Here is a 288,358-nt window from a genome sequence, read left to right on the forward strand (position 1 = left end):
TGAGCTGTGTGCAGTATGCCACAGGGTGATGTAAGGCACCTCGGGTCAAATGCCAAGTTCAAAGTAGTAATACTGTGTTTTATAAGGCTCTAAGGAGGTTTGCAGCAAATGTGTAAGGGTCATAACCAATTTAATGACTTTAACTTGTGAGACCGTTACCTTACAGTTTTAACCTTAAGGCATTTTGATTTGAAGTGCCTCTACATTATCAAGACTTCTGCTGTGCCTCCGAGTGGCAGCTCATGGTAACTGGGGAGTAAGAACCCAGGCTAAATCAGCAGGGGATCGTGGGAGTATTTCACCACTGGAAATGTGAACCATCTAACCACTGCTCATTTTCTGGTGTTTAAGTTTCTTTATGTATCAATAAGACAGCCACATAATATCATTTAACATTTATTTTTAGTGATTTTCTTTCAGCAACCCAATTATTTCTTGTTGCTGCTTTCCCATTTCTTTAAGTTGGGTTAAGATTTGACCCATGCAGGTCACCATCTTCTTTTCATGTGACCTTCTTTTTTCTTTAAGCGTCTCCATCTTGTAACTTCTGGCCTCACCAGTGACTCCAACGCAGCCGTCCTTCTCTCAGCATGGGACCGGTATGTATCATGGAATGATGTGGTGCTCTTTTTCTGTGCGGTACGTTTTGTAGTGGGGATGGCAGTTGAGGGACCAGGCTGGTGATCTTCCGTGTCAGATGGATGAATAACTTCTGAGGGAGTTTGACTGGGGAGGAGTGGTGATGGATTTTGACTTGGGAAGAGTGGTGTGGAAATAATGGTGCCGGGTGGTGCACTCCCCACCCCAGAGCCACCAAATATTTCATCCATTTGCTGTAAAAAGGACACAGAATTTCAGTTAAAATCAAGACCGGCACAAATGGGTATTTTAACGTTCCTTGCTGTGATAATTTCCCCCCTTCCAGAGTGTGCTAATGAAGCCCTATAGCTGTGGGTGGAAAAATACTGAGAATTATGGAAGACTGATAACCTTTCAGAAAGTCCCCCTATTACATTTAAGATGTACATACAGAGCAGGCACTTACCAGGTAATATTCCCAGCTGATTTTGCCCTCTCCTGTTACTCGAGATCTGTCCTTAGCCCTCTTTATAAGTGGTAAGCATGTTACCAAGTTTCCTTCTTATCTTGTCCAATGTGAATGTGTATCTTCTTTCTGTGAAGGCATGTTCCAGTTTTTTGTAAAAGGCTGTGTTGTTGTAGATGTTGTGGTATTGTCTGGTCAGCTCCAGTAGCAGCAATGTTGTTCTGTGTGTGAATTCTGTAAAAACATTGCAGTGTTGTTAAAATCCATTATCATATTCTAATCCTTAGATTACAAACCAATTCACTGTACCTGTCTGGGATTCTGGCTGTCCGGAGGAAAATGGATGGAAGCTGCCTGAAGAGGATGATTACTTTGGTGGGTTGGTTTCAGGAGTAGGGCTCGGTGTGACTGTTGCTGGCTGTGTACGGACCGGAGTGTGGGTGGCGGGGGGGGGAAACTATAGGCTGGGGAGTAGGAGTAGAAGTAGGGCCCTGTGTGACTAGAGGTTGAAGAGTGGGGAAGACAGGAGTTTGGGTCACAACCCTTGCTATTTGCGGGTTTACTGCAGAAAAAGAGAGCCAGAACATTGAAAAGAATGGTCTACATGCATTTTAATATTCATGTTTGGCATAGTAAAAAGAGAATGTACCTTGATTGTTTTCTGCAGCTCTAACCTGCTCCAGTATGACATTGGCATATCTGCTGTCTGGAAAAAAAACAGATCTCAATCATTTCAATAATTGCCACCCACATGTATAATGGTATTAAGGTAACTGACTTTTCTTTTTTACTCACTAGTTGTCAGTCTTTCAGCTGTTTCTCTGCTCACTCTGAGCATCACAGCACCTTGGCTATCCCTCACGGTGATGCAGATTTTTTTTCCTCCATTGTTTGAGATCAAAACCAGGTTCTGCAGGTGGCTTTTAAACCTACCTAATTGTCTGACAAGAAATCTCCACACAGTTGCTCTATTGTGTGGGAACCCCATTATAATTGCCAACAGGTTGTGCCTATCGGAGTAGTAATTACATAGTGTTTTGACAGTTTTACTGATGACGTTGTTACTGCAATTGTCAAATAAACCAATACATTTATTGAAACTAAACTTTGACTCTGTGTGAGTAATTTGTTTTTTGCAGTTATGTGATATGCAGCCACAAAATAATGGTTACACAAATTTCACAGTATTAATGATCTTAATACACCCATAAGATGTGGTTTGTGTTTTTATGTTTTTCTCACAAACCTAATATATGGGGGAAAAACAAACTTTGTATGAGTTAATTGATTACTCTGGTTAGTTTTAATGCCATCAAATGACTTTTTACAGTGGTCATGATAATCTGATATTCTAACCTGTGGAATTCTTGAACTAAAAATATTACATTATAATTGTATGTACAGTGCGGCAAAAAAGTATTTAGTCAGCCACCAATTGTGCACGTTCTCCCACTTAAAAAGATGAGAGAGGCCTCTAATTTTCATCATAGGTACACTTCAACTATGAGAGACAAAATGAGAAAAATCCAGAAAATCACATTGTAGGATTTTTAATGAATTTATTTGCAAATTCCTCGGGAAAATAAGTATTTGGTCACCTACAAACAAGCAAGATTTCTGGCTCTCACAGACCTGTAACTTCTTTAAGAGGCTCCTCTGTCCTCTTCTCGTTACCTGTATTAATGGCACCTGTTTGAACTTGTTATCAGTATAAAAGACACCTGTCCACAACCTCAAACAGTCACACTCCAAACTCCACTATGGCCAAGACCAAAGAGCTGCCAAAGGACACCAGAAACAAAATTGTAGACCTGCACCAGGCTGTGAAGACTGAATCTGCAATAGGTAAGCAGCTTGGTGTGAAGAAATCAACTGTGGGAGCAATTATAAGAAAATGAAAGACATACAAGACCACTTATAATCTTCCTCGATCTGGGGCTCCACGCAAGATCTCACCCCGTGGGGTCAAAATGATCACAAGAACGGTGAGCAAAAATCCCAGAACCACACGGGGGGACCTAGTGAATGACCTGCAGAGAGCTGGGACCAAAGTAACAAGGCTACCATCAGTAACACACTACGCCGCCAGGGACTCAAATCCTGCAGTGCCAGACGTGTCCCCCCTGCTTAAGCCAGTACATGTCCAGGCCCATCTGGAGTTTGTTAGAGAGCATTTGGATGATCCAGAAGAGGATTGGGAGAATGTCATATGGTCAGATGAAACCAAAATAGAAACTTTTTGGTAAAAAACTCAACTCGTCGTGTTTGGAGGAAAGAATGCTGAGTTGCATCCAAAGAACACCATACCTACTGTGAAGCATGGGGGGTGGAAACATCATGCTTTGGGGCTGTTTTTTCTGCAAAGGGACCAGGGACGACTGATCCGTGTAAAGGAAAGAATGAATGGGGCCATGTATCGTGAGATTTTGAGTGAAAACCTCCTTCCATCAGCAAGGGCATTGAAGATGAAACGTGGCTGGGTCTTTCAGCATGACAATGATCCCAAACACACGGCCCGGGCACTGAAGGGAGTGGCTTCGTAGAAGCATTTCAAGGTCCTGGAGTGGCCTAGCCAGTCTCCAGACCTGAACCCCAATAGAAAATCTTAAAGGGAGTTGAAAGTCTGTGTTGCCCAGCGACAGCCCCCAAAACATCACTGCTCTAGAGGAGATCTGCATGGAGGAATGGGCCAAAAATACCAGCAACAGTGTGTGAAAACCTTGTGAAGACTTACAGAAAACGTTTGACCTCTGTCATTGCCAACAAAGGGTATATAACAAAGTATTGAGATGAACTTTTGTTATTGACCAAATACTTATTTTCCACCATAATTTGCAAATAAATTCATTAAAAAATCCTACAATGTGATTTTCTGGATTTTTTTTCTCATTTTGTCTCTCATAGTTGAAGTGTACCTATGATGAAAATTACAGGCCTCTCATCTTTTTAAGTGGGAGAACTTGCACAGTGGTGGCTGACTAAATACTTTTTGCCCCACTGTGTGTGTGTGTGTGTGTGTGTGTGTGTGTGTGTGTGTATATATATATATATATATATATATATATATATATTTTATGTGTGTGTATGTTTCTGGCAATTGTATTTAGTTCCTTCTTTATTTCTGCATTGCAATGCATTTTGTAATGGCTCATTTTGATCAGTGCTGAAATAATCTTTATCATGATCAACCACACAAGATGAAACCTCTTAATGCACAACATGAGACTTATAGCCTACAAAATAATGTTTAATTATTTTAAATTACACAGAGTATTTTACAACGAGTTGTCAAAACCCTAGTCAAATAAGAGCCAATCAGCTCTTTTGATTTATTGAGAGGCCGGCGTTTCCCAGCATGCACTGGGTCCGCCTGGCTCTTGCAGTCGGTGAAAAGCAACTGCGCTGTCTGTGTCTCAGAACTGCGGCCGCCTTGATCTCCTGAGGTTATCATTGCCCACGTGTGCATGATGTCAGAGCAAGTCGGGATCAAGTCGGACACAAATCTAACCAGCATGCATTGGGCGGCGATCGCGGGTGATCGATTCTGCGCAGATCTGGCTCATCTCGAACGAGCCTAATGTCTAGTATATAAACAACCTCCCGACCCCAACAACGCAGACGGTGTTCTTCTTTTAGGTTTTACAGTCGTTGGCATCCACGATGTTGCATTACTGCCTCCCTCAGGTTTTAATTTCCCAATTTCCTAGACGTCTTTAAAGTCCAGTCGTTCTTAAAAAACTACATAACAGTGTCTTTATGGCTACTCAGTGGTCATTGGGCATTTTTAAGTGGGTATATGGAAATCCTGGAGCTTTCTTAGTGGGTATACTGCGTATACCTTCGTATCACGTGGACTACAACACTAACATTGTGCTCTACTCTCCCTATTTTCTGTGATTGTGTCACCATGTCTTGCCTATCTTGTGTAGCCTAAATGTTGTGCATGACAGAAAGACATGCTCAACTATTTCAGCCTCCTGGCACTCAAAAAGACCCGTTGAATGTTTTCCTATAATTAAAGTGTAGCCTACTATTAAGACTGCTGTGCCCTAATTATCAGCCTGCTTGTGACTTGCTCTTTCCGTTTTGTTCACCTTACCTCTACTCTGTTTTGGATTGAGTGTAGGCCTAAATGTGGCTGGTGCCACTGTTGATTTACATTTCTCTAATGTCCACACTGCCTTGCCTCTGATTATGATAATGTCATTTATTTTAGATAGGCCTATATGCCATGTTAAACAAGTGGTTGAAAAAGAGATTGAAAGTATACTTACGTAGGCTATATCATAAATCCTCCTAAGCCTACTAAATTAAGTTTTAAATTAAATTTTGTTTCATCTTCAAGTCTTCAAGCTGTCTTCAGTATACACTTTATAACATTTAATATGGGAAACTTTAAAATGATGTGTTGGTGCTTCTGTCCATATGTTACACTGGTAATGTGGTGTGTAATGTATTGCTATTCACGCAAATCAATAACAAGGCATTGATTAAATGAAATCAGGGATTTATTTGAAGTTGTTTGATTGGACGATTTTTGTGCCACTTCATAGCTTTATGATGTTTCTAGACGTTCTAGAATGGAATATGTATCTTGCTTTTGAAGAACCTTGATAGTATCAGATGGAATCTTGCTTATATCATAGAATTCTAACATTTCAGATGATAGTCAGGATTAAGTCCAGAGGGTACAGCTTTTGCACAATACCAATTCCAAGAGTTTATTTGAAAAGAAAATAGTTAGCCTAAGTGGTAAAGAATCACTGAAGACCAGGACGGTTAATTTATTGGAACATTGCTTAGTATTTCTTTTGCTATTATTTTTCTTTTACTCGAGGAGGACAAACAGCTGAGCTCTGGACTGGAACTGGAATTTAAATGTTAAGTTTGTTTGAGAATATGTTTGATAAATGTTGTAGGAGGACTTGAGCATTTGTCCAGCTGTTGATGCTTGGATAATTGGTATAAAGTGCAGGAAAGCGAGTTAGAAAGTCCTGGGGTAATGCTGGTAAGGTATAACGCTTTGAGAAGACAAATGGTTTTGTTTTATGTTTTTGAAAAGAAAAAGTTTGATACATGAATCCCAAAAGATAATATATTGTGTATATGCCTATTATAATGCTCGAGATTTGACATTGTTGTGAATTCTTTGTTCATTATTTATTTAATTATTAGTTTGGAAACAACTGCTTGTTGATGGACATCATCTGGCAATTTCTTCAGTAGGCTATCTTATGGTCTTCTTCAGGACATGGAACAATAGCACATTTTCAATTTGGACTTCAAATGTTGGATGAGACAATATATGGGTGTTTGAAAAGAAAATGAGTTAGGGAAGTGAGTGGTAAAGACTCACTGATGAGAGTGATGTGCTGGTAACCTCTCCTCTCAACTAGTTAACAAGGGATATGTTAGGAACACAGAGAAGGAGTATTTGGACAGTTTAAAAAATATATACAGTTTATTTAATCTACCAAAACAATTTCATAAGAAATGCAATATCTTCTGAAGACTATTTGGACAATCTTCATTATTTTTATTTATGGAGGTTCATTCTTCACCTTAGAAACACATCTTTGACAAAACATTCTCAACTCAAGGTTTACTTCTGACCTTATAATGGAAGTTAAGACAGCATCTCGCTGCAGTTACAGCTTTTGGACGGGACAGTTAGCGGGTGTTATATTGCGAGACAATAGTGTTAAAAAGAAAATGAGTTAGGGAAGTGAGTGGTAAAGACTCACTGATGAGAGTGATGTGCTGGTAACCTCTCCTCTCAACTAGTTAACGAAATGCTTTAAAGGAGCACAGAGGAAGATATTTGGGCAATTTTCATTCATCACCTTAGGAACATATCTGATGAAATATCCTCAGCTCAAGGTTTACTATATGACCTTATAACGAAAATTAAGACGGCATCTCATGGCATTCTGCAGGAAATGGAACTACGAAGCGGGTAAAGCTTCTAGTTCAGGTGAATGGATGGGTATATTTCCGAGTGTTTGAAAAGAAAATGAGTTAGGGAAGTGAGTGGTAAAGACTCACTGATGAGAGTGATGTGCTGGTAACCTCTCCTCTTAACTAGTTTACGAGATGCTTTAAAGGAACGCAGAGGAAGCCTATTTGTCACCGTAGGAACATGTCTGACGAAATATCCACAACTCAAGGTTTGCTTATGATCTTTTAACAGAAGTTAAGACGGCATCGCACAACATTCTGCATGAAATGGAACCACAGAGCGGGTTCAGCTTCTAGTTCAGGTGCAGCTTTTGGACGAGACAATGTGCTAGTGTTAAAAAGAAAAATGAGTTAGGGAAGTGAGTGGTAAAGACTCACTGATGAGAGTGATGTGCTGGTAACCTCTCCTCTCAATTAGTTAATGAGGGATGCTTTAAAGGAACACAGAGAAGGAGTATTTGGACAGTTTAAAAAAATATACAGTTCATTTAATCTACCAAAAAAACTCCAGAGATTTCATAAGAAATGTAATATCTTCTGAAGACTATTTGGACAATCTTCATTATTTTTATTTGTGGAGGGTCATTCTTTACCTTAGAAACACATCTTTGACAAAACATTCTCAACTCAAGGTTTACTTCTGACCTTATAACTGAAGTTAAGACAGCATCTCATGGCATTCTGCAGGAAATGGAACTACGAAGCGGGTAAAGCTTCTAGTTCAGGTGAAGCTTTTGGATGGGACTATTTTCGAGTGTTTGAAAAGAAAATGAGTTAGGGAAGTGAGTGGTAAAGACTCACTGATGAGAGTGATGTGCTGGTAACCTCTCCTCTCAATTAGTTAACGAGGGATGCTTTAAAGGAACACAGAGGAGTATTTGGACAGTTTAAAAAAATATACAGTTTATTTAATCTACCATTTCATAAGAAATGGAATTTCTCCTGGAATTCCTCGGCAACAGTAAAATAACGCAATACTCTAATAAAAATGTTCAAGGTCATCAATGATTAATCATTTCATTGTCACATTTTTTTCTGTCATCAATTATAATTTAGGCAAATCTGTACTGTACTTTGGAAATACTCTTTTAAAATATATTACTGTTGATCATTTGTATTGAACTCATTAAGTAAAAGCTAGCTTCCACCTCATCACATTACATTAAATACTGCATACACCAAAACCACAACCAAAACGGATTAGAACAGCATACAGTACCTGTGCTTAGCCCAGTAAGTAAACAAGTAAAACATACACATGTAAATGGTTCAAATACATTTCAATCAATCTAAAATAATTAGGGCTGTCAACGATTAATCGCTGAATGTCTATTGTTAATCGCGATTAACACAATACACACACACATTAACTAGCAATTATCACATGATTAAAATTCTATTATTTTGCATTTCAGAAAGCAATTGTTACCAGTGGATCTTGATTGGGAATCAAATGAATGCAAAGAAAGTTACTTTATGAACTTGATTTTAAGATTTGTAATTATTTATTTACTGTAAACAAAAGAAAAATGTGTGAATCTGTCATTATTGCACAATTCCTCCAAGTACCTAACTAAAAAACTAAAAATCCCTATCCTTACTAGAGTCAATCTAGTGTTTAGTAACTCCTAAATAATGTTGATTACTCACTGACGTCCAGTGATCACCGGTTAATGAGACAGCGTTTGCAGCACCTTGCAGCAGTTCCAGTGTGGCTGCTTTCTCCGTGTCGTACAGGCTGTGTGTACATACAGCTCCGTAGGTGGTAGCTCAAGCTTGACGTGCTTCGGTGATATTTTAATTCGGCTTTACACAATGTGCATATGGCTTTCGACTTGTCTACGAGCCGTACGGGAGTTTTGGAAAATAAAAAGCGCCATTCAGGATTTCATTGCTGCTGTGTTTCTCCATCATGCCTGCAGCCTGCAACAGCAGGATGTGTTAGGAGGAAGTGGCAACTTGATGATAAGTAACAGTGCTGCAAAGGGTCAAAATGGTAGCCTGTTAGGCACCACGGAAAGCCGGTGAAGTGAAAAATAATGCGATTAAAAAAAATGACGTCGCGATTAATGTGTTAACGCTGACAGCCCTAAAAATAATACAATCTTGAGATAGGATGTCTAAGATAGGCACTGTCCAGCAGTTCTTCAAACAGTTGACTGTGCATCTGATTGTGAGGCTTCAGGCCCAGTGTCTGTGTGGCTGTCAGGTGGGCTCTGTGGGCCCACAGTCAGCTCCTTACTCTTGGCTGCATTCTCACTCTGAGCCCGGTTCTGTTTCTCTCTCTCCAGTGCTTTCTCCATCTCTGTGTAGTAGTCAAGAGCCTTCCGTACCGGGTCGATGATGTGTTGCTGCAGAATAAAGAATGAAGAAATGATAAAATTCCACCCAAAGCTTTCCAGCGCCACTCACCAACATATCAGATATAATTTCAATGCACAAACATAAGTCCAAAACCAAAATCCATTTTAACAGATAAGTCCATTCATTTCCATTTGGGTACAGCGTTGCGTGTCTATGTGTGGTTGAACTGGTAATGCTAACCTACAAACCCCAATCCTATTAGCAGACATGATCAGGTTGTTTATGTCAGGGTTTTGGTATTTTGTTCTGTCTTATTGTGGTAGTCTTGTTTTTCTGTTATGTTCTGTTTCCTGTTTTATTTTGTAGTCTGTCTTGTCTCTCTTGTCCTGTCTAATTTACTTCCTGTCTTTGTTTGTTTCCTGCCTTTTTTGATTGTTCTGCCCCACCCTGATTTGTTCCACCTGTTGGGTCACCTGTCCCTCATTAGTCCTCGTTACCTGGTGTATTTAGTCCCTGTTCTGGCTTTGTCTCTTGTCGGATCATTTCATTCTGTTTGCCGTGTTTCCTGTTGGATGTTTCTCTGTGCTGTTTTTGTCTGATTCTGTGTTTTGACTGTTCCAGCCTGGCTACCTTCCTGAGAACACTTTGTGTAAGACTTTGTTTAAATAAATCACCTCTAACTGCATTTGGGTCCATGCCTAGTCTTTCCTGACTTACTGTGACAGTTTATTGAAGTTTATTTTTGGTCAATAAATCATTCAAACTCTCCCTATTGCCTCCTTGTCTCCTCCTCTGCTTTTTGGTCCAAACCTGTAACTGCCTGAAAATGTGACACCTATTGCTTAGGGTTAGGTTCATTTATTGGACATTTGTGAATCTTTTAAAATAAATGACCTCCAGGCAGGGGAAAAGGTTGGCCAGCTCGATGAAGAGAGGCAGAAGGACAAATCTGATGAAGCCTGTTTGGGATGATGGCTTGGTTACTTTGTCCCGATCCATGAAGGGGGTGACTGGAAGACCCTCCAACTTCTCCACATCACTCTGAAGTCAGACAGACGACACAGTTGGAATTAACAGCTATATTAATTACATTTAGCAGTGCTGGATTGTGTAACTTGTGACTTGCCCATAATTCAGGCTGGGCCTCATAAGGTTTTGAATTAGTAGAATAAAATACATTTAGTTGACCAAAAAGGTCAGGTGATGTGAGGAAAATGTGAACAATCCTCTATAGTTGAAAATGTATATCAAGGTGTTGCCACATTATGAACATCAGTTACCTGGTTGTAGAATTCCTGCAGAAGACAGTCCAACCATGGCTCAGCCACCTCCATGGGCCGCGCCTCATTGGATATGTCGCTCACTTTGATCAGAATCATCATCAGCTGCACACACAGCAGGGAAAAATCAGATAGTAGACAGCTACACATTCATTTTGAGAGGAAGACAAAGGTATAGACCCAATCACAATGTTTGTTTACAATAACTTCTAGGTATAAAACTCCTGCATCCCAGACATTCAATTTAACGGTGCTAAAACGGGGAGGAGGAACAACTGGATCTACTCTCATCTCCTTCATCTAAAATGCATATTTGACGCTTTCATTTGTCAACACGTTCACTAATGTTAGCTTGGAGAGCTAATTTACCTGTGTGACAGACTAAAGAAAATGAAACCACCCAAACTAGCCGGTGTTTTTTGACAGAATTCATCAGACTGAAAATCTGCCTAATTTAGCTACTACTTTGGGGTGGAGAAGGGGTGGAGAAGTGTTAGCGTTCTGAGTTTTATTTACATTTTTCTAAATTTGTTTAAAAAATATGCTTCAGCAGACCTGCTATTAAAACAAAATATGGTTGGTGACAACATATTATTCCAGAATTCAGAAACATACAGATTACAAGCGGTAATCACCAGTGTCCTTTACTCTCCTCTTACCACATCTCTGTGGTCCCTGTTGTTGAAGTCAAAAGCTGGCAGGATAGTCTTGAACTTGTTGAGAATCTCATTGTGCCTTGTCATGTCAGTGGCCAGAATGCATCTGCAATTACAACAGAATATAAACTATACACTGTTGTGCTATCATTTCCTAATAACTTGAGAAAAATGTGCATGAAGAAGCTAAGAGAATCAGAAAGATGATCTCACTTGATGATCCCTTCCCTTATCCGTTTGTATTGATCCATGGACACATTTCTGAAGATGTTGCTCTCTGTCTACAAAACAGAAAACCCTCTGTTTATTTCATGGCAGCTTGGGCAAAAAGTTTCGAACAAACAGTGGGTTGTCATCCTTACCTTCTCCAGAATCTCAAAAGCTACAGCACAGTGGTGGTTCTCCAGGGGAGAGATGTCATTGTAGCGGAGAGCAAGTTCAGTCCGAGCATTTATCTGAAACATGGTCAGACATTAGGGGATGCTGAAGCAAGGGACAACAGCAGAATACTGGATTCAAATTCCAAGTTTTTTTTTTGAGAAAGTGTTTTTAAATTAAAATGAGAATAATATAATATGCTGTTGGAAAATAGGATTAAGCAGCAAAAAGGTCAAATACAACAGACTGTAAACACTGTGAGGGTATATCATGTGCTGGTGTCAGATGCTGTATGTAAGCTAAACAAATATCATTGTATTTTAGTCGATATAACTGGACAATTTAAGCTATCCAAATGTATTGGTATCGCCATTTATGTTGCTGATAAGTAACAAGGAATTGCACCAAAACTACTAGAGTTTCCACTGTAAAAAGTCCCCCTCTACTGAGGGTCAGAATGATTGGATAACCAGAGTAGATTTATTTTATTCATCTAATACAATGCTCACATGCCCATATATACGATGAAAGTGTTATTTGTCGGAGTAACTGTTCCTCCTGTCTATGCTAGCAGTGAAAAGATCCCTTCTTAAAGGTCTCATTTTGTAAAGATGATTATAAACCAGGTCTAGGTGCTATATAAATACTGTAATAGTATCAAAACGCTCAGTCCACAAAGAAATACTCACAGCCTGTTTCCAGAAACTGTGTCTTTAAACAAGCCTTCAGGACTTCCGTACGTTTGTGATGTCACAACTATACTACAGTGCCGTTACAGTCATTCCCCAGCTGCAATGACGGTGCAGAGAGTGCAGATGTGGCAGACACTGACACTGAAACACTGACCAATCAGAGAAGACTGGGCTTTTTCAGGAGGGGGTCTTAAGGCTCTGTCGGACTGACTGCCTCCCTGAGTTGGTCAAAAAAGTGCCTCGGAACACATCGAAGCGACGCCAACTTGAGTGTACGTTCTGGGCTTGCACGAGACGTAATACGTCTCCATAACAGCAGGCGGCACTAATCTGTATTGTCGCCCAAAAAATTAAAACCGGCAGCTGACAACAAATTAAATCGGCCCAAATGAACGCCGACGGCTCCTCCGACTGATGACGGCACGGAACACACCAAACAGACTCAAGTGATTGACCTCGCCAGACTGTCAGACGGCCGATAATCGGGTTGGTGTGTCAGCACCTTTAAAGAGACAGGCGCTAAAACGGAGCGTTTCAGACAGAGGGTGAATACAGGTATATTCATACAGACAGTATGAAAAAAAGATGATATTTTTTTAAATATTAAAGCATGTAACCATGTTCTATTAGAAACCCAAAATACAAAGCATGAACCTGAAAATGTCCCATTTAAAGCAATTGCAATGTAAGAGATGGCACAAAACCCACAAACTTCTGTGTAAAAAGGCATTCGAGGCATTCAGCTGAAACTAGTATGAGGCTTCAGCAGTGTGTATCTTCCAGAATGACTACCAAATTCAGCTTTGGTTGTGGCTCAGCAAGGAATCATTTTCTGCAGGTGCACAAAGAGGGGATTCCATATACCTGATAGGCATTATTGTATCCTGTGTGGTCGAGGTCGTGGCAGACTGCAGAGGTGAGCATGATCAGCAGGTCGATGCTGTCCATCTTACTCTTCAGGTCAGTCAGCCAGATCAAACCATACATCTGCTCAGAGATAAAGAAGAATTACAGAATGGGAAATGGAGATCATGTGATGTAGATAATGTGGAAAAAAGAAGGCCGACATCTACTATAATGAAAATGTCTGCATTGCCAGACCTTCCTCCACAGCGCTGCGGCGGAAGGTCTGGCTAGACAACACAGCATTCCGGGATGGGAGAAAAACATGCTCTGGTTTATTGGCATTTCTTTAAACCAATCACAATCGTCTTGGGTGGTGCTAAGCGCCGGACGGAGCAACTGTGCCTCTGCAAAACAGCCTCGGGAAGGAACTTGTTTTGGTGGAATGTGTACGTATAAAGGTTGTTTTAGTGCAGTGATTTGAGTCCCCTCTCCACCCTGAGAGCCAGATGTCCAATTTACCGTCACGATTATAGCATAAGTACACGATTTTATGATTACAGCTACATTTGTCTGTCCGTGATTTGCCCTGATAAACCATCACGCCAACACACACTCCAACACACACGCACACACATACACACACACACACACACACACACACACACACACACGCACACACACACACACACACACACTCACCATCTGGGTAACACAGAAGCAGTGCTTGAAGTTGTGGAAAGGGATGTTGTTGTATCTTCGATAGACCTCAAACAGGAACTGTTGCAGTACTTCAGGCTCAATATTGAAGGCCGCTATGAAATCTAAATCTGTGTACATGACCTGCAAGAGCACCATGATCTCTGCGTCCTCCCACTGCCTGCACACACACACACACACACACACACACACACACACACACACACACACACACACACACAAAATACACAACACCATGTGAGGGCACTTTGTGTGACTTTCTTTTGGACCTAAAACTACAAATCTATAAATATTACTGATATTATTGTAATACTGATGAGATAAAAAACAAAACAAATTGAAAAAAACTGATATTTTTACTCATTAGTCTCAACAGCATAGTGATGCCATAGTCAACTAGCAAAGGGCTTCTAGACAAACCTCACCAAAATCCTCTCTTTTAGCATTAAACGGTGTGTGTGTGTGTGTGTGTGTGTGTGTGTGTGTGTGTGTGTGTGTGTGTGTGTGTGTACTGTATATACATCATGTCTCTCATAAAGGACCTGTAGCAAAGCCTAGGGAAACAGAAGTTGGGCGGTTTAAAAACAACTTTCAATAAACCATACATATCACTTTTGTAGCTTTCTAGTATATAGCATATATGCAAATATATATATAAACAAAAGTTGTCATTTAATGGACAAGGCTGGCAATATCTTTATCTACAATCAAATCTTGTGTATCCAAAGCCTGACATATATTCTTCCTCTGTGCCATGGAGCTATGTTGTTGTCCAATACTACTAAAAACACTTTAATGAGCCACACTTTTGCTCCTTTATTACCATGAACACACACATACACTCCGGTATATTCTAACTCTCACTTTCACTGTTCTACTGTGGGAAAAACTAACCACATGTGTATGAATCCATCGCTGAAAATATTACCCTAAAAATACGCTATTCACTTCTGTTTGAGTAACGTTGCTAAATACTACAATGCCCAGCTGTTTTAGGAAAATGCTGAGCCTTTAAAAAATAATATCTTTTTTAAAGTTGTATGTCTTCAGTAGGAATGGCTTTAGTGAAAAATAGACTAAAACATTGTTAGTTGGTTACCCTTATCCTTTATAATACATCTATGCCCACATAAGCAAAGAAAAGCATGTTTTATCATTGTTTAAAGGAGTCCGGTAATTTATTATGATTATGTGGCTCCCCAAGCTTCACTTCTCATTCTGTAACCTGCATAACTACATATTTATCCACCACCACCATTGTGGATTTGCTATAAAAGCCTTTTGACAAATGAAAAGATGGCCACTGAATGCAGCACGCGCTTCCTCTCCATGGAGCTCACTTCAAAACATGGTTTGTTGATTAAGCCCGGTTATGAAGACCGTTTTGATTTGTGAGCCCTCGACAGGCCTATTCATATTGAGATGAGTGTGTCGATCAGAAGAAAAGGGTGTTGTCTTCCATCCTCTTCACAAGAGCATCAGAGGTGCTCGTTGGGCAAGACTGTCATTAGCTGACCGCCTGGCTCACTGTCTATACTCTGAGGAAACAGGTTGTCTGTTTGTGATGATGACACAGGCACAAAGACACCCAGAACATCTGATGCTTGCAGGGGGCATTAGTACAGTTCAACCCAATAAAACCCAATAAAAGAAAAACTCACAGACCACCAAAATATCCACAAAAACAGTAGGAATCCTACTTCAGCAGTATATTACTATTTGGTTGCCCAAATATTTCAGGTTGCCCAAATAAGTCCCTTAAGAATCTCCAGCTATCCAGAATGCTGCAGCACGTGTTCTGACAAGAACTAAGAAAAGAGATCATATTTCTCCTGTGTTAGCTTCTCTGCATTGGCTTCCTGTAAAATCCAGGATTGAATTTAAAATCCTTCTCCTGACCTACAAAGCTCTAAATGGTCACGCACCATCATATCTAGAAGAGCTCTTAGTACCTTATTGTCCCACTAGAGCACTACACTCGCAAAATTTAGAGCTACTTCCTAGAGTCTCTAAAAGTAGGATGGGAGCAAGAGCCTTCAGCTACCAGGCTCCTCTCCTGGAACCAGCTCCCAGTCTGGGTTCGGGGGGCAGACACTGTCACCACATTTAAGAATAAACTGAAAACCCTCCTCTTTGATAAAGCTTATAGTTAGGGAGTGAGGAGATCCAGAAATGCTTGTTACTAACCTAGCTCTGGGGAGTTTACTCCCCGGAGTCCTTATGTTTCTTTTTCCCAGCATATTTCGTTGGATTAGGATGGCACCAAGATCTCGGTTGCAGCTGTCGCCGTGGTCCTGCTTCATTACACCCTGCTACGCTCTGCGGTGCCCTGCTGCGTCCCGCTGCGTCCCGCTGTACCTGCTACATCCAGCCATGCCCTGCTGTGCCCTGCTATGACATGAACTACTACGACTACCATTTTTTTAGTCACTGTCACTAGTTCTTCCTAAAAGGGAGTTTTTCCTCGCCACTGTCGCACTAAATGCTTGCTCTTGGGGGAATTACTAGAATTGTTGGGACTTTATCAATTATAGAGTGTGGTCTAGACCTACTCTATCTGTAAAGTGTCTCGAGATAACTATTGTTATGATTTGATACTATAAATGAAATTGAATTGAATTGAATTACAAATCACAGCCAAATGAAATGACAGTTTTTACATATATAGCTTACTCACTCTTCTCTGTTGCCTTAATAAGGAAGAATGGTGCTGCTTATGCTGAGACATCAGGCAAGCAATGTCTGTCTTAAGCTATGGAGCCATCTTGTCAGTTGACAGTAACCATAAACTTTATTCCTCGGTATTTCCTTCAAATGTCACACTAATCATTTGTGACATAAATTGGAGACATTGTTGGAAAATGGTCGGCTTCATGGCTGAAGTCTGACAACACAGCAAAACAGCCAATTCAAATAATGTTTGAATTTACATACTGTATGAGTTTATTTAATATTGAAAACATCACATCATGCACCTCATTAGTAGGCCATGGAGTTGCTGGCAAACAGCTTGAGAAACACTGTTTTGAATTTTAAATTAAAAACATGATATCTACCAGATCTACTCGCGAACCACCAGGGGTCGCGGCCTGCGAACGACTACATTAGACCGTCTCCAGATTCATACTGAGTTATTTATTGGATACAGGATTTTTTTGCACAAACGAAAACAACAGGTGGTAGTGAATGGTGCCGCCTCAGACTGGAAGCCAGTGACGTCTGGGGTCCCACAGGGATCAGTCTTGGGCCCTGTTCTCTTTGTAATATATATAAACGACCTGCCAGATATGATACAGTCTGATGTTTACCTTTTTGCGGATGATACTAAAATTTTCAGAATAATAACAAGTGACACAGACCGAGCCCATCTTCAAGAAGATCTAAGTAGCATGGGCAAATGGTGTGGCCAGTAGCTATTAAAGATGAATCCCGAAAAGTGTAAACATTTACATATTGGGGGGAAAAAATGACACTGTAGCCAATTATGTAGTTGGGGATATAGTGGTTAATCAAGTACAAGAGGAGAGGGACGTAGGTGTTGTGGTGGATGGTTCACTTGAATTCCACACACATATTTCTGAAAAAGTTAAAAAAGCTACATCTATGATTGCAATAATAAAAAGAACTTTTCAAAATTTAAGCAAGGATATATTTTTACCTTTGTACAAATCCCTGGTAAGATCTCACCTTGAATATGCAAGCTCCGTCTGGTGTCCATATAAATTAAAATATGTAGAAAAAATTGAAAAGGTCCAGAGAAGAGCTACTAAATTAATTCCAGGAATGAAAAACATGTCTCTTGAAGATAGATTGAGGAAATTAAGTTTACCGACTCTCATATTTAGGAGATACAGAGGAGATATGATTCAGGTCTATAAGCAAGTACAGGGAATATATGATGTAACAGATGAGCCTATCTTTCAGTTTTGGAACAATAGGTACGAGACATGAGGGAATTCTTTAAAACTTTACCCTAGAACATGCCTGTCTGAAAAGAGAAAGAACTTTTTCACACTCCGTGCGGTAAAATCATGGAATGACCTTCCAGAAGTTGTGCGTTCCCCTTCTATCAATTCCTTTAAGAATAGGCTGGATGCATTTTGCTTGTCAAAAGGTGTAATGTATAAATATAAAGCTTGTCAGTTTGTCAGTGTATGTGTATATATATATGTATGTATATGTATATGCATGTGTATGTATATATATATATATATATTTGTTTTGTGTCTTTTAGAGTCTGGGATAGAGGGTTGTATATCCTGTACCAGAAATATTTTCAATAAATTTCAATAAATTTCAATACTGGTTACATTGAAACTGGTCTCGCATAGCCAGACCTTCCTGCACAGCGCTGCGGAGGAAGGTCTGGCTAGTCCACACAACATTCTTGAATAAGAGAAAAACGTGCTCTGGTTTATTGACATTTCTGTAAACCAATCAAAATTGTCTTGGCCAAACACAATGCCGGTGCCTCTGCAAAATAGGCTCAGGAAGGAACTTGTTTTGGTGGAACATGTGTACGTTCAAAAGTAGTTTTAGTTGTTCAACAGAAAACTCAGATTGGACAGATAGTCTAGCTAGCTGTCTTGATTTACCCTGCAGAGATCTGAGGAGCAGTGAACCATAGTCCTCACAAATCCACCAGAGTTTAGAACGCCAACACAAAGAAAGCGGAAGGTAACGGACATCTGGCCCGAAAAGAGGGACATCCAGCGGAATTTCCTGCGGCAACAGAACAATCCCGGGAGTGGAACGTCGTGGATATAGACTACATTTAAACTTACCAGTTATCAAAGGTTGGGGTCTTTAAGAACTGCCTCACTTCTTCCGACACCTGCAGGGAGCTGCAAAGGTTACAACATAAGCATTAATGATTATTAGATATTAAAACATAGAATATATGGAGGGCAGTAGTTTTCAGTGAGTTTTGCATGTGAACGTGCCTCATTTGAAGAAACTTTTCCCGTACATGCTCACACTCCTTCCTGGTTTTATGCAGGGTTCTCCTGTGGTAGAACGGGGAGGGCTTGTGTGTTCCATCTGACAGGTCTTTAAACAACCCCAGCCAGCTCAGATGCTCCACACTCTGAAAAGGTATCAGGATTTAATTCAATCAGCGTAGAGCTGGAGGTTAGAGCAAGCACCACATCCTTCATCACATCAAATCCCCACTGGCCCTTCAACAAATAGGCCAGGGATTACAAATGATCTGAAAACAGCTGGCTGCTAATGCTGGAAACAAGGTTGATGAGCAGAGTTGTTAGCCCATGCATAGGTCATCACTATGAGCAGCCCCTTTCACATTACACATAGTCATTTAATTCATCATTCATACTAAATATATTGATGAGTGCAACTTTTAAAATACAAGGCAACTCAAGTATCCCAATGCACAATTTGACTGTAGGCTTTTTGTGATAATCATATCCCACTTTATATGAAACAAACACCTTTTTCTGACTGTTGCCTCCGGGTCAGTAATGTTTCTTTTTCTGATGAGGATTAAAAACCTCCCTATGCAGATGATTATGCCGTTGTATTATCATACTGGTGGCTGTGGATCAGAGGTAGAGCGGGTCAGCCCTTAACCACAAGATCGTTCAATCCCAGGCTCCTCCAGCCACATGTCAAAGTGTCCTTGAGCAAGACACTGAAGCCCAAGTTGCTCCCCATACGCTGTATGTGGCTGTCCACAGAATGGGTTAAATGCAGAGATTGAATTTCACTACATTGTACTGTATGATTGTATGTGACGACTAATAAAGTTTCTTCTTCTTCTTAAAAATAGAAATAGCTTCCATGCTATCTCCCCAAATTTCCAGAGTAGCTTTAAAGCCACAGAGTACTTTGTCCATACCTCTAGTTTCTCCCGGAATGAATCCACCTGTTTCTTCATCTCATACACCACTGCAGGAGTCTCACTGGCCTCCATCAGGATTTTCTTCTCCAGGCCCTGCAGCCTGAGCTCACATACCATCAGTGAGATGTGTTAACTCATTACACATTCAGATATCTTTGGTCTGTGTTGTTCAAAGTCCTGCCTATCTATCTTGCACCCAAATGCCAAAACTCTGACTCTTCACAAAAATGTATTTGTTTTATTGACTTTTTCACATTATATATGAATCATATATTTTCTCAAGAATACCGTTAAGTATGTCTTGATTTCTTATTTCCCAGCATGCCTACCTTTTCTCCATGGAGAAGAGGTCAAATCCTAGCGCACCAGCAATTTCCGCACCTGAAATGACAAGAAAAGAGGGAGACTGTCAACCATTTTCTGCTAAACCGAGGCACTGCAATTCCCATGGTGCAAAGTTACAGATACCTAACGGCTCACTGTTGCAGTCGGCGGCCACAACTTCCAGCTTGTAGCGGGAGTTTGGGCTGTTGGGCTCCAGACTCAGGGAGATGTTGACGATGTTGCCTCTGGGGTTGTACAGCTTCAGGATGTCATGGGGTCCTGCCTCGGCTGCAGCGCGGAACAGATCTGGATACAACGTCTCACCATTCATTTCAAACTATGCCCTGAGAAATCATTTTACACTTTTCCTCAATTGCTAAGGAAGATCATGGATGGTAGTTGGAAAGCCCTGGAAAAAAGCTGGTAAGTGGTCCTTGAATTGTGATTGTTTTGTCAAGCTTTTAAGTACCTCTTTTTCAAAATGAACTCTTCACATATGGTTTATAAGTTGTAACTAAATGCTTTATTAATTATTAACAACTGACTAAAGCATTATAGATCAATTATACCATTATTATCATTAAACCAGTGATAATAACAACTTTTGAGTTGCCAGTTTGTGCAAAATCCCTTTGACTAATGGGACCATATGAGCATTTAGCTTCAGGAAAAGGGCTGCAGAGGATCTAGACAAAAATCCATTTTTTTCAACAACTTAGTATTAATGGATAACCACTATTATATCTGTAGTGAATATGTAACATTCCATTATGTGAAAACTCTCAACAAAGCCTCTCTTGTCTGTTTTCAACCTGGTCTCACAGAATTCCGTGAAATGAACACGGCCCCTTAACTCAAAATCTGTGACAGTTTCACGGAATCGCCGAAAATTCCGTGACGGCCCACGGATGCGATGCCTATGTAAGTCAATGACAGGCATCATCCGTGGTCTACGCACGGATTCCCTGATCACAGCACGTTTCTTTCTGCCAGTCGGGCTGCGGCAGAGAAGCTGTATAGCTTTGCTATTATTGGTATTTTTAGCCCAATAACCGCTGTTTTAATCAACATTTATTCACCAGATCTTATCATGGTTTATTTGTATTTCTTTTAATGTTATTATTTCGGTCTATTTCGGTCAGGGAAGCTGGATTGCTTTGTTGTTTATTGATATTTTTTAAACTATAACGCTACATCTATCAACATGTATTTAGATGTTATCATAGTATACATTTCTTTATTTTAATAATATTATTTCGGTCTTATTACCAGTGAAATACTACAGTATGCTGTAAGACAGAACACGATATGATCCGAGCTACTGACACGCATGCAAAGCCGATTTCCCACAATGCAATGCGGGCATTCATTTCAGAGAATCAGACAGCGATCAGCGGGTTTTTAACGCCAGTATCACTTCAATGTAAAATATATACAATCAGTGGTTTAGTCACCAGCAACAACACGTTGCTCAGCTTTGTTCCAGTAAGTTATGCACCGTAATAACGTTTAAAAACATCCGCGGAATACTCCGGAAGTGACGTAGTACGTGCCGCTCGGCGGATAAGAAGATCAAAAATACATAATATTCGTAATATTGATGTTTTTGTCTAACGTTGTATTTGAGCATGTAAACAATGAAGATATTAATAATAATAAAATACAGTTTCATGTATTTGTCTCATGTACTGTTTGCTCGGCCGGCCGGCGGGCGGCGGCAGTCTGAAATGGAATGGAGCCAGCAGCCACGGCAGACAGTAGAAACACAGGAGTCGAACATTATTACCATATTTGACAGTGCTTACAGTGGGTAAACTTTGGTGACCATATCTACATGACAGCTGAGGTCCAGAGCTTTCTATAACAGCTGGTCCTATGTGTGTAGTACCTTCTATAACAGCTGGTCCTATGTGTGTAGCACCTCCTGTTGCTAAATGACAAGCCTTCAAAGATGGACTGGGTTCAAGGTTCAGAGGTCAATATTTCAAAGCAGGAGTAACGTATCCTCTTCAGACTGACATATGTTACTGTCCAGGTTGAGAAGTTTCCAACGATGTCTTTGCTATAGTCCTACGACGACGTTTTCATTTTTACTATATCATGAAGACCATTTTGCAAGTGATACTTTATTGCCCCCAGAGGGATATCTGCCTTGAGTTCAAATGCTTCACACATAACACTTGACATATTGTTTTATCATACAGCTATAATTACAATAAAAACATAAACAAAGTGATATGCAGCCAGACTGAAGTACATTATCAGCCACAATCTATTGCTCATCTTTCACAAACAGTGACAAGACCTACACACAACCATATGCATTATATCATGAAGATATTCCACAACCAGCCTTAAGCAACATTATTTAAAGTTTTAATTGAGGTAGGTCCAAATAAGGCCTATAGTTTAGAAATATTTAGTTTACATTGGGGTGCCAGCAGAGGATAAGAGCTACTTGGCATGGAGAATAAAGATAGATCAGACCATATTCTCTGTGCTTGCCTGGAGAGACTGGTTTCTATTCCTCTCCACAACCTTCATGACAACCAAACTTGAAATGAGATGTTTTTAGATATTGTCATGCTTTCTGACATATGAATATGCTCTGTAATGCAGCCCTGTATAACATAACCCCTCTGATTCACCGTGAGTGTCTGCTCTAAATGATAACACACACTTTGAACACGGCCTTCCAGCCAGGTGTTGGCCACATGAACACCAAGGTGCCTATAGGAGCAGAGCCGATTATTGGTTCATCATTTATGACCTGTGATACCCTCTGACCCATGTCACAACGTCACAACCAACTGCTCAGTTTGTGAAAAAAATGCCAAAATACATGTTGTATATGTATACAAACAAAGCTACATCTCTGTAAACAAAAACCTCAGCAACAATCTGCTTGTCCTTTTAATTTCCTGAAATGCTTCCTAAAACTCGTCCCTTCTTAATTTTGAAGGCTATATGGCTACAAGCTGTAATCACGGTGATTGATATGAGGATCATCTTCTGAATATAATAATTAATATGTTAGGCCTACCATAAATTGATATTTCAATATTGCTGTGATCAGGGAATCCGTGCGTAGACCACGGATGATGCCTGTCATTGACTTACATAGGCATCGCATCCGTGGGCCGTCACGGAATTTTCGGCGATTCCGTGAAACTGTCACAGATTTTGAGTTAAGGGGCCGTGTTTATTTCACGGAATTCTGTGAGCCCAGGTTGCAACCTGTTTTAATTAGTCTCATAAATTTGTATCATAACTTGTGACACTGTTTTCCTTTCTGAAGATGTATCTGTGTGAACACGTTGAATCAGTCCTCCCTTCCTCTGGTGCCTCTTTCTTATCTATACTCTCACATCATCTAAGGGAATGGAGCGATTGTTAGAAAATGTATATATCCTTGTGTGTCTCATTAAACCTTCAGAACATTGTGAACTGAACCCTGCTTTGTGTCACTTTGTTCTCCGAGTGCTCGCCACTGCTGTCAGAATCTACTCAGAGGTCAAGCCAGTAGATGATAGGATACGAACCACAGAACAATCGTGATCGGATTCTTTCTCACCAATATCGTTAGATTACTCAAATCAATTTCATATTCATGTTTGTTTGTTTGTTTATGTATGCACCTTTTACCAAGGCAAATTCCAATAAAACCTTTTGTGATTTTTGATTCTGATTCAACATGAGTTAACTATAAATAGAGATAGAGATAGAGTCTTTATTGTCCCATAGGGATAATCATTTCCACACATCTTCTTTCCATAGCACCACATATAGAACACATCAAACATGTAACACATATACAAAACACATCACATTAAGACACCCACATAGACATATTGAATGTGAAAACTGCAAATAACAACTAATGCTGAAAAAAACGATGCTCAGTAATATTATAACATACTTGTGAGGCCATGCTAGACAAGGCCTGTAACCTATGTAAGACATGAGGAGCTGTCAGTGGCAGCTGCAGCTGTAGCTCAGACAACCTCCATAATATGCATACAATTCTTTTTTCTGCTTCTGTAATGGCTGATCTAATCAAGGTGTTTTTCTTGTTTGATTTGCAAAAGAAGCTGTTGGAACATTTGTCTCTTAGGTAAAAGCAACTCACACTAACAAATCAGGTATTTACATTCTCTTTACCTTCTTTCAATAATTGTAAAATCATGGTAAACATGGGAGAAGTTTGGCAAGTGTGCAAAAAAAATGGATCATGTTACTCATGCAGACAATTTTTCAAACACTATAATTGCACGTGTGTGTGAGTATGTTTATGCAGTCCGACACACACCTTAAAATTATTTTCTAATATAAATAAGTGAACTTTAAATAGTCACATTATTTTCTGCTCCTACCTTTAACATCCTGCACAGGGCAATCCACTGGGAACTCAGCCCGCTCTGGTCTCCCATTCACTGTGAAGTAGATGATTTTTGTTGCCATGTCGTGCATTCAGAGGCCACTGATGTTGCTGTGTGCACTGCTGATCTGTATCTAATGTCTGTCTAGCCTCATTATTTAACACTCCACCCCCTTGGTTTTATTCTCTCCACCTCCTCTTCTGCTCCTCCCTTCCTTTCCTCCTGTTGTATTGTTACATTTTTGAAACAACAGCTGGATTATTTAATTCAAAGCGACCTCCGGTTTTTCATAATAAGATAAGTCATGAAGATGGTGAAAAACACAGCAGGAAAAAACGTGTCTCATCTTCTAATAATTATGAGATAAGTCATTTCCAATAATAAGAAGAACACAATAAGACAACTACCACCATTTAAAGAACTAATGAAATAAAATAAATAAGAAATTAAAGAAATGAAATTCAAAGGCTGTATACATGTTATGTATTGCAATACATATGCATGATGTGTGCATTGTGCAAATATGTTATATGCATAAAATAATAAGTCATAATTATGAAATCATATTTTATAATTAGAATATAATAAGTCATAGAATTAATCCAATAAACATACTTAAGTAGCAGTGGTGTAGTCTAATGTATTGTAGTGGGTATACTGTACTGTATATAAATATATTATTTATTTATTTTATTTTATTTTTTTGGGGGGTAATAATCATAGTGGGGGGGGTCTGGGTGTCTAGGGAAGTTTTGAGCATCAACGACTTAATTTCCTGTATTGTATATACACTTTTATGCACCAATTTACATATTACCTATGTGAAGAAGAAAAACACAGATGACAATTCAAAATATATAAAAAATATAATGGAAAGTATTTTTTTGCGTGTCATTGGGCATTTTTAAGTGGGTATATGGAAATCCTGGAGCTTTCTTAGTGGGTATACTGCGCTGCGTATCACGTAGACTACACCACTGTTCAGTAGGGTTTTTGTTCGAAGTGGCAGTAATAGGCTTTAAACAGCGTTTATGTTCATAGTTGCATTGATTGCTGCTGGTGAAACAGAGTTATCCTCCATGTCTGTAGGTGGCGCTGTGCCGAGCGCACGACTGGAGATATAACAGAAATGATCTCTCTCTCCACACTTCTTTGACTGTCACCACATGGGCAACCGGATGGAGAGACCAACGTGCGTTGTTCGTGCTAGAGAGTTGACTGACGGTGTTGTTTTTATTCTACAATATCTTCATTGTATCATCAATTAATCGAAATGACTGAAAGCAAAGCAGAAACGGCCCCTAAGCCGGCCAAGGAACTGCTGGCTTTGAACCCCAAACAAGAGTCCGAGTTCAAGAAGAAGGTGCAGGAGGCGAAGAAGAACAAATCCAGCAAGGTGGGTCGAGATGAAATTGTGGCCCTTAAAATAATCATAATCAATTCACATAACACGAGGGTTCTATTGTTTTGTTTATTCAAATGTAGCCTACCGTCTTACTTCTAAATGTAACGGGTGTTACACCTTGTTCCGTAACCCGTCGGATTTTATGGCCTATTTAGATATTCTAGCTAACGTTACGTGAATGCATGCTAACCATATTAACGTTACCATGGGTATGGCCATGTCTTATTTATATTATTTAACGTTAGCTACTGTCAGATACTGCGAGAGCTGTTAATCAATTAAAATAAGCCGCTTAGTGGCACATACTTATTTTAGTTCGACAGGGTCTCACACTTTACATGCCATGATGGCCAAGCTGAATGGAGTGGCCATTACTGTGACTCAGGTCCGTTTGCAAAGCTAACTTTACCCGTCTTTACTTTTTCCATAGTTTTTTTTCCTCTTTATTGATACAAGGTGCATTATTGTGCGTTTAAAGACAATTATACAGTATATAATTATTATTATTAGTTTAATATAAATTGTTGTATTCCAAAAAAAATTCCTTTTATAGAAATGAAATTCTATCAAAAGTAATTTATGTCAGGGAAAGACAACATGCCGTTTTCACAGCAGACATTTTGACATGTCAAAGTACAGCACAGGTTAGGTTAGTTACTACGTTTAACGCTGGCTCTGTTCTATCCAAGTGTGCCAGTAAGCTGTGACATTGAGCTAAATGTGACATGTCAAAATGTCTGCAATGAAAAAGGCCTGTCTTGCTTTGTCTATATGCAATTTACCCATTGAAACACATTCAATGTCATTTAGAACAATATCTGTTTATAAATTAGTTGAAATGTGCAATCATCAAATACATGCATAACCGGTTCTTGCTTTTAATTACACAATTTACAAATGTAAATGTATCTTTCATGTAACTTTTTCCTCTTGTTTATTATATTTCTTTCTAATTTCTTCTTGTTTTTTACAGGGGGGCCGTTTGACCCCTGGAGTGGTTTATGTCGGTCACCTTCCACGGGGACTGTTTGAACCTCAGCTCAAAACTTACTTTGAACAGTTTGGGAAAGTCCTGAGGTTGCGTCTGTCCAGGAGTAAAAAGGTAACAGAGATGATAACTAAATAGGCCTACGCGTTTGACATACCTAACTTTACGAATCCTAATTCAGTTGATTTCCACCAGAGAGTAATGTGTTTTCACAAAGATGAAAAAAAAAAATAGCCTCCATGTTTTTCTTATTGCTTCCTATTCTGTGCATTACAAATTAAGCTTGTATAAGGATTTAGGGTTTCTCAATTTACTATATGAGATTTTAGATCATACTGTTGTCCCATCAGTTTGACTGGACATTGTGGAAGTGATCCTGCTGACATTTTGGCTCAGTCTGAAAATGATCCCAGATCTGCCAGTGGTCTGAGGTCAGATAACTGAGCCTAAAGTATTGTGGTGCGTTAAGCTTATCACCTGCTCACCCATTGGCAGAGCGGTAAAACCCATGTGCCAACAAAAGCATGAGGAAAATAATATGCAGTATAATCAATGCAGGTGTGTTGTAAACTATTGAGACATGTGATTAATTTTCTTTTCTGTCTGTCATTGTCTCAGACAGGTGGAAGCAAAGGCTATGCATTTATAGAGTTTGATTGTGATGAAGTGGCCAGAATCGTTGCCGAGACCATGAACAATTACCTCATGGGAGAGAGACTCATAAAATGTAAGTATTGCTCACATACAAATCTATTAATTACCAGCATGATTCCTGCTCTCCCAGGCATCACCCGACACACACACACACACACACACACACACACACACACACACACACACACACACACACAGGTTAAATCAGAAGAGAAATTATCTAGTAGATCCTGTCGGTGTCATGATACTAAAATGTGACCTATCTTGACTTATTGGTTTATAGAATTAAAGCTTTAGTGCGTAACTTTTTTTATATTAATGAGCTGTATTAACGTTACTGTTTTAAAACCGTTTTCCAGGTTAGTGAGGGGGGGGTGCATACCGCTAAAACCAACATGAAAAACGTAGCTAGTAATGTTCACTCAGCGTTTTGTTGTTAAGCTGTGTGTATAATGAGCGGTGACGTTAAATCACCCTACGGTACCGTCTATTTGCTGGATGGTTTCAAGGTAACGGTTGGTAGCTAACATTAGCAGATAAGCCCGTACTTTTTGACGTTCAACACCCCCGCCGCTGCTAAAAAAAAAAATCTTGAGGAAACGCTGCACTTCTGAAGAGTCCATCATGTTTTTTAATCCTCTGTGTCCTTCTTGGCTACTAGCAACTGTGTTGTGGATGGGTGCGCAATCACCAAAGGCTTCCCAGTTTTGTTATCATTACTTAGAATTCCTCATGGGGGAGACAAAACCTACGCACTATAGCTTTAAAGGCTTACTATGTAACTTTTCCCTTCTTCGGTCCCCCTACAGGTTGCCTCATTGGAACTACAGCTCACATGGCTGTAGTTCCAATGAGATAACTTGTAGGGGGACCGAAGAGGGAAAAGTTATAGTATGCCTTTTAAGTCAATTTTTTAAATCTGTTTACCGTACAGAGATTTTTTTAATGCCTATTTTATTTACACTTTTGTTAGACCACAATTTCACTGTAAATGTAAATTCCTCCTCTTGCTGTTTCCCAGGTAATGTGATTCCACCAGAGAAGGTGCATGAGATGCTGTTTGTTGGCTCCCAAAGGGAATTTAAAAAGCCCTCACATCCCGCTGTCACATGCTACAACAAGACACACACAGAAGAGCAGGTGACCAAGATGAAAGACAAACTCCTGCGGAAAGAAGCAAAGCTCCGCAAGAGGCTTGCAGCTCACGGCATCGACTACGACTTCCCTGGATTTGTAAGTGTTTTGAGCTTGGGATAACTTTAACATGGCAGCTAGCTGAAAAAAAAATCTTCCCAGGTCTTTCCTGGAATGAAAAATCTACCTTAAGAAATCACAATTACAATTGTAATTTCGGCCCAGAAAGTTTCCCTTGGGAACTTCACATAAAAAAAAAAAAAAGTTAAGGTCCAATGAAAACATGGAGTATTTATACTTTTTTTGTTGCATCATATTAACCATTACATTAATGCTTTTTTGCTTTTCCAGGCTGCCCAGGTGCCTCAGAAGAAAAAGTCCTCTGATTCCATGGATGCGTCTACATGTAGTAATGTAAGGCCAACACACAAATTATATTTAGCTTTGGCACGGACTGAAAATGACCCCAGGTGCACCAGTGATCTGGGGTCAGATAACTGTGCCTATAGTACTGGGGTGCATTAAGCTTATTGCGTTTGTCTCCTGGTGTCTGCGTGATAAAACCCATGTACCAACATACTGTATTAACTTCAATTAAAGTTGAAAAGATTCAAGGGAATAACATGGACAAAAGAAATCTGTACCAGAATGTGCATGTGTGGCTAATGAGACTCTCTTCCTCTTCAGGACACCACACCACTCTGCACCCCCTCTGTCCTAGAGAGGAGGAAGTCCATGGTCGACGATGATGCCGATGATGAAATTATCATTAAGATGCCTCCTGCAGACAAAGATGAAGAGTGCTCCTCCTCAGAGGAGGATGAGGGTGATGACTCGGAGAGTGAGGAACCCACTGCAAAGGATGCAGAGGCAGAGTGAAACTGCTCTGTTTTATTGTGGACTTGGTTCTCTGGCTGTCAGAGTTGCATACATCAGGCTTATCTTTGAACGGTGTTCAGGAATCACAGTGTATCTTTCAGTATGTGGAAATCACATTACATTTTAGAAAGACTTATATGAACGATTCCACCAAAAATTGTTGGTATTACATTAGTGAGTACCATGGATGGTGCTTGCAAAATCATCAGTGAGCCTGATTTATGGGCAACATTTGTGGCTGGACTTCTTTGACAATGGCAAATGTGCATTTCAGTCTTTCAGCAGGCTGTTTCCTTTGCCATGCAGGGCCATGATGTTGATACAAAACAGACAGCAACACTTTCTTTTTTTGCTTTATGCACACTTGTCTTAAAGCGTGGTAAATTTGTAAACTATGTTCTTTAAAAATAAATAATGTGAGAATGTACTGTTGAGCAGTCATTTTGTGTGTTATCTTTCAGAAGAACAAACAACCAAAAATAACTTGCATACACACTGGCCTATTATAATAAACAATTTTTTTTTTTTTTTTTTTACAGAAGACATTTTAACATGTCACAGTAGGAAAAGCATGTGGCTTACTGGGGGTACTTGAAAAGAACAGAGCCATCTTTAATGCTATTAGTAGTACCTGTGCTTTTCCTGTTATGACCATTTGTGATGTGTGGTATGAAAAGGATCCGTCAGTGACAATATGAAATTCAGCGACTATACTTAAATTTCATATTCCACAAACAAATGGAAGGTATTTTAGCTTTGAGCCCTGTTAGATCATATTATCTGATACTGTATATTAATACTTCACATCAATAGTTAATACAAATAGTCACCCTCCTTATCGCCAGAGAGGTAAAATAGGGGATTCAATTACATAAATAGTGTTTGACTCTTATACTCGTGGGTGTTTGTGGGTCTGGGGTCTTTTTGTAATTTTGATTTTGCACGCAATTTGATCGAAATTAAAAGCATTAGCTGCATGATGTAGACTTTGTGAACAGTGTTTATTTTTTATTTTTTTTGCAGCCCAGGGCAACCTTTACCCATTTCCAAAAATATATCCCTGAAACGCCATTTTAAACTCTTAAATTCTGACTTTCAGCTTTCTGTATGCAACAGAGTAACGTTACAAATGTAAAGGCTGTACGCTTATTCAGTGGAAACGACCATTGCACTGTACACAAATCCCAGACCCGATGTGTCCACCAGATGTCGCTACACGTCGAGTTATACGTTATACACATCCATGATACACAGCGACTTTCTTTTTTTTTTGCATTGCCATGCGACAGTTTTCCAAGTGCCAACATCATCCCTGGATCGACTGCGCTTGCGCACGACGATCCCATTCTTGTCCTGCAGGCAGCATTCCGGGTGGAGAGTGTGAGTGAGGTAAAGAGAAAGACAGAAGAGATTTGAGGCTGTAGACTGGATATTTACACCAAGATATACGGGCTGTATGTCCAAACCAGCAGCGGCGTTTAAGCAGGATATGGTAAGTAGAAACATGAATGTGTAGATACACCTCCTCGCTTCCTTGTCACATTTTTTTCTCTTTGTGCTGCCTGTCTGTGAACTGACGTTTCATTGAAAGGAAGGGCTTCGCTCGGGGCTAGCTTTAGCTTTTATTCCCTAGTACACACCTACTCTGTCTGGTACAGTAGAAAGCTCAGCCAGCTGTTTTAGAGGAAAACAAAGACTGTGGTGTTTCGTGACCACGGGGGTAAATTGCAGGGGAAGCTTTTGTTTGACGTTAACGTTAGCAGTATCTAGTACATGTCAAGGCGCTCCTTCGTTTGCCATTGCTAGCAGTGATAGTCAGGCTCTGAGCTAGCTGGAGCTCAGCTAATGTCGCAAAGACCTTATTGCAAAAAAAGCAGAGCTGTGTGTGTGTGTGTGTGTGTGTGTGTGTGTGTGTGCGTGCGCGCACGCGTGCGTGTGTGGCAAAATAGACAAGCAAATCAGGGTGACCAGGATGAGTGGCTAGGTCTGGTGTACATTAAACAAAGAGGAGAGGATGGTCAAATTACAAGCAATTTTAGGTTTGTATAATCGTATAACAATCAGAATCAGAATCAGAAAAGCTTTATTGCCAAGTACGTTTTTTACACATACAATTTTTACAAAATTTGTTTTGGTGTTGTAGGTTCAGGCAGTACATTCTCTAAAATAAGTTAAACAAACAGGTTAAACAGAACAAACAACATATATATGTGTGTATGTATGTATGTATGTATGTATGTATGTGTGTGTGTGTGTATATATATATATACACACACACACAGAATGTATTAAAAATAGAGTAAGAATTAAGATAAAAAGAGCAGATTAAGTACAGTAGCATGTAGAGCCAGAGGTGGGGGGTGGAGAGAGTCAGGGTGGTTTCCGGGCCTTGTTAATAAGGTTATAAGAAACTGAAATGTAAATGACATGATTCAATTTAAAGGTTCAAAGAGCTTCATAATTACAGACCTAATACTTTATTACTAACATGTATTACACTCAGACCAGTGCAGCTTCTTCAAAATGTACTTACACTCATACACACATGCAACTATTACTGTGGCAACTAGTAAAAAATTGAACTTTTAACATGATTTATTGTTTCAACAATATGATTGCACTAAAATGGAAAAGGTATTTTACATATTATTGCACCAAAAAGGTTGTAATCCAGTGAATCTGGCACATATCTAGTAGAGGTGTTGAAATTAATCAAATAATGGATGCATCGAATCGTGGACGTGGACGATGCTGCATCGATAATCGGCCGGGCCATAATCGATTATTTCTGTTGACAATTTAATGTATGCCTAACAACCTTTCTGTTTAGATATTATGTTATGTTTTGCACATTCAGAAAGTGCCATGTGCTCAGTGCTGTAGTTTTATGTATCCAATTTATGTAGTATTAGAGCACTGCAGAATGTTTTGTTTTTTAAGCTTGAAAAGCTATGAATTAAATATCCTATATGGCTTTAATAGTATGTAATTAAAATGAATGTATTTGACGCATCGTGATGCATCGAGATATCGAATCAAATCGCTGACATGATAATCGTAATCGAATCGGGAGATCAGTGAAGATTCACACCTCTAATATCTAGCTGCTTCAGGACATGCAGGTTTGAGTTTCACCTCTATGAACAAAGGCCCACATCTGATAGAGGTTGTTCAAAAAGTCCTTTCATGTAGATAATCTTGTCACACAGGAAGCTGGGGGGGTTATTTGAAGGGCAGAAGAGCAGTGATCAAGCAGTTTGGAACTGGAACAAATAGGCTAGACACCACAGTGACGTCCCTGTGTCTTATTTATCTAGAGTTGCTACTGAAGCTCAACCCCTCAGCCCCTGTGTTTCCATAGCAGTAGTAGGCTGTCAAGTTAAACATTTCAAGCTGTGTGTGTGTGTGTGTGTGTGTGTGTGTGAATTCAATCAGTGCCTTGATTAAACTGCCTTCTTATTTTGTTTTTAAATGTTGATTGATATATTTCTATTTATTCTGAACTTTTGCAAGTCAACATTTTTGCACAGCCTGCACTAATCCATATACCCTTTTTTCAAATGTTAAACAGTTATATGTAGTTGTTTCTGTATTTATTCTTTGTTTATTTCATTTTAATGTTTTAATATGTTTATGTATGCACCAAGAGCAAGGCAAATTCCTAAAAGTGTTACTTGGCATTGGCAATAAATAATTTTCTGATTCCTCTTAAAGTTTTGATTGTATTCTTGAAAGTAGATTTGTTCTTTAAGCATCACTGGTATAACTCATCACTGGTTGTTTGTTCGTGTGTGGCTCGGCAATAGCTTATTCAACACTCTATTGGGGATTACCCCAAAGTACTGGAGACAAAAGTATTTGGAAACCCGATCATTACACCCATATGTGAACGTTACACAACTCATTGTAAACCATGAGTATTCATTTGCTGCTACAACAGCCTCAGCTTTTCTGGTAATACTTTCCACACGATTTTGAAACCTAGCTGCAGAGATTCACTCTCATTCAGCTAGAGTATTAGTGAGGTTGGCCACTGATGTTGCGTGAGTTCCAACAGTTAGTCGATGAATTGACTGTCGATCAACCAAAAAATGATCTATTTTGATAATTGATTTACATATGACTTAAGACACAACCATTATGTGGTTTTAACTTCCCAAATATGAGGATTTTCTGCTTTTCTGTGCTTTATGTGATAGTAAACTGAATATCTTTGTGTTTTGAAATGCTGGTTGGACAAAACAAGTAATTTGAAGACATCACCATGGGCGCCATGGATAAAATCGATGGGCATTTTTCTCTATTTTCTGACATTTTTCAGACCAAATGATTAATCGCAAACATAAACACACAAACTGTTGTCTAAAATATCATTGTAAGCTGTAGCATTGTGTTTTTCTTTTGTGGTCAAGAGAAGTCCACATACTTTTGGCCATATTGTGCATAAAATTGTTTTATTAAATAAACCACTTTTTAATTTGAAATTAATTTAGAGTGATGAATTGTATCGTACCCGTAGGATTTAATAATGAAGAGATTTGATATTGAATTGATTACGGCTGTCTGCTGTCCATTCTCTAGGGCTCTCCAGGGCAGATCCCGGGACAAGACATGGAGCTCTAAGCTAGCCCTCTCCATCCATCTCCATTTGCTGCCAAAACCACGTCTTCTACCCCTTCTATAGCGGCTTGGCTCAGACTCCTCGAAGAGAAGAAAAAAAACCCAAGTGGGAGGGAGTAGTAACATTTCCCCAGCTGCTGTCCAGACACACACATGCTGCATTGCTGCCATTCCCCAAGCCCTGCTCCATCCATCCCTAGGGTACGCCCACTAGCTCACTAGCGGGCTAGCACTTGGCACAAAGACGAGGCCTGTCCTCTGGGATAAAAATACAAGCCGTGTACACTTGCCTCTTTTTTTTTTTCTTTCTTTTTCCGGGTCACCCAGCCAAACACTCATTAACTGGGGCTCCTTTTGTTTAGCTGTCATTCTTGCTGCTTTGAGCAGTGGAGGATTGCAAGTATCCAGTTAGCAGTCAGTCAGTCAGACTGAGGAAGCCAGAGGGGTCGGTTATCAGAGGCCAGGAGGATGGAGCCCAGCATGGAGAACTGCCTGGCCCAGGTCCTGCAGAAGGACATGGGCCGCCGGCTACAGGTGGGGCAGGAGATCATTGATTACATTTTGGACAAGGAGAAGTCCCACGACCTGGAGCATGATCAGACAGCCCTGGACAAGATGGTGGACGGCATCGCCAGCTCCTGGGTCAACTCTAGCAACTTCAAGGTAAACTCCACTGACGAGGTGAACAATAGGGATTGTGGGACAGTATCAAGGGTTCCACACACCCTGCACCCACATTAGCTTTATGACTCCTTGTTTGCATTCTGTTTTAGACAAAACTACATTACTGCACTCCGGCATCTCTGTATGCACTTTTTATCCTCATTTGACAACAATTTTTCCGCCAACTGAAATTTTCCGCAATTGTGGACTGACTTTATATAACAGCATGTTAGAAGTGTTGTTCTGTCTTCAGTTTATCAGTAAATGCTTGTTATGGCTCATTTCACTGTTCATTATGCTCATGTTTGAGATAAAGGCTTCAGAGCAACTTTATGGTTTAAATCTCTGATTCAAGGCTTTCATTCATTTAGATATGATCTATTTTCACATGTCCAGACATGGCAACTTGAAAACATCTATGCTGCAGTGTTAGCTTGTTGCAGGATTTTCTGTTTCTTTTCAGTGTTTAGACTGCACTTCCATGTCATTGTACAGCCATGTAATGGCCCTTTCTAGTTTTTCTAAAGGAGGAATTTCCAGTTTTTCTGTTTTTGTGACTGTTTGCCATGCAGTAAAGCAAAAACATTCCCAGCCAGGCAAAGGCACATGGCATTATTGTTTCCATTCACTATAGAACTGGCTCACATTCTTCTACTGTGATTGATTGTGCTTTATTTTGGAGTTCAATCTAGGGCGAAATTGTATCTGACCCCAAATTGTGATTACATCAGCTGTTCTTTCAGTGCCCAGCCACAGGTTGCTTTTTCTGCCATAACTGTTGGAACACATTGTTTACTAAAGCTCTGATTTCATGTCGGGATATGCTGCTTTTGCTCTATGTGAGCCTTAAAATGTCAGAGAGATATCTGCCTGAACATAGCCAAGGCTGCCCCCAATGCCCTACAAACTGTAGCTTAGCGAGGACAGGGAAGGCTTTTCTCTCTGTCTGCAGTCGCAGTGCTGAGATTCCATGTTGTGTATTGTAGTTTTCTATGTGCTTCAAATTACCACGTGTATTGCACTGCCGTGTTTTGCTCCCAGAAGTCTGGCACATGCCTGAGAGAAATGGTGATGAGAGTTTGAAATGTGAGTTTAGGACACGGAGCAAGAGAGGCATAATTGGATCTGGCCTGGTTACAGCTTAAGGTACTGGGAGGCCCGAGCTGGCAGATATGAGGCTTCACAAAGAGAAGTCAATACTTTTAATAATAGAGTCAGACAAAGCTGTGCCAAACAAAAATGTGGTCTTGCTTTGTGTTTATATTGTAAAATTCTTTACTCCTTTTTAAATATAGAATTCTCTCAAAAATGCATCAAATCTGCTGAAAAGATACACGGTTTGAAAACATAACAGTATTGTCTTTATGTTTCTTACTGTATGTGTAAAGACTTAGGCAAGTCAGTTTGTCAACCTCTCAAAAGAAGGTGATGATGACATTTCCTCTTTTTAAGGTCCGATAGACAAACACATCTGTACTTTTCCAGCAGCACTACTCGTGTTAGTTAGCCTGAGAGGGGCAGTATCCTGAGCACAGGCCTAGCTGATCACTTGGCAACTAATGTGGAAACTAGAGAGAGAGAGAGAGAATCGCCATAGAAGGTGCTTTGGGCAGATGCCTCTAATACTAAGCAACTGTTTAAAGAAAGAGCTTTACAGTTTTTTACACTCTCCTAACCTAAACTTCAGTGCACCATTCAGCCATTCTGTTTGTTCTTTGCTGCACATATCTTATGTGTTTAGATAGCAAACATTGGGCCTGGATTGTTGTACTGCCATACTGGTTAGCTGACACTGTGTACTCTTCTACTTATAACTCTGTCTGGAAGGGATTTTACGTCATGTCAAGCTTACAATAGACTTTAGTTTTGGTCCATAACATGAGCTAGATCCAAAAGTATTTTGTTTTACCTTGAACAAAATTAAGTTGTTTCCACAGCAACACTAGTAATTAAAGCTATAGTGTCTGCCGCTGCCATGAGGAATTCTAAGTAATGACAACAAAACTGTCAGCGCATCCAAATGACACAAGCCCTCGAGTTTCTGTGCGGGACGCCACAATCTTCTGAACATAGTCATACTGAGAAATACAGAGAGAGTTGTGTGGAGCTGATAGTCTTAATTAGCTTTGTAGCAACTCAATGGCTTGAATGTAACGGACGTTCATTAATATCAAAAAGTTACGCACTAAAGCTTTAATATTGGTGACGTACTTAAACACATTAAAACACACAGTACCACCACAGTAGATGTGTTCATCCTGGGAAAATCTAATCTTACAGGTATTTCTAAAACTAAGGTAAGAATCTATTGAAGAACTCACAGAAATGACTTCTACTGAAGTGCCTTTGTAAGAATCGTCCAGCCTGAATATATAATGTGGTACCACTTCACCATTTCTATCCTAAAGGTCCCATAACATACACAAAACTATGATGAACACTGGAATTGATGTGGTATTTGTGTGATCAGCAGAAAGCATGAACATCAGTGATTACTGTTGCCAGGCTTTTCTGACTGTTTCTAAATAGAGCCCTTTAATGATTCATGCACATGCAATTTCAAATGAAAAGACTCCTCAATGCAGTTGTCATTTTCCAGAGTGATCTCCTAATGTGTGTCCCATCCATCTCAGGGCGTGTCAAGTCAGCAGCCACATCCCAGCTGTGGTTTCAGCTGCTAATTCAACTCCAAACAAGACTGCATACATCTAATGATTGCTTAAATTCAGATTTGTGGTGCAAAAGTGAGTGAGGGGCTGCATGTTTGTCAGAAGCTCATCGATTTGTCTATGATGGTTTTGTAGTTAATCTGCAGTCTGTCGATAGGGTTAGCCTAAATTTAGTGTGGTAGATGTTTGAATGTTTTCGGGCGTATCTGCGCATGCTGTATGCATAGCCCTGCTGGATGTGTGAAGTGCTCTCTGTCTGCTCTATAATTTGTGGTTCATCCTGTACTGTGTCATGCAGAGACCACGCCCACCTCAGGATTCAGACTTTTGCAGTACCACATGAGCACAATGTGTGATCGCACTCCTGCCTGAGTTGCATGTCTTTTACTCATTTCAGTTACATTTCACTTCACATTTTACGCCATTGTATTCAGTTACATACAATGCAATATTTTAACAAAATAATCGTATGACTCTAGAATAGTGATTATGCCCCCCCACTCGCTTTGTATAAAACAGTGGTTAGCGTATTTTCTAGACATAGTTATGCTTGAGCTCTCTACAGCAAGGATTACTATAGACCTATGGAAAAACGCAGCAGCACAAGTATCAGTCCTAATGACTCAGCATCACAAGAACTAAAGGAGAGCGACAGGCAAGGTGGGATTTCTGTCTTTTTTGTTTGTTTGTTTGTTTTGTTTTCCTTGAGACCGGTGGGGGGTGGGAGAGGGTTTTTGTTCTTGTTCATTTGTATTTGTTCTGTATGTTCAAAAATATAAAAACAATAAAAAGTTGATCTAAAAAAAAAAGAATAGTGATTATGCAAATAATTGTAAAAACAAATTAAAGAGCATGTAATAAAAGAGAAAGCATCCCCGTCTTCTCCTTGGACCATTCTTTTAGTTTACCATTCAATAATGTAAATAAAATGTTAATGCAAACTAACAAAAGTACATGTACTTCAATTCATGTCTCCTCTTCTTCATTCAAGTTCAGGCTTTGATTTAAAAAAAGAATGCAATTGGGCATTTAGAGAAATTTAATTAGAAAAGCTAGAAAATACTATAAAAAAGACATTTGCTGGACTTTTAGTCAAAGCAACCTCCTGTGCGACAATTGCATAATTTGTTTTGACAGATTTAGTGCCACCTTCAACTCATGCTGAAGGATTACAAAACCGCAATAAAGAAATGGTATCCAAGGATGTGATCTGTACTTCCCTTCCCCTCTCATTCCTCTTTTTCACACCTTTCCCGCCTGCAGGACACCAGTTAGGCTCTTATCAGTAACCATCCATCACGTCACCTCTCCCCTCCATCTTTTTCATCTTTTCCTCTCCCTGTGCAGAGCTGAGCCTGGGAGCTGAGCTGGTTTACTGACTAAATCAATGAACGCTGGCGGGACCAGTTTCCGGTTTGACAAGCCATGAAGTGATCGCTCAGACAACCTGGTGCCACCTGTAATGTCGTTTGACCATGTCTGGGCGGAGTGGCTCCATCAGATTACAGGCGTGGCAATAATAGGACCAACAATAGAGAGGGGAAGTCCCTCCCCTTCCGGGGAACCACCATGGGATGTCATTTCTGAAAATAATATCTACAGTAGTGAATGGGGGGAGATAAATAATCATTTGATTCTGTTTGAATTAAGCTATGATTTAAACATATGATGTTCGTCAATTTAAAAGATAATTGTGCAAGTCTAAGAAATTCTCAGTTTGTCGTAAAACTGTTGAAGTATAAGACTGTGAAAATACGTCATTAGAAAGACTACTCACCTGTGCCGAATGGCCAACATGTCTTGCTCGTTCTTTCGCTTCCTGGCTGAAAAGACACTGGACAAAACACATCAGGCGAGAAAACGTTACATGTGTTGTGTAGCAGAGCTAAGCTAGCTAGTAAGCAAGCATGCAAGCAGCAAGCAAGGTAGTTCACTGAGCGGTTTCACAAAACAAAGTGGTACTATTATATCAGCCCATATGCACAACCCCTCCCTCCCTCCTTCCCCCAGCATGGACTGAGGTCTAACTTAATACTTGAACAATGGCTGTAACACTATTACTTCAAACCTCTAATATTGACTGTTGATTTGTGTCTATCCTACTGTCTACTCTATTCCCTTATAATGCCCATATTTAATGCTTAATGCTTATAATGCCCATATTTAATGCTGTCTTTTTTAAAGGGATACGTCACAGATTTAGCATTAAAGTGCCCATATTATGAAAAAAACACTTTTTCTGGGATTTGGGGTGTTAGTTTGTGTCTCTGGTGCTTCCACACACATACAAACTTTGAAAAAAAGCCATCCATGCTGTTCTGAGAGAGATACGGTTTCTGAATGTGTCCTGCCTTCAGTCTCTGGGTGAGCTGGTTAAAATCGGCACGGCTTGTGACGTCACAACGACGTCAAACGAGCTGGCTAACCGCAACCGTTAGCTCTTAACGAGGTAGCATGTTAGCGTTAGCATGCTACCTCGTTCTCAATAGCAAAGCACTGCTACAACACACAGAAGTTCACCATAATCTCCAAAAGAACTACTTACATGTGCGCCCTCATTTAGAAGTCTCCCAGCTAATCCTGCCTTGTAACTGACCGAAGTTGTAGAAACAGCCTTTCTTTTACTGTCTATGGAGCTAGCTAGCTAACATGATCTACATCTGAGCTACTGCACATGTGCGAGTGCAATCAAAGATAGTACAGAAGAAGAAGAAAAGAGGTCTCACTCTGTAGCTAAAACAGAGACCAGGTGAAAAGAGGATCTGCAGCAGTGAGAGAGAGCTGTGCAGTACAACAAAAATATGGTGTTTTTTGAAAATTAAACCATGTAAACCTATTCTGGTAGAACCTTAAAATACAATTATGAACCTGAAAATGAGCATAATATGGGTGCTTTAAGCTTTGTATCAGTAGAGACACGGTAGTATTCCCTCCCTCATGTCCCCCTGAGACGAGAGATCTCTGTATTGTGGGTCTGGAAAAAAGCCTCTGATGACGCAAAAATCGTTGTTTTCCATCATCTGAGGCATTTTTGCCCAGAGGCAATGGACTACAGCCAGTAGTAGGAGCTACTTCCGCATGTTTTCAACCCGCCCACAGGGGGTTGGACTGTCGTCTTTCTCCGAAGATTGCCGAGCCGAAACGGGCGTCAGCCATCTTGAATCCTCGCTTTCTCAGCAGAAGATTTTAGATAGATAGATTTATTCATTCCGAAGGAAATTTTAGAACAACAATTATGTGCATTCAAACTACCGCAAACGTGTACCACCGGGAGACATTGGTACAGATTGGAGAATATGCAGGACACTTTATTACAGACGGAATACTTGACACACTACGTGAGTTTTGCCCGCCGGGTATGGAGACCAGCGGTGTTGCTCGATGCCTCTGGCCGGTAAACGAAAATCATCAGCGGGGAACGTTGAACGAGTGCTAGTGGAAAGCTAACGCTAGCCGGCCACCTGTTCCATCAATCCTGCTTGCAAGTGTCCGCTCATTAGACAACAAACTGGACTACATCCAACTTCAACGAAACTCCCAACGCGAGTTCAGAGACTGCTGTGTTTTTGTTGTTGTGGAAACATGGCTGAACAACAGTGTACCGGACTATCCAGCTACCAGGCCTGCTGCTCTGTTGCCGGTTAAGACTAGTGGAGGTGGGCTGTGTTAACACGGACTGCCTGGTGCAGAAATGGGGTGCTTGTATCCAACTAACTGCTAACTGCTGGTGGAGTTTGTGACTGTTTAATGCCGACCATTCTACATTCCACGCAAATATACGGCTGTGTTTATACTCTGTGTTTACAGCCCACCAAGCGCTAATGCTAATAGCTATGTATGAACTTTAAGGAGCATATAATGCGTGTGCATTAAATGTTGTTTCGTATGTCGTTTTTATATAATGTCGTTTTTATATATTTTAAATGTGTAACACCACTTGAGCCATGGTGAAACGTTGTTTCGTGTATATGGTTGAAATGACAATAAAACACACTTGAGTTGAGTTAACTGTCTCACTGTCTGTCTGTCTGTAAACTGTAGGCGTGGCTTGGGAGTAGACGCTAAAGCAGCGAAGCTAATGCATTCTGGAATTTGGTGTCTTCTATCCACATGAGCCAAAAACACATTTTCTGGCTTTCTTGGCCTAGAAGCCACCAATTTCTAAAAAAAAAATCACATTTTTACTACATAAGTGACCCAGTTTAAAGATATATTCATCTTTCCAACGGTGAAATATCCCTTTAAAGTTTATCCTTGCACTGATATAGTTTTTATATTACTATGTTTACATTATTCTCTTATATTTCTATTTTTCTATATTCTAGCATATTTAATGCTGGTCTATAGATTTTTATGTTTGCACTGTTGGACCTATTTGCACTACCACCATGACACACACTCTCATACTGAATCACAGGGTCAGTTCCTGCCCTATCACTGCAAGTGTCTCATGCTTATACATCCCTTAGTACATTCATATGGATTTTTAATTTAATTTAATTCAGTTTTTTTTTTTTTTTTTTTGTCCATGCTATTCATGTGGATTTGCTTTTTTATCATCCTGTTTGTGATTGTAAAGGGTAGATTTCGATGAGTAGGTGTAAACACTCGGGATGAGTCAAGTTGACAAGATGGGATTTTTTCCCAAATAAGGCCACGGAGGCAAAATAGTGAAACAAAAATTATGGAAAGCAAAAAAATATATACTTTCAAGAAAATAAAGTAAATTGACTTGGGAGTCAAAACAATCACATAATATAAATATACAACTGTTCACTAATTGACCTTAAATCAAGTCACCACTCTGAGGACATCCAACAGCCTACCACTGGGCAAAAAATGAGAATGGCGAGGAAAGTCAGAGGTTTTTGTTTGTGTCAGGCTGTAGCCTGCGGCTGTAGGGAGGACTGACCAGCTGTCATCAACAAAGACTGGACAGATTATTAGTTGTATGGTACTCAAACACTCAGGAAGCTTCATGCCCGAGGGTGAGCTGAGCTTAATGACATCACTTCAAAGTTAAAATGCTGTTTCTATTGCTCTGCAGGGTACTATAATGGGATATTGTACAGCAAATAATGTGGCCTATTAAGGCAAGAGACCCATTTTAAGTGCTTACCTCGGTTGGCTTTAGTAAGTATACAGTACAAAACTGCTAAATGTGAGTTGGCGACTAGAAGTAATGTAGCTGTAGTATTAAGATTAATATCAGAATATTTAACTTCTATTACTTTACGTCATAGTAAAAGGTTCACTTTAGCCCCCCTTGCCCTCTCACCCTCTATCTCTCTCTTTGAGAAATACAGACACTGGATGGTAGAGAGAACTTTAACCAGACAACAGAGTTTCATATTGGACTGTCATCAAGTCACTGACAGGATTAATGTTAATTAATGATAGCTGATATAGCCTGCCCCCGGTAACATTTGTCACTTTAGCCGGTGAAAGTGCGTCAGCATCAGTGCGGGGCAAACTGAGAAGCTGCAAGCTGAATGTTTTCACACTGTTCTTTGCTAATGATAATTGACGTCAGAGCTTAGCACATCTGTGTATTTTGCTAACACGTGTCAGTAGAAGAGGGTCCGTCACCGGTGCACCCTAATCATTTTCGCTCTCACATGCAGCAAAATTCTCACACTGTAGAGTGTAGAGACCGGCTGTTGTAGAGGAGAGCAGCGCTGCAACAATAGCATGCTGAGGTGGACAGTTGAGTAGAGTAAAGAAAGGATCGCAATATGACCTGCTTCATTTTAGCCGATAGAATCAGTTTAAAATATGCCTGGATTGGCCTTTGACATCTCTACATAAATGCAAAAATGTACAGGTATCTGTAATTTTGTACAATTTATTTACTTCATGTTTGTGGGTTTTCAATCTGAAACTGGAAAAACTATGTGGAAAAACTACCAGAAAGTGACATCCACAAAATACACAAAAAAATAAGACCTGAAGACCAAAATCAAAATCAGTCAAATAATATTTAGATTCATCCAAAATGTAGTCAACCTGATCAGACTCAAATAGAGGGAGACCAGTAACATTTGCAGCAGCATGATGCACTGCCAATTAATGAGCAGTGATGATAAAAATGAGCAGCAAGATATGTCATTTTTCCTGCACACTTCACAATCTCCATCTGGCCTCGGACATGCTTCTGTCCTCTGATGATTGTAACACACCAGCGGACAGCAAGTCTTCTCAGATCCACTCCAATATTAGACATGTGGGCACACAAATGCAAAACCTGTGGCAATAGAACGGGACCCTACTCAGAATCGATTAGACTTAAAGTTTAAAGTTAAAGTTTGGCCCAGCTCAGGCTGCTGGCTGGGTCTCTGTCATTAGGCACAGAGTGGTCACCTGAAGACCTCCAGTCCATTTGCCAGATTGGAATAGGCCCTTGTTTTTACTCTGCAAAAATGATCCAGATAAGACATTAAACCTGTATTGTAGAGAAATTGTAGTTTGGCTCTGTCAGAGGCTGGCTACCCTGTCTGTCTCTGTCTGTGTTTGCCTGTCTCTTCCTCATGGACTTACTTGATCTCTTTCGTTTACTGGATCAGTATGTTATGGCAGTGGGAATAGAGTGTGTGTATGTCTGAAGTCAGTTTGAATGACAGTGGCAAACCCATAGAGAAGCCTCTGTAACCTTTGTCAAAGCTTGTGCTAATACTTTGGAGTATTCAACCTTTGGCAGTCAAGTGTTGGTACACACATATACTCTTAGTCATACAAAAAGCACACCTCTCCTGTTGTATAGTTAGCTCTCTTTACCTTCACTGGTAAACTGATGATCTGGCAAAGTTAATGGAAATCTTTGGAAGTAACAGATTTCGCACATTATCTGTATGTGTTTAGAATGTAAGCCCAGGTGCACTGGTGAACCTCAACGTCCATTTCCCAAGTGAAGCAGGCATTTCAGCTTGAAGGGGACTTTGGAGCCTTGGCACAGCCCCACGTTAAATGTTAATCCTAAACCATGTTAACTTTTTGAACCCTTGGGGAGCAGAGATTTGTGCAGAGCTCAGATGAAAAGCTGCAAAACACAGCGCTCTTCTGTACCAATGAAGGACAGCCTTCAAGATGTTGCAGAGCTTGTGTGTTCTGCCCCTCCTATGACATTTGGTGGATTTGCAAAACACAAAAGACGTGTGTGTGAGGGAGAAGTATGGGGGGCGGGGGTGGTTGCGTGAGGCTTTATGGGTAAAGTGCAAAGTCAGGAAGTTTCTGTGTGTGTATGCAGTGTGTTATGAATGAAGCAGCCACTGCCAACACGTTTTGTGTGTTGTGGAGGATTTGCTGTTGTGCGATTGTGGTTGTGTAGAGCTGTGTGATGTACTGTTATTATTGTTTGTAAAATGAATCTACAGTCAGGTCCATAAATATTGGGACATCGACACAATTCTAATCTTTTTGGCTCTATACACCACCACAATGGAGTTGAAATGAAACGAACAAGATGTGCTTTAACTGCAGACTTTCAGCTTTAATTTGAGGGTATTTACATCCAAATCAGGTGAACGGTGTAGGAATTACAACAGTTTGTATATGTGCCTCCCACTTTTTAAGGGACCAAAAGTAATGGGACAATTGGCTGCTCAGCTGTTCCATGGCCAGGTGTGTGTTATTCCCTCATTATCCCATTTACAAGGAGCAGATAAAAGGTCCAGAGTTCATTTCAAGTGTGCTATTTACATTTGGAATCTGTTGCTGTCAACTCTCAATATGAGATCCAAAGAGCTGTCACTATCAGTGAAGCAAGCCATCATTAGGCTGAAAAATCTAAACAAACCCATCAGAGAGATAGCAAAAACATTAGGTGTGGCCAAATCAACTGTTTGGAACATTCTTAAAAAAGAAAGAACGCACCGGTGAGCTCAGCAACACCAAAAGACCCGGAAGACCACGGAAAACAACTGTGGTGGATGACCGAAGAATACTTTCCCTGGTGAAGAAAACACCCTTCACAACAGTTGGCCAGATCAAGAACACTCTCCAGGAGGTAGGTGTATGTGTGTCAAAGTCAACAATCAAGAGAAGACTTCACCAGAGTGAATACAGAGGGTTCACTACAAGATGTAAACCATTGGTGAGCCTCAAAAACAGGAAGGCCAGATTAGAGTTTGCCAAACAACATCTAAAAAAAGCCTTCACATTTCTGGAACAACATCCTATGGACAGATGAGACAAAGATCAACTTGTACCAGAGTGATGGGAAGAGAAGAGTATGGAGAAGGAAAGGAACTGCTCATGATCCAAAGCATACCACCTCATCAGTGAAGTATGGTGGTGGTAGTGTCATGGCGTGGGCATGTATGGCTGCCAATGGAACTGGTTCTCTTGTATTTATTGATGATGACAAAAGCAGCAGGATGAATTCTGAAGTGTTTCGGGCAATATTATCTGCTCATATTCAGCCAAATGCTTCAGAACTCATTGGACGGCGCTTCATAGTGCAGATGGACAATGACCCGAAGCATACTGCGAAAGCAACCAAAGAGTTTTTTAAGGGAAAGAAGTGGAATGTTATGCAATGGCCAAGTCAATCACCTGACCTGAACCCGATTGAGCATGCATTTCACTTGCTGAAGACAAAACTGAAGGGAAAATGCCCCAAGAACAAGCAGGAACTGAAGACAGTTGCAGTAGAGGCCTGGCAGAGCATCACCAGGGATGAAACCCAGCGTCTGCTGATGTCTATGCCTTCCAGACTTCAGGCTGTAATTGATTGCAAAGGATTTGCAACCAAGTATTAAAAAGTGAAAGTTTGATTTATGATTGTTAATCTGTCCCATTACTTTTGGTCCCTTAAAAAGTGGGAGGCACATATACAAACTGTTGTAATTCCTACACCGTTCACCTGATTTGGATGTAAATACCCTCAAATTAAAGCTGAAAGTCTGCAGTTAAAGCACATCTTGTTCGTTTCATTTCAACTCCATTGTGGTGTTGTATAGAGCCAAAAAGATTAGAATTGTGTCGATGTCCCAATATTTATGGACCTGACTGTAGATCGTCAAGGAAAAGTAATACAATTTAAGGGATTACTAGACTGTTCTAGTCGAGTCAAAATGAATGATTCTGTTTGGTATCCAGTACTTACCACTGACTTTTACAGTTATTTGTTGTATAGCTGGTGAAAGCAAAGTAATTTTAAATTATTTTGTCATATTAATATTACAGTATTTGGTAATTTGGTATTTTAATTTTAGCAGTATCTCTGTGCTCTTTGTGTTAAGTGTGTTAGAGAGCACATGATTTCAGTCTGGGATTAGTGGGTGGAATTAGTCCTTTATGTGATTTTTGCTGTAGTCGGAGTACTGTTATTGAGTTAAGCAGCAACATTCATAATAGGTCAACACAACATTGTATCACCACCAATTTTAGTTCCTGTAAATTCAGTTTACTGCAGAGAAACACCTTTTGACTCAATCTCATTTTCGGGTAAATCTGTGAAATAGAAGGTATTGGCAATATCAATGTTTTAATCAAGCCATTGCCATTCAGATGTTTCAGGTATTGGGTCTGAAGCCTGTCCCAGCAGGCTTTGAGAGAGAACACATATATAGTATATCTGAATGAATATTTTTTTTAATTCAAGTATCATACACCTTCAGGTGACAAGACACTTCTACTGTACTAATTACCTACCTAAAACATATCATATATAAACTTAACAAATTAAACATAAAACACTATCATATGTTGATTGTAAATAAAAACAAAGCAACTGACACCCAACAGGTAAGAGTTTCAAATTGACCTTACCTGCAGGTGTCTGGACTGTGGGGAGGAAACACAAGCTGCAGAGAGAAGCCCATGCACACACCGGGATAGCATGCAAACTCTAGGCAGGAAATACATTTGGCTCAAACTCACACAACTCATTCCACACATTGTGTGATCTTATATGGCAGAATCACCCTTTTAAACTAATGATGTGATAGCCAGTTAGCTATGTAGTCAACCTCCCTGCCTTTGGCGTGTGTGTGTGTGTGTGTGTGCGTGTGCGTGTGTGTGTGTGTCTCAGCAGCAGCATGATGAAAATGACGCAGCAATGGATGGAAAGGGAGGAGCAGAGAGGAGGAGGAGGAGGAGTACAGACAGGGTGGAGTGGTGGACCTCCTGCTGATGCTTGTATCGCCAGTGTTAAAGTACCTTGATCCAAACCAACTGGCACTTTTTCTGTTCTGGTGGTGTGGTTCTAGCTTTCTGTGTATGCTTTTTTATTTTTTTTATTTTTTTTAATTATAAATCTTATTAGTATCTGTCTCTGTGGCTTTTCTCACTCATGCAGTCTTTCCCACACGCATACAGTTCTCTGCTTTTCCTTTTCTCACTCTCTATACTTCTGCACACCCCACCCTATTTTTAACCCTAAAAAGCCTCCCACCTGCTTTGTTATCCTTCTCTGCTTTCCCGGCATATTTAGAGATTCCTTTATGTGTCACCACTCCGACCCCCATCACTGCTTGTAAAATCCGTCCAGTGGTGGGAGCCTTGGTGGCCTCAACCTCATAGACATAATCTGCTCTCTTTTTTAATCTGCTCTACTCAAGGATTTCCCCCCCCTTTTTTCTGAGTTAAGCTAGCAGTTCCATGTGTGTTGTAATCCCCCATCTCGTCAGATCCGTGCATGCCATTTGATGTTTGATGTTTTTTATACAACTGTGTATTTTTAAAATGTGTAATCAAATCAGTATTCTGGTTGAAAAGTGAGGCACGCTTTCCCTGTTGGTCTCCCTAAAACGCTGTGGATGTAAATTGAATTTGTAATTCCATTCAGCAGCAATCGGTTAGCAATCAATGAGCATGACTGTCTGACATATGGAGAGAGGAGATGGAGCACTAGTCTGTTTAGGCTGGGTTTGTCTGCCTCTGGCAGTCCACTCTCTCATTACAGCACACTGAGAGGTGAATGAGGGGCCAATAAATCTTACCAGCGCCACACTGGGGCCATTACAGGAAATGCAGTATCATATCCTGAGTCTTTTTTTTTTAGACTGATGCCTAAATCCTCTGATGCAGTTGTTGTGGTGGATGTATGGCTGACAGTCTGTCTCTTTTGTAATGTAGAAAGGCAGCATTTATAGATGGGAGTCTATAGAGTCTATATGTGTGTATAGATATGTGATATGGGAGGTGACACAAATGTAAATGACATGCTCATGCCACCCACTTGCAAGGAGGAATGAAATGCAGAAATGCAACAGTCTTACCTTTCTCACTGTGGCTTGAACCAAATAACATCAGGTGAGGTCACACCGAGAGCGAGATCGCACCTGAAGCCATACATACTCATGTAATTCACTTACTGTTAGTTTTTCGTCCTTATTTGGACCAACTCCCAATCCCTTCAGGAGTCACAGCACATTACAGCTATGAGAATACCAGCCTTTTTCCCTGGGAAAAGACCCTGCAGGCACTGATCAGCTGAGCATCAGTGTTTGAGTTTGTGTTGTGTTCTCATCAGAACTCTGCCTCAGTTTTATGTAATGTAACATTTAATGTATTGTTATTAGTATGAAGATATTGTGTTTATATATCAGAATAAACAAATGTTCTTAAGTGATCAATGCAAACATCCAGGCAACCCAGAAGGAAACAACATAAACTGACATGCTTGCTCTCTCCATCTCTTGCTCACTGTCTTTGTGTTGAACTCTCTTACCCCTCAGCTCTTTTGCTGCCTGAGCAGTGCTGTGTCATTCTGTCTAGATTGTAAATCTCACAGCTCATATTTTGGGAATACTTGGTTAGCTGCTGATAGTGCTTTTAACGGTGCTTTTTCTGCACTGACTACTTTTTCTTCATGGAATCCAACCAGCACTAGATTAAAATCTAAGGCCAAACTGTGGTCCAACATGGATTTACTCCCAACATCCACTGCTGTCAATTTTAATGTGAGAAAAGATCTGTATCCGCCTAGCCTTGTCTTCCAATCTCTTTTTATCCGTCCCCCAGAATGTGTTGTTTCAGTGACCTGTCTCTCAGCCTAGACTTTGATGTTGTCATTGCAATTTCCTTTCCTCTGTTGTACCATGTCACACACAGTACCTCCCTTGTGTTGCAACAAATCACATGCAGATACACCGCAACCTCTCCTCAAGCGACAGGATTACATCATCAGTAGTGCATCACCCAGTCCTTGCCTGCCAGAGGTGACAATGACTTGTCTTCTCCCTGAACAGCGATGTTGACAGTCAACTCTACTGACAGTCAACACAACAGTAGGGCTGGGTATCGTTCAAAGATTTTCCATACCGGTACCGTGACTTCGATACCGGTTCCTGAACGATACTTTTTTCGATACTAATTTTATAAAATAATTTTTTTTATTACATTACACAAATCTTTTTATTTATTTTTCAGCTCTTACTACTGTGTAACGTAGAGTTTTTCCTGCATGTTTCTACGATGTGTAACGTTAGACAGTCAATCACCAGCATTATTAGATGCTTGTAGAAACACGCTGCATGCTTATTGGCTCATTGACTGATCAGATTTACTCCTTAGGTATTGAAATTGGGTATTGAATAACGAGGCATTTTTCGATACTTTAGAGGCAATTCGGTCGGTTCCTTAAAGTATTGAATTCGGTACCCAGCCTTAGGAACAGTGACTAGTTCACCTCTGTGATCTGCTTATTACCTGCTAGACTGAACTGAAACACTTGATTGTGGACCAGTATACAAAAGCCTACCTTCTAATGGATGCATGTTACCAGTATCAGCAAGAGGACAGCATGAATCAACAGCAGCAAGCTGTTAGCAGTTTTTAGTAAAGCCCAACCCTGTTCAACTCTGAGTTAATGCTTGTAGTACCATCTGAAAGGTGCTTACTCTGCGCTTACTCTATTGTATGAGGCTATATGGGGACTAACGCATTACCTGAATGTAGACACATATAAACAAAAACAAAGCCCAATGACACTGTTTCTATTAGATTGCTCTGGTTAAAAAAACATAATAGATATATAATAAACTATGCGATTAATGTGGAGTCATTAAAGGGGCAAAGTGTCCAGTCTACTTCAATTGTGGATAGAAGTACAGACTTATGGGTGTTGGTGGGGGCTAGTGCTTAAGGTACCAGTGATACAATGAAATTAAACACAAAAAGGTACATAGTGATCCTTTTGAATTGCAGCATTATTGTCAGTCTGAACATGGCCCTTGTTTTTGACACTTTTCCTGCTCGTGAGTGACTCTAGTAGTTGGGACGATCCAGTTGCATAGAATTTATGTTAATCTCTTTTGTCGTAGCTGTGAAAGGAAAGTGGCATATTTGTGCATCAGTAAAGTGTGCATGAGTGACACCGACTTGCCCCAGGATGCTGCATGCTGCTGTTCATGTGCTCCTATTGGGAACTGCATGCATGTCATCCTCAGAGGAATGTGTGATGAGACAACTACCCTGCAACACTTGGTATAATCCGGGGATTATACTCTTGAAATTCTAAGGAGTATTTTTCGCACAGTCAGTTTCCCTTTGATCTGCTCTTGTCCATGTCCTTTTCCGTGTCAGCCCACTGGAGCTCTAACACCCGTATCCTGTTATCAGTTTTGGCCATTTGTTCTGCCGAGTCAGCAGAGGAAGGGAGCCACTGACTGGATTGTACAGCTAATGTACTCTGTCATGGTCCAACGTGAGCATTATGGAAGAGTGCTGTGTCATGGACAAAAGAGTGTGTTGTACAATACAGACATGTCCTGGTTGTCTTCATATTCCTGTGCTATACTACTCAGTATGTACATTGCCAGTACAGTTAGCTAGCATGGCAGCTAGTTTTCCAAAGTGATTGCTTTTGTCAAAATTGCAATTTTTACAATAAATTGAAAAGCCCAGTATGCATTGTAAACCTAAAATCCTACATACATGGGGAATTAGCATGAATCTCTGTGACCTGTAATTATGTCAATTACAAGTCCTTAAAATTTCTAGACTCTAGATCTCTGACTTCCTGCTCCTTTTGTATGCTTCTTCTTCCAGGACAACACACAGGGTGCAGAAACGCTAATATTGCTGGCTTGATTTAGTAGCTTTTGCTAACGGATGTTGTAAATATTTAGTTAGAACAGCTTGAAACCTTAGTGACCTATTAAGTGGCAGTAATACTGTACTTATTCACTTATTTTCTTTGTGAATGTTTCTTTTATTTTTGTATCTGCAGTGTCTAACCATAAAAAAGTGACTGAGCATGTATTACTGGCAGTGTGATACTTCACTTTAGCACATTAAAAGTTAATCACACTGACAACCACTCCCTACCACAAATCGTTTGTCATTCACTTTCCCGGAACCTTCTCATCACAAGCACTACTTTTTGTAAAATGTGAATACATCTGATGATAAAAAATGAAAAAAACGGAAGAACAGAATTAAAGCGACCACAGTGATTCAGTTAACCTAAGGTGACATTTTCAATACACTGTACAAGGGTCCCTGTGCTTTCTGAAATGTGAACAGTCATCACAGAATATCCTCTTCACAAATCCCCCCCCCCAGCACCTCTTCCCCTGTCCACATGATTCCTGCAAGTTTCCACACCAGTGTCACAATGCTCCCTTACAATAAGGACTGTCTTTGTTCATGATTAGTTTGGATTTTTTTCTCTATTTGTCTCAAACTTAATACAGTCTAGCTGTTCTCTGTGAGCTCTGTAATGCAGGGTTACTACATGGTGATTAACTGAAGTGGAGAACAAGGAGTGGGATTTTGAGCAGCTGGTAGAGAAATGCAAAACTATAAAGTGATGCTTAGTTGGATTAAAGTATTCAGTATAGCAAGATTTAGTTACTCTTTTCTACACTGGGTATTTTAAGATAATATAGCTATGTTTTGGGGTAGGTAATATTTCTAAAGTCATTATCACAATATTCATATGGATATTTGTAGAGCTGCAAAGATTAATCCAACACTTCTTCTAGTTTCTTCTCTCCTCTGTGACAGTAAACTGAGTATCTTAGAGTTGTGGACATAACAACACATTTGAGGACTTCATCTTGGGCTTTTGGAAACACTGATTCACATTTTTCACAATTTTCTGACATTTTAGAGACCAAACAACTAATCGAGAAAGTAATCAACAGATTAATCGACAGTGAAAATAATCGTAAGTTGCTGCCCTAGATATTTTATTTCTAATACCTTCATATACCACAATACCTGACCTTCGTCAGCCAGGAACAGACTACCACCCAGCACCTTTGTGTTGTTGTACGTGAGCAGTCTCACCCTGACATCCTGAGTCAGCTGTCTCTCTGCCTACAGTTGTTTTTGGTAGACACGTTAGTTTTGCTGCCACTTTCATTAAGACTGTTGTCTGCCTACAGAGTGATGTCCTCCTCTATTCTGTCTGGCAGGTGCCATGGCACTGTAGGTGCGCCACCGTCAGACATTAACTGTGTGTTAGAGGCTTAAATATTGCAATTTAGTCCAGAAAAACTGCACACAGCAACCAAAATTCAGTTGAGTTCAGGTTTCAGCTGGAACCTGCTGCAACGTGTTTGTTTTATTATCCTTGAAAGTTGAATGTCCTTGTAGTACTATTATATTTAAGCATTATGTAAATATGACTTTGTGTGTGTGTGTGTGCGTGCGTGCGTGTGTGCGCGCGCGCGCTCTTTAAAACACCCTGCCCCAGTAGCCCACCGGGTAGGGTGCGTACCATTAACGCAGAAGCCAGGGTTTCCAGTCCCTCCCAAGCCCCTTTGCTGCAAGTCTCTCCTCATTCCTCTGTGTTTCTGTCTAAATAAAAAGCGTAACATGCCTAAACAATATCTTTAAAAAATAATGTGGTTACTTCCCCTATGATAGCTGATAGTATCCGATTCTTTTCTCTGATTTGCTGCTGATGTTTTTAGTTCTCTGCCCGTAACAAATGGGACTCATGAGCACCTCCGCTCACGGCACTGTCCATCCCGTGGTTGCCGTCTGATAGGCCACATCTTTACCTCTAGGACACATTTAGAGTGGTTTGCTCCGAGACTGCTATAAAATAAACAGACACTTAAAGGTACAATATGTATTATCTCTGCCATCTACCATCCTGAAAGATGGAAGATTAGATTAGAATAGAATATGACCTGTCAGTATATGGTTGCTTAGAAAGTTAAGTGTGCCACAGTAGCTATACTAGAATCTGCCTGGCATCTGGTGGCTTTGGTGCAAGTTACAGCTACTGTATCTCTCCAGAGCTTTACAGTTAAGGCTGGACTATGTTTACAGTCACACTGGATCTGACACATTCTAGCTGGTTCTATTAAAATAGGGTGAACACATGATGTATGAACCATGTTCCTGGGAGAGAGTAAGCATTGGAAAGTCATCAGGTGGCTGTTTATCAGTGAATTAGGCTAAGCAGCCATCGTTAAGGCCTGCACCTAGCCAGAGATAAAGCTACAACAGCAAAATATGAAGAAACAACATGGTGAGAAATGAACAAGACGTCGGTCTGGCACATTTTGACAGAAAGCTCACAAGAAATATAAAGACCAAGTTGCTGTCAAAAATGTAGCTGTCACATGTAACATATCACATGCATGTGCTTTTCTCTTTGTTTTGAATCCCATTAGTCACATTTACAGCAGTGATTGGTCGAGTCTGGTCGAACAGGAAAAGTGTTATACTTTACTTATATACCATAAGTGCCAGCCAAGTCTTGGCAGTTCTGTCGAAATGTTTGCCAGCCACTTTTGCAGGAAGTGAGCTTTTAATGGTTCACGGTAGAAGCAGCGTAATGAAAGTGTGTTTCTCCAGTGCCACGGTGTACACAACAAGAACAGATAGAACAACACATAGCTGTTCTTCCAAAATCTTGCAGGCTTGTAATTGTCATCAGTCAAAATGCAGTGAGGATCATGAAGCCAGTGTGAATTTAAAAACACTCTAAATTATCTTGAAGAGGTTTATGCCCACTATATGCTAGAATGTTATCTTCATTTCCACCTGCCTTTTGTCTGACTTTTTTATCAGATTACGGTAGTCCTCCTAGTCTACATCTATCCTCCCTCCTTCTCTCTTTTGAGTCTGCACCTTTTCTTGTGTCTGAGCTTCTCTTCTGTCCTCTCATATCCTCCTCTCGTCCACTCTGTGTCCCATCTGCTGAGAAGCAGCTATGTGATGTAGCTGAAGTGTTTGTTTACTACTGTTTAGATTGTGCTTGGTGTGTGTGTGTGTGTGTGTGTGTGTGTGTGTGTGTGTGTGTGTGTGTACTCGAATGCATCCGTGTGTTCTTCTCTTCAAACCCCCATCTAGAAGTGGTTCTGGTTTGAAAGGATGATGTCCATCCCTTCAGTCGACTTCCACAGACTTGACAAGAAGAGCTGTTCTGGTGGCTGGTGGTTCCCCTTTAATGTGTTGCCCCATTTATGCTAATAAAGCTTAAAAAAATATTTTATCAAATATATTTGAGAGAGAGTGAGCGTGTGAGAGAAAGAGATATTAGTATCAGTAGCAGTATGTCTGGAGGAGGACGCTCTCTTTCAGTCCAGGAAGTCAAGCATGAAGTGTCGTCTCTGTGTGTGTGTGTGTGACCCTGTTTTCCCTGTGTGCTATATTCATCTCTGTATGTATCTGTGTGTTCTGTGTTAGCGCTGTCGGGTGTGCTCCATAATGAGTGTTTACTGTAGATTCCATTGTCTTCCGCCATGCCTGGGGTTCGGCGCTCTGCTGAATGAAGCTGAGTCACTGTGGGGTCACTGCTGGCTAATCACACCTCAGGAATATGATATGACACTGCTGCAGTCTCCAAATACTGGCAAAACAACTCAATTACCCATCCCCATTTCTATAAGGAAGTGATTAAGTCAACAGACATCTACAGTATGTTGGCTTGTGTTGAAGCATGCCATGATTCTTCCCTCTCGCATCGTCAGCCTATCCCTGTGCAAGGTATTGACTCCAAATGATCATGCAGCTGCTAGTTGCCTAACAGTAGATGTCTGTGGGTAACTGTGACACAGGAATTGCAGAAAATTATGACCAACTAATTGGGAACTTGTTGATTAATGAACATAAATTAATTTGATTTGATACAGAATGTAAATCTGTTCAGTAAATTGCAAGTCCTGTGTAAAATCGGTCCCAAGAAATGAGAAATTTACAGTATATTTAATATTTTTTGGTTTCATGGCTCTGTCTGTGCCATAATAACCAGTCGGTGTGACTCTGTCTACATTTGATTTTAAACTGTAGTAACAGTTGCTTTTCTCCACTGCTCATGTTAGCTTTCTAGCTCATCTACAAACATAGGCACATGCCTTGTCTTGTGCTGTGGCTTCGTGAGCAAGCGGCCAACAAACATCAACCAGGAAAAAAGTGCACTTCTTTTGTCAGTTTGAAGGCTAGACAGCTAATGGTGTTTAGCAGAAGCATTTGAAACATGCTGAAGGATTTTGTCCTATTTTACCGTTACAGTTAGTGTAATTTCAGTTGGACTTGAAAATAGATCCAGTCCAGACAAAGCCCAAGCTTTATGGAAGTGCCTGAGAAATCAGAATCCAGTTAGTATTGTGTAGCAGGAAGTAGGCAGGGTGGGAGAGAGGGCCAGGTATGCTGCATAATCATAAAGGACTCTGCAACACAGACACACAGTCACACACACTACAGCCTTCTGTGTTTGTGTGGCATGGACTCATTTTGGAAGGGGTAGAGTGGTCTTACAGTTTGAATTGTTCTGTGTGCTGTTAAATTTCCTTCTTCATAAATATCGAAAGAGTTTCAGTTGTCTTTTTGCAAACCTAATTTGGGAAACTGAGTCTTCTTGTGTCAGGGATTAAGATTGTTCACTCCCTGTGGAAAAGCACAGCACACCCAGCTGTTCTCTTGATTGAGAGGAAATCACTGCAAAGATGGCGACACGTTTGTGCACTTGTGTCTGCCTTTCCTTTTGCACATCTTTGTGTGTGTGCGTGTGTGTGTGTGTGTGTGTGTTAGTCTGTGTACAACTGTGTGTTTGCGTCTGTGTGTGGTGTTTCCATTGGTAATGGGATGACCGGCTTGGTAGTGAGCAAAGACGCGAGAGAGAAATCTTTGATTTAATTTAAAGGTTCCTCCACATCAGAGGCAGACGGAGGAACAGGCTGTGGTCTGCTGGTTTTTTCCAGCAGTTTTACAGGATGAACAGGCTACATGTGTTTTAGTGAACTGGGATTGATGTTAGTGGGTTAGTTTGATCAGAGGTAGGGCTGAACAATTAATCAGAATTATATCGGAATCGCAATATGGACTAGTGCTTTATCCAAGTCGCATTCTACAGACCTTAGAAAAAAATCTTTGTTTGGTACGGATCCTGAATGAAAATGAGAATAATGATGCAAAAATGATCATTCCCTCCAATATTATGACTCATACCACAATAGCAATATCCAAATTGTTCTGTACATCTTAAATCTGGTCATATCTGTTCATCAAACAATGACTTTCTTTTTTCTGGCCCTGTAATTTCTGTAGTTTGAAAATGGGCTTCTTTTGTCTCCTGGTCACCGTGTCAAAGTCATTGGAGAAGGTCAAACTGCTTACTTTTTCACAGGTGGACAGCTTATACAAATAAACATGTACATCCTTTCCGTTTGCATATAGGGAAATTGTGTGTGTGTGTGTGTGTGTGTGTGTGTGTGTCACATAAATCATACATTAACATAGAAATGTGCAATGATCTATGCCGCAGGATGTAACTTTTCTCTGCCCGGCAGCAGAGTCTGTGTGTATAATATGTTTGTGTACATTTTATAAACCTAAAAATAAGGATGTCTAGCGGCGGTTGCCGGGGACCTGTGCAGGAGAGAAAGAGGTTTTTAAAAGTCTCTCTCTGTGTGCTCAGCTTTCAGTGCTTTTTAAAGATTCTATCTGTGGTTAAAGTTAAGCTTCTATATCTGCTTTATTTTAGGTTTCATGTTCGCTTATAGGAGTCGTGTTAAGTTGCCGATAAATACCCAACATTTCCTGATTACACTGCTTCATAATAAAAGCTATTATTTTATAAGAATTTATAGGAAACAAAATGTGTTTACCCACCCTTTTGACCAGTCACTCAGACTTGCCGGTTTCTAATCAGCAACAGCAGTCGTTAGATGAGGAATGTCTGTAGGTATATCCTACATATTTGTAAATTTGGGTACATTTTATTAAACTAAAAATAAAGTTATCGTCTACCAGTGTTCCCCGGCGACCTCCGTGTCGGTGGCCGGGGGTAAGAGCAGGCGGGCGCGTGTCAGATCTGTGCAGAGCACCGGAAACAAAACCACCACCACATCACAGTATGATAATAATATACAAAAAAACAAGATTCACTCCTAATACTTTCAGAATACTAATGTTTAAAAATACAAAGACAGCCAAAATACACGGAGCTACCCATGGCTCAGACAAAGCCAGTGAATCAGATCACTCAAAGCCACGTCGGAACGGCCTGTGTGTAAATGTGTGTAAATGTCAGATTGCCAGTTTTGGAAAGTTACAGCAATTGTTGGATTTAATAGATTTGTAGAAAACAACGAGAACACAGAGAAGAACTTAGAGCCTCACATGTTTAGAAAAGGTCAGGTTATGGAAAACCTTAGGCTGTGGGTTGGTAGCTCTCTGTATAGCCAAAACAAAAGAGGCATGAAGAGAGACTGCCAGCAGTGAAAGAACCTTGGATGATCCCTGAAAAGATGTTTGTCTTTATATTCAACCACACAGTCATGTGTACCCTGTCTCATTATGTTTCATATACGATGTGTTTATAGCCAGGTTGGTGTTATTTAATATTTTGTGTCTGCTGATACAGAGTCATGATCTCCGCTGTAGCAAACAAAAATACTAATATAGGGGTAGAAATGAGAACCGAGCGTCTGTAGGAGGATTTGGGAAGGGATGATGTCTGTGAGATTTGGGTCTAGAGACTTAAGGGGGGCCGTGTGTGTGTGTCTGTGTGTCTGTGTGTTTGTATTTTGGGGGGTCGGTGTGTAGATGACAGCGAAAGGGAGTTAGCCATCTGTCTGCAAAGTGTCTGCAGTTGTTGCCATGGTCCCTTTGTGACTCAACTTCCCCGAGTTCAGAAGGGGAATGAGAAAAAGAGTGTATACCTCCAGTGGCCTCACTAAGAAAGGTTAGAAATACCTCCTGCATCGACCTTTCCTAAGAAGGGCTGAACCTAGATTTAAGGTCAGTTTCAAAGGGAGAAGTTGAGTTTCTGTGGAGCTTTTTTTTGTTAAACTCTGCTGATCCCTCTCAGAGCTCTCATCGAGTCTTTGTATGGGGCCTGTCATCAGTCTAATGACTGTAATTCCCTCCAGTTAGAGAACAAAGGGAGTGATCTGAGGATTAGGCCTGTTGACACTTGGCCTTCTGCCTGCTGGGATGTCACTACCTGTTCTTCCAGTGGGAGAGAAAGATGCATGTGATAACATAAAATGAAAATGTGTATATGACAATAGACTCCAGAGCAGAAAAGGCCAGCACAACGCCTCTGTTTCATACGGTTTGGGCCTGCCTCAGCGTTCGTGCTTTCTGGGAGCCAGTGTTTGGATCTCTAAGTGAAGCATAATGGTATCACTATGTGCAACCCATTACTGCCTTGTTTGGTTTCAGTGCAAATTGGTATATGCTTAATTGTGATGCGACGCCTTATTTTATTAAACTGGAAGGGGTCTAGATCTCCTTGTCATGCCAGATGGCTGAAAGATGTATTGTTTCACTTAAAGTTGGTCAAAATAAAATATACCCTGCAGGGAAGTCAAAATTCTACGAGGTATGGGGACCTTTTCTGAGTTAATTTAATAACTTGAAGGATATAAAAGACTGGGGTGACCGATCTTTGAAAAAAGGTTACACCTCTGTCTGTAATAGGGTTATGACTTTAGGTGTAGCTCTTTCTAGAAGGTGTACTGTATAATGTTTGTCTATTTGTTTAATTGTTTCTGGAAGTTTCTTTTTCCTTTTTATAACCACAAAACGATGTCAGGGGAGGGTGGGTTGTGGGTTGGGATCTGTCTTGTTGTGTATTTACCTGTTAAATACCGATTCAAATAACAATATATAATATATAATATACAAATAATAAACAAGGCTCAGCACAGAGTGTAACACAGTTGCATGAAAAGGAATAACAGGAATTTGCTTTTTATGTCACCAGAGAAAATGTCATATCAAATCACACAGCATAAAAAAACCTGCTCTACCTTGGGAATTGCATGCTCTTGTAGCATTATTTCCATACACTGTTAGTTCAGTGTACTGCCACCTGGTGGCAGTAAAGATATGCCACTGCATAGAATCCCTCAATGCTTAGTTTTGTATTTACAAAGTTAAAGTTTCCAAAAATTGCACCATGTCCTGGACTGGAGCCCAGGTGATGCGTCTGTGTTGTAATGGTGTCAGCAGGGCTACTCTCACTACCCGTTCATTGAGTAGCTCACTCACCCCAAGACAAGGAAAGCTGCAGTAGGAGGGGCCTATGCTTTTATATCAATGTTTGGTCAGAGGGTGCATAGTCATGGTGCACAACTCAACATGGGTCTATGTGCTTCTTCAGGGCCCAAATGTCTTTACAATCTGATGTTGTGAAGGTTGCAGGACCTCAATGTCATCCATAAACCCAGCACAAGCTTAGGGACATAAAAATGTTCTGTTTACCCATAATCCTTTGCAACAGAAGATTTCTAATACAGCCTTTAACCTGGGCTTGGCCATGGCTGTAGCAATGATAATTCCATTAATTTGTGATTATGAACTGTATGTAAGGATCAGTGTGGTTTATTCTGAATCTTTTTTTGTTTTAATTGTATGAAGATGTATTTATGTGTTTAACTGTGTCTCCACCAGGTGGCTCTGCTCGGCCTGGACCTGTTATCTGCCTTAGTGACACGGTTACAGGAGCGATTTAGGACCCACGTGGGAACAGGTCAGACTCAGATTTATTTATATTTTTTGTGTGGTTTCTGTATTGTAAACATTATCAATTATATCATAATTTTTTTAATGGAGCCTCGTGCCTCAGATTTGTGAGGAGGGATTTACAGAGCCCTGTGTCTCTTATGGCCTCAGAGATTCAGCTGTTAAAACAAAGAAATAGAAACAAAAGGAAATGTGGAATGTTAAGGTTACTTTTTGTCAAGTTAAATTTCACAGCATCAGTCCCAAAACATAATATGTTCTTGGTAGTTAACCATTTCCCTTTCTCCTGGGGATTCTCACTAGCTTCTCAATTTAACTAAACAGTTTTGAATGAATTTAAGGATTTGTGAGGTTAGAGATTTGATTATCATTCAGCTGCCCTTCTTCTAAATTGAATAGCTGAACAATGAGATTCTATTATGCTGGGTGTGTATTCTGATAATCATTCCCTCCTCACTATCACTTTGATCGCTGGCCATTCTCTGCTCCTCCCCATTTCTGCACTTACTTTACAATTCAGATTCCTTAACCAATTCTGGCTGTGTTTTTGTGGATGCCTGACGGTTTGTCCGACCAAAGTACACATCCAGAAATCAATTTTGCCTTTTAGAAATGTAAGTCAAATGATGTGATAGCAAGAAACATGTTAGTAATAGAGGATGGATACCCGAACCGAGCCCTTTGGGACCCGACGGTGCCCGACGGGCCGGGCCGGGTTGGGACAGATATTTAGAAATGATGTTGGGGTTCGGGTCAGGCTCGGTTACATCAGCGTGATAAGTCATTGAACATTTTAAATTTAAAAAAGCTTATTATGTAGGTGCTGTGTTAACGTGAGCTTGTTGCCCCGTGTCATCTGTTGACATTTCTGAATGCCTTCCTACAGCTGCTTAATAAAAGCTTTCCACACAAACAAACGTACATGGGTCATTAGTATGAGAAAAAAATGAGATTTTAACTGTGTTGGGCTCACACAGAAATATCTTAACGCCTGTTGGGCTCGGGCCGGACCGGTTACTGCTCTGTCGGACGCGGGCCGGGCTTGGACAGAAAAATGCGGCCCGATCCGCATTCTAGTTAGTAACACAAAGCCACCGAGACAACACTTCTTGACAGTGTAAAATACCCAACACTCTTCACATCTTTATGAATTCCTCCCCACTGCTAATCTGATTTACTTTTCTTCAGTTCAGTGTTTTGAAGTGTTCCTCCTGTTTTCTTTCCCACAGTTCTGCCCAGCCTTATTGATCGATTGGGAGATTCAAAAGACCAAGTGCGAGAACAAGACCAAACAGTGCTGCTAAAGATCATGGAACAAGCCGCCAGCCCGCAGGTACTAACACGCATTCTCACACACAGAGAGAGAGATCATTTTTTCCATGAGTTTAGGATTCCAGCACACAGCCTGAATTATTTCCAATGATAATTAATGTAGATTTGCCTTAGTTAAAATACAGCTCATTGAAGTGATAAAGTTCCGTACTGAGCTCTTATAATGAATCTGATTCTCAAACCTTTGATATTGTGATCCAACACAACCCACCCCTGTTAGAGGTGAGAAGAGTACAACAATATTCTACTTAAAGTGCTCATATTATATTTTTATTATATCTTTTTTGCGCATGTTATAGTTTTACAAAGTGAAAAAGTCCAAAGTCCCCCCCCAAAGGGACTTACCATCTCCAACAGAAAACACTGTTCACAGACTGCTCCAAACAGCTCTATTGTAGTCCAGCCTTTACTTCAGAGACAAACGTGGTCACTTTGGAACACACGTTATAATGTGGACTTCAGGAAGTGTAAAGCTAGCACACACACCCCCATTCTCATCAACGGGACTGAGGTGGAGTGTGTCACCAGCTTCAAGTTTCTGGATGTCCACATCTCTGAGGACCTCTCTTGGGCCCTCAACACCTCTACCCTGATCAAGAAGGCTCACCAGCATCTCTTCTTTCTGAGGAGACTCAAGAAGATCCACCTGTCTCTAACAGGTCTCGAACTAACCGCTGCACCATCGAGAGCATCCTCACCAACTGTGTCACAGTTTGCTATGGCAACTGCTTTGCCCATGACTGGAAAGCACTGCAGAGGGTGGTGAAAACTGCCCAACGCATCACCGGTTCCTCACTCCCCTCCATCGAGGCCATCCAGGGCAAGCAATGCTTGCGTAAGGCGCGCAGCATCATCAAAGACTCCAGGAGGCGTTTCAGGTCTCTCCGCACCCGTACCAGCAGGTTCAGAGGAAGCTTCTTTCCTGCGACTGTCACCCTACTGAACTCTTGCTCTGCATCCCGGTGACAATTAACCTACTAACTTCTGGTTAGACACAAACTGCATTTCATTGTCTTTGCACTTGTACTCTGCACAATGACAATAAAGTTGAATCAAATCTAATCGAATCTAATAATGCTCGCCTAGCTGCTAGCATGTCACTCTGCTTCTGACTGGCTAGTAGTCCTTACCTAGGTACTGTCAGGGCACGCCCTCATACTCTGCTTCTGACTGGCTAATAGTCCTTACCTAGCTACTGTCAGGGCACGCCCTCATACTCTGCTTCTGACTGGCTAGTAGTCCTTACCTAGGTACTGTCAGGGCACGCCCTCATACTCTGCTTCTGACTGGCTAGTAGTCCTTACCTAGGTACTGTCAGGGCACGCCCTCATACTCTGCTTCTGACTGGCTAGTAGTCCTTACCTAGGTACTGTCAGGGCACGCCCTCATACTCTGCTTCTGACTGGCTAGTAGTCCTTACCTAGCTACTGAGCATGTGCGACTCCCAACAAAGATGGTACAGTAGTGAGATGTCTCACTCTGTAGCTAAAACAGAGAGCTCAACACACAGGGTGAAAAGAGGAGCTGCAGCAATGTGCAGTACAACAAAAATATGTTTTTTGAAAATTAAATCACATAAACCTATTCTGATACAACCTCTAAATACAATTATGAACCTGAAAATTAGCATAATATGAGCACTTTAAGTAAAAGTACTATTACTTCAATGAACTTTTATTTACGTACAAGTAAAATTACCGGTATAAAAATCTACTCAAGTCAAAGTACAGAACAACGTTAGATTTCTTTTTTTATTTATGCTTTTTAGTAACAGATGTGATTTAAAATGTAGCAAAGTACAACTCTACAAACGAAACATACTTAAAGTAAAAGTAAAAGTACACATTTTAAGAAAGTACATTAAACACACTACATTAAAAAAAAACGACTCAATTACAGTAACGTGAGTAATTGTAATTCATTACTTTCCACATCCGGCTGATACCCTTTCAATGTATCCATAATACATAAAACTGTTGGGTTTAGCTATAGATGAAAAACAATAATATCAGCAAATAGATCATTATTATTATTATTACTTAAACCTTTGAATAGCCTTTAAAGCACCTTTTGTACAGTAATTGGTGCAAGGTGTGGTAAAAGTGATATGGGATGTGTGGCAGGCTATCAAGTTAGGTAGTGGAACATACATAGTGGCCCGGCTTGGTCAAAAAACTGTCTGTTGTCTATATCCTGTCCTATAGTCTATGTTATTGCAGTGATCCATTAAGCAACAACAAAGCATATTGTTTTGGTGTGTGTCGTTGCAGTATGTGTGGGACAGAATGCTGGGAGGCTTCAAACATAAGAACAACAGGACCAGAGAAGGAGTGTGCCTTTGCCTCATCGCCACGCTGAGCACGTGAGTCAAACGCCTCTCGCCCCATTTACCTTCTACGGGTCGTAATGGTAAAGATGGTAGAAAGTCCTTATTTGCATACTCCTTGATATCATTTCATTGTTTCTACAGTATTTCTCCATGTTTATAGTATGTATCATTCATATTTTGTGAAATATAATGGATCTATTCTGACGAGTTACATTTTCTTTACTTAATCTCCTTTCTGGGAAGTAAAAAAAAACACTTTTTTTTGTTACTTTAAAAAAAAAAAAACACTTATTTGCTTTAACTTTCCAAGCAGTCATTTGATAATTTGCTAAAATTTGTTTGATAAAACACTTCTTGATATTTCAACTACCGTGTCCGAACAGTAGGTGCTCTCATATCGTGTATACACGTACAGTCATGTGAACAAATTAGGACACCCATGCTAAAGTTGACTAAAAAGAGGAATAAAAAAATCATCTTTAAGAAATTGATCTTAATGCCTTAATTAAAAAAAAAATTCTTTGTGAATGAATAATGTATCGTAAATAAATAAATGTTCTTCCTTAAAATACAGGGGGCATAAGTCAGTACATCCTTATGTTAAATTCCCATAGAGGCAGGCAGACTTTTATTTTGAAAGGCCAGTTATTTCATGGATCCAGGATACTATGCATCCTGATAAAGTTCCCTTGGCCTTTGGAATTAAAATAGCCCCACATCATCACATACCCTTCACCATACCCCCACATCATCACATACCCTTCACCATACCTAGAGATTGGCATGGTTTTATTTCAGTTAGCCTAAAAGCTGGTTTGATTTGCATTGAGAGATGATCTTCTGGAAAGTAGCCCATGCCAATCTCTAGGTATGGTGAAGGGTATGTGATGATGTAGGGGTATTTTAATTCCAAAGGCCAAGGGAACTTTATCAGGATGCATAGTATCCTGGATCCATGAAATAACTGGCCTTTCAAAATAAAAGTCTGCCTGCCTCTATGGGAATTTAACATAGGGGTATGTATAATTATGGCCCCTGTATTTTACGTTACATTATTCATTCACAAAGAAAATTGGTGTCCTTAAAGATTGGATTTTTCCTCATTGTTTTAATTAAGGCATTAAGATAAATTTCCAAAAGATGATTTTTTTTATTCCTCTTTTTAGTCAACTTTAGCATGGGTGTCCTAATTTGTTCACATGACTGTATATCCCATATCTGTTCATTGAGATAATTTATTTGAATTCTTGTTTTCTAGATACGGAGCTCAAGGCCTGACCCTCAGTAAAATTGTTCCCCACATATGTAACCTCTTGGGGGACCCCACAAGTCAGGTATGCCTGCTCATGTACTTTTCCGCTGCTGTGAAATGTATTCCATACTAAGGTTTAAGGACCTTAAAGTCGGACATGTGCTGTCAGAAATTCCAATACTTTGGGGAAACAATATGACACAGAGCAATGACAGATTCATTAAAGACTATTTTGATAGTCAAGATCAAATCAAGTAAAAATGCCAAACAACCCGCAGGTTAAAGCCTCTCAAGTGTTAGGATTAGCTTTAATTTGGTTGGAAACTAAATATCTGGAAGAGTTTTACTGTTGATTACTGATGATTGAAATATTCTCAGGTTTCTGGTTACTGCAGTTATATTTGACATTTTAAGAACTACATAATTAAATAATCAAACAAACAAACTAATTGATAACTATAAATTGATAATGAAAATAGTTGTTTAAACAAATCCTGGCTCTATCTTGTCAGTATGGTTTTTCACTGGGAGGAAGATTTCATGTTCCTTCCCCTAGTGGCAGCTTTAAGTAGTACGGTTAAGCATGGTGGATTGATGTGTTGAAACAAGGTCCAAACCCAATTATTCTAGTGCAAAAGTAAGAAATAGGCCCTGAATGAGTCAGAGTAACAAGTGATTAAAGAAAACCTGTCAAGAATGACCAACATACAAAGGTGTTAATGATTTTACTTGTTGTTGTGGTCACCAGGTGCGTGACGGGGCTATGAGCTGCTTGGTGGAGATCTACAAACACGTGGGTGAGAGGGTGAGGATGGATCTCAGCAAAAAGGGCCTGCCACAGTCACGGTACGACAACAGGAAGCTGCTAACCTATCACTGCCCACTCCTTCCATCCTTTTCTCTTGTTTGTTCTTCTCTGCTTTTGCATCCTTCCTCACTCACTTATACTACACACAGAAGATGGTGAGAAGAAGATATTCTCCCATGTCTAAACACTAAAGCCCCTTCTACACATACACTACAAAACTGAAATGATGTAGCCATTACCCAACGGAGCTGTATGTGAGAAGGCAAATGGGACATCAAACGGTCTTTACCCTGCCAGCTCCTTAGAACAAAGTCTGTGTAATGTCCGATCTACAGTAATGTGAGAATTCACATCTAGAGAGTGGGCGTGTTAGTGGCAGCATGCAGCTAGTGCAAAACCTGAAACCCGAAGAAAACAAACATCTGAGGGTGAAGAAGAAGAAGGTGATCCTTTTGTGTGCTACATGTGAGAAAGGGAGACTCTAGACTATGTTGGGACCTGATTCCTCGGACATTGTCCGGAGTTTATATGTGAAAACATAGAGGTAGCAGGCTACAACACGGTGGTTCTCCCACTAGTGGCAGAATTAAACATCGCAGCTTTAGAACACTGATCTACTAGGGGAGCTTTACACTCAGTTGCCAGTTTCTCGGGTACACCTATCTTAAGAAAATGCGATACAACAGCTGTGCAATAAAGTTGCAGCTCCACAGTCAGGTTAAATTTCTTTAGAGAATCAGAAATAGTTATTAAGGTGACTGTATTTCTTTTTCGCCTTCCATAGAATCCAGAAGATTTCAGACAACCTTGGGTTGTGATTATTTATATTCCTGTTAAAAACTTCCTCAGCTTCCCATTTCCAATGAGCATGAGTTTTTTTTAGGTTTCACCTCAGACTGCAGAAGTTACTCTATGCCTTTTTCATTCCTTGTGTTTGATATATTTGATATAAGCTCATGACAGAACACCACAGCTGAATTTCCAGCCACTAAATCTGATTTATAGTCATCTGTCTTGTAACCAACCCTGAACACGCCCTTTGAACAGGGTGCCAGAATTTCATAGGTTAGGTTTGGATGAGCTGTATGTCTTTTTTTATATCACATGCCATCTATTCTGGATCAAGGAAAGTACATTACCAGGATACATCCTGACAGCATATCAGGCTTTGCCTAGTCTCGCTTTGCCAGACCATCAACACGCTGCGGAGCGGAGGAGGGTCTGGCTAGTCCACACAGCATTCCGGGATGGGAGAAAAATGTGCTCTGGTTTAATGGCATTTCTTTAAACCAATCACAATTGTCATGGGCGGTGCTAAGCTCCGCACGGAGCCGCTGTAAAATAGTCGTGCAAGAGAAAACTCAGATTGGACAGATAGTCTAGCTAGCTGTCTGGATTTACCCTGCAGAGATCTGAGGAGCAGTTAACCATAGTCCTCATAAATCCACCGGAGTTTAAAATGCCAATACAAAGAAAGAGGAAGGTAACGTTCCGGAAGTGGGACGTCGTGGATATAGACTAGGCTTTGCCACTCACCTTCTGCTCTCTGTGTGTCGCCGTTCTCAAAATCTGTTCGCTTCGGGAAACAACAGCAATCTTTGAGCTAGCAAGCTACACGCTGAAAATGTCAAGTTTTGAAGATATTTTCAATTTTGCAACAAGGCAGGCCTGCTTGGTTTTTTTGGGGAATAATTGTAAAGATTTAAAGAATGTTTACGGCATTTCCTCTCTAACTGGGATGTTTTGGGACTGATTGGTGGGATTGCTGTGGACGAAGTACACAGGGAGATACACTGGTAAGAGCAAATGAGGTTTAACCATGTATCTGGTTAATTTAAATAGCTCATATTACTGTATTGTGTGTACAGTTAACTTCATTTAATATTGTATGTGGCGTTTTCAAATGTTCCACCAAAACAAGTTCCTTCCTGAGACTATTTAGCAGAGCCACCGTCTCTGCATCCGGAGCTTAGTGCCGCCCAAGACGATTGTGATTGGTTTAAATAAATGCAAACAACCCAGAGCGTTTTTTTGTCCTATCCCAGAATCCATCTGTGGTGTAGCCAGACCTGACTCCACACAGCTGTGGAGACAGGTCTGGCAAGGTGAGACTACATGCCAGCTGACATGTGGAGAATGTTTCTTTTACCTTTTAGTGCTCTTGGTCCTTTTTTACACCGGACAATATTCCTCTGCATTCCTCTCTCTGGCCTGGGTGCCAGTTTGTCATGAGTGTGGCAGTTTTAGACGCTGATTATTTTGGTCCAGGGTCCTTTTTTACAGCCCATCATTCTCTCCGCTTCAATCTTCTCACACTTTGTTTTTTACTCCCCTTTCCTTTTGTCTTTTATTTTGTATCCTCTTTACATATTTACCACCACATGTTTGCACATTATTTCTTTTTTCTTTTACAGGTTGAATGTAATCTTCAGCAAATTTGATGAAGTCCAAAGATCCGGGAACATGATGGTATCCTCTGGTTCAGGTGAGTGTTCCTCTTGTGTGTCATTATGTTAGCTTGATGTTGCAGCTTCAGATATTGCTTTTGTTTTTGTTATGTGCAACCTTTTTGATATGCATCGATCAACAAAGTATACCCACAGTTTAAAATCAAGCAATACTGTTCATCAAGTCATTCAGAAATAGTCTTGTCAAATGTCTATCCTCTTATTGCTTACGTTGATGTGCTGCAGGAGAAAATGTAAGAACTATCTGATGGTAGAGCTTTTTTATGTTATTTATCAGAATACAGGGTTGTGGCAGAGACATTTGGTGTCAGCGAGACAACCGTTCACCGCTGTGTAAACGCAGGGTGCAGGGCCATACGATTCAAGCTGTTGAACCAATTCGTCAATTTACCCCGACGTGGCTGAGGCTCAGGCTATAGCGCACCGCAACTCCACTACGCACCTTGTGCCACAAGTGTACGCTGCACTGGATTGGACCCGTATCCCGATTCTTACCCCATGGATACTGGGTCTATAGTCGTGTGACTTACATGTTCGCTACGTCACAACTTATCACCATCTCCCATTTTGCGCATTAACTCTTTTTCGAGTGTAAAACCTTTTTTGCGAATTTGAGGAAGTTTTTGGGATTTTTCCGTTGCCATCAACATTTTGTAATGCGATACTTTAAAATGTGCATAAAAATACGTTGATGGAAACACGGCTAGTGTCCTTCTCTCCTGTATCACCACTCGTCTTTCCGTTACAATGCATTGGGCTGTGCCTGCTTGTTTTCCCTGTTGCGAGCGTGTGTGTATTGCTTTGTGTGTGGAGGAAGAAGGGGGGTTACAGACCAGACGGACAGCCTGGGGCTAGAGGGGATGAGATTTCTCCACAGGAGGTGGGCGTGCACCGGAGCTTTCAGATGTCCCTATGTGGAGCCAATGACCAAAACAGACTTCCAGAAGCATCCCTCTAAACTGTATACATATATCATAATCGACAGGACAAAACCGCAAAAAGACACACATTACATTAAAGAGGCAGATGTATTTGTCCACTTATGTGTGGTATGTGTGTTTGTAGAGTTGTGACCTCTGTGCAGGTGAAATGGCCCTGACATCCTAACTGCTGACTCTGTCCCATTACAGCTGACTGCATCCACATTGCATTTACAGCGACAACAGCTGAGCCAAGGAGAATAGAATCAGACAGGGCTCAGCGTTTCAAAACAGTCTGCAGCATCACCTTCCTGCTACCATCCACAACATTTCCCATGTGGAGTTCAACTGCCACAACAACTTAATAAATCACGCTATTTATTATTTTCTCGATGAATGGATTAGTTGTTTGGTCTATAAAATGTCAGAATCAGTGTTTCCTAAAGCCCAAGATGACGTCATCAAATGTCTTGTTTTGTCCACAACTCAAAGATATTCAGTTTACTGTCCCAGAGGAGAGAAGAAACTAGAACATATTCACATTTAACAAACTGGACTCACAGATTATTTTAATAACAAACATTTTAAAGTGAACTTAAAGGACAATTCAAAAATGAACCTAGGGGTTAATAACAGATGTGTACCCACTCGATCGTTCTCCTGGACATGTTTTCATGCTAATAGAATGTGTTTGTAGCTTGAAACAGCGGTCCGCGCTAGCTTGTTTCAAGCTGTCTGTACACAACTTGTAAGCTAATCAGCTTACAAGTTGTGTACAGACAGTTTATTAAAAAACGTAAAACGTTCCCTGTGCCCCGAATACTAGCGTTGTAAGCTAATCAGCGGTCCGCGCTAGCGTCTTTCAAGCTACAAACACATTCGATTAGCATGAAAACATGTCCCAGAGAATAATCGAGTGGGTACACATCTGTTATTAACCCCTAGGTTCGTTTTGCGCCGGAATTGTGCTTTAACTGACTGAAACTGACTTCCGTTTTTTTGTGAATAGGACTTTTCTGCAGGGTCATACTGTAGCTCACAGAGAAATTGTCACACTGCAGTTTTCACTAGCTTTATGTCGGTAACATATTTGGATGTGACAGTGTACAATATACTCCTTCAGTTCATTCCAGCATTAAAGGGACACTCCCTCACTCAGTTTACTGGTCATGGACACAGCTGTCTAATATCTTCTGTGGCTTTGCACAAGCTTTCTCTAAACCCTGATGATGTCATAGTGATGTTTATTATTATTATTATTATTATTATTATTATTATTATTATATAAAAACATTACAAATTGTAGAATTTTAAAGATGTTGGCATTTACGCATGGAGTGTCTAAAATAATATATTAGAAATATGCTATTGAATTGCATCTTGGGAATTGAAGGATGTAGCATTTTTGGAGCTTGACCCATACTAGAGACTAAAAGTCAGGATATCTCAGCCTCTGCTGGATTGATTTTGATCATTATGTCTTTTGTCTCTAACTTTCCAATAACGTAATTCATTATTTCATAACTTAATCAGAGCAAAGCAGATTAGAACACGCATCCAATAAGTTATGTAATGAACAAACAACTTATTCTTTCTTTCTACATAGTTTACTGTATAACACAAGTCCAACAATCTGCTCCTGGGTAGAGGCTATTGCTTGATAATCAGCGTTAATGTAAGATTTGACTATGAGAATCTTGTTTCCCTGTGTAGGAGATATGAATGGACACTCTTATATATAGATATATCTTTTATTTTCAGATTAATAATGCTGAATGTGATTCCTAATGAGTCTGTCCCAGTCAACTTTAAGCAGAGTTGCTGACAGTTCATTTGGAAAGTTAAGAGAAATATGCAAACATGACTCACTTTTGCAGTTATTAGACGGTCGAGCATCATATTCATCAGCTGCTTGGCTCCTCACAGGCTCGACTTCTCTGTTTCACGCCTGCACTGGAATTGACTTAGTGACGGTAGATGACGACTCATTTTAATTTGAATCCATTTGCCTCAGAGCTGTGAAGAATGTCTGCCTGGTGTTAATGTCGACAGAGAATGAGTTTCAAAAATAAACTCTCATAAAGAGAGGAGTTCTTGCAAGTGATGTAAAGGTTGAGTTAGAGTTAAAAGTTAGCTATATGGATAAATGTATGTGGACATCTATATCCACACACTATCAGAAAAAAACCCTACGTTGGACATTAATTGTGAATGTTTCTACAAGACATAAAATTCCCTAATTCTGTCTTGTCTTGATACTGGTGATAGGTGTACAAATCTTCTCATGAGAGAGATGGGGGGGTAGCAGAGAGATTGTAGAGGGGTAGATAGAAGAGAGGGAGGGAAAGAGTGCAAAACAAAGCAGCCATTTCTGTTGCACCACAGTGGGCGAGAGATATAGGGCAGAGGAGAGAGAGAGAGAGAGAGAGAGAGAGAGAGAGAGAGAGAGAGAGAGAGAGAGAGAGAGATCAGCGGTGTAGCAGCATTCCTCTCTGGCTTCAGTGCTGAGGGCGACTTTGCACCATGACAGCTGGAGAAGGTAAGACTGGAAATAGAATGAGTTGTGTCTTTGCTAAGGTCAGATCACACATGTTCATACAGATTTAAATGGCGTAGAGATTATCCGTCCACCCAGTGGCTGTACGTGTGTCTGTGCATGTGGAGGAGTGACGGAGGACTGTTCGATAAGTAGAAAATAACAGTTTGAACTCTTATGTAATCTTTATTTTCTTACTGTACAGCTGTATATTGACTCGGTCTTGTTATGTAATGAAGCTAGGTGTGTGTGAAGAAGGTAACATCTTCTGTACTCTCTCATTCATATCTCCGTCAGAGGAGACTGTCTCTGCTGCGTATGTCTCCTCTTCTCAGAGCCTTCAGCGACAGCTTGCCTGAAACTTGTTTCATCTCAGTCCAATGCTGGCAAAATAATGAGAGCTGAGAGAGTTACTGTAAATATGTAAACTAGGGCTGCACGATATGAGTAAAATATGCGATATGGGGAAATGTTGAATATCGCGATAACGATAATACTTGCGATAAATGAACAGATATTAAAGTGTACTCAGTTCTGCCTTTCTGCTGCTTTCAGTATTGTTCTAAAATACAACAAATTTGCTTGTTGAATTTAAAACAAACTAAAGGAAATCATTCCCGACATTCTTTATTGAACAAATTGAACATTGAATTGAATATAAAAGGCACCAATAATAAAAAGAATAAATCTCGGATTGTCTTTTGAGATGTGTTGCAGCCTTTCGCAATATGTATATTGCGCCAGTTGATATTGCGATGACGATAGAAAAACTATATATTGTGCAGCCCTAATGTCAACTGTTCCAAACAGTTGACATAATTTGCGTAATTCTGTGTTATGCAATCCATTCATAATCTGGTTCATTTCTGATTACTTGTTGGAACACCTTTGCCCTCTATTGCCTCTAAAACCCTATAAAGTGTAAGAAAAGTGTTCACTTCACTGCCATTAACTGGCATTGTTTACCACCAACTATAGTTATGTGGCATACAATAATAGTAACAAACTACTTATCTTCCTCAAAATGTTTGTGAGTAAATGGGCACTATATATTTATCTACATGTTTTAGAACTCGTGGTGCAGGTTTAATAAGATCAGACTATTGTTATTGCATTGCTCCCAGTGTCGCTGCCACAGCAGGGGGGGTGATGTTTGTAGGTTTCATTTAAATTGAACACCAGGAATACGTTTTGCATGTGTTATTAGAATCTCTGAGTCTGAACTTGATCAATCTTTACCGCAGAATGTGTTCAGCAGCATTTTAAGATTACTCTTGCAATGAATTGATCTCATTATAACCCTCTTAGAATAATGCAGCACAGATACAAAAATCAAAAAGTGCACAGATCTCAATCTGTAGATCTTTAGTACTTCATTAGCTTGATTGGCTGATCCAAAGCACTGATAAGAGTATTTATTACTCATTCATGCTGGTGTCAGTATAGAAGGGAATTAAACAGTTAAATGAATAAATGAGAATCTGGGACACCATGCATTTTGAGATTTTATACTCTCAATTAACTATAAATAATATCATGAATGTTTCTGTACACAGCAATCTTGTTAAATAAATGTAGTCTGTTAAATAACAGATATGTGATTATTACTGTAACTCACTTCTCACTTAAGTGGGCTTGTCGGTGTTGTCAGAGTTTCTATGGGTCTGTCTGGTTCTGTATGGGATCATTTATAGCAGATCAATGCATAATGCAAACTGAAGCTTCAAATAGAGGCAGTATTTATAACCACCGAGAGTATTGTTGGCCAGCAGTATTAAAACAGGAAACTCTGAATGTGGGAGTTTGGTCGTGATTACGGAACATCAGCCAATGCATTCCCAGTCTCATTAACACAATGGCAGAACCCCTTTGTAATTGGCTTAATCCCTGAGGCGTTGTGTGTATTTATATGTGTGTGTGTGTGTGCGTGCATGAGCATCTTCAAAACTAGTGCTTTGCGGTTACATTTACATTGCGTACATTGCAAGTCTGTTTTTTCCCCAGTGTTCTACTATGATGAGCAGGTCTGCATTGGTCACTTTAAGTCCCATTGTGTCAGGGATTAAGCTTTTGCAGATAATCATATGAAAAAACCTGCTGAAATGACTTAGCTGTGATTTTACTTCTGGCACTGATATAAATGATGAGATACTTTTTCATGTACGTGAAATCACATTGGGATCCATCTCTAAAAGCAGAAATAACATGCTTCTTCTGAGAGCTCTGAAGGTAAAATTGGTTCCCAGGATTATTAGACTGCTACAGCTAGGCCTGCTCATGGATTTAGTATGACACAAGTGCCACTGTGTCTGCGTGGGTGCTTGAGCACTGTGTGTGCATGCAAGTCTATATATGTGTGTGTGTGTGTGTGTGTGGTATTATATTGTGCACCTTGTAGGAAATTGTTAACACCAGTGGGGGTTGAATGCTTATTCTAAGGAGCCCTTTGATCATCACACACACACACACACACACACACACACACACACACACACACACACACACACACACACACACACACACACACACACACACACACACACACACACACACACAGAGTGAGTGCACTTCTTTGCAAGGAGCTTAGCATTTTCTTATGCGTGTATGGATTATTTGTGTGTGTGTGTGTGCGTGTGTGTCTGTATCTGATGCTATTGGCTGCTGCACAGTGTGGAGGAGGCTCTGAAGATAGACCTTTTCTATAGTAGACATTTTTTAGGAACTGTATTTTTTGTGATGCATCCAGATTTTATTTTTTAAGAGTGAATACTTGGGAAATATAAGGCTCAAATAGGTATTTATTTGTTCCCTCATTATTTGTTATAATTCTTAGAATATATTTTAAAATATATATTTAATAAATGTACATATATCATCAAATAGGCTTTAAAAACACACAAGTTAGTCAGTATTGTTTGTATTTTAGGGCAGCATGGTGTAGATCACTTTTTTTGTGACTCATGGCTCAAAGTTGCATATTAATGATTACAATGATGCTGAAACTATACTTTAAAGTGCCCATATTATGAAAAAATCACTTTTTCTGGGATTTGGAGTGTTATTTTGTGTCTCTGGTGCTTCCACATGCATACAAACTTTGAAAAAAAACATCCATGCTGTTCTGAGTGAGATACGGTTTCTGAATGTGTCCTGCCTTCAGTCTCTGGGTGAGCTGGTCAAAATCTGCACGGCTTTCTACGTAAATCGCTGAAACGAGCTGGCTAACTGCAACCGTTAGCATGCTAGCACTAGCATGCTAGCTCGTTCTCAATGGCAAAGCACTGCTACAACACACACAAGTTCACCATGATCTACAAAAGAACTACTTACATGTGCGCCCTCATTTAGAAGTCTCCCAGCTAATCCTGCCTTGTAACTGACCGAAGTTGTAGAAACAACCTTTCTTTTACTGTCTATGGAGCTAGCTGACATGATCTATGATCTACTACTACAGCTACTGTGCAAGTGCAAACACAGATAGTACAGAAGAAAAGATGTCTCACTCTGTAGCTAAAACAGAGACCTGAACACAAGGTGAAAAGAGGAGCTGCAGCAATGTGCAGTACAACAAAAATATGGTGTTTTTTGAAAATTAAACCATGTAAACCTATTCTAACCTTAAAATACAATTATGAACCTGAAAATGAGCATAATATGGGAGCTTTAATCCAAAATACATTATAGGCTCCGTAAAGTTCAGCTAACATATTGGTAGCATTAGCGCTACCGTGAATTTGCGTGGAATGTAGAATGGTCGGCATTAAACACTCACAAACTCCACCAGCAGTTAGCAGTTAGTTGGATACAAGCACCCCATTTCTGCACCAGGCAGTCCGTGTTAACACAGCCCACCTCCACTAGTCTTACAGTACAGATCCACTTTGGCAACACAACTGAAGCGTGGTGTCGCAATGTCATACATCCATGGTTGATGCTCCACGCCCTTCACCGGCAGCTGATTGGACGAACGCGTCACGTGGGTCTGGCTGCTCGAGAATTTCAAACCGACTGTCTTGGCGGCTCGTTGAGAATACGATCTAGTATTTTACGAAAATAGTTCACCGAAACGTGTTTCTGAAAACATTTTAAGCGAGAAATAGGCCATACAGTTGCTGAATCTGTCTTCATTTCAGATCGACAAAGGTTAGTTTGAAAGATTTACGTCTACTTTTACTGGATAGTCGCGTCACGTTCAACGGATTCATTTGCATAAAGATGGGCATCAGCCAGCTTTTTTGACGCGCAGCATTTTTTCAAATGCAGCGCTGCCTTCCCGGGATGCTTTGCAGGCGTGTTAAAGTCGCTTGACGTCACCCATAGGAATAAAGTGGAGCGCGGCGCGACAGAAGCTTGCACGGCCAGGTGGATCTGCACTCTTACCCGACAGAGCAGCATCTGCTCTGAAGGCTAGCAGGCCTGGTAGCTGGGTAGCGGAGTCTGGTTTCCACAAAAACAAAAACACAGCAGTCTCTGAACTTGCGTTGGGAGTTTCATTGAAGTTGGATGTAGTCCAGTTTGTTGTCTAATGAGCAGACACTTGCAAGCAGGATGGATGGGACAGGTGGCTGGCTAGCATTAGCTTTCCACCTAACTTGAACTCCTGCCCTCGTTCCGTGTTTCCGCTTTCTCGCACACCGCTTTCGATGTCCCCTTACCCGGCTAGCGGCATCGAGCGGCACCGCAGGCTGAGGTGCTGGTCTCCGTAGCAGGCGAAGCTCGCGTAGTATGTCGAGTAATAAAGTTTCCTGCATATTCTCCGATCTGGTACACATGTGCGGTAGTTTGAATGCATATAATTGCAATTTTGCTGCTGAAAAGAGAGAGCCTGTTAGCTTAGCTTTAAGATGGCTGACACTTGACTCGCATCGGGTAGTGACAGTCCCACCCGCTATGGACTGGTTGAAAACATGCAGAACTAGCGGGCTGTAGTCCATAGCCTCTGGGCAAAAATGCCTCCGATGACGATTTTTGCGCCATCAGAGGCTTTTTTCCAGACCCATAATACAGAGAAATCTAGTCTCAGGGGGAAGCATGAGGGAGGGAAGCACGATCATTCGAAAATATTACCGGGTTTCTACTGATACAAAGCTAATCGGTGAAGTATCCCTTTAAGTGTAAGGTATCACTGAAATTATTTTGGAAGATCAGGAGATGCAGCTTGCTTTGATTTTAATAGCCAGTACACAGTTGAGATAGACTGTGTGTGTAGGGTCAGGGGCTAACGTGATCTGGAGAGAAACAAGACAAGAGTATAAACTGTGACTAGCGTACTGAATGATGTGATTGTCTTCCTTATGCTCTCTGCCAAGTGAAATGGGCAAGCGGCCCCTCTGTCCTAGTGACTCTGAGCATTACAGGGAGTCTTTGAGGGGCCCAATAGAAGGCCGCTGTAGGACGCAGGCCAGGGTTATCTATGCCAACTCAACTGAATAGCTGTAGTCACTACTAAAACCAGTCTCAGGGACGGAGAGTTGGGGTGAGTAGGCTTAAGTGCACATTGTACATGTAAACAAACCCAGTTCTTCTTGTCAGCTCCGTTTCTGTCCAGCTGTCAAGTTCAGTTTATGCAAATCTTTGAAATGACCATAATAGTATCATGAGAATTGGGTTGTAGTGTTTTCATTATTACCCAAGTATAAAAACAATGAAATGTGCCTACTGGGCCTAAATACTCCGAAACATTTATGGGATGTTGTGGATGGATATCTTTTTTGGAACAATGTACCATTCAAGTAAACTTTTCATTTCGAAATGTAATCTTGGTTGTAACTCCAGCTTCCATCTCTGCCAGGCTCTCTGTCTGTGTTTTTACATTTCTTCCATCTTCTGTCTCTACATTTGAATGTTTCTCATCTGACTGCTGCCTGGCTGTCTCTCACTGAAGGCACGCAGTGTAGGAAGAGATGAATGAGAGACTCATGGCTTATGCCAATCGTCCCCATTTGTGGTAGTGTGGTGGAAAATGAACACCATGAAAATCGTTTGAGTACGTTGCTGCCTTGTTTTACAGGGACATATTTAATGTGATGGATGCAGATATAGCTCAGCAAAACTCAGAACACACCCAAAATAAAGAACACTAATATTCAAGCTTTTAGGACGAGCTGAGAAGAAAGTCCTGAATGTTGCAGTGACAGCAGATACATTAGGCTGGATCAAGGCTGACTACGCCTTTTTTATTTCATGAAAGATTCTGAATAATTTGCTTTAAAATCAGTAGGCAAGCTGGAATCAACTCACATGCAGAAACAGCTGCCTGGTGGCCTTACATGGCCATTGAAAGTCAATTCTCTGCTTCTGTTCCTCATTTCTTCAGTTGATTGTAAAGTCTTAATGGGACAGCCAGCTCATTGTCCTCAGAACAAGTCAGACTACAATAATGTGTTTCTGTTCTGTCTGTGTGCTGTCAAAATATCACTCCCACACTGAATGGCCTTTCTCTTTACACAGTAAATCAGAAACATTGCATGTTTCATAGTGTTTTATCATTGTTAATTGAAAGTCATTGGGTTTTGGACTGTTGGTCAGAGAAAACAAGCTATTTGAAGACATTTATTGATGCTGTAGGAAATACATTTTCCTATGTTTGGAAATTTTATTGACTGATTTTATTGATTAATTTTTTTTGTTATCAATGAACAAAAAACATTAGTTTTATAAGTGTTGCTGCTGAATACAGCACATCATATTAAGAATTGACAATGCTATGCATTATTCTGTGGTTGCCTATGTCCAGTTAAGCTTTAGATGGGCAGATACATAAAGCTGTCTGTGGACACTTTTGACACAGTGTTGATTATTTTTGCTCTTATGTCATGATCTTTCCTCCCTGTCCCAGCAAACATACCAGCTAATTGGCGAAGGTGATCACCTATTGGGTGCTCTGCCGAGACACTCAGCGTTTCTAGTGTGCAGTTTAATGAGGCTTTGGAGCAGTGCTTGTCAGAACCGGCCAAATTTTAACTTCAGAGGCTCAATCAGCATTTTCTGATAGATGAACAAATCAAAGCCTTCTTATATCTTTCCTTTTTGGGAGTGTGTGGGTCTTCCTACTGCATCTAGGCGAAGAGCAAATGACATACTAACAATACAAACCCCCTGATCATCATCAGCAGCCACAGTATACAGTCAGAGCAAGCCTGTCCCTTGTAGAGGCAAGCCTTCTCAGGGACCAAAACTCATGTGGTGTAGTTGGTGTGGGAGAAAATAAAATGAGAAACAAATCAAGGCAAATTACTGGTAAATGTTTTGGATTTTATCAATCCATAACTTGCAGTCAGAAGGTTAACTTTCTGCCCTGCCTGCAGCCTCTCTGGTGTGTCAGCAAAACACGACATCTTTGTTTATGACATAACACTGATCACCAGTCATCTGTCTCTTATGTAAGCCCACAGGCCACAGGCTAAACCACAGCCTGTGTGATGGGCAAGGCCCGGAACCTGGTGGGAAACCCATCAGGAGGGGGACTGAGACACAACAAAAGAAAATGAGTAAATAATGAGAGAGAGAGAGAGAGAGACAAGGATAGGAATGCTGCAGGGACAGAGGAGGTTAAAAGGGGAAGAGGTGAAAGCAGTAAAAGGGAGACTATGAGAGAGACCACCTCCCTGTCAGGCAGTACACAACATTATAGCGTATATAAGCGTCTCCCCCATTCGAAGAACTTTGCTTTCCTGAACGTTCTCTTCACCCTCATGTCTTTGGGCTTCTATTCTTTTTCTAAAGAGTACAGCGAGGGGAGAGAAAATCCTTCCTATTATATAAATCTGTGGTTCAGGGACAGATTACTGGTGGCTCTGCTGATGCCAATGCAGCTTCAGCAACTTTGAGTACTTCAATGTGTTGGCAGTTCGCAGTGTATCCTGACACCTAGTGCACATAGAAGGTAGCACATCCTTGATTCCTGAAATGGACCTGACCATATACTTTGTGTGTGTGTGTGTGTGTGTGTGTGTGTGTGTACGTGTGTGTACGTGTGCATCTGGTTGCTCATTGCATATTGCACGCAGCTCTAATTGCTCCCCTTACACACAGATAAATTACCTCGACATTTATGTCAGCACTGGGGAGAACAGCCCCCTCTGACAGCTGTAATCAATACTTTTAAGTGTGGCAGAGCGCAGTGATTTCTGTTAAGGTGCTAAAGTTATTAACCTTTAGAGGTGGGGATCAGACGGAGTGAGCTCATATATGTTTTTGGAGCGTTTAGCTCAGGATCATTTCCTAATCAAATGGCAAAGCCAGCCTTTATGTCTGGTGTTTTCTGGTAGAAGGGGCAACACTGAACTCTGTTCCAATAAAGCTGCACTGTAGCTGGGAGTTAAATTTCTTTTGTTCCTTTGATCGTACTTGATGTATTAAAAATAATTATGTATAGTCTTGTGAAGCCAGCTGGGTTTACATTGACTTGTGTGCTGCACAGAACCTCTGCAAGTTGTGCATTTGTTGTGCCAATACTTTTGGTACCCAGCTAGTTTGAAATCTTTGCTTAAGTCATTGCATTTTTTTTTTATTATGTTCGGTTTCATTTTACCAAAACCTTTCCACCAAGGATAGACTGCATCACCACTGTGCCTATAATCAAAGGAAAAAGCTCAAGTAGAAGTTCACTAAAATCAAATTAGGATTTTATGAGTTTTTCAAGGAACATGTTTTAAACTATAGCCTGATAGATAACAGATTTTTGTGGCAAGAACAGTATGTAGATTTAACCCTTTTGTGTTACGCAAGCGCGCTGCCTTTTTAATACGGCGGGGTATACATGTCACTGCTGATTGGGTAACACCTCTGACACACCAACCAAATGAGAGAAAATGTACCTCAAAGCCCGTTTTGAAGAAACATGTATTTCAACCCGGAAACCGTAACAAAACTGCACACGGTTTTCAGATTGAATGTGACTATGATGACCAAGTCAAGTTATCAGTGCTCTCTGTTGGGAAAAACTACTATGAAAGTGTTTCTAAAATACCTCCATACCTACCATATATTAAGCATTTATATACCACCTTTTCTTGTTACTGATATATCTGCAGCAATGTATATTATAAATTATATTACCAATACCCAAAACTGGCCCCAACCCAAAACTGAGAAAGGCTGTTTAGCATTGACACCCATAGTCCACCTACACAGACCTCCTCTCAAGACTGTGTGGGCGGGTACAGACTGTGCTTGATTGACAGCCCCCTCCCTTAGTTTTGTCACACTTGTTAGGGCAGGACAAATCACACCATTAACAGTGGCTGCGCTCCATTTGGGCGTACTGGTGTGTCACATCTTCAGTAATGACCTCATTCTGAGACACTGTATTAATATTAGTTTGAAACACAGTAGTGCTATTCTGATTTGCTGTTGTTGTGAGTGTGTGTGTGTCTCTCTGTCTGTGTGTAAAAACAGCTGAATTCACAACATTAGACCCCTCCCTCTTCTCACCATGAGAGTCCCTACAGTCCAACAGCATCACCAGTGAGACACACACACACACACACACACACACACACACACACACACACACACACACACACACTGATGAACTCAGAGAGGAAGGCTTAAGGGGTGGTCAGTCTGGCACTTTGTCAGAGCTCAGCGTGCAACAGAGGCACATGCAGAGCACACACACACACACACACACACACACACACACACACACACACACACACACACACACATCGTGTCAACAGATGCCTGGTGAAAAAGAGAGAGCGTGTTAGAGCGAGAGGGTGCAGCAGAGACATGCTAAGGAAGCTGATTTGCAAGAAAATCTGTGCTCGTAAGAATGATGCCTTTTAATCTCTCCTTTTTCACCCTCTCTGTTCTCTTCTCACTTGCTTTTGCTTCCGCTGATTTCTTGGTCTTTGCTCTGCTTTCTCTGGATGTATGTCTCTTTCATGTCTCCACCTTTTCCTCTCTCAACCTGTTGCCTTTTTGTCTCTGTCTTCCACTTTGTTTTTGTGGTTTCTCTTCATCTGTGAGATGCAGTGTCATGGTCATGGTACTCTTTGCAGCACAAGACATTTAAGGAGATGGTTTTTGTGTATTAGCCTGATCACTGTTCTGTGATGTTTTCAAATTTGTATCAATGAATGTGACTTGGATCCACGGATGAAAGCAATGTTTTATGTGCAGCTAAAAGGGGTAGGCTTCATTCCTATAGGGACACATGCTTTCTGATAAATGGATTGAGAAATTGTTTTTAAATGAATTATGTTTCTTTACATCAAAAATAGACAATGACCTACACTGCAAACATTTCCGTTGTTGCCATGCCTCAGCTGACGGCAACCACCCAGCAGCGTCATATCTGCCTCGGGCTAATCCCCCGTGTGAATGGTCACGTTGGGCAGGTGACAGGGGGGGCCATGTATCGATGCATGGCTGCCAAACCAGATTAAAGTAAGATGGATGGATAGATAAAGGTTGAATAGATACATATACCCGAGCTGACAGATTGACTGCGTTCATCCCTGATGCAGGCAGAGGTCATACAATGCAGAGATGACTCAGGGTTTATTGTAGGCAGATTAACAAGAAGAGAATGATGATGCATTTCACTATGGGCTCTTGTACTAACCAGGAAAGAACACCTCTGAGGGGAGCGGTGTGTCTCTGAATGATTAAGGAATAATGATGTCTTTATTGATTCTTAACAGGAAATATCTCTCACAAAGTCATTGAGCCATCAAGTGAATAACACTCGCCATTATCCTTAGGAGGATTTTGTAAGGTTTAATCAGCATGTTTTTTTGACATTATACATTTTCCCTTTTCTACCTCTGTCGCTGCAGATAAGAACTTTGAGGATGAAGACTCTGTGGATGGAGGCCGGTCCTCCTCCTCTTCATCATCCAAAGCACCCCCCAGTGGCAGGAAGCCTGTAATGAGCTCTGTTAGAAGACCCAGCTCAGCCACCACAGCCAAGGCCACAGGTGAGGGAGGGGTTCAGTCCACACATAAGCACACAGCTATATGATATACTGTATACTGTACTGTACTTTCAACATACTTTGTCGTAATGTGTAAATACTACAACTGTGACTTTTCCCCACTGTGAGTAATATGTCTAGTAATGATTGACACTGTGTGTGTGTCAAATAAACACTTTCCTGCTGCTTAGATCATTCTTTAGAAATGTTAAATCTCAGGCATAATACCTTTTTTGTGTTTTTTCCTAAAGTGAAAGAAGCCGCTGCCGGTGCTCTTGATGAAGAGGATTTCATTAAAGCCTTTGAAGACGTGCCATCAGTCCAGGTATGGTGAGCTAAGTACTGTTGTGGTTTTGTTGGTTAGTTTAAAATCCAGCACAAGAGGGAATATGACATAGAGACAGGGAAGGTATTCAACAAAAGTCACAAGATGGATTGAAACCCATGATTGAAACACACAATGGGCATCATGCAAGAACCCCTCACAACCACAAACAGATTTGTTCTAATGTGGCAAAATGTATTTTGTGAGATTTTTTTCTGGCAAGACAAATTTCTACAATTCTAAAGGTGCCTGTAAAATAGCTGATTCTAATGCTAATGATTGCATTATCTCTCTGTGTCCAGATCTACTCTAACAGAGAGCTAGAGGACCAGCTGACCAAGATCAGAGAAGTGCTGTCTGATGACAAACATGACTGGGAGCACCGAGTGTTAGCGGTAAGACTCAGAAACCAAATGCATCCTGACACTCACACAGAGTGGAAGTGCATGAATCCAGTGATGTCTTTGTCTGTTCTTTGTTGTTCCTCTCCAGTTGAAGAAGGTGCGTTCTCTGATCCTGGCCGGGGCATCCGAGTACGAGGGTTTCCCTCAGCAGCTGCGTCTTCTGGAGGCTCCCCTCAAACTGTCCGCTAAAGACCTGCGCTCACAGGTGGTCCGCGAGGCCTGCATCACACTGGGGTAAGGTCCCAGGTTCAGGAGGATGTAGTATGCCCAGATTTCCAAACGTTTTTGGGACACAATAGTTAACTTCCACTTTACAGTAGCTTTAATCTGAAAAACCTGTTATGGTAGAACTACCTAATAAATCAGTGATTAGCAGTACATTCATAACACAGCATATTCTCACCATGAGCACACAGTTTGAGACATCAGCCTTATTCATAAAGTCAGATGACTTTTGTGATTCCCACTAACTCAACGCCTTCCAGAATTGCATTCTTGCATTGGTATGGGAAATAGTGGTAAAGATGGTAAAAAATGAAAATTTAAGAGGAAAAATACAACCTGTCTCCTAAACAACAGTGAATGAGTGCTATGCGCTTCTACATGGCTTAACTGTCTTGCTTCTTTGATTTCTGAATAATAATATAACTCTTTGCTGTGATTGTTTTTAGCCGTACGTCTATTTTTGTGTATGTGCTTTGAGAGCAAAAAAAAAGCTGGAGTCAAATTCCCTGCATGTGTTCACACTCACTTAGCCATTAAAGCTGATTCTGATTAATATTAATATCCTAATGTAGAGATATAGCACCTATTAAGTGAAACTTTACATTGTGGTTTTATGTCCATTTGAACACACTGTATTTGATACTGACAATCATTTTCCCTAGGTAAGTACATAATAAGGTTGTCAATTATTATACAATATTTTCCGAATCTCTAATTGTCATTGTGTTAGATTGCTGAAAGTGTGAAAGAAACAAGAGGAGAGAGAGAACACAGGAGAACTTCCAAGTGAGAGCATAGAGCAAATCCTCTGTCATGGAGTGTTTGTCAGCATGGATTGATTCAAAACTAGAAGGGCACTGAGAGAATGCAGAACTCCGCTAAGGCCAATAGTTCAGTCTTTTATGATATGCAAATCTGCAACCACAACCACTATATATGTCTGAATATATTTCCAAAACTATCAGAACCAGCAGTGAAGACCACTTTAAAACTTATGTTGTAACCACTATTAAACTTAATGCATAATGCACAATTTGAGGGTGATGCTGTGTAACGCTAACAGTATAAATATAATGTGATAATCAATCACGATCCAAACTTTGCAGCTGAGTGTCTGTCTGTGGCCTCCCGGGTCACAGCTGCAAACATAACGGAGACGGCAAAATATACAGATCTACCTCCAAAGCTGTAGCACCACCTAGTGGAAAAGTCCCGCCACGCCACTGGTTACTAATACCTGTGAAAAATAATTTGCGCATGTGCCCTCTGATTCAGATCCGCTCCAAAATGTAATGGGTTCTTTTGGCCCATGCTACACCCTTTCACAAAGTTTCAAGGAAATCGGGCCAGTAGTTTTTCCGTAATCTTGCTGACAGACAAACAACCAGACTGACAAGCTCAGCCCAAAACATAACCTCCTTGGCAAGGGGTAAAAAAACAGCACAACCCTAATACACAGGTAAATACAGTGAAAATATCATCACTCATATCATTTATGTCGTTCACTTTTCATTAATGGATCAGCATCAGTTGCCTAGCCAGGGTAGTCTTAATGGCTTTGATTGGTAGCGGTGATATTAACGCAAATCTCTAACTGATTAGACTTGCCAGGAAAATGCTAAAATATTTTCTTTCCACATACTTAAGCTAATGAACATGAGCCCTGCTCGGGTGTGAAACGAGCAGCATGCTCGCCACCCAAAAACATCTGTCACCCAAATTTTAATACAACCCTGATGAGGTGGAACAGAGCAGAGGCGCAGGGAAAGAGCAGCAGCTTGATGAATAGATGGGAGCTACGTGGATCCTATCAGCCCTTGTAATGTCAGCAGCGCAGTTCCGAACATTCCCCAGCTGGGCGGAGCACATATTTAACTTTTCTTCAGTTCTTACACTATTACAATCTAGATATACAGTATGTATTGATTTTAGTGTGTCAGATATTTCCCTTTTTCCTTTTATCATATTCTCAATTTCTCTTTGTTGTGTTCTTTCCAAATAGAGACAACTGCACAACTGTCTTACTAATCTTACATATGCTTTTGACCTCTCTTTAATATTTTTCCCCAATTAATAGTCTCACTCTGAAGCCCTTAGTTAAAATGCAGAAAGTGAAATAAACCTTTAGACAATACAGCATAATTGTTGGAGGAGCTGTACCTTTAACACACCTGCTGCCACCTTTGTATTGTGAGAAAGAACAATAACACATCACCATGGACGGATCATCTGATGGGGTATACACTTGTTCTTTAACACCATTTCCTTTCCTCATTTTCCCTCTGACAGACATTTGTCATCAGTACTGGGCACTAAGTTTGACCACGGAGCTGAGAGCATCATGCCCACACTGCTGAACCTTGTGCCCAACAGTGCCAAAGTCATCGCCACGTCTGGAATGGCCGCCATCCGCCTCATCCTCAGGGTAAGACATCCACAGGGGAGAGTTGATGTGCTTCCTCAGGCCCCCTGCAAATGTTTTCATTCATCCACAACAGTCTAAGTCTTCCCTGTGACGATGCATTGACAGTGCTGCCATATATACCATCAGACCGCAAAAGCATCACTATGTGAGAATAAAAAGATCATTTTAACTAGAAATAGTGAAACCTTACTTTTTGACTTTCTCTTGCAGCGCACACACTACCCACGTCTCATCCCCATCATCACCAGTAACTGCACCTCCAAATCAGTAGCAGTCCGACGGTAAGAGGACCTTAATGCTGCTACTAAATGAAAATAGGGCATCTGTTCATTCCATTACAGCATGTCAAAAGTAAAAGAAAAATCAAATGTTCTTTTCCTTTTATTTTTAGATAATTTTCAACAAGGAATAGAATTTCATTTATATCGAGCACTAATTCATTTTCCAGTAAACTGTTGGAAAAACACTATACAGTATGTAATATGAATATATTTGAACTTTTTACATTCAGTTCTTGATTAGTTTCAAGAAATACGTCTATCTTTTACATTTTCTCCTCAAATTACAGGCAGGTTATGGTTGTCTTTAAATAACTTTTATTTTATTTACTTTATAGTGCTGCTTTTGGTTGTAGAGCCCTTGGTAACTCTTTTCAGACATAGTTTTGTCTATGTTAAGTGTCCTATGTCATGGTGTTGCTTTGTCCTGTATCCAGACGCTGTTATGAGTTCCTAGACCTCATGTTACAAGAGTGGCACACTAATACACTGGAAAGGTAAGTAGTATCTATTGAGTAGAAAACACTTGACAAGTGTGTATATAGTGTGTATGGAATGGATAAAGTGGTGTAGCGTGTATGTGTGTGCGTGTGTGTCTGTGTGTGTGTGTGCGTGCGTGTGTGTGTGTCTGGGCAGAGCAAAGTTAGAGAGGGTGCATTTAGTGTGTGTTTATGTGTAGTGAAGGTAAATGCTTCTTTTTCCTCCTCCTCCTCCTCCTCTCACATGATGGCATTTGAGTTGGCTAACATTTGAGTCGCTAAGAGTTGGTTGGATGCACCAATGATGAGGCCCATTAAATTGATGAGTCCTAAGAGAACTGTCATCATCAAGACCCCAAGCGATAAGGCGGCTTTCCATCACTGTAACCATGACAACAACAGCAGAGTCTTTAAAAAGCGTGCGAAAAACCCTGTGGGTGGCCACATTGCCTTTGGACCACCAGAGGAATAAAACTGGCAGAGACAGAAAAAGAGAAAGAAGAGAGAGCTAGTCCTGGACTTTTTTTTAGTTTAACATTTGAGGTCTAAGGTTACAGGAGTCGTCTGCCTATACTTCCTGGTTTTATCTTAAATCAGATCTTGGTATACCTGCTTGTGTCCTCCTCACCATGTTCCCTTACTACCCCAGGCATGTGGCTGTTCTGACTGAGACCATCAAGAAAGGCATACACGATGCTGACTCTGAGGCCAGATCCATTGCTAGAAAGTAAGTCTCATTTAAGTGCTTTGCACCCCAACTAGGGGTGTCACGGTTCTCCAAATCCACGTTTTAATTTGACTTTCAATTTTAAGGGTTATTCAATTCTCTGTTTAAACTTCTTCTTTTTTCTGCAGTGATGGCAATGCCACAATAAGAGCCACTAGATGGCAGAAGGGTACTTTACAACAACATTTAGATTTTCTCATAATTAAGGAAGTTCAATTGAATGCACCATTAGTTTACCAAAATGTGCATTTGTGACACCACTAACCCCAACAGACTCTATTCTTGTCCTTATGGTGAACTGTATGTCTTTGTTTTATGGTAAACCAGGTATTCACTGGTTTTTACCCAAGCAAAGTTTAAAAAGTATCTTCATCTTATCTTCTGCTTTTTCTTGTCCTCACCTATAGGTGCTATTGGGGTTTCCATGGTCACTACAGCCGGGAGGCAGAGCATCTGTTCCAGGCGCTGGAGTCCACCTATCAGAAAGCCCTCCAGTCTCACCTGAAGAGCTCTGACAGCATCGTGTCTCTGCCCCAGTCGGACCGCTCCTCCTCCTCTTCCCAGGAGAGTCTGAAGTAAGAACCAGTTTTCCCTCCTTCTGTCCTCACCCGTTATCATGTTATGTTCCATCCTTATTCCCTTTGTTCAATATTTACTCTCCTGCTTCAGTTGGCCCTGAGATTATACCTCCTTCTATCCCACTCCCTGTTATATGTTCTTCTTTGTTGTATCTCCTACCTTCCACCTTTTCTATACTATGAATTGAAAATTAGGGGTGCAAGATATATTGACTCAATATCGTTATCGCAATATCACGTTGCGCAATATTATATCAAAAGTGTCGCAATAAGTATGCAATATTTAGTTTATTTTGTGGAGCGCTGCGTCCGGTCCGTTGGCTGTGTGGCTTAGTTGTGTTTGATTTAGAGCCCGCTGAAAACGCTATATAGATCATAATTTCATTAGCCAGTTACTGTGCCACGTGCACGTTAGTGCACGTCAGCGCACAGGTCCACTACGTGACAAACCCTATGGAGCGTACCACGTGTGTGCATATTTTGACAGAGTGACAGTGTAAGTGAAGAAATAGAGACAACAAAACGGAACCAATCAGAGAAGAGAAAGAAAAGTTGTGTCCTGTTCTCTTTATTTATATATTTTATACTGTCCAACCAGTAGAACATGTCCTGTTCTGTAGACATGGTCCTTATTTATTTATATATTTTATACTGTCCAACCAGTAGAACATGTCCTGTTCTGTAGACATGGTCCTTATTTATTTATATATTTATACTGTCCAACCAGAGGAACATGTCCTGTTCTGTAGACATGGTCCTTATTTATTTATATATATTATACTGTCCAACCAGTACAACATGTCCTGTTCTATAGACATGGTCCTTATTTATTTATATATTTTATACTGTCCAACCAGAGGAACATGTCCTGTTCTGTAGACATGGTCCTTATTTATTTATATATATTATACTGTCCAACCAGTACAACATGTCCTGTTCTATAGACATGGTCCTTATTTATTTATATATTTTATACTGTCCAACCAGAGGAACATGTCCTGTTCTGTAGACATGGTCCTTATTTATTTATATATATTATACTGTCCAACCAGTACAACATGTCCTGTTCTGTAGACATGGTCCTTATTTATTTATATATTTTATACTGTCCAACCAGTAGAACATGTCCTGTTCTGTAGACATGGTCCTTATTTATATATTTATACTGTCCAACCAGTACAACATGTCCTGTTCTGTAGACATGGTCCTTATTTATTTATATATATTATACTGTCCAACCAGTACAACATGTCCTGTTCTGTAGACATGGTCCTTATTTATTTATATATATTATACTGTCCAACCAGTACATGTCCTGTTCTGTAGACATGGTCCTTATTTATTTATATATTTTATACTGTCCAACCAGTAGAACATGTCCTGTTCTGTAGACATGGTCCTTATCCTTAATATCGTGCAACCCTATTGAAAAAACAAAAGAATCAATGCAAGTGGTGTGAGGTCGTTTTGTCCAAGCAAACTGGAAGCCAGATGAAAGGCTAAAAAATAACTGAAATAAATAAGTTCCAGTTTTGGTAAATTTGACTTCCTCCTCTGAATGAACACTGCAACGTTGCATCTGAAGAGATTATCTCAGGAATGAGCCACTATTCACAGAATGTTAGCAAAGCTTAGTTAACAAAGTCCATTGTCTCTCTTTTTCTTTTCTTTGTTTTCAACAACTGCTGTTGTCTTTTTTTATGTTGAATTTGACATACTGGAAATAATTTTTTTTTCTGAGATTCCACCTCCTACCATCCCATTTCCATCCATCCATCCATCTTCATCCGCTTATCCGGGGGTCGGGTCGCGGGGGTAGCAGCTCAGCAGGGGACCCCCAAACTTCCCTTTCCCGGGCCACATTAACCAGCTCCGACTGGGGGATCCCGAGCGTTCCCAGGCCAGGTTAGAGATATAATCCCTCCACCTAGTCCTGGGTCTCCCCCGAGGCCTCCTCCCAGCTGGGACGTGCCTGGAACACCTCCCTAGGGAGGCGCCCAGGGGCATCCTTACCAGATGCCCGAACCACCTCAACTGGCTCCTTTCAACGCAAAGGAGCAGCGGCTCTACTCCGAGCTCCTCACGGATAACTGAGCTTCTCACCCTATCTCTAAGGGAGACGCCAGCTACCCTCCTGAGGAAACCCATTTCGGCCGCTTGACCCTGCCATGGGTGAGGGTAGGAACAAAAACTGACCGGTAGATTGAGAGCTTTGCCTTCTGGCTCAGCTCTCTTTTCGTCACAACAGTGCGATAAATTGAATGTAATACCGCACCTGCTGTGCCGATTCTCCGACCAATCTCCCGCTCCATTGTCCCCTCACTCGCGAACAAGACCCCAAGGTACTTGAACTCCTTCACTTGGGGTAAGGACTCATTCCCTACCTGGAGAAGGCACTCCATCGGTTTCCTGCTGAGAACCATGGCCTCCGATTTAGAGGTGCTGATCCTCATCCCAGCCACTTCACACTCGGCTGCGAACCGATCCAGTGAGTGCTGAAGGTCTGAGCTGATGATGCCATCAGGACCACATCATCTGCAAAAAGCAGCGATGAGATCCCCAGCCCACCGAACTGCAACCCCTCTCCACCCCGACTACGCCTCGATATCCTGTCCATAAATACTACAAACAGGATTGGTGACAAAGCGCAGCGCTGGCGGAGGCCAACTCTCACCTGAAAGCGAGTCCGACTTACTGCCGAGAACCCGGACACAGCTCTCGCTTTGGTCGTACAGAGATTGGATGGCCCTGAGAAGGGACCCCCCTCACCCCGTACTCCCGCAGCACCTCCCACAGTATCTCCCGGGGCACCCGGTCATACGCCTTCTCCAGATCCACAAAACACATGTACACTGGTTGGGCATACTCCCAGGCTCCCTCCAGGATCCTTGCGAGTAAAGATCTGGTCCGTTGTTCCACGACCAGGACGGAATCCGCATTGTTCCTCTTCAACCTGAGATTCGACTATCGACCGAACCCTCCTTTCCAGCACCTTGGAGTAGACTTTACCGGGGAGGCTGAGAAGTGTGATACCCCTGTAATTGGCACACACCCTCTGGTCCCCCTTTTTAAAAAGGGGAACCACCACCCCGGTCTGCCACTCCTTAGGCACCGTCCCAGACTTCCACGCAATGTTGAAGAGGCGTGTCAACCAAGACAACCCCTCCACACCCAGAGCTTTAAGCATTTCTGGACGGATCTCATCAATTCCTGGGGCTTTGCCACTGTGGAGTTGTTTAACTACCTCAGCAACCTCCACCAGGGAAATTGATGCCAATCCCCCCTCATCCTCCAGCTCTGCCTCTACCATAGAGGGCGTATTAGTCGGATTTAGGAGTTCCTCACTCCCACCAGATCTAACCGGTAGCGCTCCACCTCCCGCACAAGTTCCGGCTCCTTCCCCACAGAGAGGTGACATTCCACGTCCCCAGAGCCAGCCTCTGCTGCCCGGGTCTGGTCCGTCGAGGCCCCTGACCTTCACTGCCACATGGGGCGAGGCGTAGCCATGTGGCAGCGCACCCGACCCCAGCGGTTCCTCCCACAGGTGGTGGGCCCATGGGATGGAGGGATGTCCGCCACGTAGCTTTTTCGGGCTGTGCCCGACCGGGCTCCGTGGCAAACCCGGCCACCAGACGCTCGCTGACGAGCCCTCCATCTGGGCCTGGCTCCAGACGGGGGCCCCGGGCTTCCTCCGGGCAGGGTCACTTCATCCCTTCCTCGATTTTTCATAGGATTTTTGAACCATTCTTTGTCTGGCCCCTCACCTGAGACCACTTTGCCTTGGGAGACCCTACCAGGAGCACAAAGCTCCAGACAACACAGCCCTCAGGTTCATAGGGACACACAAACCTCTCCACCACGATAAGGTGATGGTTCCCGGAGAATCCCATCCCATTTCCTGTTATGTTCTTTTTTTTATTGTTCTACTCTCTGCGCATTGACTAATGACCTCATACTCAATCATGAGGTCGTGTGTGTGTGTGTGTGTGTGTGTATGTGTGTGCGTGCGTGCGTGCGTGCGTGTGTGAGCTAATTAAACTTCAAGCTCATTAACTGTCTCAAAGGAAGCTAGTGAGACGGTTATTGAGCTTGAAGTGCAGTGCTAGTGCTACACATGTATGGGAACATTCTTTTTTATTTAACTTCCATACATTTCACATAAGAAATTCATATGAATGTCTAGTGTTGTCAGATGGGTTGGAATGTGATGTACAAAAAGTCTAAAATGTGTCTTGTTGTATCTATGTTTTTCAGCCGGCCTTTGTCTGTGAAGAGTGTCATTGGAGGGAGCATAACAAGGAGTAAGCCACTTACCTCCTCAGTCCCTTTCTATCCCTCTAAGTGTATATATGTAAATGTATAAAGTTAGGCAATTGTGTTTGTATACTGTCTATAAACATTATTTGAATGGTTAACATAAAGTTGCAATTGATGCTTGTAAAAATTAGTTAATGGTTTATTTAGTGGTTTATAAAGCATCAAGTAACATTCATTTGGCTTCATTACGTATTTTTTATTATTGGGGATATATAAATGAGTGATTATTTGTGCACTGATAATAGAATTTTGTCTGATCGTCATATTGAACACATTTATGGACAGAAAGTGAATGTTAACATGCCACACTGCACCGCAGATAAACATGGTGGGAAACAGCAGAGTTGCACACAGAAATACTTCTGCATCATTTTCCATTTGATTATCTTCTTTAGTTGGATCAGTAAAACTTGTGCTCTTCAAACAGTCACAAACTGATCCTTGTTTCTTTAAAGTATATTTCTTTTTTGGTGGCTGGCGTGGGTAGGTCAGTAGGTAGGTAAGTATGAGGCCTCTATGCCATCCTTACACAAAAGACTGTCTTGCTCTCTGATGGAAGTAAAAAGTGAAGAAGTAGCTGTAAGCGATGCATTAAGCATTTAAAATAAAAACCCTTTGACTATATACTTCTCATTTCTGTGCTGCTGTAGGTAAGCTGGTGAGCACCAGGGTGCCATCGGGTTCTCTACAGCGCTCCCGTAGTGACATCGATGTAAACGCCGCCTCCAACGCCAAGTCCCGTCTGTCCACCGTTCCTGCATCCTCACCGTTCGGCTCTGCAGCCGCCCTTCCCCCAGGCTCCTACGCCTCATTAGGTAATCCATAAGTCATCTCCCTCTAACCTTCTGAAAACAGAAAAACAAACCTCTGTAGCAGTTTGACTCTGTTGTCATTCAGCAAAAACTGCTTGTGCTGGATTGTAAATACTGCAATCAGTGCAAGGTTGTTTTGTCCAAGCAAACTTAAAGCAAGCTGTAAGGCTAGGCTAAAAAAAGCTGTGAATATAAGCTACACTTTTGCTAACTTTGACCTTCTTGAGAAAAGTCAATACCCTCAGAATGAACACTGCGATACTGCATCTGAAGAGATTTACTCAGGAATGAGTCACTATCTATTAATATTCTAGCAAAGCTTAGTTAACAAAGTGCTTTTTCAGAGGCCCACTCAAGCAGTTATTCTCAAAGTCTCCCATCATCATGAAGCAATAACATTTTCTCCTGTAGTCACTGGCTTTTATGGGCCTGGCTGGGGTTATTAATCAGTACTGAGGTTGTCATTAGACTGTTCTGTCAGCAGGAACTGTTTTAATCCTACACTGGCACTTTTGACAAATCGATGTGTTGAGGCTGATTAGCCTCCTAGTGTGATGAAAACCCCAGACACATTTTAAGGATGTTTTCACATAATTTCAAGCCAATGGGGAATGTTGACATTTACTGTAATCCTTTTGGTCACAGAGAAACTTTTCTCCCCGTAGCTCGATAATGGCCATTACTAATGATGAGGGCCCCTGCTCACCCACTCACTCCTGTTCCTGCTTCAATTGCTACTAATGTCTTCCTCTATACCTCTCCTCCCACTCGCTGCTGCTCCGCCTTTCTTTAATGCCCCAAAGATGGCACCCCCGGTAAAAGTGATGGTAAGACTTGGTGTGTGTGTGTGTGAGTGTGTGTGTGTGTGTGTGTGTGTGTGTGTGTGTGTGTGTGTGTGTGTGTGTGTGTGCGTGTCCGTGTAGCTGTGCAACTTGCACAGAATACAAGAAAGTGAAGACGTATGCGTGTGTGTCTTTGTCAGCTGTCATGGGCTACACGTTTACATCCTTTGTCTCTTCATCTGTGCCCTCTTTTCCTCTCTTTATCCCCCACAAGTGGTCGCCAGTTATGTGGAACTGCATGGACTGTCTGCATGGTTTACCTCCTCTTCCTGTAACCCTAATAACTGTATCCATCAACTCAGTTACCTACACAGCGATCAAGTCCAGTGTTGCTGGTTCATAATGTAGGGTTTTGTTTAAGTTTATAGAGAAGGTTGTTTTCTTCTTTCTTTCATGGTTTCTTTTTTACTTACAGAAATTGAGGTGCCATTGTAACGGCCGGTCCATGAACTAAATGGCTACCAAATTTGACATCCTACCCAAGCTTTTAACTGTCCTTTGCTACGTGGAGTATATCTCAGGGTTGCCATATCTGATCAAAGTATTGGACTGTTTGGCTGTTACACAATGTGGCATGACATTTAGACTCATACAATCTGTTTTGTGATATGTAAGGTTTCATTTTACATATCAGTTTTTTATCACACAAATCAAATCAGCTTGTAGTCAATTTTTAGGATCCAAACAAAAAATGTTTGTCCACTACTTTTTTAGGTGTACTTTGGCACAATGTGGTACATCTTCATGAACAGCTGTGAACAATTGTTGCTATGGCATTCACCATTTTCTAGGCACTATTCTCGGCATATTGTGTAGATGGCTTTTGCCATTACAAAAATCCCCCAATGGACTCTGGTTATATCTCATTTTCACACCATTGGTTTGCATTTGGTTTGAAGTTGACAAATGTTTTTTAAACTTCCAATACAAAATGTTTTCTACTCACTGTAAGAAGTCAACATGTTTTTCAAGCATAGCATTTAGGCTGCAGCTGCAAATAATATTCAATGTTTATCTGTCTTTCTCCAGACCTGGGTCAAAAAGTTTGCCAATATTTCTTGGTTTGGTTAGCACACTTAAAACTTTATGCTTCAAAGTCACTTAAGTGGTGCTTTGGCTCATGTCTTAGCTAGCACTAGCATAACTGCTTATAGGGCGAACCCCAGCCACCTCGATCTCAGGTTGCAGGTTAAACCACTGAGAATCATTTGCAAACTAACAGACCCAGGTTTTACTTGTTTCCCTCCTGTATGTTTTCAGGGGGGCTCTATCCCCTCATCCAGGTCTTCTTCATTCTGTCTCCCCAGACTTTGTTCCTCTCCAGCATCTCCGTCCAGGGTTGGGGTGAACACTGTTAAATATTAAGTGGATTAAACTCCCTCTGCCTCTCTTCCCTCCCCGCTCTTGCTCCCTCCCTTGTCATCCAGGTCGTGTTCGAACCAGGAGACAAAGCTCGGGCAGCGTGGGCGGAGCCAGTCCCTCAGTGGTGGACAGTAGGGGGCGCAGCCGAGCCAAAGTTGTCTCTCAGTCCCAGCGTATGTATATAAACACCCCACACAGGCTCTCACTTGGTAAAGTCACATTGAAATCACAGAATGTCTTCAATTACACTATACACATTCTAACCCTTCAGCATTACACAGCTATGTGTGTGCGTGCTGCACACCAATCTGTCACTCTATTTCGGTACGATCTTCGTCTGCATTTGGCTTTGAGATCATACAAGATGTTTTGCTGTTTCTTGTATATGTGTGTGATGTTTCTCATGCGCTACAGCACCCTGAAAACACTTCCAGTCACTCACAAATCTTTTGTAGTTGTGCAAGAGTGCCCACATGCATGCAAAGGATGTGTGTGTGTGTGTGTGTGTGTAAGTTGGAATCTGTATGTTCTTAAGATCTGTTATCAGTACACAGCTAACATGTTCACAGCCGTCCAGAGTGCATGCTGGGTACATTTAATGAACATAACCCCTTCTGTCTCATTTTGACCGTTGACTCCGCCCTGTCCTGCCTATTGCTTCCATCACCCAGGATCCAGATCAGCCAATCCCATCAATGGTAAGGCCTCAGCTTCATCCAATCACAAGCCAGACGCCTCGTCCCTGAGCACCATCCCCTGAGCACACAGAGTTTTGCATGCTGTCCCATTCTTTTAGCCTTTTTACATTTGTTTCCCCACATACAGTACAGTAGCAGCATGCTCCACTCATCACATTCACATTTTTCTGATTACTTTCCCCCCACAGTTTGAGAAGCTGTTTGGAGTCGGAGATGTTTGCCGTCGGCGTCAGCCATTTTGTTGTCTTTGTAGTCTTTGTTTTCACTGTTGAAATGTTATATGTTCCCAATATGTTCCCACTGGTGCTGCCACAGTGAATGTCTCCCCACAGCACAGTTAGTTAGAAAAAGGGTCCACCCCCCCCACCCTGTGTGTGTGTGTGTGTGTGTGTGTGTGTGTGTGTATTTGTTCATTCAGAATCTAATTTCCTGTGAAGTTTTGTTTCCCTCCAACATCTGTGTTGTGATAAAAATAATATTCATTCACCTTTGAATATAACTAAATCGATGACATAGGTTGACACTCTGCTGCAATGTGTACATGGCATTGGGTCTGTTGACACAGGCCTTGTGTTTTGAGATTTGACCAAGCATGTTATTAAAGGTTGCGCCACTCCCTTACCCTTATCCCAACCAGTGTCTCAGCCACACTGAATACTGTCTAACCACAGTACATGTTTTTGTGTTTATTTGTCTTCTCTCTCGCGACAGCCGGCAGCCGCTCCAGCTCCCCAGGCAAGCTGCTCGGCCACAGCAGCTACGGCCGGATCCCTCGATCCACGGTGTCGGCCTCCACCACGCCAGCAGACAAGCGCAGCAGGATCCCCCGCAGCCAGGGCTGCAGCCGCGAGACCAGCCCCAGCCGACTGGGCCTCGGTAAGGCCAGGACTCTGGCACACACTAGTCTTTCTTTAGTAACAAGCTACTGTAGCTCTGCAGGACTACTGTCTATGTGGTAGAAGTCTGGAAGAGTGAATTACTGTGACTTGTTTTTGTAAGTCATAGTACTCTTGTTACTCCATTTTTAACCATACTTCTTTCCTAAACAAACCTAAAGCGCGATTTGTGGTTCTGCGGAGGCTCCACACAGAGCTTTCGCAGCTTTCGTAGCTTAAATAAGTGGCCTGAAGTTAACACTTGTGCATTGGTGTGTGCACGTCAGGCTACGGCGCAGGGTCAGTGTCTCCACGGCGTAGATTTAATGCAGAAGCATAAATCCCACTTAAGTTTTAAATTATTTGACGCCCCAATTGTGTAAGCAATGCATTGAATTATTACATTGAGTCCATCATACATCAGCATGAGCTTGCCTGCGAGTGTGTGATGAAGGAAAAACAAGAAACTGATGTGCGACATATCACGGTATTGCATTAGCATTGTGACAAGACTTGGCAACAAGTTTACCAATGACTATTCACATGCTCCACATTATTGACCACACAGGTGTGCTCATCGTCACCATACAGCACGTGACACACGTACTAATAATGTGACATACATTGACACAGGATCTAGTCACAAACAAGTGAAACTGGATCTCCATATCTTCACCTCCTGATAAAGAGATTTCCATTGTGTCCTTTGAAACAGCTCACGTTCCCTGTACTCAGACGATAAACACTGCACATGGAAGCACAGAGTGCTATTGTCCATCACAAAGCATTGTTGGCTTATTATTTGCACAGACAGCGCAGATGACAAAGACGACAGTGTCTGTTCTGCTAGTTCTCTGGCGGCGCCCTGGTAGCTCACCTGGTTGTACTAAGGCTCAGTCCTTACCACAGTGGGTGCACCCTTTGCTGCATGTCATGCCCCTTTCTTTCCCCCTTTCCTGTCTTCAGCTGTCCTGTCCATTAAAGGCCAAAAAGTAACCAAACATAATAATAATAATAATAATAATAATAATCTGCTAGTTTTCTTTTCATCATAATAAAACTGTGCACACTTCATGCACAGTTTTTGTCTTCAGCTAAAGTTTCCTCAAAGATCTGTTCTGATGTATCATTACTTGAGAGGGAGCGGTGGTTATGGGTGTTATAGTGGTAGACATAAAAACATCTGAGCCCAATGGGGAAAAAATAAATGAATTCTTACTTGAAACTGAGATTGAAACTCCAGACACAGGGTATTGTCTGAAAATTATTTGTTGTTTGGTAGTCGTCATCATTAGGGCTAAATAGATAAATACCATATGACTATCCAGCTCTGCAGTTCCTAGCTATGGATGTACATAGATGCCAGGCAGAGTCAGACATCCTTTTCCTCATTTGTCAAGGTGGAATGATGTCTTTATTTTGTTTTCAGTTTTTCTGTAGTAAAAAAGTGTTTAATGTTTCCAGGTCTGTTTTAATAAGAGGAGGATACTGTGCATATTTATCCTCTGTTACTACTGTTCATATCACAATTTAATGTGTTACTTTCTTAATATCTTAAATTACAAACCCTATAACCCTTTTGTCGTGTATGTTATCGTTGTCACGTTAACAGAAGCTTGAGTTGCTCTCTGGAGTGTCCAGACTATCTAACCTTTACTAGCAGTATGGTGTTTGATCAGCTCACTTACCCAGCATTCAGCCACTGCTTCTGTCTCTGTGATTCTGTTCCTCTTTTTCTCCTCACTTTTAATTTCTTCTTCATCTTCTTCTTATCTCTCTAGTCCATTTTTGTCTCGCTTTATATTTTGTCCCTAGTAGTGATCGGTCTTTCAGTCAGTTGAATGTGCATTTGTTTACAAAAAATGATCCAAATGTGATGGTCATGACATTTACTGAGCACATTCTTGCCCCCCAAAGAATTGAACATTTTCATTTTGGACTATTCATGATCCTGCCTGTTTCATTGTCCCTCAGTCCAAAATTTCAAATTGATGCACACTATGTCTGACCTCATTCATGTGTTCAAAGCAATAAAGTATTTTGATTGTAATGACCCATAGCCTTTATTTAATGCTAACCTCATTTTAGCATCACCACAAGCAAGGTTCTAAAAATAGTAGTCACCAGTTCATGTTGGGTGCCTCCTGGAGGAACAGTACAGTCTGCAGGGCTTTATACTTTCTTCTTTCATAATCTCGACCCCTCTTCTTTTCCTCATTTCTGACTCTCACCCAATGTTCCCACAAGAATGCACACTGACACTCCAACCTAACTTGTTGTCCTGACAGCCAGACTGTGTGGTAAAGCTCTTCTTCATGCTGCTCTTCCCTACCGCACGCTAGCCCGGAGCCGCATTCCCCGTCCCAGCATGAGTCAGGGTTGCAGTCGCGACACCAGTCGCGAGAGCAGCCGCGACACCAGCCCTGCTCGGGGCTTCACTCCTCTGGGTGAGTACCGCTGAGCTAACCGCTGTCCGGACTAGCCCTTCCAGTGAGTGAGCCAACCGGAGAATCTTTACCAGATGCTAACTAGAGCTGTCACTCTTCCTCTATAATACCATTCAAATTTCATTTGTTATTTTTTTAAATATTCAAATAATATTAAAATATTGAATGCTCATATGCAGCCTGTTATTAATATGTACTACACTACTCAGGCTTATGCATTGTCAATGCCACTATAAGCATGTGGTTGTTGTTACACGTTCTGTCCACTAGAGGGACTTCCAACATCAGCTTGGCCTTGAAGGGGCTCTACGTCATGGCGCATTGCATTTTTGGCACGCCGCTCTCTGTTTACATTATTTTGCACCACGCACACAGCGACAAACACAAATCAACAGAGAACTCTGTAATGAAACATTATCTAACAAGTGTATTGAAGCGGCTCTGTTGTAAAGGCTAACGTTGCTCGGTTAGCACAATGACATCATGTTAGATAGCACAGCCGAAACGATTTATCATAAACTAAGTAACAATAGCGTTAGCCACGATGCTAACAGCATTGATAACTAGCTAAGCCAAATTGTGCTGTCACTACTATTTCAGTGATTTAAAAGCAACCTGTTTCTTGCAGATTGTCACGTTACTGAGAACACAGCTGTTAGAAGGTAATATATGAAGTGGAAGCTAACTCTGACAGCTGTAGGGCAGCTAACATTAACTTTAGCTGTCTCCATGAAGCTCCCAGCTAAGCTCCTATAACTCACAACGCAGTTAGGAAACCAGAACGAGCTACATAATGATAACATAAGCATTTTGGCTTGGTGGATGTCGATTTTAAAGTCATATTAAAACTATTTCCAGTCCTTCCGATTTTTTTTTTTTTTTAACCTTTATTTACCAGGGAAAAGAATCACATTGAGATTACAATCTCTTTTACAAGTGAGCCCTGGCCAAGAAGGCAGCACATAAAGGATACACTTTAACAGACAACAAATAACAGACAAACAGGGATGGACTGCAGAAATCACGTCACGATTTCCACGTCACTCTCCCTGTACTAACATTACTCGGTACGTAACGTTAGCTCACAATGCTTTGTGTGTCTCATTCCTGGAACTTTTTGTTCATCAGACATGACATGAAAAGACGGAGATTAGCTAACGTTAGCCAACCTATTTATAAAAAGAAAAAATTACATTCGAATAGTAATTTCAGCATTTGAATAGTATTGATTTTTTTACTATTCGAATTATATTCGACTTTCAAATTCTTTATTCAATTCAACACCAACCTCCCTCCTGTTATTGGTGTTCTTTGTCGTGTCATTCTACCTCTGCCTGCCTGCCTGTCTCTGCGCATGCACTAATTGTGTCTTTCTGGGTTTAGGGAAGATCACTGTTCTGTGTCCAGTGTCTCTTCTGAAACCTGTTTTTTTTTTAAAAAGATGGTATAAATGACAAAGCACCCTCATCAAATGTACCTTCTTTACTTTAGACACTTTTAGGTTGGTTTTCTGGGAATTATTTCTGAATGAATCTGTGTACAAATGTTGTGACTTTAAGTCTATTGCTATCAATAAAGATTGGGGAAGACAGAGAGGAAGATGTAGATGCAACAGAAACAGCAAGCAATAATTGCAGTCAGTATTCATAGGTGAATGCACAGTACAGTAGCTGCTACTGTAGTTCTTGTGCTGTTATAACCTGGGAAGTGATGTCATACCTCTGAAGCCATTGCTGGTATCATCATGAATCTATAAAGCAGTAGTGGAGAAGTATGTCAATCCTCAGCATGTCAGTGCTGTTAGCATAGCATGTGTTAACTGTTTTTTGTTGTTTCTGTCAACCGTCAGTCTGTGATGGAGTTGATGTTGTATCTTTTTTTTTTTTACTTCAAATAGAATTGAGATTGCTTCTATACATTCTGTATTTAATTCTGAACAGTGACATACTGTGTTGCCTACTCTTTATTTTTGGATTTCTTATTTGTCATGAGGGACAATGTGTAGAATGCAATGCGTGTACAGGTCATGAATAATGGGCCACCCCCTACTATACAGTACTGTACTGTGTATCCAAATGTAATTCATCGAGATGTGACCCTCTCCACACTGCAGAGCTAACTCAAATATCTGTGAAGGCCAAGTCAAGCCAAATCATAATTGGTTTTAATTGATAAAAAAAATCCTGCATGAGCAAGTAGTGATCTTGATTGTAAAATAAGCAGGTTATTACTAATCATATATCAGAAACCACACTAATTTTTGCAAGTCAAAAGTTGATGTAAATATCAACCACACCATCAGGCCAGTGGTACCTACTGTCAGTGCATCAGTGTGAGTCAGACACCCTGAGAGTTTGGTGTTGAACCTGTAGTGTAGTCACTAACCCCCCAGGTCCCCATGTCGCCCACCTCTCCTGTCCCCTGCAGCCTCCCGACGTCACTCCCGTTCAACCAGTGCTCTCTCCACAGCAGACCCCCACAGCCAGTCAGGTGACCTGCATGCCCAGACCTTCGACCCCCCCATGTCGCCCAGTCCCTCTAGGTCCCACCTACCAAATCCCCCATCTTAGAAGCGATACTGCCTACTGAGACAGCATGCTTCTGTGGTTGTGTTAAGTGATGTGTCTGCAGGCAGCACTCATCATTCCATTCCTTTATGTTCCCTCCCGAGTATTTTCAAGCATTTATTCAGTGTTTTGGTTCTAGAATGGAAAGGTTATATTTGTTTAGCATGTCAAGGGACCCATTATGTTTTCATCTGCTTGTCCCTTAATCACCACTGCATGTTTTTTTCATTTTAGTTGGACTTCTGCTGATTTGTGATCTACAGCCTTATATGTGCTGGCTCAGCCTCCGTTAACATATATAAGCTCATATTTGTGGTTTTTCCTCTTTGTTGCATTATTGGTGCTCTATGTCCTTCATCTGTCAGGGAAACAGCATAGCTGCAATTTATGAATGTCTTTTTGTTTCAAGTCTCGCTTCATCCTCCATTAGTGTTTTTCATTTAACTTTCGGTGGTTAGAGACTTGAGAATATTCCCCTTTTTCATTTACAGTATATTTCTTTATATTCAAATGTGTCCAAAAGAAAGTAAGCTTTTGTCCATTCAGGTAAGTTACAGTGGCCACCTTTACTTTATTATAAGCTTCACTCACTATCTCCCTTTGCCTTTTTATTTTCCCGTTTCCTGTCAAGACCGATATGGTTTGATTCACCAAGCAAGGATCTCTGCATCAGTCAACGCCATGAGGGTCCTTGACACTGGCACAGAGGTGGAGGCAGCCGTTGCTGATGCTCTGGTAAGCTGCTGTGGGTTTTCTTTTTCCTTCAGCAAAGGCGAATGTCAAGGTGTTTATTATTAAGAGGGGAATGTTGTTAAAGCAAGCACTAGGGAAGGTTTTCATGCAAATATTTTGCATGGAATTATATTTTATTTAATAATGTGTGTGTTTTAAGAGCTGCACTGAGGCAAATTCCTGTCAACTGTGTTGACTGCAGAATCCCTATGAGAACACATACCTGGAGATGACTTTGTACACTGGTACTGAGGGTTTTGCCATTATGAGTGTGTAAAGCTTCTCAGTGTTGCTTTAAAATAGCCTCGCAAAGCCAGACATAGTGGAACATACGTTTCCAGAATTCTGTTCTGACACATATGTGTCAGCTGATGTTTTCCTGACTTTAAGGTTAGAAAAGAAAGCTATGCTCATGCAGTAGATTACAGTGGTTGAATGTTATCAAGATGTCATCGAGTTCCTTTATTCCGACCTTTATTATATATAGTGTATCTCAATCATTAATACGCATCAGTTGAAATGTGAAATGTCTAGTTTTTTCCTCTTTTGGATACTCAGAAGGACTTGTTCTTTGTTCCCTCTTTAAACCTTCCCTCTCTCATCTCTGCCTCTTGGTTGTTTGTTACCATTTCAGCTGTTAGGAGACTCCAGGAATAAGGTAGTTGGTCATTTTACATACTGTTCGTATATCCATGCCCATCACACACTAATCAAGTTCAGAGAACAATAATGCAGCTTGACTTATGATATGGCACTCCTCCCCCTTTTTGTTTCTTTTCTGATTGAATTTTACCTTGAATGTTAATGTCCATCGCATCCCAGTGTTTATCGACAGTATGGCACCCAGCAATGTTTTTTTTTTTTTCTCTTTCATATTGTGGTTTATTGTGTTGGACCTCATTGTTTTGGTACATTATGATTTTTTTCCCATGAGATTAAATACGCTCTGCCTGTTCATTCATTTGTATTCAAGACCCTTTCCTTTCTTTTGGCACTGCTTGACTGGCTTTTGATGTTCATTTAAAACAAACAAAAAATTTTAGTTTCATTTTCAAATGAGGAGTTTGATACCTGTGTATCGATCAAATTTACATTTAAACCTACAAGTATCATCCACAGAACAAAACATGAACTGTACAGAAAACTGCATGCCTCTCTTATGCAACTGGTGTATCAAAGATTTTTACCCCGTGGCTGAGTTCATTTGCCTAAGCACTTTTCTTGCAGAGCCTGGTTAGCATTTGGGTATCATAATGCGTGTTTCCTTCACATTGTTCTTTCCCCCACAGAGGAAGCCGTTGAGGCGGAGGTACGAATCCCCGGGTATGTACTCTGATGACGATGCCAACAGTGACGCGTCCAGTGCCTGCTCGGAGCGCTCGTATGGCTCCAGGAACGGAGGCATCCCCCATTACCTGCGGCAGACGGAGGATGTGGCCGAGGTCCTGAACCACTGCGCCAGCTCCAACTGGTCAGAGAGGAAGGAGGGCCTGCTGGGCCTGCAGAATCTCCTCAAGAGCCAAAGAATACTGAGGTGGGATTGGGCCTGTAACAATTATTATTTTATATATATTATTATTATAATATTTTTTTTTCTACTTTTTCTTTTCTTTTTTTATATATATATATAATCGCCATTTCTTTGTTCAACGGCAATTAATAGCTACCATTAGCTAAGGTCTCAAGGGGTATAACTGTTTATAATTGTCAGTTTTATGTTCATTTAAGAAATAAATTCAATGTTTTATGATAGAGGGGTGTGGTTTACTTCATAGGCTGTGTGTTTGTGTTACTACATTATCTGGGTCACATAACAGTGAACTAAAAGATGTATTTTGGGTTTTATTCAAAATTTTGTTTTAAAAAACATGCACAAATGCATACATACATAAATATTTTCAAATTTGACTGAAAGAGACAATATTGTTAAGCGCAATTCATTATGAGACAGTTAATTGTACAGCAAAATGTGCAATTGTTACAGCTCTAGGTGGGATTGGGCTCATGTATATTGGCTGAAGGTGGTGAACAGTGGCATAGTGGAAACGTGAGCATTTTGTTCTATGTCCAGCTCACTCAAGTGTGACCAAAGGCTGTAACTGTGTGTCTAGGAGATGATATAATGGTTAATAGCTCTAAATGGTACAATAAGATGGCAAACATAATCCAGATTTTTGCCTGTGTCTAGTTACTCTTTACAAGATTCCCATGCTTGATTCTCTGTATTGCTAAAATATAAAATTGGTGGTGACTGTAAGGTATCACTTCCTTCTATCCCATGTTTAATGATGGAACACGTCTTGAAATAGAGCTTCAAAGATTAACTGATGAATTGATTAGTTGACTGTAAAATTCATAGCCAACTATTTTGATTATCGGTTTGAGTTAGAGATTTCTTTTTAAAGCAGATAAAGACATACCTATTTAGACAGGCGTTCAATATTGTGTAATACTGATTGTGTATTGTGTTCTCACTCTGTATCGTTTTCTCGCCCCTGTAAAACACTTTGTGACTTATGTCTGTATAAATACATTTTAACTAACTTACCTGCTTTTGTTCACTGCAGCCGAGTGGAGCTGAAGAGACTTTGTGAGATCTTCACAAGGATGTTTGCAGATCCACACAGCAAGGTGAAAAAGATGACTTGTACTAACTGAAGCACAACTACTAATTATGACTTTAGTGTAAAGGCATGCTATCCTAAATACAGTCAGCAGTAAATGATGATGACCTGTGACAGACTTGAAACTAAAGGTGTCTCTTGTTGCATGGTCTGCCTTGCTGTGGATTTAACAGAGGGTAAGTGTGTTTTTTATCCATAGTTCTACAGGCATGAACCTAAATCTGTCTGAACATGAGCACTTTAATGTGATTTAAGTCAAATCAAGCAGTGTTGTGTAATACATGTTTGAACTGTGCTTCAGGTGTTCAGCATGTTCCTGGAGACTCTTGTGGACTTTGTCACAGTACACAGGGAGGACTTGCAGGACTGGCTCTTTGTCCTGCTCACTCAGCTGCTGAAGAAGATGGGGGCCGACCTGCTGGGCTCGGTCCAGGCCAAAGTCCAGAAGGCCCTGGATATCACGAGGTGTGTAGTCTAGATCGACGGCATTCGACTTCCGGGATTGTTCAGGTGCCTCCGGAAATTTCAAGCAGATGTCCCTCTTTTTAGGTCGGATGTCCCACACCTTCCGCTCTCTGTGTTGGCATTCTAACTTTTGAACGTACACATGTTCCACCAAAACAAGTTCCTTCCCGAGGCCATTTTGCAAATGTGTCATTGTGTCCGGGGCTTAGCGCCGCCCAGGACGATTGGGATTGGTTTAAAGAAATGCCAATAAACCAGATCACGTTTTTCTCCCATCTCGGAATGCTGTGTGGACTAGCCAGACCCTCCTCCACCGCGCTGTGGAGGAGGCCAAGCACAAGCCAGCCATGGTTGTTCAGGTCACAGGGAGGGGGTGGCAAAGATTGGTCACCAGGGATGTGGTCTTGCGACTTGGACTAGAATCGACTCACCATTTTCATGACTTGCGACTTGACTTACCAAAAAAATAAATGGCTTGAGACTCAACTTGGCCTTGTAAGTTAATGACTCTAGACTTGAGGCATGATGACTCGTGTGTGTATTCATAAGTTTGAATGTTAGCTGTTAAATATAAAATTATATAATTTAATGTTGTCACGTTTGTGTCCAACTATCAAGTATGCTATGCAGCGGCAGCAGCGCAAACTGAGTCATGATTGGATAACTCAAAAAGCACCTCGGTATGTGATTGTCATGATTGGATGACTGGCTGTCAGTCAAACTTCTTGCTATGGCAACACGTAAAATTAAGTACCCCTGTTGCGTGGAGCATGGAATAGGTGGACCCAAATGCAGATCAGTCAGGAAAAAGTTTGAGCTTGAGGATTTATTAGAACGAAGAGTAAATACAAAAAAAGGAGTCCAAAAATCCAGCAGGCAAAACAAACAAGGAGTCAAAAGAAACAGGCAAAAACTAATGTCCAAAATGATGAAAAAAACACGAGGAAAAGGGTGATAACAAAAACAGAGACTGGAACAAACTAACAGCGAAAAACTTACAGGAACAAAAGACCGTTGGGAAGATTCAGGATGCAGGCACAAGCGCGAAACACACTGACAGGAACAAAGTGACCAGGCACAAACACAAAATGATCTGACACAGGACAGGGGGAAGACAAAGACTAAATAAACAGGTAACGAGGTAACTAGAGGCAGGTGACACAGGGGCTGGGAAACAGGTGAGAAACGTCAGGCAATCACAAGGGTGGGAAAACACAGGAAGACAAGACAAGACAAGACAGAAAACCAGAACTTCAAAATAAAACAGGAAACAGAACATAATACAAAACAGACCACCACAATAAGACAACACAGAACAAAATGCCAAACCCATAACAACCCCTGTGCCACGAGTAATCACTTTTGGATTTAAAATGTCACGCAAGAAGGAAGAAAGCGAACTGCTGAAAGCAAGAATATGACATATATGATAAATAAGTAATCATTTGTTTTTGCTTTGATTACATTCATTTCACTGAATATCAATAATATAGATTAAAGTCATACTTTTTGTACTAGTTATACAAACTAGCCAATCATTTTATTAGATGGGGTACTAATACCTTGTCTTTTCTCTTTATAAAGACCGGATACTACAGGTAAGAGTGCTTTATCTTGGCTGACTTGCCCCACAAAATAAAAAACTTGAGACTTGGACCAAATGACTAGAGACTCACTTGGGACTTGAGCAAAGATGACTTGGTCACAACACTGTTAGTGACGGTTGTGTATTTCCAGTGAATAAAGGGGCATATCTAACTATTGGAAGTTAGTTTTCCATTAATCTATTTCATGGAATGTAATCTGTTGTTGTGCTTCTCTATCACTCAGTTTTTTTTGGGATTAGAAACCCTGAGTGAGATCTGTTTGAATGACACTTCCTAAACCGCTCAAATAGTGGTCGACGTATCATCTAGCTGGCTGGTAGAACCTTATAAACTAAAGCTTGTTGAACAATGTTGCAGCGTAGGATACACAGTACATGTGGAAAAGTTAACTTGTAATTTCTGTCTCTTTCTCAGGGAGTCCTTCCCGTTTGACCAACAGTTCAACATTCTGATGAGGTTCATCGTCGATCAGACTCAGACACCTAATCTGAAGGTAAAGTGAAATCAGAAAGACTGATTATATTCATAGGCAAGATGATATTGATTGCTAACTGTGATTGATGCAACGTTTTGTACTGTAAGACATTGGACTAGTGTTTGGTGTCTCTTTAGGTTAAGGTGGCCATTTTGAAGTACATTGAGTCCCTGGCTCGGCAAATGGACCCGACGGACTTTGTCAACTCCAGTGAGACGCGCCTGGCTGTATCTCGCATCATCACCTGGACCACTGAACCCAAAAGTTCTGATGTCAGGAAGGTAGGCCATGATTGGTTTGTCCTGTTATTCAGCACTCACAAGGACAATCTCTTTGCTTAGACAAAACCTTTTCCTCCAGAATAATGTGTGGGTCTTTCTTCATTCCCTTTTCTTATATTAAGTAGGATGCATATATTGCATTGCATTGGAGTGACTAGAGAATATTAATGTATTTTAGTTTTAGGTTCAAACAAGGTGTGATACAAGACATAATGGATGCTTATGGTGCAGTGTCACAGTTCTAAACCAACCATGGCCCACAATGAAAAATAAAAAGAGGACACATTAGATCTCATATCAGAGCAATCTTTTCTTTTCTTTTTTGTGTTTTTTTTTTTTTTTGTCTTAACACCAATTAGTATGGATATGTAATCTACATAGGAAATTATGCCGTACTAAATTGTATAATAACATTACAAGTGGATGAGCAAGCTTATTGCAAAACTAATTGCTTGGAGAGTTGGTTTAGTATGAAGTTACACAAAGTAGTGTGAAATGAGATGTGAATTGTTAATTGATTTTCAAATATTTAATTACAGAGCATATCCATCACTCCTTTAAGATAATTGTTGCATGACAAATCAGAGGATACACTCGACAGACAGTGGCATCTTATCTACACTACCGGTCAAAAGTTTGGGGTCACTTAGACATTTCCATTCCAATCCATTACAGACAGAATACCAGCTGAGATCAGTTGCATTGTTTTTTTAACCAGAGCAGCAGTTTTCAGATTACATGATGTGCTTACATAATTGCAAAAGGGTTCTCCAATGTTTTCTCAGTTAGCCTTTTTAAAATGATATCAGATTAGTAAACAGAATGTGCCTTTGGAACACTGGATGAATGGTTGCTGATAATGGGCAATGTAGATACTGCATTAAAGGTCCAGTGTGTAACGTGTTTAGTTGTTCATTATCAATATCTGTGTTGCCGTTCACAAAGTTGTCCTTTTTCATAAATATTTACCACCACCATCAATTCCAAGTATTCCTTTTAGCTTGAAATCGCTGTCACATGATAAACTCACAGGCGCTGCTAATGGGTATCGTAGCTTCCCGGCCCCGGCAAGTTTGAAGCATAGGAAGAAGGAAACATGGAGGACCACACGTATTCAAAATCCTAATTTCAGGAACAGGAGTCTTCTTCTTCGCCCAGAAAAAGAAAAAGGATATTGAAAAGAGCAAGAGCAGGCTTTTTGAAGCGTGAAGGCTACCGTAGCTATAATACGTACTTTGAACTGCGTGGCGCAAGAGAGTTGATTGATATATGATCTCAACACTAGATGGGAGAAATTGGACACATTGGACCTTTAAAGATCAGCCACTTCTTTCTACAACAGTCGAGAACCCTTTTGCAATTATGTAAGCACATAATGTAATCTGAAAACTGCTGATTAAAAAAACAATGCAACTGATCTCAGCTGGTATTTTGTATGTAATGGAGTGGAATGGAAATTTCGAAGTGACCCCAAACTTTTGACCGGTAGTGTATATCGCCTCACCTCTTTTGTCATTTGAATTCTTCAGCATGTAGTGTTTGTTTAGTGACAGTTGTAAACTGATAATAGTACTCTCCGTGTGGATGGCCTTGGGTGGACGGCCCATTATCTTCCCCTTGCCTGACATGTGTCATATGTTCTCTCTTTTGTTTGGTTTTCCACTGCTGTTCTTCCAAATGAAACCCTCACCTAGTTTTAAATCAGTGCCTGAGCTCCAGGTACGCGGAATATAAATCTACGAGGATAGAAGAATGTGTCTGCTGCTGAAAGCAATCCTCCCTTTGATTTGTTTGAGTACAGATATCCATTATCTGAGAAGATTGATCCACCCTGTATAGGTTTGTGCTAGGTTGTTATGAAAGATTGGTTTAGTATTACATCCGTATGTGAGGGTGGAGGACCTGTGTCATGCTGTAATGCCCATTCTGCCTTGCCACTGTGCCCCAGACCCTTCATAACTGGGTGAGCGAGGAGCTAGCTGGCTGGTCCAGTACTGCAGCCTTACTGTCCGCTGAGGGCAACCAGGAAGAAAGGTGTAAGCAGGTAGAGCCCGCTCCAACAGCCAATCACAACACGACACGATAAGCACGCCATGCCCCGCCTGCCCGGTGCCTAACCAACACCTTCAAGACAGTGAAAAGTCGAGTGTGGAATCTGTCACTCATCTTTATCGTTTATGCTCTAGCTGTTCTGCTGTTAACAAGCTAAAAATCACTCTGTGCCTTGCAAATTGATCACTCACCAAATAGTTTCAGCTTGTTGTGCAACTACAAAAGACTTAGGTTTAACCTTGGTGTTTTTAAAAATGATAGGAAATGCTCGTTGCTTTGTATGAATGGACATTTAAGCCAACGTTATTGCTCAACGTTGATAAGAATGCTGTTTTTGTTACTACTGTGTGCCTAACACATTTTGTTTGTCTCACTCACCTTAACAACCTCTCATCCACCTGCATACCTGCATGTTGTTAACATTTCTATTATTGTACAAGAGAGATTCCAAATATTGTGCATCGGGACAATGCAATTGGTGAATGTAAAGTGCACATTCACCAAAATGTAAACAGATATAAACACCCATAACTTGTTAGCCCCAGGCTAACTCATTGACTCACATTGCAACATCATATTTCACATTTACGTCACCTAGAGCATGATGGGAACCCTGTTGTCAATTCTCAAAATATATTTATGCCAAAAGGAAACAAGAAAAGTAAAAACAAATATATAGGTTTAAGAAAAACAAAACAAAACAAAGGCAGTTAAGGGTTAGGAAGTTACTGTAGCTAATATCACATACATTTTATTGTTATCCCTCAAATGTCTCAGAGAGTAAACATTTCAGACCAATTTTGCTTGTAGTTTCTGTCTTGTTACAGTATAATGGCTTGTGATGAACCAAACCACTTCAGTACTGTTAAACTTCTGTTCCCCAGCAACAATAGCAAGTATTTTCCACAGCTCCCTTCCAGTTTGATCTGTACTCACTTGCATGTTGCAACATTGATATACCAACAATGTCCTCGAGAAGTTGTATACATTATTATTTTTCCACTGAATGCAGCTTTGAACTCTCACCTTTTAACAGTTTCTTTCTACAGGTTAATGCATATGTGAGTCGACCAAAAACGTGCCCTGAGGAGCTGAAAAGTTGGTTTCCATGGTTTCGGAATTGTTTTGACCTTTAGTCACGTTAACCTTTTCATCAGACTGGTCTTCTGTGGTTTTACAAATGCTGACCAAAATTGTCAACTATTACAACAATTCATAATTCAGTCACAACCTGTACTATCTGTGTTTTTTTTATATTTTATAAACGTCGTACAGCTCCTCTGATTTACTCTGTTAGAAGCACATGGTCAAGGTACTTGTGGAACCAAGGAAACCAACTGAACAGCCAAGCTGCCGTGTCCTCCATCCTAACCTGTTGTACTCCGCTGCCTGCAGGCGGCCCAGGTGGTGCTGATCGCTCTGTTTGAGCTTAACACCCCAGAGTTCACCATGCTGCTGGGGGCGCTCCCCAAAACCTTCCAGGATGGAGCCACCAAACTGCTGCATAACCACCTGAAGAACTCCAGCAATACAGGCAGCAGTGTGGTAGGTGGAATCAAACACTGTGCTATTAGATGGCATTTAGGGCTGCAACTAACGATTATTTTTTTATTGTCCATTAATCTGTTGATTATTTTCTGGATAGTTGATAGTAGTGATGGTCAAATGAAGCTTCGCGAACCACTGTCTTTATTTTCTGAGCTCACTAGATGGCGCTCTGGGGTTGAAAACACACTGAATTGTCATTCCTTTAACGTTTTTCTTTGAAGAGAGAGCGCCATCTAGTGAGCTCAGAAAATAAAGACAGTGGTTCGTGAAGCTTCATTTGACCATCACTAGTTGAAAGGTCTATAAAATGTCAGAAAATTGTGAAAAATTGTCAAGTCAGTGTTGTGCAAAGCCTCAAATGTTTTGTTTTGTCCACAACTCAAATATATTCAGTTTACTGTCACAGAGGAGTGAAGAAACTACACACATATTTACATTTCAGAAGCTGGAATCAGAGAATTTTTACTTTTTGTTCATAAACATTGACTAAAACCGATTAATCAGCTCTAATGGCATTTACACAGAAGCCTGACTCAGATAAAACCCATGAACATCATTAGGGCTGCACAATAAACCATTTTTTAACAACATTGCAATATCAACTTGCGCAAAAAACACATTACGAAAGTCTGCGACATATAGCAAAAGTCATTTTACAAAACTAAAACTACACTTTAAAATGTAACTATCATTCTTTTTTTAATGGTGCCTTTTGTTTTCAGTTCAATTTAATATGTAAAAAAAAAGATTTTTGAATTTTTATTCAACAAGCATTTTGTTGTATTTTAGCAGAAAAGCTGAAAGCAGCAGAACTGAGTACACTTTAATATTTGTTTATTTTTCGCAAGTGAAATTGCATATTGCCTATTTTCCTCATATTGTGCAGCTCTAACACCGTGCCAGGTGTTTTGTAGATCAGTAGAACCATTAGACACAAGCGTTGCCACATATACATTGCTTCCTTGTCTTACAGGGGTCTCCGAGCAACACCATTGGTCGGACGCCGACACGCCACACCCCCAGCAGAACCAGCCCCCTCACCTCCCCCACAAACTGTTCCCACGGAGGACTGTCTCCAAGGTAGCTAATCACCCACCTGTTATTAAACTGTTGTCTACAACACACCTCCTGTCCTAATGCATGGCTGTGGTTTAACCATTCGATTCTGCTGCTGTCCTGATCCATCTTTTGTGGTCCAACTAACGAAACCTAACCAGTGGGTTGGCAGGGGCATGATACTGTGTGAGTTGCTCAGAGAGGTTAGAACTTTCCCCAAGTATTTTTGGGTAGAAATAAAGAAGCCAAATCTTTTTTTCCCCCACAGATAAAAAAACAACGTCACCTCTTAACCACTTGGCTGATTAATAAAATATTTATTACCTTAGACACAATTGGTGCTGTAAAGCATTTGATAACCTGGCTCTTTGATGTTGTCCCATATAGGGCTGCTTATATATAAAAGCATTTATTGCTTTTTATTTTGTAATGGAGCCGGTGTAATGCGGCCAGTGACTGATAATAATGGTTCCCTAAAAGACAGTTGAATTCTCTCCGACTGAGCAGTTCATTCACCTGAGGCACTGAACAGTCTTTTTACCTGCAAGCAGAAGCCCATAAACACAGATAATGGAGCTATTGCATTTCTTGTCTGTAATTGAACCTAAAAGTAGACTTCATGTTGTGATCATTCTGGATAAAGCATATGGAAAATGGCCTATCACTAATGATGGGCAGAATTATTCGTTAATGTATGGGATTCTGCTACTTTCCAATTCTCTCCTTAAAATTAACACTTTCATTTAACCTTAAAGCTCAGACTAGTTTCTTTTTGTCTTTTCTCTTTCTGCACACTTGTTTTTCTCTTTTTTCTTCCTTCTCTTGTCTCGTCTTGGGGCCTCCACTTGTTCTTGTTTTCCATCTGCCTTGCCCCGCTCTCTCACTCCTGTCTGTCCATCCTTCCCTCCCTCCTGGCTGCGCTGTGGCAACAGTCGGTTATGGGGTTGGGGTGTCGACGGACTGTCAAAACATCCCCCTGCCCCTCCTCCTCCTCCTCCGCCCCACTCCACCCCTGCCGCCCCCTCCCTAAGGGTCCTCCGCAGAGCATATTCACCCAGGTAATGAGGCAAGCTGAGACACAAAGGCCATTATTCCCGCAAAGAAGCCAGACACTGATCCGTATCCAAATTTCCTTTTTTCAAAACACAGTTGAGCGTTTCTTTCAGTTTTCTTATATGTACATTTCTTACTGAATGCATATTACTCCATCATCTATAATCAAATGAGAATATCAATTTACATGGCTTCTAAGGTGTGGTTAATGCTGTGGTGTGTGGCCACTTCAAAGTAGTAGACAGTAAAATTACTTACGCCTGACCTTTCCCTTTTTCAAACTAATGTTTCTAACATAAGCAGCGCTAAAGCACTTTGCATGGTGGCAAAACAAATGCATGCTTGTGTATCCTCCTCAGATATGCATTTCATAGACATTCCGCTGGATTTCTTTCTGTGTCTGTGTGTCTGGTAGCATGATGGAGTATGACACTGAGAACATGAACTCGGAAGAGATCTATAGCTCGCTGCGCGGTGTCACCGAGGCCATCCAGAGCTTCAGCTACCGGAGCCAGGAGGACCTGAATGAGCCAATCAGACAGGAGGGCAAGAGGGACGATGCTGTAAGTCAAAGAGAAGAGTTTTCATATTCCTGCTTGAAAAATGACTTTGAGTTTCCAGCCTCTATCCAACAGTACAGTGTTGCAACGGCATACCTTTTAACAACAACAAAAAGAAATCATCATGTTGATATCAGTCTGTAACATTTTGCATAAAATGCTTAAACCTAAAAAGTAACTAAACCCCAAAAATTCATTTTCAGGTGAAAAGTGAAACCATTGGCTCTCATACAGATTGATACAGGCTTGCCGTAATCATTGCTGTTGTTCATGCTTTAAAATGCTCATATTGTGCTCATTTTCAGGTTCATAATTGTATTTAGAGGTTGTACCAGAATAGGTTTATGTGGTTTAATTTTACCATATTTTTGTTGTACTGCACATTGCTGCAGCTCCTATTTTCACCCTGTGTGTTGAGATCTCTGTTTTAGCTACAGAGTGAGACATCTCACTTCTGTTCCATCTTTGTTGGGAGTTGCACATGCGCAGTAAGTACTCTGTAGAGTATGAGGGTGTGCCATGCTAGCAGCTAGGTGAGCATTATAACGTGTGTTACAAAGTGACCACGTTTGTCTCTGAAGTAAAGGCTGGACTACAATAGAGCTGTTTGGAGCTGTTTGTGAACAGTGTTTTCTGTTGGAGATGGTAAGACCTTTTGGGGTGGACTTTGGGCTTTTTCACTTTGTAAACCTATAATGTCCACAAAAAAGATATAAACACAATAAAGGAAAGGGAAAAAGCCAAAAAGCATAATATGAGCACTTTAAGAATTCTCTTTCTAATGCAATTTCAATGTAAATGATAGGGACAAATTCCACAGCACAGTGCAAAAATGTATTCCAAAGTTTATCTGAAGCTAATTTGAGGCTTCTACTGTGTGAGTTAATCAAATCAAGTTTCAGTGTTCAAAGTTCAAAGTTTCAGTGTTATTAGTACCTCTTTCTTTTTACTATCCCTTAACCACATCCTATTAAGGAACCACTGTCCATTGAAACACATAGAGGGAATTTTAACTTAAAAGACTGAAACTTTGGATGAAACCTCACAACCTTTGCGGCCAAATTTAGGATTTTGGAGTCGGGCCAGCAGAATAGGTGTGAGAGAGGCAGGGAAGGCTTTCTGAGTATCTTCAGATTCAGAGCTGAACCCTAGAGCCCTTGTTATGTGATGGCAAATAATTTGAAAGCTGCAGGCGCTCCCAAAGAAAAAAAAAAAAAAACTCAGAGTCCTGTCTCATATTGTCCCTCCTCCCATCTTACAGGCAGGTAGAGAGGGCGTAGCGTCCTCTCCTGGCTCTGACGCCCGCCTTGGCTTAGACATGGTGGAAGGGGGTCGCACCGCCTTGGACAACAAGACTTCCCTCCTTAACACGCCATCTCCCCGCTCCTTTTCTGGGCCGCGGGGCCGTGAGTTCGCTCCTTATGGCTACGGAGAAACCATCTGCACATATGACAAGAGCGCCCTGAAGGAGGCTGTGTTTGACGATGACGTGGAGCAGTTCCGCGACTGTGAGTTCACGTGATGATTAGACAGCGAAGCACATACATTTAGAGTTTTAGAAGCTCTCTTATTCAATGGTTGTGTTGTCCCTTGCACACTTTCGGTCGAACCCTACTTACACATTACACACATTTCACATCTCAACATGCATAAAATGTGCTAAAACAGTGTCCTCAAACTGCAGCTTCAATAAACACAATCAAAGACATAATTCACAGAACTCATACAACTGCACTATGCAAAAATGTCTCACATACGCTATTGAAGAACCTTCATAAACAACACTAGAATGTTTATTACATTTTCTTTTGAAAAGTCTTCCCATGTACAACTCCTGCTCAGATATGAAAATGAAATGTTTATTTCTCATTAACATTCATTTATCCAATGCCTTACAGTATATGCTTACTACAAAGAGTCACACTGTTTCATACTTTTGAGCTTTCAGAGCTTCAATAAGTGAAGAAAACATGATTTATTTTGTGATTTTGAGAACATTTTTATTTTTCTTTGCTGCCTTTCATAGTTCTGATGAAAAAAAGTGAAAAAGGTTGACACGGGAAGGAGAAGGAGTTGTGTCTCCTAGTGCATCTGTGTCATCCATGTGTAATGTGTCATGTTGTTTGGACAACATAAAGGAAGACTAGAGTATACTACTGCTGTCAATGATGTTGAGACCTAAAACAAGACATGACCTCAATCACATTCGTGGCAATAATTCTTTGTAGTCAGCTTTGACTTTATCCTGGGATTATTTGGCTAAACGTTGACACAATAGGGCTGGGACGATATGCTTTTGTCCCGATTCGATTTTGTTGCGATACATGGGTGCCGATTCCATTTGTATTGCGATTTTCATTTACTGAGATTCAATAGTATTGATTATTGCGGTTTTCTTTTCCTTTATTAACAAAAAGTTGAATAATACTCTTCTAGAGACAATATCATTTCTATTTTCTATTAATAATGCACATGTCAGTCAGTCAGTCAGTCAGTCAGTCTGACATTTATTTCATTTGTAAAGTACATAAAGTGTATTTTCCGAATTGTCTTTTTTCACTCTGTTTGGCTGGATGTGATTTTTAAAAAGAAAATATTAAGGTGAATCATTGGTAAAAAAAAAAGAAAATTGCGATACATAAGATTTTTGATAGATTAGATAGATATTTGAAGATACAGAACAACGAGGTGAAGCATTCTCTGCATTAAGTTTACCAGAGACACAGGTGTGTGAGTGTGGCCTGTGTTACAACAGAACAGCTGCAGTCTGTTTTAGCTGTTGTTGTTGTTGTTGTTGTCATCATCACATCCTTTGCTCTGCCCCCTCCTGCTCCCCCTCCTGTCCCTCATCTCCCCACCCCGCCTCCACCTTCATCCCTCCTCCACCCCCCTTCCCTCTCCAGGCCGACGGCAGGAAAGTGGTGAAAACAAGATGATGCTCCCCAAGGTCTTTGCTCCTGGTAAACATGCCTCCCCTGTCCTGACTGACAGACTTGATGACTGTTTGACTGATTTACTGACTGCACTTCACTCCACTCACCCTTTCTGTGTGTTTGCAGTATGCAACCAACTCATTTCCCATCACCATTATTCCATGGTCCTCTAACATCTTTTAACTCCACTGAGTACCTCTGTGTTCACTAAGTCCCACTTGGCCTGCTGTTAGTGCAGAACTAGCTGACAGGCTGATGCTTTAACTAATGGTTGTGGCATTCTCTGTAATGGACTGAATGTTTGTGGTAGTATGTGTGCTACTTTTTTAAAGTCAATAATGAATAACATATTCTCAGCAATTAAATATCTACACACCTGTTGCTGCAGAACATGTTCTTAGCTTATTCACACTAACACCTATAGCACAGAGATAAAGGCCACAGGTACATTTTTATCCGACCTGACACGGACAACCGTTGCCAAAATTAAATGAATAACCTCACATATTATATATATGTATATGCCAACTTTGACTTTTATGGTCACACGTTAAGCCCTTTAAAGAATGAAATGATTTGTTTATGGAAGTACATCAGTTTCATCGGATTTTGAAATTAAAAAGATTGAATTGAATTTCTAGAACTGAATATTTATGCATTGAAATAATGTATCTGAAATTTCTGCCTCTGAATTTTGATCTTCAAATTTTCAACAACTCATTTTCACCTTTTTATTTTTTAAGTTCACATATTCAGAATCAAAAATTCAATGTAAAAAAATTAAGTACACCAAATTCAAATGCAAAATACAATGTTTAAAATTCAACTAATCTATTTTCAACTGGCTCAAATTCAATAAGGCCAAATTTGGCTGCAAAATGTAATGTATCAAATTCAGTGTTAACATCTGGGAACCCACGGAGATGCAATCGATTCTAGATTCTAGATTCAGAGCAGCAGTCAGAGGAAAGGAAAGGCAGCGGATGAAAGGGCAGAGAGATCCGTCTCTCTTTAACATACTTGTAAATAATAAATAATGGCATTTATTTAGACTTAAGGGGAGACATCAAAGCTAATCATTTTCATTCATTTATTGGCTTATTAATCAGGGGCAGTGTACCAATAAATGTATTGCACCAGATATCACAATGCTAATTCCCCTCTGTTTCCCTCCTGCTGTGGAAGGGGGCAGCAGCTAAATGCATTGAGGACACCTAAAAAAATCTATATCAGTTTAAGTCTACGCTGTTTTTAGAATATTGTCAGCGCTTTACCTTGCTGTCAGACAGCCCTTTACGACGGGAGGAAGGTCACCAGACTCCATTGACAAAAACAGTAATTTTACTTCGCAGAACACAGGAGTTGCCGCTCTACCGCTGCCTCCATTTGTTTGTGTTATGGGACTTTGGTGTTTTAAAGGGATTCACCAAAGTGACAATACATGAAAATGAAAATGTTCTAAATATACGTTGTAGCTGTCACTGCCACTTTAGGTTACCCTAAGCACAAACCACAAGCACTTTAAACATAATTAAAAAACATTTCCAACTGTGCGACTGGTTGCCCAGCTCCTTTTGGCACACACTGGCACTGATCTCATGAGATAACCCCACACATCTCCCCCTTGATGCTCAATGAAAACCATGCCCACCTTCACAGGCGGACACTTAAAATCGATTTTTTTAGGTGAACCTTTTTTCACGTGTCTGAAATACAGTTGTGTTTCAGCAGGACATTGCTTAGCCTCCGTGTCTGTACTCCTGCCTGCTTCTACAAACTGTGAGCGTGTCGACCGCCATCTCCCTCTACTGAACTATCCCATCAATGTCAAAATCTATTTTAAATAATCACATTTTCGGCTGCCAAATTAATTTCTAAAATGTAACATGTAAGTACCATAGTGCCATGACTTGGCCTTTCATTCAGAGATGTATTTCTCACAGAATGTACTACAGTCTCCATCATTGCATGCCATTCCACTTTATATTCAGTCTTAAAAGTGAAATTTTCTCAAAAATAAATAAATAATATATATAAAATAAATGAATGGTTTTACCATCCATTCTGAAATTTAGAGAGATTGCTTTACAAGTTATTCATTTGCATTGGAAACGGGTACAATTTTCCCACAGCATTGGTTGAGTTTTTCTACTAGTCTTGATCACATTGAACTGATGCTAGATTGTTTTGGAGCCGTGGCAAGATGTCAGTAGCTTATTTCTCTCCTTCTCTCTCTGCTAGCAGTCAGTCAGGACCACTCCGACCTGGTACCCGACCTGCTGAAGGAGCTGTCCAATCACAACGAGCGTTCGGAGGAGCGTAAATGTGCTCTGGTGGAACTGCTGAAGATCACACGAGAAGACAGCATGGCTGTGTGGGATGAACACTTTAAAACCATTCTGCTCCTCCTGCTGGAGACACTGGGTGATAAAGATGTACGTTATTTGATGGCTCTGCATGTGAATCTGAGTGAGAGGTTTGCTAATCAGTAGAGATGTTCCGATACCGACACCAGTATCGGAAAAGCCTCCGATACCACCTAAAATTTTGGTATCAATATCAGCAAGTACTGGAGTTTATGTACCGATCCCATTCTACGTAATTTACCCTCGAAGAAAATCTACTTTAAGTAGATTATTTACGTTCTTTTTTCATTATGACTTACTATCAAACTGAATAGAAAATAAAGAAAGTTCTATGGCGTTCATTAGTTGTGTTTGTTCATGTTTCACAAAGAGTTATACCTGAGCCAGGCCATATGAAAACGATAGTAATCATATCACATCCATACAGAGATAGTAGTATACAGCTGTTATAACATAAGAAAACACATGTACTCTGCTATCGGATTGGTACTAGGTATCGGCCGTTACGCAAGTTCAGGTATTAGAATCGGTATCAGGAAGAAAAAAACAGTAGCGGACCATCTCTACTATCCTTCATACGTTAATGTTGTGTGAATGTTTGTGTGTGTGGAGGATATTGATTCTCTTGCCCATGCTACTTTTCCCTCCAGCACACCATCCGAGCCCTGGCCCTGCGTTTGCTGAAAGAAATTCTGAGGAACCAGCCGGCCCGCTTCAAAAACTATGCTGAGCTAACCATCATGAAGACCCTGGAGGCTCACAAAGACACTCACAAGGAGGTACACAGCTCCCACATGAAAAAACAATTGGAGATTACAATACATTGCAGTTTGAAGCTGCGTTAATTAATTTCCTTTTTCCCTTGGAGACGGCAGAACAAGCTGAAACGGTCCATTGAGATATAATGCATATGTGTTAGCAGACTGTTGCCTATTTACCCGTATACATCGGACAGATACGGAGCAACATTTGCATTTATTGGAGTTGTGTTTGTCCAGTATTCACTCTACTTTTAGATCTGTTTTGGTCTCTTCTAACTCCTGAAGGAAATACTGTCTGTTGGTCACATTACACAATTGATCTATTGCTATTATACTGTAAAAGAAAATATTTGTGCAGCTTTAAATAGAAGGGGCCACAGCCTCTCCATATTGTACATTTACATAAAGACCTTTTTGGACAGTACTGAGAAAATGACATCTTCCTCCATCTATGTATAAACCACCATGAAAACACAAAGGGTGGGAAAACTTTCAAATTGAAAAACACTTTATTTTTTACTTTGAAAGGTTCTATAGAATGTGTGTAGCACCACACACATGCCTGTGTATGACATGTCTAAGATATATCAAACAACCTAGAGTTCAAAAGCTTAATAATTGTCAATTTTAAAAGGCTTCAAAGTACCCTCATTATTAAGACAATCTGATTATCAATAGAGACCCATTGCAGGTGTGATGAGCCAGAATAGACCTTTTGGGTTTTCACCTTGCCCAAATAATGGCTTTTTGATCTGAAGAGAGATATTTTTGTAGGGAAATTGGAATGTTATATAACTGTATTAATGTTACACATTTTGTGTACTGTATATGTCATTTTCCAGTAGAGAAAGTACTTTCAATTTTAAAGTCTGTTAAAAGGTTTGTACAAGTAACAGTTGTGATGTGAAAACTGATATAGTATGCCATTCGTATCGATCTTAATGAATACATGTTAATGTGCTTTCAGGTTGTGCGTGCGGCCGAGGAGGCGGCATCCACCCTGGCCGGCTCCATCCACCCGGAGCAGTGCATCAAGGTGCTGTGCCCCATTGTGCAGACAGCCGACTACCCCATCAACCTGGCTGCCATCAAGATGCAAACCAAAGTCATTGAACGCATCGCCAAGGACTCCTTACTGCAGCTGCTGCCTGACATCATCCCTGGACTCCTGCAGGTCTGCGTCTGACGCTAACACCTTACAAGCAGCTGTTAGTTCAGACACTGCAAGAGTTTTCAAAGAAATATCCAGACTGTGTTATATTTACACATTTTTACGGATTAGATTTATTAGTTGCTCAAAAAAACTTGAAATAGTTGTTTTCTTTATTTCTCACTGGACATTTTGACAGCCTCAAAGTGTGATAGAGCTCACAAAAATGATATGTGTGTATGCATGTGTAACTGTGTGAATGTGATCAGGGCGTTCCTGCAAAAAGAGAGGCTGCCTCTCAGTGAACTGCCCCTGAATAAATAAAGGTTAAATAAATAAACAAAAACACTTTTTAGACAACTAAATTAGATGAGCATTGTTTGCCAGATAGTGTTAAATGCTTTTCCTAATTCACGTGGATTAAATAACACAAGAGTTTTTGAAGACAGGCAGAGCAGAGACATCCTTGTCAGCTCCAAAAAGGCATGTTTAGATAAGGTTCATATTAGGACACTGGGAACTATTTGCCTTATTTGTCCCTGGAAATGCTGGCGTGTACTCTGCACTCTTTGCAACTCCTCCAACGTTCCTGCTGACCCTTTGTGTGTGTGTGTGTGTGTGTGTGTGTGTGTGTGTGTGTGTGTGTGTGTGTGCGTGCGTGCTTGCGTGCGTGCGCATGTGTTTGTGTCACTGCCTTGTTTCCCTGCAGGGCTATGACAACACAGAGAGCAGCGTTCGCAAGGCCAGCGTGTTCTGTCTGGTAGCCATCTACTCTGTGATTGGCGAGGATCTCAAACCCCACCTGGCACAGCTCACAGGCAGCAAGGTAATGACTGTGGCATTTCTTCGCATGTATGCATTTTCACACACACACACACACACACACACACACACACACACACACACACACACACACACACACACACACACACACACCAGACCTCTTCCACAGATGCAGAGCCTTATCATCTTCCCATGTTGTTATTCCTTAGCAGGTCTCAGCCGGTTGTCCAGTTATAAAGCACAGGGTCATATTTGGCCTACTTTGACTACATGCGTCCCTGGGTTATGTAAGGGTTGAGGTCTGAGGGCTAGGTGAATGCAGGGGCCCTGCCCTGTGATCTGTTGGACAGCCGGTTCTGATACAGACAGTATCGACTGAGGGAGTACAGTCACATTCTCATATTACAAACAAACATTTAGACTGGAGCCAAATGATCCCAAAGTATAGCAGATTTTTCCTCTCATAACCACTGATGTTGTGAGGTCCAGATAGGATAGGAGTAGAAATGTACAGATTTAAGATTATACAAATGAACATAGACCACAGCAGTTCATCCAAAGCACACATCAAGTCATTGCAAATGTTGCCAATATCAATAATAAATATGTTTTTGGATTGAATGATGTAGGAATTTGAATGGCCTCTTCTGCACATCTGATAACATCAGCCGTGTGTTTGAAAGAGATTATGATGTTGGTTTCTCATTATTGTCGAACATGGCAGCAATGTCTTCTTTATTTTCATAGAGACAGAGCGCAATTAAGACCCTCCCACACCGGAGCAGAAAACAGTTCTCCTCTCTACATTGACATTGTATGTGTGAAGGGGCCTCCTAGTCAATTTCGTCTGCTAACAAACAACAGAAAAACGCCAACAGGGGAAACAACCCTGAACTAAGTTTTCATAAGCTGCTGCACTTAAATTGTTTTGCATTTTAAGGAGACGAAAGTGGATAGAGGCAATAAGAAGTGAGGAATCACCAGGAAGAATGGAAACACTGGGATCCTCACACTCATATGGTTCTTATTTAGTTAAGATAAAACATTTTTTACACAGCATGCAAGTTGTGTTATAGTGGAATGTGAATAAATTAGAATACTATGCAGCATTATGTTAGTGCCTTAGCTTGCTAGTCTATATCCACAACGTTCCACTCCCGGGATTGTTCAGGTGCCGCCGGAAATTCCGCCGGATGTCCCTCTTTTCTGCCGGATGTCCGTCACCTTCCTCTGTCTCTGTGTTGGCGTTCTAACCTCTGGTGGATTTGTGAGGACTATGGTTAACTGCTCCTCAGATCTCTGCAGGGTAAATCCAGACAGCTAGCTAGACTATCTGTCCAATCTGAGTTTTCTGTTGCACGACTAAAACAACTTTTGAACGTACACATGTTCCACCAAAACAAGTTCCTTCCTGAGACTATTTAACAGAGGCACCGTGGCGCCGTCCTGCACTTAAAGCCCCCCAAGACGATTGTGATTGGTTTAAAGAAATGCCAATAAACCAGAGCATGTTTTTCTCCTATTCCATAATGCTGTGTGGACTAGTCAGACCCTCCTTCACAGCGCTGTGGAGGAAGGTCTGACAATGCAAGACTATTAGCTTGCTAACAAATAGCTAACATTAGTTTACTATGGCTAACTTGTCCTCTCTGGTAGACATTAGTTGCTAAAAAATAATCCTTTCACACGTTTTAATGTTTTTAGCTAGCGGCAGGCACTTTGTTAGCATTTCAGCCCTTGCATATTGTGGCGCCGATTGTTTTAGGTCCCAAGTACTCATTGTGTCACTTTGTGTCACTTTGTGTCACAAGTGTCAGCAGCCAAACTGTTTGAGAACCACAAGTGTACATGATGAAGGGAACCTTTTGCTTTCTGACGTCCAGTTTAAAACAACATGATCAATAAGTCTTGCTTCTTCAAAATGAAGGTTTGAAATAACTATATTGAGACCTGAAAGGGATGTCAGGTGTGACATCCAAACTTGCACTGTGCTGAGGAAAAGATGAATATGTCTTGTCTTTGCCTGTTTGCAGATGAAATTACTGAACCTGTACATCAAGCGAGCCCAGACGACCAACAGCAATAGCAGCAGTTCCTCTGACGTCTCCTCTCACAGCTAATGGAGGGAGGTTTCTATGGAAACCCGGTGGATGGACGGTGTTGGAAGATTTCCAGGGCATAGCCGCCCTTCGTTCAGACTTCTCCGTCTCTGAGCCCCCCCACCCACCCCTCCTCTCCTCCTCATCATAACTCGAGCTCCACTGCGCTTTCCTCCTGTGTCGAGGAGATCCTACTTGTCATTAAGTTCCTCCTCCCCACCTTTTTGCTCTAGAAACGTTTGAATGTAACTGTGGATTGGGTTTAGACTGATGGGGAGGGAATCAACACATTTTTCTGGATACAGGAAATGCACTTTCTCTTCCTCCACTGTTCCCACAACCTCCCCACCCCCTTCTGTCTGTTGCAGCCTGTTTCTCCTTGAGCCTCCAAATTTGACAGATTAAACAGTTTATACATGATGCGGTGAAATATTCATGATGAGAGTGGAGAGATTTGTGATTGGGATGAAATGTCATTTGGCTGGCCGAGTGATGGCAATAAGCCCGTAGGTTTGGGGATAAATTTTGGTTTGGGGAGCATCAAAACCAAATATTGTATGAAAAAGAAATAATGAAATGTCTAAGGGAACAATGTGACAGAAGAAAAGAGTACTGTATGACAATTTTTTGTTCATGTTTTAAGTTAATTGATCGTTTTGGTGGCTCGTAGAAGCCTGTGCATCGATTGTAGTCTTTTTTTTTTAATGCTAATTTGTAATTAAGAGTGGCTTAATCAATTGAATCCCCCTTTCACAAAAACGTTGTTACACTCAACACGGTAACAAGCTGCCAAAAGATAAACTTATCAGCTACAGTATTGACAATCCTTTAAATGTAGTGCAGGTCTTTATTTTGAGGTACAGAAGATGAAATGGCTGTTAAACGTCACAAAGTTCCAATTTGTCTTGAAATTCACAATCGGCAGAAGCTGACAGGCAAAGTTGTGTTGCCTGTATTTTCTCACTGAACTGTCTGCATTAAGTTTAAAAGCAGTGCTTTCACAAACGGTTGCCTGTTGGTTGTGGCATGTAAATCTCTAAAGGTTGCTGCTCAGTCGAGTCACAAGTCCTTTGTAAATACTGCACATGTTTTCCCTGCTTGGAGTTGTGAGGGATACCAGCGATCCCGGGACAGTCAAAAAAGACATTACCAGGCCTTATTCACTTCACACACACTGATGTTAGTTGACTGAGACTGTGGAGAGTGAATGGGACGTACAGCACTGTAACTCTCGGCTCTCAAAACAAAATGTGAATTTGCAGAAGAAACGGAGCCCGGCCGTGTTCTTGATCTGTGATGATGCAAATATAGTATTAGTTTTTTCTTCTGATCTCCTTCAGTTTCCCTTTCACATAACCACAGCTTCTGCAATAACCCCACAAATCCACAAATAAAAGGTATTTTGTACATACACTTTTTGACCACTGCTTCGCAAACTTTTACATAATGTCAATGAAAAAAAGAAAGAAAAGTGAACAGGTTGGCTTTCTCACTTTTTCTGCATGTTACAAGCTTGCCTGTAACCTGTAGCATATGCCAACTTGCTGTTTTGAAGGGCCCAGGTTTTTGGCTGTTAAAGTTTACTACATCATCAGATGACTCATCTCTGATTGAATGTTTTGGTAGAGGAGCTAGTCCCATTCGCCACACTCATATGTAAAAGGTACAAAGTGGAGCTACAACTGTTGACCACAACCATGTATTGAGAAGTCATACCTCTGCGCACGGCTGTGATCATTTTGATTTCAGTGTTAAGAAAAAAAGTTGGATCTTGCAACAGGATCTCTCTTTAAGTTGATGGGTTCCCATAGTTTACCCCTCAGAGATCTGAGTCCAGCCATGGATCCCTGATTGGGAAAGGTTTCCCTCATCTGATTAGATTTTTTAATTACTGGATATGACAAATCATATCCAGTAATTAACTATTCATCATGAACCAAAATTCATAGTGATACAGTTCATCTACTGTAGGAAGAGTTCAGACTCATTATGCCTTTAAAATTCTGTTATATCATTTGCTAATTTCTAGCAAATGAATCATCATAATAATAAGGATCTCACCTGGGGACAGCCTGAGTCCTTGGATGGACAATTTGGGACTCACTGTTTTAGTTGAGTGGTGTTTTCATTCAGGGGAATCCACTGCGAGTGGGCCAACTGTGGTTATTTAAGTAAATGAATGTACAGTATGTGTTATAAATGAGCTTTTAAGTATTGGTACTGAAAATGATTTCAGCAACATGCAGCCCTGTAAACTCTGTAATATGGCTGTCTGCACTCTACCTTACTCTACTTTCCCCTGAATTCCCTCAACACTTTCAGACCATCAATCAGCCCACATGTAGTTTTTTGTTTTCAGGCCAGTTAACGCAAATCCACACATGGTATAAGAGCAAAGTTCACCAATCCGCAAACTACCGGTCGCTAGCATATGTTATCACATTACTGGTCCTTGAAACAGACTACATGGTATTCCTTGCAAACTGTTCACTATGCATGTTCTACAGTACACTACAGTCTTTGTTTTGTCTCAATCGGTCATGTAATATTCGTACCTGTATTTATATATTTTATTTGATTTTGTTCTCTCATGATAAACTGTACAGAAGGGTTTTTTTTTTGTTAACTTCCACCTGTGATAGGTTTGCAACAATGTAAAGAAATTGTTTGCTCTAGAAATAAACAGCCTAAGAACTGATCTGAAAGGTTTTCTGCTTCTTCATTTCAGATTTCACAATTGCTAACACACAGTGGTGTAGTCTAATGTATTGTAGTGGGTATATGTGGTACATGTGGTATGTATATATATATATATATATATATATATACGTATATGGTCTGGGTGTCCTCCCCCAGGGTTATTTTGAGCATCAAAGACTTCATTTCCTACATTCTGACATATTTATGCACCAATTTATGGTGGGAATACCTTTTATTTATCCTATGAGAAGGAAAACACAGAGGACATTCAAAATATATCCAAAATATAATGGAATATAAAGCAATAAGGGGCTTTTCACATCAGGGACCTAAGCCTGGATCACAAAAGTTGACCCCAAAGCAACAAGGACAAAATAAAATAGGCTCCTTATATTTGTCTTAAATGTGTGGTGAATGGAGGATACTGGCGTTGGTGTAAGCAGAGCATTTAGGCCCAGTCGCTACGCACACACTATGTTCAGCGCTCAGCGAGGAGCGGGTTGATGAAAGATGAAAGAAGTCTCTCTGCATGTTCTGCAGTGTTAGTTTAGTTTGCTGTCACATTACTCGACCCCGTATTTGTGAATACAAATATCTGAAGTGAAAGTTCTGTCACAAAAATATGTTGTTGCGTATCATTGCACATTTTTAAGTGGGTATATGGAAATCCTGGAGATTTCTTAGTGGGTATACTGCGTATACCTGCGTATCATGTAGACTACACCACTGCTAACATATTGTTTAATCTTGTGTACGATTTAAAAGAGTTGATTAAAGCCATTTCCTTCCCCTCGCAGGTTGAACCTTGTTCGGTGGTGACGTCCGCAGGGGGGCACTGGCAGCAGTGTTACCCAATTGTCCATCCATTTACGAGTGCATGCGTCCGAGCGCTGAGGTGTGCTTAGCTGCTGTGTATAAACATTAACCCGAGCAGACTCTCAGATGACCTCTGACCCTGTGGAGGAGCTCTGTACAGACCGGCAGCAGCTGCAGGGGTTTGTACTCAATCTGCTCTCCTCCATTAGTCTGTTAGCAAATGTTGAAGTTAAACTGCCAGCAACGTGTTTCATTTAGCATCCACAGCAGTCCCTCTATCACCAGTGGTGGAATGTAACTAAGTACATTTACTCATGTACTGTACGCAAGTACAAATGTTGAGCTGCTTGTACTTTACTTGAGTCTTTTTTTTCATGTCACTTTCTACTTCTACTCCGCTACATTTCAGAGAGAAATATTGTACTTTTTACTCAACTACATTCATCTGTTACAGCTTTAGTTACTAGTTACTTTACACATTAAGATTAGATTTCTGCACACAAAACACATGTAGTTTATAAAATCTGATGTTTTATTATAAAGTAAACTAGCCAACAATATAACGGCTACAAGTCCAGCTGAGATGATCAGACCATTAAACACACAACTGGTTGGATCCTTTACACTTACATTTTTCTGCACTTGAGTACTTTTAATACTTTAACTACATTTTCCTGATGATACTTGCATACTTTTACTCAAGTAAAGGATCTGAATACTTCTTCCACCACTGTCTATCACTGTTGTTATCAATACTATTATTTGTTAGTGTGATCTATAGAGATGATTAAAATTTGAAATACCACAGCTGTCCACACAAGGACAGAGGAGATCATTCTGTTTACTCCCATTCATTTGAAGGCCTGTGGCTGTTTGTTCCTTTCAGAATGTACCTCCAAACATCATTACCCTAAGTGCGTGTAAAGTCGAGCTTTAGGGCCAGACTGTTACCAGTGTCAACATCTGGTCAGGTGAAGCTGATCTTAATGCACCAACCCAGCTAAACATTGGTAGTGGGAGGTGTGCCTGCACACCCCGCCTCTCAAAGGTCACCCAAGGTATGCTAAAACAAAAAGTGGGAGTGCTGATGACATCACCGGGACTATATGAGAGGCAGGCAATGAGGTTTGGCTGCAAACCTCTCTGAGCTGAGGCCTGTAGCTCCGTCTGTCTTCACGTCCTCCCTGTGCTCCCGGGATACAAGAAGACACCACACTGGAAAATATGCTGTTCTGCCATTCCCAACCTGAGTCCTACCACCAGCACTCTGCTAGTTACATTAGGTAAAGCACAAGCCATGCTCAGAAGCTTAACAAACTTGACTTGGCTTCAAATTCATTTTTTTTTTTTTTTTTAAGAGTGCAGATTTGCAGTAATTTTACCTCTGGGAACACATTTAAGTATTTTATTATTCACATTAAACTGCCATGTGAAATTCAAATTTTTAAAAATGCATTTCAATGGTTCATGCAAAGGGGCCTTGCTTTCATAATCCACATTTAGACGACACATATTGGTCACATTGACTACTTTTTTTTCTCCCCTTCAAACTCAAAATGAATTGAGCTAAATGGGTAACATTGCATTGTGCCGTTCAACCTATTGCACCTTTTGTTCCTACAATGAGAAAGAACGTTCACCTCCGTCGTCTCCCCACTCAGCCCCTCTTTTCTTTCCTTCTGCTCTCTTTCAGAGATGCCTTGGCACCTTTCTTGAAAAACGAAGAAGTGATGCTTACGGCTGGAAATGGTGCCAAGAGGACCCCCTTCCAGTACATTCTGTGTGCAGCCAGCTCGCCGGCTGTGAGACAGCAGGAGGAGAGTCTCACTTATCTCAACCAAGGTAGCTATCTGTCCTGCCAGAGGAATGTCCACATTGACTAAATGGACCTGAGATTATTTTGTCACATGTCATCCCAGCAGTAGCAGCAGGGTTAGATTAACGCTGATCCAGGATTTCAAATTCATTATAACTCATAAATTAAACCTTTTTCACTTTAATTAATTCAAATCTACGCCCCACTTTTAGGGACCTGCAACTAATGCAGTTACACACCTGTCTCTCAGAGCCAGAAACCAGACCTGTGTCATCATGGAAAACAAATGTGGAGCTGTCCAAAAGCCTGTCCAATCAGATGAGCTTTTTATTCTCCAACAGAATAATCACTGAAGCCGATATACCGGCAGAGATTCCCACTGTATTGCTCACACTGTCGCATCTGTTTTTAAAGATGTCAGAACATCAAGTCTAAATTGTCTGGTTTCTTGGAAGCAAAGGAAGGCCATAATAATTCTATTTTTTGATTTATTTGTTGATTAATTATATACCCTGATGTGAAATTTAATTAGGATTGAAACTAATGCTGATTTTCTTCATCGATTGATCTGACTGTTATTTTCTCTAATAATCATTTAGGTAATGATGTGTTAAAAAACGGCATTCACAATTTCTCATAGGCCGTGGTAATGTATTCCGTTTGCCTGTTTAGACTGGTTTGAGATATTCAATTTTCTGTCATATATGACAAAGACAAAGTGCAAATCGTCACATTTGAGAAGCTGGAAGCGAGAATATTTGGCTATTTTTCTCATAAAATGACAAACGATTAGTCGATCATCAAAACAGTTGCTCATTGATTTTCGTTTAAATTAAGATCTGTCTTTTGTTGCAGATCTAAATGTAACTACTACTGAATACTTAATATTGGATTCATTTAAATGTATTGCATTGACATATTTGACTTTGTAACCCATCTATCTGGATGTCCGTGGTATTGAAGTCCCCTCTTTGGAGGTTGTTCCAAAGTTCAATTACAAAATCTTAAATGAGTAAACCTTTTCAGGTTCCCTGATTCAGAAACGTCCAGCATTCGAGGCTTCCGGTTCCTCATCTGAACTTTTCTTTCTTGGATCATGTGACTGAGAGGATGGGAACTGATCTATTCCATTCAGACTTCAGATTCTGCAATTTAAAGCAACCTGCTTTTAAAAAAAAAAAAAAAATATATATATATATATATATATATATATATATATATATATATATATATATATATATATATATATTTGACTGATTTGAATTTCTACACCCTTAAAACTTTGAAAGTAAGTTTTTTGAAATCTGGAAATTTCAAAGCGGGGAATTCAAATCACGTAAATGCAAACGGATGCATTTCAAAATAAAATGTCTCAATGCTATAAATTAAGCGGTATTTCAATTGCAACTGTAAGTGTTGAGTAGTGATTGATTTTCACAATTAGTGCTTATAATTATAATACTTCTAATTATTATGGCCTTGTTTTGCTTTGAGTACAGTGAGACAGTTGTTAACACGTATATATAGTAGGCTGTCCTGGATTATAACAGTGGGAGATACTGTATTCATACTTACATGCAAACAGAAAGCCTTTGAGTCTTTTGAATTACTTACTGAAATCATGATAGGAAGACTTGAAAGGCTTAAAGTCATAACCTATGCATTATTGATTTATGTGTGCAACATGAGCTCCTACGTGTGTTTTTTAACAAGTCTGACTTTCATCTTTTAATCTAATTCACCCTCTTTTCTTTCTTTCTTTTTTGTCTTTTCTCCTTTCTCCAAATTGTCCTCCCCCTTCTACTTCACATCATTCTCTAACCACTGGAACCTTCTGATTGTTTCTGCCTCTGGTTGAACACTGACTTTTTCTTATTTTTGCCCTGCTTATCATATGTACAGTCATTTGGCTGGAGTAAAAACACAATCAAAGTGAGCTCGCTGTAACATACAACAATGACACGGCCATGTAAAGATGGCATGTATTGATTAAGTTGCCATTTGCCATTTATTACTGTGCTGAAAAAGCATTTATAGTTAGTTATATAGTGCCATGCTGTGGCTATTTTTAATGCTATTTTCTTGTAAAACTAAACTTAGTGATTGGTCTTTGATCAGGATGGAGATATGTGAACGTTTCCTAATGGCTGGCCTTGATATCTGCCTTAAAAAAGGTTTCTAATTTGTTTTAATTTCTATCTCCACTGCCCCTCTTTTGTGACTGATTTCCCATTTTTCAATTTTAATCAGGTTTTTTTTTAATGTTTTAAAATGTAGGTCAGTCCTACGAAATCCGTATGCTTAACAGAAAACTAGTGGAGTATACAGATATAAGCAGCAAATATGTAAAGGTAGGTGTAAGGTATTATGTTTGTCTGTTTTTTTTTTAAACTTTTACATGACGTCTTCCTTTTTTTTCTTCTCCTATCTGTTTTTATGTATCCATTTTCTGGTTTGTCACAGGTCCCCCGACCTTCCCTTCCACTTCAGGGGTGGGGTGTCCAACTTGGAGAGCTTGGTACTATCACCCAAACTTACCTCTCTCTTTCCTAGATTTCACATAAACCCCCTTACCAACACACAACACACCTTACCTTCACATGTTGTACCATACACACACTCTCAGATTCATCTCGACATGCCAATCTGCTTTTGCCTGCATTACTGTGATTATCTTCATAAAGACTTGTCCATCTTTATACATAAATTATTTTGTTTCTTTAGTGGAAATAAAAAAAAGAAAGTGGTGTATATTTGATGCCATGGCATCATCGTGTCTGTCATGCCACTCTCATTTTCATACACAGGATGTTGTAACAGCCAGAAGTATTACCGACTAACTAAGGCCTAGTCGACACGTACACGGGTATTTTTGAAAACGTTTTTTTCCCTCCTTCGTTATAAAAAACAAAAAATCCCAAGCACTGCTTTGCAAAAACACAATCGATGCACTGTCAAGAGCACACTAGTCTCGCTTTGCCGGGTCTGACTAGTCCACACAGCATTCAGGGATGGGAGAAAAACGTGCTCTGGTTTATTGACATTTCTTTAAACCAATCACAATCCTCATGGGCGGCGCTAAGCTCCACACAGATCTGCTGCAAAATAGTCTCAGGAAGGAACCTGTTTTGGTGGAACATGTTCGTTCAAAAGTTGTTTTAGTCGTGCAACAGAAAACTCCGATTGGACAGATAGTCTAGCTAGCTGTCTGGATTTACCCTGCAGAGATCTGAGGAGCAGTTAACCATAGTCCTCACAAATCCACCAGAGGTTAGAACGCCAACACAAAGAGAGAGGAAGGTGACGGACCTCGACGAAAAGACATGCATCTGGCGAAATTTCCTGCGGCACCGGAGCAATCCCAGAAGTGGAACATCGAGGATATAGACTAAGAGCATGCCAAACCAACAGGCATAACCCTAACCCTAAAGCCATGTTGGCCAGTCAGAAGCCTGAGAAATGTCATTCCGTAGCGCATTGGGACCCCTCTGTTCGTCAATATAGTAGTAGAGAAACTGTATATTCATGTGTCAACATGTAAAAAGTCCTGTTAGCGGTTAGAACCAGCACTATTTTGGACACATCTGCCGTTGCGCGACCTGTCGCCTCAGATGTGACACCTAACAAAGGAGACAACGGCGCACATTCTGACGTGGTCACCCTGGCCCGAGTTTTCCAAAATTCTAAAAAATACCCGTGTACATGTGGGCTGGGCCTAAGTTTTAGTTGCGAAAATTTTAGAAGTCGAAAGTGATTTGATTTGATTTTTGCAAAGACGTTTGTTAACGCACGCACTTAAGATTAAGGAGATCATCATCATTTCATTTCTGTGTGAGTGCATGTACTTGACATGTCTCTGTGGTCAGGCTGCCGCTGCTTGAGACTTTAATGTTGGCGGTAGCATCCTAGAAACACAAGAATGGGACAGGTGGCGTCTATGCAAACACATGACGTACTGGGTGCAGGGCTTTTTGAGTTCAGTGCTCGGTCATGCATGAGCCTTCCTCCATAAATATACCAATGGTACATGTTTTTACAGGTTGTTCATTTGTTGTTTATTCTGTGTTTGATAACGTTGCTGTTAAAGAGGCACTCCAGCATTTTAGTAGAGACGGATTGAGAAAATAATGGTCAAAATCAAAGCCAATCAATATAGCCTGACTTTTAGTCCCTAGAGTGGGTCACAAATACAGGATCCTACATTTCCCATAATGCAACTGGATGGTGTGCTTTATTTGACCCTCACTGCCTCACTGTTTGTAACTGTAGGTCTCCTGATGACATCATCAGGGTTATTTTCATGACATTGTCACGGTAATTTTTTTCTTTATGTGTAAAACTGAATGGAGTGCCCCTTTAATGAATGTCTACTCTATAAGCAGCTGGAATGTTATTGTTTTTTATTTGATATGGTGACAAGATAAATTATTAGCTAATAGAGTGGGTTAATATGCTAGTAACAACAGCTACTTGTGCTGCAATACATGCAGTTGACAGAATGAAGATGTAAAAACTCTTTGTTCAGGGTTCCCACATGACTTGAAAGTGATCTGTCAGTCTTTGAATTTGGTGGGATAAAAATGAAGTCTTAAGAGCTTTGGGAAGTAATTTGATGGAACCCATAGCACTTTTTGGTTTGGAAATTGTTCTTCATACTGACAAGATCCAAAGATCTCAGTTGTATCTGTTTCTGACTATGTCACAACCCCAAAGTTTGTATACGTGAATATCACCAAAGAAGACGTCAAAAAAGTCCTTAAAGGTCCTATGAAATGGTACAAGTACTTCCTTAATGTGCTGTGTTTCCTGTTGCAGGTCAGTTAATGGGCTTAATGTGGAGTCAACGGAAGTTCGATTTGATAAAGGCAGACATTTGTAGCGATTTTATCAACTGGAGTTTTCAGTGACGCCCACTGAGCAAGAGTTCACCACTGGCAACTTTCCTAGACATTCCACTTCATGGGATCTTTAAAAATGTAGTCCGAGTGCAAGGGAGCCCTGATTTTAAGTTGGAAAGTCACTGTTTTCACTGCCTCTCACAGGTATCACATGTAGCTCATTGGCAGTGGGTCATTTCCCTCATGAATATATGCAGATGCGCTTGTTAAGCAAGACTAGTGTATGTAGGAATGGAGATGAAATGTCCACGTCATTGCCCTTTCCTAATGAAACTGTGTCAGTATGTTTGAATTAATAAATGAGGGGAGCCTTTTTGCACTTTGCCCAACAGTCCAGCTGTTTGGCTTTGTGCGAGCTGCCCCGCTCAAGCTGTAGCTGTATCTGTACGCCGTCCTAAACGCCTGATCCTACCTGTTCACAGAGCATTGTGCGCGTGGTGTTTCATGACCGGCGACTGCAGTACATGGAGCACCAGCAGCTGGAGGGGTGGAGGTGGAGCAGACCTGGAGACCGGATCCTGGATATAGGTGAGTTGACTGTATGGATGTGTTGGGCTGATACATCAAAGGTCACTGATACATCACAGATCCAGGATCGCTGCTTACTGCAGTTTTGATGATGTATATTAAAAAAAAAGGAATGGTTAGCATCAATAGGCCCTTGAGCAAGGCATTAATCCTGAATACTCTGCCAGTGTAGGGCCTGCTTGCTGTCCAAAGTAAAGTAGAATTTTTAATTAGTTTTTATTTTATTTTAGTTTTGGCTTTTGGATTTCATTTTAGTTAGTTGTGAGTGTGTTTGCTAGTTTCAGTTTTTCAGAAAGGTTTAGTGTTAGTTTTTATATACTTAGTTTCTAGTTTGTTATTGTTAGTGCCGGCCGGGTATAATGTCTACATGTTTGGAGAATAGCCACGATGTTTAATGTTTGATCTTTGGGCTACTTTAGTGTCCCTCATGAAACAATTACATTTTGACGGGAGTTGACGGAAATTCATGCAGTCTCCTTTTTTCAGTAGTGAAATATTATAGCTAAAAAAACTAAAACTGAAATGATTTACGTTCATTTTTATTTTACTTTTGTTAGTTTTTTAACCTGGCAATATAGTTTCAGTGTGGCTTTAATTTTCTGAAACCAAGGTTTTAGTTTTATTTAGTTTCAGTTTTAGGGTTCTTCTGTTTATCCAGACAAGAGCCAGACTCAGTTTTAGGATCCTATACTAACCCTGCAAATTATAAGAGCAATGCTGTTCTGAACCACCATTTATCCTGGAAATGTATTTCCGTTGATCCAGACAAGAAGAGCACAGATAAAACAGCAGAGATAGAAATCTCTAAAGTGAAATAAACAGTGTGTTCAGTTAGGACCCCATTGCTTAAAGCAAAAAGCTATGTTTTTATGAAAATATGTTTTTAGGGGCTTTATAGCAAATGTAAACTGCCTGACTCATTGTTTGCAGATATCCCATTGTCAGTGGGGCTAGTGGAGCCCCGTTCACACCCTCTGCATCTCAACACCATCGAGTTCCTCTGGGATCCTGTCAAGAACGCTTCTGTTTTCATCCAGGTACAGCTCCATTCTAGTCACACGTCTGGGGGGAGTCTTTAATGTCTACATTACATTAAACCTACAGTCATCAAACCCTCCTTTGTCATGTTTTCTTAGGTCAACTGCATCAGCACCGAGTTCACCCCCAGGAAGCACGGTGGGGAGAAAGGAGTGCCCTTCCGTATCCAGGTGGACACTTTCACCACCAATGAGCACGGGGAATACATGGAGCATGTCCATTCTTCCAGTTGCCAGGTCAAAGTCTTCAAGGTATGAGTACTTGCCTGCCTATCCTCATCAAATGTGTACAAAGTTATGCACTAGTCCATCAGAAATATAACTGTATTCATCTGTGATTTTTGATTTGATTTATTGGGATCTCCATTAACTGGGGCCATAGCCTCAGCTATTATTCCCAGAGTCCGCCCCAAAACCAGTGCATCTATACACTACAGTGCATAATCATCACATTAAACTATGATCACAATAACAAAACAACATCCAATACATCACAGAAACAATGATAATAGAGACCTAACGACATTCCAAACTCAACACACACTTCACATTGTTTTAATTCCACTCATGGACACACAGACATATTTTATAATTAAACCACAAATTATTGGCTATATCACATTACATTTCCATGATTGGAAAGGAGCTGGATGAAAACAAAACCTTATTTTCCCAGCCCCTTTCTCAGATAATACAACAAACAACAAACAAAGAGATAGACTGTCAATCAGTTAACAGTTGATTTTACATAGAAAAGAGAAAGAGAGAGAAGACCAAAACATAAAATAAAAAAAAGAATAATAATAAAGAAAATCAATACTACTCTTATTTTTTTGTCTCATACATTTCCTTGGGCTAAAAGATATTGATATTACCCTTTAAATCATGATCCAAGGAGTTCCACAGTTTGAAACCACAGACTGAAATATACATTTGCTTTAATGTTGTTCGTGCATACTGATGTTTAAAATAGAATTTCCTTCTATGATCCTTATTTTCTGAACTAAAATGAAACACAGGACCTAGTTTAAATTATTCACAGAATGCAGAGATAAACACATATACACATGACATAAATCAATGACGGTCAGATCAAACAAAAACATACATACACAAAAAACCTTAATGCAATTATTTATTTTTGATATTTTATATAATCACTTCTAATGTAGATGTGCTTTTTTTTGGGAAGCCTAAAGGAGCTGATCGCAAACTGAAGACAGACAGGGAGAAGATTGATAAAAAGGCCCTGCAGGACCGAGAGAAGTACCAGCCGTCCCATGACAACACGCTGCTGAAAGAGGTGAGGCCTTCCACATTACATAACAGACCTGAGAGGACCCTCTGTTTGCTTTCATGTCATGTCGTGTCAGTAGCATTGTAATGATGTAGCTGCATTTATCTGATCTCATCAGCACTGAAGCCATGCAGACGTTTTATTGATGTCCCAGTGTTTTCCTCCTCTCACTTTGTCTCCACATTACACTTTAAACCAGCACGTCACTGTATGTTAATAGGTTGGTTCGCTCCTTTGGAGTGTGCTTGCTTTAGCGCTGAGCCCTGTCAATGATTGGATGACCCATGGTGGATCATTTTAGTGTCTTTGAATGTCAAGTGACTCAGCACTTAAGGTTAACTTTCGTGTTAATCTGGTTTGTCATTCATCTGGATAGAAATCAAACATGATTAGAGCTGAAGCCAGGAACCTTTAAAAAAGAGATCACTGAAAACCAGTGCTGAAAGAAGTACTTCTATCCTTTACTGAAGTAAAAGCAGCAATACTACAAGTAATACGGCAATTAAATTAAAGTTCTGGAAAAAATGATTCCAGGTACTTATTATGTAGAATGACCTCTTTCAGAGTGCTGAGAGGGTTTACTACTTTATATACTGTTGGTTGGTTTAATCCATATCATGTTCTATAAATCGATCATATGTTTTGCACGTAAAATACTAATCTGTATTAGTCACATAGATGTAGTAAAAAGTAAAAAGTTCAATATTTCTCTCTGAGAAGTAGGGCTATAAAGCAGTATAAAATGGAACCACTGAACTTAAGTAAATACCATAAAATTCCACAGTACTTGAGTAAATGTACATAGTTACTTTCCATCACTGTTGAACACATTGAAATGAAGAGCAAAACAATAGACAGTGTATCCTTCTGGGCTAAAAATAAAGATTAAAAAAAATAAAGGTTTTGTGCTAAAGCTGCATAAAGCTGTATTTTGGCCATTTGGGGGCAGAGTAGTCTATATCCTCGACGTTCCACTTCCTGGATTGCTCCGGTGCCGCTGGAAATTCCACTGGTGCATGTGTTTTAGTCGATGTCCTTTACCTTCCTCTTCCTTTGTGTTGTTGTTCTAAACTCTGGTGGATTTCTGAGGACTGTGGTTACCTGCTCCTCAGATCTCTGCAGGGTAAATCCAGACAGCTAGCTAGACTATCTGTCTAATCTGAGGTTTCTCTCGCAAGACTAAAACTACTTTTGAACGTACACGTGTTCCACCAAAACAAGTTCCTTCCCGAGACTATTTTGCAGCGGCACCGTGGTGCTTAGCGCCGCCCATGAGGATTGTGATTGGTTTAAAGAAATGCCTTTTGCTTTGTGTGGCTGTGTCTTGGAGTATGAGTTGTATAAAATAAAATGCCAATAAACCAGAGCACGTTTCCCATCCCAGAATACTGTATGGACTAGCCAGACCCTCCTCCGCAGCGCTGTGGAGGAAGGTCTGGCAATGCAAGACTAGGGGCAGGTAACACACTGAAAACTTAACACATGTATTTTACCCTTTAGATGACAATGTTATGGCAAAGGTGTTAGCAAACTGTTGCCAGTTACACATCAAGCAGACTCAGAGCAACATTCATTTGGAGTCCACTTTCTCTGTTTTGGTCTCTGTCAACTCCTGAGGCTAGTTGCTTACTTTGTCTGCATGTTGTTTGGTGCTGGGCAGGCAGTGTACAGTGGGTTTATTATCTTCTGCTGTCTGCTGCAGCTGAACGTGAGGTTGATGAGAAGAGTTTGCAGGTGGAAAAACAATCGGTTAAAAGAGGCTAAAAGGATAAATAGAGCTGAGGGGGGGTTGATGTCAGTGATTAATCCTTGTTGGTTCATTACTACGAGCAACAGCGATTATATTACTCATAGCCATTTGATCTATTGTTATAAATACTGATTAGTGCAGCTTTAATATGATTTCCATAATATTTTGTTTTAGTATGTAGTCTCTGTGCTAAAATATATCAGAATCATAATCCAAAAAGCCCTTCCTCTTTCTCTGTTTCTCTCTCTCTCTCCAGTGTTCCCCTTGGCCCGATGCCCTGACTGTCACCAGCCACAGCAGCAGCAGCACTCCATCACCAGTTTACCACAGCTCACCAACTTCCTGTTCTTTCACAGATGGGTGAGTCAGCATTTTGCACCGACCTAATTCATTGTGTTTAGTAGAGATCTGTAGGAAAACTGTAGGTTAATGTCCAGATGGACTAAAGGTTTCAGAGGCCGTGAAATCTGTAAATGGTCTTTCTAGGCCTGGGGTCGATCACTGTACCCGTGGTGTTATACTAACAATGGTAATAGCTCCCTCTATGGGTGCCTACCAGGATGACTCAACACTGTTCAGAAGCATGAGCCACATCCTGGGCTCTATGACAGTGATTCCCAACCAGGGGTACATGTAACCCAGGGGGTACTTCTGCAGTTGCCAGGGGGAATGTGGAAAGATTGTAGAGTAGCTCAACTACCGTCATTTGTAAATTTAGAAATTGATTTGATTCAAAGAATATATTCACATCAATTGGGATAAATCTAATCTTCTTTTGTTAAACAACAGGCATGTGACATCAGCCATTAGTGGTACAATACCAACTCAAAGCAAAATTACATATTTGGGCATCTTCATACATGCATCACTACAGCGAGTGGTCCAGGACAACTATGGAACTATATTAAGTATGTTCAAATGGATCTGACTAGGTGGACTGCGCTGCACTGCGGTCCAGCATTGCTGTTGTTAAAATGAACATAGTTCCACGTGTGAATTTTTTAAGTTCAATGATCCCTTTTACCCCCACCAATGAACTTCTGGAAGAAACTTGATACTTTAATTCGGCAGTATATTTGGAACAATAAACAACCTAGGCTAAAATACTCTACCTTGCAACGTACCACAAACATGGGCGGCCTGGCCCTGCCCAACTTTAAAATGTATCACAAGGCCTTTCAGCTACGGGCCCTCAGAGTGTGGATGGACCCCTCATCTGCAGTTCCATGGAGAGAAATAGAGCAAAACCTCATTGGAAGTCTAAGACTGTAAGACCTGGCCTTTGCAGGTGTTTGTCCAAAAAAGTGTATGCTAACCTATGGCCCCATTATCACCAACACACTGACCAACTTTAAACAGGTGGAGGAGCACCTGCGCTACACCAAGTGGCACGTGAATACCCCAATATGGCACAACACACTTAATGTCTGGTAACAAACCTTTTGCTTGTAAGCAGTGGAGGGACAGGGGTATTTATACTATAGACCAGTTATTCAATGAGAAAGGTATGGTGAGTTTTGAAGACCTGAGAGCTAGCTTTGAGGTCCCCAGGACATCCTTCTACTTTTATCTTTGCTTAAGATCAGCCCTAAAATGTTATGGAGTTCCATGGGGAAACAGTCTTGAGATGCACCCAGTCATTAAATGTTTTTTTGATTTTCCTGTGAGAGGATTAGTGTCCAAGATTTATGCTAAGCTGTTGCAAATATCCATAGGAGAACTCCCAATAGTAAATAAATGGGAACAAGAGCTGAGCCCTGAGGGGAACACAATTAATTGGGAGACAGTTTGGGACAACATGTTCCATTGTTCCAAGAACCCAAATCACCAGTATATCCACTTCAACATATGCCATAGGACATATTGGACTTCTCAGAAGAGATACGTCTCCAAAGCCATTCCCACTCCCTATTGTACGTTCTGTCAACCTGAACAAACTGGAACTTTCCTGCATATGGTCTGGGAGTGTGAACAGGTGCATGAGTTCTGGAATAAAACAACATCAATAATATCTGATGTGATAGGATATCTAATTCCTATTGACCCGATTGTTTTGTTACTTAATGATGACTCTAAATTACACCTGCTCGAGAGACAGAGGAAGATTTGGCTAGCCAGTTCAACCGCAACCAAGAAAATGATAGCTCAATACTGGCTCTCCCCCCCCACTCACTTTGTATAAAACAGTGGTTAGCGTATTTTGTAGACATAGTTATGCTTGAGCTCTCTACAGCAAGGATTACTATAGACCTATGGAAAAACGCAGCAGCACAAGTATCAGTCCTAATGACTCAGCATCACAAGAACTAAAGGAGAGCGACAGGCAAGGTGGGATTTCTGTTTGTTTTTTGTTTTGTTTTCCTCGAGACCGCAGAGGGTGGGAGAAGGTTTTTGTTCTTGTTCATTTTGTTTCTCTGTTCTGTGCACCATCCAATATTACCTGGCACATACTGTGGAATTTGTTCTGTATGTCTAAATGATAAATAGTGCTAATAAAAAATGTATCTCAAAAGAATATATTCACATCTTCAAACTGTAACATATAAATAAAAAAAATAAACCCAACTCACAATATTCTTCAACAAAACATGAATACATGCATAAAGTAAAATATAAATGATAACATCATCATATATCATATATCCAAAAACAATTCCATCTCGATGTATATTGTTAATAACATTCAGTTACACGACACAAGATAAAAATGTTTTTAAAAAATCAGGTAAAATGTTAGAAAACTAGTCACCAAGCGAGCCCAGAAGTTTGAACCAGTAGCTAAAAGTAATGAATAAATGGTAGAAATAAACAGCAAAAAGTAATGACTACACAGTTCAAATTATTAGTTATAAGTAGAAGTAAGTTGAAATAGTTAGCTAAAAGTCACATTGGTCAAACATTCAGCTTCACATAGCCTAGTGGTAGTATGATTGCTAGTCTTGCATTGCCAGACCTTCCTCCACAGCGCTGCGGAGGAGGGTCTGGCTAGTCCATACAGTATTATGGAATAGGAGAAAAACAGGCTCTGGTTTATTGGCATTTCTTTAAACCAATCACCAACCACGGTGCCGCTGTAAAATAGCCTCTAGAAAGAACTTGTTTTGGTGGAACATGTGTAGGTGGTAACGGACATCAGGCCGAAAAGAAGGACATCCGGTGGAACAATCCCGGAAGTGGAATGGTGTGGATGTAGACTATACGATTGCTGACCAAGCCAGGCTCATATTTACAGTTTAATTGAAAAACCGAACAATATCCAGACACTTGGTTTTTTTTAGTAGATTGACAGACAGATGTGCTTCAGAGCAGTACGAACAAAACACTCAACTGATCACTCCAATCTCTTTTTTCTTCCTTGGGACATTTCTGTAGCAATTGTTCTCCAAACCAGCAAGGGGAGCTGCTATTGCCCGGCTTCTCTGATGTAAGTTATAGAGAACTTTTATATTCCTTTAGGCCATTATTTAGAGACAGTGGATGCTGTGCAGCTATACTCATTTCAAGGGCTCTTCTTCTTTTTGACATGTAGCACCTTCTGCCATCAACCCCGCCGCAGGACGCCCAGCAGTGGCTGCACCGACACAGGTTCTCCCCTTTCTCAAGGCTCTTCTGCAGCTTCTCAGGTAACGGCGGCAAAAAAAAATCACAACGCATTTTGATCCATGGAAACAGTAGGATTCAGAGAAAAGATATTCACTGAATGTTTCTGAGCAGGAAGGAAGCAGAATAGATATTCTGCTGTTGTTGCAGGTGCTGATCTGTTGAGGATGAGCAGGGAGGATCTGATCCAGATCTGCGGTCCAGCTGATGGTATTCGCCTCTTCAACACTATGAAAGGAAGGTGAGACATTAAAATACACCTCTGTGCCAAGAAGTGGGCACAACAAATTCAGTTTCATTCTCACTCCCAGCATGTCAAAAAGCGACGCTTGGTCAGGTACTTTTGTCACAGTCTCTGCTCACATTTTCCAGGTGTATACAGCCCTGTCTCACCATCTATGTGTGTCAGCAGCAGGCCAGGCATCAACCTGCCACCAAGCCAGGGGCTGGAGACAGTAAGTCTACATACTGTATAGGAGATGTCTTATGTTGAATTTATACTGAGGAGAAGCGTTCTCCAGACATTTCTGTTATTTTATTATTGAATATCAGGGCGTTTTACAACATCAGTCACCATACAGGAAGATAAGATAAGATTTTTGTGAACATCAATAAAACGGAAAAGGAAAACTGTGTTTCTAATAGTAGTCCTGGAATTGTACATGGAGCTTGTTCATAGGTTTCCTCCTGTGTCTCCTGTGTCGTCCCTACAGTCTACCATGCTCTGTACCTGGAGGAGCTGACGCTGTTGGACCTCTCCAAAAAGATCGCTTCGCTGTACAGCATCCCTCCACAGCAAATAACACACATCTACAGACAGAAGCCCAGCGGGATCCACGTCTTAGTCTCTGACGAGGTATCCTTACACCTCTACCAATAGTCTTGCATTGGCAGACCTATCTCTACAACGCTGTGGAGTAAGGCCTACACATCTAGTATAGACTGTGTTTCATAGTTCAGGTCAGATTTCATTTGACGTATGTACAATATTAAATGTAGGGCTGGGCAATATATTGATATTATATCGATATCGAGATATGAGACTAGATATTTGCACAGTAAATTGATGCAGTTTTCTTAACTTACCAGACATTATATCCACATTATTGATGATTATTTATCTAAAATCTAATTCTGAAAATATTTTTAGTTAAAGCAACAATTGGCAACCCTACAATATCGACGAAAATATGGACATCAATGTATTTGGTCACAACAATGGTATAGAATTACTGAGGTAGATTTACAGGAACAACAGTGGGGAAAGCTTTCCTCTTTACACTGCCATTTCTAGGCTAAGAAATCACAAGTAAAAGGATTGTTAGGGAGCATTGGGGATTATACATGACAATCAACCACAGGTGGAGATGCTCTAGATTTTAATATGCAGCACTTTGGAAATGGAAATGATCTGTGCTTACATCAGTCGATCTCTTCGTTTCAGATGGTGCAGAACTTCAGGGATGAAACAAGCTTCATCCTCAGCATTATAAGAGGTCATTATTTTAAAGTTAATGTCATAACTCACTGTTAAACATTCAGTATCTATCCTGTGTAGCTTTACTGTCGGTATTTTTGAATGATCTTTTACTGTTTTCTGTTTCTCAGATGAAAACACTAATGGCTTCCAGGTAGTGTTGAAATGACCAACAGGTGCTCCGGAACATTTTTCTCTGACAATCAGTGGAATTGTACAGCTTGTATATAAGTCCTTCGAGACTATGGTGCTTTAAAACACTGTTAATCTTTAAGTTCACTGTTGATTTTTTTGGCCTTGTTCAGTTTTCTTTAATAGTTTAATAGTTTTGTTTTATTCGTGTTGTTAAGTTACTGATTCATGCTTGAAATGTCTAGTACAGTCATTAGAGGTAAACCCTGCTGTATTACTCCTTCACATGGTCATATATTTTTGGCAACACCTAAAAATGCAAGTGAGTGACTTTCATGATAAATAAAGCAGAGTAAATGTTTCACATCATCACGCCGACAACTAGAAAAGACAAATGAACAAACTGTAACATGCTGTTTGAATGTAATGCAATGTCCCTGCTCTACACTCATGCATGTCCCACATAATGCTGTCATGTAGTCTGTTAGCTGTTCTGTTGCATATGCTAATGCTCTACGACCTATTTTCTTGACGAAGTGTAATGTGAAATTTGATAAGAGTGAGGTGGGTAGGATGTTTAAACAGAGACACTATGTTGCAGTTTGAAAGGATGCTTTTGACTGCCATGGCTCTATGATGTGTGTATTTCACTCAAAATAAAGTATTTTGCACTGTTTTCTAGTGTCAACGGACTTTATTCAGGTAATGAAAATGCCTGTTGAGATAATTAGTAAAACTAAGAACAAATCAACTGTTCTGTGAAAAATAGGGGCCCTCCCCTCCGCCTACTTTACGGCCCTGTCCCACTTTCTTTTTAAGTCACAAATCCCTGTATCCCTGCCCCTTTATTGCAACAAGACGTTTCAATCACTCCTGGCGTCCACCCCGTACGTGTGTAGACCGGAGGGTAACTGCGAGCTGAACTGACGCATTTATTTAGGCTACTATTTTTCCGACAATACGCACATAATCGCTAGGTTGATGCTCAATAAAAAGGCACAGAATAATATATTTATCCACATTTTGCAACTGGCGGAGGAGAGTTTTGCTGTAGTGATGCATTGGTAATGAGGCTAGAAACGGTCAGAGTGCTCTAATTCTCCCCCAGTATACAGTAGTGGAAATGTTGTGTTTCAAATGGTGTTCTTTATTGTCGAATAGCAGCCGAACAGAAAAAGAATGAAGTCCAAAGTTCCAGGATTTAGCTGAGCTGAATGTGGGCTGACTGGATGTGCTTGTTGCTGAATGAACATCATCAATCTATAATGTGTCTGTTCAGAACATGGTGGTTTGTTTTTGTGTTTAACTTTAAGTGAGGTGGCTGTCACATTTCTTTAGTACAGAATGCACACCAGGAGGGAATTTTGCACCAAAAAGATTGTAACTTTGATAGATACTCTCTTGTTTTGGCTAACTTTGAATGCTGAAGCCTCATACTATTTGCTTTGACTGAATTTTGGAATGCATTTTGCATAAGAGAAGTACTTTGCATTGTCCCACATCGCTTGCATTGGAATTGCATTAGGAAGGGATCCCTTCATGGCCATTATGAAGAAAAGAAATTACTGCAGTTACTAAATACTTTTTCAATGTAGGCCTACATGTGGAGACTGTTTTAAAATACTTTTTTAGACTTCAAAACTTGTGAACATATCCTTTAAACACCCAAAATGGCCCAAAAAAGACAGTGATATGGACCATGCACCTGAGATAATAACAATTTTAGCACTTTAGCATTTATTCCAGGCTGTTCGACAACCATTGCTACTGACGCAGTTTAGTGACATATCAAAGTGAAGGGTACACGTACTTGAAAGAATGCGGTAAGATGCACGAGTAGCCTACTTAATGTGTAATATATATTACAAGTTAGGATAGCCTGTGGCCTAGCTATTACACTGGACGCAGGGGAACAGCGTCGCCAGCTTTTACTACTACCCAAAACTTAGACGAGGAAAGTAACCGCATATAGGTATCGTTTCTGTGGAACCAACTCACACACAAAGTGCTGCTTGGGTTTCGTTTTCTCGGAGCTGACCGCCCACCGGAAGACTGCATGTATTCCGCCGCAGTCAGACTCAGCACTGGTCTACCTTCTCTCTGCGGACCAGCACATAAAGATGTCTTATATTTACTTGTCTCGAAAGGTTTGTCTCACGAACCCTGTTTGAAGACGTCGCATTAAATGGTGAGGACAGCAGACTTTGTGTCCGGGATGGTAAGTGGGTGTTGTCTGTATTTTTGTTTTGGCAGTGTGGAAAAAGTAGTTCCTATAATAATAACAATAATAATAATAATAATAAATAATAATTTTAAATGAATACCAGTATTTCCTCAGTTTTAAGATGTAGCCTATGTTAACCTAGCTCAGTGGATGCCTATCTGTAGGCTAGTTCCTGCATATAACTTGCAGGTTTTATAGGTGTGGTTTTGATTCTTTTGGGAATATACCTTATTTTTTTCCACTTTGTTATTGCATAATGTAATTATGAAATTATATTCTGATATTTCTGTTTGCTGAATTATGTTGGAATCGTGTATTGCCCAGACAGATTTAAATGTACAGCTTCTTCCTGGTTTTATTTGATACACAGTGGGCACCAGAGAGCACAGTGGTGAAATCCTGAATTTGTCAAATATAGGCTACCCAAGAGAGTGCATCTCATTGCACCATTAGACATTAGTAAGAACAATGTAGAAAAAACAGATTAGATAGGGAATTTTAAAATCCAGTGTGTGGATTAGTGTTGATATGAAAATATCATTAGTTCATAAGTGGAACTATTGCAATTATCCACACTGAAATGTAGTAAACTAGCCTAAATGTTATATCTCATGGACACTAGGGCTGACGCAGCTAATTCTGTAGGTTATTGAGGTGTCCTGGCCACTTTCTTATCTTTTTAGTTGCTTCGTCTGTAGGCATAGGTTGGGTAGGGTAGGTGTTTTCTCTACCTTATTTAGTTACTTTTTATAGCACCAATACCAGTTGGGTGATACCTACTGTATACTGTAAGACAGTAGGCCTCTTTCTTGGCTGACATATGACAGAGAACAGGTTTAACTACAGGTATAACTAATAATAGTGATGTCTTTGTTTCACTGAAACATGATTCAACAGAGTAATCTTTAATGAAAAACATAATTCAACGTTCAAAGTGTGATCCAACCTAGTAGTGGGACTTTGTATTCCCCACATTATTTTATAATTATTGTCAGAGTCATCAATAGATAGTTTTATGTACTACTGCAGTGCCCGTTCAAAATGTGCCTGATTAGAATGAATGGGCTTAATGCTTGGCTTCCTGAATCGCTGCTTGCAGCTTTCTTCAGAACCATTCTAACATAAAATAACCCAAAATAACAAATTACAGAAGGCCCTCAAAGCACTTAGTTTTTTCCGATCGCTATGACAATTTTTTCAATACTTTTAACAACTTTCCTAAACTCTTACGCACCAACACACCTACAACACACAATTGACAAAACAGTTAATTACATACTCAAAATCACACATTGAAAACTAAACTAACACTAATTTTCAAAATACAATAATTCACTAATACACAAATACTAAATACACTATGTCTACCAAAACAATGCAAACATTTCTCAAAATCAAATAATTATTCCAAAACACTAACACGTGTTCATCAGGAACATTTAGTCAATCATAGCACAATGTCATACATCAGATGGAATTACAGAAACTGCATTATTTTATATGTGTCAGATCTGCCCATATACAATAGACAATAGTTATTGTTGTTGTTACACCAGCAGCGAATAGTGGACCCAAATGCAGAGAGGAGGCAGGAAGGCAGGAGAAGGTTTGAGCGCTGGGGTTTATTTAATCAAAAACAAGGAAAATGCAAACAGAGATAGTCCCCAAAAACCAAGGGCAAAAACTACTATCCAAAAAATACAAACCACAAGAGTCTTCAAAAAACCAGGAACAGATAAAAAAGGAGATCCAGGAGTAACAAACCAGAATTGACTGACACAGGGAGGAAAGGCGCGCACACACAAACTGACCAGACGAAGACGCAAAACAATCTGACAACAGCCAACGCAAACACAGGGGCTAAATAAACTAGGTAACGAGCAGACACAAGACAGGTGACACCAGGGCTGGGGAACAGGTGGAGCACATCAGACAATCACACAGGCGGGAAAACACAGGAAGTAAAACTAGACATGATAAGACAGAAAATAGACTATCAAAATAAAACAGGAAACAGAACATGGGAAATAGAAAAACAGAAAAATACACAACAAAATATACACAGACCAAAGAATACAATAAACACAACAGGAAACATACAGAAATAATAATACAGGCAACAGAAATGTCCAAAACCACGACAGTTGTATTTACACTGCAGTTTATCTTGAAGCCTCTCTACATTTTTGTTTTGTTGGGTTTAGTAAATGCATGCACTTTGTTTCTTTTGCTGCAGAAATTCAATACAAAAACTGAATGACCCATCTCAGAGTAGCTTTATAGAATGTACGGTTTACTGTTTGAAAAAAAGAAGACAGAGACAGAATTGTCCTGGTACTCGTCTTCCTCTCACTCGTGCAGCAATTTTTCTTACTTTCTTTACGTTCATCTTTATTGTTCCTTTTCCACACAAAAATCAGCCCAAATAGGTCCTCTTTTCCTGTATGTATACTACAGTAACATATGGTCATGCGATTGAAAGAACCTCAACACCTGAGTGTGTTTCCTAGATGGGAATCAGCTGTGATTGATCTATTTGCATAGCTTCAATCAGCTGTTTCTCAGTAGCAATGAAATAAAATGGAGGAGGTATATTTGTATATATTTATTTATATACTTTAGCGTATACATTAGGTTTAGAACATGATGTTATCTGTTCTGACATACAGTGTGAAAGCATTTGCAAATTGGTCAGTAAAGATCCATTGTTTTGGTCTTGGTGGAGCTTGTGTGTAAAAGAAGTTCAAGCATTTTAAATGTAACTGTATGCATTTTGTGTCAAAGCAACAAGAAATGTGTTAATTGTATAGCCTACACAGACGAATGTTGTGCTGTGTTAAGAGTTTAGGAAAGTTGGGGCGGCCTCTAGCCCATCCAATAACAGCCTTAGCCCCATGTTGGCTGAGTCATGCAGCGGCGCGGTCCGACCCGCTGCCCTTTGCTGCGTGTCATCCCCCATCTCTCTCCCCCTTTCCAGTCTATCCACTATCAATAAAGGGAAAATGCCCCAAAAAATGATCTTAAAAAAAAAATATAGAGTTTAGGAAATTTGTTAAAAATATTGAAAAAATTGTCATAGCGATTGGAAAAAACTGTAATATGCAACCCAACAACTACTGACTTACTGTGTACTTCTACTTCAGAACTACTACTACTTTTACCTTTCTTTTTACTAAGTACTAATAAGTAAACACCTGAAAGCAGCACAACATATATGCAAGTTTAAAAAAAAAAGTGTTTAAAAGTGACCTTAAACAGTGATGATGTAAGGAAGAAACGTTATCTATACAAAAACGAATTAAATCCCCTCAGTACTGCATTCCCTGTCAGAAAACTGGCCTTCTAACTTTTATGCCGTATTACTGTAATGACAAGTCCAAATGGTTCCACTTTACTTAAGGTCCCGGATATTATTATTTATGACACCGTTATATAAGCATTTGATGTGAAATCGACACATCATGACAAATCCAAATTGTTTGACTTTACTTGAGGCCAAGGAAAAAATATTCTTGACACAATTATAATGGCTCATGACAGCCAATGTAAAACCTGTGTAGTTGAGATCAAAATAAAGACCAAGTTCAAAAATGGGTGTGGTCCAGGTGCATGAAGTAAGGGGCTAGGAAGTAGGAAAGTAGGCATAGCCAATACTGAGTCCTAAATATGGATTGGATGATCAGGTAAAAAATGAAGGTAAAGATGAAATATATGATATTTTGTAGGCTATTTTATGATTCCAGTACATTATCCATACAGTATAGTATCTGTATCTGTATAGTATCTAATCCTCTATTGTGAATTTCTCTTTTTAAATTATTTTTGTAGCATTAGTGAGCTACGTCTGTGAAGAAGGAACCAGCGCTGTCATGGCAGATGAAGGTGAAATGAAGGTAAGAACTGTTAAAACAGTCTGCATTTTTGAGGAAGATGCTCCTATACCATAACCCATTAAACTGACAACTATAATAAACTAATAGTTTTAAATTAGATTCACTTGCATTTAAAAGATACAGTTATGAAACCAACAAAACTATAAAATGTGTTCACTTCCAACATATTAAACCACTTCAGGTTATTGTGCATTATTTACACAATAACAGCACTTTTAATTTCAGAACCAGGAGGATCTTCCACCTGACATCAAGGATTGGAGTAAACATCAAGTGAGAGAATGGACTCTCAAGTTGAAGGATGTAGATGATAAAGTTGCAGAGATACTGTTTCAGCAGGACATTAATGGACCTAGTCTTTTGCTTTTAGATACAGAGGACTTAAAACAAATTGGTGTGACTTTTGGACCAGCAAAACTTATCATTCATGCCAGAGATGAGGGAGTGAAATTACAGAAAGAGGAGCCAACAAGCTCTACAAATCTGCCTGGGAGCCCATGCAAGCCCTATCCATTTCGTAGGTACGATGATACACATAGATACATGGAGAGCAGCATTCTTGATATTACAGAATCAGGTCCCTCAGACTTAATTGAACCCTGCCACGAGTACAAAGCTTTCACCAATACAACGGATGAAACTAAAATGAGCAAGTTCACAGAAGAGGCTATTCGCTTTGCAGCTGCCTGCATGAATAGCCGCACTAATGGCACCATACATTTTGGAATTGGAGACGAGCCAAACTTCAGCCACGGTCAAGTGTTGGGAGTGGTTGAAAAGGTCACAGAGGCCTATGCAAATGCGCTCAAATCTGCTATTGATGGTTATTTTGAGCATAAACACAAACAAACTGCTCAAAATTGCATCAAACATCCGCGATTTGTTGGGGTTCTCAATAAGAATATGACATCATCTGAGAAATTTGTGATAGAAGTTGACATAGTTCCTGACTCTACTCTGTGTGAAGAAAACAACTACCACACTTTCAACATGGACACAAAAAAAGCCAAGAAAAAAGCAAAAGGTAAAGAAACAGTCACAGCTGACACAAAACCATCAAAACAATTCTTTGTCCGAGATGGCGGTAGCAGCAGGGATCTCCTCGCACTAACCACATCTGCCAAACCTATGGAAGAGTACAACCGGTTTGTTGACAGTGTGGCACAACGATCACAATCCCGAAAACAAGCTGAAGAGAAGCGCCTCAATGTGATCAAAAGCAGTAGTCAAGGCTCCAGATTAAGTCAGATGATAACTGGTGGATCCCTCTCTTTAGATAACTCACACTTTGAGCAGTATGTGGTAGTAGCTAACAAATCCCATCCAATCCAGTTTGAATCACTAGGATTTCTTGTGGAGCTCAACCCAGTTGCTGTTTTGGACTTTGATCCGGAATCAGCTAAACGTGGATTGCAGTGTCACTTTGAACAGCAGAGTACAGTAAGTGTCCATTTACCAGCACAGTATAAAATCACGGAAGGAGTTGAAGACATTGCAAACAAGCTGAAATTAACTCGAAACACCAGTTGGGTATTCTGCAATGGAGGTATTGAGGATGAGGTACCCTCAGACATAGACAAGTGGTTGATGGACAAGGGAGCCTCCATTCGAGATGTGATTTCTTTTCTGTGTCGGAAAGATGTGCTTCCAAACAAAAGATTCCTTGTCATTTTCTTGCTTTTGTCAACAGTGAGTGAGAAGATGGACCCTCTTGTTGAGGCTTTCAGTACATTCCTGCAGGAGCTCAAAGGCACAGATCAAATCCTCTGTATATGCAACAACAAAAAAGCATTTACCTCCTGGACAGACCTAATTAATGCTCGGTGCGGCAACAACATCTCTCATAGATGCATATATGAGCTCAGCTTTGCTGAAGTCAATGGCACTGTCGTTAGTCTTTTGTCAAAAAACCGTAAATCCAGCCGTTTCTTACCCTGTGGTGGGGAAAGCAAAGTGCTTCTTGAAAAGAAAGTGGAGCGTAGTCTGAATACCTTAGAGGTCCTGTGTGTGAACCAATGCGAAGGGGGAAATGAGGACAAAATTGCCATAGAGGAGAACTTCTACAAAGGAGGAAAAGTGTCATGGTGGAATTTTTATTTCTCTGAGCAGCCTGGATCCACACCATTTATCAAACGAGACAAGTTTGACTTCATCATGAACACAGTCCTACCAGATTTGTGCTCCCTGAGAAAAGCCTGTGTGTTGCTCAACCTCATGCATGTACCTGGATGTGGTGGGACAACTTTGGCCATGCATACTTTATGGGCTCACCGGGCCAGATTCCGTTGTGCTGTCCTCAAAGACAGCAATGCTGACTTTGCTGAAGTCGCTGATCAAGTGGTCAAACTTTTAATGCATGACCATAAGGAGCAATTACCACGGGTCCCTGTTTTGCTGATGATAGATGACTTTGATGATAAGGAAAAAGTGTTTGACTTGCAGCAGCTCATTGAAAAAGAATGTGTGAAGAAAGACATTCAGTCTACGTCTCCACAGGTAATTCTCCTGAACTGTATGAGGTCAGAGTCCTCTGACCAAACTGAACCAACTGAAGAGATGGTATTCATTGGAAATAATCTCTCTGAGACTGAACAGAAACTGTTTGAGGATAAACTTAAAGTAATAGAGAAAACACACAAGAATGCAGACACGTTCTATGGGTTCATGATCATGAAGAAGAACTTCAAGTCAGAATATGTTCGGGGTGTGGCCCACAACACTCTGAAAAGCTTCAACATACATCAGAAACATGCACAACTCCTGGCTGTTTTAGTTCTGTTGAATGTATACTGCAAGAATGCCTCGCTCTCCGTGTCTCTGTGTGAGGAATTTCTTGGTCTTCAACCAAAACCAATTTGTGGAACAATCAAAGTCGAAGATGGATTTGGGAAATTCTCCACTTTAGTTGCCACCTGCTCAGTTCAGGGTATGGTAGTTTTTAAAGCTGTGAAAATCATCCATTCAAGTATCGCAAGTCACTGTTTGCAGGAACTTACAACAACACACAATGTGAGCAAAGCTGATATCACTGACCTACTGCTGACCACAGACGAGCTTTATGAGAGCACACAAGGCAAAGACAAACTCCTGCAAGATGTCCACTACATTTTGGTGAAGAGACATCATTCAATGGAGGAATCTATGTTCGCTCCACTAATTCAAGACATCTTAGGTGAAACCCCAGGACTGGAAGAGATGGTGCTTCAAAATGCATCTAAAAGATTTCCGAAAGATGCAGTTGTCTCTCAGTTGCTTGCCAGGTACTATTACCTAAAAAAGAAGGATTTCTCAGAGGCAGAAGTTTGGGCATATAGAGCTAGAGATCTTTCCAAAGACAGCTCATATTTTGCAGACACATCAGCACAAGTTATCAAGCACAAGCTCAAGGATGCCATTGCAAACTACAAGGAAGTGCCTATTTGTCCTGAAAAATTGGATATGTTTCTTAAAATGGCTCAGTCAGCAATAGATGCATTCAAGGACACACAGAACCTTGCGAAAAAGGAGTCAATTCAGCGGTTGAAAACCAAGACAGACAACTGCCCTTTTAATACAGCAGGGTGCCTTGGAGAAATTCAAGTTGGAGTACTTGTCATTGAAGTGCTGGAAAAGACCCCCATATTTTCTTCTGACAATGTCCGCCATGACATAATGAGTGGTGTTCTCTCTGGAGATGTGAAACTTCAGGCTGTAGAGACAAATGATAAATGGCACAACAAACACACACACCACTACAAAATTCTCAAACAGTTTGAGGATGTACTTTACAACCTCAGATATAGGATGAAGGTGAACTTTGACTTTCTTGACAATTTTTATGTGAACTTGGGTTCCAGGTCTGGAATGAAAGACAGTCGTGAGCATGTAGCCCAAAATGAGCTTTTCAGATGTTTCAGACATTATGTAAAGCTTTTCTGCAAGACGGACTCTGTGGCTCTTTTGAGGAATAAAACCCTGCATAACATGCTGAAACTACACGAGGCAAGACAATACCTGGAGATGCAAAAAGCTGATACCTACTCTGGGATTCTAAATCGTCTGTCAAATGACATCTCACCTGAAATAATGAAGAAGATAGCCAAACTGTATGCTTTTGTTTGTGCACCTGAACATAATCCCACTGTGAAGGAGAGAATCAACTTCATCTATGTCAATGTTGTGATGAGTTGTATAAAACTGGCATCCCAACATCTTGAGCCGTACCAGAAACTACATCATCTCCTTTGCCAAGTTCTGCGTGAGCAAATCCCAATAAGTGAGAACTTGCCACTGCACTTCATTGCAGTCGTGCTGTTGTGGCCACAGCAGTACAGTCCGGAGGCAGTTCCACCTAGAAGTCTGGGGAATTACATCTCACAGATGAGGACCTCTTATCACACAGTGATGAAGGAAGTGTACAATGGCAAGAGGCCCATGGTCCATTTCTTCCTGGGGAAGAAGCAGGGCTATGAACGACTCGTACACTTGGGAGAAATCAAAGGGTGCATCAAGGCTGGGCAGGAAGAGTTTGCCTCCATGTGGGAAAATGGCAAAATATGGAAAGAGAAGAAGGTGGAGGAGCGCCTTTTAAGGGTAACTGGCGAGGCAAAGAACAACATAATACTGGCAGATACTTGTTTCCCAGATCTGAAGGTTGAAGTCACCCCAATGTTTCAAAGTCAGCTGAGTGGGTATGCACCGGGGTCAAAAGTGTCGTTCATTATCGGTTTCTCAATGAAAGGCCCTGTTGCACTTGATATTAACTAAACTTTGAAAGCAGCCTATTCCAACCAGGGGTTGATGCATAGACTGTGTAAGTGAAGCCGAAAAATCTGGATTGCCCCCTTGTGGCTGGCTGCAGTATACTTATGTCATAAAAGCCCTCCATATTAGCGGATTTGACTTGGACCGAACCAAAAAATTAAAGTACACATCAGATACATTTTTTCAAAGATGGTTTCTGCCATTTTAGGTAGTTCTGATCACGCTCATGTATAGCTGTGATACACCCTTGTATACTTTGAAAAGTGATTGAGTTTCATTGTTAATGAATGTTATGCTATGTCATATTTTTGTGTGCATTCTTGGGTCTGCACATTATTACCATTTTTCTTGATTGCTTTGACCTGCTTAAAGAAACTGGGATCCACTCGGTTTTCATCACCACTGTCTCAGCAGAGCAGAAGACACCTCTTGCAAATGTGTTAACCCTTTCTCATTGGATTGACACATTTCCCCACCCTTTTGCAGAACAGTTAACACGGATGTCATTCCAGCAGCCTAAACTCCATTGTTTTAGCTATGGTAACCAAACAAAAAACATCTTTTAGAAACTACCTACATCAGTATGAAATCACTGAAGCACGTTTGACACTCCTTTACACAAATCTTCAATTAGCAGTCAGTCTGCAGGCCTTAATGTGGATGAGGCCATGTGGCCCCATCGTCAAGACAGAAGAGACTCTAGAGTATCAATAGTGGCTATTTCCTATACTCTACAGTAATAGATGTTATACTGTAATAGATTTTATTTATATTTTCTTAATTTCTTATACACTAATATATTTTATTTTGGTTTAGATGTATTTTGTATTTCTGTTTTCAGCCACAGTTTGAAAATAAGAATCAGTGGAATCAATAAAATGTGCATCAAAGCATTTCTGATTCTGGATCCAATTCTTTGCAAGAAGGGTTAGGGTTAGGGTTAAAATTTCAAATTTGACAACAAATGTCTCTGGCATGAAAGCTACGTCCAGTAATAGACTACAGAGACAAGCAATGGTGCACTGATTCTCACTGAGTGCTGTATTTAGTATTTTGGTGTCCACTGTGTAATGGTTGATTGGAAGAGCTCATACACTTGTGTTGTTTGAAGGCAAAATTAGCTTTTGTTGCATATTTTAAATGTTTTGGCACGTTTAGAGCCTTTTGCAAACAAAATGTGAAATTCTGACCATCAGTGCCACTGTTTGGGCCTGTGTGTTAACTGTTTTAAAAATGTGGAGTTTGAGTTGACTGCTGCATCAAAGCAATCAAGAAAAACTGTTTGCAAAGGAAAACATTTGTCAAGTATAACCTTAAAATCAAACGTCTTAAAAAGTCTCATGTTAAAAGTGTACTGTAGCTCACAAGTCATTGTGATTATTTTTTTAATAATGAAAATTTCAATGTTTTTTATTCCATAATGACATAATCTGCATCAAAAATACAATTTCTACATCTACTTTTAAAATGATTTACTTTAACAGTTATGTGACAATTTTCAATGTTTTGCAATTAGTATCTTTAATTCTGCATGTTCTATTATTGATATAACTAAATTACTTTTAATAACCCTTAAACAATGTTTTACACACATAAAAAAGTATCTCTTGTATTTAACCGAGACCTCTATCTGTATAAACTGTATATCAGAATGTAGATTTATTTTGTTTTGATTTTGTGGGTTTATTCATAAACTGATCTGATGTTTAAAATACAATAGTTTTCACCTTTTGTGTTACATTACTGTGATTTTGTTCAAACAACCTTTTTTTGCATTCCAAAAAAACCCAATGTTGAACATGCATTTTTGCATTGCCTATTAAATAAAAATGTACTGTGACATTACCATGTACGTTATTTAAATTGTACTGCACCGTGTGCACAGGCTGTTGTTATCCAGTCAAACACTTGAGAAACACATCACCATCCTAAAACTCAGTATTCCAAGTGTATTGTATTACATTTTGTCATTTTGTTTACATGCCTTAGTTAGCTACTAATGTAGTTAAGATACACACATTAATTAAATATGTATTTGCAATAAGTACAGTACTTCACTGTCCAGTTAAGGATGCTCTTACCTGTATCGCACACAGGAGGGCGCCACAAGCTCAGAAATGATGATTTGTGTTCCACAGAGTCTGTGATTGCCCATAATAACAACATAAGATGTATATCTTATGTTGAGTGTACGTGTATACATACACTCTGTGTCCAATTGTATGACCATTTAACAAGATGATGATATCTGGTTACATTACAGATGTTAAAGCAAACCTAAATTCTCTTTTGATATCATTCCCTGGGCACTTTGACTCTGGCTTTTTGTTGCTCTAAAACTACACAGAAATAAACAAACGGTTAAAACAAGGGCAACAAAGCTGAACAAGGTGAACATAAAAATGTAACTACTATGTAGATTTATAGGTATTCTGATTGATGATAAACTCTCTTGGAGAGAACAGGTTGGTTTTGTCTGCAATAAGGTCAGTCAATTTCCTGGGATCCTGAGAAAACCAAGAGTTTTTACACAATCAATGTTCCTAACCTTATATTATAGCTTGATTTATTTTTATATATATATATATATATATATATATATATATATGCATATATTGTAATATTGTGTGGGCAAGAAGGGTTATCTTTTTCCAAGGTTATCTGTTCAAAATAATGTTGCTGCAGAATACATGTTCATTAGATTAGCAACCTTCTCCAAAGCTGTTACATCAAGTGCACCATTCTTTTTAAAGTTGTAGTTATTGACTATCTTCAACATCAACATTACTTACTTACTTTTAGATATTATTTTGTTAATTCACATGTCCATAATAATCCATCTTCCTTTGTTTAAAACATCATATGGTCAGTTTTCTATTAAATTTAGTTATTTGAGTTATTTTGTGGAATTACAATGTACATTTAATGGACTACACTATGGACTAGTGTGAAGTGTCCACCATAGTGACGGCCTGTGGGGAGAAACTGTTCTTGTGTCTGCTTGTTTACCTGCGCCTACCAGAGGGGAGAAGCTCAGACAGGTTGTGTCGATGGGTCTGTAGTAGTCTCACTTTGCAAGACTTTCCTCCACAGCAGGAGGGTCTGGCTGGTTCACATAGTATTTCAGGATGGGAGAAAAAGAAAGAGGAAGGTAACGGACCTCGGTGAAAATACATGCATCTGGCGGAATTTCCTGCTGCACCTGAACGATCCTGGAAGTGGAACGTCAAGGATATAGACCAGTAGTGATGCTTCCTGGTCATTTCCTTAAAACGTATTTAAATGTATGGCACACAACCATAATAAGAGTGTTAGAGTGTAGTCTGATGTCCTGCAAACCAAAATGTATGTACAGGCCTAAGGCAGAGATGCAAAAAGCAGTTCAGAGGATGCTAACATTTTAGAATCTCCTCACTTAGGCTGCACAAAAACAATAGACAGATGGTTATACGTGAACTCGAGGGTGGAGGAGGAGGATGGTGCATCCCTGTGGCAGGTGATAGAGTCACAGGGTCGTGAACAGAGGAACCCTCACCTCCCTGGACGATGGACAGTCTGACTTGTGTTGTCAGCTGAGGTTTGAATGGTCAACAGGGCAATGCTGCACTGTTTTTCTGTTTCTCACACACGCCATATCTATTGTACATAGACTTGCATACACAATCTCCTGTAGGTATGCTGCAGATGCTGCATTACCATGGGGGTCAGGATGATTAGCGAGGTGTGGAGCCTGTTCCTGAATATGTATGTTGCTTTCTGGCCTTTCTGAGCGCAGGTTCTCGGGCTCAGGAGGCAGGCCTAGTCTGTGTCACGCTATGCCAAAGCAGCAGATGGCTCAACAAGTGACAACATCTGTAAGAGATTGTATGTCTACATTTGAGGAGAGACAGCTTACAGAAATCATAAGCATCTGCTCAGTTTTAATATATTGGTCACATTGAATGCCATGAGATACAGCATTGTGGCTGCATTTCAACCTGCAAGCGGTAGACCTGCCCAAGTATCTCCAGGCTGTTTCATCTAACTACCTTGGTGTGGCAGGTTTCGCAGAGGGGTCTTGAATCAGCCTGAAGGCAAGGGCGTAACTTTGTGTTTAACATTGGGGGGGTTGAGATCTCCACTTTTGAGCAAAATCAAAATTTTGAACGTCAAACACATTTTCTGCATTCTGGTAATTCTTTTTTGCAGCAATTTGTGCCTTTTCTGCATCAATTTATGGTGCAAATGTCTTTATTCATGTAAAGGTAATTATAATTGTTTTTTTGTTTTGTTTGTTTTGGGGGGGGGGGGGGGGGGGGGGGGGGGTTGTAATATTGTGGAAGGCCTACATGGGCCGCACCCTCTAACAGGTGAACTAGAGGTCGCCCCAACGGTCTGTTAAACTTAGCAACACTGTTATATAAATAACAGACCGTAGAATGCTGTGATTGACCAATCACAATTGAGTATTCAACCAAGCCGTGTAATAAAATGGCAATAACAAGCTAATTTGGTCATTAGTATGCAGTGTTTCTGACTCTGTTGTGTCAGTCAAGATGGATTGAGTCAGATGACAGCCTAAAGTATGTGTGGCACTGCAACACATGGCTGAAAGCAATCTTCAGAGGGTCATCTTCTGGGGGTCAAAGGTCAGTCTGGTGATAAGTATGTCCTTCCTATAGCATATTGCAGTGAAAAGGAGCTGTGTGTGCCAAACTTGTCCCTTTCAGTACTCGAAGAAGGACGACCGTCTGTAATGCTTTTAAGTGTCCTGAATGTTACTTTCTGTTACTGTTCTCTATTCTGTTACACATTTTGTGATTGGCTTTGCTCAGTGAACAGTGTGTCACTGTGATTTGCTGCCACCCACACACAAGTGAAAGCTGCACCTTTGGCACAGGGTCCAAGTGACTGAGCAACATGTACCCACTTATTCCTGTCAGAGAACGGAGCTACTACATCTTCATAATATACGAGTGAAAAAGTGAAAGCAAGCCTGCTGTGTCTCTTCAGAAGGTGTCTTTTTGTTAAAGATAGAATAAGTTAAAGTTAAGAAATAAATAATGGGTTGGGGACTATAAAACCCAGTCACTTTGCAAAGTAAAGTGACATTAAAAGTACTCTACTGATTTATTTTTTAGCATTTCAACCCCATAACTTCATCAGACTCATGGTGGACTGTTGAGAAAAGAAAGAAGAAACCAGAGATATTGTCTTTTTTACCCCACGCATTTATCTTCTTGTCAAAGCCTGGGGCCTACATTACCCACGTTGCAACTTGATTCACTTTTTCAAACTAATTAATTAGCAATAATTTAAAGAATAAGGCTATTGATATTTAAATTCTTTTTATTATCACCAAAAAGACCAAAATGAGCAAAGAATTGATAATTCCAGATGTTATATGTGTATCCAAAAGGACACACACCACATACTCCTTCATTACCATAAACACACACTGTACTTTACTCTGACTCAATCCCACATTCATTGTTCAGTACATTCTCAATAGCACAAAGTGTGTATTGCTGCTGAAAATAGTCCCCAGCAAATGAACCATTTCCTCCTGTTTATGTAGTGTTTGCTAAGAAACTTAAGGAGCAAATGGAGCTGAGTGCCACAGACATGGTGAGAAGTTGGAAAGTATTGAGAGATGCACTAACACATAGTCAGACAAAAAGCTAGCACTTTTACTGATTGTCATGTAAGGTATTCATCATTATGCACTACTGTTTCCACTACTTAATTAATATTTAAATGTTTGTGGCACTTTTTGCCCTCTTTTGAATAACCAACAAACCAGACAGTACTATCTGATAGTTATTATTCATATGTACTTTTTCATATGTACTTTTTTAATGGATCCTGTGAAATTGTAGTGGCTTTCCTGAGTACTGACCAGGTGTAGAGTTCTGTTAGGGCGGTTTGGGGGGAGCCAATTAGCTTGCCTGATTTATTATCTGGGCACGTTTTGTTTTGTGTTTGAAGGTGACAGTGTTGTATCAGGCTGACATATTTTAAGAGAGTACGGATTCAATGTGTGAGCGGTAAACCACAGTTAAAGTGTCCTCGCTGTGAGCTTCCTTGGCAGGTGGAGACTGCTGGGCTTTCTTGTACACTGAGTCAGCGTGCTGTGAGAAGGACAGAGATGTAAAAGATGTAAAAGCTTTACATATATGCTGTACAGTACAAAAAGTGGCCTGGGAGTGCTAGAGGGATTTTGACACACCACTTCCTGCCCTGTAGAGAGCGTCTCAGAGCTGTGTAAGGCTGACCTCAGCTCACACTCAAGTCTGACTAAGCCCTTTGTAAGAAACAGAAATGATCTTCCTTTTCTCTATGTTTCTTTGGCAGCTTGATGACGTTTTTTTATATTTTAAGAACTGCATGTGTGTTCCTGCAATGCTCAGTTGGGAATGAAAATGATCCTGATCATCTTGTGCCATTCTGCCAATAAAGTGCAGCTGTCCACCCTACATTAACACATCTGTGAAAAGCTGAGCTGGCTGAAAATTGGAAGAAAAACTTTGGGTCAGTTATGCCATCGGATATTTTGCCTTCACAAATGTTGTTCCCACTGTAATAATGCATCCCATTCATGGTACATTGTTGCTGTGATTGTGAGCTGGATTTGGAGGATTGGAATAAAGATTTCTCTGAGAAAAAAGTGGCAGGAGCGCTTTTGGTATCCTTTTAACCAGTGCTCATGAAGGGATCAAAGTACACAGAAAGGAGGAAGAGTTATGACTAAAACAGTCATAAAACAATGTCCAGGCAATCAAGGTTGATTAAAAAAAGTGATGAAAGGCCTTGGGGCAAGACATTAAAAAAACATTGTTTATGACTTTTTAAAACATTTCTATGACTTATTGGTATAAATTCATTCCACTGTTACACCTGTTTTATGAATGGCGTGCTTTTTCAGCTGAGTCACAGTAATTAAAGTTTAATACAGTGCCTGAAATGGGCCAGTTCTCTCCAGTACTGAGTACTGATTTTTGTCCACGAGTACCCTTACTTAAGTGTTATTAACAGTATTATTAATAGGCTGATATTTATACTAAAATAGGTAATATATCATGATTTGTTGGGAAAAACCAAGCAGTTCTATGTAAAATCAGACATTGGGGTGCCTGGGTAGCTCACCTGGTAGAGCCCATGTTACGGAGGCTCAGTCCGTGACACAGCAGCCGCGTGATCGGTTCCGCCCTTTGCTGCATGTCATTCCCCCTCTCTCTCCTTTCATGTCTAAGCTGTCCTGTCAAAAACAAAGGCCTAAAAATGCATAAATAAATGAAATGAGACATTCAGCACTCCTACATATTCTGATGGAATGATCCTCTGTTTCATAACCACATTTTCAGAAACTGCGACGATTCGACTGTGAGATTGGCAGTTGCATCAGGTTTCTGAAACGTCGAATAGTCGACTTATTTGTTGTCACCTCTACAAGATATACGAATGAATATAAATATTTTTAAGACCCATGCAATGATAATGTCATTCAACTGCTGGTTAGAGTACTGGCACTTTTTCTGGACCATTTCAGGCACTGGTTTAATATATGGATGTGTAGGACGGTTTCCCACAACTCCCTGAGCGGTGGTTCTCATCGAGCCCAAAATACATCACCCTGTTGACCTTCTTCTCTATAGTCCACTAACAACAAACCCAACCTCCCAACTCTGTCTGCTGGCTCTGAATTATAACCTTTGCCCACTGGCGGGAGCACAATGTGACGATTGTGATTGTATTTTAATTCTGATGGCAAAGTGAAAAAAGATAGCTTCCTCTGAGAATGGGCTAGATTTATGGGCCCTGTCCTGGCCGCCGGCCCCACATCCTCTCTGATCTGCTTTTACTCCGACGACCCCCCGACCCCCGGGGGTCATTAGAGAGCCCCCGAATGGTCCGGCTGGCCGCCAGCCCATCTCACACTGCTTGTTTTCCAATCAAATCACTATATTTAACAGGGACACGAGCCCAGGGCCAAGTCCAAACAGACATCTGTTTGGAATTGTTCCTCGCAATTATTTCACACAGAAGTTCTCGCTCTGCACCCCTCTTCCGCTCTCCTCGCCCCACTTTGGTCTTTTGTTGGTTGTTGTTTGTTTTCAGCAAAAACCTCTCCCACCCTCTGGATTGCTAATGGACAAAAATGAGAGGGTGGGGTGGTTTGGAGTTGGGAGGTGTGGTGATAGGGAGGGTCTGGCTCCTGGAACCGCTGTCACAGAGATACACAGCCAGAGGAAAATAGGAAAAGCAGGGAGCGCTTTTTCATTCAGCACAAAGCAGGTTTTTCACTCTGAACACAGGGAACTGCTTTTCCACTCAGGGGCCCTGCACTTCTGCCAGCTCACATGACGTCTCCATCAAGATTGTCCGTCAGGGGCTTTCGTACGTCAGTGGCAGCCGGGATTTTAAACTAGGCTAATCTGATAGAGAAAAAGCACTCATTATTATGATTATTGGTGCTGTGTATTGTTGCTATCTGTCTTTTTTATTGCTTGTATTGTGTATTTTTTGTAATGTTAAGCACGTTGTGATTGTGTATCTGTGAAAGTCACAGCAGCAGCAGCAGATAAATAAGGTCAGCAACAAATAAAAGTTATTAGCTATTCGAATATGCTTATCAAAAGCCTGTGTGAATAAAAACGTCTTCAGCTGTTTCATAAAAGCATCACAGGAGTCTAGGGATATCAATGATGAGGGGAGAGTGTTCCAAAGATTGGGGGACACAGCTTGAAAAGCCCGGCCACCTCAAGTTTTAAAGTGGGTTCGAGGGACACCCAGCAAATTTAGCTCAGATGATCTAAGAGCTTGATTTGGCATATAAGGTTGGAGGAGGTCAGTTATATACTGGGGAATAACATTTTTAGGGCTATACTATACAAGTTAGCACCAGTACTTGAATGAATATGAAATTTAATAGAAAGCTGGTGAAGTGAGGCCATAGAATTGGTGTGATATGTGATCTCTTGTTTGTTTGATTAAAGGACAATTCCGGCGCAAAACGAACCTAGGGGTTAATAACAGATGTGTACCCACTCTGTCACTCTCTGGGACATGTTTTCATGCTAATCGAATGAGTTTGGAGCTTGAAAAACGCTAGCGCAGACCGCTGATTAGCTTACAACGCTAGTATTCGGGGCACAGGGAACGTAAAAACAAATCGCTATTTATACCACTAAAAAGGCTCAAAATATCACCAAACTTCAGCGGAAGCATAATGAGGGTCCCTAAATGTTAACCGAAGCATTGAGAGTAAGTCTACAGACAGTTTATTGAAAAGATAGATTATAAAGACATCGTTCATGTTTACATGCCGCCGCCGTCTTAGAAACCAGTCATGACTTACAGCTGGTGATGCAAACTAAAATCAAAAGCAATTTATCTGCTCAATATATCTGAAATAATCGCACTCTGCATAACTTGTCTAGTGTACTTACTCAGTGGATAACTGTCCATCTGGTCCCTCCGGTCTGGGTCGGCGAAAAAGTTTATCAGAGATTGGAAATCTTCAGACTGTACAAAACACTGCATCTCTTGGGCATCGCGACGCAACAGGTCCCACTCCGTGCAACACAGACACTCCTGTTCGGTGGCCATAGCTTCACAATGTCCGCAGGTACACCACCAGTTTCCCGAAGTACAAGGCTGTGTTGCTGTTGTAGACACCACAGATCTTAATTTAGCAATGTTCCTCATACAGTAAAAATTAGGGAATGACCGATATGGATTTTTTAGTGCTGATGACTGATACGGGCTGCTGATTTTCTTGAGCCGATATTTGGAGCCGATACTGCTTTTGCTCCCCCAATTTACATCATAAAAATGTAAACCCTGCCACAATGGATTTGTTTTCGGAATCTGTTCTGCCATTTCTTTAAAAATAATAAACAAAAACACAGATCCGTGCCACTTCTGCAATCATCTTACATTTATATCACCCAAATTATGTGTGCAATGTGCATCATATGGATGGGTGCACTGCATATGGTTAACTGTGCAAGGGTGAAAGGCTTTCATCAACATCTACAACACAGCCTTGATGATGCATTGCTTGCTGACATATTATAAGACAGATATAATCAGGTCATCACAAAATGTCCTTCGTCAACACATTTAAATAATTTAAGAAAACAATAAACCTGAAAAGTAGCCATTTGAATAAAGTGCTTGATTTGTAATTTAAGACTGCCATGGTGCTGGAAGCCTGCCAGGCACTCTGTGTGGGGGAGGGGCAGTGCATGGTCTGCACGTGAACTGCAGCGCCTCTAGCAACACAGAGCTGCCTGTGGACGCCTGTGGACGCCTGTCCGATAAAATCGGTCTATCACTAGTAAAAATGATACAACTACAACTGTTTTTTAAGATTAGTCACTGCAGGGGATGAAGGTGTCTGGTGCACCGTACATAATCAGTCGAATTACTCATGAAATTACGTGAGATTTTCTCGAAAATCACGTCCTTACAAAGATATTGTGTGTTGTGTGTGTATAACACTTATTCCATTCTTATGCACTTAAAGGACTATCATCCATATTAAGCCCCTGCCCATTTCCCCCTGGATAACTGGCTTAGGACCAAAAAGCCTCAGCTCCTTTGGGACTTCGTTCAAACAGTTGACTTAGAGGAAAAGGTCAGACTGAGATCCGCCCGTCTTCCACTCATGAGACTGTTCTGCGGCTGTAGAATAAGATTAGGTCACATTCAATGTTTCAAAAGACTACAGCCAATGGCTCTGTACAGCTGTAACCTACTGAGCTAAATGCTAATATTAGCATGCTATCATGCCCATGATGACCATACTAACATGCTGATGTTTACCAGCAGTGTTACCAGCAGGATTAACGGAATACATGTACAATACGCATTGCATATTCAGAATACAAATTATGAGTAACTGTATTCCGTTACAGTTACAATTTAAATAGTTGGTATTTAGAATACAGTTACATTGTTGAAATCAATGGATTACATGACGATACTTCTCTGTTTCACAAGTTTATTCACTCTCTGAATCAATTAAGGCAACTCCATGCATTTCCCAGAAGCCCCAATATGAAAACGTTTCTGTGTGATCACTGATAGAGGTAGAGATGGAGCCGGAACTGGCACAACAGAGCCAGGGCAGGAATGTGTTTCTATCTTGGAAATTCAAACAGCATTTCACATTAAAAAAAGAACAGAAATATAACTGTGCAGTGCAACCATTTTTTTAATTAGCCAAGAGTAGTCGTTATTTGTTATACTGTCGTTATACAGCAGATTATGTGTCGCATTACATTTTTTTGCAAATGGCAGTTTTCTTTACAACATTGGTGATGCAGAGTATTTTAGTAAAGTCACAGGCAAAGCGCCGTCAGAAGAGTGTGACTCGCTCTGAAACGTGTTTTAAACGTTTTTGTAGTGTTCCCTGGCCACAAACCAGTAAAAGACATTAAAAAGGAGTTCCACAGTATTGCAGGTAAATGATATAAACCCTTTGAAATAAAAGATTATGAATTATAATTCTGTTAATGATGGTGCTGCAGCCTGAATGGGATTAGTAGGCCTAGGACTAAATGAAATAGATTATAGGTTCAATACCATTTCACCAGTAATATTATACTTATGATTAAATATGATATTGATATATATGATATATATTGGAATATGTGCATTTACTCTAGCAGCAATTTTCTCCCACGCAAATTCTCTCTCTTTTGCAGTAGCCGCTGTGTTGCTTTTTTAACAAAATACGTGTTCAAACTTTCTGTATGTGCACATGAGTATTTCCGCCGACCCGTTTGTTTGTGGTGAATCGTAGTATCATGGCTCCATTCATGCTGCCTTTTTATTGTAGTGGTGCACGCGCGTGAACCTACTCTGAGTTGATTGAACCAACACATATCAGCTGTTCTGGAACCGAAAACTCAAAGTTTCCCATCTCAGGGTAAATCAACTCAGACATCCGGGTTAGACTCAGAGTTTGTTAAACCTCCTTCCTGAAACGGGCCAACACTCTCACTAAACTGGTGCATTACATTAACATTAACCTAGTATTTCTCATTCAGCAGACAACACGCTTCTCCCCTCTTACTCGTTCCCATAGACAGTAAAAGAAATGGACCAACAGATCCCGTTGCTCTGGACAGAGACCAGTGAAGTCTATTAGAAGCACTTTTCCGGTGATGGCTGAGCGTTACTGAGCAGCCTCCAACTGAGCTTGAAGACGTAGATGTGACGTGAGCAACCTGTCTGAAAGTTGGAAGTCTTCTGGTAGCTGTGCCAAGAGAAATCTCAATCATTCCCAATCTAGCAGAGATGGAGAGCGTAGGTATATGTAAGGAGATAACATAGACACAGGCTAATTATTGTTAACTAAAATGCTAGTTAACATTAGTAATTAAACTTAAAGGGATACTTCACCGATTTAGCATTTAGCTTTGTCTCAGTAGAAACACGGTAGTATTTTTTAATGACTGTAACTCCCTCATGTCCCCCTGAGACGAGAGATCTCTGTATTGTGGGTCTGGAAAAATACTTCAGATGACGATTTTTGCGTCATAGGAAGATTTTTTGACCAGAGGCAATGGACTACAGCCAGTAGTAGGAGCTACTTCCACATGTTTTCAACCCACCCATAGGGGGTTGGACTGTTGTCTTTCTCCGACGATTTCCAAAGCAAAACGAGCGTCTATGGGGTGCCGAATGTAAAAGTTTGGTTACAATTTTTTAGCTGATAAATTTTCAACATTTAGCTCACTTTCCTCACATTTGAGACAGAAATTATATATATATATAAATGTTAAATGTTAAATCTAAATGTTATATCTAAATGTTATATCTAAATCTAAATGTTAAATATATATCTAAATGTTAACTATATATCTAAATGTAAATGTTATATATCTAAATGTTAAATCTAAATGTTATATCTAAATCTAAATGTTAAATTTATATCTAAATGTTATATCTAAATCTAAATGTTAAATTTATATCTAAATGTTAAATGTTAAATCTAAATAGTATATCTAAATCTAAATCTTAAATATATATCTAAATGTTAAATGTTAAATGTAAATGTTATATCTAAATGTGTCGCCAAGTGTAAAGCTAAATATTTAGAAAATATTCAAATCCCCAAGGAAACCACGCCCACTGCAGTGGCTTCAAATCGCGCTGCACCCAGTGATGCAAGGGGTATCTCTGCTGTAGCCAATGGGTACTAAGATTGTGGAGCAGCTTAACTAATCAAAATAATAATTGAATTATGATTGATTTAAAACAATATATCAGCTAAAACAGCTCAACACATATGTTAAAACATATAGCGAAATGATCAATGGTAGAAAAAAATAGCTAAAAGTGGCCTACTGACTTAGCTGTTTAGATTAGCTAAAAGTAATGGATGACTTTTGAAACATTAACCACACTTCAAGTAAAAGGTCTAGTTAGTAGAATTTCTGACCAAACCAATCTAAATGTTTACAGTTCAATTACATGAAAATGTAAGAATATTCACTTCAATATGATAAATAGTGTGAACACATTGGTAATTGACAGGGCTGTGGGGGGAACCTCAGACCAGAAGGGTTGGAAAGCACTGATCTACAGTATTTTATATTATTGACCGACCGGTATATTACAGACTTGCCTTAATAGTTGTGTTTGAATTACATATCTCCATGTGTGACTAGCGTCATCCTTCCCAAGCAATCTAACATTAGCCCAGCATGGATAAAGTCCAGCTATGCATCCAACATATCCATCCGAACACAACTAAAATGTCACAATCCAGCCACTTGTAAGAAGTTTGTAATACTGGTTACATAGCTAGTTATCGTGTTTTATTAACCTTAATTCTGTTTGCCAAGGCTATATTTTATTGGCTTGCAAAGTAGCTATCTGTTGCTAACGCTAATGTTCACTAGCTAATTTGTCAAAAAGCAGTAGCTAACTAATGTTACTGCCAAGATATGGTTTCATTGTAAGACAGTGTAAACACATGACAACACTTGACGAGTCTTACAACACCTCTCTGGTCTCTAGTACAATCATATCTTGGCAGTAGTTACCTAACGTTTCTGCTTTTTGAGATAAATTAGCGTTAGCAACGGATAGCTCCTTCGCAAGCTAATATAGCAACATAATTCAGGTTAATAAAATACGGTAATGTAACCAAAGTATTGAAAACTACTTACATGTGGCTATAGTGTGACAGGCCTACTGCTGTTCAGTCTCGCATTGCGAGACCTAGCTAACTTAGCTAGTTACAGTGCTGCGAGGCCTGTTCAGATGACATGTCGGCTGCAGTGTGTGAGCTAGATTGCTTGTGAAGGATGAGTCAAACTAACATTAAACACACAAGGAGATATGAGTCAAACAAAACAACAGCATTATAGTACACACAAATATTAAGACATTTCTGTGATATAAGTCAATAATACAAAATACTGACCGAAATGTGTTTTAATCCAGTAACATTAGTCGAACAGCTCCACTGTAGTCAGTATTTACTGTACCAACAGGTGTTGACTGAAAATTGCGGTGCAGCACGATTTGAAGCCACGGCAGTGGGCGTGGTTTCCTTGGGGATTTGAATATTTTCTAAATATTTAGCTTTACACTTGGCGACACATTTAGATATAACATTTACATTTAACATTTAGATATATATATTTAAGATTTAGATTTAGATATAATATTTATATATATATATATATTTAAGATTTATCCATCCGCGGGCATGGTCGCGGGGGTAGCAGCTCCAGCAGGGGACCCCAAACTTCCCTTTCCCGGGCCACATTAACCAGCTCCGACTGGGGGATCCCGAGGCGTTCCCAGGCCAGGTTAGAGATATAATCCCTCCACCTAGTCCTGGGTCTCCCCCGAGGCCTCCTCCCAGCTGGACGTGCCTGGAACACCTCCCTAGGGAGGCGCCCAGGGGGCATCCTTACCAGATGCCCGAACCACCTCAACTGGCTCCTTTCGACGCAAAGGAGCAGCGGCTCTACTCCGAGCTCCTCACGGATAACTGAGCTTCTCACCCTATCTCTAAGGGAGACGCCAGCTACCCTCCTGAGGAAACCCATTTCGGCCGCTTGTACCCTGGATCTTGTTCTTTCGGTCATGACCCAGCCTTCATGACCATAGGTGAGGGTAGGAACAAAAACTGACCGGTAGATTGCTCTCTTTTCGTCACAACAGTGCGATAATTTGAATGTAATACCGCACCTGCTGTGCCGATTCTCCGACCAATCTCCCGCTCCATTGTCCCCTCACTCGCGAACAAGACCCCAAGGTACTTGAACTCCTTCACTTGGGGTAAGGACTCATTCCCTACCTGGAGAAGGCACTCCATCGGTTTCCTGCTGAGAACCATGGCCTCCGATTTAGAGGTGCTGATCCTCATCCCAGCCGCTTCACACTCGGCTGCGAACCGATCCAGTGAGTGCTGAAGGTCACAGGCCGATGATGCCATCAGGACCACATCATCTGCAAAAAGCAGCGATGAGATCCCCAGCCCACCGAACTGCAACCCCTCTCCACCCCGACTACGCCTCGATATCCTGTCCATAAATACTACAAACAGGATTGGTGACAAAGCGCAGCCCTGGCGGAGGCCAACTCTCACCTGAAACGAGTCCGACTTACTGCCGAGAACCCGGACACAGCTCTCGCTTTGGTCGTACAGAGATTGGATGGCCCCTGAGAAGGGACCCCCTCACCCCGTACTCCCGCAGCACCTCCCACAGTATCTCCCGGGCACCCGGTCATACGCCTTCTCCAGATCCACAAAACACATGTAGACTGGTTGGGCATACTCCCAGGCTCCCTCCAGGATCCTTATGAGAGTAAAGATCTGGTCCGTTGTTCCACGACCAGGACGGAATCCGCATTGTTCCTCTTCAACCTGAGATTCGACTATCGACCGAACCCTCCTTTCCAGCACCTTGGAGTAGACTTTACCGGGAGGCTGAGAAGTGTGATACCCCTGTAATTGGCACACACCCTCTGGTCCCCCTTTAAAAAGGGGAACCACCACCCCGGTCTGCCACTCCTTAGGCACCGTCCCAGACTTCCACGCAATATTGAAGAGGCGTGTCAACCAAGACAACCCCTCCACACCCAGAGCTTTAAGCATTTCTGGACGGATCTCATCAATTCCTGGGGCTTTGCCACTGTGGAGTTGTTTAACTACCTCAGCAACCTCCACCAGGGAAATTGATGCCAATCCCCCCTCATCCTCCAGCTCTGCCTCTACCATAGAGGGCGTATTAGTCGGATTTAGGAGTTCCTCAAAGTGCTCCTTCCACCGCCCTATTACCTCCTCAGTTGAGGTCAACAGCGTCCCATCCTTACTGTACACAGCTTGGATGGTTCCCCGCTTCCCCCTCCTGAGGTGGCGAACGGTTTTTCAGAAGTACCTTGGTGCCGACCGAAAGTCCTTCTCCATGTCTTCTCCGAACTTCTCCCACACACGCTGCTTTGCCTCTTTCACGGCAGAGGCTGCAGCCCTTCAGGCCCTTCGGTACCTTGCAGCTTCCTCCGGAGTCGTCTGGTATAACATATCCCGGAAAGACTCCTTCTTCAGTCGGACGGCTTCCCTGACCACCGGTGTCCACCACGGTGTTCGTGGGTTACCGCCCCTTGAGGCACCCAAGACCCTAAGACCACAGCTCCTCACCGCAGCTTCAGCAATGGAAACTTTGAACATTGTCCACTCGGGTTCAATGCCCCCAGCCTCCACAGGGATGCATGAAAAGCTCCGCCGGAGGTGTGAGTTGAAAGTCTGTCGGACAGGGGCCTCCTCCAGACGTTCCCAATTTACCCGCACTACCCGTTTGGGCTTACCAGGTCTGTCCAGAGTCTTCCCCCACCCCCTGACCCAACTCACCACCAGATGGTGATCGGTTGACAGCTCCGCCCTCTCTTCACCCGAGTGTCCAAAACATATGGCCTCAGATCAGATGAAACGATTATAAAATCGATCATTGACCTTTGGCCTAGGGTGCTCTGGTACCAAGTACACTTATGAGCATCCCTATAGTTCGAACATGGTGTTCGTTATAGACAATCCATGACTAGCACAGAAGTCCAACAACAAACAACCACTCTGGTTTAGATCAGGGAGGCCGTTCCTCCCAATCACGCCTCTCCATGTGTCTCCATCATTACCCACGTGCGCGTTGAAGTCCCCCCAGCAGAACTATGGAGTCCCCGACTGGAGCCCCATGCAGGACTCCACTCAAGGCCTCCAAGAAGGCCGAATACTCTGAACTCTTGTTTGGTGCATATGCACAAACAACAGTCAGAGTTTTTCCCCCCACAACCCGCAGGCGTAGGGAGGCGACCCTCTCGTCCACCGGGTTAAACTCCAACGTAGCGGGCGCCAGCCGGGGGCTTGTGAGTATCCCCACACCCGCCCGGCACCTCACACCCTGGGCAACTCCGGAGAAGAAAAGAGTCCAACCCCTATCCAGGAGTATGGTTCCAGAACCAAGACTGTGCGTAGAGGTAAGCCCCACCAGATCTAACCGGTAGCGCTCCACCTCCCGCACAAGTTCCGGCTCCTTCCCCCACAGAGAGGTGACATTCCACGTCCCCAGAGCCAGCCTCTGCTGCCCGGGTCTGGTCCGTCGAGGCCCCTGACCTTCACTGCCACCCATGTGGCAGCGCACCCGACCCCAGCGGTTCCTCCCACAGGTGGTGGGCCCATGGGATGGAGGGATGTCCGCCACGTAACTTTTTCGGGCTGTGCCCGACCGGGCTCCGTGGCAAACCCGGCCACCAGACGCTCGCTGACGAGCCCTCCATCTGGGCCTGGCTCCAGACGGGGGCCCCGGGCTTCCTCCGGGCAGGGTCACTTCATCCCTTCCTCGATTTTTCCTAGGATTTAAGATTTAGATTTCACATTTAACATTTAGATATAAATTCTAACATTTAGATTTAGATATAACATTTAGATATAAATTGAACATTTAGATTTAGATATAACATTTCGATTTAACATTTAGATATATATTTAACATTTAGATTTAATATTTAGATTTAACATTTAGATTTAGATATAACATTTAGATTTAACATTTAACATTTAGATATAATATATATATATATATATATATATATATAATTTCTGTCTCAAATGTGAGGAAAATGCGCTAAATGTGAGGAAAATGAGCTAAATGTTTATTAAATGTAATTTATCAGCTAAAAATTTGTAACCGAACTTTTACATTCGGCACCCCATAAGCGTCAGCCATCTTGAAACTTCGCTACTGGCTTCTCAGCATCTCTTAATACATCCATGCTTCTCAGCAGAAAACTTTTACAACAATTATGTGCATTCAAACTGTGAAAAGGGAAAAGGGAAAAGACCCTGCTCTGAAGTAGGAGCTAAAAAAGTACGCTACTGCGGCCAGAGGAACTTACGAAACACGACGAAAAAAGTGTTCTAGGAACGTTTAGTTCTAAGAACTGCAAAAATCCCTCCGGTCAGAAAGCCCCTATTGGTACAGATCGGAGAATATGCAGGACACTTTATTACAGACGGAATACTCGACACACTACGTGAGCTTCGCCCGCCTGCTATGGAGACCAGCGGTGTTGCTCGATGCCTCTGGCCGGTAAAGGGACATCCTTAGCGGGGAAAGCGGAACGAGTGCTGGTGGAAAGCTGACACTAGCCGGCCACCTCTTCCATCAATCCTGCTTGCAAGTGTCCGCTCATTAGACAACAAAATGGACTACATACAACTTCAACAAAACTCCCAACGCAAGTTCAGAGACTGCTGTGTTTTTGTTGTTGGAAACATGGCTGAACAACAGTGTACCGGACCATCCAGCTACCAGGCCTGCTGCTCTGTTGCCGGGTAAGACTAGTGGAGGTGGGCTGTGTTAACACGGACTGCCTGGTGCAGAAATGGAGTGCTTGTATCCAACTAACTGCTAACTGCTGGTGGAGTTTGTGACGACGAGTTTAATGCCGACCATTCTACATTCCACGCAAATATACGGCTGTGTTTTACAGCCCACCAAGCGCTAATGCTAGTATGTGTTAGCTGAACTTTACGAAGCATATAATGTGTGTGCACTAAATGTAGCCTGTTTCGTATGTTGTTTTTATATAATGTCGGTTTTATATATTTTAAATGTGTAACACCACTTGACAATAAAACACACTTGAGTTGACTGTCTCACTGTCTGTCTTTCTGTAAACAGTAGGCATGGCTTGGGAGTAGACGCTAAAGCAGCGAAGCTAGTGCATTCTGGGATTTGGTGTCTTTCATCCACATGAGCCAAAATCTAAATGGCACATCGCTGCAAAGACAAACTAAATCACCTGATTAATGCATCGTAAACGACATATCCCGGCCAGTTTTCGCCGCAGAAAGCTGCTACCAGCCAGGCTAAAGCTAACATAGTTAGCCTAAAGAAACAAGGCGTCTGTCCCAACTAACGTTATGGTTTGGAGCTGCGACGCTGGAAACGTAACACTAATCTAATTTATCAACAACCAAAGCAGGCCTCGCTAGTCAACCACAACCTGAAATTTAGAGGAAGCAACATACATACATTATTAATATCATTCACTTTAGACAGTTTTTTCCAATATCGTGCAGGCCTAGTTGCTACGGAGCCATAACTTGAGATACTTTTCTTTAGAAATAATTAATGGACAAATAAAGTCTTTAAACGCTTCAGATGTAAAGTTATTCTCTGTCAAAGTGACGCCAAAATGAATGCCAGTCAATAGAATGCTAACGGCGGGTGATGGCTTGTTAGCATCAAAATGGCGCCATAGGAGCTACGGGTTGTGGAGAGAGGCTTACCCCCTGGCTCGTTCCTTCGCTATTTCCTCCTTCCTCGTTTTGTATTCATATGTTATCTTTACGTTTTACTCACTCTACTCACTTCCTTGTTACTTTGAACTCAAATGTGATTGGCTCATTCACAAAACTTTCAGAAATAAAATAAATTCAAACATTTGTGTAACTCTTTCTTCCTATTCTTACAGGCATTTTCAAAGCATTTTCACATATATTATTACACAACAAATATTTAACCTTTTAAATGCTGTATTCAGTAAAACATGAACATTACCCAATATGCATTTCTCTCTTTCAGCAAATAATAACTTCATTGCTGGTCAATAAATCTTTACTTTTTAACCTTAAATTCTATTAATTAAACTATGAAATTATTTATTCAAACTTGTATATCTCATATTAATGAATACATTTCAACAGGGTTACAATGTGTACGTTCAAAAGTAGTTTTAGTCGTGCAACAGAAAACTCAGATTGGACATATCAGATTGGCTAGCTGTCTGGATTTACCCTGCAGAGATCTGAGGAGCAGTTAACCATAGTCCTCACAAATCCACCAGAGCTTGAAATTCCAACACAAAGAAAGAGGACAGAAACGGACATCCGGCCGAAATCAGGGACATCCGGCGGGACCGGAGGAATCCTGGAATTGAAACGTCGTCAATATAGACTAGCAATAAATAGCTATGCAGCTGTATGTTGGGATATATTTGAGCATTTAGCAGGAGTATCCTGCTGTCAGTCAAAATTATGTTCTTAGTCACCCCCACCCATGGAGCCAGAGATTAGATGTGTGATAATGCATTGCCACCTAAAATGGGACATTTTGACACTTTGGAGTGCTAAAAGCAGAAATATCAGTGAGGAATTTAACACTGTACCTGAGTTACACTAAAAGCCAAGTACTGAGTGGTTTTCCTTCAGTTGTTTGGTAAGGATGCAACTAGGAACAAAATACACGTACAGTAGTCACTTTGGAGGGTTACATCCTACATTAGAGTTAGTTTATGGCACCAAGATGCCAAAGGACAATCAGATTGAGAAACAGCATGCATACATACAGTATCAACTACAGATGATAACCATGGATGTACAGAATAATGGTGGCTAAAATAATGTTGCCATGCTGTATCTTAACTCCATGGCCATAAAAATGAAAATAGCATCAGAAAAGGTGTCTAATTATTATTATTTAAAGACATTTTTAACACATTTGGAACACAATTACAGCACCAGATTGTTGACATTCAATGTTGTGAGTCGGCCATACATTAATCTTCAAATTTCTTTTCACATAATACAATATACAATAAAGTGTAGATTAACTGTACATACCACTCCTCACACAAACAAGTTAAAATAAAATATTTTAGATAAAATTTTTTAAATATATATATACAAAATATGGAGATACAAGGTTTCTGCCCGACTGCGACAAGATGCACTGTCCATAACCTGTGTGTGTGTGTGTGTGTGTGTGTGTGTGTGTGTGTGTGTGTGTGTGTGTGTGTATGTGTGTTTTTCACATTCTTATGGCTAAATAGTTGTAAAACAGCAAGAACAGAAGCTAAGAACACTTGCTAAGCATGTTGTCTTGTTTCCAGTGTTTATCCTGATCAACTGAGACATGTTCAAGGCGCATGAGGCGATGGGCATTTAAAATGCTGTAAAAGCAAATCCCAGTGGCACTGACTTTCAGTTTTGTCTTTGACAGAAAGTCATATATTCATCCAAAAGAATATTTTCATTTGCAGTGTAGACCATAACAGAAGGAGAAGCCTTTGAAAAGTGTGAGTGCTCCACTGCAACAGGAGACACATGAGGAGTAGTACAGGAGTTGCATATGGACCAACTACTGTATTAATGCCATTATGCTAACAAAATTGGATTACTGTAAAATGTGATGTCAAGTATGGAGCAGAAGCAAGGGACATCCAATGTGCTGCAGCTGCTGCACATAAGGTCCTCAGTAGTTTCATATTTTTTTCAACATGTAAAAAAAATGCAAATTCTGATGTTTTTTAAATGTTCTTGTTGTCAACAAACCCAAAGAAAAGACCAAAATGAATAATGTGTTAGTCCGTCACTTTCTGACTTCTTGTCCATAGCAATCAGTCCCAAGTCTATTGGTTTCTACTGAAGATGTAAAAGTTAAGCTACACAAATTTATTTTATTTATTAGCAATGGACTATGTGTAAACTGCCGAGCGTATTGAGTTATCACCTGACTCAGCTCCCCTGAATGTTTTAGCATCTTTTAGCTTGTCCCCGCTCTCATCAACCACAATTCCACCAGCAGCAGGGGGCTGTTTTCGAGGTAAAAACATGTGCTATAAGTCCGACCCTTTGCTCCCCTCTCTCCCTTGTCCTGTCAAATAAAGGCTACAAATGCCATAATAATAATCTAAAATATCTTAGGTAACGTTAAGAAAATGGTATCATTGCAAACTGATGATGTACAATTCTTATTCTGCTGACATGAAATACACATTTGGCACTTTTTCATCCTTTAGTGTGTTTACTTTATTTTAGATCACCCTGACCATCTGTCAGCCAATAGTTTTTTTATTTGTAGATGTAGTTTGACCCAATTCCAGTGGTTTAAAATAATGCAAAAAGACGACAGAGAATGAAAGAGGAAAGAAGTAGTTCCTGAGAATAGAATAAAGTGCTGGCATTATGTCCAGGATATATGCAACACTTGTTCCTTCCTTCTAACAGCGCCACAGTGGTTTACCATTCTACACAGACCTGCTGTGTGCGCTCAAAAGAGGAACTTTTTTTGGCAAGTGGACTATTGTGCATTATATAGAAGGAAACAATCTGTGTTCTGTCTGAGCTGATGCTTTTTTTCTGCATCAGACCCCCTTTCCCGCCCCCAGTCCTGGGGAAAAGAAGGGTGAATATATGATACTTGTGAGATGGTAAGGCCTCATGTTAAACTCAAGTCCCAGCTGGGAATCTTGCAGCAGTTTAAGGTAACTGACCCCAGAGCATAGCATGTTGTGGTTAGTTTCTCTAAAATGCCTTATGGCACTTTGTTCCATTGATTTATGGTGGTATGAAGATGATCTTAGTGCTGAACTCTTTTAAGGGATTCCGGGCCTATATGATGAAGGAAAACATACACGCTAAAATATCTGTTGTAAGGGTACATTCTACTGAAGAGGGCTTTTTTTAGGTTCAGTCATTCAACCGTCTCTCATATGTGCTCAGCTATTCAAACTGTAGTTGTAGTTGGCATTTCCACTTCATAATTACAGTGGTGTGGATGTGAAAATACTAGTCCATCCCCAACAGTTTTTATGCAGCAACATCAGCTACAGCCCCGCTCTCCCAACCCCTAAACAAGGTCAAGGGTTCAGGTTTAGGGAGGGAAACCTCCTTTGGTCTATCAGTTTGTTTGCTCCAGAAGAAGCAAAACTGTTACGATGAGAGTCTTTTTTTTTTACAGTGTTGGGTCAATGTGGCCTGGAGAATATGTGAGTGAGCCAAACCAAAGGAACATTAGCAAAAATGGAACTGCCCATACTCCCTGTGGTCTTTACCCAATGTATTTCTCTTTGCCACAATACCAGTTCTATCTTTAATTCTTTAAAGCATATACAGGAATATTAAAGGGTAACTTCGGGTTTTTTTTTTCAACATGGACCCTATTTTCCCATGTTTTTGTGTCTAAGTGACTGATGGGAACAACAATCTTTAAAATTGGTCCAGCATTAAGCAAGACAAGCTGCAATGTAACGTTAATGGGCAATTACTCACCTTCAATTTACGTCCACTAAAAGTTCTGTTTGTGCCGCTGACCGGCTCAGGTTATTATTCTAAGTGTCTGACAACATTATGGAAAGGATCCCTACAGAGATAGACCTTTTTGTTAAAGAGTAAGATCCTTTTATTTTAACATGAAACAGCCCCAAAATTGCTGACGCCACCCCACCAGACTCTGGCAAAAACAGCATTTTTAGTGGACGAAAATTGACGATGCACGTTCATCCTGTATGATTACATTGCCGCCTGGTTCACTGCTGCTGGTTTCAGTGTTCTCACTCCATACTGGACCAATTTCACAGATTTCTGTTAACATTAGTCACTTAGACACCAATGCATTGGGAAATACTGTAGGACCAGGTTGAAAAATACTGAAATTACCATTTAAAATTTTTTAAACGTTTTATTCCAATGGTTTTAGCAGACAAAAGGTGAATTATACTTGTGAGTACTGTTACACCATTCATATCAAAGAGATGGTGCAGCGGGTGAGGGAGATGAGTGGGCGCACATTCTTTGTCCCGGTTGCAACAGGAAAAGCAAAAGTCTAAAAAGCATAAAATAGTAGCTCTAAGGGTTGCTGACCAAGAGCAAAGATGAGGTCATCCACTCACTACACTCACTCTCACTCACATAAGCCTTCAATCAGAAGATCCCCCCAGACTTCAATCAAACGATGGCATTCCTGAGCGGCCTACTCATGGCGAAGCTCTCAGAGCATCTGACCTGCAGTCTGGCTGCCAATAGAGGATAACCTAGGAGAGGTCATGATCCGGGTTAGGGACTGACCGGACTGACCCTGGACTCTTACACCCACAAGGAAGGCCACAATGCTGGCCTTCATCACAGACATCCCCTAGGCTCTGTCCGGCTTGATCATAATTCTTGCACTCCCAGAGTTTAGCGGGGCAAGCTCTGCCCCTCGGCCAGCAGCAGCAGCAGCAGCAGCAGGATGGGCCAAAGCTCTATTGAAGCAATAGGTAACCCTGAGTCAGACATGGGTCACGTCCCCTCTAAGGCACAGAGCTTGACGCAGGAAGCCTTTGATGAGAAACTGAGCCAAGCCTGGGGAGAAAGGCACAACAGCCCCATCAGCCAGTGAATCGTTTTATTATGATGACCTGACCTCAAAGGTCCAAGAGCAAAATGTGACACACTCGGATACGTCTTCAAATACGTCCAGCATACATTTCAAACTGAATTTGAAAAGCGATTTAGATTCTTTCATAGCAGCAACATCAAAGTATCAATGACTCTAATTGGTGGATACCAGTGGTGAAAGAAGTATTCAGATCCTTTACTTAAGTAAAAGTACTAATACCACACTGTAAAAATACTCTGTTACAAGTAAAGGTCCTGCATTTGAAAATGTTAATTAAGTAAAAGTATGTAAGTATCATCAGAGAAATGTACTTAAAGTATTACAAGTAAAAGCACTCAATGCAGAACAATCCTCCCATTTTAGAAAGTGTAAAGGATCCAACCTTTACCCAATGTGTTTATGGTCTGATCATCTCAGCTGAACTTGTAGGCCGTTATATTGTTGGCTAGTTTCTCTATAAACTACATGTGTTTTGTGTGCACAAATCCGAATTTGTAAATTAATTTAAGCTTTTGTGGGTCAAAAGTGGGAAAGAATACTTAGGGGATCTGATGGATCTGATGGATCTTCCATGAAAAGGGAAAGGAAAAAAAAGTGCTGGAATTTGTGCTAATTATCTCTGAACATAGCTCACTGAGGCTAGAGAGAATGTCATTTTTTTCCAAGTAGGAAAACAGTTCTGCTGTACAACCTGTCCAACTGTAGCTCTGTTCCACATCAATTAGAAATTAGAAGAAATAACACATTGGCGATTCACACTGTTGCACATTCATTATGTGTTATCATTACTATGAACACACACTGCAGTTTATTTTGACTCATACACCAAGTAACCTATAAAAGAAGGAAGAGTCATACGTCATTAGAACTTTGCACTGGTGCCAGTTCAATTCAATTCAATTTTATTTATAGTATCGAATCATAACAAGAGTTATCTCAAGACACTTTACAGATAGAGTAGGTCTAGACCACACTCTATAATTTACAAAGAACCAACAATTCCAGTCATTTCCACAAGAGCCAGCATTTAGTGGCGAGGAAAACCTTCCTTTTAGGTGATTAGTTCTGTTTAAGTTAATGGGGCAGGCATGGCATGTCCCACAATCAGCCATCATATCTGTGTTGCTTCATCTTTGAGTGAAAAATGCTTCCACAAAATAAAATAAAACACATAACGTGATGTTAACTGATGTTTTTAATCTAAATGTGTCTGTTAGTTTTCCTTGTTATTGGTCACCATACGTTACATACATTATGTAACAACAAAGTAAGTAACATAAGTGATGTCCAGATTCATAGAGGCATATACAATTTGGCGATTACTGCCACCTCCAGACACTAATAGGACACATTATGGAGAGAGTTGGCTTACATAAACAGTTTGATGGTTAGTTATGTTGGTTAGTTATTGATAACAAATATGTTCTATTACAATCAAATATATGTAGAATGCTACAGGCTTGGCACCAATGACCTATACGTTTTGAGTAATGACATGCAGCGTCCTGCTGCTACAGACAAAGGTCACATAATTTTTATTATCCCTGATTTAGTCATTGAGTCATTTAGTTATTACAACCATCCTTTAGCAAACATGAATGTCTGTCAACCTGCTGGGGGTGGGCACCTACACAGCCGTGGGAACTATGGATGCCTGTGCAGAATTATGTGCCAATCCATCCAGTGGATGTTAAAAATATTTAACCGTGATTAATTGCATTAATGTCATAGTTAACTCGCAATTAATCACAATTAGTCACACATTTGTATCTATTCTAAATGTCCCTAGATTTATTTTGTACAATTATGTTTTTCTCATTTTAATGCTGTTATCAACATGGAAAAGAGGATTTTGAGGAGGGGGCGGAGAATTGGCATCAGCTGTGTGTGGCCATCAAGTGGTATTTCAGACTGGACGTGCTGCGATGATAGCTCAGTTCACAACGACAAAACACACAGATCACTTTGGTCTTGTCAATGGAACCATTTGGCAACTTTTTAAAAGTAAACTTTCCATTCAGAATCTTATTGGCATCCATTTCGGCGTCTCGTGCTCGCCATCCACTCAAAACGTAACGTTAGCCTGCTACTCTTTAATAGGTGTCAGGAGTAAAAATGAGTCATCCTCAACATTTGGGGTGTTCTGGTTTCACAATGATGAAGACAGTTGGCAAACAAGATACAAACAGGCTCTACAGTATACAGGAGGATGCTTTTCTTTGGCAACTATCATATTTTCCCCAAATGATATACAGATTTATATGCTTTATCTGAAATGTCTTGAAAAATAGAGCATATATATGCTCTAAATGGGCGAAAAAAATCTCCCCAGGGGAGCATGCCCCTTGACCCCCCCCCACCCCCAGGTTTGGGCCAAGCCCCAAATGTTAACAACCTCTGGCTCTACCCCTGCTTTGCAGCTTGCATTTGTTTTTTTGTGGGTCAGCTGAGGATAGCGATCTCTCATCCACTTGACCTTCTGCCCCTCTGACGTGTGTTGTTTTGTCTGGTGGCAGCCAGCTGTAGCGAATGTCACCAACAACAGCTGACTTCTTCTGAAGGACTTCTACTCAACGGGCAGCGTTTCAGCTAGCATTTCTACTGAAACAATCTCTGAACCGTCGTCGCTCGCCTGATCCACCTCCATATCGTTCTCAATCTCCTACAGAAAGACTTGGCCCCTGGTAGGCAGCCTAGATGCTGATCAATCTCCTACAGAAAGACTTGGTCCTGGTAGGCAGCCTAGATGCTGATCAATCTCCTACAGAAAGACTTGGTCCTGGTAGGCAGCCTAGATGCTGATCAATCTCCTACAGAAAGACTTTGTATTCATGAGAACAGCAACATTTCAAAGTGGCTTGTTTGGTGCATATTTATCCATGTAGCTCCATGTAGGTCTCTCAGTCTCAGCCCCTATCGCTAGCGGATGGGTCCCTCCCTGTTTAGTCAACCAGACAATTTGAACTGTAGCTTTAGAGACCGTGGGATTTCCCAAACTGAATAAATCCCACTCGCACATATAAACACAAAACTGCTTTGCTAGCTCCATCATGCTGTAACTAAGACATCTGATGAAAAAAATATGTTATTCATTAGCATGATTGCCGTACTGTTTAGTTCAAAAACATCCAAAACACCGTTCAAAAACATAGCGGACCAGACGCAAGCTTTTATTTTGAAAAGTCAAAGCTCGCGGACTGCACCAGCCAGGAGGGCATGAGATGGGAGGTCTCCAGGCAGCAGCCATACCTGACTCAAATATCCTTTCGGTCCCGGTAATATTATATCAAGGCATTTGAGAAGGAAGGATTGGTAGCATGAAAGCCCCCAAATTGACACTTGAATGGGAAATGGAGTTTTGGATAATGTTCAGCTTCAGCAAGCTTACCTATGCTAAAATATACAATGACTGAGGAAGCCTAGTGACGAGTCCATAGCAACCAGTGTTGAATTTGTTATTACCCAGAGTGCTTTGCTGAATGGTCTCAATGTTTTATTGTTTTATTTCATGTGAATACTAGTTTACTAGAGGAGTAACTTGGTATTTGAAGTAATGCAGTAATGCAGGAAGTGTGCATTTAGTTTCCATGCTTATTGTGTTTCCACAACGTTAGTGAGTAAATCTACTGAAATGGCCACCACACCATAACAGAGGAGTATGATGTGTAAGATGAGAATGCAGAGGTTTAGTCACATATATCATGGTTGTAAAACAACAATGGCTATCTGTATGTCTTTGCTAAGCGCAAAGCAGTACAGAAGGCATCAATAAATTGTTGGGGAGAATATTTCTGTATCATTTTGGAGGATCATCCAAAATGTATTGCTGGAGTAGGGAGGGTCAGATCTATTTTGACTAAAGATACCAAAACTCCTCCAGTGGCCCGTGAAATAAATAACTAACAGTCCCTAACAGACAGGATTTGTAAAGTAGCGAAATACAATACTTCACTTAAAACGTAATCGAGTACATTTTAAATAACTGATTTTAAAAACTACTTGAAAAATACGAAATACACAACAAAGCTACTCAATACTGTAACGTGAGTAAATGTATTTCATTACTTTCCATCTCTGGTTATGTGTCGCTCGTAGTGACAAACCCACAGAGAATTATTACCCAAATGTCTCCCCTCAGCTCTAGCGATCTCTCGCACCTAATGCTAGAAAAGTGCTATATAGATAACATTTTTATTATTAATTGTTTGCTAATCATATCAACTTTGGAAGGCCATATGTTGGTTTTAAGTTTGTCAGAAGTCTGCGTCCAAGTAAAAAAAAGATGGCTTGATGCAACTTTAAGAGCAGGTGTCTCAAACAGTTAAAACCTAACTGTGTCTTAAAGACTCAATGTTGCGCTGAGCATTGTCAAGGAAATATCTGTCTTTTGTACAGTTTTAGAGCACACTATCTCTCCTCATCTGTGTGCTCTGTCTAATCATCCATTTCTGCCTCACTAACCTCTTGTTCTCCTATGGTGAGACTCCTTACCCCGGGGCTATTTTTCTCCCATGTTCTCTCTAAGAGAATAAAGAATTCCAGTGGCAAAAGCAATCAGTTGGCTCCACTTCTAACTAGTCCCCAGCTGCATTTGCTGTCAAATTAAAAGTGATTTGTTCTCTTTCTTTCAGCAATCTGCATCTTTTCTTATACCCACATCCCCTTCCCTTATTCCCAGTCTCCTGCTTTGTTTGACAGTAGCTCTCTCTCGTTCTCTCCTGATTTTTCTTACACCAGCTCCTCTTCTCTCTCTTCTATCCTGTTTCATGTTGCTCTCAGACCCATTTTCTCCCGGGCCAGCCCGCCGCTGTTAATTTCGGACAACATGCCATCTAACTTTAGAAACTGCTCTGTGTGCGTTTTGTGTGTATGGAGTCCTCTTTCACCTGGGTTTTCAAACTGGAGGTCATCTTTTGTTCTAGTATGCAGAATGAAGAATCAGGGGTAAAAAGTCCAACTACTGAAAGTAATACATCATCTTTTAATTAGCAGAGCATTAAGAAAGATAGAGATGTACGCAGATGAAAGACAGGGCTTCAAAGCATTACAAATGTTGCTCTTCTATTATTGAAGCATGTGCACTGCAGTTTTCATAGAGCAATCTATAGAGACCGGCCTCAGAGACAAGAGAAAGGAGTGTGCAAAGAAATTGGTTTAATTTGCAACCACATCAATTATGTTGTTCTATCTACATTAAAGCAGCCTAAGTTAAAGGTGTTTTTATTTCAACTTGACACTTTGTCACAGCTCTGCAAAGAGAACAGGTATTTAGAACGGACAGTTTGAGGAATTATTTTTCCTTCATCTAACCCCTAATAAAATAGTTTGAATAGAAAAGGGTTAGGGGGGTTTGTTTACAACCTGTCGGATTGTCTTGCCTCTCATGATGCTCAATCTGCATCCGCAGAACTCAACAAAACCTGAAATGAGCGCTTGATTTCAGATACCTATGCTTGGATTAACCTGATGTGCCAGATCCTGAGATTAGTGTGTGATCTCATGATATCGCAAAGAGAATCCAGCTGCCGTGAATTGTCATGTTGGCATGTCTTGTGGCATTTTAAACAAAAAGGAAAACGGATGAGTGACACAGCATCAGTGATGATGTAATTAATTAAAGTTCGGAACACCGCACTTTAGATGAAATATAAAGATTACTGTAAAAATAAAATAAAATCGTTTCTATGTTCAGATAATAGTTGACGAGAAAGGCCCTTGCCATCATACGGTAAATCAGGGGGAACATCGACCCTTTACTATATATAATGTATAAAATTGAGTTGCATATTAAACTGGGCCTACAGTAAGGTGGCCTAGAGCCTTCTGACAAATATTATGTTGGATTCATGTTATTTTTTTTAAAAAAACTATCAAACAATAATTTGGCAGCAATTCTGCAGCAATTCTGAGGACCCCCCAAAGGGGTCCCAGACCCCCTATTGAAGATCTCTGCTCTAAATAATATTATAGACTAATTTGAAAAGCATCATGCTAATAATTTCTCCAAAAATCAACAGGATTTGTTTGTGATAACTTGTAATACAATGGCAACCGCTGCACATGGTTTGATATAGTCATTATTCATGTTTAGCCTCTTGCCAATACGTCCGCCAAGCATGATAAAAACTGCATGGTTTTGGCCCCAGGTGTGCCTGGCCAACATTTGTGTTTTAGAAGCTGTAGCAGGCTCAGATTTCTAGATAGTGAAGATCTGGTTTCAGGAAACTAGTGTTATGGGTTCGGTATGTTGTTCTGTGTTTTGTCTTATTTTGGTAATCTGTTTTTTCTGTTTTGTATTTTTGCCCCGTTTCCTGTTTTATTTTGACGGTCTGGTTTTCTGTCTTGTCTTGTTTTACTTCCTGTGTTTTCCCACCCTTGTGATTGCCTGATGTTTCTCATCTGTTTCCCAGCCCCTGTGTCACCTGCCTCTTGTTACCTCGTTACCCTGTTTATTTAGTCTTTGTCTTCCCCCTGTTTTGTGTCAGATCATTTGGTGTCCCTTGTCAGTTAGTGTTTGTTTTGTTGTTTTTTGCCTGGTCAGTTTGTGCCCCGTCAGTGTGTCTCAGCCATGTGCCTTTGTTTGGAATTTTCCCTGCGTTCTTCTGTTCCTGTGAGTTTTTCCAGTCTCTGTGCTGCCGTTTTTTGTTGTCAATACATCTTCAAGCTCAAACCTTCTGCCTGCCTAATCTCCTGCATTTGGGTCCACCTATTCCCTGCATCACACAACAACGAGACAATCCAAGGAATCCAGTAGTACCAACCGTGTAATGCTAACTTGCCAGGAAGGGTACTAAATAATGCTCCAAATATAGGCGTAATGTTGGTGAGAGAAGAAATAGCACGTCTGTCAATGGGTTTTACAAATATTTAAACGGTGACAAGGCAATTTTGTCTGAGGTTAAGAGCTTTTTGAAGGTCTCGGTCTCGGAATCAATGACATTTTTATTCGCTCTTGTCTCGGATAAAGAGGACTCTGGATTATTTCAAGGCAGGTAAAGACCACAACTGCGGTGATATCACTAAACTGCCTGTGCATGATCTGATTGATGTGTTAACATCATTACTGCGATTGGATGCAAAACTTCCTGCTTCAAATGCAACCAATAACTTGACTTATTTCTAATTTCAAATGTGTTACTGTTAACCCCATTTCCTACACATAAAATTGACCTCTGCAATCACTTTTGTTATCGAGGCATTTGTCATGATACACTTATGTCAATGAAAGAGGTGAATGAAGAAGAATCTTAATTTGTTTTCTGTGGGTGTTTTTATATGGGAATGTGGACCTTTCAGATCAATTAGAGGAGTGCCTATGGTTAGCATTTTCCACATTTTATCGTGTCATGCAGTGTGGGACGCGCACTGGTCTGGTCTTGACTCGGTCTTGCCCTGCCAGGGTCTTGGTTTTGACTTGGTCTCAATACACTCTGTTCTTGGTGATGACTTGGTCTCGGTTCAGGTGGTCTTGACTACACCAAACAACAACACTTACAACACTAACCACTGTCTGACTTGTCCGTTAAATGGTAAGCTAAAACGGAAGTAACGATGACAAGATGTGGTGTTACTGGGGGTTATGTGCTGGATAGTCTCGCTTTCCCAGACCCTCCTCCAAAGTGCACTGGCGAGTCTGCCTAGTCCACATAGCATAGGATGGGAGGAAAACATGCTCTGGTTTATTGGCATTTCTTTAAACCAATCACAATCGTCTTGGGCGGTGCTAAGCACCAGAGAAAAGCTGTGGTGCCGCTGCAAAATAGGCTCGGAAGGAACGACAATGGATGGAAGGAACTTGTTTTGGTGGAACATGTGTATGTTTAAAAGTAGTTTTAGTCGTGCAACAGAAAACTCCGATTGGACAGATTACCCTGCAGAGATCTGAGGAGCAGTTAACCATAGTCCTCAGAAATCCACCAGAGTTTAAAATGCCAACAGCCCAAGGCAACGGTTATCTGGTCTAAATCAGTGAAATCCGGCAACGGAGCAATCCCGGAAGTGGAACGTCAAGGATATAGACTGTGCTGGACTTTTTCTTGGCCTGTTGATTAAACATCATGTTAGTGCATACACAAAAGGCAGACCTATGTATGTTCAGCGTGAGTACCATAGTTTTATATCAAGGTTGTTTTCTGAATCCTCTTCATATGTGTGCACCTTTCACTGAGTATACTGGTGTTTGGCCTTAGAGCTGTACTCGACAGCAGTGTGTGAACATGCCAAATGTGATTTCACTTGTAGCATATGCAGTTGTGTTCAAAATAATGTGTATTATGACATTGTATTGTATGGATTATGTATTAGTGAGTGTGATTTTTTTTTTTTTTTTTAAAGTGAATAATGCTCAAAATCCTTTAGAATAGCTTTCAATTCCATAATACCAATGCATTGGGAACAATGCACATTCAATTCCAAATCAAAACATGACCACAATTGATCAAGTTTGTGTTATACCTTTTATAGAAAGTGAAGAAAAAGGAATGTTAGGCTGTTCAAAAAAATAGTATTTGCATTTTTCTTTACAAACTCAAACATTTACTGTATAAACTGAAAAATGTCTCGGGTTTGCTTTACTTTGAATCACTGCACTAATATTTAGTCGCATAACCATTATTTCTGAGTATGCATGGAGTCGACCAACTTCGACCAACTTCTGGCATCTGTGAACAGGTATTCCAGCCCAGGACGATTGAACTACATTTCACAATTCCTCTGCATTGAGGTTTCTGAGGTTTTGCCTCAGAAACGGCATTTTTGATGTCACCCCACAAGTTTTCTATGGCATTGAGGTCTGGGGATTGGGCTGGCCACTCCATAACATCAATGCATGGGGGTTGTCGGACAAACTGTCTGCGGCCCCTAGACCCAAAACGAACAATTCTGCTCTCATCAGTCCACAGAATGTTGCCCCATTTCTCCTTTGGCCAGTCAATGTGTCTTCATTTGTCTTCAACCTATTCAGTACATGTCTTTTTTTTCAGCAATGGGACTTTGCGGGGGCTTCTAGCTGATAGCTTAGCTTCACATAGCCTCTTTCTGATCCTAACAGTACTCACACGTAACTTTAAGTCTTTGATTTTTCCTGGAGCTGATCATTGGTTGAGCTTTTGCCATTTTGGCTAGACATTGATCAATTCAAATGGTAGTTGACCGTTTTTTTCCCCACGTCGTTCAGGTTTTGGATGCCATTTCAAGGCATTTGAAATCATTTTGGCTGAGCAGCCTATCATTTTCTGCACTTATTTATATGTTTTCCCCTCTCCAATCAACTTTTTAATCAAAGTCAGCTGTCCCTCAGAGCAATGTCTGGAACGACCCATTTTGCTGAGTATTTCAGTGTGAAATGCACTATAACCAGCACGCACAACATTTGCTTCCTTTCTTCCTTAAATATGGGCCATAATTGACACCTGTTTCTTCACAGAATCAATCACCTCACTAATTGAACACAACACTGCTATTATTTTGAACATGCTCCTTTCAATTACAGATTCAATTACACAGAATGAGCAGCATGCATATCATGTCTGTTGGTTTTCTATGACTCTACAACACTTGTTTTCCATGTAGAAATATCACTTCTACCAAAAAATGTGATTTATGAGGTTAGTGATGTTGGACTGCTCACAACTGTAGCTCTACTTTCATGTCATCTCCAGGGACCATAGACTGTTATATCAAAGAAGACACAATGCTGGGATTTAAACAGAAAAAAAGAAGATAGTTTATTTGAAATGTACAAAAGCTATATACACACACACACACACACACACACACACACACACACACACACACACACAGAGCATAGTAGACGTGAATGGTAGCATACACAAACATTTTAAAGGCTACTTAGAAATTCAGCAAACATTATAAAACTGAGGAATTTGCAGGGCTAGTTGGCCAATCCTGTGAAACAGGATTTCATTATCAAAGTCCATGTCCCTTCCTGTACTCTCTGCAGTTCATCCAGAGCCCAGGGGAAGGATGGGGAGCGGCAAAGGGGGGGTTGGTATGAATGTGTTAATTAGGATTGGATCTTGACTGAAAACACACAGAGGTACTTGTATATTCTTTTAGAGAATGCTCCTCATCAGACACAGGGGTTCATGATGCCCTGATAGACTAACACAGAGGCGTATCCTTGTCCTTCAATCATTTACCCTTGTGAGATGGGACCACAGAGAGTTAATGACTCTGATCCAGAGGGAAAAGAAGGAAATCAGATTTTACAGTGCCATCCCCAAGAGCTCAGACCATGATCAAAAAGCGCTTACTATCTGTGGATCATAATTTACAACCACATATTTAAACCAGGGCTGCCAAATGCTTACATTTGTGAATTGCAATGAGTCACAGGTTTCTGGTTTAAGAGTATAATTGCATATTGGATTTCATGAAATTGAACATATGCAAAATTAGCTCAGAATCACAAATAACCTTTATTCCAAAATCTACGTATGTGTAGTTGAAACTCAGCAATACAAAGACAGGTTGTGCACATGACGGGTTCCTATACTGGCACTTCTTTGCTTATTTCTTATCCTGCAAGATAGTTGAAAGTTGAATTAAGTGCATACATACATTGCAATAGCTGTTCATGTTTTACACAGCAGGCATGTATCAATTTCTACATGCATGGTTTGTTTATGGGCTCTGACTGTTCATTAACCTCAGTGCTTTAAGCACCTGCACGTTTGGCGGTAAAATGAAAAGCTAAATAAACTGTAGTTCTGTAAAGATTTGCCTGCATAACAATTACATTAATTTCTATGTACAGTATGTCCTTCTGAGCTATGTCATAGCTTTAAACCTTGTCACAAGTAAAAAGTTCACCTTTCTAATTCATTTTCATAACGTACAGTGTGTACCAGGTTAGTCTCTTATCAAGCATATTGTATTATACACTTAAAAGGTAGCTTAGCCTTGTGAGAATTTTATTTTTCCAATCCATGTAGTTAGCACAAAGCAAACTGAAAAATCTAATTAAAAATCTGTCACTTTTCTTTTGTGAATGAATAGTAGGTGCCCATATGTACTGTACATTTGACAGCCCTAGTTTAAACCTCATAAGTCTATAGCATAATTTAAAGCAAGTACCATACAGTTTAATCTATACACATAAAGGTCTTCATGAGAAAATATTATCTGTTATCTACATATCATGTCCATTTCCTGCTAACTGTTTTCATGTCTTATTCAGATGCTCAATGTTGATGTCCCCAGCAAGGTAATACATGTATGTGAACTGCTTTCAGTGCACCACTTTGTAAAGGGCTATTACACCAGCAAATACTGAATGGCAATTGTTTATAGATGCATTTATATACCCTGGGCTACCATATATTTGTAGGTAAAATGTATGGCTTTTTAACAAATAATGATAGAAATTATCCTTAACCCTAGCTTTACTTACTATTATTATTTTAATGTAACATATTATAATCTGAAGTATAATATTACAAGATAGGCATATTACTATGGACAACGAAGAAACAAATGCATGAAATAGCCAGTTTTACTTTTCAATGTTCAATCAGTGCTTTGTGTAGTCCATATATTCCTGATGTAAAAAGGGTTAAGACTGGATGGATGATGATGTGTTTGATTGCTCTCAGCTTATCATGTTGAGGAATTTGCTTTCTTCAGCCAAGGCTGTGAGCATAGAGTTCATGTCACCGATGGCCATGTTGCCAATCCCTGCCGGTACAGAGGCGAGGGTGACAGAGTTGCGGGGGGTGGTGAGACGTGAGGAATTCTGGGAGAGGCTCTGCAGAAGGCCAGGACTCAGGGTGCCCGACATTAGGCTGGAGTGGTCCCCATCATCTAGCATGGTGTCAAAGTCGATCTGGGCATGATCCGTACCACCAGATCCACCAGTGGAAGAATCCACTGTACTGCTGGAAACGTGGTTGACTCCTGGTGAGGCCATGTTGGCTGCAGCAGTGGTGTTGCTAGCAGGAGCCTGGCTGGCACTGGGGGACATAGGGGCATCAAAGCTGACAGAAGTTGGCTCAAACATATGAATCTGACCTGTGTAGAACACAGCAGAATTTAGATTTTCAGAGTTGCTGTTGCCACTTGGCCTCTTTGGGCTCGCCTCTGAGGTGTCAGTACCACGACTAAGACTCAGATCAGATGACTTGGGTATTCGGCTCGGTTGCATCATGCTAGATGCAATCATGCTATCATGCATGTGTTGTCTGGCATTCGACTTAGGCTCTATGGGAGGCCTGGGTTGTAGCATTCCTCTGCCTCCATTATGGATATTGTGCTGCTGTTGCTGGGAGAGAACGCTGTAATTATGCTGTGGATCCACTTGGTTCACATGAGAATACCCATCAGCCTGTGTCCTTGCTTTGCAACTTTGCAGTTCGGGCTCTGCCATATTGTTCCGGGTAGATCTCATGCTAGTGCTCCCAGATATAGAGTTTGGGATTGCCTCTTGTCCAAACCCTTGCTGAGGACTCATTTGCTCACTAAAGTTTACACTGTTGCATTGCCTCTGTTGCTGATGCTGCTGGTGGGAGATGTTCATCAGCCGCTGGTTGCTGTGGTTTGCGTACCCCTGCATAGACATATTCTGACTCATAGGCACTACTTGCTGGTTGCTGCCCAGGCCATGACCTTGTCCCTGAAAGGAACCAAAATTGTGCCTCTGCTGAACCACAGCTAGGTTCCCCCTGAGAGGATGCTGTTGTTGCCTGGCGAGCTTGGTTGTGGTGTCCACAGTTCCTGAGCTCACCTCATTCCACTGCACCGGCATGTTATTCTTGTTCATATTGTCCAATGGTGCTGAGAATGGCTGCTGGGAGCCACTGGGACCCATCTGGTAGGATTGTATGTCCTGACCAGACTGAGTCATGGTGGCGTCCACCATTGCCATCCTCCTCTGCGCAAAAAATGATGCCGGTGGGGCCATGCCTGTCTGGTAGCCCTGAGTCTGATTGTTGGAATGGTAGTCCACTTGCCCTGAGTTGTGACCTGAGGGGCCAGAGTTCTGCGACGTAAGGTACTGCACCACATCATCTGGAAGCACCATGTCGTCCTCCCCACTCTGCTCACCCCCAATCATCATCCCATCTACTGCCATGTTCTCCATGGCTACATTCTCAGAAATGCTAGGTGGTCTGGGGGCAAATGGGTAACGTTGCAGGCTGCCATCAGAGCGAGTATAGCCCTGCATAGCCAGTGTTTGGTGGCGGTCAGCGGATGGACCATTCATGGGGTTCATGCTGTTCGTGCTGTTATAGCGCTGAACCCTTGGGAAGGAAAGAGGGTCCAGTGTGGGACGACGCACTGGATCGCTGGCACGACGTGGAAGATTGGGGGGTACCTCATGGGGCATCATGCTCCGTGTGCCATATCCAGTATCACTGCATCGCCGAGGCACAGTTCCAGAGGGTGGCTGATGGAATGGGTATGACGAGCCTTCCTGGGAGTCACTGTAGAGTGCCATGCGGGTCCTTAGGCTCATTCGATCCATATTGGGGAGAGGAGTAGGTGGAGCTCCACCAATGGCAGCAGCATACTTGGCCTTAAGTCGATAATGCTGAGCTGGTGTCAGACTAAGAAGGCTTGGGAGACCTCCTCCGCCTCCTCCACTGATACCACCACCTCCACAATGGCTGGCCTCGCTGGAGCGGCGAGACAGATCAGTGGAGATTGGGTCATAGGAGTCAGCCGAACTGATGTTGTTGTGGCGGTTAGCACCAAACTGGGACGCCTCGCTGGAGCGGCGGCTGGAATAGCAGGGTGAAATACCAGAGGAGCGCCGACTCATGGTGTAAGCTGAGCTCATGGTGCTGGTGGTGCTATCACGGCGCTCATTCAGCTGGTTCAACAGTGTCACTTCACATGAAGACAGGTCACCCATGCGTTGGCCAGGATACGAACCGCTTAAGTTACTTATCATGTTGGAGCTCTCCAGCAGGGAACCTGGCAGATGCAAAAGGATATTATTTAGGGCTGTCAATTTATTATAATATTTAATAACAATTAATGGCACGATTGTCCATAGTTAACTTGCAATTAATTGCAAATTAATCACACATTTCCTATCTGTTCCAAATGTACTTTAAAAGAGAGATTTTTTTCAAAGTTTTTAATGCTTTTATCAACATGGAAGTGGACATATATGCCTGCTTTATGCAAATGTTTATTATTATTGCAACAATGACAAATCAGACTAGAATATTCTCCAGAATAACTGCAAAGGTACTGTATGCTCAAAAGATATGCTGAAAGCATAATATCACAAACTAAAGCCCATCAAGATGGACTTCGTAAGTAAACTTGCCATTCAAAAGAATCTTTTCTTTATCCATTTCTGCTCAAGGGGGTGTGTTTCTAGTAGCCATCCACAACATTACTGCTGCATTGCTTCCTGATTCCCCAAACTACAGAGTGGCCGAGGCCCAAATCACAGAACGCACAAGCATTAATTGCTCGTCAAAAAAATGTTGGTGTTAAAAGGAATTCATTATTGCCTTAATTTTGACAGCCCTAATATTTGCAGTTATAGACTAAGCATTACTGTATATGGTTGTTTTGGCTATCAGACTCTAACAAGCATTTCAGCCATCTTGCACCCTCACACAGTAAAGAACTTTTAAAAATGACAGCAAACAGATTTCCTCAACCGTCCAAACTTACCGACTGCAGGTATGGGAGGCAGCTTCATGCTGTTGCGTTGGCCCTGCGGCAGCTGTGGTGCAGAGTTGACCCAGGGGCAGGAGTCCCTCACTGTCTTCAGCCTTTCCTTCTTGATATTCTCCAGCTTGATGGTGACCACTCCACCATGACCCACAGCTTTCCTCAACTGAAGCCCCACCCCAGCCTGCTGTCCCCCAGCGGGAACAGTGGAGTCAACCATGGGGCAATCATCCTGTGCGCTGAGGTCCCCGAAGCTGCCCCCGCTGTGCATGGCCATCTCTACCCCACTGTCGTTGTTGTTGGCGCTGCTGAGAGGCGACGGCTCGCTGCTGCATGACGAGTGGCCGCCAGGACTGGACTGATATGTCTGGTGGAACCAAAGTATAGAAGCTTTATTAGAAATTATAGTGGTACCTTGTTCAATTTCCCAGTAGTAAATTAAGTAACATTCTGCAAAACTTTGGTAACACTGAAAGCAATTAGCGTTTTATGAAAAATTATGGAAAAAAACAAGTGAAATTTTAAAATAGAATGCCAAGTTCAGAGAACTCCATTATGTATTCTTCAATATTAAATAATTACCACATTTAAGAAATTCTGATTGTAATGGTGTTTTGTAATAACTAATGTAGTTGCCTGATGATCTTATTAATTATAGATGAATTTGATTTATTTACAACAAGTGGATAATAGATGAGTTCTGTGAGCAACAGTCCAGCGGAAACAGTCATTTCAAACTGGGCGGAAAATGAACTAAAGTCTTGATCACAGCTTGATGCTGGCACTATTTGTTTGTCATGCTAAAACAGTCCCAGCCTTTGAATATTAATGTGACAATGACTTTTATCATCGGCCCGACAGCAGAGGCTACTGCCAGTGATCTTGTGGGCAGAAAAGTCCAGTTGAATAGTATTTTGTCTCCATACATGCATATACTGCATCCCATATACAAAGGAGCATGTTTTAATGCGTGAAAATGGATAATCATGCAAAAAAGAACATTGTACATCATGAAAAATGCAACAAGCATGAAGCACAAAGACACATTCACACATCTCCCAATGCCCAGTTGCGACCAGACGGAGAGACAGTTTGAGTGCTCACCTCAGTGAAGTCTGTCCATTAGAAAGGTTAACTTGAGAGGAGCAAGTTCAAGCAACAACCAGAGAGGCGAGTTAGGAAGGATGCAGGAGGTAGCAGCAGTAAACAGTTAACGTCAGAGCAATGTTAGTAAAGCGGAAAAAAGTAGTAAAAAAGTGTGTCCTTGTCTTTCTTGTTTCCTAAACATACAAATGCATGCAATTATGTTACATATCATGTTATATTAACAGGTGATGTTGATCATTTGGAGTGCTGAAAGTTGTACATTTCGGTGTCGCAATGACTGCTACAAGAAATCATTCCTACCACAGGCAATGAAACCTTTTAACACTTCGTCACTGAGTGTTAGATAAGACTCATATACATCCCAATACTGCACTAATGCAACCTCCACAGACATAGGTTTACTTACATCTTTATGAATACTATTTAAGTAGTTGTACATTTTTTATTCACTTGTATGTACATTCTTTGTATTGTTTTTAATATTTATTGTATATTGAATTCTATCCTATTTATTATTTCTTGTATATTCTGTATGTGTGCTGTGTGGCTGCTGTAGCACTGAAATTTCCCGATTTGGGATCAATAAAGTCTATCTAATCTAATCTAATTTCCTTCAAAATGCAGTCAATCAAACTCCAGAGTTTGAATGAAAAATATATTTCCTGCACCCACATATTTTTATAAACTATAAAGGAGGTTTGTATGGGATGATGTTTTTTGATATATGTGATGAGGACCCACCATAGAGTTCTCGGTCTTGATAGATTTGACTTGTAGGCAGTCCTCCACTCCTCTAGAGGTGCTGTTGGCCTCAATCTTGCCGTCCATGCCTCTCGCACCCAGCTTGGAATTGGCCTCATTCTCCCCGTTGCCTTTGGGTGGCTGCAGTCTCGGAGGTGCGTCGCTTCGTTGTTTCTTGGTGACGTGGGCTTCGGGTCCGTGGACTGTTTTAACATGCTTCCTGAGAGAGCTGGGGTCCGTGTAGCGCTTGGTGCAGCCCGGGATCTTACACACATATGGTTTCTGCCAAGAGGGATTTAGTTAATATAATTAAATTGCATTTTTTGGGTCTGCTACAACATACATATATATATATCTGTATATATTACTTTTCCTGTGTTTTCCTTTGAGAAAAAATCAAGACGGACAATTTTTTGGTTTCATGTTGGTAGTTATGCATAATTTAAACTGGGGCTGCAACTAACAATTATTTTCACAGTCAATTAATCTGCCGATTATTTTCTTGATTAATCAATTACTTGTTTGGTCTATAAAATGTCAGAAAATGGTGAAAAATGTGGATCAGTGTTTCCCAAAGCCCAAGATGACATCCTCAAATGTCTTGTTAAGTCCACAACTCCAAGATATTAAACACTAGCAGGGTTTCCCGGAGCACTTTGCATTTGGGCGGTCCGCCTAAGCTTTACTAGGTCGTCAAAAAATAAAATAAAAATAAAATCCGCTGCACAAAAGGCCGTCAAGTGCATCTCGGAGAATAGCGCGGACGCGCTTCACACCGCGAGGGTACGCGCGCCGCATGATCGAAATGAGAGAAAGAAAAAGAGACGTGGTCTGTCGCTGTCTGGAGGATAAATAACTAGTTGATATCGCGTGTGTGTGTCCGTGAGAACTGTAGGTTGTATAACTTATGTTTAGGGTTTATTTAAGCCTGTTATTGTATTAGTCTATAGTTCTTGCAAATTTAAAGTAAGTTAGCTGGTGATTTTGTTGTTTGAGTTCTTCACCTGCTAGCTAGGTTGCACGTGCCTGTTGATTGGATATAATGGTGATTGTTGAATGCCCTTGTTCACGTTTGTATTTTATGTGCATTATTTACATAGCCTGTAGCGATGCTAGATGTCAGCTCTGCCATAAGCAGTGACTGTGATCACCTTTGCACATTTTGACAATGTTGTTTTGCACTTTCTTTTGCACTTTAGTGTTGTATAGTTTGTATACTGTTTGTTAAAACTGTTTCAGTTTTTAAGGACAAATATTTGTAACCATTTGTATTAGAGATGCACCGATAGACCGGCCGGTGACCGGAATTGGCCGGTTTTCACGTGCTCGGCCATGACTGGCGACCGGCAGGTCAGTCTGACATATGCCGATTTCATGCTGGTCAACGCTACAATTAACTGACAACATAAGTTATATGAGTTACAGTTCTCAAGGACGCACGCACACACGGACGCGACAGCAAAGTCTCTTTTTCCTTTCTCTCAACTTTTCCGCCGTGTGTCGCGCATACCCGCTCGAGGTGTGAAGCGCGTGTCCGCGCTATTCTCGCATCATAACCTGCAACATGTCAGCTGTTGCAAGTTTGCAATATGCAAGGAAAAAGTAGGGCATGGAGGGACGACACCAAAAACCAAAATCACATTTTTTTAGTTGGATATCTGATGTGAAAAGAAGGAAATGGTTCTAACATTGCACTTTAGATGTGTGTGAATTTCCCACACCAAGAGTAATTTATATAGTTCTATTTTATAGTGATCCATTATCTGTTCAAAAAATTTTCTATGTTCTATGCAAAATGTTCTATTAAAGAAAAGATAGAAAATAAATATTTGTGTGTGCTGTAAAGTGGTTGGAAAAAATGAAATCGGAATCAGCTAAAATCGGTATCGGCTGGTCTAACTCAAAGAAAATCGGAAATCGGAATCGGCCTAGAAAGTTGTAATTGGTGCATCTCTAATTTGTATAGTGTTGTATAGTTTGTATGGTGTTTGTAATGAAAATAAGCATCAATGGTCCACTTGTAAAAGGGTGCAATTACCAAAGGACCCTTGAATTGATCTTTTTAAAACCAAGGATAGCTTGTAGCGATGCTAGATGTCAGCTCTGCCATAAGCAGTGAGCAGTGTGTTGTACTGCACATTGCTGCAGCTCCTCTTTTCACCCTGTGTTCAGGTCTCTGTTTTAGCTACAGAGTGAGACCTCTCACTGCTGTAACATCTTTGTTGTCAGTCACACATGCGCAGTAGCTAGGTAAGGACTACATAAGCTAGCTAGCTGTTTCTCCAACTTCAGCCTGTACAAGGCAGGATTAGCTGGGAGACTTCTTCTAAACGAGGGCGCACTTCCAACTTTGCGTGGAATACCTACAGAACAGGGACATGTAAGTAGTTCTATACAATTTATTTTGTAGATTAGGATGAATTTGTGTGTGTTGTAGCAGTGTTTTGCCATTGCGAACGAGCTAGCATGCTAACAGTTAGCCCCCTAGGCCCCTCGTCTCGGCTAGTTACATAGAAAGCCGTGCAGATTTTGACCAGCTCACTCGGAGACTGAAGGCAGGACACATTCAGAAACCGTATCTCACTCAGAACAGCATGGATGTTTTTTTTTTCAAAGTTTGTATGTGTGTGGAAGCACCAGAGACACAAAATAACACCCCAAATCCCAGAAAAAGTGTTTTTTTTCATAATATGGGCACTTTAACAAGGTCTCATTCTCTAACAGATTTGTTGATTTGTTTGTTGTTGAGACACAAATAAAGACATTTGCACCATACATTGTTGCATAAAAATTTACCAGAGTGCAGGAAATTAAGCGTCCCCCCCCCAATGTTGAAACTAAACCAATGCCCTTGCTCAAATGCATGAAATCTCACTTAGTGAGTCAGTTGATGGATGTGCGCGTGTGTGTGAGCATACCTCATTAGAGTGTGTGCGGTTCTGGTGCTTGGCCCGGTCGGAGGCGTTGGAGAAGGCCTTGTTGCAGCCTTCATGTTCACACACATATGGCTTCTCCCCGGTGTGGGACCTGAGATGGGTCTTGAGGTTCTCCAGGCGAGAATAAGCTTTGGCACAGCCCTCAAACTGCAGAGAGATGAAGATAGACACATAGACAGTGAGACTGCCTGAGTGCTGTGCTGTTTTGTCTTCAGCTGGGTAGAGAAAAGAGCTGGTCAAAAAAAAAAAATTAAACTCTGTGTGTTTCAGTTTTTCAAATGTAATCTACTCTTGGACTTGTGCCCGCCTACTGTGGCATGCCACACAAAAGCAAAGCAGTGCTACGCTTTTGTACAAAGGGCTATTATGAGAAATATCTCAACTGAGTGTGAGGTGTGGTAGAGCTCTCTGGCTGGAGTGCTTTGTTGAGACAAAGAGAAGTCTGTGTTTAGCCTTTGTGTTCACTTGTACTGTACAAGCTATAATTTGGTATTCCTTTAGAGCAGTCAATGTGAATGGAATTGGCTTTGAAATTAAAAGAGAATAAAACGAGACGAGCTCACTGGATATAAAAGACGAGACTACAGGGGAGTTGAAGTGTTATGAGAAGATGCACATGGGATTAGTGCACAGCATATACAGCCTGGTCTTAATAAGGACCCAAGGACCCCTACTTGTCTGCAGATTTTAATTACACATTACATTCTTCACTCTCTCCTTCACAAGTCTACTGTTTTAATGCATTCACAATTCTAACTCTGTGAGCAAGCTTTGAAGCCAAGCAAAAAGGCCCTCAATTTGATTTTCACACAGCAAATGAAGCCTTCAATAAAACCCTCATGATTTATCAACATGGAAAATATCACTGGTGCTAAGCACGAAGGAACTCACAAGAGCATTTTTTTCATTTTTATTTTTTTTAGGCAAAGGGAAGGGTTGTAGGGTAGAGACTGTATGGCTGCTACGGTAGATGAGTAAGTTCTAGTTCCAGTAGTTGGTTAACCATTTAACCAATCAGTTAACCCTAAATGCATGGGTGTTTTTTTTTCAAACTATCCTGCATACCTCATGTTCTTAATGACCCGGCACTTATAAAAATCACCAACAAGTTCTTTCCCGAGATTATTTTGCAGAGGCACCTGGCTGTATCCGGACCATTGGGATTGGTGGAGCGTTGTTTTTCTTCTGCTATCCCAGAATGCATCTGTGGTGTAGCCAGACCTTACTCCAATGCAAAACTATTAAATGTATACCCAAAAGCCTGCATTCCAAATTGGGGGCCGTAGGGTTTGAAAGGCATGGACATTCTGGTAGCCAGGTTATAACTAAAAATGATTGCATTATGGGAAATGTAGGATCCAGTACTTTTGACTAAAAGTCAGGATATTTTGGCCTCTGCTGCTTTGATTTTGAAGATTCTCTTTTAAACATTGGTCTCTCGCAAGTCCTCCAAATTTTAAGGAAAGGCAATACTTGCTTTTCATTTCTCTGACTTAACCCTTCCCCTTACCCCTACCCCTTAGTTTTGCACGCTCCCGTGAGAGTAAGGCTGCTTCTCATTTCTCTATCTTACCCCTACCCCTTATCCCTACCCCTTAGTTTTGCGCGCTCCCGTGAGAGTAAGTGCTGTCCCAATACTCATTTTGGTCGAGGGGTAGGGCTAAGGGGAAGGGCTATATACCCCTTAACGCCAAGTAAGGACGCAAGCTTACTTGAACAGCAAGGGCTATCCTGATTCATTGTGCAACAGGAAACATGGCTGCCCGGTCGACCAGAGAGATCCATAAATGTAAGTATTTTCGGCTTAAAGAATTGATTTAAAAATGACGACGGTCTTGTTTTGTGCTCTACACAGTCCTGTCCATTATATTTGCAACCATATTTGTAATTGAAACGTTTTAAAAAATCGCTAGCTTGCTATTCTAACGCTAAAGTTAACGTTAGCTACATTGCTTATTTGCACAACAGTCCCGCATTTCTCTGCCTTGAATGGACTCCACGCATGTATACAGGTTAACTAAACTCCATTAGCAGCGAATTTCATTTGATATCAGTGTATAACACTACTTGCTTTGGAGACATCGATACGTGCTTTACATATACCGTCCTGTATCACACAGGGACGCCGGAGGAAACCCAGCAGCTGATCCACTTTCTGGGCTGAAAACGAGCAGAAGTTTCTGCGTTCATGTTGCAGCCATTCATTATTGTATTGGTACTGTATTATTGTAAACATGTGTTGGTTATGATACAGGACACTAATGAAAGAAATGGGGTATGGAGGGAAAGGTTACTGGCCAACAGGCATCAGACTGGGGTCTGGAATTTCAGAATAGCTATAGTTTTTTTGTTTGTTTGTGGTCTTGTGTGTCTTTTTTTTAGTTTCATACATTTGAGTGCCTTTTTTTACGTGTGTGACATGTAAGTTATGGTTCTAATAGTTGTAATAGTGTTTACTTTATTGGGCAATAAAGACAGCATTTTGTTAACAAAGAAAGTGTTTCTGAACATCAATGACATTCAAAACAGTGATAACTGAAACAGCTATACAACACACCATGCAGTGTGTATACAAATTTGTATTGCAAACAGACCTAAGTATGTATGATGATGTAACCAAGTGGCGTCTCATTTCATAGGGGTATGTTTTCACCCCTACCCGTTACCCCTCGTTTTCAAGGGCCAAGGGCTAGGGGTAAACTAAGGGGTAGGGGTAAGATAGAGAAATGGGATTCAGCCTAAATTGCTGGAGTACGCCTTTAAATGCAGTAGCCAATCAGTGAGTGAGTCAGTCAGAAGGTCAGATGATCCTGTGCTCAGTCAGTCAGTTAACTAGCTAGTTACTTATAGCTCTTAACCACTGGCCCAAATAACCCGCTAAGTTCCCACAGTTCACAGGGGTACAGGCTTCTTACCGTGCATTTATGCGGCTTCTCCCCTGTGTGACGCCTCATGTGGACCACCAGCATGTACTGAGCCTTGAAGGGCTTCTGCTCCCGTGAACACTCCTCCCAGCGACACACAAACTCCTTCTTCTCACCGTGGATGTGGTCATTGTTGATGTGCTGAGGAGACAATTTCAGTTAGGTAAATCATCCCAATGTAGCATAACATACACTGAGATAAATGTCAAAACTAGACCCCAAGTGGGTGTGTGTGCGTGCCTGAGCATCTGTGTGTGTCTGTATTACTAAAAACGAGTCAGCAAATTCTTCTCTTTTTCCCACCAGAAGACAGACAGAAGGGACCATGCGTACGTGCACACACAACGGTGCACGGGCAAGCGCGCGCACACACACACACACACACACACACACACACACACACACACACACACACACACACACACATTGTGAGTGACGGTGCCATCAATTATGGCTGACAGTTATTATGCATCTGTCAACAGGAAACAAAAACTACAAAAGCTTGTTTGTTTTTTCAAGGCATTTTTTGTGTTTCTCAAGGAAGAGGAACTTCCTCAGCTCCCAGTAAAAGTGAGCAGGAAGAGGATTGTGCGACCGACTCGTATCTATCTCCCATTCTCCTGACTTTTGATGGATCAGAAGTCAGTGAGGGACTAGACTGAGTTTCCTGTTCAAAGTTTAAACTTAAATGTTATATTAGCTAGTGTAATAGTTCAGATAATTGCAAACCTAATTGTTTTTAAATGTTCTGTCTACAATGAAAAGTATACTGTACATCTTAGCGTAATTCCAGCATGAATTTCACTTCGTAGGAATTCATCATGTTTAAAGATTTTTGACTGCTGGAGAAGGCAGACAGTTACTCCTATTCCTACTACATTGTAGGGGGGTGTATTATCGTGATTTTTTGCGACGATTTTTAAAATCGATTTTTTTTTCCTAGGACCGATACAAAAAATAAAAAATGTATCAATGATATACCTAAATATTATCAGTAGTACTATAGTTTATACAGTACCGCCAACGGCGACTACATCATATCCATTTCCAGCAAAACAGACGGAAAGGAGTAAATGCATGTTATTTACTTCTATACAAATGAAATAAATGTGATGTGCATTCTTTTTAGAAAACAATTAGATTTTTAGAAATGTCTCATGATATATTGTCCTTAGAAGTGTGTTATTCGACTTTTGTTTTTGTTAAAAGAAAAAGAGAATCGCAATACTTCTAAGAATCGCAATAAATGAAACTAGCAATACAAATTGAATCGACACCCATGTATTGTGAAAGGATGGAATCGGGACAAAAGCATATCGTCCCAGCCCTAGTACATTGTGTACTCATGCTCGAGAATGCCAGAGTACCTTTATCTAAATCATGCCCTCAGACACAACAGATTTATAAAACTCAAATGATTTACATTGCAGACAAACACACACTTACTGTGCACACACACACACACACACACACACACACACACACACACACACACACACACACACACACACACACACACACACAAAAACACAAAATCTCTTATCCTGTGCACCACACGCAAATCCACACACCCAGAGGAACCACTTCATTTCCTGAGGACATCCAGGCCCACAACGCTCAAATTATGTGGCCACTTCTTCGCCCGCGAAAAAGCTCAGTGGTTGACCATTCTGCTGAGATCTATTTTGGGTGAAGGAGGAGGAATGGAAACAAGCGGAGGTCTCTATTTTCAGGTTACACACTAGTGTGAATCTATCATTTTTGGGGCTCTTGAAACAGGATTACTTTGGTTAAGCAGAAGCCAGAAAAACCCACAGGTGTGTGTTTTTTTTCTGCTGATATTAACCTTGTGTGAAACCGGGGCTGTGCTGAGGCACATGCTGTCAGGAGCAGAAAAAGCGACTATTACAACCATGGGTTTCTGGTTGTTTTTTATAAAGTTGACAGAAAGCAGAGGCCTTTAAAAACCCTCATGGTCCAGTGAGGATTTAAGAAGTGTGTTGGCCCTCACATTGTCTATCCACACCCAACATCAGACCCACTGATCCTCTGCTAGCCTCCTCACTAATCCTGGCGAGCTCTCACAGAGTTTGTGGCTAGGGAGCTGGAGTTGGAAAAGGTAACTCTGGTCCTGACTCGTAGCAGCCCGTCTACCACCACTTCCCACTGGTCTGTGGACCTGACACATGCCCCTCCTACCATTGCTCTGAGATAACTGACAGCCAGAAAGTAGAAAGCAAAAAGAGAAGTTGGCCTGGAAATGGGGGGAGCATGAGGTTCCGTAACTCCAGAGCTTCTGGCATGATGATGGATTTATGGCCGGCCCTCTGGGCTTCGGGGGGGTTAGGGGTCATGGGGCTGAGGGGTTTAAGGGTGGGACAAGGGGCACAGCTGCAGGACTTGGGCCTGAGTTTGGCGAGAGCTGGCAGGCTCATTAGGGTTGCGCGTGTCAACCCAACAGGAAAGGATCAGTTACGGGACAGCTTTCTGACCGGGCTCAATCAACATGCATTTAATGAGCAGCAGAAGAGTTGTTTGAACTTTTCCCTTTTTTACACAACAAAATGCAGTGTTTCTGATGGCACGGTTTGGAATTTACTTTCACCACAGCCAAGGAAACGCATGTACGCTGAACACTGAAACTAACACTTATTTTTGTTGTTGTCCATTAATCTGTTGAGTATTTTCTGGATCAGTTGTTTGGTCTCTAAAATGTCAGAAAATGGTGAAAAATTTGGATCAGTGTTTTCCAAAGCCCAAGATGAGTCTATCAGTTTACTGTCACAGATGAGAGAAGAAACTAGAACATATTCACATTTAACAAGCTGGATTTTTTATATATAATGAGTCAAACCGATTAATCGATTATCAAAATAGTCGATAAATATAATAGTTGACAACTAATCGATTAATCCAGAGATCTTCAACAAGGGGTCTGGGTCCTCAGAGTTACTGCAAACTAAAAACTAAAATGTCTTAACATATTAGCAAATATAAATCAGCCTATTTGTGGAAAAAAAAACCCACTGATGATAGACTACTGGCCTATAGGTAGTCACTAAGGTAGCATCCACATATCCAGTTCATTCTAAAAATTCACTGTGCCACATGTATGTCTAACATTAAAACATGATTCATAAAATCATGGCAACAATTATTTTAATAGCTTAGTATTCTATGCATTAAAAAGGTATGTATTTAGGCTTTAGGCCACCCTACAAGTTATTGTAATCCCAGTTTAACATGCAACTTAATTTTAATACAATATATGTAGTAGGGGGTCCCTGCTCTGTCTCTCTTTCAGTTAAGGAGTCTTTGGTTTAAAAAATGTTTAAATCCGTGGATGAATCAAATAATCTTTGCAGCTCTATCTCTCAGTGGAATTTCCAGTGTTGTAGTCTCCGGGCTGTAATAGAGTTACAGTTGCTGTCTTTCAATAAGTCTCAATAGTAGCATTAGGATAGCACGCCTATCACTCACATGAACAAGTTGGTCCTGGGTGTCATACTCCTTGCTGCAGCCCTCCCAGTGGCAGTTGGTCTCATATATGGCCTCAGGCTCCTGTTTGCACTCGTCTTTATCCAGATCCTCACTCAGGTCCAAGACCCCCCCACAGTGGTCCTGGAGAAAGGGGACAGCACTTTGTCAGAAAGGGGGCTAACAAACATGTGTATGTGTGCATCAATTAACGTGTATAAATGACTAGTATAAAAGCATGCACACACAGAGTACTGTACATCTTTTACCTGAATCTGTGGTCAATATGGTCTGTACTGCTTTGCATCTCTCTTATCTTATCTGCTTCTTAATCCTAATGAGTTGTTGCTTGATCTCAATGCGTGACACACATCTCGTCATTGATTAAAGCTGCATTTTTATTCACTACCTATAATCAACAGGAGGCACATGTGCAACTGCAGGTAAAGCGGGGACTATTTGTCCAATGTAAGAAGTTGAAGCTGTGATAGAGTTAGCCAAGACACAAAAAAACAATCCATGCAGTTGTTTAGGATTTTTTTAAGGTCATTGCAGATCCAAAAAGTAAATTCTTCAAGAAAAAGGAAAGCAATGGTCTGGAATGTGTAGTGCAACTTGAAAAAACTCCTATTTAATGTGGCATTTTTTTTTTTTCTTCAGGACTTCAGATTCTTTACTTTTTTCCACTATTTTCTTTTAATTGTCTTACATGAGAGGATGGTGAGATGGGTAGCGAACCCTCTGCTTCCGTCTTAACCTTTGACCTCTTGGTGATCAATGGATTGACTGTGCTACTGACTGCGGGGTCTCCACTGGCATTCTGAAGGACAGATGAGAACAGAGACAGTTTTTTTTTTTTTACTGTAGCGGATATGATTTTCTGAATGACATCTTGAAGCAGAAAAGGAGGCAGAATAATATAGTTTTTAACCATGCTCCTTTTGTCATTCATGCATATAAATTCTAGGAAACCAAAAACAGATTTAAAATGTCTCCATTTATTCAAACACCCATCCACTGACCCAATGACCCACTCATTCATACCATATCAATGAATCATTCCATTAATCCTAACACATACCTTCGCTCCCATCCATCCATTAGCGCTCCCACTCATTCTCCTATTCATTAAACCACCCATTCAATTTATTAAACTAGCACATTCCACACAGTCACCACACAGAGCGACGGAGGAGAAAGCGATAACGAAGTCAAGGAGATATCACGCAATTGTTTTTGGCTTGACAGTCGGCTGCAAAGAGTTGTGTGGAGTCCTTGTTGTGCCAGGCACTGTGGCCCATAAGTCAGACTAAGACCCGCCGCTGAGACTAAACAGTTTAGACTGCTCTACGATCACCAAAAGCCACAAGGAAATATGAAAGAAGAGGAGTTATTGCCCTCTGTACAGAGGGGGGAAGGTGGCAGGGTCGGGGGGCTGGGGGGGCTTTGATCTGCCAACAGAATTTTTAAGACGACAGAAAGACAAAGACACACAAGGCCTGATAAAGCTCTAATGAAGACCAAAAGAAAGGAAAGATATTAAATGTAAAGCAGCTGATACATGAATGTGTGTGTGTGTATTGTGGTTCACTGGAGGGGGTCCAATATTAGAGGGGGGGGTCTCCTAATCCCACCCAGACGCTAGAGTACAGTTCGAGATTTCTGGGGGCCTCGATGATTCATTCAGTTGGCTGGAAACTGAGAGGGAAATATGGTTCTGATCACTGCTGAAATGAAGCTGAGAGTGTGTTTGTGCATGTGTGTGAATGGGGCTGTGTCCTGTTTGTGTGTGTGTGTGTGAGCTTATATGCAAAAAGGTGCAAATATATAGTCTTGGATACATGGATACTCTTAGAGTGTGTCTGTAGACAGTGCTCTGAAACAGGGCTGGATGCAGCTGACAGCTGTGTGAGGTGGAGTGATTCACTGACTGGGAAGTTTACATTACATTATGCTGTGCTGTATACAGTGGGCTGATAAAGACAGACTGAGGAGACAGTAGGAAGGAAGACAAATGGAACATGGGAGGCCTCCTGCATATTTCTGCCCTGAGACAATTTACAAAAAAAACTTCATTCATGACAATGAATGAAGTTTTGTACTTGTAAATGTACAGTAGTCCACCTTTATCCTCAGTTCTGAAAAAGCATTGATAAGTTGATCGACATCAGATTTAGCTCATTAATTGATTATGTAAGTCATGTATAAAGCATAACATGCCTAACATGCTGGTTCCTGGTTTATGACTATTTGTTTAAAAAATTGGATATTTAAAGCTTTCAGCTTTTTCCTCTGTGAGCTTGCAATGGGCATTTTTAAATGCATAAAATGTCAAATTTTCACCTTTTAATATGGGCCAGTTTTGGGTCTTGTCCATCAACAAATGAATAATATTTTTCTCCATTGTTGTGTCTCACTGTTTTCCATGCCAAACTTAGCCCAGACCGTCAAGACTACTGAATCACTGTCCACATCTCCGCTTTAAACATGTCTGCTTAGTTAAGTTCATCAATGGCCTTGGGCCTTGGGACCTTTGTCCCCCAGATGTATTACATGAAAGTAAGACAAATCATCTGCTTTGCCCTGTATATGCCCTTGAATCTGTGCACATAATATTAATATAGAAAGTGTAACATTCCAAGGTACGAATGCTCCCATTCCTACCTGGTTTGCCTCAGAGTTGGAGCTGTTGTGGGAGGTGGACATAGGTGAAGCAGGGAGGGGGTGTTGGCGAGCAGAGAAGGAGGACACCGATGGTTGAATGAGAGGAGGTGTGTGGCCGAAGGCGTTGAGACTCCTCTGCTGGGACAACAGCTGCTGGTACGCCACCGGGTTGATGGGATGAGGGAAGCTGAACGAGGGGCTGAGCACGAAGGGAGCGGAAAGAAATGATGTCAAGGAAACTAGGAACGGAGACTTTTGTCCAATGGCTAATATTCAAATTCTAAACCCACACTAGAATCATTTCAATGAATTCCAACTGATTTGCACCAACATGTTCTGTTTTTGCCTCATCCACACTGCCACTGTACTGTACTGGGTAAGCAAGTACAAGAGTGTGCTAGGCTACTAGCATGCTAATTGGATGCTAGTAGGATGCTTGTAGCACCTAGTATCACATAGCAGTGTAAGCTGCTAGCATAACAGTTGTCATGCTAATGTGGTAAAATGGGGCACTGTGTTTTTTTTAGTAAACATTACTCAAATAGGAGTTAATTGCGCATTTGTTGGGGACTATTTTCAGCAGCGGATTAATACACATTTGGAGCATGTTTGTAATATTTTTTTGGACAACAATGGAGCTCTTGTAGCACAGAGGAAGAAGACAACATTTGTAAAGCATATAACATCTATTCTTGTATACTGTAACTACTGACAACAAGGCTCCTCAATTTTATAAAAAGGGAAATGGGACACAGAAAAACAGCATTTTGTCGCTGTTTTTATTTCAACAAGCACCTGAAAAATTTGCAGCTCAAGGTTCACATTTTTTAAATCCAACCGGCGGCCAGCGGGTGCTGAAAACAAATTTCTAAACTAATATAGGAGATAAAGTCAAAATTCACAAGCCAGTGCAAATGTGACAGTCCCTTAAATGTTTGGCTTTACTGGATACAGTAGGATACAAAAAGGGTAGCACTTGAAAAAAGTATCACTTTTTAAAGTACTATCAATTATTGTCAGTGGTAAATCTGCATCATTGGATTCCAGTAAAAGACAGCTATTAAAACTAGCTATCTAGGAATTTTGAATAAAATTAGTCAGACCGGATTATTTTTACTAGTATGCACAGTATGCTCAATGCCTGTACATTTTTTATTTGATGTACAGTTTATTTATTGATCCCCAGTGGGGAATTACAATTGTACACTCTGTTTGTTAGAAATCACTACACACAGGCCTGAAATACACACACACATGCACAGGATCTATTCATGCACAAATGTGTGTTTGTAGTTGCTTGATATGTGTGCTTGTGCAGTGTCTAACTACCTGATCCCTCCAACGGATAGGTGTCCATAGGAGCTGCTGGCGGCCGAGCTGGAGCGGGAGTTGTTTATGTAGGCCACCAGAGAGTTGGGTGAGGTGCGGATCATGGTCTGCAGATCGATGCTGGCATCTGACAGCGGGGAGATAGACAGCGCCCTCTTCCTGCTCAGTCGCGGTGTCAGCCGTGGGCTGGAGAAACGTGACACTGGACACAGACGCACAGAGACACAATAGAGACGTCAGGCGTTTTAGCATTGCTACCTCAATGGAAGACAGAACGGGAAATCAACCACTTGCAAAAAAATGTATATGATGTCTAACATGCAGTATTAAGAACTTTGTGGACCCAACTTTCGTGGCTCACAGTCAACAGACAAAGATAACTAATGTGTAAATACCTCGTACTTCCACTAAATCTCTGCCTGCCCTAAAAAGAAACCAGCAGTTACGCTGGACCATGTTAGAAGGAACATTCAGCCCTGAGCATTGTAGTCCAGGTCACAGCCACGCTAAGCTACACTCTATCTCTTGCATCTCTCAGACACACACACACACACACACACACACACACACACACACACACACACACACACACACACACACACACACACACACACACAGCTCCTCTATTTAACATTCGCATCCTCTTATGCATAATGAATCACCCCCAATCATTCTCAGTAATTACCGTGATAGTAATCTCTTTCAGACTGCTGTACTTGGGCAAGTTAAATGGAGGCAATTTAAACAAATTGATCTCAGAATACCATTAAAAAAAGAACAAGGCTGACTCACAAAAGTGGGTTCATGGCCTTCCGCTAGACCTGGCTGTTGCACTATTTTCTTTTTCACATTGAAAAAAATCATAAGAAAATGACGGGGGAGACTACTTTCCCATGAACTTAAAGAGAAGGCTATTTGTTTTTCCATACTGAGAGCCCATCATTCGAGTGTATTTATTTCTTTTACATTTCTGGGGCATGTACATAGCTAGCTCCCACTCCCACACTTGCTTGGGACAACAGGTGCTGCTTCACAGTGTGAGGGGATGCAGAGCAGGACTGGCATGTGTGTCTTTGTGCACTCGTGTAATTAGGGCTTACAGCAGACATCATCAGAGGCGCGAGAGGCAGGAAACTCCTAATAGGCCCATCACAACTCACCTAAGCACACATTTTCTACACGTCAACTTCACTGCTGTCAATATGTAGTCAATCCCCGACTCTTTGCTGGTGGAACTCACAAACCCCTCATGCAAAATGAATCCAGGCACCGCCATAATCACCGCGCCAGACCTACAGCCATAAACCAGGATCCAAAACTATTATGTTTGGAGGTGACAAGTCGTAAAGCAGAGGCATATGCACTTAGTTAAAAGGCCCCCGGCACGGAAGACGACAGTAGTTGGGGGCTTAAATAAAAAAAGAATGGTAGATATGCTAGTGTCGTGTATGAAAGAGTTGGCAGAAACAACAAACGGTCCTCAGGAATGTGCCTCTTTACAGTCGGGCCAATAAATAAATAAATGTGTCATCTCTGGTTAACCCGTTGTACTCTGCAATAGAAACGGTTCTCCAGTGCCTACATTGGTATTTTTTAATACTGTGATGTCATGTTTTTGGAGTATCTTCAAATGTTTAATGTCCCTAAAATGGTGATGGCGCAGTAGATATGACAAATTGGTGTGGGAGATCTGGGTTCACTTCACGCTGCGATACATCAACCAATGTGTCCATGAGCAAGACACTTAACCCATAGTGGTATTTTACTAATTAAACAAATAAAACATATTGATCCAAAATATTTCTAAATGTAAAAACGTGAACAAAATATTCCTTAACATTACAGAAGTTATTTGAACTATGTACATGTTTAACGTTTTGAGATATGATCATTTTAATGAGCAGAGTGTAAAGGTCTTTTGATAGTTTCATCTGCAATAGAAATGGTGTCACCGGACGGTCACGTAACGTGATGACGTCATCATAAGCGTACAGCGTAATGATGCGAAAGACAGAAGCCTTATATTAGCTTTCTGCTCAGAAAAAAATGACTGCTTTATTTTAGATCAATTTCAACAGGATCACGTAAACAAGGGTTAACCACATAAAGAAAACAGGATAGCGTAAAGGAGGGAGGTGGGAGGGGAGTGATAGAAAAAAACGTGGGTGGAGAGGCAGGCGATCCTCCACTTGGGACCATGGATCGTCATGAATGAGGAGTTCATTCTGATAAGCTATGCATGGCATACGGGGTATGGCTGCAGGGATTTTCTGTTTTTGCAGTGAGGCGAGCTTGCTGTCTCGCCAACAGATTTAATGGGAGATAAGTGTATTAATATTCCCCTTTATAAAGCAGGAAACAGGCCTCACAGCCTGGTGGCCTGGTAGCCTGGCGCCTGCCTCACCCTTCTGGGCACTGTGCCCAAAACACCGCCCTCTACCTCCATCGTCAAACCACCCGCTCAATCCATACATCAGCCTCAGCTCAGAGGAATTTTTAACGCCTCCAGCGACAAAAGCTTCACTGTCTATAATAGCCACTTTCCGACCAAGTAGTTACAGGAACGTAGTTATAGGAAAAGTCCACTTCTAAACAGATCTACTAACTACTCTCCCCCAAAACCGTTTTTTCCAATTGCATTCACACTGGCGAAGTGGCCATAGGGACTGGTAGGAGGGGTAAGGGAATGATGCAAGCACGGCAATGGTCTTTATAGCGTTAAAATCAGAAAACAAGTACACCAAAAAAAGTATGAACTAAATACTAAATCTAATGTATATAGCATATTTGTCATAATTTAAACAAGTCTCCCGAAGAGAAACGAGTATCTCTCTCTCTCCCCCGCCTCTGCCTGCTGCGCTGTGACCGTGTGTGTGTCGGGTTGGTGTGTGTGTGACTGTGTGTGTGTGACGGCTGGCGAGCCGCAGGACACGCTTGTTGAGTTTAACTCCGAAAAGACAGTTAACCACGTTAATCTTATGATGGACATGTGTTGTGATTAGAGCTTAGATCGGTCCCAAAAAATCAAGCCCGACCCAACCCGAGAACGTGCACGTTGTGTTCGAGACCGGCCCGGCCCGATTTCAACCCGACACTTTTTTAATCCGTGGGCCGTTATAACTGACGTTCTCAACTACAATTCAGAGTTGTTTGAACTCAACGCCTTTCTCTGCGAGGGCTTGCTTCGCCCTCATGCTTGGAGAAGTAACAAAAGAGGACGTTGAAGGCTCATCTTTTCTGCCACGGTGAGCCTGCTTCATGTGTCTGTTCATCATCCAATTCCCCGTTTTATTTGCTGTCATAGGCGAGCAGCGTGCCGCACTTACGGTACAGATCCATATGTCCGACACGACTGAAGCGTGGTGTCGCGATGTCATAGATCAATGGTTGATGCTCCACGCCCTTGACCGGCAGCTCATTGGACGAACGCGTATCGTGGGTCTGGCTTCTCGAGAATTTCAACAGAGTGTCATGGCGGCTCGTTGAGAATACAATCTCGTATTTTACGGAAATAGTTCACTGAAACGTGTTTCTGAAAACATTTTAAGCGAAAAATAGGCCGTGCAGTTGCTCAATCTGTCTTCATTTCAGATCGACAAAGGTCAGTTTAAAAGATTTTCGTCTACTTCTACTGGATAGTCGTGTCGCATTCAATGGATTCATTTGCATAAAGATGGGCATCGGCCAGCTTTTTGATATGCAGCATTTTTTCAAATGCAGCGCCGCCTTCCCGGAATGCTTTGCAGGCGCGTTTAAGTCGCTTGACATCACCCATAGGAATAAAGTAGAGCGCGGCGCGACAGAAGCGTTGCACGGTCAAATGGATCTGTACCGTTAGCCTAATGCACTCGACAAAGCCGACACATATGTTGTCACTGCCCACGACTTGTTTAAAATGGTTCCATACCTCCGACTTTCCTCCAAACTTGCTCAAAGGTAATTCTCCTGTTTTTCTTTTTTTCTTTACATCCTCAAGCTCCATGTTGCACTTAAGCTATACTCTACAGCCCAGCAGGCCCGGTGTGATGCTACACCATACAGCCCAGCAGGCCCGGTGTGATGCTACACCATACAGCCCAGCAGGCCCGGTGTGATGTGTGCGAGAGGAGGAGACTCCGAGCATGACACGTGTTTTTGGTACTGTAGTCCAACTTGTGTAACTTTTTGGACACATTTGTTACTTTGGCCTAAATATAGCCTATATAGATAATATTTCTGATTATGGCATAGATTTCTCCCCACCCAATAAGGCTAATAAAGTAATGATTAAAAAAAACACAAATGCTTGATAAAGGGCCCGGCCCGGCCCGAGGATAGTGGCGGAAAATAACGGCCCGGGCTCGGGCTCGTGCAGAGAATCTAAACTCTAGTTGTGATATTTAAACAAACGAACCGTCAACGGCGAAATAAAAGCCTCTTATTTACGAGAGCAGTCTGAGAGACCTCCAGCTCACAGCGAGGTGTCTGAGCAAGACTGGCCGAGCGACGAGCTAGAGGCCGGGGCAGGCGCTTGCTGGCTGTCGCCTCACTTCATGGAGGTTCTCAACTCCGAAAACTTTGAAGCAAATTGTCAATTTGGCATCAATTTTCGCAAGACTGCCTATATTCGAAATCTAAACAGTTAATTTCTCGCCTAAAACGTTGTCAGAAGTGAAATTAGTGATGAATAAGATGGTGAAAATTGTTAAAAATGTCCCGTTGTTAGTCTGTCTGTACCGGAAACCCGACTCTCGTTGACCTAGGTTCATATGCTGAAAAGGGAAAAGAGAAAAGCCCCTGCCCTGAAGTAGGAGCTGAAAGAGTTACAGGAACTGCGGCCAGAGGGACTTAAAAATCCCCAAATTGGTCCAGTCAGAACAGGAGAAAAAAGGGTTCTAGGAATTTTATGTTCTAGGAACTGCAAAAATCCCTCCGGTTTGGAAAGCGGCTAATGTTGCTTCTCCTAAAGCTAAGGTGCAAACAAGCTAGTTTTGTTTAGCACAGTCATGTTCCAATGGTGTAACCTAATTTTACCTGCAACAAATTTCACACAAACGCGCACACACAACTCTCACCACTTGGTAAAGGAGTGTTTTATAGGTGGCACTTATAATTGAAAGGGTGAGCAGGTTCCGGCAGTGAGTGAGAAAACAGATGTTGCACAGGCCATGGTGGCGCGGCAGTATGTGGTAATATGGCATGTGTGTGTGAATTGGAGTGTGTGTGTGGGACTGCAACATGGGCTGGTTGTAATTGTGGGATCTGGATTTATATAGAAAGTCATAATTACAGGCGCTCCAGTGCACATCGATACAGTAAAGAAAAAAATACATATTAAAAAGGATGAGAGTGAGGACTGTGTATGTGTGTGTGTGTGATTATTTTAAGCGTTTGCCTGCGCTGTTTTAACTGAAATGGCTTTGTGGAAAATGAAAACACTTTAATTGGAGGGTTGTGCTAATCCCCAGAAGCAGCTAGCTCTCACTGTCATCCTGGCCCCGAGCACATGGCCACCTCTTAGCAGGCAACATAGGCACTTCCCTAAAACATGGAATTTCTCTCATTCCATAACCCATAAGGTCCGTGCAGGGGTGTGAAATGGACTGAATGAAACTAGTAGCCTACCTGCTTGTTGTGCACACACATAACTTTGTCAAAACGACTACATTGCCTGAGAGCGGAGACACTGATGAAATTCACAAGCTAGAGGGAGAAACTATTCCCGAGGAAGATGATGTGATGGATGTAACGTTGGCAAGCTGATAACATTACACCAGCTGCCGCAAACTCAAATCTTGTTAATCAATGCCGCTCTGACCAGTGTTACCACTGTTTGCAGCTCTCTTAACAAGCAGAGGGTCAGTCCAATGTGTTTGGCGTGTAAAAATGTGAATTGTTTACTTTCAAATTAAAGTCATGGAGTCATCTGAGAGAAGCCGTCATTGGAAACTGTTTGGGAAAGGGAAGGCACTTTAAAAAAAAAAAACCTGGCAGATGATCAGTTTCAGCGATTAGGGTCTGGCTAGTTGTGCTCTGGTTTATTGCCATTTTTTTAGACCAATCACAATCGCTAAGCGCGGACGCAATGCAAAGCTTCTGCAAAATAGTCTCAGGAAGGAACTTGTTTTGGTGGAACATGTGTACGTTCAAAAGTAGTTTTAGTCGTGCAACAGAAAACTCAGATTGGACAGATAGTCTAGCTAGCTGTCTGGATTTACCCTGCAGAGATCTGAGGAGCAGTTAACCATAGTCCTCACAAATCCACCAGAGGTTAGAACGCCAACACAAAGAGAGCAGCTGAAAAGTAGGGACATCTAGCGGAATTTCCGGAGGCACCGGAGCAATCCTGGAAATTAAACGTTGTCGATATAGACTAGCAGAAACCCTACTCTATGTCCTACAGTTTGCTTCTGTGGATAATCTTTGGCTTGTTCCCCCTGACCTTGACTGGGGTGAGGCAGGCCTCAGCAAAGTCTCTCCCCCACACCACCACCACAACTTAAGTTGGTGCCAGCAGGGCCCCAGGTCTCCACATCTTCAGCCAGCCTCGCCACCCCACGGGCCAGTTGGAGTGGGAAAATGTTTATTTTCCCTGCTAAATCTCACTAATACTAACACTGTGAATTTTATTAGTGAGGGGGCTCGCGCTGAATCCTCTATGAGCCCCCAGTGTCCAGCCCAAAGCCGCCGTTGTGTTTGCCTGTGTGTTTATGCACACACTTCCACCCATGTGCTCATGAAGCAACATATAAGTAAGTGTTTGCGTATGCAGTCTGAGGGGACCTCCCCCCCCCAACCCCCTCACTCCTCACCACCACATCAGTACACAAATCTATCTCCCTCACTCCCTCCGCTGCATCAACACTAAAATCTTTTTCCCTGGGATGGCAGACATTTACTTTGGCCACTGCTTTTGTCGTGGGAGCTTCAGAGTTTTCCTGCATACCACTCTGATATTTCTCTGCCCACCCACCCCTTACATACCTGCTCGCTCGTATACAAACGTCTTCTGAATGCCTCCCAATGTGAAATACCATAATGTGACTTTATTTGTGCTTACAGTAGTGGTGGTGTGTGCTAACGCTTACCATGTTTGAAAGTCTTTTCACCCACATTGGAATTATTGTTTCCCTGTCTTTCTTCTATCTGGTTTCAGAGACCCAAATATAAATATGGCCAGGTAAATTGTAGGTGGAATAACTTCTCTGATAGAAACAAATGGCATCTATAAAAGTCATCTCTCTCATATTTAGTCCTATAGTGTTATTTTCTTTGCCCCAAATGGTATCAAGAGGCACATGTTTAAATTAGAGGCCATTTAACATTATATGATTAAATAATGTATTCTTCTGACCAAAATTCCTCCTCTATAATGTGTTCCATTGTAGAAGTGGTGACGTGAAAGACTAATGATATCGTCAGGTGGAACAGTGAAGTTGGCATGTTTGGAACAAAGAAAAAATAAACTAGAGACCATCTTGCGATAGGATCAGCCGGGACGCCAAATTACCAGCCTGGACGCCAAATTGGGCCAGGAACTTAAAATGGGAGGGCACCTTCCCTACTTCCTACCCCTTTACATCCGGCACCCTTGCTTGGACCACACCCATTTTCAAATTGGTCTCAACTCCACATATGTAACGTTTTGTGACACATCTTGCATGGTTGCAACACTATCGCTGTGACAAAATATGTCCACAGACATGTAAACACCTGGCAAAGTACTCATAACTGCCTTTGTGGTACTTCCCTCTACAGTAGTTGTCTCCAGGACCACGTTTTACCATGATGACACACGTGGCTCACGGCTGGTAAAAATAAAGAATGTCTGACACCAGAATTTTCTAAGAAATCAAGCTTGTTTTTTTAACATATGTAATTCTAAACCATCCACACGTGTGATTCAAGAAGACTTGAAGAAAGAACTGAAATGAAACCCACAACTACTACTGGCCAGTTTTACTTAAGGTAAGAATTCTAGATTTAATGACTTGTTTTGCCGTTTTAGTCCAGTCTACTCATCTCGGTCTTCATGTCACTCATCAGAGAAGGACAGGAGACGATGTTTGAAAAACACACCATAGACTGCGACAGCGACTTACAGAAGCAGCTAAGTGTTTCAGCGAGGCCTTTTGTCTAGCAGTCCTGTTCATCACACTGCATGATTTTTAAATGTCTCCTTCATATAAGAGAAAAATTCCTGTGTTTAAGTGTCCGACTCGAGGCGTGCCCAACAGTAAATCCTAAAACGCATAAGTGGAACGGTAAGACCTGCAGCCCTTTCAACCCCCCCAGCCCCCCTCCCCCGATACATGTGTCCACAGCTTTTCCACCAGCACAATTCTGCACAGCAGCACTCAGTGTTTCCTGGTTCAGCCTCGCAATTCACTTATCCAGAGGATAAACAGGGGCAGGAGGGGGAGGCGAGTGAGAAGCCATACTATGGGTTCACTGAGTCCAGTTTTTGCGGTGGGTCTGCTAAATATTAGTGCATAAATTGATTTTTAATATGGGTTTTATCTGCCCTGCCTTCCAAAACTAACGGTAAGGGATGAAGCACATATTTGCCACCTCTGCCGCCGCTCCTCCTCCCACGCTCTGGCAGTAAATAAGGCCTTTGATTCAGGCCGAGGCTGCCCGCGATGACCATTAGCTGGCCGCCTTGGTCAATATGGGCCCTGTGTCTGGAGCCCGCAATGGAAGAACCACCAAAATGGCAGTGTGGCCTAAAACTGACCACATCACTCCTAGCATGGTCCAACACTAAATAAAAGCTGCCGGGATGGTGGCAGCAAGTGTGGACACTGGGTTGGAAAGGAGAGAGGGGGGGGCTATGTGGCTATTTGAGCAAACAGCCTCGCCAAAACAAGTGTGGGCAAGGCAGCACAGCAGCGGTCACTGAGGTGGTTGGAGGAGGAGGGAGGAGAGGTGGTCCCTTTCAGCACCGCTGTGTTTGACTAAGTGATTGAGGCCATTTCAAAGATTAATTGCCAAACGATCCCGTATCTGATTCACTTTTGTTCTCTCTGTTGTCTTTTCCTACCTGTGCGTGCGGAAGCCTGCATTAGTGTCATGCAGTGACTTGGGCGAGCGTGACACTGCAGCGGTGAAAGCACTGGGGCCGTTTTCTTTTTCTGGGTGGGTGGGTGGTTGGTTGGTTGGACGGGATGAAAGAAAGAGCGAGTGCTCCTGGAGCAGGGCAGGAGTCAGTGCCAAGGGGAGTATTTGATTATCAGGCATCGAAAAGGCTGACTTTCATGGACAGTTTTTTCCACTCTGTGCTCTTTCTATTCCCCATTCATAAGGGCTGAAGGTTTCTTGGATGCGTTTCGCTGCTGAAATCAAACGTCTGTTCTGGTGCCTGACCGTCATCTTGATAGAGGGCCGCGGTTCTAACTGGCTTGAAAGAACAGGCTGCTCTCTGTGAGTTTGTGTGCAAACACGTGTATGAGTTTGTGAGCATTTGCCTGGCTGTTGGTGTTTTTGTTCGCCACTGTGTGTGTGTGTGTGTGTGTGTGTGTGTGTGTGTGTGTGTGTGTGTGTGTGTGTCAGTGTTAAGCTGCCTCATCCCTGCCATTAAGTGGACAGCGCATGCAGCCCACTGAGGTTAATCTCTGCCTTAACTGCCGGACACAGAGAGCAGATACAAAGGTCTCAGGGTAACACTCCTCACACAGCCATATTCTCTTCATGCTGCCAATGTTTTTTAATAGTTACCCTGGATTTGTTTGGTAGGATGTTACCCATAGTAACAGTAGAAACACACCTGAAACACCATCAGAATGAGAGACTCTAAAGTAACGTGTTTTTACGAGCGCCTGGCCTCGGGGCTTTTAGTGTTTATGCACCCTCAACCCTCAACTAGCCGCGGCCCCTATGCTACATATAAGTCTAAAAAGCTCCAAAGGCTTTGATGTGGGGAACTCTTGCGTGAAAAAGCCTCTAGAGGAAGAATAAGAGGATGGTATCAACATGCTTGGTGCTGAGAACAAAGGGCAAGATGGCTGTTAAATCTGGCTGTTACTCTTGTACCAGGGATGAAAGGCATGCATGTGCTTTAGTATTACTGGGATGGGAGTTAATTAGAGCTAATGAATAATACTTTTACATGAAAATATCCCACTGACATACAGTATCATGATGGTGATTCAGTACGCGTTGCATTCCCTTCTCTTTTGGATCTGGTTCCAGGTTTATAAAATACCCACGTTTGCTAAGCTCCAAGGCTAACGGATCTCTTGAATCTTCGGGCCCTCCTCTCTGTATTTGATGATGTGCAAATCATTCAGATGTAGCGGGTGTATCACTAAAAGTGAGCGATGACTGTCCCCTTTGCCAGTTAAAAAGGCTTCACTTGAAAAGTTTGCCAGCTCCTTTTGTGTGAAGAGTGTCACAGCTCTGTGTCAATCAGATGTGTTTGTCTTTTTAATATCATCAATCATATCAGCTGTAACTATTGAGCATTGATACCTTAAAGGTGCAGTAAGTGATTCTGCACAAAGATTGATGATAATTGAACTCAACTGCCAAACAAATACAACCCTCCGCTTCAGACGCTCCACCCCACCCCCAAATTCACGGACAGATAGCTACCGGCCGGCGAACGCGTCACGTGGGTCAGGTTTCTCCGGAAATTCAAAGCCAGACTGTCATGGTGGCTTTTTCATAATACAATCTCATATTTCACTAAAATAGTTCACCGAAAAGTGTTTCTGAAAACATTTTAAGAGAGAAATAGGCCGTGCAGTTGCTGAATCTGTCTTCATTTCAGATCAACAAAGGTCAGTTTAAAAGATTTTCGTCAGATTTTGAGAGGCGTTAGTCACGATAATCCCGCTCGTCATTTCCGGGTTAGCACTCCACCAATCAGATGGGTCATGGAGTCCGACTGCCCGCCCTCCGACGCAACATGTCAGGTCGGCCAAAATGAAGGCCGACAGCTCCTCGCATGGCACGGAACACACCGAACAGACTTGAGTCACTGACATCGCCAGACTGTCAGACGGCCGATTATCGGGTTGGTGTGTCAGCGCCTTTATAGTGAAACAATCTTGCTGACTGTCAATTTCAGGAGTCGGAGTCTCCCAGTGAAACCCAAATACGCTGCGTTTTACTAGGAGTAAAATGGATGGATAATGGATGTGCACAGATTTCTAAGCATTCGGAAAGGATGAAGTTAAATGTGTAACTGGAATAAGATATGATTCATAAGCTTTAACTGCAAATGTGCTGTTACGCTGGACTGTGTATCTGTAGTAATATGTAGTAAAACATCTTAAGTTGTATTTCTGTCAAAAGGCAACAAAGCACACACTGTTTAATACTCACCATCCACGGGGCTGATGTAATCCGGTAGATGAGCCGCAGCCGCCGCAGCTGCCGCCGCCGCTGCACTGCTCTGCATCAGCAGGTCGCCGTACTGGCTCCGCTGGCTGGCACTGGCCATCAGGTGGTAGTACTCTGTGGAGTTGGCCCCAGGCGGTGGAGGGGGGAGGCTGAAAAGGGCGCGCTCCTTCAGGTGTTCGTGGGTCACTGCAGCAGAAATGGGAGGAACAAATAGGAGATGACAGGTTAATTTTTCTCTAGTTGAAATAATAGTGCGTTAGGTACAGATGACGACATGCACTCATTTGCATATCAGGGACATCATTGCACAATTACTTGCATAAGGTTTGGTGGTTGTCGGTTGCAGCGAGGGAGAGATTACTAAAGCAAAACATGGAGAAAGAATAGCTGGTCCACCTTCAAGCCAGCCCACCTTAAGTAAGTGAGCCTATGCTGAAGTTGTGGCTAGCTCCGTGGCTAACTGCCTTCACTTTAACTAACAGGTAGCGAGCAAGACACAGGAACTTGGCTTGGGCCTTGAGGAGTTGTAGCATTTATTTACTGACAGATAAACTGTACACAGTCTGCACTGCTATGCTCACAGCTATAACCTTACGGCTAGTTCACCGACACACACAATTGTTGGGGCTTTGTAATATAAAGAGTGTGGTCTAGACCTACTCTACCTGTAAAGTGTCTCGAGATAACTCTTCTTATGATTTGATACTATAAATAAAATTTAATTGAACCTCCCTCTCTCCTCTCCCTAAATGACCCTTTAGACCAAATGCAGCAACGGCACCACAGCACTCTAAACCCCATTGTTTTCAATGGCTTGCGGCGCACCACGACGGCGTTCGCTGCATCGACGGCGTTCGCTGCATCGACCTGATTGAACTTTGGGCAAAGCGCTGTAAATGTGCGCTGGACCCAGAGGCAAGCACAGCGCAAACCATGCTTGGTTTGAAAGGCGGTATAAGCTGAGTCATGGCAGGGAAAACCCTGAGAGGTAAGTTCTGTCAAGTAATTCCTGCTGGTGCTTCAGTACAGTGGTCATAACCCGCGAAGTGACGCATTTTGACATGGCTGAGCAAAATACAGTTAGATTTTATCATTTGACATAGCCATTGACAGAATGACAAAACAAAGACAAGAACAGAAAGGCCGCGAGAAGGACTCAACGGAGGAGACGAGTGATCTGTTTTACAGATTTGAAGATTTGTGCTTGCGTGCATGCCCCGGGGCATGAGGCTTTTGATAAAAGATGTCTGATGTCTTTGAGGCTCGCTGGGCTGTGGGAAAGTATCTCTAGGGAGTAAAGGAAGCAGAGGGAGAGATGGATCAGTGCAGAAAGGGGTGTGTGAGAGGGGTGGGGGGCTGCAGAGGGAAGGAATACCACATTCCTGCACTTCTCTGGTGTTGTGTATGCACTAAGTTTGACAGGCTGAAGTCATACACAGAGTGCAGGTGCACGCAGATGCACACTCATAATGCTGAGGAAGCCTTTAACGCTGCATGTGCAAAGGTAATATTGACGTAAAATGTGTTAACACCTGCGCCCAGTGAAGCCACATTTAAACGTGTCAAGAACTATGAGAGTGAAGGATGGATTGGTTTTCCTTTTTTCCTACATCTAACTGTGCCTGTCTCCCCGCTTTCCTCCATTTCCTGCTCTCCCTTCCTCCCCCAGTGGGGAGGGGTGTGTGGGCCGATGGTGGATTAATATGCATGCTGGTGGAAACAGAGGGAAGAGGGGGTTGGGATCACTGGTTGGAGGCCAAGTGGGATATTGGGAGAGCAAAAACCTCAGCCTCCCCCACCCTCACATACACATTGGCGCACACATAACCACCAAAAAATCTGGATCCATCAGAACCTATTAGGCCATGGCTGTGGCAACAGTGCACAGGCAGTGTGTTTGTGCTCCCGCAGCAGCGAGCCGGCCATATTCCTTTAGTTTCTCCACGGCTGCCAGATCACGTTACCACCTCAGTCACATTTTGCTTCAGTGCGTGTGTGACCTCACTTATGAACACAGAGGATGACAGCTAAGCCTCCAATGGTCCCAAAACAATCAGACAAAAAGTTACACTGGTAAAAAAAGGTGATTTTTCCACACAAACACAACACCTAGTGGTAGTGAAATAATACTAAAGCTGTGTCTGAATTCACTCCCTCGTCCACTCATTCACTACCCCCGATAAGGGGAAAGGCTGAGCAGTTTACTTTAGGAGTAAACTGAGATTTTGGACTAAATAGTACATGCATTTCACAGTGTAACAAAATGGTGTGGGATAATGGTGTGTGTTATATATAGTAAATAGGATGTGATCATGTCAGACACTGCTTAAGAGTCTGCAGCCATGCTAGTGGCTCTGTGGGGCTCTACTGTACGTAGGTGCAGTGATGCTTTGAGCCATATGCTAACATACGTGACAATGCTAACATGCTGATGCAGTGGTGTAGTCTAATGTATTGTTTTTTCCTGGCTCAGAATGGGCCTTTTTTGGGGGGGGACACATAACAAAGCGTGGGGTCTGGGTGGGTACTTTTTTATTTCAAAGACTAATATCCTGCATTCTGATACACTTGTATGCACCAATTTATAGTGGGAATACCTTTTATTTATCCTATGAGAAGGAAAACACAGAGGACATTCAAAATATATCCAAAATATAATGGAATATAAAGCAATAAGGGGCTTTTCACATCAGGGACCTAAGCCTGGATCACAAAAGTTGACCCCAAAGCAACAAGGACAAAATAAAATAGGCTCCTTATATTTGTCTTAAATGTGTGGTGAATGGAGGATACTGGCGTTGGTGTAAGCAGAGCATTTAGGCCCAGTCGCTACGCACACACTATGTTCAGCGCTCAGCGAGGAGCGGGTTGATGAAAGATGAAAGAAGTCTCTCTGCATGTTCTGCAGTGTTAGTTTAGTTTGCTGTCACATTACTCGACCCCGTATTTGTGAATACAAATATCTGAAGTGAAAGTTCTGTCACAAAAATATGTTGTTGCGTATCATTGCACATTTGTAAGTGGGTATATGGAAATCCTGGAGATTTCTTAGTAGGTATACTGCGTATACCTGCGTATCATGTAGACTACACCACTGTGCTGATGTTTAGCAGGTATAATGTTTTCCATGTTCACAGATGGGAATGTCATTAGTTTGATGGTTATAAACTAAGGTATTGGACAAATCTAAATTTTGACCTGACAATGGTGAAAGATGGAAAGTTAAAGGGACAGTTCCACACCAAAATTAGAAATTACATATTTTTCCTTTTACCTATAGTGCTATTTGGGTGTAAGTTGCCCAGTGTTGAAGATATGTCTGCCTTCTCTCCAATATAAAGGAACTAGATAGCACTCGGCTTGTGGTGCGCAAAGCCCCTAAAAAATACAACAGCAATGTCTCTTTCCAGAAATCATGACCCGGTAACTCAAGATAACCCACAGACCTGGTTGTGAGCATGTTAAACTATCGTGAAAAGTTCCAGCATGAAACAGCTCAGAACCTTTAAAGGGGGCACCACAGTTATTACAATTCATCCTGAGGGGAACATCGAGTTTCATTTGATGTCACAATGACTATGGCATTACACTAGGGATCATGGTAATTTATATAGTATAAGCAGGGGTGGAAGTAACAGATTACATTTACTCTCATTACTGTAACAAAGTCGTTTTTTGTGTACTATCTTTAAAAATCGCAATTTTACACATTCAGTCAGAGTGTGTGTGTGTGTTGCACCCGGGGCTGGCGTTAGCAGTTAGGGAACAGTACATACATGCACAACAATGCAATAAAAGGGTTAAGGTTCATCGCATTATGGGTTATGGGCCAAATCAAACGCACCCACGATCTAATGTGAACAACAAGTGTGTGTTGAGTCTATCTAAATGCTAAATGTATGCGACTGTGTACATCAATAATAATTCCATCTGTAATGTTTAGCAACGTCGTAACGTTTACTCAGAGTAAATATTTATTTATTTTTTTTAATAGATTTATTTAAAGCTATAGTGCATAGTTTCTGTCTCCCCCATGAGGAATTCTAAATAACAACAACAACACCGTCGGCGCATCCACATGATACAGGCCTTCCGTGATCGCGCACCACCCCCACCCCTCCTCCACACAGTTATTGTACTTACCAAGGAGGCTACGGAGGAATAAAATACATGATGGACTCTTCAGAAGTTTTAATTATCTTCACTCAATTTTCTGCGCGCGAAAGTCACCAGACGCCACAATCTCCTGAACTCATACTGAGAAATCCAGAGAGAGTTGTGTGGAGCTGAGAGTCTTAATTAGTTTTGTTTCAACTCATTTGGCAATGGCTTGAATGTAACGGACGTTCTATAATGTAAAAAAGTTACACACTAAAGCTAAAGTACTTTTACTTGTGTGCAATATTCTAGTAATCTTCCAGCTTTGAGTATTCCTTAAACAGTTAGTGTTTTACATGGCTGGCACCCAGGTATCCCTATCAGAGGGTTTACACATGCTCCACTGAGCTCCGCAGTTCCACAGACTTTATTTATGTTCTGCAGAGCTGCACAGTGCCCTCCATTTGGTGCCATACTTCCTTGCTTTACTTTATCAGTGACAGCATCTCTTCCGCATTGCTTCTCTTGAAAGGCGGGGAGGCATTACTTGCCAGCAGTGTGCGCTTCATGATTTATCGGTGCTGGGTGCAGGCCTGTGGCTCCTCACTTCTCCAACCTGTTGTTTGAACAGGGGGAGCGAGGACAGGTCTGTCATCGTGTGAACTCAATAGTTTAGTCATGTTTTTTTTTTCTGTGCTGATTTCCATGGTTTCTCTCCTGCTCAAACATATATATATATATATATATATATATATATATATATATATATATATATATTTGAACGAGCAGGGAAGTTGCCCATACCGCAAAGTGTATCCCAGATACACCCGAAAATCACCAGCATGCATTGCACACACATGCAAAAACACCATAACATGCTTGATGAAAGGTGTGCTTCAGTACCTCACGTAGTGGAATGTGTAAGGTGCGAGACTAATTATCGCCGTCAGTTAAATAATCAACTGTGTAAACTAGAGTGTGTATGCGGTGAGCTGTGGCCAAGCAGACGGAGTTGTTTTATACTGAACAGGATACTTAAATTCTGAACCCGCTCAACTCTAATCTCACCTCTTTAATGTTAACTGGTCAAAGCGGCTGCAGAATAGGCGCCATGCGAAAGATTTTCCAAATTACTCACAGTTTGTTCTTCGTATTATGAACACTGCATACATCATAAGAAGACTAAGGCTGAGTGTCTGGGTATGAGAGTGTTTATTGATGAACACCTTTGCCTGGGCATTGGAAGTCACTCACATATTAGGCTTCTATACGAGCACAAGTGAATGACAGCATGTGAGAAGTATCTGCATGTCTTTCTCACATTCTGCTCCAGTGCTTGGCTGCCATAGGTGAGTAAATGTACTTTGTACACAAGTTGTGTGTATGAACTTGTATACATGTGTACAATCTACAGCGAAAATGTCTTTCCAGATTTGTGTTGTAAATGTAAGAGAAAATGATTCTCCAAATTCACCAGACAATGCAGCCCAGTAGGATGGGATAATACACTTTAACAAGGATTGCGGACCACCATTAAGAACAAAAAGAAGAGGAATTTGCTTGACAGCTGCAGTTTCTCTGAGCAGTGCAAATGTAATGTAGGGTGAAGAGTAGTCTTGCATTGCCAGACCCTCCTCCACAGCGCTGCGGAGGAGGGTCTGGCTAGTCTACACAGCACACCGGGATGGGAAAAAAGTGCTCTGGTTTATTAGCATTTCTTTAAACCAATCACAATCGTCATGGGCGACACTAAGAGCCCTGGTGTCTCTGCAAAATAGTCTCAGGAAGGAACCTGTTTTGGTGGAACATGTGTACGTTCAAAAGTTGTTTTAGTCGTGCAACAGAAAACTCAGATTGGACAGATAGTCTAGCTAGCTGTCTGGATTTACCCTGCAGAGATCTGAGGAGCAGTTAACCATAGTCCTCACAAATCCACCAGAGTTTAGAACGCCAACACAAAGAAAGAGGAAGGGGACGGACATCTGGCCGAAAAGAAGGACATACGGCGGAATATCCGGCGCCAACGGAGCAATCCCAATCAAGTGGAACGTCGTGGATATAGACTAGGCGAAGAGCTAAAATACAAGCGGTTGAATTTATTCTGGGAGATACAGTAGTGTGATAACGTTTCTTTAGCTCTGGTATTAGCAACACAGAACATGTACATATTAGATAGATATCATAGTCAATATATTGGTGGTGCTCCAACTATGTGGGGTGAATCTTACCTTCAGCAGGGCTCAGTCCTCGGGCCGCTGAGATCATAGAGAGGGTGGGGCTGCTGTGCACCGAGCGTAGGTAGTGCTCCATGTGGGGGCTGACGTAATGATGCGGAGGGCTGAACAGTGACTCACCCGTCCCGGGTGCCGCATGGGGTGACAGACGGATCAGGGAAATATCTGAGATGACTGGGCTGCCCGTCAGTCCTGGAGGTCTGTGAAGACGGAGTAAAAGTTAGAGCAAAGAAGCAAAAAGAATGGGCGGGGGATGAAGGTCAAAGATGAATAGAAAAACACAGATGGTGGGAGATGGAGAGAGTGGAGACCTCCTGTGTTAATCTGATGACTTGTATTGTGCTGTTATCTTCGTGAGTGAGCTTTATTGCTATGTTCATAGCAAAGCCTTAGCTCCTGTTATTCCACAAAGTGTCTGCAGTCGCAATCCACTTACACCCCTTTCCCCTCTCCAGTCCCACAGCTAATACATAATAATCCCCTTTTGTTCACTTCGCCTATTAAGCCCTGGAGCTACAGACAAGTCGAGACCACGCGCTTTTCCACTCTCGAGGCTACCAGGAAGTGTTTTCTCTATCTGTTTGGGTGGGCAAAATGACAGGGTCTCTTTCACATCAGGTATTAGACGGTGTAAGATAAGAGAAGGCAAGCGGATGCTCAAAACCTTACAGTAAGTAGCTGCCTGAAGCCACCAAGAAAAGTCAGAAGTTCTCCGACTGCCTGCCGATCACATCAGGCTGTATAGTAAATGTGTCTGCTCTGACAGGTAATCAGCGGCTCTGCTTGCAGAAACACAGACAAGTAGGTGTTGTAATTCTCAATAGCCCCAAGGAGCTGAACTCGAGATAAAAACGTCTGCTGGCCGCTGGCAGTGGCACAACCCTTTGAAGGGGCGCGAGTACTTATGTCGACCTAGTGAGCTTCGGCTGTGACAAGCCTGCCGCTCCCTCGGTGTGTGGTAAGAACAGATTCAGCCCTCAGAAAGACTCCGGAGCGGGAGGAACCATGACTAATAGAGGAAAGGCTGATGACTGAGTGTAGTTATACACATACATATACCTCGACTTGATTCGTTGATTTATTTGAGAGAGCTGTAAAAAATGACATTCTCCACAGGGATCATGCAAACGCACCACTTTATATCTTGTGTTTACCAGAGATGTGCTCATAAGTTTCTTGGAAATAAGTCATTCACACTGAAAAAAGCATACAAAATTACTAATCGACTAAAGAAATCTCAGTCGAATTAGATCAAATGACCGATTATTCGACTAAACGGCCAAGCCCTAGTATTTTTGTATATTATATATATAGTATATATTATATATAGTATATTTGTTAGGTAGATTGAAGATTTTTTTCTACACTAGTACATTCTTTTTCATCCCTCTAAGTATATTTTTTTCAGTAGTGTTCTGGCATTTCTTATCGTTATCTTATTTTTTTAATCTTATTAATTATTTCTAGTATATTTCTTGTTTTTTCTGTATTTTGTGTGAGTGAGTATGTACGTATGTCAAAGTAACTTGCTGCTTGTAACAGAGTCATTTCCCAATTTGGGATTAATAAAGTCTGTCTATCTCTCTATCTATCTATCTATCTATCTATCTATCTATCTATCTATCGACACTGACTTTAAGTTTATCCTGTCCTCGAGTTGAACAGACAGGTAGATTACAGTGCTGTTCACTTCATCCAGGAGAAAGAAAGTATAGCCAGAACACAACGCTTTTACAAGTGAAGAACTGTTCAGTAACTTCATTGAGAGATAAGCTGTAAATATTCGCTGATTAACAACAATTGATATTTTAAAATGACGTAAGACAAACAAAAGAATGAGTGAATGATGAATATGCATGAAGAAGCACATGAGAAACCTAGGACCCCATAAGCCATTGCCTTCATGGAAACTGTACTGTATGTGGCAACAAATATTTCATCCTGATGGAAGTACAGTAACTATAAGTCATTAGTAGGGCTGGGTATCGGTACTCGATACCTTTTAAAGTATGGACCCATATAACCCTGTACCAAGTAGTATCGGAACTTCTCCAGTCAAACGATACCTGCGTGCGATCCTTTTTGTACCCAGATCTTGAAAAAAATGACTATTGGTTTTGCTGGCAGCCAATCACTGCAAGCGTTCCTTGATTAAACACGATGTGTGATTGGCCCACTACCGCTGCACCTACAACACATAGTCAGTGGTGTGGCGAAGTCGTGCACCGTGTATTTGAGTTGGCAGTTCAGCACGTCGAGATGCTTCCATTCATATGATGGGTATCCAATAAAGTAGGAAAAAAGGTATTTAATGAAGTACCCTATTGGTATCAGTATCACTATATTTAAGGGTATGGGTATTGATACTGGTATTGCATTTTTTTTAAATCCCTAGTCCTCTGTCAGTCTCTCTTAAGAAAAAAAGGAGGAAGGCAAGATAAAGGGTTGACGGTAATACATCTAAATGGAATGAACAGACTAATTACTCACTGTATGCTGTCAGTGGTGAAGAGGAGGGCCTTGCACAATGAGCCTGAGCAACAGATGAGTCAAATGTTAGGCATCGTAGACTAGCCTCAAAATGGGATTCAGTTCAACATTTTTAATCAAAATGTTCAATTCTTGCTCCCATGTTTATCCCTACTTTGGATTGAGAAACTACAGTGACTTTATGCTGGCACTGTTGGAATGTGTCAAAGATTACACACTACTAACTCCACTTCAGTCCGTCTCATGATTGGGAGAAAGTTTTGTAGGAAATACAACCACAGTGACACTCGCATATAACAATACAGTGTAATCCAAATAACAGAAGAGTTGTCTTTATGAGGGCCTGAGAGCAAATGCTGTTTAAGCTGACAGTTAAGCAGCTCAATGGCTGCGGTGAACACAAGTGTTTATATGTGTGGTTTGGATTCTTGGCAGCAACAACTGCATGCGTAAGAAAAGGGTGTAAGGAATGGTGGATCTAAAAGGATGCCTGGATAATCTGCTAACATGATTCATTAGTGTTATTCCATTAAATATGGGGAATAGTATGTGAAACTCTGAGGGCCATCCAAAGTTGTGTGTCTTTGGACTATAGTTGTGGGAATCCCCCCCAATACAATAGCATCACGATATTATTGCGATTTTAAACATATTGCGATATTCTGCGATAATATTGCAATGTATTACCTTTTTTTCCAACTTCAAATGATGTCCCCAAAGGAAAACTTCGTCAACATCTGTTTTATTGAAAAATATCAATTTCTCTGTTTGTTCATCTTACCTCCTACTTCAATTTTATTGCTGCAAAGTCGGATTGTCAGCAGACCAACTGACCAACAGTGACATGAAAACTTAAATGTTGCACGCACCTGACAAACTGAACTGTTTGGATTACAGTCTAGTCCACCTTCATTAAATGCAAACAGGTGTGCACTGCTGTGCAACTACAGGTAATTTGGACAATGCGACTTGTACAAAAGAACTTGTTCAGGTCCTTTAGCAACTGGGGAATATAGAAGAAACGGATTGATTCTTGGCGTCTGTATCGTTGCAGTATTGCCACAGAAAATATCGCAATGCTATGCTGTATCGATTTTTCCCCCCTGCCCTAGTGGAAAGAGTGCTATGCAAGACTAATACTGAAAATAGATGCCTTAAGGTCAGTAAATAGTGGATAAATAAATTAAATATTTCAGTATACATCTGGAAAAAAAATCCGCCAGGGGTGTCGAATCATTTGACTCTGATGAAATGAGTCCAGGTTGTAGTTACTGGCTGTGGCTATTAAAGGTGGGCATGAGAGCCCCCCCACCACCACCACCCATCCTCCCTTCAGAGTTTCCCTGCTCAGTCTCATTCAGTGTCTCTGTGCGGACGCCAACCTGCACCCAGCCCGGCCCTGCCCAACTGCAGGCCGAGCCAACCAACCCAGAGCCTCGGCCATCGCTCCATTTCCAGTAAGCGCCTGCAGACTGCTGGCCTTGTCTGAGGGCCAACTTTCTGCCTTCAGGCCCAGTCTTCCCCCTGCAAACAACCATAAAGAGCCCTCTGTTCTTGGCGGGAGGGGAGAAGTGAGAAGAAACAGACGCTCCATACACAAAAACACGCTTCCCTCAGTCCGCCTCCAAGCAGCATACAGAGAGCTTGGCAGTGCCGCCTCAGATTAGTGTTGGTGCTTCACTGAAGGACTACCTGGGTAAGCTGGCACTGCTGCTGGCTCTCTTTTCCTATCAGACTGCGGGACTCAAAGCTCATCAACGTAAATCGCACACTGCGATTCCCAGCATTTAGCTCAAGATTTGAGATTCAAAATCCTTTATTAATCCCACAATGGGGGAATTTACCCTGTTGCAGCAGCGAGGGGAAAGTACAAGACACATATAAACAAACAATAAATAAATATAAGTAAAGAGAATATATAGTAAAATGTATTTACAGTATTGCAGTATTGCACAGTCACAATGCTATAATGCAATATAGTTTAATATGTTTCCAGAATTAGCAGAATATTAAAAATGCTGACCACTAAGATTATTCTGATTTGTACTACTCTCTTTAAAAGGTACATTCTTCTTTTTCTTTCTGTCTGAAAAGGCACTTTTGATGCAATGTTTTTGTGTACAAATTTTATTTTATTTAAAATCTATAAATAAAGTAAAAACAATAATGTTAGAAATGGCTGCCTAATGTAATGCAGGAACCTGTTGAGCATATTTCATCTTTAACTCTGATTCTCTGATTAATGCAGATTTAATAATGGATCACAGTGTGTGCCAGATTTAATCTATTTTCAGTTTCATGAGTGTATGTATAGTCAGAAAAATGCTGCATTTTTAAATAGATTAAGCTAGCATTATTGCATACTTTTTGTACTGTCAACATATCTCACTACCAGACTCAAATAATACAATAAAAATCACCAGCCTCACCCTTTAATGCAAATTAAAAACAGAATGACAATGAAGATATGAGCCACCCTACATTGTGATATGAACATCCTTGGCGTGCTTCATGTGTTCCCTGGAAGAAAAATATAACCAGAACTTCAAGTGTGAACTTGCTTTGAAAAAGAAATTAATCTCATATCCATTATAATCATAACCATAATGCCCCTCTCCATGCTTCACCTAGCAAAACCACTTTGAAACATTTGACTTCAAACCTGTATCAACAATAGTTATTTGTTTCTTGGCCGATAGCAAATCAGCGTGTCGGCACACATCACTCTAGCTGCAGTAACTCACTCCAACGACCCTGAGTGTGTATGAGGCCTTGATAATAAGGGGAAATTTACTGCGTTTGGCTGTCAGGAGGCTGCAAATAATAGTCCTGTCTGGCAGGTACCATTATTGAAGCCTTGTCGATCCACCCTGTTTCTGACAAGATGTTACTTGAAGTCTGTGTGTTTTCCAGAGGCTTCAGTCACACAGGGTGAATGGGAAGCTCTTATAGCCTGTCTCTTAATTAGTGGCTGCCATTTAAAGAAAGTTCCATCATACCTGAACACTATGGGTGGCTGGCCTGTTGGAAACACACTGCTCCCATGCGGTTGAAAAAAAAATCTAAATTCTTTATCTCTGCCAAATAAAAGTGCCAGGTGTTTGTCCTTGTGAGGATGATACTTGAGGAGAAATAAGGACAGATAGAGGGATAGGAAGCCAATGTGAGACAGTAGATGACATGCTTTCAACTGGGTAATTGCTATTTGTCTCTGTGTTCTGTACTGTGTGATTACATGCTCTCTGTTGTTCCATTGTTAAAACTTTGCTGTGAGAAAAAGTGATTTGGACATGGCGCAGCTTGTCGAGCATATGAGTAACCCTGTGAGTAAGTGCATACCAGAGTGCACGAGCATTTGAAACAGGCCTTCTGACAGGGTCGCGTGACACTTCATTCCAACTAGTGCATCTCATTTCTACTCATTTCTACTACTCTAAACCTATTTAGTTTTACGACATAGAGCTGCAAAGATTAATCAATTTGTTGTCAACTATTCAATTAATCGCCCAACTGTTTTGATAAAAATTCTCTGATTCCAGTTTGTTAAATGTGAATATGTTGTAGTTTCTTTTCTCCTCTGGGACAGTAAACTGAATGTCTTTGAGTTGTGGACAAAACAAGACATTTGAGGACGTCATCTTGGGCTTTGGGAAACATTTTTCACCATTTTCTGACCACAGATTAATCGACAATGACAATAATCGTTAGTTGCAGCCCTACACCCTAGTTTGAATGGGTCTTTCTGCCACAAGATGCTGCCCATGTGACCTGTTTGCAATGTAAGGTGTTAAAGGTACACCTTTCTTTCTTTCTGTCCCTCTGTCTGCCTGCCTCTCTGCCCTCCTGGCTGACCAACAAGTTAGAATTTGCCTCTCTGGCATTTTCCCTACTGGCTCGGGGTTGGATGAATTATGATGTGACACACTCCCTTCTGTACTTCTGGGCAGCCAAGGCGATCAAGATAAATCACCACGCTGCCCCACAGGGGACAGGCTAAGATCCTGCCTTGGTTGTTTTTGGGGCCCTAATCAGGATGCTGAGGATTTGGACACAACTTGATACTGTACTTGCTAAGAAGCAAGGACTGTGTACAAAGGAGGGGCCCAGTAGAACTATGTCAGACGATGGCATAATATACCTAAATGAGACGGGATTATACAGAGGGTAATTATCCATTATTTGGCTCCGCTGCTGTCACATACCATTTAGTCTTTTTTTGAGTGCAAGATAACTACGTTGAGACCGTGTGATAAACCGTGACAATCTCAGGCTATTGATTTGCAACTTCGCAGTCATTTGATTGATGGGTCCCTTGTCTTTTCAGCAGCACATTCCAGGCTGTAACTCAGGGGAGCATCCCAATTCAAACATTAGCTGTGACGATGAGCCAACAGGCAACAACATAAGATAACAACATATCGGTCAAAACTACTGACAACCAATCATCAGACTCGAAAATCTGCCCACCCCCCCTTTACACCTCATCCACCACTCCTTTCCATGTTAACCAAACCAAAACAATAAAGGGGAAAAAACAACATCAAGCTGAATGTCTGATCTGTAAACTGTATTTAATCAACACATTCCATGCTGTGGGGCTGCGGGCCTTGGACAGGCTGATTGCCTGCTGAGTGGGACCACATCTGTTTGTGTACAGGGGCGGCGTAGGCCACAGCTCTGCCACACAAAAACCTTGGGCATATTTCAACTTTTCAGTGCTGCAATTTGCCCCCTGACTGCTTCCCGAAAAGCATAAATACGGACTGTGGAATGAGCGGGGGATCTGTTTTTCTCATCCGTTGCGTTGTCGTTGAGGTTCTGGGAACGGAAGGCTGGATTTCGGATGCTAATTACCCGGTCAAACATGCTGGCATGGTGGCTGGCTTTCCTGGCTTGTGGCTTTGCACAGAAGATGCCCAACTCCACAATATGAAGCAAAAAGCACTGTCTCCAAGTTCTACTGTCATCCCACGAGAGGCTCTTCCCAACGTGTTCCAGTGACAGTCGGGATGTTTCTTCTGCCTGTTTGTTGTGAATAGCAGTGAGACCACGTCCAACAATCACCTCAATTAAAGCATACTAACAGGGTCTGAAGGATCAATCTAACATGAAATAAAAAAGACAATATCTCTGGGTCAATATTGATCCTTTTTTTTTAAACTGTCCAAGGTAATTATGAACAGTTTAAAAAGGTTGTTACAGGACTGCAATTAGAGATGTTCCAAAAAGATGTTCCTTCCAGATACCGATTCCGATACCTGATCTTGTGTATCGGCTAATACCGTGTATGATCCAATACCAGTGTGTTAAAAATAATAATGAGGAAAATAACAGATGCCTAAAGTTAAAAGTTGCTCTATAGTCGTGTATTTTATTTTACAGACTGGAAAACTGCTGCAGAATTGTGCTGTTTTCTAACAGTTTGGACTCGCAGTGACTAAAGAGAGAAAACCTGCACTTCACCGTTTCACAGGTATTTTGTAGTCATAGTTAGACTGATATTGTGATCATTGTTGTATGGCCTGGCTCAGGTTAAACCCTTTGTAAAACATGCACAAATACTTACAGAGAATAAAGGCCATAGAACTTTCTTTTATCATCTTCTTTGACCGTCAGTCATAAATGACATGGTATTGGTATACAGACTTGCGTACTCGCCGATACCGATACTGGTATTGGAACAACTCTAACTGTGATGCTAAATTGGTAGATACTCTTTAAACACCACTAATGCCAAACAAATCAAACCTCTTTGTATTTTGGAATAATTAAACAGAATCTTTTGATAAGAAACATAAAAGATAGCACGGAAAAGAGGTGTAACAGAGGTTGCACTTGTACACAGGGAGTATGTTCATTGGCCTACTGAGTCACAGGATAGCCATAGTCTATTCCCTTTCGCTGTCAGCCAGGGAGCAGAGCAGGTAGCAAAGCAGTGAGCACAGCAGGATCTGCATTATGACAGTCACATGGTGACCTGCAGCCTTCATTATGTTCTACGTAACAGTGACGAAGGGCGCTCCATACGGAGTATGCGCCATCCTTCAGGCAGGAAGTACAACCCTGACACCCAGCATGCAGCCACTGACAGAACGCCGCCACCGAGCGCCCCTGTGCCGACAACCTGCTCCATTTCACCGTGACAACCCACTGTAATTAGGTGAATTTGGCGCATGCTGGGGAAAAGACAGCTAGATCAAGGTCTTGATGAATTAGTAGGAGCACTCTGTCAGAGTCCCGTCACATTAATCAAAACAAAAAGCGGGTTGTTCACCCTCCTTTCCTCTCGCTTTGCAGGTGATGAATAGCTCTGCCTGCGCTGTGTATCACCTGATCTTGCTGAATTTAAATGTAAGCGCACAGTTCTCACAAAACCTCTATTGATCTTACTCCTGGGTTCCCTTCCTGGATTCCAATCTTTTAGATAAGCATAAGAAGGCCTGGCAACGTTAGGGAAGGCCAGACTTTTATGGTAATAAAGTCGGAAAATAAATTAGTGTTTCTTTGTAGGTCAGGTTAGAAAACAAGTTTAAAATCCAAGCGCAGGGCTGGACTGCCAGCCTATTTATCCTCAACAATATGCTAGGAGCTCATGTTTTAGAAATGAGATACATAAATGTGTGAGATTTCTACAGCAAATAATAAAGTTTTTCTCAAGGATTTTACTATTATATAAAAAAATATCTATGTACTTCTTCCAACACTGTCTATCTCTCAGCAGAGCTGATCTGGAGACTACTACAAGTCCCAGCACATGAAATTTTAGGAGTGCTAATGTGGCTTGTCTCTCTTAATCTCGGTCTCCCTCTTGCTCCGTGCATCTTGTCTGGCTTTGATGTATTTGAACTTGTCTCCGTCAATGAAGCTCAGAAAGAAGGACAGTTTATTCCCAGCTCTGGTGCTGACAAATAGGAAGGAGTAGTAGCGCAATTCTCAGAGAGAGAGAAAGCAATTAAAAGTGACAACTGACCTGTCACATTGAGCCACCTTTTGCTTTTCAGACATTATTAACCTCCCGTTTATTTCTCCTATCCCTGAATGCACTGTATGTACTGCTGTGGAGATAGGGCTGGCAATGCAAGAGGATTATGACTCCTTTGTTGGTTGGCATTAGTTGGTCAAATGCAGTCACAGACCAGTATGAATGATTCATACGATGTGTTCATTTTACTGATGGAGTCATTGATGTTCCAAACTTTTAAACATGGCTCGCTGCTATTTGCTTGGTAAAAGCTTCTTTTTTCCATAAACCTGTAAACGTACAATTGGAAAGGTTGGAAAATCGTTGTTGTGACGACCCCTCCCACTTTGTCTGCCTGTCATGTTTCTGCTCCTTTGTTCTGCAGGTACTGGGAGTGGGCGGGTAGGTGGAGCTGGGAGGGTCTAGGTTGTGTTAACATGTCTAATTAGTTAAATAAACTACGTTTTTAGTGATCAAAACTTTGGAATCTCCACTATAATTTAAAATAAACTTTGGTGGATTTGAATAATGTTTGGTTGCACAGTAGGGTTTGGTTTGTTAGGGAAGATTTACTGTGGATGTCACCATGATTATTTGTGTCATCTAATGAGACTTAAGCTGAATCTCAATTCTCTATTTACCCTACCCCTTAGCCCTTGGCCGTTGGTTTGCGCGCTCCCGTGAGAGTAAGTGCTGTCCCAATACTCATTTTGGTCAAGGGGTAGGGCTAAGGGGAAGGGCTATATACACTTTGACGCCAAGTAAGAACGCGAGCTTACTTGAACAGCAAGGGCTATCCTGATTCATTGTGCAACAGGAAACATGGCTGCCCGGTCGACCAGAGAGATCCATAAATGTAAGTATTTTCGGCTTAAAGAATTGATTTAAAAATTAAATCTTGTTTTGTGCTCTACACAGTCCTGTACATATATATTTGCAACCATATTTGTAATTGAAACGTTTTTAAAAATCGCTAGCTTGCTATGCTAACGCTAACTCTAAAGTTAAAGTTAACGTTAGCTACATTGCTCATTTGCACAACAGTCCCGCATTTCTCTGCCTTGAATGGACTCCATGCATGTCTACAGTGTTAACTAAACTCCATTAGCAGCGAATTTCGTTTGATATCAGTGTATAACACTACCGTCCCTGGGTGATAACCCAGGGACGCCGGAGGAAACCCAGCAGCTGATCCACTTTCTGAAAACGAGCAGAAGTTTCTGCGTTCGTGTTGTAGCCATTCATTATTGTATTGGTACTGTATTATTGTAAACATGTGTAATTCATTCCTGTTCATGCACCTGTACATTGTTGTTGGTTCTGATACAGGACACTAATGAAAGAAATGGGGTATGAGGGGAAAGGTTACTGGCCAACAGGCATCAGACTGGGGTCTGGAATTTCAGAATAGCTGTAGTTTTTTGTTTGTTTGTGGTCTTGTGTGTCTTTTTTTTTAGTTTTATACATTTGAGTGCCTTTTTTATGTGTGTGACATGTAAGTTATGGTTCTAATAGTAGTAATAGTTGTAATAATGTTTACTTAATTGGGCAATAAAGACAGCTTTTTGTTAAAGAAAGTGTTTCTGAACATCAATGACATTTAAAATAGTGATAACTGAAACAGATATACAACACACCATGCAGTGTGTATACAAATATTTATTGCAAACAGACATAAGTATGTATGATGATGTAACCAAGTGGCGTCTCATTTCATAGGGGTATGTTTTCACCCCTACCCCTTACCCCTCGTTTTCAAGGGCCAAGGGCTAGGGGTAAACTAAGGGGTAGGGGTAAGATAGAGAAATGGGATTCAGCCTTACCCATGCATGGCATGGAGTGGGTGTGGTTCATAATGGTACCGCCCCTCGTGGTGTCTCATGTCGATTGGGATGGGCGTGTGGAAGGTGGGGAAGAGGTGGTGGGCCCCTGTAAGTGCACAGAAGAGAGAAAAAAGCTCACAAATACAAATCAACAAAAAACAGTGAATGATGAGCGTTTTCTGAAACAAGGTACAAGACAAACTAACATTAAGGCTGAACTACAGTTCCTGACTAATGCCTGCCACGCAGCATGAGATGCAACTGTACCATTTTACTGTTCCTGTAATCCACCAGTAATTGAAACCTTTTGCCCCGAGAACTGTATGTTCATTAAAGGCCCTCTCCATCCAATGAGACCAAAGCAGGGTTTACACAACAATGAATGTGTTTTTATGTGTCAGACAAAGAATGCACGAATCCACCGTTTCCTGCCATAAATGGTCTGATGGCTCGAGGGAAGTCTCATTAGGACAACACAGCCGATCTTTATTAATTACTGTGATTAGAGTGGCTGAGTAGGAGACATTATTGTCTTGATTGAAGGAGGAGGAGAGCTCTAATCATAGACAAAAGCCTACTAATTCTCTCCAGTTTCATGGTAAAGTTTCACATGTTTGATGCAGGAAAATAAACCAAAAACAGCTACGCTGGATAACTTCGAACCCATGAGCACACATTCAGTTGTGTGTGTGTGTGTGTGTGTGTGTGTGCTGCCAGGAAAGAGAGCCTACCCAATCTGAATACTTCTTCCACCACTGTGTTTGTGTGTGTGTGTGTGTGTGTGTGGGTGGGTGGGTGGGTGTGCAAATATGGGACAGAGACAGAGAGCATAGTGCACCACTGCTCCCTTGGGTTGATCCCTGGTTGCCATTAGGATTCTTGGGCTGTACGGTTCAGTAAAGCTGGGATGCCCTGGGAGCAGAGACCACCAGGGTTAAAGGTCAGAGCTCAGTGAGCGCAGATCATTATCTCTACCTGAGAGGACCACTGGGACTGGCTGACAGGGGACACCAATGTGATGCCAATGTCCCACGAGCGAACATATTGAGGACGTTTAAGTCCAAAGGAGCGGCCAGAATTAATAGACATTCAGCAAAATGTACATTTTTCTACAGCCCTAATTCAGTCAGTACATCAGTCATGCCATACTTACGTTTTATTTGTTACAGAAATACTAGTTTCATTCATAATGATTTTGATCAATTCCACTTTGCAGGTTTTTTACTTGATCGCTGTTAAGCTACTGTCAATAAAACCTAACACTTCCTGCAAACTTTTCACATAACGTCTGCCAGGAGAGGGATCTATTAAAATGCCCACTGGAGGGCTTTTCATGTGAAACATCTATGGAGGAAGGGCTGTGTTTCAATGGTGGTGGCAGCAGGGGTGAGAATGATTTATTTATTTATGATATATTTGTCGTGTAGAGTGTACATTATACAGATTTTATCAAGACAGCAGGTAAATATGGAGGATGTTTTGTGTTGATCTTACTGGACAAAAGAGGAGAAATTAGATCTAAAGAACTCTGTAATATAAGTTCTGTCCAAATGGGTGGCACGTGGCTCAGTGGTTAGCACTTCTGCCTCACAGCGAGTTGGCACTGCAGTGTTTGATCCCCTGTCCAGGCAGGGCCTTTCTGTGTGGAGTTTGCATGTTCTCCCCGTGTTTGCGTGGGTTTCCTCCGGGTGCTCCAGTTTCCCCCTAGCTTGGATGCCAGCCGAACTTAACATTTGAGGTCGGGAAGTTCGGTCTGGACTTGATCTGTTGTGGCGCAACTATGTTCGAACAAGAGCTGTTCAGACCAATCAAATTGTCAGGGCGGGCTTTATATGATGATGGACAGATGATCAACAGTAACAGAATCAACCACGTCACCAAAGAGCGCTTGGGTTGAATTCGTTTACAACAAAGATGGGTGCCGCTGGAGAATTGAGATCAAGCCTCCAGGAACAGCACCATGTCTTAAAGCAACTGTGGGCTTAGCGGATAACGGTGGTACTGCACCCCTCTGACCCAGAAAGACTTTTCACATAGACTTTGCATGGCGAAAGAAACATCTATATACTTTCTTTTTGTGGGTACATCAACTTACCAGTCCGAACCCTTAAAGGGTCCGTGTTTAAAACGTCATGTTTTTAACATTTTTAACATTCACTAGTAACCGAATCCAGAGTCTCTGGAATTCATTACCACCCCAACTCAGAAACATCGATTCATTCCCCCATTTCAAATTGCAACTCAAAACACATCTGTTTAAAACTGCCTATTCCACTTGATGTCAATTGCTCTGCCTCTTTCTGTTGTTTCTATTGTTGTTTTATTCTTTATTTTTATTTATATTTTTTTGCTGCTTTTAAATGTCTTATGTATCCCTGTACAGTGTCCTTGAGTGCTGAGAAAGGCGCCTTTAAATAAAATGTATTATTATTATTAAACTAGGCATAGACCCACGGGACTGTGCCCGCCCACGTCGCCCTGCACTGCGCATGCTCATATGACGGTTCTCCCGAGGTCCTGTAGCTGTAATAATGGATATAGCTAATGGTTGTAATTCACCATGTGTTCTATTAATACATCCATGGTATTATCTTATGAGACATCCGAGGGATGTATGGATGTATGTATGTTTGCTGTAAAGCCTGTAACGTGGATGTAACGTCATTAGCGTTTTCCAAACTGCCGAGGCTATCGGCTAGTAGCTAACATCAGCGGTAGCTAGCAGTTGAGTTCTGTTGGCAACTATGCATCTCTCAACATACCTTATATACTCCGTTGCTCTGATTGGTTGTATGTCTATCCAATTGAGTGCAGAGGCATTTTTTTTCCTGGTTCGGTTGAAACACGCCCCATTATCACCAAGGGGGTAAGCTTCGCTTCAGAACTCGAACCTCCTATGGCGCCATTTTGACGCTACCAAACGATCACCCGACGTTAGCATTCCGTTGAATGCCATTCATTCTGACGTCACTTTGACAGCGAATTACTTTACATCTGAAGCGTTTAAAGACTTTTTTGTCCATTGTTTATTTCTAAAGAAACACGACAATGTATAAAAGGCTCCATTACCTTGTACCTCACGTTATGGCTCCGTAGCAGACGTTTTTATAAAAATAGGCTAACGATTGTGTCATAACCACGTGACTTACTGTCGCACAGTAGAGGAATTACCGTATAGTACAGGAGAAGCTCACAGGCAGTTTTGACTTACATTAGCTGTTTAAGTTTAATTACTAATGTTAACTAGCATTTTAGTTAGCAATAATTAGCCTGTGCCCATGTTATCTCCTTACATATACCTACGCTCTCCGTCTCTGCTAGATTGGGAATGATTGAGATTTCTCTTGGCACAGCTACCAGAAAACTTCCAACTTTCAGACAGGTTGCTCACGTCACATCTACGTCGTCTCTCTCAGTTGGAGGCTGCTCAGTAACGCTAAGCCATCACCGGGAAAGTGCTTCTAATATCCTTCACTGGTCTCCGTCCAGAGACACGAGATCTGTTTGTCCATTATATACTGTCTATCATAATCACAGCCCAATGGAGCAGTATCAGACTCATATTCTGACTAGAATCTGAGTATGACGACGCCAGGTTCATTTCCCCCACCATAAAGACAAGCATGTAATGTGATTTTATCTAGTGCTCATGTATTTATATATATTTGTATTTCATGTTATGCTCATTTTATAATGCCTATCATTGCTTTATATTATTACTATTATATTATAGTTATTATAGTATATAGTATATTACTATTGTAACATCTGGCCAGGGACTGCAGATGAAAACTAACTTGCTAATTCTGGCATATTTACAGAAATTATATAATGAAATATAAGAATGAATATGCACTGTCCCTGTCGAATAAAGATAAAAACAAAACAAACAAAAAACATGCATGCGAGGTAAGTAGGATTACAGTTGAAAAGTCCTAATCAAATAATAAATCTTAAAAAAATAAATGCTGGTTCTCTGTCATTGATTAAAGTATTTCTTCATCTGCTTGCTGTTTTAATGATTTTTGGATACATGGAATTTTGCATTAAAAGCCCAGTTTTTGTCACTATAATCACTTCTCTTTTCAAAGTCTGTCATTTTGAAACACATCCGTGTTGGAGGTGTGCCTCAGGGTTCCTTACGCGCTGCAGACAAGACAGCGCTGTGAAGACAAGGTGTAACAGGACGCTGTGCCTTTGGGCCATGACACAACACTTAATGTTGTTTTTAGGGGATTCCAATCACAAAAGACAGACATTACTGCTGCTTTACCCTGATTGAGCCTTTTGTTATTGTGATTGAGGCAATCATCCTGCAGTTGGAGCATCTTGTTCTTAGTTAACTCTGATGGGACTACACACAGATTGCCAGAGCAGAGTTTCCCTGAGGGCAGCCCTGGATTGGGAACCATTTGATTGCTGTGGAATTTGTTTAAGAACAAGCATTACCCTACAATGATTGCTTTCCCTTCGAAAACACTGACATTTAGAATTATACCAAAAATTGGTTAATTCCTGTTTTTGTGAAGCAAATTATCAAAGTTGTGCCAAAGTAGTCAAAACTGTCCTGAAAACCTGATTTTTAAAGTTCAGCTTATAGAACATGACTAGTATTGCCAGTAGGGCTGCAACTAGTCTATATCCTTGACGTTCCACTTCCAGGATTGCTCCGGTACCGCAGGAAATTCTGCATTTATTTTTGCCGATGTCCGCTTCCTTTGTGTTGGCGTTCTAAACTCCTGTGGATTTCTGAGGACTGTGGTTAACTGCTCCTCAGATCTCTGCAGGGTAAATCTAGACAGCTAGCTAGACTTGGTTGTACCAGAATAGGTTTATGTGGTTTAGTTGCAGAAAACCCTTTTTTCACCCTGTGTGTTGAGCTCTCTGTTTTACCTACAGAGTGAGACATCTCACTACTGTACCATCTTTGTTGGGAGTCGCACATGCGCAGTAAGTACAGCTAGCTTGTCAGTTCTGCCATTTTGCCCCAGGAAATTTAACGATTCCAAACGATATCAAAATAGTTGGTGATTATTATTGGTGGTTAGTGGACTAATTGTTGCTGCTCTAATTAACAGAGGACTTATGTCTTCAAAACATGCCATTTGTGCAGGACTTTCTGCTTCAGAAATTACAGTCATGACAGATTTGCACAGCAGTAAGATGAATGAAATCACCGGATGTCCGCAGGTAAAACAAGTCTCAACCTCAAAATGTTCCACTGCACCCCCATAGTGAAACTTGCCTGTGAAGCCAAAGTGAGTTGTAAAAATTGGCGCGGTGCCCCTCGTTCCTTGTCTCCTCTCGTCTTTGAGCGCAGAAGGCCAAGGGCTCTGTGTTTCTATCAAGATCTATATCGCTGGATCTCGGCCAGTGACCCTCCCTTGCTTTTGTGTGCGAGACAGGCAGCCAATTCCGAGTTAACTTGTGTGTTACAAAGCCAAAAGAGGCACCCAGTAAATGAGTGAGAGGGAGTGAGAGCTGGGAAAAGGAGTTTGAGCTTTGTTTCACAAGTGGAGCCAGAAGTTGGGGCTTTGTCTGAGAGGTGCCCCCTGCTTGTGCTGCCTGGCACATCTCTGGTAGATGGAGGGGGAGGGCGCACGGGACAAGCAGACTAGACTAAGACAAAGACAGCAAGGTTGTGCTGGAAGTCAGGCCAGCACAGTAGCTTCTTTGACGTATTGGAAAGTTGATCAATTAAACCGTCAAACTGCAGAACCCTATTCTTTTTTTCTTTAATTCATTACTTTGCATTGCACTTGTGTTGGGATGTATTTTCTTCTGGTAAAGTTTTCAACCCTTCAATCTTTTTTCAGCTGGGGTAGCTTATATTACTATACAGCCTTCCAGACACCTGCCTAATATCACATATTTAGGCTACATCTACACTACTATGTTGTGTTTTGAGACAAAAATGATCCACACAAGAGTTTTAGCTCCAGTAGCAGAACTAATCTCCGTCCATATTAACACGTCTGACAACGCACATCACATGACCATTCACATTGTGAACAGGAAGCTGATTGTCTGTTGTTACTGTGCGGTTAAAATCATAGATGTATAAATTGAAAATACAGAAAATACTTTAGAGAAAAAAACAACAATGGAGTAAAGTAAGGATGGGAAGCAGGGATTTATTAGCTTGGAGCCAGGACGAGGTGAAACTGTTACTGAAAGGTATATAAGCTACCTAACGATAAGACCGACTGACGCGTGTCCTCCGTTGGTTTTCAAACCAAAACGGGGGCAGCAGTGTTTCCAAATGTCTTTGTTTTAGGGGCTTGGAATCGCCGGAGTAGTGTGGACACAAGGCGTAAACGTGGCAAAAGATTTCCGTTTTTAAACCAAAACGTCGTAGTGTAGATGTAGCCTCAGAGTAGCAGATGTAAAAGCATCAATGAAAACTGCTGATGGAACATGGCAGTGTATTCATATTAAAAAGTCATAGATTACTAATGATTTTTGTTTGAATTCCCATTAAGAAAAAAAATGTCCGGTCCATTAGTGAAACACATGCACACACACACACTAAAATAACCAGCACCAAGTACAAGCCCCAGAGGCTGGATTCCTCCCCTGCCTGCTCCCAGCTTAGGGCTGCTGAAAGTGGGGGCAATACGGGCTGAAAAGGCCCTTCCATCACCCAGACAGCTGCATTGTTTCCTGGACTGCAGGGACAGCTACCAACAGGTACATGGCTGAGACCATTCACAGTTCCTCAGTTTCTTGATATACTGGCCGGGCCGTCTGTCGGGGTCTGTTGGCATTCAGGGTTACTCCACCCTGGGCCTCATACTGTAGATCCAGAGCACGACGACTGTTCAGACCAACATTAGCACAACTTTTTTTTATCAACTTGTACCACAACGCATTGTGACATTGAGAGGGAGGATCAAATGGTCACAGTGATGATAGGTTTCCAGAGTTCCATACAGCCTTGTTCTCTTATTGTTAACACTTATATTGTACACACAGTACCAGTCAAACGTTTGTACAAACGCTATCCTGTTCAAGCGAATGAGAAAGCATGTCCAAACTTTTGACTCGTACTGCATTTATTTAGGTTATCGTGTCTAACCTGTTTTGTTTATTTCTCTTTTTTAAAATTTTTGTGCAGGCAACACGGAGTTGCTGCAGCTACATGTACAAGCGTCCCCTGAGCTAAAACGGCAGTTGTCGGGGCAAGTTTTAGAGTGCCTTTGTGCCCCTAACAGACACAAAATGCAATTAATATGTCTGTGCCACATGAACAGGGCCAAGATGCGTTTTCAACTCAGACATTGTTTAAATTCACCTACCCTGTCTTGATCCTGCTGGTGGGTAGCTTGGCCTGTTAGCTGCTAGCTGCTAGCTGCTAACTGCTAGCTGTTAGCTGGTAACTACCGTCCGTGATACGTGTTCAGCCAGGCTTTTGTGAAAATCATCACGCAGCATTTCCGTGTGTATTTGTAGCTCATCCATTTTGTGTGTGATCGATCTGGCTAGGAGGTAGGAGGCTTGTCAGTGTCGATATGTGTGGTAGTTCCCTTAGCCAGGCAAGCAGCTTTCGTCCCCCTCCCGCAGCCGACAAAAATCCCCCGAGCGCCTGGTGGTCTGGTGGATGTCCTGCAGAGGACAGATCATGCCTTCGCAGCGAAAAGTTTAGTTATTATGTTTATGTTTATGTTTATATTATGGTTATGACCATATCAGTGACTATGTAACTACATGGAAACGGGATAAACGATGTCTGTGGCTTGCACAGTAATAGCGTTACTGAAGCCTAGCTGTAGCATCGCGCTGTCTCCTGGGAATTCAGTTGTAGCAGGAAAAGGTAAACAGTAGTGTGCAGATCGGAGCGTAGTGTGTGAAGAGTGAAGAGCGGAGTTGTTCACAAGGGAAGAAGCTTGGAGTAATGTAACTATGGAGAATATAGCAGATATACAACACACGGAAGGGCCTTTTGAGTTTGATGGTCGTCCTTATTTATTCGAAGCTGAGTATACAGACGAAGAACTAGCCTCACAAGTGTTGGAAAGAACGTGACAGAGGGGCAACAGGCAGATGAACTTGCTGCTCCGAGCGCAAGCTAAAGCTAGCCTTCAGTAACTGGAGGATATAGCCAACACCACCGCCGCTCTGTGGATTGTTATTGGGATGATTATCACAGAAGCCTGTCTGAATACACTCACCGGACGGCAGCTAGCAGCTAACGGCTATCAGCTAGCAGGGCAAGCTAGCCAGCTACCGGCAGGATCGAGACAGGGACCAGGGTAGGTGAATTTAAACAATGTCTGAGTTGAAAACGCATCTTGTTGACAAGTAAGGGCCCTGTTCATGTGGCACAGACATATTAATTGCTTTTTGTGTCTGTTAAGAGGCACAAAGGCACTCTAAAACTTGCCCCGCCAACTACCATTTTAGCTCAGGAGACGCTTGTACACGTAACTGCAGCTTCTCCGTGTTACCTGCACTGATTCGGGTCAGGTTTTTTTCTATCATAGCTATAGCGATCAAGATTGACGTAAAAATTGGCCGGAATTCTCCTTTAATTGAACCTGCAGCTGCTGCGTCAAGGACCGTTCCTCTATATATTGGCGCACGCTCTACCAGGTGAGCTAGCCAGGCACCCTGTTTATTTCTCTTTAATGTGTATGTATGCACCAACCACCAAGGTAAGTTCCTTGTAAGTGTTTGTTAATCATTAAATCTGGTTCTGATTCGTTGATGAGTTGTAAAATCCTGTCTTGTAGTACTGTGAACCACTGCCAGTGTTTTGGCATCTAATATGTCTCCAAAGTCATGCATCTACTGCTCAAACTGGACTTCCTGAAACATTCACAATCGTCTCTCTGGTACCTGAAACCACAAACCCTCACTGATGTAGCCGTTTTGGACGCAGTGCTATTTCGGATCTGAACAACTGCTTACGAAATGTTAACATCTTAACAATAATGCCTCACTTTCGGGTCATTAAAGGTCATTAACTTAGCTAGGTAATCATGTAAACTATTATTAAAGGGGATAATTAGGACTGCCCCCGCTTAGTCGATTGGTCGACCAATCGGTGGTTTGGTATTAGTTGACTTATTAGTCATTTTCTATGCTTTTTTTCATTCTGAATGACTTATTTCTCTGAAACATATGAGCACATCTGTGGTAAAAACAGGATTTAAAGAGATGCTTTTGCACAATTCTTTGTGGTAAAACTCAGTTTTAAAGAACTGTCGATTCAATCAACAAATCAATTAGTCAACAAAATCGTATCAGTGTTAGTCAACTAATCAAGGACAGCCCTAGTGCTAATTTTGTAAAACATGGCAAGGGCTCAAAATGCAGTTAAGTGCACCATGCACAGTGCACTGAGAGGCTTTTGTGCTGGTGTAATCTTGTATCATAAATCAAATCCAGCCCACTGGAACCTTTAACTGGTGGTCGTTGTTTTAGGCACTATCTTCTCCGATCTCTCATAATGTGTTTTTAGACTGAACAAGTCTTTGCCCCCTAGCCCCCATAATGAGGCTCCAGACGTGCCAAACATCCTGCCATATCGTCCCCTTTTTAGTTTGCATCTTAAAGCCCAGGTTTGATCTGTCACTAAAGACAAAGCCAGGTGTTCAATGTTAACAAAGGCCCCCTTCGAGTCTCATGACTCAGAGACAAAAGAAGGAAAAGCACTCTCTCATTATGTCCAAATGAAGCCCCAGATCAGGACCATGCTGAAGTGGAGAGCGGAGTGGGCTCATGTCTTCGAGGAAGTACTCAACCATAATAATAACGCCATGAGAGGCCAGGCCAGGCCAGGAATAATTTTGAGGGGAAAAAAACCTTTGTTGTGCTTTGAGAGAATGGGGCAGTGAGAGAGAGACAGAGAGAGGGAAGCACAGAGAGAGAGAGAGAGAGAGAAAGAGTAGAGAGTGAAGAGCAGAGGAGTAGGAGAGGGGGGTGCTCAATTCAGACAGGAAATTCCAGCAGCAAAAGTTGGCCTGGGTCCTAACAACACAGCATCGTGCCAACGGCTATACACAAGTGCTCATGTGCGCACACACACGCACGCACGCACGCACACACATATACTGATTTGTTCTGCAGTTCACTCTCAGTAAGCAACCATTAACAGTGACTGAGACAAACACAAATGTGTTGCTTTTAGGTTTAACTTTCTTAAACACACACACACACACACACACACGCACACACACACACACACACACACACACACACACACACACACACACACACACTACAGCGAATGTTATTCACCAGGTTAATAAAAAGTGTATGTTTAGCCTAATCCGGGAATCCGGCACTACACACACAACATGAAACCTGCAGGTTTAGTTTGCAAGACGTCGCTTCCTCTAGGGCAGTACATGGGCGAGTGATGGCGACAGAGGGATTAGAGGCTTACAGGAGAGCACGGAAACACTGCCATCCATGAAAGGAAGTCTTAACAGAGTGGCTCTTTACTTTTAACAGACCTCGGGGAGGGTAAAATTATACCTTTTTTATTGATAGGGGGATTTTGGGCAGAAGGTAAGTGGATTAGGACAATGATCTCTGTAATGACACAAGATGGTTTGAGCGGAAATTCATTAGTCCCTGTGAACTCGTGCAAAGTCTGTGTATATTATGATGTACACATCAAACACTCTCTCCCTGGGAAGACTAACCAGTGGAACTCTGTTCCAGAGGCTTGGCGTTGGCACTGTAAAGAGAGCACTTGCTTGAAGCTTGTAAACGTTGACAACATCCATTAGTCAGTAGTTGTGACTAGGGCTGGGTATTGAACCTCAACACTTTTATAGTACAGACCAAAATGTGTCCATATTACATAGTATTCAAAACTGACATTGAATGCATGCTATGATTAGCAATTGTGACTGTTTTGTTGAGGCAAAGTTCCGTTACAGCTAGTTGGGTTTGAAGAAAATGAATGAAATTTGTTTCTGACAAGAGCATATTTGTATTCCTCAGTAAGATACCAAAACTCAGGTACAGTATCAGCACTAGTATCAAAGCAGCATAAATCCGTTTTTTGGCTACTTGCTGAAGACCAGACGTAATAATGCTTTTAGCAAACACATGTGTTTATACGTACACTTCCAACAGACACGGGTCAACACTAACATTCATTTGGAGTTGTGTTTCTTGCGTCTTAATTTAAAAAAAACGTGTAATATCTCCTTGTAGCTATGTTTTGGTCTCCACCAACTCTTGAGAAACAGATTCTTTAGCTGCTTAATGCTCCACTATGTTCACAAAGTAGTCGCTAACTTTGTCTGTCTGCTGTCTGGTGCTGAGCAGGTAGTTATTGTTTTTGTGTGAAAAACATATAAAAGAAACAAGGTTGATGAGAGCGGAGCAACTGAACCAAACCAGTGAAGTCGTGGGCAGTTAAACCAAAACAATAAGACAACAACCGGACCTTAAAATGCTTTCTAGAGCTGAGAGGAAATCTTAGAGCTGGGTTCGTCACTACAAGCGACACATTTCAATGTACACATTTGTAAATCTGCAAAGATTAATAGATTAATCCACTCGTTTTCAACTATTAAATTAATCTGCAACTATTTTGATAATCAATCTGTTTGAGTCGTTTTTCTTATGAAAATTGCAGCTTCTTAAATGTGACTATTTTCTAGTTTCTTCTCTCCTCTGTGACAGTAAACTGAGTATCTTAGAGTTGTGGACAAAACAAGACATTTGAGGACGTCATCTTGGGCTTTGGGAAAACTGATCCACATTTTTCACCATTTTCTGTCATTTTAGAGACCGAACAACTGATCCATTAATTGAGAAAATAATCCACAGATAATCAACAATGAAAATAATCGTTAGTTGCAGCCCTATACATTTGATTCATTGCTTATATAAAAAACCCAAGTGATACGCAGGCCTTTTTGCGGTGAGGTCTGCATTTATTGTTTTCTGATGAGCTGTGAGCGAGTGTGAGACCAAAAAACAGTAGTTTATTATGTAGGGCCTTGTACCTGTGTTTATATCCTGTTGCCATGACGCCCTGATCCCCCCCAGATGTGTTGTATCACCTCGCAGGGCCTGTTGTGTAGCTGCTGCGGATCCTGTCCTTCCCTGTTTACAGATCCCACTCAGACCCAGCTGGCCTCTCTCCTCTGCGATCCGTCTCTGTCAAATCTGCACACCAGTCTCAGCCAATCACGCCTCAGTCTCAGCGTCAACCCCACGAACCCACCACCAGTATGATCCATCACTTGGCCTACAAGGTGCTGCACCGCCTCTCCTAATTGTTCTAAAGAGTGAATGCTACCAAGACCTTATCTCACCTGGGCTGCCATTAGTGGCCGGTTCTAACATCCATTCAGAGTAACAGAGGTTCCAAGGGAAGTAGCATGGCTAGATGAGGCTCTTGCTTTTGTCAGATGCTTGCACCTCCAAAAAAAGTATTCATGTTTAAAATAATTCCTATCCCAAAAATGTTTATACCCATCAGCATGGAGGTTTTCTTTAGTTTCTGCAGGTTTCACCAAGTCAAATTTTTTTAAGACATTATGAATTAACTTTAAGACGTGTATCAAAACATCAACTAAGCCCTAAGTTTTTTTTTCATTTCATTTTTGCATTTCCCAATGGCTGAAGAATAAAATCCGTTTTATATCTGTGGTACAATCCGAAAGAGACTTGCGCTAATAATGCGAAAGCTAATTGGCTGCAATATAGGTTGCATGTTGGTCTCATTTTTAAACACAATACAGCAAAATTATATTTGCACTAGCAAAAGAAGAAATACAAGACCTGGGAATAGAAAAAAGAGCATTAGAGGTAGCGTTGCATGGTTCCTTTACATTTGTGCATTTCAAACATTGTACTTCCTTTTCCAAAAGCTCGCCAGCAAAATGCTACGATTCTCAGCCCACTGAGACCCGTAGTCGAATAAAAACACCCAAAAATCTGAGTTTCAAGGTTTCCATCCTGGAAGTGGTTGTGTAATCAGTGGTGTCCAGCAGCAGCAGCAGCAGCACTTGGGGATCATTCCCTAATGACGGCCATGCATCACGTGGCCGGAGTGTTAGGCGTTTAGCGGGCCTCAGTGTAGCCTTCATGTGTGAGTGTGTGATGTTAGCGTACAGGTAGCTTGGCTCTCCTTGTAGTGGGCCTCTCTGTAAAGACTGATGAGGTGTCAGGGTAATCCCCTTCCCTAGCAGACTTCTGATTTATCGCCTGGCCCCTTTAGAGCACAGGTATAGGGCTGATCAAGTAATTAATGCAGTGGGTTTATTGTTATTGTTGCGGCAGTGGTAATTTCAGTTCAGGAGGATGCGAGGAAAAACAAGAAAAAACTTTAGTCCCAGTTAGAGAGTGTCCGTCGTGCTACACTTGGGCTTCAACAAAGGATTATTGTCATTACCGATTAATCTGCCGATTGTTTTATCGATTAATTGATTAATTGTTGTCTCCCTCTTGCTCCGTGCATCTTGTCTGGCTTTGATGTATTGAACATGTCTCTGTCAATGAAGCTCAGAAAGGAGGGAAGTTTATTCCCATCTCTAGTGCTGACAAATAGGAAGGAGTAGTAGCGTAATTGTCAGAGAGAGAGAGAGACCTGAGATCAAAACACATTGAGCCACCTTTGCTTTTCAGACATTATTTACCTCTGTAAAAAAAACTGGGGTGCAACTAACGATTATTTTCATTGTCGATTAATCTGTCAAATTCTTTCTCGATAAATGGAGTCTATAAAATGTCAAATAATTGTGAAAAATGTCCATCCCCTTTTCTCAAAGTCCTAGGTGATGTCTTTAAATGTCTCGATGTGTCAGTCTAAACACCAAAGATATTCAGTTTATTGTGATATAAAATGGAGAAACGCAGGAAATGTGAGAGGCGGAAAAGAGCATTTTCTTGACGATTAACAAAATAGTTGCCGATTACTTCCCTCAATCGACTAATTGATTAGTCGATTATCGCTGCAGCTCTACTCCACACTGAGTGATACTTGAAATACTGAGTTGTCACTATTACCGTATTTTCCGGACTATAAGTTGCACTTTTTTTCATACTTTGGCTGGTCCTGCGACTTATAGTCAGGTGCGACTTATATATCAAAATATATATAATTTAACATGTTTTTAAATGTTATTTCATGCTGAAAACATTACTGTCTACAGCCGCGAGAGGCGCTCTAGGCTTGTGACAACTACAGTGGGGCAAAAAAGTATTTAGTCAGCCACCAATTGTGCAAGTTCTCCCACTTAAAAAGATGAGAGAGGCCTGTAATTTTCATCATAGGTACACTTCAACTATGAGAGACAAAATGAGAAAAAAAAATCCAGAAAATCACATTGTAGGATTTTTAATTTGCAAATTCCTCGGGAAAATAAGTATTTGGTCACCTACAAACAAGCAAGATTTCTGGCTCTTACAGACCTGTAACTTCTTCTTTAAGAGGCTCCTCTGTCCTCCACTCGTTACCTGTATTAATGGCACCTGTTTGAACTTGTTATCAGTATAAAAGACACCTGTCCACAACCTCAAACAGTCACACTCCAAACTCCACTATGGCCAAGACCAAAGAGCTGTCAAAGGACACCAGAAACCAAATTGTAGACTTGCACCAGGCTGGGAAGACTGAATCTGCAATAGGTAAGCAGCTTGGTGTGAAGAAATCAACTGTGGGAGAAACTATAAGAATATGGAAGACATACAAGACCACTAATAATCTCCCTCGATCTGGGGCTTCACGCAAGATCTCACCCTGTGGGGTCAAAATGATCACAAGAACGGTGAGCAAAAATCCCAGAACCACACGGGGGGACCTAGTGAATGACCTGCAGAGAGCTGGGACCAAAGTAACAAAGGCTACCATCAGTAACACACTACGCCACCAGGGACTCAAATCCTGCAGTGCCAGACGTGTCCCCCTGCTTAAGCCAGTACAGGAGTTTGCTAGAGAGCATTTGGATGATCCAGAAGAGGATTGGGAGAATGTCATATGGTCAGATGAAACCAAAATAGAACTTTTTGGTAAAAACTCAACTCGTCGTGTTTGGAGGGGAAAGAATGCTGAGTTGCATCCAAAGAACACCATACCTACTGTGAAGCATGGGGGTGGAAACATCATGCTTTGGGGCTGTTTTTCTGCAAAGGGACCAGGACGACCGATCCCTGTAAAGGAAAGAATGAAAGGGGCCATGTATCGTGAGATTTTGAGTGCAAGGGCATTGAAGATGAAACGTGGCTGGGTCTTTCAGCATGACAGTGATCCCAAACACACCGCCCGGGCAACGAAGGAGTGGCTTCGTAAGAAGCATTTCAAGGTCCTGGAGTGGCCTAGCCAGTCTCCAGATCTCAACCCCATAGAAAATCTTTGGAGGGAGTTGAAAGTCCGTGTTGCCCAGCGACAGCCCCAAAACATCACTGCTCTAGAGGAGATCTGCATGGAGGAATGGGCCAAAATACCAGCAACAGTGTGTGAAAACCTTGTGAAGACTTACAGAAAATGTCTGACCTCTGTCATTGCCAACAAACTGTATATAACAAAGTATTGAGATGAACTTTTGTTAATGACCAAATACTTATTTTCCACCATAATTTGCAAATAAATTCATTAAAAATCCTACAATGTGATTTTCTGGATTTTTTTTTCTCATTTTGTCTCTCATAGTTGAAGTGTACCTATGATGAAAATTACAGGCCTCTCTCATCTTTTTAAGTGGGAGAACTTGCACAATTGGTGGCTGACTAAATACTTTTTTGCCCCATTGTATATGCTGCTCCTAAAGACAACTGAGAAAGAAAAGAAACTGCAGGCGACTGCAGGTAGTAAAATACGCAGCCGAAAATGGTAATCGAGCAGCAGAACGAAAGTTTGGAGTGAGTGAGAAACTTGTGAAGGACTGGCGAAAAGGTTAGTCTTACTGCAATGAAGCAAACAAAGAAAGCTAGTCGCGCACTGAAATCCAGATGGCCAGAGCTGGAGGAAGGAGTCCACAGATGGGTGCTTGAACAACGTGCTGCTGGGAGAGGCTCGTCAACAGTGCTGTTACGTTACGTTAACATACCGGACACTTAGCGTATTCAGCCCCTTATTCTGTGTGCTATTGTGTAGTTTAATAACTTGCCTTTCCAGATTAAATGTCTGTTCTTGGTCTTGGATTTTGTGAAATAAATTTCTAAATAAATGCGACTTATAGTCCAGTGCGAATTATATATGTTTTTTTCCTCTTCATGACGCATTTTTTGACTGATGCGACTTATAGTCCGGAGCAACTTATAGTCCGGAAAATACGGTATGTGTTTACTGCTATTCTCATTCATCAAAACAACACTGCAGTATCAGTTCATGTGTGACTTCATCACTGATCTCACTCTCTCGGGTTTCAAACAGCATTTGCTTGCCAGTTTCTGGCAAGTGTAAACGGACCAATCAAGCCAAGTCACTTCAAACGGCGGGAACTCAGAGCTTTCCTCTGTCTTCTGCAAGCCCTTTAACCTCTGAGACACAGCTGACAGAGACGCTGCCAGTTCACACAAAGAGCGTCTTCATCGCCCTATGACGGCATCCTCAGCACAGGCTCAGCACTCCCCCACCGTGACTTGTAAACAGGGCTTTTTTCTCTAAAGGAAAGAAGGGGAAAGGCAGAGGAAATACCCAAAACAGTGTGGGAGAGGGAGGCAGTGCACACATCAATCTAAAGCCGTCTCAGCTGGGGGTCAGAATGAGGTGAGTCCCCCCCGTATCTCCTGGATGGATGGACCTGGCCTGGCCTCCATCAAACTGCCACGCTGAGTCTGCTAAGTGTGTCTGTGGTCTTACAAGAGGATGCTGCGTTCACACGGCCTGCGTCGGCCATCAGACAGTGTGGAAAAACGCAGGTCGTCCCAGTCATTTTGAATGGGGGTAGTGCGTTTAGGCTGTGGTGGGGGTTTCTGCCGCAGGGTGGGGACGCAAAAAAAACGCATCGGGCCTGCGGTGAAAAGTTGAGACCGACTCAACTTTTGAAGAAACACAACCTCACGTTACGCTGCAGTGGCAAATCATGTAGTCTCGCAGTGCCAGACCTTCCTCCACAGCTCTGTGGAGGAGCATTTTGGGATGGGAGAAAAACAAGCTCTGGTTTATTGGCATTTCTTTAAACCAATCACAATCAAAATAGCATTGGGAAGGAACTCTTTTTGGTGGAACGTGTACGTTTAAAAGTAGTTGTAGTCGTGCAACAGAAAACTCAGATTGGACAGATAGTCTAGCTAGCTGTCTGGATTTACCCTGCAGAGATCTGAGGAGCAGTTAACCATAGTCCTCACAAATCCACCAGAGTTTAGAACGCCAACACAACGAAAGAGGAAGGTGACGGACATCCGGTGTAATTTCGGGTGGCCCTGGGGCATCCCAGAAGTGGAACATCTGGAATATAGACTACCAATCACGTAACCGGCGATCAGCCTTGTCGGTGTGTTTTGAGCTATGCTTTGAGGCCGTGTGAGAATCCCGTACAGGAAACAGGAAACCTCACTGCCTTTTTCGTTGCACAAGAAAGTTTTGAAAGTTGAATAGCTGAATGTTTCCTGCAACAACAAATCACAGTCGATTTGTCTTGCTTGTCTCTTTTCTTACTCTCTTTCTCCGCGAAATGAAGCTGCCTTCAAGTGCGGTCGGAAACCTCAATATCTATGAACAATCTAACAGAAAACAGCGACTGTGAAATATTAAGTATTTGTGCTACCTTGGGGCGTTAAAGAACACAACAGGACGTCGCACAAATGAGCCATTTCAGTGGCACTCCCAACACCGCACAACCCTGCGAAAAAATCACCAGATCGCTTTATTTTGGGTCCAAATGCAGCCTTATACACATTTTCCTATCCCTGTGAAGACACCTAAGAGACAGATGGATTAATGGGACGTGTCCACGTGGCAAGCACATTTCCACACTTCCCATTCATTGTCTATGTAAGCAGCCAGGCAATGCATTCTGGTAGCGTTGCGGTGACTTTTAAGAAGCTTGGCGTTGTGTTGCCCACTACTCATGTGCATAAAGTTGAATCCAGGCTACTTTATGCAAATCAGAGGCATCCAGGTCGACTCACAGCCTTTCGAAAACTCACGAAAATCTTTTAAACTAACCCTTGTCGATCTAAAATGAAGACAGATTCTTCAGCTGCATAGCCTATTTCTCGCATAAAATGTTTTCAGAAACATATTTCGGTGAATTATGATTGGAAAATAAGAGAAAGTTTCCAGAAGTTTCCAGCATGTTTGAAATCTGGGAGCAGACAGCCCCACGAGTGAAGCATTCGTCCAATCAGGTGCAGCCATCGCGGTTTTAGGAGGATGTATTGTATGTATTGACTGTATTCTTTGCTTGCCAGTGGTCATTGAAGATAAAATTCAAATTAAATTAAAAAACGCCACTGTGGACACGTACCATTACGCTTAAAAAGGCCAGACATAAATTGTTCTTGATGGACAAATAATTCATGTTTAAAATAATTCCTGTTCCTAAAAATGTGTAAAAACCCATCAGCATGGAGTAAAGCATTAAATAAACGACTGATATCCATTAGTTTCATGGTGACATTAATAGCAGCTACATTTACAACAGCTCTGCAAACATGTGGCCCATTTCAGACTTAACTGTAGCATACAGCGGACATCCCTCTAATACTTTGTCTACTCTCTCTACCTCTACTACTTTCTCTTCATGTGTGTTTGCATTACAACGCTGACCCGTTCTTAGTCTTTTAAAAAGGTCAGCTGGCAGGTGAGAATAAACTGTCGAAAATATTTGGTACGGTCCATTTGCACCATCTGAGATAAGGCTTACATTTGTTTATATTCGGCAACAGTTGAATGGAAGGTCGACTCTCACTAAATGGCTGTAAACATCCTGTGAGTGTTACTGAAGCTCACTTAAGGGTTGATACTTTCAAAAGCAGGAAATAGATTTGGAAAAAAATCAAAACTCTTGACAGTTGGTGGCTTTCATAACACAGGGCAGAGCATCTCTCAGGTCAGCTATCACGATAAGATAAAACGCTAAGACAGAGCGGTGCACGCACACACACACACACACACACACACACACACACACACACACACACACACACACACACACACGCACAGCAGCAGCAGCAGCGGGGTCTTATTAAGCCCCTTCTTGTCTGCCTCTTCAGGGCAGGATTGAGCATGGAACCATCTCACTCTGGGAATTTGTTTTAAAGTCCTAACAAGAAACAGCTGTGAAGCAGGTCAGAGGGCCTCAGACCAACTGCATTGGCTCTCAGGTGACCCCCCCCCCTCACCCTCCCGATCTGACAGTGCTGCTCTGCTCTTTCTCTTTTTGTAAAGTGACCCTTCATTTTAGGGTCCACGTCGATAGTGGTTGTTGTATGGGATATTTAATGTTAATGCTAAATAAATAAATCTAATAAATCAACATATCACAGTGACAACAGAGGATTGATTCATGAACCAACTTCATGTTATGGCATTTTAACAGCACTGCCTTGCGCCTCCAGTCTGATGAAAAACTGCGGAGGGACATTTCCCCTTCAGCACCCCCTTCTCCCTGTAGCTCTTTGACATGACGCTCTTTATTGAAGCATCCTGGTTGTTTTATACAGAATCAGTGAAAGGAAGTAGTCCCATGGTTCAGCATGGAATGCCCAGTGGTCTGAAAAGGTGCAGAGAAAGGGGGACAAAACAGCAGATTTTTTTCACTTGTCACGACTGGTAAGTGACGTGGAGTTAGAGCTGTGTAGGGTTAGTGACATGAAGTAACTTTCACGGGTAGTGCTACTGGTTATTGGTTAAATTGAAACAGCATCAGTTTCCCTTCCCGTCTCTTGTGGTCCAGATAGAAAAACAATAAACAAGAGTGTCTGGCTTCAGGCTAGAGTGAAGGAAAGAAGTGAAGAGAGTCGGTTGATACAGTGATAAGCGAAGAGGAAAAGGAAATAGGAAGAAGAAGGGGGGTCAACAATGGCATGAATTATTAGGGCCACAACCTCTGGGATCTGCCGGGTCACAAAACATGTGATTTAAATGTTTCTCTGCCGAGGGGTGTCTGGATTACTAACGGGCCCTCGGGCTGAGAGGAAAAATAACCTTCTTCTTGGTTTGATTTGTTATGACGATGTATTGAGCGAGAATGCTGTAACCTGCAGCCACGAACCAGGCTCCAATGTAACCCTATAGGGCAAATGAGCATCTTCAATTTCCGCCGTCCGTCAATACCCACCAGGTCCGGATTTGTTGTGGCACGGCTGCAGCCATGACTGACAGCTGTAGTCACGAGGACCCACGATATCTCGCGAATTCACGTAGAATAGAACCACAAAACCAACAACAGTTTGTTTCCATCCAGAGGAGTAGAGGGGAAACAACTCTGAGCTGTGTTTTCAAGGTGTAGTGCAGGGAAATATGATCCGCCGTGAGCACGGTGGATTTTACTTTGAAAATTAACCTGATGTTTTATTTTGTTTCTGTGCTCGACTTCCTGTCCCGCACTATCTGCCGTGTGCTGAATTGCTGCGGAGCTCTCCGGCGTCCGGCAAAAATAGAAGCTCTGCGTATCTGCTCCAGAGGCCTGGGGACCGCCGGAGCTGGGACGGAGTAGGGACGCAGACGTTCTGCAGTCAGTGGAAATACACTCCACCAACCTAATGACTCCGTTGGCGGAGTCATTAGGTTTAATGGAAACCTAATGACTCCGCCAACGTTCCGGAGCGGATCCGCAGCCGTTACGCATCTAGTGGAAATTGCCGGTAAGTGTCTGACAACATTATGGAAAGGATCCCTACAGAGAGAGACCTTTTTGTTAAAGAGTGATATCCTTTATGTTTAACCAGAAACAGCCCCAAAATCTTCACCCTGTATTATATCAGTGCTAAATGACATTAATCAGTCGTTCATTCATTGCCAGGGAGATCTCAGTCTCCTCCCTGCAGCTACCTCTGGCAGCAAGGGTGGCTCTGTGAAAGGGATCTGAGCGGCGATCGCCTGCATCTCTCCAGCCTAGAGGGCAGTTGATATGTTTACTTGGCCTTAATGCAAGTATGGAAGTCAAATAAACACGGGGCCCTATGAGTAACACATGTCGGTTTCATCAGTCCCTCGCTGGCAATGGGGTCCAATCATTTATAAAGGAGCAGGATTTGTGACATTGAAAGAGAAAAGGAGCTTGCTCTGTTAGTCTACATGTCTGTCTTCATTAGGTTGTGTGCAGGCAAAATGGAAAGGCCATCAAGCTAAGTGGTGGAAAACTTAAGTCAGACAGGAAATGGCAAACACAGAGAACAGTACGCCTACAGGGTAAATGACACCTGAATTTGTGTACCTGTTTTTTCTGCAGAGCTGTACTTGAAATCCAACACATTCTCACTCCCATCGTGTCAAAAAGCGACGCTTGTTTAGGGGCCTTTGGCGTTTGTTATTGACGCAAAAAGTCTCCTTTATCGTCGCTTGGTGGCGCTCTCGGGACTCGCGTCTAGCCCCTTGCCGTCATATTTAGATGCGCCTGGTCGGCACATACAGTACATTTAACTGACATGCGGCACAAGAACGGGACAGTTAGGTTAAGGAAAAGATCGTGGGTGGAGTTTCAAAATGTACGTTTCAGTGACACGCAGGACAAACGCGGGACACAAACCCCCGTCTCCTGGGTGGAAGTCCTAACCACTCCCACAACCAACCTCCTTACGCAGATGTTCGGTCTTTCATACTACTCGCTACCGTTGCTGCTGTTAATACTGTGTCATCTTACAGCGCCGCGGTCGAGCTGCTGCTCTGCCCGGTGTGTTCCATACAGATGCTGAAGGGTGCTTTTTGCGTCTTTATCTGACACTGAGAGCCACTGACCAAGCGTCAGTATTTTACGAGTTGGGAGTGAGAACAGGCTGTGAAATCCTGTGTATGTTTCATTCTGTGAGCTCAGGTGACCCGTGCACACATGAGAGTAACGTGAATGTGGTTCCTGACAGATGACAGCGGGCCAGCTGAAGCCCCTGTAGGCTCCAGAGACAAGAACAAGTGGCCAGGACATTACTCAGCAACAAACAAACAACAGGCCTCAAGATAAGGAATAATTTGTCACTTGAGCTGCACTGACAAACAGCATGCATTGTGTGATAAAATTAGCCAACACGCTGTTTCCCTTGAGTGACACTGAGAGAGTTGAGTCACCTCGGGGTAAGCCTGCAGGGGAATATCCTTTATCTGACAAACACTATCGTGGATATGGTCGGGAAGGGCTCTCAATCACAAGGAAGTTGCTCTGCACTTTTGTAATTTAACTTTTATTCATGATGGGTTTGCTTGGAACTGGATAATAATTAACCTGTTTCAATACATAAATTACATTGTGATGAAGTAATAAGGGAAACATGAATGACAAAAAATTTCAAAATGTATTTTTTTTATCATGCATCTCCAAGCAATTTAGCACTATTAATGTCAGTTTAACATGTGATTCTATTAGCTATCTATAAAACCAAGTTCTGGATTATTGTGATATCAATTTGGTCTCTTGTCCAGTTTGGTGTGTGTACACTCTGTTTTCCCCTCAGTTCTCTGTTCAACATTTACACAAACACATCAGTCTCATACTCTTACTGGGAATCTGCCCAGTTTAATTGGAGCGACACTACTGGAACTAGGCTAATTTTACATACATCTTATAAAAAATAATGCATTTTTGGATGAGAGCAGAATTCTTTGAGAGCACAGACTTTCCGGCCAACTGTGAATGGTGAAACACACCAGATGTGACATGTAGATAGGATGTGTGCTGTTTGATGCCTGTTGTGCACACAATGTGTCGCAATGCGTACATCAACACGGTCGCTCCACATAGAGTGAAATATATAGAATGTGCCCTGATAAGGATTCAGGAGTCATGTCATTGTCAGGCAAACATATAGGCTTCACTAGACATTCCTGCCAACTGTATAACCATTTGTTATAATGGTTCTGTGGTATATGGTATAATGGTCTTTGACAGAAGGGTCTCTGATTGAATAGCGTTACATTCTCTTTCTACGGCACACATTTCTAAGGCCGCAATTCAAAATTCAAAAGATTTCTGAACCACAATAGAACCAAATTAGCTTCTTCATAAAAGTCCTAATTTGTGTAAATGTGGGGCATTGACACATGGTATAGACCATAAGGATAAGAATATGGACTGTCCTTAGGTTATTCATAGTGTTGAATAGGCTCCATCAAAACTAAGCAAGGCCGTTAGTGATGACAAAAGATCTACCTGTCATATAAGAGACTTTAATTTGGTGATTGATCCAATGACGGGGGAAAATACTTCTCTGAAGATTTCAATGGGGACTTAAACATGGAGGTTATGTCTGCCTTCACATCTTCCACTGTTCATATGGAACAAGTAAAAAGGAACTGACTCTTATATGGATTCCCATTGACTTACACTCACAGTATGTCTTGCCTCTGCATCTGGACTGAATTGTGTGTTCATTTGCTCTAAACTACTCATATATACCTTTACAATGTTTCAGCAAACATGTCAAAACATGCAGATGTCAAAATAAAAGAATCCAATTCCACATTGAGGTATTTGATCAAAAAGTTAAAAGCTGCTTCGGGGGTTAAGGAAAATGAAAATGAAAAGGAGAATGGAAATGGCGATGACAGCGATACAATCAAGCAGTTGAAAATGTAGCTAAAGCATGCAGGTTCTGATTAAAGCCTGAACTCTCTATGTCCCTGGTCTTAATGCAACCTGAAACTAACAGAGAAGTAGGCGACTAAGCTGGGATTACAGAGATGAGGGCCTCATTTAAAGAAGTTGAAAGCACAATTTATGTTCATGTGAAAAGAAAGTTACTCATGGAAGATTGATCTCAATGTCAGAGTCAGTGAGTGACAGATGTCTTATTTTCAGAATAAATCACTAATATCTAAAAGATTATTCATTTGTTTTTCTTTGTTTCTCTTAAGGAGGGGCAGTTTCCTAGTTGTTCCTAGCGTTAACAGTTCTATGTTGTCTCCTGTGGCTCAGTAGATGCGGAGTGTGAAACATTAACCCTGATGATGTCATAGTGATGTCATCAGGCCCATCCTGACAGAAAGCCATTATATTAAAAATGGTTGATACTAGAATGGATGGGCCCGAGGGACGGGCGAAGGCACGACCCACCTTACTCGGCCTCTGATTGGCTTACACTGATATTCTTACCCTAAAGCTTAACCAATTTCACTCCCCATGCTTAAACCTAACCAACCCAACCAATGAAGGCAACGAGTACCAGCCAATCAGAAGCGGGTCATGCCTTTTACTTTGCCTTTGCCTCCTCACCATCCATTCTAACACCAACCGTTACGAACTGGGGGCATAGAGTTTAAAAGTCGTGGGCAGGGACAGTCTAACAAAAATATGTTATTGAGCATTGTGGGAAATGCAGGATCCAGTATTTGTGGAGTTTAGGCCATATTAGGGATTAAAGTCAGGATAACTTGGCCTGTGCTGCATGAATTTTTACCGTTTTTTCTCTTGTGAGTACTCCAACTTTAAGGAAGTGAAATACACCTTTAAACCTGTTGTGACCAACTGCATCATTATTTGTGACCTAAATGTTGAATAATGTGAATATGTGCCATCATACCATAGACAATGAAAACTAAAACATTTTACACTCTAATTATAAAATCTGTACTGTATTATAATAACATATCCACGATGGTGACCCATACTTAAGAATTTTGACTATAGACCATCGTACCCTGTCATTGAGCCCATTTCTAGACTAAATTACTGTCAGAGAGCTTCTATCAACATGAAAGGGGAACCATTTGGGGAACAAATTGAAGACAGTGTCAGTTAAGTATTTCTTACTTGGACTACAACAGTGATGATAACAGTGGGATTTCATCAAACCTTGACAATTTGGAGGGCTAAAATAAGACACCCGAAAATGTGAGAGTTCCATATTCTATCTCAGTCTTAGTGACGGCGCAATTGAGTGGCGACATGGTGAAGCAATTACAGTGTGGACCCGAGCCAAACTCCAGGCTCCAGAGCAAATCCAGGGTAGAGACTTGTACGCTTATCTTGACTTGATTCAAAAAGAGGGGGGGAGGGGGGGTTTACAGTCTGTTTCCAAATGTTGTTGTTTTACTGTATATGTCCTAAAGTCCCAGAAATTTTGCTCAGCATTTATGTGCAAAATAAACACATGACTACAGACTGACTTTTCATATGATTCTTTCACTATTCCGATTGGTTGTCCCTTCAATAGAAACAAACAAACAGAAGACCATCTGGCTCCTTAGGTTGGAGATGGTCGTCTGAGAGTTTAGACATTGTGGCTTTTGTTTTTGCAAGGCCTTGATTATAAAGCATTTTCCCTTTGCCCTGCTTCAAAGCCCCAATCTAAAAGCACATTGAAGTTTTAACTGTTCCTGCCTGGCTCTTGATAATGATCCACATGTGGCACAGTTGTGATCTTCATCAACCAACTCTTGTTCTTTTTGTGGGGAAAGGGTGCCACATGCTGCCACTGTATTATTCCTAATCTTCTCTTCAAATGCACCACATTAAGCGCGTACAGCAAACACGTGAAGTCGCACCATACGCTGTGGTTTAGGAGAGGGGGAATGAATCATGGCTCCAGCAAAGGCTATTAAAAAGTTGTGATTTGGGAGTTTTAGCTATCTCCAGATTTTGGTAGAAAGAATCTACCAGTATGTACCCACTAGATTTTAATGTTTGTTTTCAAGGCCTTAAATGGCCTGGCCCCGGAGCATTTGTCCGAGTTTTAAGCCTTCGTGAGGTCATTGCGGTCTTCTACTCAACTGATTTTAGAAGTCCCAAGGTCAAGGTACGGGTGTTGGGTGATCGCGCCTTCGCAGGTGCTGCCCCAAGACTCTGGAACAAGTTACCCTCTGACATTCGCACCATTACAGATGTAGCTCTTTTTAGATCCAAACTCAAAACTTATTTTTTTAGAATGGCTTTAATACATAGTAGTGGTGTGACAATTTCCCGCTCCTCCTCCTGTTTCTATGTAATCTTTTCTGAATTTACTTTTTTCTATGTTTTTATTCTTTTTATTGTATGTTATGTTGTTTCATTCTTGGATACCTGCTGGTTGCTGTAAAGTGCTATATAAATAAATGTTGATTGATTGATTGATTGATTGATTGATAGTTTCCACCCATACTGTGTCTAAACCCAGCAACACCTCAAAACTGCTGTTCACCTGCATTTTAGGTAGCCAATGAGATCTTTTCTGTCATCCACCCCAAGACTGCAGTAGCAAAATGTCTGTGGTACTTAGGGTGAAATGCACCAGCTGTGTACGGTGTAAGAGTCCCACATACTGCTGTTTTCAATGTAAGCCCACACACCAGCGTTGAGGTGTGCTTTCATTAGATGCACTATGTCAGGAAACGCCACTGTCCTATTTTTCTGCCATCAGTACCAGTTGACACTCCGGAAAAGCTGTGACTCTTTCACAATCCCCCATGGATTGTTGATAGCGTGTCTTCTTGTGTGGTGTTGTAAGTGTCACAGTGGGCGAGGAGAAACATTTATCTGAGTTCTACGGACACTGACAAGCAACAGTCCCAACAATACGAATATTACTTTTCCTGGTAAAGAGGAGAACTACTGTATAAAAAGAGACGGGAAAGAGAGATCTCGTCAGTTGTTCCCTCTTTAGGTGAGGGAACAACTGACGAGACTGCCCTCCCAAGAAAAGCCACCCCATTCGTCATTTGTTACAATGTCTAGTGCAACCTTTTGTGTTTGCCTGACAATAACATGACTCCTGAATCCTTATCATGGCACATTCTATATATTTCAATCTATGTGGAGCGACCGTGTTGATGCATGCATTGCAACACATTGTGTGCATGACAGGCATCAAACAGCACACATCCTATCTACATGTCACGTCTGATGTGTTTCACCATTCACAATAGTGCTCCACTGACTCAGCATTGCACTCCTATTAAACTGTGAGATGTAAAGTCGACACAGCAGAAACAGAGATACTGTCTTTTATATTCCACACATGCTTCTTCCCTGTCAGAATTGGATGGCTACATTACCCACATTCCATCTCAAGTCATTTCAAAGGGACCGTGTGGGTTGTTTTTTTTAAACAAAAATTATCTATTTAGTGTTACTGGCCCTCATTTATGAAACGTGCGTACGACCTAAAACAGGTGTAGGACGGGCGTACGCCGATTCCTACACAAAGCAAGGGATTTATCAATTTGAACGTGAGCGTAGGCTGCGATAAAATCTCACATCTGGTCTGAACTTGTGTTCGCAAGTTTTCGAGTCAGTGTGGACTTGCGCCGCAGAATATAACAACTTTAACAGGAGGAGAAGTCATCAGTTGATCACTTATCAGCATTGGCAGATCTGGCTCTTTTAGAAGACCTCTATTCGCCAGTACAACAGTGCACACGTACGGGCCATGGTGGAGCGCTCCATCGGATTGATTAAGGGCAGATGGCTCTGTCTTGCATCAGCGGGGGGACCCTACTATACACGCCAGAAAAAAGTCTGCAACATTGTTTTAGCCTGTGGGGTTCTGGAGCCAGATGACCCGATGCCCAGAGAGCACAGTCCAGCACAGCCCCAACTGGGGGCTATACGAAGGAGACAGGATATTATTCCTTGCTTTTAAAAGGTATAGTGTTATCATGTTTGGCAATGATACTCAATACAGGAAACATGACGATGCACAACATTTTTATTTATTCTTCAGGTTTTCGTTTCTCTTTTAAAGTGTCGTTAATGGCCACAAAGTCAACAATTTATTTCTGCCATTGACTGAGTTATTTCGGCTTGTTTTTCCAGCCCCTCCGCTGTCAGGAGACAGGGTCGGGGTGGTGGTCCAGCACGGGGGGCGGAGGACACGCGCTCTCTGCTACTGTGTGTTTATTTAAATATAGGTACACCATAGACCTAAGATATTGCAATATAAACCTTTATATTACTATGGGGACTATAGCATACATATGTCAAGGATGTATGAATTAAATAAACTTCAGCTGGAGTCCGATTTACTACGGCAACACTGTTGACTGCATCAGTGATCTCTTTCCATTCCCCATTCTTTCTACAGCCTTTAATAACAGTTTTCAGGCTGCCAAATAGTACACACGTTAGTGCAAATGAACCTGAGACATCAGGATTTCAATCTCCACCTCTGAAAAGTTCCGCTTCTCAGCTGGATTACGTCTCGCCATATCGTAAATTGTAGGGGCAAGGCCTCAAAACCCAGAATATATTGGGGCGTGATATTTAAATTACGATCGTTTCCAGCCGCTGCATTTATCAATGTACGACCATTCTTACGCTCTGATTGGTGTGATACGAACGTATCATGAATCACACGTGAAGCCTGTGCAGAGGATTTCTGTGCTCATATCTGCGCTGGTTTCTACGTTAGGTTGATAAATGAGGGCCACTGTGTTTCCCTGAGGTCTAACAAACGGGTTGAATGCATTACCTTCCTCATTAAACATTTACAAAGCTGATTTTCTAAGTATTTTAAATCCAGAATTGCTAGAGCAGTAATAGTAATTGGCTGGACCTTGCATCGTGCCACATGCATGTGCATCCTTTTGTACCTGTATGGCATTGACAAAATGGGGACCCACTCATAGAAAAAACAGCTCCATAGCGTGATTAGAGGTCCAAAACTCTACAGGACCCTTTAATTAAAAGGATCAGTTTACGACAACGGAACATATGGATTCCAGCATGTGTGTCTATCCATGCCAGTGTAGCTCTAGAATAATGGAGAGACCAATCAGGAGGGGAGCCATGAGTGAGTTGTCCTTCTGTACAAAGACTCTATTTAAAGCAAACCGCTCTGCTATAGGGCCCAACAGACACAGAGCTCTGTTTCTATAGCAATAGGCCAGCCGAAGCCATCTGATCTCCCCCTGTCAGACCGCCACTTGTCAGCTCCTATTAGGGCCAGCGGTTGCCTCTGCTTACATGTGGTACCCATCACCCCAGGCCATGAGGTAGCAATCCTGTTTGGCTGCCGCAGTGCCCTGCCCACCGGGGATGCTCGCTTCACTCAGCCCCGGGATCACCTCAGGTTATATGTGCCGTGTTATGACAGTCTAATGGTGCTAGCAACTGTGTGGCGGCAGAGTGCAAGAAGGGAGGAGCGAGAGAGAAAGTTAGAGAGTGGAAGAGAAAGGCAATTAAGCGCACATCTTGTCTTTCACAAAGATCAGAGTTGTAGCAATGTCTATAATAAGCATGGATGGAGAACAGCTAGTGTAACATTAGCAGCTTTTAAAGAAACAATGATTTCTTGTAAAATGTAAAAACTAGGCTGGTTTTGCAAGATGTTCTGGTGTGAGGAGAGGCGAATCACACAGAATGAATACCTTGTATTATTGTTGTTACACCCTCTGCCACACAGCCAAGTTCTGGGGATATTACGCTGTCTCTACAGTTATTACAAGCAGGATAACACACACACACGCACGCAAGCACTCATGCACGCACGCACGTGCACATGCACACGCACACGGCTCATTTCACAAACTCACAAGCTGTCCAGTATTGACTTAACTTAATGCACACCTGCAAAAACATCAGTAATGCAGTTTCCCGCACTTCAGTTAGTCAGTATGTTCTAACAATGTTCTTACAAGATACTAAATAAAGCTTTCACAACTACCTTCTTCTCTCCTTTTGGCTTGTAAACTGAACCTACATTGTCCTTGATGGCTTCATGTTCTGAATGACTTGCTTTCAAATAAAGTGCCAGGTCTTTTAGGATGGTCCCATTTGTCCCACCGGTTATTTTCATCGTTGACCAGTGTGCAGATTACTTTCTCGATTCATCGTGTGGCCTACAAAATGTCAGAAAAAAGAAAAAAATGCCCGTCCCAGTTTGATTAGTGGCAAGGTGAGTTCTTTAAAGTGTTTGTTTTGTAAAACCAATAGACCCTCTGCACATTTCTTCAGACTGAACATACAACTTAATAACTTGTTGATGGATAGTTTTGCAGTGCCCATATATTCGACCCTACATACTCTAAACATTTATAACTTAGGTCAATATTTGCTCATGTCTGTCATAATGGCTTACTGTGCATCTGGATGTTAATTACCAAACTTGATATTAGATGGCTTTTGCAGTTAGTGTTCCAAAACGTTGGGATGATGTTATGAAGTGGTGTCCAAACTGTAAAGTAAAGGGTCCCCAGGGTTTTGGCAGCTCTTGCCATCCCCCTTCACTCCTCAACCCCCCGTCACTCCTCATCCTTCTGGCCCAGACGCCTATAAGTCTCTACCAGTAGAGCTGTTCTGGCCTCACGGAAGAAAATATTACTTGGCACTAATTGGCAAGTGCCCAGACACCCCACAAGTGCTAATGAACAGGCCAAATGGCCACAGTAAAGAGTGAGTGAGAAATCCAGATCGAGGCTGGGGGAGAGGGGGTCCAGAACTACCTGAGGCTCTCTGTCCGGGGCTTAGGGCTACTTCCTCCTCTATAATTACGGGGTTATCCCCCTGCACAATGGAGAAATTAAACTGCAAAACCTTGCAAGGTAAATTACTGCTTTTCCTGGGAGTTAGAGGAAGAGTCTTGATATGTAAACAATACCCCCTCTTTAGCTGAGTACCCGCTCTCTCTCTCTCTCTCTCTCTCTCTCTCTCTCTCTCTCTCTCTCTCTCTCTTCCTCTCCCGCACCCCCCTCCCTCACCCCCCTCCCCTCGCCTTCCTCTTTGTTCCGTGGGAATTTCAGATGGCCCAGATTCTCTCTAATACTACAACTCTGCTAAATGAAGAGGATTTACAGTACCTTTATCGCCTAAGCATCTCAAACCTGTTTTGCCAAAGCTAACACTCAGAGAATGTGCACTCATGGAAAAAGCATACCCAGAAGCACACACACACACACACACACACACACACACACACACACACACACACACACACACACACACACACACACACATATATTACCAGTACACATGTTTAGTTTTAGCTGAGCTACACATGCACTTTGTGTTCATTATAAAGTCAACATGGTGCAAAATGTACCAAGCTATCTGTGGGTCTCCACAGAAGAAGAAGCACCTCGCTAGTGTTAATTTTGTCAGACGAGACGAGACTAAGACAAGACGATGACGAGACTGAGCCAATGTCCAAAAATGCTGACTAAGACTAAATTAACATGCATTATTGTTGACGAAAAAAGACGACACTAAAATGTTTTACATAAAAAAAAAACTAAGATAAAATCTCTCTTCATTTTCGTCTACAATCGTTTTTCATCATGAGATAGAATATTCAGCTGTTACTAGGGTTGGGTACCGAGACATGGTGCTAATACGGCACCGACCGGTGCTTTAACAACCGTTATCTACTGGACCAAATAGCAACGTGGATTTCGGTGCCACTTAAATGCCTGCGCTTCTGTTTTGATGCTCCTAAACTGATGTTAGAGGCAACCAAAACATTGCTGCACGGTAACGTTAGCCTACCGTTAGCTAGCAGCTGGATTAAACATGGTTAAAATGCTGACAGCTAAACGGTGTAAAAGTGTGTCTGTATTTGACTGTAGAGGATTCCAACAACAGTCTGTAGCTGCTGTTGTCTGAAAAACAACACATATGTTGCGTTCACTTCTTCATGTTGCCTTCAAAGTCATTGTAAAATACACTTTGACCATCCAGTGGTTGTTTTTGTCATTTAACAGGAATTTACTGGTGAAATAAGGAAGAGGCTCGATATTTATATAACTTTATATAATTTATTTTTATATAACTATTTGACTGAAATGGTTATCAGAAATAATCTCAGAAATAATTTATTTAAACAAAGACTAAAATGTTTTTACTAAAACTTGACTAGGATATATTGAGTTCTCTTTTGACTAAAATTAGTAAAAAGAGTAAAATGACGAGACTTTTAGTCGACTAAAACTTGACTAACAAAAAAAGATATGTGAATGACTAAATATGACTAAAACTAACAAGGACATTTGGCACAAGACTAAGACTAAATAAAAAATAGGTGAAAAAATGAACACTACACCTCGCCACAACCTGCCATGAGAGTACAACCTTTTACCATGACAGTTGATACCAAACGTATAATCCCTGATAAGATAAGGATCTGGAGACAGGCTGCATTAAACCGCCAAGGGTCAAGAGGTGATGGTAAGACTACAGCATTAGCTGGCTACATTTAAAAAAATTCCTTCCACTCTAGGATTTTCAGGTTGTTTTCATTAAGCTCTTTGTCCACACTGAAAGACCTGAACAATAGGGAGACAATTCAATCTCTTCTTCTTCTTCTTTTGGTCAGCAAACAACAAAACTGCACATCATAGCCAACATCTGGTAAAGAGTGGGACTGACCAGTTATTCTGTTAAGTCTGAGCTGGGTAAATTGGTGGAGGAAATATGAAATCTTAGGCTACATTTACACTAGTATGGCTTTAAAAAAAAAAACTTACCTTTCAGTAACAGTTCCACCTCGTCCTCGCTCCTAATAAATCCCTGCTCTTACTTTTTCGTCAGTGTTGTTCTTTCTCTAAAGTATTTTCTGCATTTTCAACATCCATGAGTATCCATATACATCCATGAGTTTCAACCGCAGAGTAACGTCAGACAATCTGCTTCCTGTTTACACCGCCACACACATGTGTGGCGGTGTAAACAGGAAGCAGATTGTGCCCAGTGGGTGTGAATGGTCATGTGATGTGCGTTGTAAGACGTGTTAGTATGGACGGAGATTAGTTCTGCTACTGGGGTTAAAACTCTTGTGTGGACGAAGATAGTTTTTGTCTTAAAACGCCAAAATCTAGAGATAATGTGTTTTTAAATTTAACACACTTAAATGGATTTATGGTTGTGCATTACTGTGTAGCTGACAAAACGTATAGTTATGGCAGAAGGGTGTAATATTCAGTAAGAAACAGTCGATTGTAAGTAGAGATGTAAACAATGTAAATACAGTTACTGTGGGAATGTAATTAAAGCACAATATGACTGGATCACATGCAGTACGTCCATTTAGTCCTGCGGCAGTGCTATCAACAACTGTATTATAAATCAAAAGCTATTCAAGGCAGGACCAGTTAACCCCTTGGGTCACAACTAAATACAGCTTTAGTGAGGATGTACTCTTAAAGGGTTTTACTTTGCACAATGTGAACGTGTGTGAATGTAAGTATAGGGCTAACACTAATGATAGTTTTCTACATCGAGTAATCTGTTCTGAAAAATGCCTATCTGAAGATGTAATCTGAAAATTACCAACACAAATTCCCAGAGCCAAGGTGTCCTCATGTTGCCTGTTTTGTTTTTGTTTTCAGTCTAAAACCAGAAAGTTTTCAATTTACAATGATAAAAGAAGTGTTCTTCTGTCACTTGACTAATGGTTTCACAAGTATGAGTGTATGCCTTTGTGTGACAACACGCGGTAAGTGTGTAAAAATGAATAATTTCCAAGTATTGCTGTGCTTAGACAATTCTTCAGTCTCTTTCTGAAGCTGTGTGTGTGTGTGTGTGTGTGTGTGCGTGCGTGTGTGCGTGCGTGCGTGCATGTGTGTGTGTGTGCATTACCGGGGCTTGAAGTGGGGAACTGCCCTCTATCACAAAGTAATTTCAGTTTTGGGACGCTCCGTTTCTTCTACAATCATAAGACAAACTCAAAATGTATGATGATGGGGGTCAAGCTGACAAACAGTTTGCTTGCAGTGCTGTGCGTGTCAGATCCATGTCTGCCGTGAACATGTCTGTATCCGCCGCTGCCAGGGGATGACCCTGCTGCTCTTTGAAGCCAGAGCCAAGAATTCTCAGGCTTAGCTAACACCGTCGGGGAAATCACCTAGCAAACAAAACACAACAGGCTATACACGCTATACCAACACACACAGGCTTTCATTCAACAAACCCTTTTCATTTGTAGACTGTTTATTAGACAGCTGCCTCCTTCCACTTACGTAATGAAGCTATGGCAAAGCAAAACTTTAATTCCGCAGTTCTGGATGTTTATTTGACAGAAAAGGGGAGTATTTTCATTGTTGGTATTAAATGAATGAATGAATGAATGAATGAATGAATGGATGGATGAATGGATGGATGACTGACTTTGAACACCAAAGGTTGACAGTCAAACTTTTCTAATTCTTTGTTCATCTGTATCTGGACCCAAACATTATGCATTCACGCATCACTCATTCCTGCTTTTTATTGCTCAGTTCACATTTTCTCATAGCAACATTTATCGCTTTGTGTTATTTTTGATTTCATTAGTGTCAGGTTATTGTAAATTACAAAAAATGCAAAGAAAGTCAAGTATTGGCCAAAGGACAAATGTAATGTTTGGGTAAGAATTTAAGATTCAAATCTCAGACATCCTGTTTCTGGAGATGTAGTGGCTTCTTTCATACCAACAAAACAACACTCTAGCCAGGGTTAGCACTCAATCATCTGTTGCGACCCAGCTGTTAGTGAACGACTGTCTTTATTCCTGCAGCTATATGATGAATGACATTACAAATCAGTTTTCCATATGGCAGCATTTTGTTTGCCTTTCTTTAAATGGTCCATGACAACTGTACAATGGCCCTATGATAGGCTGGGCTGTGATTACAGAGGAATGTAACTAATAGTAGCACAGTCCCCAAGAACTTTCTCACTAAGAATATGACAAGGTAGCAAATGGACTGGCTGGCAGAAAATCCTTTTTTTTGTATCCTGGAGTAAAGAATGGTACAAGAGGAACTGTGCAGGAAAACCAGCCTCTAAGTGGAATTTCTTCTCTATGTTGGACAAAATAAATTCAACTAAATGTCCAATTACATTTCCATCAACTGGTGAATAAATCCAGCTACAGCGTAGTTTGGTCAGAAGTTGGAGCTATAGGCTAAACATGGCTGTAATCCACCAGAAAACAGAGTAGAAGAAGTACAGGTTGCTAACCGCATAGTCTATATCCTTGACGTTCCACTTCCGGGATTGCTCCGTTGCTGCCGGAAAATCCGCCAAATTTCACTCATTTAGGCCGGATGTCCATTACCTTCCTCTTTCTTTGTGTTGGTGTTCTGAACTCTGGTGGATTTATGAGGACTGTGGTTAACTGGTCCTCAGATCTCTGCAGGGTAAATCCAGACAGCTAGCTAGACTATCTGTCCAATCTGAGTTTTCTGTTGCACAACTAAAACTACTTTTCTACTACTTTTCCACCAAAACAAGATCTTTCCTATCTATTTTGCAGCGGCACCGCGACTTTTCTCCGGTGCTTAGCACCGCCCAAGACGATTGTGATTGGTTTAAAGAAATGCCAATAAACCAGAGCACGTTTTCCTCCCTATTTGCTATGTGGACTAGCCAGACTCTCCTCCAGCGCGCTTTGGAGGAGGGTCTGGCAAAGCGAGACTACTAACCGCAAAACAAGTCGCCCTGGCCATCTAACCCGTCTGCGAGAGTAAAAATGGAGAGAGAGGTCTTCAGGAATTTGGTTTGATTAGGCAAGTTTTAATTGTTCTTTGGTGTCAGCTAGGATTAGGGCTGTATTCAACCAAAAAAAATCTTGGTCGAATGAAATTCTACCTACTCTTCAACCAATCGATTGGTTGATGGCCTGGTCGTTATCTCTCCATAATATGAACTATATAGTCTGCAGATTCCTGAGGCCCCTATGTGTTTTTAAGGCTTTGCAACAGGAGTGTCGTAAATTACACAATGCTACAAACACCAGCTGAAAAGCTAGTCACTGGACCTTTGGAGTTGACATTTGTTTTTCACACATATTGATCAAATAAGAAGTCAATAAAACACAGCTCGAACACCTAATTTGATTTGTGATTGCATGTGTATTTGTCTAAGAAGGACTTTCAGTTTTACCCCCTCTGATCCTATTTTTAAGACATTTGTTCCAAGCCAATGAATTGTGGGCATCTTTTGTTTATTATACCTGCGCCCACTGTATTGACTGAGGCAACCTCATCTGCTTATTTTGCTGCTGGCGCGGTTTACTGCGACTCGCCTGCGTCCTGTCCTTGGAATCAGGCCATTGGGGAAGGCCGGTGTCACGACCGCATGCTCCATCTGGAGAAAGATTCCCCCTCCCTGGGGATGTGACCATGAAAATACATTGTAAAAGTTTATTTTTTCATAAATGTTTATGGAATTCCACCGCCTTCTCTGCAAACCTAGCTGCTGACTGGGCAGGATGGTTTGGTATTGTTTCTAGCCGTGACCATTTTATTTTAAGGTTTGAACCCAGTGCTTTTCACTTAATTTGCCCGCTGGCTGGCAGGTGATACGTATGAACACTTCTAGCTCTGTGTGACTGTGCCCCAGAGCTCTCAGGGATTTGGCTATTTGCTAAATGCTAGCAGAGGCTGGAGAGCAGCAGCCATGAAACTCTAGATCTGTAATTACAAGAAACAACGTTTCCCTCAGGAGGAATTTCACTGATGGCAAAAATCAATTTCCTCTTCTTGTTTTCTGAGGAAGTTACAATACAATTATACTGGGCATCAATTGGAAAGACACCTAATGTCCACTGGCATACTCAGGCTGAGACTAGAGCTGCAACAATTAGTCGACTAATTAATTAGGTAATCAATAGAAACATTATCACCAACTATTTTGATAATCGATTAGTTGTTAAAGTAATTTTTCATGCAATTAATGGCAGGAAATTATGTTTTCAGTCTCTCAAATGTCCTGCTCTTTTCTGTTTAATATTAGAGTAAACTGATTGTCTTTGGGTTTTGGACTGACAAAACAAGATATTTAAAGACATCATCTTGGACTTTAAGAAACTGAGATGGGCATTTTCCCCTTTTAACTGACATTTTATCATGGATGTATTAAGAGAACTGGATACAATGTTGTTCACAATGTTCATTCCAATGAGAGTGCTCAAAAGCGCATAAAGCAAACATGGAGCTCGGCTCTTCCGCGTTGACTGGGCCATGACGTCACGATGGACATGCGCACCAGCAACAGTTTGTTTGTGTTGTCGTAGCAACCGGTAGCAACATGCTCGTTCATGAGCTCCTCTCTCGCGTCTCTTACAAGTGGCGAACTCATGAACTCGCCGTTTTCATTGTCTAAAATATTAATTATAACGTTAAACATTGTGTTTTCATTGTTCCTGATCGTTTACATCAGATATAATAATAAACTCTAAAATAATAATAAACGATGGATGTATTTAGACAACCAAGGAGAGTTAATCATTATGTCGTGCTACTAGCTAGCGCTAGCTTGCTATTAAGGTTAGCCTGCAGTTTCGTGAATCCCTCATCCACGTTACAAGCTTTACGGCATACAGCCCTCGGATGTATCATAAGAGAGAACCAAGGCGATGTAATCACTAGCTATGTCTGTCGTAACGTTATGTAGGCATATAGCTAATTATTGTATTACCGTTCTCTTAATACATCCATGCTAGCTACTGCTAATCGCTACTAGCCAATAGCCCCGCCAGTTTAGGAAACGCTTCATACATGACGTTACATCTACGTTACAGGCTTTACAGCATACATACATCCCTCGGGTGTATCATAAGATAATACCATGGACGTATTAATAGAACAAATGGTGAATTACAACCATTAGCAATATCCATTATTACAGCTACAGGACCTCTGGACCTCTGCTCACGGCTACTAGTGAATTTTAAAAATGTTAAAAACGTGACGTTTTAAACAAGGACCCTTTAATTGTTCGGGCTGGTAAGATGATGTACCCCCCAAAAAATAATCCGCTGAAATATAGACGTTTCTTTCGCCATGCAAAGTCTATGTGAAAAGTCTTTCTGGACCATGGGGTGCAATACCACCGTTATCTGCTAAGCCCATGGTGGCTTTTAGACATGGCGCTCTTCCTGGGGGCTCGCATTTTATAGACCAAACATGGCCCTAGCTGAGACACAATTCTGTAAAAAAAAATCTGTAGCTGTTGAGGGGTCTTAAGAGTAGAAGTCTGGAACATTTGACGAAAAGGTTCTCTCTGGAGAAATACATGTTGATGCAAACTTTTCAAGGTGTTTATTGTTTTATATAATCTCGAATGATGCCTCAGTAACTACAGACATGCACTTCTCATCACGGGTGAGTGGGCTTTTTTTGTTCCGTGCAGCGCTGTGATAGATTATTTTCCTCCAGCAGCGTTTCTACGAGGGCGGACCACAGCTGTGTCTGCAGGCGAAGGGAGGGGGGGTAGTGTGTGTGTGTGTGTGTGTGTGTGTGTGGAGGTGGGGTTACGAACCGGAAGAGCCTGACCACAAACTGTCCGCCTCTAGACCAACTCAGCCGTAGGAACCAGGCCTGTTTACACAAGCGCCTCCTGCCCGTGTTTACAGCTAGCACACATTTTTGTTTTACCACGTCTAAACTCCTCTGACGTTTATTTTGCTTCACTTGAACTGTGAGTGTTAGGGCTACATTAGCGTGTCAAAGTAGCCGAGGCTGGCAGACTGGTGGCTCAAGTCTGATGGATCATGGGAGGGTTACGCGGGGTCAGGGAGATTGAGAGTTGACAGCATAGAAATGCACAGGCATAGACTCTCAACGAGTTCTTTAATAACGTGCGCCGTCATCCCGTCAAAAGAAAGCGGTTGCCTGAGGCGACACCTTGGAGAAGAGGAGAGAGCCAGGCACCTTATTGGGCTGTTTCCCATCCCAAACAAAACAGGCAGGAAGTGTCTTAGAGGCAGGGGCATGGATTACACTCGGCATGCTGGGAAAGAGCTCTCTGTTTAAGAGAGGATGAAGCACAAAAAGAAAAAGGGAAGTACAAGCAAGGGAGAAGGGAGAGACTAGAGGGATAGGGAGAGAAAGCTGGCGGACGGTGTGTTGGTTAATCCCCTAAAGCATCCATATATTGCCTCCACCTCCTCTCCCTCTGCTTGTAAACGGTGAGGAATGTAACATGTTGTCTTTGGGCCCTGTGTGTGTAGACGCCTCTGGTACGGAGAGATTTATACTCCCAGACATTGCCCAAAGCATACCACGTTGCTTTTTTAACTCTGGGGATGCTTTGAAGCAGAGGCAGAGCGTTCCAAAGAAACAACCAATATCAGAAATGTCCTCTCATTTGAGGCTGATTTATGTTTCATAACCACATTAGAGACCTTCCAAAAGCTGTCAGCGCTCCATTCAGTTAACATACTATAAGCCTTGGCTCAGGAAATACTATTCGAAGACTAGGCTGCTTTATATTTGCCAATACGACTGTCTTCTAAGCATTCACTAAAATAAACATTTGTCTTGAGAGATTCCTTTTCAATACTAGGAAGACACGTCTCAATAGTGCTTTCGATTTGTTAAGAATTCCTCTGAACTCTGTCGTTGGATTCAGCTTGTCGTTTCTTCGCTTAGTTATTTCAAGTAAAATAAATCCAGGAAATGGATGTATAATTCAGTTTTAAATCAATTGTCAAAATGCATGAATGTATATTAGGCTTCATAACCCTTGAGAACAAATGCTACCAATCACTGAAGGCTAACCACACTTGAATGTGGTAGGATGTAGGCCAGCACTGCTGTGATGAGAACGCCCTGTGATGAGTGATGATAAAGGCTGCAACTTCAGCGAGTACTCAGGAATCAAAAACCTGTGTTTTATGCTTTTACACTGCAATCAGCAAGGCCAAATAAACAATGAAAAAACAAGATGTCCCCCTTCTGCTTTCACTTAGCATATCTAATCTTTAAATCCTGTCATTTTATTCGGCCAGCGAACAAAATGAAACTCAAGATAAGACTGAAAAAGACAGAGAAAGAGATGCGAGGACGGAAGCTGGGAGGGGAGGTGAGGAGTGACTTGGAAAGCTACCAAGTTAACTGTTTATAAGAGCCACATGAAGTAATGCGAGCGCGGTTCTCTGTAACGCGGTTCTAAGTATTTCAGCAGTTTTTTTTTTTCTTAAACCAGACCGGATGGAGATATATGAATATTTAAATGGAACTAAATGGATGGACTGTTGCATCAGATGTGTCCCAAGTAAACGCACACTGGAAATATCAGGCACACAATCTAAGTGTAAACTGACTCTGCAGATGATGAAGCTATAGGTTTGCAAATAGAAAGTAATTCCGGGACAGAAACAATACCAGCCTCTCTTGAAGTCATTCTTGGAGGACAGCATGAGTTCCTGATAGTGTGCGGCTATAGACCCTGACAGGAAAATAAACAACATTGGGACATGGTCAATAGGCTTTCCTGTAAGCTTGTTGCTTGCAGGTCTTCTCAAGTATCAGGAAAAGGCATTATTGATATGCTGTTAGAAAATGTTACTGTAGCTGACACCTGATAGAGCCGATTCTTTCTCAACACTGGGGATACCAATATGTACTTTGGTCTGTTAAAAATGAAATACATGACATGTTTGGAGGCTTTCGGAGCCAGGGGAGGTGTTTCTTGTATGTATCCCTCGTAACTCGATCTCTTTCTTAAAATAGCAAAAGACATAAAGTTGCATTGCGCTACACCCTTAAACCACATATTTGTTTGCCTTGGTAAAAAAATAATGAACTCATCTGGATGTTACACAGTACCATGGCCATTGTGAAGAACTGCATTTTTCTTTTTCTTTGCTAAAGTAGAATACTTCAAGCATCGGGAGATGGGATTCTCTAATGCTTTCAACTAAGGTGGAGGGCCAAGGAGTTAAACCAAAAGGAGGCACAGGGGTCTGGCATGAATGCGGTCATCCCTGCATAACCCTGGTCCCTGAATCCCCCGCCCCCCTCCTCCACCTCTCACCCGGTCTGTGGAACCACAGCAGCGTAAGAGCCTCATTTAGGAGCATAGAAAGAAAGGCAGAAATCCCTTTCTCAGGAAGATTAGTGGCCGTCCCTTTGGAGTAGGCCTGTGGATGGGGAGGGAACTGGGGGGGGGGTTCTGTTATGCTCAGGGACATTTTTCTCTGCCAGGGGGGGCCGTGACCCGATCCAGAGCACCCTTTAGAGAATGGCCTTGTGGCCAGTGCAGAGACCCCAGTGGAGACCCTTCAGACTATAGCTCCATCTAAGTCTCACCCATGATGGCCATGATTAACACACGGCTCCTTATCCCAAAGCCACCCTCTACTCCCTGCAAGACTAATTATCCCAGACTCCTCTTCTTCATCCATCTGTGCTACAGTGACCACTCCGAGTCAGACTCGCAGCTGATCTATTTTCATGGGGAAAACTGGAGGTTGGGTGATTTAATGCTGTATTCTTGTTTGAGTACAAGTGAGACGGCAAGTGTTGACAAAGGTGAGGATGTTTTTTTGTGGTGCCTCTCATTGGCATCCTCCTTGGATACTTTGAAGCTGTGAATAATTATCCGTGGACAATGTGTTTTTTTATGCTGAAGAACATCAATCTCTGTCGGGAGTTCGCGAGCTATATGGTCGGACTCTAAGAAAGATGAAAATAACACAGTGCTTAGGCAGAAATAATCAGAGTGTTAGCGAGCTTGTCTGCTCCACTGGCCTCGTACAGTCAACACCAAAGTGAGGGATGACGGAAAAATTCTCTCTGGCAAACTTTCTCACGATATAATAAGGAGCGTAAAACAACAAGTTGGCAGATCTGTGTTTGAAACGTCGCTCTTCCTCTGTACACAGCACATCTGAGCGCCCAATGCTGGTCTTGGGTATGAAGTAGGAGGAAGGGGGTGAATCAATCACAGGTATTCCTTTGAAACCATGAGATGTTTTACAGTCTTGGTACCTAATCTGGACACATGTTACTCTGACATGGTAAAGCGCAAGCCGACACAGACTCATAAATCCCGGGGCGGCGGAGTCAGGTTGCAAGGGCCGTGCCTGTGGATGCACGCCCTGTAGCTGCGAAACAGATGCAGGCTGTCCCACAAAATGTGGGTGCCCATTTAAAACCATTAACAAGGCCGGGAGAAAGAAGCTTATGAACCCAACCTGCATCCCTGGCCTCTATCCTCTTTCCTTTACTTCCCCTTGGACCCTGACACACACACTCTGCGTTAGTGGCCACTCAGACACACTTCCATTATGTCTTGACACTCAGAGACATGGACGAGTTCAACAGGGCAAGGCAAGTCTCTATGAAACACAAGCACAGTGAGCTCTCATGAAACAAGTTATGAGATTCGTAGCCAGCTGACACAACGGATTAGGGTGAACAAGATGTTCTCAGGATGTTCCTGCTTAAGTTACACTATTGTCTTGTGTGGGTTCATTTTCAAGCTTATGAGAACTTAAATGTAGCTGTGTGGCTTGGAGTACTTTGCAATTCCATTTCAACTACAAGTAGTCTGAATAAAAGAGGACCTTTAAGTAAGCCAGTTTGTGACATCTTAAGAATGCTTCCAAGCTTGATTTATTCACATTTGCCCCACATCTCTGTCTGCTTGCATCCTAATTTGTGAACCAGTTCCGATAAAAAGAAAGAATAATCAAATTGAAAACAAAAGCAGAGCATTAAATCTATCTAATGACATACTAACGTCCTACTTTTACTGTTCCCCAGTGTGACAAAGTGAGCTTTGTGATGGCAGGCCAGCGGGCCCTTCATTAGACAGTGAACCAACTTGAATGATATGTTCCTGCAGTGGCCCCTCAGATGATGCCAGTGTGTCGCCCTGAGGGGGTTTCAGTGTCCACCAGCAGGCGTTAGTAATTTATAACACTGGTACCTCAGAGGCCCGAACAAGGTCCTCAAACCTCGTTAGTAGGAGTTTTCATCACGCATTCACTAATGAAAACATGAGCTCATCTTTTAATTATGACCTCTTTATAGTAGGAATCATGCCACCCTGCACCCTCTGTGGTACCTCCCAAGCACAAATAAGCCCTGATGGGTGCAGACTACTTTTCTTCAGTGGTGCAAGGTTATGAAAATTCAGCCCCCACAGCCTACATAACACACAATGGTCATAACTGTGTAAATTACTTAATAATTCATGTCATGGCAAGCGCAACATTTCTTTCTTTGCTGCATGGTTTGAAAAACTTGTGGCCTCTTTGTGGAGGTGCCAGGGAGGGCACACTGGAACGGCCTAGTTTTTCACCCCGCATCCCTAAACAATTAATGCTCGTGGCTCCTCTCGTGGCAGGCCACCAAGCCCCATCATTAAGCAGAAATACCGCCACAAACGTCATACCATATCTTCTTAGCATTTCAAAGGTGCCTCCCTGCACCCAGCCTTTATCCGAGGACTCTGATACACCATGTCGTCCACTGCTATGCCAGCCTTCTTTAGTAATTCATGAAATGTACACTCGGGAGGTGAGAACAAGGTCTTTCGACCTCATTATAACACTTTTTCATCACCCATTCTCTGACATCTCTGAAACACGCGGCCCTCTCTTGGTCTAACTCTTTTCATGTGCTAGCCAGCTACTTATGTGACTAGCCATAATGTTTCAGTTCACTGCACTGCGGAGTGCATGAAAAAACAAAAGGATACAACAGCGTTATAATATAAAAGCATTTAAAATGAACAGAGCTGAAGGGCTGCCGCTTTCTCAAATTACAGAATGACTGATAACTATCACTCTGCAGCTAGCATGTGTAAGACCTACTTTATGTCCAGCCTATGTTGAATATCTAGTATAAAGAGTAAAGGAGAAAAGTGAATTGGAAAATAGCTGTACCTCTCGTCAAAGTGGTGGGCGAGGGCTTCTTTGGGATTTCCGAGAAGCTGCTTCCATCCAGACCCGAACCCTTACACTCCTTCTTCTCAGTGGCGGTTGGAGCTGAAGTCTCCATGCTGCGCTTCAATTTCCGTCACAACCTAGAGAAAGCAAGACAGACACTAACGTTAGGTAAAATATTTGATCTTTGCTGTGCCCGTGAAAAAGAAAAACATAAAGTAATGCATTCAAAAAGTTAATAGGAGCTGTAGTTTTGTTGTATGCAAACAAAAGCATCCATGGCTTTCAGGAAGGAGGTAAATGACTATCACAATGATAAATGAGTCTCATTTACCTTAGAATATTTGGATAGTGATCCCCAAAAAACGTCATGTGACTAAATCCTCCATGAGTGAGATCACACTGAGTTATGGTAGCTAGCAGAGCAGCAGCTAGCCTGGCGGTGATGTCAGGATTTTGGATCATTATAAAAACTTTCTCCAAACCAGAGATGTGATTATAAAGTCAAGAATACTTCAGATAAACAGGGAAATTACTTCATATAAAATGTAGTAAGTGTTATTATTCTCAGCCAAAAAGCTGCTCAAACTCCTGACCATTGCAGCCGTGCTTTACGTCAAACAATATTAATATTAGGCCATTTTGAATCTTCACACTTTTCTTCTCATTAATCTAAATACAGTTTTTCAAAAAAAACAAAATATTCATAAATGTATCACCTATTGTCAAATGTCAGACCATGTAGGAAGCAAGAGATTGAAACGATGTCTTTTATTTCAATGTAGTAAAAAAAAACGACGTGTATCAGTGACAGTGTAACTAACGTCAGCTCAGGCACTAAACACAAACACACACATATACACACACACACTCAGGTTTCTCAGTTTGATGTAATGAGTTCACAGTCCTCTTCTGTTTCAGTTGTAAATGTGAGTGGCCCTTAGCACTGAGGTTTGAGCCGCACACACTGTGTCAATACCTCCTCATGTCTGTGTGAATGGCTCGATGACTTGGCAACGTGCCACTTGTTTGACTTGGTGGGACCTACAAGATCATCCTCCGCTGAGAACAAACAAGACCCAGTGCCGGCCCGGGAGGGAGAAGTCATTCCACACACTGCAGCTAGCCTGTGGCCGTGGCTTTACCACCTTTTCAGACATGGGCGAGAAAATGTCTGTGTGCTTTGACAGAGCGCTGAGATGACATTATGGCAAGGACGAGCAACGTGGCTGTGATCAGAGGGGGGGTGACTTCATGTTTCACAGGTGCGAGCGAGGAACAGGACTTCTTTCCTTGTTTGGAAAAGTGAACACATTTTAGTATGCATGTGAATGCTTTGGAGGCATCCAAACGAAGCACTTCAAATCGCTCCTCACACCTGTTTGCAGCTATGTAAGTGTAAGTCAGTTGATTAAAACATTACACCAACATACCAAAAAAAGTTATTTTGCAGTCTCAAGTCCTATAAAACAAGTGTTCATGACTTGACTTGTGCCCAAAGGACACAAAACAACATCCTAAAACAGCAATCCGGAAATTAGGGCAACAAATGTGATTTTTGGCTGTAAGAAAGATCATAAAAAACAATTCCAACGGATCAAAAGACATTAAAAAAAAGTGTAATACAAGAGGGTATGAGAATATGGAAACACAAATACATAATGAGTGCTGAGAATGTAAAAGGAAAAAGGTAATTGTTCAGTGATCTGGTTAGCTCTAGCCGAATGTTTGAAGTGCTGTTTTGGGTTTCATGTGGATATCCAACATGTCATCCTTTATTGTGACGTGTCTACATTAGCAGCCATGTCTGTGACCCTTCGGAGGTGCCAGTCGCCTGTCACCGAGCCAATGTAAGCCGATTAGAGGTGGGTGACTAACAGGTTTAGGCTGCATCTGTTTCTTTTTTTCTGGTGCCAAAACGTCCTTGAGTCTTGTCTTGGAGAACTCCGTCACTCTGACATCACCTTTGTGATAGAATTTAATGTGCTCTTTCATGGGCTTTTATCTTATTCAGAGTTGGCCAGAGAACAGGCTCCTCTTGGTAGTGAACCCTCTTGGCAAAGATAAGATGTGCCCATGAACACACCAGTGCTCACAGCAACAGTGTTTGCCTTTCAAGCAGCCCTGGCCCTTAAAAATAACTAAGAATCCTCCCCTTAACATCGCCGTCTGATCAACATCTGGCACCGCATTAATAGCTGTTTCCATGCTTTAAGAGCATGCCAACTATTTGCTTTCCAATTGCCTCTGAACCTCAAGCCAATATATATATATATATATATATATATATATATATATATATATATGATGAGAGGTTATGGGTACTAGCACCTGTAAAGGTCACTTACCGAAGAAAAAAAACTGAATTAGCAGAGGCAGTTTAGGGGACTAAACACTGTTAAAGTAAAACTGCTAGATTTGCGCTCATTTCTCAAAATGTAGTCTGGATCAATAGAATTTAACATAACATTTTCAGGATAAAGCCTCACGCTCTTTGTGTGTTGCCGTTCTCAAAATCTCTCAAAATAAAGGATTATTAGGAACACCCTACCAATACCGTGTTTGACCCCCTTTCGCCTTCAGAACTGCCTTAATTCTTCGTGGCATTGATTCAACAAGGTGCTGGAAGCATTCTTTAGAAATGTTGGCCCATATTGATAGGATAGCAACTTGCAGTTGATGGAGATTTGTGGGATGCAAAGCTCCCGTTCCACCACATCCCAAAGATGTTCTATTGGGTTGAGATCTGGTGACTGTGGGGGCCATTTTAGTACAGTGAACTCATTGTCATGTTCAAGAAACCAATTTGATATGAGTGGAGCTTTGTGACATGGTGCATTATCCTGCTGGAAGTAGCCATCAGAGGATGGGTACATGGTGGTCATAAAGGGATGGACATGGTCAGAACAATGCTCAGGTAGGCTGTGGCATTTAAATGATGCCCAGTTGGTATTAAGTGTGGCAAGAAAACATTCCCCACACTAGTACACCACCAAACACCAGCCTGCTCAGTGGTAACAAGGCATGATGGATCCATGTTCTCATTCTGTTTACGCAAAATTCTGACTCTACCATCTGAATGTCTCAACAGAAATCGAGACTCATCAGACCAAGCAACATTTCACAGACAGTCTTCAACTGTCCAATTTTGGTGAGCTCATGCAAATTGTAGCCTCATGTTCCTATTTTTAGTGGAGATGAGTGGTACCCGGTGGGGTCTTCTGCTGGTGTAGCCCATCCACCGCAAGGCTGTGCGTGTTGTGGCTTCACAAATGCTTTGCTGCATACCTCGGTTGTAACGAGTTATTTGAGTCAAAGTTGATCTCCTGTCAGCTGGAATCAGTCGGCCCATTCTCCTCTGACCTCTAGCATCAACAAGGCATTTTCGCCTAGAGGACTGCAGCATACTGGATGTTTTTCCTTTTTCAGACCATTCTTCGTAAACCCTAGAAATGGTTGTGCGTGAAAATCCCAGTAATTGAGCAGATTGGGAAATACTCAAACCAGCCTGTCTGGCACCAACAACCATGCCACGCTCAAAGTTGCTTAGATCACCTTTCTTTCCCATTCTGACATTCAGTTTGGAGTTCAGGAGAGTGTATAGACCTGGACGACACCCCTAAATGCATTGAAGCAGCTGCCATGTGATTGGTTGATTAGATATTTGCATTAACGAGAAATCTTATAGGTGTTCCTAATAATCCTTTAGGTGAGTGTATAAAGAATATGTTTACGGCATTTCCTCTCTAACTGGGACGTTTTGGGCACGATTGGTGGGATTGCTGTGGATGAAGTACACACAGAGATACACTGGTAAGAGCAAATGAGGTTTAACCATCTATCAGCTCATTTAAATAGCTCATATTTCTGTATTGTGTCAACAGTTACTTAAGGTACTTAATTTAATATTGTATGTGGCGTTTTCTTTTCAAGGTGTAAATGTTCCACAAAAACAAGTTCCTTACTGAGACTATTTAGCAGAGCCACCGTCTCTGCGTCCGGAGCTTAGTGCCGCCCAAGACGATTGTGATTGGTTTAAATAAATGCAAACAACCCAGAGCGTTTTTTTCTCCTATCCCAGAATGCATCTGTGGTGTAGCCAGACCTTACTCCACAGCGCCGTTAAGTAAGGCAATGGGAGACTATACTCAAAATGTGGCCCCAACTTCACCCTGATATCCCCCCCAAACCCACCCCTTTCCGTGGAACTGTTACACCCCCCCCCCACACACACACACACACACACACACACACACACACACACCGGAGTCTCCCAACAGGCCAAACCCGCGTTGCCCCCGATGACAGGGAAGCCCAGCTCTGACAGGCTGGTACAGGTGTCAGGAACCAAGCAGACAGATGGCAGGGGCCAAAGGCGAACAAACAACAAGGGTCCACTTCTTTTCTCATCTTCTGGTTGGCTGGGCAGCCCGTTGCGGCACGAACAGGATAAGCACCCCCCACACCTTCTCCTTTCCCCACCCTCTTGTGACCACAGGCTGGGACTTGAGATAGCAAGGCAGGATTACCCCCACTCACAACACACACAGTCCCCAAACTCCGTCAAATGATGATTCTTTACTTTTCATATAAATGTTATAAATAAATAACTCTTATGTTTTATGTCTGATATATCTCCGGTTTTACTTTACCATCATGAAAACTTCTACATCTGGTGTCTTGAAGACCAAAATGTACAAGTTTTAAAATCAAGAGAAGACGCCCCAGGATCGGCTTTAACGTCTGATTACCAAATGGTTTCTGGGAAGTGAAGGGCAAAAACACCATAGCAATGTCTGTCTAGCAGCCAAATCACAAAACAGGAATCTAACAGATTACTGCTTTAAATGATTTATTTAGTTTATTTCAATGCAAAACTGCTTTTTTCCATAAGGCTAGACTAACCATATCCGAAACCTTAACCCTAAGTTTTACAGTGAGGCTGCTTTGTTCTTGTTCCTTCCTGCCACACAGCCACAAAACCAGAGGGTTTTTTTTCCATTGAGAAATGTCTTTAGTGCCTTTAGTGAATTATCTTACAAGCATTTAAAGTGAAGTTTGGTGAAGAATATATGTCTGTGCGTTTGTTTTTTTTCCAAGTGCAAGACTGTTTTGGAAGTGAACACAGATGCCAAGAAATATGTCTTGTATTTTCTTAATTCAACAAATTCTTCGAAGCTGTTTTCAAACTCAGTCCGCCCACACGGGAACACTATTAATATGTTCTAGCTTATATTTAATGATTCATAACTGAAATAGGAAGCAGAAAAAGTCTGCCTTTTTAAAGCGGGGTTCGAGCACAGGGAGGGAAATATTCCCAGAGAAGAGTACAGTTTACAGCAGGGGTTGTACATCTTGATTTTCCTCCACCAGCCCTCGCTCTGATGGACCATCCAGACATGCCACTTAACCACACGGGGAACAGGAAAAAGACTGAGGTAATGGTAATGCTATGTTTTCTTCTGCCAATGTCAGTCTTAAAATCATAAGGGGTTCAGATCATTCCACTTGTTTCCAGTGCAGGATCACTTGTTGAAGTAGCTTTCTTTCTGAGAGAATGCCGATATTTTGAAGTCAAGTTAGAGAGTCAGTAATAATAATCACTTGACTAATGAATTTACAGCTCAGGTCA

At 41.4% G+C, this 288,358-nt stretch overlaps 6 protein-coding genes and 3 non-coding genes across 13 annotated transcripts in view; 6 read left to right on the top strand and 3 right to left on the bottom strand.

The window, feature by feature from the left end:
- Positions 1-9,150: 9,150 nt before the first annotated feature.
- LOC144525793 (high affinity cGMP-specific 3',5'-cyclic phosphodiesterase 9A) lies at positions 9,151-24,521 on the bottom strand. The gene is made up of 14 exons (XM_078262857.1): positions 24,434-24,521; positions 20,217-20,366; positions 20,066-20,117; positions 19,734-19,836; positions 18,820-18,962; positions 18,661-18,720; positions 13,859-14,036; positions 13,178-13,300; positions 11,606-11,698; positions 11,457-11,524; positions 11,247-11,349; positions 10,588-10,692; positions 10,202-10,348; positions 9,151-9,354 (listed from the first exon to the last, which is right to left on the bottom strand). The coding sequence occupies exons 1-14, from the start codon at positions 24,519-24,521 to the stop codon at positions 9,151-9,153; spliced, it is 1,617 nt and encodes a 538-aa protein (XP_078118983.1).
- Positions 24,522-25,600: 1,079 nt separating this feature from the next.
- nifk (nucleolar protein interacting with the FHA domain of MKI67) lies at positions 25,601-29,926 on the top strand. Its single transcript, XM_078262986.1, has 6 exons — positions 25,601-25,835; positions 26,818-26,946; positions 27,451-27,559; positions 28,508-28,719; positions 28,972-29,034; positions 29,308-29,926. The coding sequence occupies exons 1-6, from the start codon at positions 25,713-25,715 to the stop codon at positions 29,497-29,499; spliced, it is 828 nt and encodes a 275-aa protein (XP_078119112.1). The 5' UTR covers positions 25,601-25,712; the 3' UTR covers positions 29,500-29,926.
- Positions 27,225-27,354, top strand: LOC144526085 (small nucleolar RNA ACA64). The gene has a single exon (XR_013502733.1). It is a non-coding gene; the product is annotated as a small nucleolar RNA ACA64 (small nucleolar RNA).
- Positions 29,070-29,200, top strand: LOC144526086 (small nucleolar RNA ACA64). The gene has a single exon (XR_013502734.1). It is a non-coding gene; the product is annotated as a small nucleolar RNA ACA64 (small nucleolar RNA).
- A 908-nt stretch (positions 29,927-30,834) lies between the features above and the next one.
- clasp1a (cytoplasmic linker associated protein 1a) lies at positions 30,835-126,245 on the top strand. Its single transcript, XM_078262987.1, has 39 exons — positions 30,835-30,991; positions 34,081-34,782; positions 60,261-60,339; positions 61,562-61,665; positions 63,935-64,026; positions 65,252-65,327; positions 65,994-66,091; positions 68,468-68,538; positions 82,765-82,905; positions 83,154-83,227; positions 83,530-83,622; positions 83,720-83,865; positions 86,146-86,281; positions 86,492-86,562; positions 86,997-87,056; positions 87,688-87,765; positions 88,173-88,340; positions 92,598-92,644; positions 93,311-93,475; positions 95,742-95,849; positions 97,086-97,250; positions 99,592-99,696; positions 102,895-102,998; positions 103,630-103,653; positions 104,285-104,529; positions 105,563-105,626; positions 105,921-106,084; positions 108,106-108,184; positions 108,304-108,447; positions 111,895-112,044; positions 113,021-113,127; positions 114,572-114,719; positions 115,978-116,224; positions 117,620-117,676; positions 119,891-120,084; positions 120,666-120,794; positions 121,744-121,950; positions 122,636-122,752; positions 124,743-126,245. Exons 2-39 carry the CDS (start codon positions 34,588-34,590, stop codon positions 124,827-124,829), a joined length of 4,539 nt encoding a protein of 1,512 aa, XP_078119113.1. The 5' UTR covers positions 30,835-30,991; positions 34,081-34,587; the 3' UTR covers positions 124,830-126,245.
- Positions 59,749-59,875, bottom strand: LOC144526084 (U4atac minor spliceosomal RNA). The gene has a single exon (XR_013502732.1). It is a non-coding gene; the product is annotated as a U4atac minor spliceosomal RNA (small nuclear RNA).
- Positions 126,246-129,490: 3,245 nt separating the features above from the next.
- On the top strand, positions 129,491-145,535 carry tfcp2l1 (transcription factor CP2-like 1). Its single transcript, XM_078262764.1, has 15 exons — positions 129,491-129,607; positions 130,018-130,166; positions 132,418-132,491; positions 135,461-135,566; positions 136,497-136,603; positions 136,703-136,855; positions 137,796-137,906; positions 139,907-140,010; positions 143,023-143,074; positions 143,180-143,273; positions 143,401-143,491; positions 143,623-143,705; positions 143,964-144,106; positions 144,695-144,746; positions 144,859-145,535. The coding sequence occupies exons 1-15, from the start codon at positions 129,549-129,551 to the stop codon at positions 144,894-144,896; spliced, it is 1,416 nt and encodes a 471-aa protein (XP_078118890.1). The 5' UTR covers positions 129,491-129,548; the 3' UTR covers positions 144,897-145,535.
- Positions 145,536-146,907: 1,372 nt separating this feature from the next.
- LOC144525926 (sterile alpha motif domain-containing protein 9-like) lies at positions 146,908-156,540 on the top strand. Of its 2 annotated transcripts, none has more exons than XM_078262988.1 (3): positions 146,908-147,077; positions 150,912-150,976; positions 151,202-156,540. In XM_078262988.1, the coding sequence occupies exons 2-3, from the start codon at positions 150,953-150,955 to the stop codon at positions 155,720-155,722; spliced, it is 4,545 nt and encodes a 1,514-aa protein (XP_078119114.1). In that variant the 5' UTR covers positions 146,908-147,077; positions 150,912-150,952; the 3' UTR covers positions 155,723-156,540. The 2 variants fall into 2 exon arrangements, with proteins under 2 accessions (XP_078119114.1, XP_078119115.1); XM_078262989.1 differs by having other exon boundaries at positions 146,908-147,047.
- A 33,550-nt stretch (positions 156,541-190,090) lies between these two features.
- The window catches only part of gli2a (GLI family zinc finger 2a), a 114,047-nt gene continuing 15,779 nt past the window's right edge, over positions 190,091-288,358 (bottom strand). For 2 of the 4 annotated variants that reach the window (XM_078262990.1, XM_078262991.1), the window contains exons 2-14: positions 282,727-282,866; positions 239,152-239,257; positions 227,872-228,077; positions 221,528-221,731; positions 210,221-210,422; positions 208,892-209,090; positions 206,937-207,047; positions 206,231-206,371; positions 202,742-202,891; positions 199,809-199,973; positions 196,891-197,172; positions 195,043-195,409; positions 190,091-194,325 (exon numbers count right to left, since the gene is read on the bottom strand). In XM_078262990.1, coding sequence (XP_078119116.1) covers positions 192,002-194,325; positions 195,043-195,409; positions 196,891-197,172; positions 199,809-199,973; positions 202,742-202,891; positions 206,231-206,371; positions 206,937-207,047; positions 208,892-209,090; positions 210,221-210,422; positions 221,528-221,731; positions 227,872-228,077; positions 239,152-239,257; positions 282,727-282,841 — 4,572 coding nt within the window. In that variant the 5' untranslated portion in view covers positions 282,842-282,866 and the 3' untranslated portion in view covers positions 190,091-192,001. Of the gene's footprint in view, positions 194,326-195,042; positions 195,410-196,890; positions 197,173-199,808; positions 199,974-202,741; positions 202,892-206,230; positions 206,372-206,936; positions 207,048-208,891; positions 209,091-210,220; positions 210,423-221,527; positions 221,732-227,871; positions 228,078-239,151; positions 239,258-282,726; positions 282,867-288,358 lie in introns of those variants that run through there. The other 2 variants (XM_078262992.1, XM_078262994.1) reach the window with 2 other exon arrangements.

This window comes from Sander vitreus, chromosome 11, assembly GCF_031162955.1.
Source record: "Sander vitreus isolate 19-12246 chromosome 11, sanVit1, whole genome shotgun sequence".
Lineage (NCBI taxonomy): Eukaryota > Metazoa > Chordata > Actinopteri > Perciformes > Percidae > Sander > Sander vitreus.

What these genes read in the sequence shown, in the direction of transcription:
- LOC144525793 (XM_078262857.1), bottom strand. Translation starts at nt 24,521, where the DNA reads ATGGCAACAAAAATCATCTACTTCACAGTGAATGGGAGACCAGAGCGG. An exon ending in CCCTGTGCAGGATGTTAAAG is followed by an intron (nt 20,367 to 24,433) that starts GTAGGAGCAGAA and finishes CGTTGTATCCAG; the next exon opens with ATCTGTTCCGCGCTGCAGCC. An exon ending in ACAGGGACCACAGAGATGTG is followed by an intron (nt 10,693 to 11,246) that starts GTAAGAGGAGAG and finishes CTGTGTGTGCAG; the next exon opens with CTGATGATGATTCTGATCAA.
- nifk (XM_078262986.1), top strand. Translation starts at nt 25,713, where the DNA reads ATGACTGAAAGCAAAGCAGAAACGGCCCCTAAGCCGGCCAAGGAACTG. An exon ending in GGGAGAGAGACTCATAAAAT is followed by an intron (nt 27,560 to 28,507) that starts GTAAGTATTGCT and finishes GCTGTTTCCCAG; the next exon opens with GTAATGTGATTCCACCAGAG. An exon ending in ATGCGTCTACATGTAGTAAT is followed by an intron (nt 29,035 to 29,307) that starts GTAAGGCCAACA and finishes CTTCCTCTTCAG; the next exon opens with GACACCACACCACTCTGCAC.
- clasp1a (XM_078262987.1), top strand. Translation starts at nt 34,588, where the DNA reads ATGGAGCCCAGCATGGAGAACTGCCTGGCCCAGGTCCTGCAGAAGGAC. An exon ending in AAGGCCCTGGATATCACGAG is followed by an intron (nt 106,085 to 108,105) that starts GTGTGTAGTCTA and finishes TCTCTTTCTCAG; the next exon opens with GGAGTCCTTCCCGTTTGACC. An exon ending in CGTGGAGCAGTTCCGCGACT is followed by an intron (nt 116,225 to 117,619) that starts GTGAGTTCACGT and finishes TTCCCTCTCCAG; the next exon opens with GCCGACGGCAGGAAAGTGGT.
- tfcp2l1 (XM_078262764.1), top strand. Translation starts at nt 129,549, where the DNA reads ATGCTGTTCTGCCATTCCCAACCTGAGTCCTACCACCAGCACTCTGCT. An exon ending in TCTCACTTATCTCAACCAAG is followed by an intron (nt 130,167 to 132,417) that starts GTAGCTATCTGT and finishes TTTAAAATGTAG; the next exon opens with GTCAGTCCTACGAAATCCGT. An exon ending in GCTCTTCTGCAGCTTCTCAG is followed by an intron (nt 143,274 to 143,400) that starts GTAACGGCGGCA and finishes CTGTTGTTGCAG; the next exon opens with GTGCTGATCTGTTGAGGATG.
- LOC144525926 (XM_078262988.1), top strand. Translation starts at nt 150,953, where the DNA reads ATGGCAGATGAAGGTGAAATGAAG. An exon ending in CAGATGAAGGTGAAATGAAG is followed by an intron (nt 150,977 to 151,201) that starts GTAAGAACTGTT and finishes TTTTAATTTCAG; the next exon opens with AACCAGGAGGATCTTCCACC.